The 218054-nt window shown below is 42.8% G+C and overlaps 8 protein-coding genes across 11 annotated transcripts; 6 read left to right on the forward strand and 2 right to left on the reverse strand.

Moving 5' to 3' along the window:
* Nucleotides 1–498: 498 nt before the first annotated feature.
* Nucleotides 499–14695, reverse strand: LOC118258047 (arylacetamide deacetylase). The gene is made up of 5 exons (XM_035566554.2): nt 14265–14695; nt 8178–8400; nt 7001–7070; nt 3290–3461; nt 499–2387 (listed from the first exon to the last, which is right to left on the reverse strand). The coding sequence occupies exons 1-5, from the start codon at nt 14400–14402 to the stop codon at nt 1779–1781; spliced, it is 1212 nt and encodes a 403-aa protein (XP_035422447.1). The 5' UTR covers nt 14403–14695; the 3' UTR covers nt 499–1778.
* Nucleotides 14696–57880: 43185 nt separating this feature from the next.
* IGSF10 (immunoglobulin superfamily member 10) lies at nt 57881–72765 on the forward strand. The gene is made up of 6 exons (XM_035566519.1): nt 57881–58219; nt 60164–60293; nt 61584–61974; nt 63118–67527; nt 68168–69068; nt 70857–72765. Exons 1-6 carry the CDS (start codon nt 57945–57947, stop codon nt 72763–72765), a joined length of 8016 nt encoding a protein of 2671 aa, XP_035422412.1. The 5' UTR covers nt 57881–57944.
* A 2715-nt stretch (nt 72766–75480) lies between these two features.
* Nucleotides 75481–216289, reverse strand: MED12L (mediator complex subunit 12L). The gene is made up of 44 exons (XM_050712497.1): nt 216115–216289; nt 208852–208956; nt 207677–207868; nt 206124–206283; nt 202622–202791; nt 201770–201880; nt 201116–201385; nt 198752–198901; nt 198127–198226; nt 196937–197073; nt 185587–185718; nt 184314–184440; nt 181954–182168; nt 180675–180779; nt 179472–179648; nt 119765–119912; nt 119054–119172; nt 117756–117899; nt 117040–117203; nt 116417–116548; nt 115079–115306; nt 112861–113002; nt 111893–112013; nt 111066–111167; nt 109012–109125; nt 105598–105797; nt 104840–105028; nt 103813–103887; nt 103500–103690; nt 103014–103175; nt 100374–100485; nt 99032–99121; nt 96711–96820; nt 96076–96211; nt 95296–95457; nt 93509–93871; nt 92300–92456; nt 90844–91070; nt 83807–83896; nt 82918–83138; nt 81815–81971; nt 80870–80947; nt 76515–76596; nt 75481–76076 (listed from the first exon to the last, which is right to left on the reverse strand). Exons 1-44 carry the CDS (start codon nt 216211–216213, stop codon nt 76024–76026), a joined length of 6519 nt encoding a protein of 2172 aa, XP_050568454.1. The 5' UTR covers nt 216214–216289; the 3' UTR covers nt 75481–76023.
* Nucleotides 122742–123898, forward strand: P2RY12 (purinergic receptor P2Y12). Its single transcript, XM_035566551.1, has one exon. The coding sequence runs from the start codon at nt 122742–122744 to the stop codon at nt 123765–123767; it is 1026 nt and encodes a 341-aa protein (XP_035422444.1). The 3' UTR covers nt 123768–123898.
* On the forward strand, nt 127341–128750 carry P2RY13 (purinergic receptor P2Y13). Its single transcript, XM_035566550.1, has one exon. The coding sequence runs from the start codon at nt 127341–127343 to the stop codon at nt 128370–128372; it is 1032 nt and encodes a 343-aa protein (XP_035422443.1). The 3' UTR covers nt 128373–128750.
* Nucleotides 147986–150421, forward strand: GPR87 (G protein-coupled receptor 87). Its single transcript, XM_035566549.1, has 2 exons — nt 147986–148134; nt 149385–150421. The coding sequence occupies exons 1-2, from the start codon at nt 148101–148103 to the stop codon at nt 150419–150421; spliced, it is 1071 nt and encodes a 356-aa protein (XP_035422442.1). The 5' UTR covers nt 147986–148100.
* P2RY14 (purinergic receptor P2Y14) lies at nt 160625–170013 on the forward strand. Of its 3 annotated transcripts, none has more exons than XM_035566553.2 (3): nt 160625–166371; nt 166481–166579; nt 168449–170013. In XM_035566553.2, exon 3 carries the CDS (start codon nt 168467–168469, stop codon nt 169478–169480), a length of 1014 nt encoding a protein of 337 aa, XP_035422446.1. In that variant the 5' UTR covers nt 160625–166371; nt 166481–166579; nt 168449–168466; the 3' UTR covers nt 169481–170013. The 3 variants fall into 3 exon arrangements, with proteins under 3 accessions (XP_035422446.1, XP_035422445.1, XP_050568455.1); XM_035566552.2 differs by having other exon boundaries at nt 160625–163357; XM_050712498.1 differs by having other exon boundaries at nt 160684–161231.
* GPR171 (G protein-coupled receptor 171) lies at nt 174329–178225 on the forward strand. Of its 2 annotated transcripts, none has more exons than XM_035566547.2 (2): nt 174329–175017; nt 176654–178225. In XM_035566547.2, exons 1-2 carry the CDS (start codon nt 174719–174721, stop codon nt 177681–177683), a joined length of 1329 nt encoding a protein of 442 aa, XP_035422440.1. In that variant the 5' UTR covers nt 174329–174718; the 3' UTR covers nt 177684–178225. The 2 variants fall into 2 exon arrangements, with proteins under 2 accessions (XP_035422440.1, XP_035422441.1); XM_035566548.1 differs by having other exon boundaries at nt 174907–175225.
* Nucleotides 216290–218054: the final 1765 nt, after the last annotated feature.

Below are 218054 nucleotides of genomic sequence, written 5' to 3' on the forward strand. Positions count from 1 at the left end.
GCAGCTCCTCCGGCAGCTCCCAACAGGCCGCCCTGCGCCAGAGCCGCACCACAAGGCTCGGGATGCGGGCAGCAGGCCTCGGGCACCCAGACCCTCGCTCGGAATCCCCCCATGCAGCACAGGGCTCCAGGGGCCCAGCACAGCGGTGCCCATGGAAAAGGAAAACACAGCCAAAATGCAGCAACAGCACCGTAAGGTGGGGACGGATGCCTGAATCCACACCCTGGGCTTGGGCACATCCCCCTCTGACTCAAAGGAAGTAACTTCCCTCTGTAAATGATCTCTTAAGCCAGTCTTTTTTTGCTGCTTATATGGAAGAAAGAATAAAACAGTAAGAATAAACAGCAAGACTCAGAGAAAGGATCACCTAACTGAATAAAAGCCAACTTGTTTAATCGTACTGACATTTGCAGTGCTGGAAATACTCTACCTTACTGTGTATACTAAAGGAAGTTTGTTATTCTTTTCCAATAAAAGGAATACATGAGTGACAAGAAGTACATTGCAATCAGAAAAGTTTAATTTTTATATTCAACATAATAAAGATGAAAAAAATACAGCAATCTGACAATTCCATCTAAACAGGCTGCATACGCAGTTGGAAACAAACAAACAAACAACAACACAGTATTCTTGCAGATTCAATATCTTTTACACAAAAGACGAAACGGGATGCTAGAAGTATTTTTTGGTATCTTGCAATCAACCTAAAATCAATAGCTAATCAATATGTGCACTCATCATTCGCAACTTTTTGTACTTATGTTTAATACAGAACACATTTCTGTTGAGGATATTTGTTCAAGACAGAACTAAATTGTATTTCTTCAAGCCTACATTACTGCTAAGTTAATTTCATTTTTGAAAATTCATATGCAAAAGTTACTAAACAGCTTTAAGTATTATGTGTTCTAATTATCCGTGTTTAGTAAGTAGAACATAATTACACAGCAGTGTTACTTTAAGGCTAGGATCTTTGCAGTCTTTCTTTATCTGATGGGCATCCAGTGCTGTTCTGTTACACTATTTCCTTCTAGTACAGAGCTTAATGAAGGTAATTACTGAGTAAGACTGATGCACATTTTTAACATTTGCACTCTATCACAGCTATCCCCTTCAGTTTTCTAGCGCTTAACTTGAGCTGTGCTGCAGAGACAACAGCACAAACACCAGACATGTGCAGTGGACAGGGTTTCACAAGCAGTTGCCTTTTATTTCATGAGATCTGGTCTCTGCACCTCTGCTTGCACCACCTGCCGACAGCAGCACAGGGTCCTCGCCAGCATGCCCCATGGATAAGGGGACAGGAAACAAGTGGCCTCTGATCGCCTTTTGTGTGCAAAGGTTTACACTGCACATTTGCACAAGCCTATTGCCACGACATTGCAATAGGAAGAAATGAGAAAACCAACCTCAAGTCCTACACTCCGCACCAGCCGAGCCTGCAGTGTAAGCAGTGGAGCTCAGCCAGGGGTTCCTCAAGCCCAGGCAGCTGTGCAGAGACAGGGTCAGGCACAACAACCCTTTTGGCCTTGGCCAGGAGAGAAATCCTAGGGCAGTCACTTCGTTCTAAGCTCAGAAGAAAACACTGAAAGAACACGTAGGATGAATCAAACTAATTTTCCTGCCGGAGATGATGAAAAATGCTGTAATGCAGACACTGCAGGGCAACAAAATGAATATGGCAATCACACCCCAAAACTCACATCGTCTTCATTTTCCTACACATCTCAATTTCACCCGTGATGAGCCAGGCATACTCAAACACCCTTCTCAAGTTACAGATTTTCATTTAACCACTCAGTGTATCTTTTTCTCAACCTGTTCCCTACAGGTAAACTAGTTGGACTTGATACAAACATCAGAGCCCCATGGAAAGCATCCTTGGCATGATCATGTGTGACTCGAACTCCTGCTGCCCTGAGGCGACTGACATACATAACTCCGTCGTCCCGTAAGACATCGTACTCGCATGTGAGGACGTAGGTAGGGGGCAGCCCATGTAACCTGGTGTCTTCGGCCAGCAGTGGGGCCGCTCTCGGATCCAGAAACCCGGGGTACTTTTTTGCAATCTTGGAGCTTCCAAAAACAGGACTGGTGTAAACGTAATCTTTTTTCATCTCTTCTGGTAGCAAATTACTCCAGTTTACAAACTGAAACAAATGGCCTGATTCAGCTGGGACATGCCTGTTAGAGGCCATTGCTTCCCTGAGAGATGAATCAGAAGTAAAATATTCACTCCAGAACCTGACCATAAGTGATTTGGGTAAAATCAGGCCGTTTTCATTTTGTTGGTAAGATGGCAAATTCAGGTCAAGGGTTTGAAGAGCAGGATAAAGCAAAACTTGTGCTCTAAGTCTAGTTGTGACTTCAGAGTCCTCTAGCAGCTGTAAAAAGAATATAATAATAATTACACAAAGTCAGTTAAAAAGAGTTGATTCTGTCACTGACATAAGACCTTCAAAGTAGAGAATTAAGGCACACATTTTACAAGGTAAGAAAAATAAGATTGCCAGTTAAAACATGATAAATTAAAGGAAATTCTAAATTCATAGGCAGCTCACCTAAAACAGAATGTTGTATTAAAAATTCTCAAACATTAAATATAATTTCATCTCATTTCTTATACTGAAGGACAGTGTTTAACATTATTTTTGAAGCATTGAGACTTTCTGAAGTATTGATATTTTCCTAAGTAGTAACACACTTTTTCTAAATTTTCTGTAAATATAGAAAATTCCTATTCCTATAGCTTAAAAGTTGCAGATTTCTAAAGCTCATTTAACCATTTCACACAGTTCATAAGCTCTCCAGGCAAGATTCATTACAATCTGAACAACTTCAAGAATAACAATATCATACTGACTTATATAAACTTGAATAAGAAGTGCAAAAGGCACTGAAACTGCTTGTGATCAAATGACACTAACATTGTCTTTTTTCACCCCTGCTATTATTTAGCTCTATGAGTCAAATTTCTCAAATTCCCTGTCCGAACAATAAACCTAAGCCAGTTAAAATTTACTTAAGGATGGTTTGATGCCATTAAATGAATAAAGTAACTTTGTCTAATTGGTAACTCAGAAACCTTATAGTTCTGCCTGTTGCATGGCAACCCATTTACACCAACCGTGAAAGATATCTGGGAGGTCCACTTGTTATAAGCAGAGTTGGTTGGTGTGTTGTTTTTTTTTTTTTGTTCGTTTGTTTTGTTTTGTTTTCTGCCTTTTCTAACTAGTCATGAAATTAAAAAAAAAAAAAGTTTTGAGCTAGAAAACAAGACATTTACCTTTTGTGCCACAGCTGCAGCTAAGTTGCCACCTGCACTGTCTCCTGCAACACAGACCCTGTTTGGGTCTACCCCATACTGGGAGAGCACACTGCTTTGGAGGAAGAACTTTGTCGCTGAATACACATCTTCAAATTGAACTGGAAAATGGTATTTAGGTGCCAACCTGTAACTGTTGAGACAAGCAGAAATGGGTTATTCAATAGCAGTCTTCCAATACCTTAGGGGAGACTACAAGAAAGATGGAGAGGGACTCCTTTATCAGGGAGTATTGTGTTAGGACAAGGGATAATGGTTTTAAACTAAAAGAGGGTAGATTTAGATTAGGTATTAGGAGGAAATTCTTTACTACAAGGGTGGTGAGGCACTGGAACATGTTGCCCAGAGAAGCTGTGGATGCCCCATTCATTGAGGGGCTCAAGGCCAGGCTGGATGGGGCTTGGAGAAGCGTGGTCTGGTGGGAGGTGTCCCTGCCCATGGCGGGGCTGGAATTAAATGATCTTTTAGGTCCCTTCCAACCCAAACCATTTTGCTTCTGTGAATACTGGAGATACTTGGGGAAAGCATTTTATGTTGTTATTGATTTCCATGAAATACCCACATGGATTTGTGGAGGGAGTTGTGTTTTCTCTCTAAAAATATCTAGGATATTTTTATCCTACAGTTTACTCCTAAAAATGCTGCATCTAATAAAAATAACAACAATCTGCCTTTTTCTCCTTACGCTTCGCTAAATATCTAAGCAGACCTCTAAGTCTAAAAACTCTTCTCCTTCTAACAAATATTCCCCAGGACCTCCCCACACAGCAAGAACATCCAATAACTTTCAGTATCATTCAATAACATCAACAATGTTGGATTTGGACCTGCTTCAGGGTCTTACATAAAGATGTCTGCATCAAGCAGATTCCTCCCATACAGCCATCTCCATTCTTTTCCAACCCAAACAGCAAAAATACTCTACAGATTCTAATCATTTTATAGTCTCACTGTTGCAATCTCCTTTTATTGCAGCCCTGCTGTGCACCATCAAAAACACTTCTGTGATGATCAGTTTCCCAGAACATCACTTTGAGTATGTTGTACCTTTCTATGCATCTTTTCATTTTTTTATATCACTGTGTTTTGTGTTGTAAAGTCAACTCATCTTCAGCTAGTTCATAGTATCAGCCTTCATGAGCCAAGTATGTTTTGTTTTTTGGTTTGCTTTGTTTTTCCAGTTCTGATGGGGATCTCCCCATAAACACGCACAAAATGGATATCTTCCTGAAAAACCCTTCTAAAAAAACTCCTTTGCTTTTCTAAGGAATTGGCAAAAGTTAGGCAACTGGTATGTAGAGCTTTTCCATTTCTTCTTGACAAGTACTCTCTTATTATTTCATTTTAGCATTCCAACTCTGACCATTTCTTACTGCTCAAACCCTACACTGCATGGGGTGGAGAGTGCTGCTTTGTTCTCTGCGTGTATGCAGCCTGACATCTTCCTAGAGGGCTGTGGCCCAGCACTGTAATAAAAAAATGTACATGTAAGTGGAATCATAGAGGTGTAACTTATTAAAACTCAGTAAATTCTGCTGGCCTGTGAAAAGTAAGCAACTCTAGTGTTTTCCTGCAGCTGTTTTTGCTCAGGAAAGCAATAAAGGGGAAAAAAATCAGTAAAATTTACTCTAGTCACTCTAATGCAAAATGATACAGTTGGCCAAGGCCAACTGTATGAAGTTCAACAAAGCACTTGGGGCACAACAACCCGATGCAGTGCCACAGGCTGGGGGAAGAGTGGCTGGAAAGTGCCTGAAGAGTTACTAGAAATCTGCCCAGCAGAAGGGAATCTGGGGGTATTGGTCAACAGCTGGCTAAACCTGAGCCAGCAGTGTCCTCAGGTGACCAAGAAGGCCAAGAGCATCCTGGCTTGTGTCAGAAATAGTGTGGTCAGTGGGACTAGGGAAGCAATTGTACCCCTGTACTCAGCTCTGGTGAGGCTGTACCTCGAGTGCTGTGTTCAGAGAAAGGCAATAAAGTTGGTGAAGGGTCTAGAGAACAAGTCTTACAAGGGAGGCTGAGGGAGCTGGGGTTGTTTATTTTGGAGAAAAGAAGGCTCAGGAGAGACCTTACCGTACTTTACAATTACCTGACAGGAGGTTGCAGAGAGTTGGGGATTGGGCTCTTCTCCCACGCACCAAGTGGTAAGATGAGAGGAAATGGCCTCAAGTTTAACCAGGGGAGGTTTAGGTTGGATATTAGGAGAAATTTCTTTACTGAAAGGATTGTGCAGCATTGGAATAGGCTGCCCAGGGAAGTGGTTGAGTCGCCATCCCTGGAAGTCTTCAAGAAACGTGTGTGTGGATGTAGAACTCAGTAGCACGGTTTAGTGGTGGACTTGTCTGTACTAGGTTAAAGGTTGGACTAGATGATCTTAGAGGTCTTTTCCAACCTGAATGATTCTATGGTTCTGTGATACATACCGGGAGCAAATCTGCTGAATGGGAAGGGACCATTTTCCTGCACCACTTCACACCAGAATTTGAATTTCTGAACAACTTTCAGAATCTGAACAACAAAAGGAAAGCAAGCAGCACCGGAGAGGCTGGGACAACCTGCCTTATGATGCCTCCAAATCTTCTACTCGGCAGGGAAGTGCTTCTGTAAAGGAGTGGGGAATACAGTTTTCCTCCTGTGGTGCCCACAGCTGCCCATGCTGGTGCAGAGCAGAGCAGGGTCCTTGGTTGGGGACAGGCTGCTTGCCGTGACCTGCTCTGGGCACCATCACGCTCCTGCTTCCTGCCTCGCTGCACCGAGGGGTGCCAGAAAGTAACTGCGGGCACCTTCCTCAGTCCACCAGACAGACTTCGCCTCAGTAAAGCAATGGCTGTTGTTCTCTCCACACCCCTTCTTTGAAACACGGTCCCACAGCCCTTCACTTTTTGTCCAAAAACGTTATCGATATATGCTGGGGTTTAGAGAAGGAATAATTCCTCAGCTGAATGATTTGTTTCCTATCAAAACTGGAGTAGGAGCATAGACCAGCTTTAAGAAGTTAATGGAGTGCTTGTTAACCCTTTTTCTTAAATAGACAATGTAATTATGACAGCAACAACAGGATCTAGCAGGACAAGCATATTTACTAGTGCAGCAGGAAATCTGCAGCAACAAAAGCAATTCAAGAAAGGTATCTTGAATTACCTGCACTATTATTCTCTTTGCACACAGCTGTAATCAATAGAGATGTTGCTCAGGTGGTTTGCCCAGCAACACAAAAGCTATCTGATATCATTTATTTGAGAATGACCTAAAATTAAAATCCTATTTTAAAAGTTACTAGTGAATACCAAGCAGATGATTTTAGTATTACTGTTTATACAAAAGAGCAAGGAGATCAAACACTGCAGATGTTACTTCCTGCTGTTAATAAAAACAGAAAGAACAGCTAGCATCTGTCCTAGCTAGTGAATGCTTGCTATTTGTCTGTGCCTACAGCAATGGGAATTATCCGTCTATCCTGGAGACAGGATTTATTACCCACCCAACATCAAAAAGCAATATCCAAAATAACCACCAATCACAATTCACCACTTCAACCTTGACAGCTTTTGTTTACAAATACTTAAAACTAGAAGGAAAGCACATGATCAAAATAAAATACATTGCAAAATTAAATTGAAATAGATTAACTTATTCCAAACCCCCATTTAATCTAGAGGGAGAATCTCTTACTCGACTGATACGACCACAGCATCTAACTGGTTTGAAGTCCACCTTGACAGAAGGTCATAGGATTTCATGCCTGAAATGAAATGAGTCACTTAAAATATCTCTCAGCAGTGCATTTAAGAACAAATACATATACAGCTGCATGTTCCTCTTGGCAGAAACTTCCAGGTGACTCTGCAGCAGCATAATGTGACTGTGACATGTGGGTTTATCTCAAAGCACGAGTTGGAGAAGAGATCCAGCCATCACTTGAATGCTATCCAATAGGATTAAGCATGGAAAAAATATACTATACATTATTTAAATCTCCAAGCACTACACAACACAAGAAACAAGCAGCCCAACAACTTAAGTGAGCTATGGCTTGGTTGTTGGAAACTTCAGCCATATCTACAATAGCTCTGATGCCAGTTTGGGTGATGGCCAATGATGATAACTTGTCCATTTATGTACAGCACTGAACTACGGCAAAGAGGCAAAGCAGAGGATATGCTCTAGGGGAGAACGTGACTGGGCTTGAGATGGATCATGAAACATTCCCACGAAATAATAATAGCTAAAGCATAGCACACAATTAAAACATTTTAGAAAACCCTGTTGGAATTAATGTGGAAGAACACCGAACATGAGATGAATATTGACAGCACAATTGTAACTGAAGCACAAGAAACGTGCTTGCCCTCCTAGAAGCACATTCATGAGAATGAAAGATAAAGTAATAGATGACTTCTGATATGTCAAAACTCCCTAAAATAGATTTCAGGGGACAATAAATACCCCATGCCCTTCCTTGAGCAAGAGGTATGGGGAAGCTCCTGGAAATCAAGCTACTGGGAACCAAAGACCTTTAGTCACTGCATCCCCATTTGATTTCCATTTCTTTTTTTATCCTTACATGGAGAGGAGGTTTGTTGTTGTTGTTTGTTTGTTTTTTCCCTGAAGATACTCAGTTTTGCTCTTTTCCCCAACTAATACGCCCTAACCATGCTAGTATCTGCATGTAAAATACCATGACAGAAGTAGACCACTGAACCAGTGGTTCATACTCCTCCTCATGACAATGACCATCCTCTCCTAAGCTGCTGCATTTAAGCTGGTGAAATACCAGCCTCCAATCCTCTCTGTTGCAATTGGGCCATCAAGACCTTCCATCCAGAGCCTGAGTAACAACAGAGCTTACCCGCCTGCCCTACACACCATCCTCCACCATGAAAGTAGATCACTGCCCTCCTCAGTCCACCAGCTGACTTCCTGGGCAGATACAGACGGACGGCCACGTTGCTGAACTCTGTGTCTGTCACGGTGATGTTCTCATCAGAGGTCGGTGCAACATATTCAGCAACTGTGATCAGCGACAGAACTTCCATGTAGTGCATCAGACCCAGCCGATCAGCAACCTCAGCCTAAAGCCCAAGAGAAGAGAAAACAGTATTTTAAACACAGTCTTAGTCATTCCAAGGTCACATTTCCGTAAAGCCACTTAATGTTGCACAAGTGTATAAAGTTGCTGCAGAAGTCCCTAAGCCAAACATTGCTGACTCAGAGGAGTTACTGTCTCAGACTGTCAATGCTGCCCAGTCCAAGCTGTTCAACTCCCTTCTCTCCTGCTATTTCCACGTGAAACTCAGTTCCAGGAGTGCCTGGAAGGCAGCTTGGGGGACATGGCTGCTTGTCATTGTTAAGGCACCAGGTATGAAATGGGATGAGCTGACTAGAAGCCTTGATGGACAAGGACATGACAGAGGATCTGGAAGAAAGCAGAATCAACTGAAGTCTCCCCAGACCCAATACAAGGGTCTGCTCAATGAGCAGCCTGTGTCAGTGCAGACCATGAATTCCCACAAAGTCTCTGACCAGAAGAGAAATTCCACCAGGCCAGCAGAGAAACCTGCACCAAGAGGGGAAATTAGGATGATGCTAACCAGTACTTGTTTGCCCAATAAATGCACTAGTCTTGAGAATATCCGTAAGATTAGTGCCTTTAGAAAGGTTCTTTTTCCCAGGATTCTTGACCCTAGCTTGGCTGTACGGCAGGGCTGGAACCTTTGGCACCTCCAAGGTGGGAAAAGCAGGGGGGTCAAAGTGCCTGTGTGCAGCGGCTATGGGAAGGGCGGGGAAAGCTTTCCAAACAGACTTCACAGAAACTTCCTAACAGAAGAAAAATGATGTGATCCAGGGAGTTGGGATCTGCCAACCCTTAATACTGTTACAGCAGCTTCCTTTGAAAGTCATGTTCCAAAACATTTCTTATGAAATTCTATGATTCTAGATTAGATAACAATTATTTTAAAATGCTAAATAAAATTAAAACAAAACAAAAAAAACCCAAACCCTAACAAGGAAATCTGCAGGCAATCTGCAAGCTCCAAAAGCATATTTATCACCTTTGGCTTCTCTAATATCATGACAGTTGACATGGATTAAAACATTTCAGAATCCTCTTATTCACAGACTATTTTATAGCCTGAACTTAAAACATTTCTCAAGAATTGTGTTGGTTTTAATTGTACTCAATCCTTTGTATATGAGAGTGAATCTAAGCAAAAACATTCCTAATGGCATTTGCTAACAACTGTGCCAGAAATGCAGATCAGCTACTCATTCCAAAACCAGTTGCACACCAAAGGAGGTGCCACGTTTCCTCACAGCTGCCTTGGGAGAATTGCTACAAATACAGATGTGGCCAGAGTTAGAAGATACATAAATCTCATTTTATAAAAAAATTGTTTTTTTTTTCATTAGATTAAATGGTGTTTTAAAGAAACTTACTTCTCACATTGCTTATAAGATATTTGAAATGTATCCTGGAAATACAAAAAAAGACAAAAGAATAATGTCACAATGAAAAAAAATAAAGGCTTCATTTTCTATACTGTGAAAGATGCTTAAATTTTTGTTTAAAGATCATATTAGGGAGAATTATATTATCTAATACATTAAGGAGGAGGTTTTTGTTGTTTTTTGTTGTTGTTGGGTTTTATTTAAGACAAACAAAGTGTATTAAAGAATACAATTTTAAATTTGCTTGAAAGCCATTTGCTATCTGAATATCTGAAAGTGAACTAAGAACTCAGATTTCTCATTTCAAGCAAAATTAGAATTTTCATACTAATTTACATTATTACCTTTTGGTTTAACATGCACTGCTCTTGTACATATTCTAGTTAAACATCTGAAAAGTGAAAGGCTGATGTTCTGTGACAATAGGAGAACTCACCTAAGTTTCAGGTCAAAAATTATTTGTTTGAACAGGCATAAACAATCCCATAATTGCACTGATAACTTTGACTAGCTTTCTGTGAGGAAACAACAGCATTTGCAGTTTTGTGCTATAAGTTTACAATATTCAGAATGTTTTGCTTTCCTCATAAGATGTTCCCTATTTCAAAAGCAAAGATTTAGTACTGTTTTCATACCATACAAGCCATAGTAATAAATTGGAATTGAATATGGTCTTATTTCCTGATTACGGTTGTTGTAAATGGTTATATACATACATAAAATCATAATTTTCTACATTTTATAAGCTCAATGAAGACAGATACATACACATGCCAAAACTGCACCTTTTTTATCGATAGAGATTACACAGTTTACATAAGTATGTCTTAGTTGTAGTATTTTCCCTTAGGATTAGCATCTTGTAAAATTAAATATACGGGTCAAAGTGAATTCTGTCGTAATTCCTCTGAGCTTGTGCAAGACTCCCACACGATGGTAGAAATTCCCTCAGAAATGAAAGACAAAAGGAAATCATGCTTTCATCTGAAAATTCTCATTGTCACAGATCCGAGGTTAATGCATGTTGCAGGGTAAGAGGGAAACCAACCACTTTAGTGTTTTTTTTCCTGTTCCTTATGCCTTAGAAAGCATTTTTCACAGTTGCTTTCTACCACAGGTAGCAAGTTCATTTTTGTTGTTCATGTTGAGGTCCTTACATGACAGCAAAGAAAAAGAACACACACGAAAAACTTATTTATAGACAGGTTGTGCTTTGGCAGGCAGAGAGCCTAACATTACTTTTAAAGTCTTACTCATCTGAACTGGTAATAATTCAGGTGGAGGCACCCCTCCAGGTGAAGCATTCTGACAGCTGAGTATGAAGCCAGGCAATTTTTGTGAGATGGGCTGTACGGAACTCAAATAAGGATTTCACTGCTTCTGAGCAGCAAGACAAATAATGGAGAAAGCTTTGGGGGATTTTGCAGTGCTGCAGCTAGGGAAACATTTAGCTATGACGAAAGATGTCTTGCAATTTCTACAGTGCATACATTTTATATTATGTGCATACGGTACTGCCTGAAAACGTGAAGAATTTTGTTACCACCACAGAAAACAGCCAGTTTATTCTCAAAGGCTATTCCCCACCTACATAGCAAGCAGGCTTGATTTGTTATAACATAAATATGCAAACTGAGACATTACCAGCCTCTCTTCTGTAATAGGATTTGTACAAGTGGAATGTCCTGCGTGACACAGGCTGGTTGTACCAGTGAAACCACACCTGCCTGAAATCCTCCACATGTCAACCAGCTGCAAAATCTAATCATGAGCCTCTGACTTGCCTTTGGGGAACTCCAGTACCCACTGCAATGCTGATTTTGAAATCACAGATTTCAAAAAGAGGCCTGGAACCAGCGCAGGCTTTATGCACATCAGCTGTTCATCCACAGAACGGTGCCGATGTAGAGAGCGAACACCTTCCAGAGAGTGAAGACCCCACATGATGGAACCCTCTGACAGCACTGGGAGTCTGGGTCAGGAAGCCCAAAATCAGAGAAGCTTGCACACTTTGGCTCAGAATCTAGACAGCTCTCAGGTACCTTTTAAAGCAAGGAGGAGGAGGACTGAGATCTGCTATTTGACAGCTTTTGTTGTATATCACCTTGGGAGTTTCAACAGGAGACCCTCCAGGGAAGGAGTTTTTGATGGTGGCAGCCCTTCCTCAAACCAAACTGAGGGATTTAGACTAAAATAGGTGGTCTCTTCAAATCCAGAGCTACAATTAAGTGATTATAAATTGTTGCCCTGTAATCGGATGACCATTCAGAATGTATTTAGGAGGCTTTACAGACATCTTAAAAACTCCAGGGAAGCTATCTTTGTCAAAGCCCCACAGGATTATGGTTCTGCTTGAGATCTGAGCACAGTTATAAAACATGCTTGCTCCACACCACTGCTACTGATAGCAGACTTAGGTTTAACAGGCAGCTAATGCAACAGCCACGAAAGACACCAATTCCATTTTAAAGTGAAAACACAAAACTCTCCAACACTGAGAGAGCCTGCATCTCCTTCCTGAGCACTTAGCCCTGCTGTGCTGAAGGCTACAGGTTTGACCAAATGACCAGGCACAAAGCTTTGCTACAGAAATGAACTATCTATAGACTTTTTTTTTTTTTTTTTTCACAGGCTACTTCCAAAAGAAGATTTAGAAGGGGAAGAAGCAAGCCAGCATATCAAAAGCTGGCAGAGGTAATGCTCAGTTCCATGAACGTGCTGTTGTACGAGCATGGGCTACTTGCCAGGAGGGCCTTTACATGCTTAGCAGCTGCCCCTCTTCCCTCAGCGAGGTGCACGGCTGTTCCGCACACGCCACTGTTCTCCCCACAGCCGAGCTTGGGGATGGGGGGAAGCCCACCCTGCTTGGCACACCCCAGCCACCACAGACACAGCGCTCAGCCCAGGTGCTCTGCAGGGGCCTGCGAACCATTTCCAGTGAGCACGCTGTTTCTGTGTGTGCACAGCCATGCATCAGCCTTTGAAGATGCATTAAGGATACCCACCACTGGCACATTTCATTAGTGACATAATTAACAGATGAATGCTGCTTCTGACAAAAATGAATAGGTGAATAGCAGATTGTCCCTATATCAAAAGTCTTACAGAAACCAACAGCTTTGTATTTGAAAATGATGTTATATGATTTTGTACTCTTTCACAACAGAAAACAGCTTTCAAGCATTTTCCCAACACCTGATTAATCCCACCCTTAGGAATCAATTAAGAATTCTTGTACTACCAGTGGGAAGCAGAGAAGAAATGCAGAAATGAAAGAGTTGGTGACAGAACATGACTGAAAACCACTGCCCAGCTTGACTCATCATCATGCACTTTTAAGCACAGCCCGAGAGTTTGGGTCCACAGCAAGCAAGCATTTCAGGAGCACCTGTCAAGCAAAACTAGAAACCTCTCCCATGGCTCCTTAAAGCCTCCTTTCAACAGATTTTTATGGTGGAGAAAAAAGCAGCCTCCAAATGTTTGCAGCCATCCAGAAAGATGTCTGCAACACTGCGCACCCCTGCTCCACCCTAACCTTCATCTTCGACCTTGTTTTTAGTGTGGTCACACTGCTGCAGCCATGGCTGCACGTTAGGTGCAGGCTGGATTCAAAACAGCTCTGAATGCAATGTACTTCAGAGGTGGGAACTACAGAACTTACTTGTGCTTCACGTAGAGGTTTGCAAATTATTTAAATACGTATGAAATAGCTGCACAACATGACTGAAATGAAGCAGGAGCCAAGGATGTAATATGTAAAAATAGCATGGAATAACATAAGGACCACACTGTCAGTAAATATTACCGTGTAACTGCAGACAGGGTATACTACCACTTCCTTTCCAGACTGCAGCATATGGTTCTGTGCTGCTTAGCCAGAAACCTTTTTTTTTTTTTTTTTAAAGCCAAATTATGGTTAGTTCACATCAGTTTAAAAAAAAAAAAGTGTAATTTCTTCATGCTCTAACTTTAACACCCCTCTAATAGCTTTGTTTATTTTTAGGCTCATGCTACCAGTAGATTTCTAAGAAACCACAAAGGTAACAGCATTCAAGAAGTACTCTAGCTTTCCGTCTGCTGACATCCAACAAAACACTTCTGAGGGAGCTCGATATACAGGTTCTGTGACACACAAAGTTCAAGGGGCAGTGCTTCAGCTGCAAAGGACCATACCACAAAATACACTTGTTTGCATTTATCTATCCATATTCATATTATATATCACACCTCTAGTTAATCTCATTGTCCTTTTTTTCCAAGACTGTGCCGTTAACCTTTTCTAAGTCTCTTTATAGTCAGCTACACAAAGTTCAATGCTCAATTTCAGATACTACTGTCCTATATACTAACTTATATATGTGTTACACATGTATTGCCATATATCTATTACCCACAGAGCCACTGATAACATCCTCTGCTCTGTACCTGTCTCTCCCCAAGCCAGCGTGCTCTCCTGATCCCGCACCAAAGAGAGGACTGAACTCACCGCATGCCTGACGGTCCGAAACATAGTGGTTACGAGCATCACCTTCCAGCCCTCCTCAATGTTCTCTGGAATGGGGGTATAGATGTAGTATGCAACAAGGGCAGAGGCGAGGCAGAAGCACAGCAGTTTAGCTCCCATGTTCTACGTGAACTTTTCTTCAGGACTGATCAGATTAAGTGCTCTCACTGACTCTTAACAGCTACAAGCCAGCACACACAGATAGGGCAAAGTTAATCCCATGTTATGTTTGGATCCCACCCAGGAGGTGATTTCTCATCTGATCACTCTGCACAGAGGTTATTCTGCCATGCTGGGAGAAAACACATTTCTTTAGCAAGGCATTCAAGCACTCAAAACACATAGAGTCAGCACTTTAACTCCAGATTAAACATCAAGGCTTATATACTGCAGTCACCCTCTTTTTGGCGTTTGGAACAGTAACCAGCAGGAAGGCTTCAGAGGAAAAAAGGCAGTTGGGGGAAAAAAAAAAAAAAAAAGGAACTGGGTGGGTCTTGTGAACCAAGGGCTGCTGCAAAGTGACACTCAAAGACAAAGAGATGTATTGAATATCCAGGAGCTATTAGCTTTATCATCATAATGTAGTTGTTCAAACACATCCCGGTTTACAGAGATACCAAACAGCATCAGACAAAAACCACATATATCCACATTCATTTCTCAAACAAACACACACTGCATTGGCAGGAGTGCACCCTTTATTGCGTACTCATACATCAATCAGTTGTGTAATAACAGGTGTGGCAAAAAAAAAAAAAACTAGATATGCTTCTAGCTAATATTTGAAAGACTAGATTTAATTGCTGCTATTCTCTGGATGAAGAGATTTCTATCCATCTCCCACAGGTAACCACCTCTGCACAGACTGAATTGAGAAATAGATAAAATAGGTAATAATTCCATTAAGGAAATGTTACAAGCTCTCACACACAAGGAGTGTGTAAGAGTCCTGCTTTAAAGATAAAAAATTTAGGCTCCTCCCACATTATCCTTCTGAGCTCCTCTGAGTGTGCAGAGCAGCTTTTTAGTTAAATAACCCAACAGACGTGAACAGAAAATGCCTTCCCTTTGCATTGAGCTGATTTTTCCTCCTCTCTCCCCCAAGCACAACTGAAGAGGAAAGAAATGGTATTAGCTTCTTCCTGGAGAGTTAGGACAAACCCTACTTTCCTCTTTTTACCAGCTCAGATCACCCATTTCTCAGGGACTCTCTTCTGAGGCTCAGAAGAAAAACGCAGATCGAGGAGCTGTATTTCAGGCAGCAGAGGAAGAAGGCACGCACTGACAGGGAAAAGGCAGGGAGGAAAAAGCCCTGTCCCACTCCAGGAGAGACACGAGCTTTCAGGACAGATTTCTTGGTGTGATCAGCTCTCACTGTTTCAGAACTGTCGAATAGCTTGGGGAAAGACGTGGCCAGACCTCAGACTACCACAGAGCTGTTCTTAGCATTTTGTCACACTTCCAGAATATTTCACCCCTTCTGCCATACAGCTTTCTACAGCTCAAATATGGGTGTAAACTTTGAGCACATAGGTTCTGTGTGCTGTCCTTACCCTGAATTCACCTTTGGCTTAGGCATGTACTCAGTGCTTAGCTTCTGGATACTGCAATCTCCTCATCCCACACAGCCAGCCTTCTTGTCCTCCAGTGAACTGTTGCAGCAATCTACCCTAATATACAGCAGTGAGGGTAATAATGAATGGAATTCACCATCTACCCAGGGCAATTCTGAAGCATCGACTTCAGCACTGAATTACCTACATCACGCCAACTTTATCAGAGCCCTCCTAGGAGAGGAGACCAGCTGAGACGGTACAAGACCCCTCTCAGGTGTGGGGTCAGGGTGCCAAACATGAACACATGAATGCTACTGGTGTTACCTCAGCAGGTGCAGGGCAGAGAGCTGAAAAGAGGCAGCAAGAGCAATCTTGGGAAGTACTTGGGGAGACACTTTGAATGTGAAACTCATTTCGAGTCTGACCAGATACAAATACAATACCATTTTTATACAGTGTCAGTTTTGGGGAGGTTACTTCTGGTGCATGTAGACGAGCATAAAGCACACAAAGATCCGAGCTACCCGTTATATCTATACCACAGAGTAATAAATGCATTTAAATACAGACCAATTCTGTGCAGCAACTGCCTTTTGTGTCAGACCCGAACGTCTAGCTTCCACAACTTCTCAGAACCCTTCACTGCTGCCCACCAACTGCCAGTTTTCTGTTGCATCAGTCTGAAGCAACTAGTTTTGCTGCCCTCCCTGAATATAACGTACCAACAAAGGAATAATTCAGTGTGCTCCCCTTCATATCTTCTGTATTTTCACAGATGCTAGCTACTACTGTTTCAGAAAATAAGAAAAGAAAGAAAAATAATAATAATGCAAACAGACTAGAAGACAAGGCTAAAACTGCAGTGGAAACAGAAGCAGACCACAGCCCTTCCTGGAGCTAGCATCCTCTGCAACAGAAGCCGTGCCCTCCAAGACTGTCTGATAGGACACATTGCACAGCCATGGAAAGATTTGCATGAGCTAGTTCACACACTGACCTGCTACCTCAACAAATCAGTCCTGCTAAAAATAGTATTGCTATATCAGACTGAATTTTCAAGCTGTGGTTTGGAAACAAGAAATTAATGAGCATGTGTAAGTTGTAAGCCCATATAAGTAATACCTCTTCACCGCTCTTGCACTCGTATTGCATTCTATGTATGTACTCTCACTGCATTACTGTGAAAAAATCATCCAGATCAATGAAGTTCTGTTCCAAAGCACAGCCTGGTATCTATTTGTTTTAGGAAAACACACCGCGAGACAGACCTCTCCAAAGCAGAAAAGTATTTGCAAGGCAGTCCAGCAAAGAAATATTGTGTAACCTAAATGAGAAATAACTGAGTATAACCTGGTTGCGACTTCAGCTTTAATGATTATATAGTCCAAAGTACAAGACCTAAACAAATTGATCGAAGACTGTAGTATAATCCTCTCATGCACATTTAAGGCCTGCTGTTGTCAGTACAATATATTTCTAAAGAAAAAGATCGAGTAAGTTTGAGAAAGTTATTAGCTTTTTATTGCTAAATAGTTCTTTTTCCTTGTTTGTTAATGTAGATTCAGCAGATGTTTTGGGGCACTCAGGCTCAGGGGTTAGGATACAAAAGTGCAGGAGTACAAAAGCTCCTTACATTCAAGGTCAACATTCTAGAAAGATAAAACATGACCTCATTTGTGGGTCTGTTTGTTTTGTTTTTCGTTAGCGAAATGCAAGGGTGGCATAAGCTTATCATCTTTATGTATCAATCATTACATTTATTCCATGCCTACAATTTTAATTCTCTGCTTCTTTTGAAATAACAAATATTCTTGAAGTTTTAAACTTTCAGCATCTTTCTTCTCACAACTCTACTGCAATTTGTAGGTCCCTAATACACACCAGTTTGGACCCATGCCACCTCGCTTCCCCATTGCTGCCTTCATTTTTTCCACCAGTTTGTTTGCAAGGTGGTATTTTGCATATCATTTGCATGAACTATACACAAATGTAGTAGACTGATTGAATTGCTGTCGTACCCAAAGTTGGGCTGAGACACATTCAGCAGATGACGACTCTTGGGTCGCGTGGGATGGTCACCTGCAGCTGCCCTGGCCCTGACCAGCCCCACCCGGGACCCCCACCACGGACACCCAGTGCTTGCCCAGGCTGTGCCACGGGGGTCCCTGTACAGGCTGGTTTGCTTTGAGCACGGATTTCCGTGGAGCAGCAAAGGGCTGCGGAGCACCCTTGAGAGGAAGCTGTGAAGGAATTTCATGGAAGCTTTGCCAGCCCCCATCTGAAAGCAGATCTTGAACAACAGGGGCAGGTCGATGAGCTGACAGCACGTGGACTAGCACCTGCGGGAGAGCAGGAGGGCAGTGAATGCCCTCAAGCTGACCCGGGACAGCCCCGGAGCAAGCCCAGGCTGCGGGACAGGCGCTATCGGGCTCGCTGGGCGCATTGCCCACCGGCGCTGGCTGCACCAGGGGTGCTCCTCATGGCCAGGGCTGCGGGGGCCCTGCTGTTAAAGATAGGCCGCTAGCTTGATCCCATGAGGACTGCGGTGTTCCCATACATCCGTGCTATGGGTCACGTCTTCTCTGGGGTGTGGGCTAACGGCTGACGAGAACAGCAGCAGGCGCCGCCAAAGCCACCGAGACACCTATGGCTGTCTGTCCCCCTTCCCTCCCTCCCGGGTCCCTCCCGGGGCCACCAGTGACCCCCTGCAGACCCCTGTCCCCACATGCCCCCCAGCAGCACTGGGGTGAGAGAAAAGGCAGCAGTGCCCTGGTTAGTTATGCCCCGGCCCCAAATTAATTTTCTGTTCTAATGCCAGATTTTAAGAAATAAACGAAAAAGCCACCGGGAGGCAGCATAACATTAAAAATTTTTTCTTTCCACTAAAACTAGCATGTTCAAGAGCACTCAAGCACTGGTAAGAAGTACTGGTTCTGTAAATGCTTCTCTCAGTGCAGTGAGGATCATCTGTGACCATCCTCCAGGGGCAGAGAATGAAGAGAAATGAGAAAAAGGCTCACTGGGGCCAATAAAGATTGCCCATGGTGCCCCTGGTGAGACAAGTTGCAAACTTGTAGTAAAAAGCACAAATTTCCTCTGCTGTCTTTTACTATCTGACTGACATCGACTGAGCGATTATAATTGTAATTAGAACAGTGCAAGGCTGGAGGTACCCATGGAAGGCGGCAGCCACACATCTGCTGTAACTAGGTCTTCATCCAGTACACAAACAGGCACCAACAGCTAGTCAGGAAACAGCTGAAAAATGCTGGATATTAAAGCAAACAACATAAAATCCACACCAAACCCAGATACACAGTTATTAACGTTAAGAATTCAAGCAGTGTATATTTTGTGATTTATCAAGCCATGCTCCCCTCAGTGCTGAGCTGCTGCATACTACTCGGCAATGACATGCACTGTTTCAGCTGCAAACTGTCCTGAAACTCTGGTGTTGCGTTTGTCAGGGTTCCAATGCTTGCATTTCGTACCAACACATTCAACAGCTTCACAGTACCATATTACTTCTCACTGCACAATCAAATCACCCTTTAATCTTGCCCCAGTAAATAAGGCAGCTGAGACCTGTGTCCTTCTCTTTAGGGGATTAAGAAGTATTAGAAACAAAGATGAAATAGGATTTCACTGCCCAAAGGTGAGAACAAATCCTTGGCATGCCAGAACACAGTGTGTGTTTGAGGAGAGAGGCAAGGCCTTGAGCAGGGGCACCAGCACCACTCAGGACCACACGTCCGAAGACCAGCAAAACCCACAGGGACACCAGTGGGGGAAGGCAGGAGGAGACCTGCTCCCAGCCAGGCAGGACACACACAGCATCACCCAGTGCAGCCGTTTTTCCTCGTCCGCCCCCCTGGCTCTCCTGTGAGCAGCTAGAGATGTGCCCCCCGCCAACCCCACCTTTTGGGACGCGATATAGCCAGCTTTCCCATGGCCAGGGCATGGGTAAATCAGGCAGCCAGGAGGTGGATCTGTGCCTTGAGCAGCTGCTGAATTTGCCTGTACCTGGGGCAGCTCAGAAGGGCACACCAGTGGGGAGCACGCAGGGCACAGGGGGAAAGCCCAGCGTGCCGGAGGGCCCTGGGGGGCAGCAGCCCCCCCACCGCTGGTGCCCCTCTTCTTCGGCTTCAGGCCCTTCAGGCCAGAACTGCCCCAGCCAGCAACGGCTGGATGGACTTCTTGTTGCGTTTTGGTTTGTGGCTTTTCCTTTTTTTTTTTTTTTTTTGGACAGAAATATATAAATAGTGAATCTGACAAAAAACTAATTGGCTCACTTATTCCTTATATCTTTTTTCTGCCCAAACAAGGCTCAAGTGTACCTCCACCCATTCTCTACAAAACAGGCTTGAAGATGCCAGCAGTGTTGAATATACATGGTGGGATTCACTCTGGATTAAACAGCTTTTGGCTTTTTTTTCAGAAGCTAGGACTGTATTTCACTGAATCATAAGACTGCAGCCTAGTTAAAGTGATTTCTACTTTTATCTTATCTCCTTTGTTATTATCTCTACTTTTTAATGATGCCTATAGAAATGGATTTTGGCCTATTTTCATAAAATGAGGACATGGCACTCGCAAGATGTTTTATAAAAGAGGATTTGGATATAGTTCTCCCATCTGTTGTTTATTACTGAATTTTAAGTTGTATAAATGGAAACAAATGTTTGTCTTGAATATACTCATACTCTGAACTCAAAAAAGCAATTCACCAAAATTTAAGTAAGCTCAAATTTAACACATGCAGTATTTCTGAATACATGACAAAGCAACAATTCCAGAAATATGCTAGGGTCATAACAGCATTAAGATATTCAATAGACTGTTTTCCAAATTGGTCTAAAAAGCATATCATCACCATAATTAGACAACAGAAGATTCCAAATCAGTATTTTGTTTTGAAGTTTTCAAAATGTGATATTTTGTTCAAGCGTATCACTTTTTACTTCTTGGAAGAAAGGTATCAACATTTTTTTGTCTTTCTACTGTTCTGAAAATATTATTTTCCAACTTTATTCTCATTTTCACCACTGACTTGAAAAAGCAATCATTTTTCCAGTTAGAGAAGGAGCATGCAGTTGACATGAACACTGGATGGAGAGGCATTAAATTTAAATTATCTACCTGAATTCCTTCTTTACTTCTTCCTTGATTACCTACATTCTGATGTTTTTTTTCCATGCACAAAAACTAAATCCATTTAAGATTATTATGTAGACATAAATCTTGAGATTATAAAGGTGAAATTGTTAGTCCATAACTGATGAAGACACAGTGAAAGGTTAGGAATTAATGCAGAATATATCTGCTTTTCATTAAGTACCAAAGAGAATGCCTCCCCTGAGAATCTCACAAGGAAGAGTCCCTCTGCCTTGTGGAGAAGGAAGACTGCAGTTGTGGCTTGGCTCGTTACCCCAGTGAAATATGCTGAGGAGAAGTCTGCAGCAAGTGAAATTCCCTTTTTACTCACCTAGTCACTCTCCCTAGTGAAGAAATGCACTCAAAGAAAAGCTGCAGAGCTGTCGCACAAATGCACTGTTTCACAGGAGCCATCACAAAGTAGTGACTGTTTCAGAGGTAGACCAAGGCAGTAAACTCCCTTACCTGATCCATACTAAACCAGAAATCCAGACATACTTGAAGCCACCTTCACTGGCTTCTGTTGTACCTCAAGTTTCAATGTTCAAAATAACTTAAGAATCCCAAACTTAAAAGTATTAACAGGTTCATTCTGCTTACATCTTTAATTTCTGGCTTCTCAGTGTTCACATAGTTTGTATAATTAGGTTTTCTAGTTCTTACAACAATAAATCACAATTCTTGAATTCATGACCCAGAAGCGGATTGTTGGAAATCTCACTTTGCCATCCCAGGGGAACAGTGACTATTAGAGAAGAAATAATGCCTGTGTAACAGTCAGCAGGAATCTTGTACAAAATTAAAGTAGTACTGATAACATTTAAGTAGAAAGTGATCTTTCCAAAAAGTGGAATGATTGCATGACAGACCATGATTAAATAAACCATTTGCTAAATATTTTCAGCAAAGGAATATTTAGGTTTGCTCAAATATACCTTTGAATTTATGTATGTATGGATATACATCTGTGGGCACACAAGCATTTAAGGCTGATTTCTGAAATTAGTAAGCCTTTTGGATTGCAGAGTCAATGGACATGCTGAGGATGATGAATGGAAGAGACATTATTCAAACCAGAGGTCTATTTTTCCAGTTGAGTTGCTGTGGAATTTGGGGGGGGGGGGAGGGGGAGGGGAATCATACCGCTGCTAAATCAGAGCCATTCTGAACTGTAATTTCAATAGCAGATGAGACAAAAGCATGATGAAAAACAGAATTTAGTTACTTCTGCTGTTTCTCTTTCAAAATGAACACTTGGAGAAGTTTTTAACCAAACAATGCTGAGTTCTATAGCCGCAATATAATGGGAAGTCTGACGCTCTGCCTAACAAACCAGCAGCTTTTCAAAGCACCTTCCCACCGAAGGTGCCTGGGAGAAGCTGACTCAGATGTGATGAATGGGCTCAAGGGAGATGCACGCAGAATACCAGCTGCTGCCTGAATGTTACACAAAGCCTGACTCAGTTCTGTAGAGGCCTGAAAATAAGAGTGGTTCAAACTCTGCATCCCCAAGAGTCAGATCTTCTTGCGCAGTGGGGCAAGAACCTGCAGAAACCTGTAACAAGTCATATCTGCCCATGGCTCTACACCTTTACAAGAGTATAAGGAGTTCCCACTGCTCTCTGGTGTGGCGGACAGATTATTTTCTGCTGCTCCAGATGCCCAACAAGACCATTGACTCAGGGCAGTCCTATGGACCCATGCTGTGCATGAGGTCAGATCAAAGAATTGCAAGTTCTTTCCTGACATTACAACCTTAAAATTCAAAGAGAGGGAAGCTCATGGTAATCCCGACTCCCACAGCCTCGAGGGGTCAGAACAGCCAGCAAGCCTAACAAAAGCAGTCACTGGAACAGGACTGCAGGATGCCATAGCGTGACCGCGTGTGGAGGCAGCCTGTCCTGCCGAGGCACCCACCCTCAGGAACACCCAGCTCCTCTCCCAAGCAGCCGTGGAGGGCAGCCTGTGCCACATGGCTCGTGGGCACGGTGCTCTCACTGCCCCTCCACCCATCTCCAAAGCTAGGAAAAAAGTTCCCATCCTTCATGAAGTAAAGATGGGGATTTAAATGTGCTGGAGGGACTCTTCTATATGCAGATAAAGCCACAATGAATACAGCTACCAGAAAGCAATCGTTTCTGTAGGATCTTATATTCATTAAAAACAAATATGCAGTACTAACAGTAATTTCATTGACAAGAAAATAAGCACCAGTATGAAACCATTTATACTTTGCCTGTATCTGCACAGCCCAGGCAATCCTTGGCCACCAAGGAGGTATGAACACAAACAGTTCCACTTGTTTCTCCAGCAGACTCTCTTCACGTTAGCACCTCCTAGAATGCGGCCAGCCCTTACAAGTAAGGCTGCTCAACAAAGAGAAACTAATGACCTTAAATAAAATAACTAAGACATGTTCACAAACACTAATGTGAATCATTTTTTGTGCTTTTGACTCTGCAAATTAAATGAGGAAGAATGTGTTTACACCAGAAGCGGTCACAGCTCCGCACAGCTCTCGCTTGCAGCTCCCCAAATCCGCTGTGAGTTTATGCAGCGTTCAAAAGAGCACTGCGTATGCAGGAGAGCCCATCGTCACAGGTGCTCTGCTTTGTGTCTCTTGCAGACGAGTGTGACAGATACGAACTAATTTCTGTGCCAACTTTCCTGTTAATGTAGTGCTGTCTAAAGTCAGCACTGCTGTTTATGATCTGCTCTGAAAAATAAATAAATAAATAAATAAAAAATCTATGCTCAAGCAGCTAAAACAGAAATCTTCTTTATTCTGCTGCTCCAAATTCCTGAAATCTCTGCTTTGGCTAACAGTGACCAAATGGAAAGCAGGGAAGGAATATGGTTTGATGTTATCTGAGCCTATCCATATGTATATACCATTGCACTTCATCATCGTAAAAACACCACACAGAACATCACTACCTGAGTAGATCATTACCCTTGTGATTTCAGCTACTTTCCCACTGCCTATGTAAAAACAGTTTAACTATCTGGTGCCAAGATATCTCTTGCACCACTGTTCAGTGTAAATGCTCAAATTTGACATTTAAGGTTACTCAAGGGAAGTGAATCACTCCTGGAGAAAAAAAAAAAAGGAACCAAACAAGTACTTCCCAAATCAAATAGCCTTGCTGTGATGGAGTTAAGACTGTCAACACAAATTAAACTACAGCATTACTACCTTTCCAGAGCTTGTCAAAATAAAGACAGCATATGGCCATGTTGCCAAAGGAATACAACCTTCAACTTCTAGGCATATCTCTTTGCCTTACAAGAAACATCTACAGAAAGAGATATTTTAAAATACAGTACAAACTGTTTAAGATAACAATTCAGCATTTCTATAATTTGCAGTTTGTTTTATTAAGTGTAAATTCAGACTGAACATGATCTTTTCAGCAGCCTATGCATCCTAAAACAGAACTGTATGAAGCTGTGATCTTTGGTTTCACTCAAAAATTTCATGACCATAAAGCTTCCGCTTGGGAGAGGCAGCAGACAACCTCAGTTTCTCTGATCTGTAGCACTTGAAAAAAGATTGTGTATATTAACCAGCCACTGTTTAACAGCTGAAGACGTATATATACGTACTTCCTCCAGATCCTCTGATCTCTTCACTCCTGAGGTTCAGACCTTACACAATTTTTAAGGGGTATAGCTGTATATACATCAAATACTACTTATTTCAAATTGTATTCCACTAATGTCTGCAATGATCTAGACAGTCCAACAACAGATAATCTCCCTTCAGAGACTCGGTAACATTCAGGAGCTAGCCTGCATTAATGCTGCCACAGCTTTTTAAACCATAGGTACAGACTAAAACAAGGGGCACGCTGGAAGACTTCAGAACGCTGATTAGAACAAAAAATAGTTCAATGACGATTCTCCATACTCGTACTTTGACTGAGGGACACAGCAGTTTAAGAAATGGAGGACAGAATAAAGGCACTGCCCTGAACAACTGAGCAGTCTGCCTGCCCACCTAGAGACCCAGGCAGGCAGCTCGACACACAGTCTGCCTCGGAGCTGAGGCGCAGGCGGAAACAGGCAAGCGTCCCTAAAGAGTGCTCATTGCAAAGCCCCAGCATTTCTTTCTTCAAATCTGTTTTGGATTGATTGACTTCAATCACCAACTTAAAACTATATAGCTGCAAAATTATGAGATAACTGGTCAAGACAAAGGGAACATTAAAGAATGCAGATAATTACTTGCTCGTCTACTAGTCTAAAATCATTTTGTCTTACACATGAGCTAAAAGAAGTCACAGTCTGTTGGAATTACAGCTTGATTCCTAAACAAACAATAAATCAAATGGAATATGAAACAAAACCTATTGAAAACACCAGTCCATGAGCCCTAGGTCTAGACTTTATTTTTCCCATATTAATACTCAATTTTGATTTTCCATTTTATTCTTACAGGAACATTTGTAGACAGCATACTTTGTCATACCACAAACCTGACCCCAGTATTTTTAAGTTCCATCAGCAATATCAGCATGTGGTCTATCCCAACTGTATCTAAGTGGATTTTGAGTAAGTATGAAAATTTCATGAACTTAAATTGAAAGTAAGAGGAAAGCAGTAGTTTAAGATATCTTTTAAAGATACTGCTTTGCTAGACAGTATTACTCAGCCTAAAATCCATTATATTACTAATGCTGAATGAATATGGAGCCTCAGGAAAAATGTTGACTTCTGGAGGAATGATTACACCTAGTTGTTTACACTAAGAAGCTTATTTGGCACACTTGCTCTGAGTTATCTCCTCTGAATCTTAGCTCCCTAATGCCTGATTATCTGCCATGTATTGACTGTTGAGCTATTTATTAGTCAGGATACTTCAGTTTTCTCAGCAGCTGACCAATGACACCACACGACAGACCATCTGCAAAGCTCTTGGCACTTAACATTAGTTTAATAATATAGAGATAACATCCAGGAACAAAGCAGGCAGAAGCCTGTGCTACAGCTTGCACTCCAAAAGCTGGAGGATGACAGAGCTGAGCCAACAAACACCTTCTGGAAAAATCTCATCAGTGCAAGGTCCAAAAGAGCGAAGGTTCAAGCAAGGTCCACTTCAAGTAGCTCCATCATTCACACAAAACCTCTATGAGAGCTAGAACACAATAATAAGGTGGAAAGTATTTGGTTGATATTAAAAATCAAACCTTTTAAAACCAAAGCAAAAAAATGTGATCTGTGTAATCAGAACATTTCTTGGGAAAAAAAAAAAAAAAGAGAAAGAAAAAAAAAGAAAGAAAAAATACTCTTCTGTAAACATAACCATATCAGTATACTATTGACATTGACCTTATTGCTTCATTTCTTATGCAAATTTAGGCCCAAGGAGGAAGTGTAAAATAATAACTATGACGAATAAAAAATGAATTACATAAAGATGGAGGCTAAGAGGGAGAGAAGACTAAATCAAGTGTGATAAAAACACATGTAGTTGGAGATCTGAGATGTCGCAGTCACGCATGGAGGAGCGAGCCTGCCAGCCCAGCACTGCCAGCACCAACCCAGCACCACCAGAACCAGCCCAGCCCGTGTGGCCCCACGGGGCTGCTGGCCACGGGCATGCGGAGCAGGAAATGCAGACCATGGGGAGGCTCCTGGAAGCCCACTTCTACCTACCAGGTAGGGGATGCCTCGTATGTGCCACCTGAACGTTTATTTTAGCATTAAAACTCCATATGCTAAACGCCAAAAAATGTCTGTTTATACTACAGCATATTTCATGGGTAAAATGCAGCTCAAGTCAACCCAGTGGTATCAAACTGCACTTATAACCACAATTTAAGGTTGCTTAATGCTACGCTAATTTCCAGTTTTGGACTCTGTCCTACTTTCCAACAGCCTAATCATAACCAGAGCGCTTCAGTGATCTGCAAGCTAAACCTCGCCTGAAATGCAGCCTGAAAACCCCAGCACCACCTGGATGAACAGTAAAATGGTGAGTCTTTGTGTAGTGCATGTTTTGTCATTGTTATTTGAACGGCTGTTTCTGACCTTCCCACAGACTAAAGATTAGGCTCTTAGAGCGCCTCTTTCACATTTTCTTTCTTTCAGAGCTGCCACTATTGAAACTGATCTCAGTGACAAGAGCTTTCACTACATAAACAATACACTTAATAGAAACATTCTTTTCATTAAATTGAAAAGCAGTTCTTAGCTATTCCTTCTGTAAATCCTTATAAATAGGATTTTTGTCCTTAGTTTATCTTTATTCTTATTTTACTGCTGACCAAGGATATGGAATTTTTTAAAAGCCACATCATGCATTAATTTGATGTACCTTTTGTAGCCAACCTGTCTTTTCCAAGGGTTAATCTCAATCAGTGCTGCTTTATCAGTCTAACTGCTGGTATAAAAAAGGCCAGAGCAACGTAACTATTTTCAATGGGAAATGTCATTTATTCTGAGTGAATTAGTGCTTAGAATGCCTATGCACTGGTTTTAGGCTCAGAATTATTCTAAGAAATGCTGCTATACCAGATACTTCTAGTAACCACTACAGGCATGGATTTGCAATAGCTGTTTATTAGTTGAAGGTTCATTAAACAGAAGTTTATTGTGTTTCAAAGCACCTACAGCATCCAGTTGGTTCCAGTTCTGCAGCAGAATTCCTGTGAGGCCTTTGGCAAAAGACTCGAGCTTCTCCAGCTCAAACTGAAGTCTCTTCAATATATCCACCACTACAGTAGTGCCACTGAGCCCGTGAGCTCCATCTTCCATGACTCAGTGTCCTCAGCTACAGCACAGCCAGCCCCCATACCTCTCATTGGATGTTATGAAGTGAAAATTAGCTACAACTGTAGCTCACTAAGACCTTTAAAAATCATTTCTGATTCCAACAATAATAGTGCAAGCTAAGCAAATAGCTCTCAAACCACCTCTCTAAATGCTAAATAGGTTCCAGGAGGCTGTGCTTTGCATATGGGAAAATGAAGAAAAGAATGAAGTGACTCGCCTCTCCGTGCAGACCAAATAACAGCAGAGACAAGTCTGGATGTCGGCACCTGCTGACCTGCAGGCAGGCTGCGTTCTTACAGCTCAGCCTGCACTGTGGCCCAGTCAGTGACAAAAGCATTTCAGGAGGCACACCCGGTAGTTTTTTCATGTGTAAAAACAAACTTCAAGAGAATCTGCAGCCATTGCCAGTGACTAAATCCAGTCAAATAATATGCTCTTAATATTAACAAGACTGAAAATACTGCTAGGATTTGACCAAGAATGGGTGAAAAGGATTGACCAAGAACTTCAAAGAAATAGTCTCAGAATGTGACCAGCACCAAAGACTAAAGATGCGTCTGAAGACTACATAAAAATATCGCTTCCTTTGTAAATAATCCCACCAATCTGCAACCAGCTTCTCTCGTCTCAGCCCATCACAGGCTAGTGTCCTTTGGCAAGCTCCAGGCACCCTTCCATCTGAGGGGTAATGTGCAGTTACCACCTCTCGGCATCCCCCACGTGCCGTGGGAAGCAGGAGCCGTACGCACAGGGGAGGCCACACAGGCAGCAAGGCACGGGAGTGGCAGTTGCCAGATCCTGGGAAAAAAGCACGTCTTGGCAGCCTCTGTTAACCATGCTAGCCTGGGGCTTCATCCAGCTTTTGTGGGAGTTAATGGAAAGAGATCCTGGGGTGAACCACATACCTGCAGCACAGTTCATGCACAGCAAGAGGTTTTTTCACCCTTTAAGCAATACAAAACTGCCAATTTTGAAGTACTGCGGGACTGAATCTAAATATAGAGTAACTGAGTGGCACATACAATACGTTTAATATAGAAAGAAAAGATCTGTCTGCAGCATTGCTAACTAATAAAAACCCGATTTTACAAGAGAAAGGGTATTCTTTAAATTGTAAAATGAGTTACAGTTAGTTTCTACAAAACAGAAATCAACTTCAGAAGGAGTCTTTCTTAAAACCACAAAGCAGCAAATACAAAATTATCACAGTCTGTGTAAGTGGAAACTCTGAGTTCCTGTGAAACTTCATCCCTTCTGTCTTACTGCCATAAGCAGAAACTTTTACTGTCATCCCTGCTGTAATCCTGCCACAACCAGAAACTTTTACTGTTTTTCCATAGAGTGAATTCTTTCTGGCCAGAAACATAAATTCTGGCTTCAGCTACCCAAGTGGGTTTATCCTAGAGGTGATCACAAAAACGATGTTAAAACGGAGAGCGCTGCGGAGTACTTTGCTGGCAGCTGCTTTCAGAAACACACTGGACATGAACTACACCAGCCTCATGGCACGCCATGGCTCTGGCCTCATCGCACCCAGGGAGCAGTGAAAGGCACCCGCCCGGGGGCTGGTGGCATGGCAGGGACAACGTCTCGCCCCTTCCCCCTCCTGATGGCTGCCTGGAAACAGCAGCCTCCCCCGAGAATGGCCAGGCACCGCAGCAGGAGGCCAAGAGCCGACTGTGGGAGCAGGAACGAGAAAACAATTCCAGCTTGTGCTGGTCAGTGGGCACAGGTCCCTGGTGTCCCACCCTTCTCCTACCACCGCCTTCGCACCGCTGCCAGTAGGCCCCACACAGCGCAGCCGGTGCTGGAGGGGTGTGGGCAGCAGCCACAGGCCTGGGCCTAACCTCCACGGGCCATGAAATGGAAATGGAGCCTCTGCACCCAGAGTTAACTGAGAGCTGTTAAAGGGCAGCAGGGGAGCACGCATGGCTTATTTGAACGTTCTGCAGGGCGAGGGTCCCTGCACCGTGGCCCACCTACTCACTCAAACAAGGTGGCTGTGCTGATGCCAAGATATCTGTTACAAGTTATTAGCACTTTTGAGCATAACATCACAAAGCTACTTGAGAAAAATCTGCTTGGATTTGCACAGGTGAGCAAAGAGCACCCATTTTCAAAGGGCAAAAGAGTTTGATAAGCTTCTGCAGCGGGGGCTGCAGCCAGCCTTGGTCCTTCCCATTCCCTGGGAAGCCCCATGGCGCAGACCTGAGAGCAGGGCACAAGCACACCTGTGGAGGTACGGCACAGCCCAGCTCCCGTGGTGAAGGGCACCAAAGGTGAAGGGCAGCTCAGGACAATGAACATGGAAGTTGCTGCTCTGCACTAATCCAGCTCCCAAACTGAGCAGTGCGCTCCTGCTCCTAGGGGTACAGCTTTCTGGCTTGTAGAGATTGCTCTGAGAGCTCCTGAAGTCCACATGGCTCATCAAAATGAAGATAAAGACCTTCTCAGAGCACAAGACCCATCAGTTTCACAAAAGCCAAATAAATAAAACAAAGCAGACCCAATGGACATCAGAAGACAGCAGCTAATGTGACAATTGTGCTTTTTTCTATACTTCGTGAAGTGAACATAGTAGGCAAATCAACACAGACCATGACGTGAGCATCACAGTACCTTGCCATCTTCCTTCTGAACAGCCGTGTCCCAGCTCAGTCCCTGGGAGCCAGGCACAGCGCTGCGGGCCGCAGCAGCTCACCGTGCCCTGCCAAGCCGGTGCAGCCCCGCTCCCCCCGGGCACGGCGTCCAGCCCCAGAACCGGTTCCTCGCTGCAGCTCCTTGGGGAGCACCGAACCAGACGTGCTGACAGTCGGTGTTTGGCTGTGCACAGCCAGCAACCTTTGGGGCAGTTTACTGTATCTATAGTGTTTCTGTGCTGGTTTCCTGTAAATTGGACATTTTCTGCATTTAGTTCCTTTACTACTTCTAGAAAAAGTGGGGAAGGCCTGAAAGTCATTAGAGTCAGTGGATTTACACCAGGATTGGATGTGACCCCATGTTTTTCCAGGCTTCGCTACCCTTCACCTGGCCTCCTGGCAATTCTTCCCGGACGCCTGCCTGCTGCGAAGCTCCTACATGACTGAACACTTCAGCAAGATCAGCACTTTCCTTTGTCAGGTTGTCAGAAGAAATCAGAATTGAGAATTAGGTCCCAGTTAATCATCAAAGCCAAGAAAACTACTATCTCTGGAAATGAGCTAACGTATTAGAAATGTCATTCAGCCTCCTTGGCTCGTCTTGGTCTTGAAACAAATGTTATTTGAAAAGCTATGTCTGGAAACGTAACGCAGCCTCTGACCACCTCTGCATCAGGCCAGGCGCCTACAAACAATTTAAACACAGCTCCATTGTGCGAGTGGAAAAGACTCTCCTTTTAGCACATTTCCACTAACTCAGGAGGAAAATTTTCATGGGATGTTCTGGGCTTACCTCCACAGCAGGGTATGCCTGCAGGAGGAAGAAGCAGCAACACAGGAAAGGACCTGCAAGAGACTCAGAGGTAAAGGATGCACCGAGCCGCTTACTGACACGCACGTGCTGTCCAGCCTCTGCTCATGGCTTACGCTCACTTTGGTGCATGAGTGACAAGCTACTGATGATTTCATAGTTACAGACAAGGGGCTTCTATCCCATTCAACTACTTTAGAGATCGAGGCTAGCAGTGTGAAGGGCAGAGGCACAACAGCAAGCAGAGTAGGGAGCTGCAAGGCAGGAACAGAGTGCATAGCACCAGTGGAGGTCCAACTCTGTTACTTTGAATTAAGAAAAAACAAAAAAATCTTCCTGGGCCTTTAGAAGTGATAAAATGGCCCAATATTCGGGTACTTGGTGTAAACTGACAACAAAACTTTTCAGTCCAGAAACCTTGTTACAAACGCTAAAGGTTTTTAATTTCAGCTCTGTTAAAATCCCACATTTCCATTGAGATCTAGGGCCTAATTTCTTTCAGTGCAAACCACTTACTACTGATATGAAATAACGACAAGTGACATGCTAAAATAAGGCCAAACTACAAGCAGTGCCAGGAGAAAAATAAATAAATAAATAAAACACATCTGTTTACAACATTTCTTCCTGTTTAACACAGCCACTTTTCCCACGTGGTTTGCTGTTGCTCTGCACTCGTGGGAAAGGCGAGAGCACGCAGCTGACAGCACGCCAGACCCACGGCAGCTGGAGCTCCCCGCATAGGGCTGGCAAGTGGTTCAGGTGTGAGGGTGGGCAATGCTAAATGGATGACAGGAAATGAGACAGACAGTATCTCTGGATAGACAGATTTATCTAGAAGACCCTACTGCTGGGAAGCAAAGGAAAACCATGGTGTCTAAGCAGGAGTCTAGACAAGCCCTAACAGACAGGGTATGCTATAGATTTAAACACATTCATGTTAAAGATAATACGCTGGAAAAGAGTGAAAAGCATGACTTACGCTCATTATCAGGAAGAGTACCATGGCTACCAAATTTCTGTACTGTTAAAGCTATCTTAACTGACATATAAATGGACTAACAAAATACAAAACTAAAAACCAAATCCGCAGGGTATCAGCTGCAACTATGCAGAACTCACCGGGTCAGCCCAGCTGCCCCCAAAACAGAGGCATACTTCAGGACATTCTGACCTGCTTATGGGCTTTTAATCCCTATTTTTAGCTGTTGGAAATCTGACATGTATTAAAAGAGAATTGCTTTTTTTTCCCCCACTTCAGATCAAATTGCTCCCTTGCTCGTCTGCCTACACTTTCTGTAGCCCTGGGATCTGACTGCTCAGCCATGCTCCCGACCATGGGGCTCATGACGGCTGGCTGCTGGCACAGACCTCCCCCCAGGGGCTCCCTGGCCTCCTGCCTGCAGCCTGGGCTGCAGCTGCGGCCCCTCTCCCAGGGCGTCCTCCCCTCCGGGGACAGTGACTGCCACAGGTGCCGGACGCTGTCTTTCAGCCCTTACAAACTTTTTGACCTTTGTGCGTTATTTCCAGTTCCTTCAAGGGGTCTACACTACGAACAGTAAGCTGGGGACCTGGCAAAATCCCAATACCTTTTTTTTTTACCTTAATTATTAACTTAAAAGAGAAAATGCCAGCCACATCTACAGCCAAAGCAAACATTTTTCTGCATTACTGCTACATTTAGCATCTGAAGAACTGATACTTGAAAGAACGTACAACACTGAAAAAACAGGAGGCCAGACAGATATTGCATAAAGCATGCTCTAACATAACTTCTTTAAAGTTTGACAGAGCTCCATGACACTTGAAGCTTAAAAGGATTATTTCTGCCCCTTTTTGCCTCCCCAGATTGAAAAAAGTAATAATCCAAGCCAAACAGAAGTACAGCCTAGAAGTAAGTGTTCACAAAGAGAATGGAAGGGCTCTCACAGGTCACCAAATTTTCTGCGGCTGCAGCAGTCAGCCTTAACATAAATTATTTTAAGAAAAGGTGCACTATGCTCTGAAGATCAAAAAAAAAAATCCTACCTGATAAAATTGAGCCAAAGTGTTAGGAACTTTGAACTCCCAATCAGAGCATCAATTGCCACGAAGGCTTGGGTTTCTCACTGTCTTCAGTTATTGGTCTCCTAACAATCATTCAGGGTAATTACCTCAGAAATGGTATATTCATAAAACAAATAAATCTGATTCTCTCTATGAATAGTGGCAGATGTTGTGAAAAATCTGAAATATCAGCTGAACTCTTGAATAAAGTCTCATGACAAACCAGCAAAAGCAGAGGGCTGTCCAATTTCAGCTTTCAGGCTGCCAATTTTCAGCAACACAAGATTATTCAAAAGGATCGTAAAAGGCTCCAGGTCTTGAGAAATTATTAAATCAGATCACTGATCTGTGATGCAAAAGGCATTTCGTAAGGTTACAAGATGCTCTGCTGTGCTTTAACCTGACATACACACAGGACGGGGTTTTCTCAGCCTGGTTTGAGGCACATGGTACAGGTTCAGACCAGCAGGTTAACAGCCCATGGCACCCTCACCGTCTCAGCTCCAGGCTCTGGGCATTTTCTACCCTTTATTTTTCATCAGTGAGAGATTTTCCATTTTTCACCTTTTAGCCAAACTGCTGATACTCAGAAACAAACAAGTTGATCCAAGAAGCCCGTTTGCAGTCTGCATCTGGTCAACTACACTCCTCTCGCCCTGCCCTGCACAGTTCCCATGCCTGCACCCCAACTCTGACTTGCAGTATTAATGGCTTGTTATAAGCCTTGTTAGTTCTGAATGCACTTTTAATGCACTTTTTCCTGCATTTATCTGGACAGCTGTTTTATACAAGACACTAAAAATCAACTAGCAATCATTTTGAAAGCACATGGAGGTGGATTGGTCCTAGCTCACACACACAATAAGCATTTGCCAATACACTGAAAATTTTTAAAGTATTAAAGAGTACTGTTCACACAAAATGAAATATCCCAAATGTCACAAAACAGATGACAAAACAGTGATCTGGTTCACAAATAAAACAATTTTGATTCTCAGATATAATTTTTATCCAATGTCTCAGACACCCTCTGAACTTTGATTAAAGCAGTTGAAGAGAGAGATGTTGATTAGCAGAAGCTGCAGTAATTCCGACATGTGCTGATCATTCTCAGTGCATTGTTTCTGCCTTCCAACCATTACCCTAAGACCACCTGAGCTACTTTCAGAAATAAATAAATTAAGGGGTTTTGAACTCACATGCGTATGTAAAGTAGCTACTTTGATCTGTTTGTAGTTAGAACAAATTTCAAAACGATATCATAAGCTGATGTGATTTATGCAATGGATTTTGCATATGCAATTTAAGTGCTGACTGCCATGCATGTGGCAGAGACCATAGCAACTACAGGGCTGGGGAGAAAACGAGCACAGAAGAGTGTTGGATGCCTGGGAACATACAGGGAGGAGGCCTAAGCGAGAGGAGTCAAACGTTCTAGTGCTGTGGCCTAAGAAGTTTAAAAGCGTGCAATGTTCAGCATTCCTGAATTCCCTGCTGACTATAGCTTCTGTGCAGTATTTCAGTTTCAACACAAAACTACAGCTCATAGTATTGGTGAATAGAAACGTAACAAAGAACAGCGTGTACATCCAGAAAGACAGTGGAAATTTCCACATTCACTTGTGAAGTCGGTTCAGAATGGAAATGAAGCTGAAACATTCACGCTGTGCAGGCATCCTACACGACTCTTCAGAGCTACTGAGCACATATTGTTTGAAGGAACAAACTCACAAAAAATGCAGTGCAAAAATCTTTGTACTTGTGTGCCTAACTTGGGCACACTGATAGTGCTTTTAGGGTAGGTGCACATAAAATCAGATATTTGCGCATTCAAACAGTTCCTTGCCAACTATCCTTGAACCCCTTAACTCTGCATATCACCCGTGCTTTCCTCTTGAACAGCATAAAGTGTAAGACAGTATGGTTTTGAAAGAAAGCCGAATCTGATTCTACCTATTAAACTAAGATATTCAATAAACCGTCACGTACAGCAGTTCTGATGAGCTGGTTAAATGTCACCCACCTTATGCACTGCATACAAAGCAAAGAAATCTAATGGGAGGAAGGCTGAGCTTAAATGGAAAAAAAGATATGCCATTATACATGACAAATGGACATGGCATGGATCTCTAAAAATCCTGGAAAAAAAAATTAGCACCATTCTCAAAGAAAACATGAGTCTCACTTGAAGCCCTGTCCTTTTTAAATGACAAATTTCTACACTATCACAATACTTATTTTTACTACTTTATTGCTAACAGTCATAATTTTAAATACTAGTGATCTTGAAAGTTATTTAAAAACCCCTGTTTATTTTAATGTTTCTTACTCAGACTCCTGCTCGAAAGGTGTGCACGACAGGCAATGTACGTTACACATGCAGTGACAGCCCCCAGGGACCCGGCCCACAGGGCTCTTCCCCCACAGCTCAGGTCACTTCAAAGTCCCCAGCCACAGCCCACGTGTGGGCTCAGCTGAGCCGATAAGTCACACAGCTTCAGCCTCACTATCGCCCAACTGTCTCTCGTCTGTGATGACTTATTATAAAATTGGAGGAGTCACCTCATATACTTTTTTGCACTAATGTCTTCTGCTCTTCATTAGTCTGAAGCATATGAGGCAAACACTTGAAGGAGTCACATCCTCCTACTCTGATTTTACTTTTTGCCTCCTAGGACCACTAAATTGATACCAGTTTTGTTATTTTGTCCCTTCAGAACTACCCTGTTGTGTCAGTTACAAAACCAAATGTAATCAAATCCTCTGGTGGAGAACGCGCCCAGGCCAAATATTTTGTCTCAGTGGAACACCCCTCAGTATGGGAACGCTGCCCATACACTCGTCTGTGGAAGCAGCTGAATAATTTTTGCAATGAGCATGCTGAGAATTAGCCATTTTTCCTCTTGTTCACGGTATCACAGCAACCATTTAAGCTATGTGATGTCTGCAGGTAGCGGAACATCACTAGTCTGCAGGTCAAACAAGTCCATTTGCCTGGAAGGTTTCAGCCTGGTGACAAGGATCACCCACTGCTGGCCATTTATGCACTACTCTTCCTTCTGGCCCTCTCACAGCCCTTCCTTCTGGAATGGTACTCCCATTATGGCTGTTGATACAGTGGACTTGAAGCATAATTCCGCAGTCTTTATAGGTGCTGGGGTCATCCCTTTCTGTCCACAAAGTAACTGCAGACACTTCTGGTAGTTCAAGACAAAACGTTTGCAAATGTTGTCACTGGAAAATGCAAAGCACACTCCTCCCTAGTATTTCTGGCTGTGTTATCTTCCAGGAAGTCTTGCAGTTATTTCTACAGTTGCAAGGCTTTAATTACAAAGTCATTTCTGCTACATGGCTGCAGCAGCCACACATGAAACAACTAACAGCAGCTATAACAGACAACTGAGATGGCAAATTAGGGGAAAATAGTGCAAGACAAAACAGATTTTACACTTCAGCTTTCTAATGAAGACCATAAGATGCACTGCAAGTAAGGTCAGATTTACACGGAGAGGTTGGTGCTTTCAGAAATGTCTTCTGTCAAGCTGCTGGGAGGGTGGCAGAGCAGGGACATGAAGAGGCAGGCAGGACCAGCTTGCAGCTGAAGAGCTGCCACACTTGCTACAGGACACACGTTCTCCTAACCCAAGAAGGAAGCCTAGAGCAGAAAGCTTATTTTATCCAGAACTGGTCTCCCCAGTGGCTTGTATGCGTCCCTGCCATTTCTGCAAATTCATAATGGTTGGACTTTTGTCTTATCTGGGCAACTGGCAAAGGGACAGGTAAGTTCTGCCTCTTCAGTTTGCCAAAAGCAGGTAAAGCTCATGGATCCAATGCTATGATTCTGCAAGCACAAAATTTACATCTAGCACTATGGACGACAGACGCTGGGACAAATTCCCAGGGGAAAAGTGTACAGAAACAGTGGAGGAAGCATATGGCATCCTTACTCTGTTTTAGAAAACTTGAACCAAAATTGAGGGGAAAGGGAAAAGCCAACACTAGCAAAAAACATCCGTAAAAGAATGTCCCACAGAGCAGAGGCTCAGCATAAGGGAAAATGTAATATGTTTGAATAATAAAGAAAACATAAGCTCGATTTTTTACACTACTTTCCAAAGCATCTGCATTTAAAAGATTTGATCCATCTGGCCTCTCTGCCAGATGTTTCTTATACTTTTTTTAGTAGAGATGGGTGAGAACAAGCAGAGCACATCTCTTTGCTCAGAGCAGCCTGCATGGGAATGATTGTATTCCCACTTGCCTGCCTTGGAGGCAACCTGAGCTTCACAGGGCTTGGCATGAAAGCAATCCAAATCACGGATTGTTGCAGTTCTGCACAATTTTCAATATGTGAGTAAAAAAGGTTTGGTTTGGATTGAGCAAATAATTATATTCAACTCCTACATTTGTTGTAAAGCAAATTTCTAACCATTTTTCATTGAAGAGTTCTGAAAAAGATTACATGAATTTTAGAAATATTTCCATCACAAAATCCAAGTAGTCCACAAAACAAAAGTTTTGAGAAAAACTGTGCTACACTGGGGAGTAGAGTCCTCCTGCCAAAACCATGCAAGAATCTCATCTGCTGTGAAATCAAATCTCTATTTGAAGGCATATCATAATGTAGGTACAAAAAAAGCACTCTCTTCCCTGCCAGCAGCTAAACTTATGCAGTGATGTGCATGAAGGACATCTTCCAATATTTACACACACAAACACACAACTCTTCCTCTTCTTCTTCTACCAGCAAGACTAGCTTGCTCAGAGGTGCCCAGACCAGAGAAATGTAGGGAGATCAGCTACAGGGAAAGACAGGTACATTTACAATGTGGTGTGTGCTCTCAGCCATGTGTTTTGTGAACACCTGCCTCGTGCTCCTGTCAGTTTCCTGCAGGGTTCTGAAAGAAGCTGTAAAGACCTGTGTTTATTAGAAGTGCTTGTTAACTTCAGGTTTACAAATCTGGAAGACAATTACTTAAATTCTGCTTGTGAACAAAATGTTGGTAGTTTCCCTCCCCAGTGAAGGAATGAAACCTTTTATAAGTCAATGCGATTTAATTACCACCAGGTCAAGTAACCTTGTGAGCTTCAAGAGTATCAAAATAAGGAAAGCTCAAAGCCACAACTCCAGAAAGCTTTCATGTGCACATACACATAATTGCAGAGACCGAAAGAGATGGTTCTCAGGCCTGTGGTGATCTCTGCCAAACCCTTTCTCCCTTGTGTTCACAACCATTTAACCTCCTCTTCTAACTAACATTTACATACATGCAACTTACTGTTCAAACTCTCTGAACACGTTCTTCCATTTTCCTTTAAAAACTACTGTCACCTTCCTGGGCTCTATCCTCCCCACACAAATAAAAGCTATAAATACGCCACTCCTCGCAGACGCAGACCGCAGAGCAAGGGATCCTCCTCCTGTCCTGCTGCCCCACAAGGCTGTGGCTGCAGGCTCAGCCCAGCAGCAGCTCCCCCCCGAACCCGCCTGGCCCTGCGGGGCAGGCAGTCCGATCCCTGCTGCTGGGGCTGCCCGTCGGGCTCTGCCTTCACCTGGGAGTGATTTCCCTGGTAAAACAGCGGTTGGATATCAAAACCAGCTGCCATGAGCGAGCGTGGCCGCACAAGAGCGGTTGGAGGCCTGGGCAGAAGGGAACGGCTGCAGCCTCGGGGCTGGCGCTCGGAGGTCAAAGCCCACCTGCGACAGTGGCAGCTTCCTTGGGACAGCACGAGACTGGGAGGAACTCCCTCGAGGGCTGGGGCCCCCAGAAGCTCCACCACCTCGTCTCCAACTGCCTCACTCGTTCAGAGGCAGCACACCATGCAGACAGCCCGTGCCCCTACTGCACTATCACCCCAAATTAAGCCCCTGATGCTGCAGCGCTGGGTGAAAGGGTCAGACATTTGATACTGCCCTGGGGCCAACATAGGAACCAAATTAGAATGTTCTTTCTTATTCTTAATGCTATTACAAGATGAACATAGCATGGAAGTCTTCAGTTTAGTCCAACATGCATGACTTTGCTCTGAACTGTTTAATACTGTTTTTGTGAAGTCACTCTGGACTTCACATTGTAAACAAAAACAGAACAAAGCCAAAAGTTATCTGCTAAACACACAGCAGATAAAGCATGCTAGAAGCCAAAAGCATGTGAATTTATAATTAAGTACTTCCAGACGGTGACACTCTGATCCTACCTAATCTCAATGTCAGAAAGTGTTTTTTGCAGCATGTCTTATTTTTGCAGGATTCAAAAATGTATTGCATCTTTAAAAAAAAAAAGAACCAAGTTGTTTACTTTTTTCTTTCAGTGAACAAAATTCCAGAAAAAAGTATTTTCAAGAAAAGGAAGGCAGCATGCCCCTGCAGCAAAGAAGGCCAATAGCATCCTTGGCTGCATTAACAGCCCTGCCATCAGGTTGAGGTGATCCTTCCCTTCTGCTGAGCACTGGTGAGGCCATATCTCAAGTGCTGGATCCAGCTCGGAGCAACCCCAGTATAAGACACAGCTGGACTAGAGCATGCCTGCTATGACAAAAGGCTGAGAGAGCTGGGACTGTTCAGCCAGGAGAAGAGAAGGCTTGGTGGGATCTTATCAATGTGTATAAATACCTCTAGAGAGGGTGAAGACAGGATGGAGCCAGGCTCTTCTCAGGGCAACAGACATAAACCAAAATACAGAAGGCTGCCTCAACACAAGGAAAAACTTTACTGCGATGGCCCTGAGCATGGGCTCAGGTTGTCCACAGGGTGCTGGGGTCTCCTCTTTGGGGACCTTCAGAAGCCACCTGGCCATGGCCCAGGGCCCTGCTCTGGGTGGCCCTGCTGAGGCAGGGTCTGGATCAGATGGACCCCAGAGGTCCCTGCCAACCTCAACCAGTCAGTGATTTTGTGAAAAGAAAAGAGCACTTGAGTTCAAATGTGGGAAACATATTCTGGCAGGGTGCAGCCACAGGTTATTCCACCTACTCTCTGCTTTCAGTGTTGAGTAAATGTTGCCTTCCTCTGCAGCTCTAGGGGACATGGCCTCTGCTTGAAGGAAGAAAAAAGGTAAGTGTTCATCCTTGAAGTAGTTCTGTCCTGTATCAAATACAAGTCAAAGCACAGAGAAAAGAAGAAGAGTGAATTTGCTTTAAAACAAACTTGGTGTTTCTCATGGGTAGCTAGTGCCTCTGTTACAAAACTAAAGAAAAATGTGCAAAACATTCTCAAATTAAGATGAAAGTCTTCTGTGACTAAATGCAATATTTACTAGAAGTAAATCTGGTATTTACAGACTTGTTTTTTTTCAAATGCTTTGAACAGAAACAAGACTTTATAAATACACTGGAAAGTGTTTAAACCTCAGCCAGGGTTAAATGTTCCACTTCATAAATTAACATTGGCTTTTGGTTGACGGGGGAGTAGTTCAGCATGACAAAGGAACGTCGTATGGACTTCTTGATGAAGAACAGTTTATGACAACCAGTTTCCAGTTTGTAACTTCTATACAAGCCCACATTATATCATGTTACAGAGAGCTAAGCTTGCTTTGGTAATAATTTGTCCAATTATACTATCCAAGTATCATCAGCACTAAGACAGCATGGGGAGGAAAGACATTTTCTCTTCATACCACGAAAAATGCTGGAAAGCATGAAAATTAGAGGCAAACATTGTTGTAGAAATAAGAGAAACATTGCTCAGAGATTTCCTTACAGAGCTGTCGAGCATGTGGTTTAAGAACTGCTGAAAGAATTAAGGGCACATTCCTTTCCACTTGAGTCAACAATTTTCTTCATATAAAAATTACAGTTTTAAGCTTACTGTTGTGGAAAGCAAACACATTTACTAGTTTTTAATAGAGAGTTAATAGCTTTTAATGTAAAGCTTTCAGCCAGGGTTCACTATCTAATGAAGTTTTACCCAAGAAATACATTAAAATCATTACTGGTCCAACTATCTACAGTCACTTGTTTCTGTCATTCAAGAACAGAGTATTGCCAACATCCTGACCTAAAAAAAAAAAAAAAAAAAAGGTTATTTTTATAACATTGATGTATTTTACCTATAGGTACCTCCTCACGGTCAGCCAAAATGAGCACGTCTGATAACCTTCCTTTGTTGGGGAAAACCACACAGAGGCCATGACGTGACAGAGCCGGTGTCAGAGCGCAGTGACTGGACGTGCTACCAGTGCCTGCTCCCCGCGAGCTTGGTGCTCAGCCCCAGGTCAGCCCCTGCCTTCCGGAGGTGCCCTGCCCAGGACCTGTCCCCAGCAAGGCCACAGCTCTGAGGCTCCGGCCGAGAGCCCAGGAGCACCATATGCCAGGTCCCTCAGCAGAGCTGGGGCAGTGCGAGTGGGGACCAGACACATGAGGTCAAACCATGGCTCGTACCCCACAGCCCGCTGGGGCTTTGGTCCCACGCAGGGCTGGGTACACTGCTCCGTGACCTGGTGGCCACCACTGAGCACAGGAGCCCCCGACAGCCATCATTCAATGCAGCACTGCTTCGACAGCAAGCAGAAAGCCTGAGACGTGCAGGAGAGTTCTTAGGGAAACAAGACACCCCCATACCTCCTATGGACATTCCCAATAAGTAACCTTGCTGGTCAAGTGAAATAAAATCTCTCACTGACTGGCATCAGCACTGATGTCCTACCTTGAGTGGGACATATGGCAAAGCATAGGAGAAATGCAATTGTTTCAGAAATGTAAGCTACAAACCAGATTTATGATAATACAAGTATATATATTTTTTTAATTGTTGGGTTCTGTAGTCAATGTAGAATCTGTAACCATCATACAATTTCTATTTTTTTAATTTCATTTTGCACTTCATCAGCATGGCAGAGGAAAAAGAAAAAAGGGTTTAGTCACCGAATGCTAAGAAACAAAAGGAACCTGTAATTAAGAACTGTGTTCATCTCTTACGGAAGGGTTATTAGGGAAGGGGGTGGGGGGTGGTAATAGAACGAAGTGTTATTCATTCAGAAGTAAAGCAGTAAGTCCATTCCTACTCCTAGTGATGTTACGGACTTTACTGTTGATTACTACTGCAATAGGATGAAGTGCAATGTTATTTGTTTTCTTATCCAAAGCTTAAAGCATGTTGTGCTAAAGGAGTGCAAAATAAAGGGTTACCAGGCATTTAATAAACAGACGCTGCCTGCTGATGTTAGGACAGCAGTTGTGCTGTTTTGGCCCAGCCTCTTTGCAAAGCTCACAGATGTGTGGGTGTCTCATTCCTTCAGCACACTGCGTGCCTCTGGAGAACCACGCTGAACTGTGCACGTTGGGAACCTTCCTGCAGCGCAAATGCTTCTGAAAACACACATAGGACTAGCTAGCATGTGGATGCAGGCACAAGTCTCAAAGCCTTTGTTTCTCAGTGCTGTGAAATCAAACCATTACACAAAGAGAAACAAGAGCTTTAGCTAGCTAATAGATTTTAAAATTTATGTTCTTGGAAACAGTATTTAAAGCCTTTATAAACCACAAGTGCTTATAACACAGATACATGCTTAGCAGCTGCCCGCATCACAAAAGCACGGCTGGGGAGTTCGCTGGTGGCAGTTCAGGCCTGGAATGAGTGCCACCTTCCTGCCACCCTCCTGCCACTGCCCGCTTATGGCTCCCCGCGCCGGGCGCACCCACGGCTGGGCGCAGCGCTCAGCCCCTCCGGCCACCCCTCACCGCGCCGCACCGCAGGAGGATGCGGTTTGGCTGCCGGCGCTGCTCCCCTGCAGAAGCAGCGGGCGGCCTTTGAACGCGCCTGGCCTCAGGACAGAGCAGCCTTGAGCACAGACAGGAGGGAGCCAAGCTCCGGAACATCCATCTCAACGTTTCTGGGAAAGTTAAAACAGCAGCTGAGCAAGTCTGGTATTCTGCTGCTTTTGCACATTTTGTTTGTTAATTGTTCTGCTTCCATCTCCTGTTCTTGGAGGCACAAATTTGCCTGCTCCTTTCACTCCCCATCATCACCGAGGCTTTTTAATCCAAAACTGAATCCATTCCTCCCTGTGCCAATAAAACTTCCACACCACTGAAAGATGCAGACAGGATGGAGGAACCCCCTTACTCTTTCCTGTGTGCTCCCATTCCCTCACCCCCTGTCTGTCTCTTCCCATAGCAGATGCCTTGCCTTTGTGGCAAGATCCTGCCCTTCCTCGCCATGCTGGCGAGCCAGGCTCCTGGCACTAAGGATTCCTTAGCTGTGGTTACTCTTTTAATACATAACAGACAACATGAAACAAAAAATCCAAAACAGTGAATACCTACCCAGCAAGCTTGTGGTTTATAGGCCGCATTGTGAATGAAGATGTCTTTAAAAAAAAAAAAAAAAGCTATATTACTTGTCTGGATTTGTTTCAGTTTTATAAATAAAGTTTAGCTACTTACCAACTGACAGACATGTTAATTTTTTCAGTAAAAAAGTGAAATCATATAGATGTCAGATTCACATGCAATACTAAATATAGTCAGCTTTTTTGAAAAAAATCATTTCTTCTTAGTGCAATAAAAAATGAAGGTTTGCTTTTGTTTTTGAACTGTATTCAATTAAAGACTTAGTAAGACAAAGCTTTAGACTCTTAATGCATCACCATTTAATTTTTGAATGCAAGCCAAGGAATAAACAGAAAAGAACATTTATTTTAGTGGCTGTCAAGTTACTTCCAAATGCTCTCTATTCCACATCCCTAACAGAAAGCTAATAAAACAAACCAGATTATGCTGGGCCGAATACAAGGGAACCCAAGACTCAGAGCCTGACTCCTCACCAGAGGATCACTGCTTCTCCCAGGTGTCCCAGGGGGTCCTGCCACACCTCCAGCTGCAGAAATGCCCCACAGGCACAGAGCAATCCTCCCGTTGCTGCTGCAGGAGGGCAGGCCCAGGAGCTGCCCTGAAGTTTCAGTACTGAGAAGCGGAGCCAGTAGTTACAGCAGGAGTGCATGCAAGGCAGACAGGGTCTGTCACTGCACCTTCTACAGCTTCCCGAAAGGACTGGATTTGGCATTAAGGCTTATGCCAGCAGCAACAAGGAGACAAGAAATGGGAGTAAGGTACAAGATAAACTTAGTTTTATTGCTCTTTGATCTGTATGAAAGCATCAGATTTCTTGAATGTTAGGACAGCAGTCTGATATTCTATAAGAAATTTTTAATGGAAGAAAACTGTTTTGGAATGCTTGCAACACTCATCCTTGGAGAGCATATTACATTCAGTAATGGAAAGGTCATTTGAATTGACTTATGGTTCTGACACAAACCAACAGAAACATACAGTTAAGGCTGAAACATACAGCATGTTTCCAAAACAAATGAAACATAATAGCAGTCACTTAGGAAACCAGTAAGAAAATGCTTTGCGCTCCACCAGTCTGTTCTTGCCCTACATACACACTAATACAAAAAACATTTGTTACATCTAGCACCCCAAAAAGTTCCCCATCTTATTCCTCTCTTCATTAAGCTACAGATCAGCAAGCGGCTCTAGAAGAGCTAGCAGAGAGATGGCATTTCCTCCTCTGTTTCCCCTAAACCCTGATAAACACCCACAGAAGTTAGCACTGGTGGAGCCAGTTTGCAAATGTCTAAAGGTAACAGTCCACCCTGATGGGGCAAAACCTGATTCCAAATGTGTTTTAAATGAAGTATTGTCTAAAAATAAAATAAAATAAAAGTATTCCACAGCTAAATAAATGCTATTACAAATTTAAGTGAGCTTTTTTGGCCGTACCCGATCAGACTCCAGATTCATGAAAATGGAATGAAATTTGCTCTGGTAAAAACAAGTTACGAACTTCTGGGCCCAAGAAACCTAAAGCTATGTACTTGCCTACAACTCCAGAGCTCAGGGCCATCCCACTGAAATAAAGCTTGAGATGTCTTGAGTCATACAATCATCTCAAAATCCCACCTTTCCTTTCAATCAATAAATTAATAGCATGATACAAGTAGCATAGATTTTTAAACATTGCCTTTATGAGTGTATTGGAAATTATACTGATGACTTCATTAGTATAAGTGTGAGTTCAGTAGCCTATATTTCTGTACGTCCCACCTCACACACTATCAAGGTCAACTCTCCTCAACATTTTAGGTACTTGAATTACAGCCTACTGCTGCACTGAACACATTTCTACACTTCATCAGATTTTAGACATCTGTACCAATCCAGTTAAAAAAAAAGTAATTGCAGAGTTGCATCTGATTTATATAATGGCTCGTATTTTTTTTTGTACTAGTACTAGATTGGACTTGTGGACAACAAGAAACTGCACAATATTATTCAACGCTACAACCTAAGTACACAGACTTCAGAAATCTCACACTCAGATGTTTGTATAGTAGTATTTGGAAGAGACCTTTTTTTTCCCCCTGAGGTGATTCATTTTAAAGCAGAAGAACATAAAACAAACATTTTAAATATAATAAACAACATAGCTTTTAACATTGTTTAAAAGCTGATCTGCAACATTCAAAGCAGAGTTCAAAGGAGGTCAGCCATTTCTCATTTAGCTTTGTCACAGAAGACAACTGTTAGAAGAACGTCAGGAAGACAACTGTTACACAACTGTCCTTGCATACCGCTAAAGCCACTGCAGGACAGTATTAAGACAAAAGTAGCACAAGAGACAAGCAGCGATCCTTATTTAGCTACAAATCTCATGACCTCATTATAAAAATTAAAATTGAAAAAATATTTTAGTTAGGTGTTTTATACTTGAAAATAATTGAGACAGACTCAATTGAACAATTTGAGACAAAGGAGAAAATGACAACCTTAAACACAATTTTTCACTCTTCTAATAAATGTCACTTTCATACTGATTTCCCTTCTCACAAAATTTTCAGATGTTCATTCAAGACAGAAATTATTCAACTACTTAATTTGAAGGTTTTTAAGAAGTCATACCAATGTATGCGCCTTTTTAATTAGCTTATTGATGCAAGTACTCTGTAAGACCAACACCGGTATGATTTCATTGAACATATTTGTCCCCAGAATCTGTATGTTCACTTTTTGCTAGTACAGCTACAGCAGAAAAGCTTTATATTATAAATTAAAAAGTATATTTTCCTGTGGAAGTTTATTTTATGCGAGCCTCCATAAACGTTCAGCAAGTGAAATAACATATATATATATATATATATAAGCTAAAACATTCTTACTTCCTATACTGTAAGAACAAGAATATTCCAGAGCAGTTGAATATTCCAGAACAGTTTTCTCAGGCTTTTTCCTGTAGAACTGGCATCTTCCCTTCCCCCCTCCCCATATTCCAATGCAGAAAACCACTAGTTTTCTAGCATTGACCTTGACTTAGCAAGATCTGCAAAAGAACACCTTTTGCAAGAGATCTTATGTCCTGCTGCTGCTGGTCTTCAGTTCTAAGCCTCAAACTACTTCATTGAATGGAACACAGAACAGCATTAGCGCTTGACCAAGCATAGGCTGAGCATACGCTTATCTTAAAGCAGCCCCAGTAGGTTTGTGTACATAACATCAGGCAGTCTAACTCACCCTTCTAACATCTGAAAATAATGTCGTTCTCTGGCTAAAATTTCTGGTTAAAAAATGCTGACAAATAGCAAAATTTACCAGCTCTGCAGAAGAAAGACTGCAGCTGAGAACTGAAAAAAGTCTACATGACCTTAAAGCATTCCACTTTTAAAATTTTAATTGTGAAATAAAACATAATACAATTTAGAAATACTTTCATCTGTTACTTTGAAATAAACAACCACACCTCATTTCTTTTACCTGAGAGGTATCTTCTTATTTGGGGAGGTAGGCGGGGTGTTTTATTTTTATTGTTTTAAACACTATTTAACAGACAAAATAAAGGACAGTGTGCAGGTCCATCTTCATAAGGAGATCACAAATTCTTACTTCATCACAAGCAAAAAGTATCCATGCCTTGCACCAACAATCAATGATTTTTGTTTACAGATAGGTTTTAAGATTCTCGTTAATTAACTGCCGGAACATCTTCCTTTAACTATTGCACTATACCTACAGGTTACACAGGTTTATATATTTTTAAGCAACAATATATTGCTCTTTGGACTCACTTATTTTTACTTAAGACACCAGCAAACTCCACTTAGCAATTGTCACATAGTTAAAGATGGCATCATCTATTAAACAACTTTGTTATTCCAATTCCCACTGATACATTATGTCAGTAATGAGAACCTATTTAGGGGTATGTTTGTGTGTGTAGTCATGACATTTTTGCATCACAGGAACTGTGATCACATTTTATAGGTTAATTTAGTGTTATCCTTAGAGCATAAGAAAGTACAGCCTTACCCAGACCATTATAATACATAAAAAGTGAGAATCATATATTTTTTGAACTGATTACTTTGCTATCTCCAGGAATTGGTATCTACTGCCCAGTAGGTGCTGAATGCCTCCTGGTGGTGAAGTACCCTCAATTCAGTGACCACATTTGCAGGTAACACTTTTTAAACTATCATACTGGGCAGTCTAAGGACTTTCAGTTCCAACCCAAAGTATATAACTACACCTTGAAGTACACAGAAGACAATGGAAATACCAGAGATTATTTTGGCAGGAATTTAGAGTAGGAATTTATTCAAGCAAAGAACTTGAGAAGGCTTATATCTGAAAACTCAGACTTGAATCTATGTCTTGCCTGGCTTGCTCAGTTCCCATCAAGCTACATGAAGTCCAGCACTTCTCAGACAGGTTTTGATGCGTTCTTTCTCCCAGTGAATTGGCTTCTGAGCCAAAAGAGGCAGGGGATCCCACATTGCCTTTTGTTTTAACAAATGAGCACAGAAACCAACCTGAGGAACTGAAACTGTTGTAAAACACATGGACCAAGTTTTCCTACCGTCCAGGATCCAACCCAGAAGCATTCAGCATCAGAAGCCTAACCAATTTCAATAAAGCATTGTCTCTGAAATGCACAGCAGGCAGAAGAAAATCCACACATTTATACAAACTCTTCATCCGTATCAGATTATAGAAATTAATAACTATAAATTTCCATAAAAGGAGGAAAATAATAACTATAAATTTCCATAAAAGGAGGAAAATACTGAACTAGCAAGAGTACATGATATTCAAGCTATAAAGTAGCACAAGGTGCTATGCTTATTACTGATTCTTAGTTTAATTTCAGAATAAAAGAATATCTTATTGTTCATGCAAATATTTTATTATGGCCATTCCTTACCTTGCCCTGACAATGACTTAAACTTGCAATGCTAAACCCAAAGCGGAGTGGGCAACAGCAGCCTAAGCCACAGTTTCTGTTCAAAGGCAAAGGCACTAAAATAATCTACTGCAACAGACTACCATGCTGGGACCTAAGACAAACTGCAAGAACTTTCTTTCTCTGTGAAGTGTCATCCAGAAATGGCCCCTGAAGTTTCATAGGATTTTATATCTGATCTTGTATTCGTCCCGGTAGGCTGTTTATGCTGAAATACTCCTTTCCAGAGCAAGTAGCTGAGACAGTACAAATGGTTCTTTGAATTCAAATTAAAGTAAACTAGCTCTATCGTCATAGTGTCTTTAATTAAAAAAAAAAAAAAAAAAAGGAAAGAAAATTTGCTGCCTTGTCTTATCCACGTAAATTCATAATATAAAGTGGACATCAATAAGCGATGGCATGCCTGATTAGGTATCTTTACAATTACCTACAGAAAGCAACATATAAAGGCTCTTCTAAATCTGATTTCTATATGGCTTTTGAAATTAAAATACAGATATTTTAACTAATGTTTGAGATTAACATTGGAAATATCCAGTCTACATCTGCAATATTACTTTAACAGCAATATCTGCATTTCAGTTCATCTGCTGCTTGAATATATTTGCAGGTTAACACCTTTGCTTGCAAGGTGGTCTGAAAGGAGATTGAAGATCTCATTATAGATCACGTTTAGTCACCCAGTTTGCGAATATGTTCCAATAATGAGGATAGCAGATTTTCCCAAGGCATACAGAGTTTTAAACAAGCTTTTTTTCATTTTAAAAAAAAAAAAAAAACAACAACTGATAGTTGAGCCCTCTTTACGCCCATCTCTAATAACCATCCAGGTGAAAGAGAAAGATATTACAACTTTTCACAAGGCAAGAAAACACACCTTTCTTAATTAAGTAGGTTACTATGTATGTGCCTGTATCGAATGCACTAAGCAGGAGCTTTTAATGTGTCTGTCAGTACTGTGGATGATTTATCAGGCCCCACGTTAACTGATATGGTTAAAGTTCAAAAGCCATAGTCAGCGGGTGTCCTTGGCTGCTCAGAGCCAGTGCAGACATCAATAATAACCTATCCCAATCAGAAAAGATTAATTACTTTCTGGCTTCACGTGTGAGATGCTCAAAGGTCAGAAGGGTACACAACAAGAACAAAAGGAAGCCTAAGCTTGTGACAAGAAGATTGCAGACAAAGCTGCTTCTCTGCTGTGACCCATCTGAACTAATATGACTTGAAAATGCAGGGTCAAGGTACAGAGCAGTGAGGCAGCTGAACTCCACATAGCATTCTCCACACCCCATAGAAGAGAACAGTTCTCCTTCTTAGGGGTTCATAGAATCCTACAAGGGACATAAGAGTTTAACTATTGGTGAAAGTTCATGTTTGTTTGCAATGTGTTAATATTGACCAAATTCATCTTTACATTTTACAATTAATTCAATATCTGAAACAAATACTCCAAGGACTTTAACATAACTCCTGATTTACACTTTGCTCCTGGTTCTCAAATCGTGCTCTGTCTATGCTTATAAGTTTGTATTTGTTTTGTTTATGGGGGGGGGGGGAATTACTTATCCAGCAGAAAAAGAAAAAAAAATCTACAAAATATTTACACTGTTCTCCATCCTGTAAGTTCCAAGAACAATGTTAATTTACTTGTCACATCCCCTCTAACAGTAACTCCTTTGAAAAAGCATAGAAAACTTGGAAATTAACATACCCGACCTCCAACTTCACCTTTCCCTAAGAAGAGGATCCTTGAAAATGCCTTATTACCTTAAATTTTAAGTCTTTGTTACTGATACAAAATGATGGTCACAAACTAGCAACTGATAGCAATGTTTAACCAAGCAGCAACATACCTTATAGTGTTTTTCAACTCTTGGCTAGAGTACAAAAAAATACATATATATTAAAAATCAGAACAGTTGCACTGTATATTGTGGTACCAGTCTTTAAGAGAAGGATCTCAGTCTCCACAGGGCCTTTGCTGCAACACCAAGAGAAACCTGGGCGCCACTGGAGGTTTTACAACAGTAGTGAAATCAACCTGCAGGAGAAGCATAAAACATGTGAATACAATATGTGGAGAATACAGAAAAGCAAGGAAAAGCAGAGGCAACAAATAATCAAAGTATATGTTGTTTACAGTGACAGTCACTTAGCTTTTTACACTAATTTTATGCTAATTGAATTTCAGAGCATTTCAAACAGCTGGGAAGAATCAACATAGGTGCCAGAAGGTGTTGAGTTCCTCATCAAAAAGAAAACATTATACCTTGACTGGTTCTAGTGATCGCCCTGACAAAATCTGCGTCCCTGTAATTTGTGTCCTCTGGTAAAATGCTAGCTATAAATACCTGTCACAATACAGATGATATTTAGAAGGACCAACTTTTTAACGTAGATGTTGACTGCAAAGCAGCTTGTTTTACTTTAGATGCCATTCTCTGTTGCTATACATACTCAACAGTATATAGAAAGAGACCTATTGTCTCCTGATAAGAATTTACATTGCTGTAGTTTCACTGAAATCATCTGTATTTCTTTAAGCAGTAACAGAGGAGTAGGAATGGACACAGGACCAGGAAATCTGAGGTGCATTGTGAAGTCAGACTGTCCCTTCTGAAAATTAACAAGGCCACTGATTTAAATCAAAGTAAAACTGAACTCCAACAGGATTATTGTCATGAGATTTTGGCAGTAGGAAATGAGAGTGGAATCCATTTGCCCATAGACTAGCTGCCTTGTTCTCTGCATCAATAGAAACATTTATTTAAGCTTTGTCAGCATTCAGTACTAAAACACCAAGGTTCAAACTGTATGCCTGAATGTGTTTTCTTATATGTATGAGAAAAACTCAATCTTCTACAGATCTACTCCTCTAACATATTGCTTGGTTTCTTGGAGAGTTGCATATAGCACTGCATTGCATAAAGCAGGTATGACTTAAAGTCCCCATATTAATATTTGTATAAATACACTAGCAATTTAAAAACACTAATTGTATTTTAAGAATCAATGGATGCTTTACTGGGAACTTGTCCAGTTAATTACAATAAAACTAAAGTGCCTAACCATGGCCTTGAGCCACAGAAGTGTACCTAACCGTGTTATTTTGAAAATTCCCAGTGAGGCACTCAGAGAGTTGTGCAATTCTTTTAAAGGCTGTCCAACAACCCACTGAGTCAGCCCTTAACAAAACCTTTTCGTACTTACGTTAGTTGCTCTGTTAGAAACCTGCATTTCACAGTCTGGAGAAAAAGACTCGCTTTAAAACTTACTTAGAGAAACTGATTTATATCACATGCTTTAATCAGGTGCCAGAGTTATGGTACTGCTCCTGGAGGTACTGTGGTCACATCTAAAAACTGCCATATTTGCTTTAGAAAACCAGATAGGATGACCTGAAGATTTGCAGAGAGTGTACCCTATAAGTAAAAGTAAATTTCCCCTTAATGTCTAAGAACTTGAATACGTTACTTATTAAATTAGAATTTTCTGCATGCTCTTTAAAGTACAGTTTACTTATGTTCTTAGGCGCTCAGCCTCTGAAGCTAAGATCTATAGCTCTGAAGAGTACATTGGAAATACCACAGTGAAATGTAAAATACCAGTCTGGTTCTGGCTCTGTCTGTCAGAATGGGTCAGAATGCCTAATTGTGCATAAAAGATTCTGATATTGAAGATTTAATTTGGAGCATTTAGGTTTAGCATTTAGGTTAAGACAAGCTGAGAAGATCTTACTGAAAGTTGCTGCTGAAAGTGCCAAGCAATTTTTTGCTTACAGCCTCATCCCAGGACTCCGACTCATTTTGTTAGGAATGGAGGAGCATGGACATACAGCATCTTCTCCCACAGAAACAGGTAGCAGCAGGGACTCCCTTCTAGATGCAGCAGTAGTTACTGCTGCAGATGTGAACCGGATGTTCTCTTACTGTACATTTGTTTCAGGCTTCAAAAACTTTGGCAGATGTAACTGCCTCGTCACATCTGCAGTTTTTTCCACATGTAAGTTATGGTAGAAGCTTTACTTTTTTCAAGGGAAAATAGTTTTGGATACAAATAGAGGGCTCTGGGAGCTGAGTGATTCCTCTAGCACTGGGCATGTATCGTTTGATCAGTTTTAACAGATTTCTACCCTCCTGCTTGATTATTAAAGAAAAATGAGATGGTAGGCAGCCTTGTGCCCTGTGAAGCAAGTACTTCACATGGGATTCAGTTCTTGGATAGATTTGGACCTTCTACATTTCTATATGTTTTATTTTTTCAACATGAATTTTAAAATAACATATTCCTAAAGCAGCTAACATTCTCCTGTATCACAAATGTTAATATTTTGTTTTGCTTGGTATCACTCTGCTATTTAAGAAAACAGTAAGACAATCCAGTTCTGAAAAATGAGACACTTGATCTGGTACCATACAGTGAATTGGCACGGAATGTATTAGGAAAATTTGGCCGGCAAGAAGCTGTGAAGAAAAAGACAGAACATGAAAACATTTTGCAAAGGGCCTCTAAGGAGAACTGGTGTGATGTGGAGAGAAAGGATATCTTTATGTTATGAGGAATGGAACGAGGCAGAGTGGGAATGTTGTATGGTGGGAGCTGAGACACCTGGAGTAGGAGTAGGGGTCGGCAAAATCAAAATCAGCCAGAGCAGTCTCACAAGGGAACAGTAAACGGGGGGGGGAGGGATTGGCCAGTATCTGCAACCGAGGAACAAATTAAAAAGTAAACAACAACCAAACAAAAAACAGGTACGTTATTCAGACTAGAATTTCACCAAAAAAGTTATGCTGTCGCTGATGCATAAAACACATCCTTAGGGCGTTCTTTAAAATCATGACCTGCCCTGTTAATGTAATGTCTTTCAACTACTATAAATAAAGGGATTGTTCACAATTTCCTCCCAGATCTCAGCCTTGTGATTCATCACAATTAGCTTGAAAGAAACCAGTAATATACCTAAAAGATATAGAAGCCTTGGGCAACAGCTCCTAATGCGCATAGACAGCATAAAGCTCCCCTCTGCTGGTTTCTGCTGCTGCCACACCAGGAATAGTAGTATTCTAGTATTCTGACTTATTAACAAGGTTGCCCACTGGAGATGCAGACTTGCTGCCTGAAGAGTAAGAGTATTCTCATTTTCAAAAAAAAAAAAAAAAAGGAATCATTCCTTTCATATATCATTTGCTTTCTGTGACATCATTCTCTAAAGTTTGAGTCGTATTTGCATTTATTCACCCTGAGGAAGAAGAAAAAGAAAATGCTCATAAGCAAAAAGTCGAAAACCAAAATAACAACACTTAATTATGAAGTCTAATACAAGATGGATTGAAAAGCCTGTGTATATTTGACTTCATAGGCCTGGCTTTCTTCAAGGATACAGAGTTGTAAGTAATGTTGAAATACGTACTGAACTAGGTAGTGTTTAGTTCCAGAGTCTAGACTTCTGCTTGGTTGGAATGGTATTTTTGCCTGAAAAAAAAAGATCTCAGAATTGAAATCTGGAACTGTGAATTTTACACTAATAACACTGAACTAACGTTCAGGAGAGCTGGCTTATTTCCTTGCTGTGCCACGGGTATTTCTGTAGTTCTGTACCAACCATCCTGCAAATGGGACCCCTCTCTGCCCGGAGCCCCTTTGGTGTCAGGTGTGCCTCGCTGCATGCTCAGACAGCTCTCCGGGTGCCCCTGACATGCCGGGCTGCCCCAGATACGCCAGCTGGCTGCTGCTGCCAGTCATGGCTAAAAGCACGATGGCAGCAATGGTGAAACAACACAAAGTTAATGAATGTAATCTGACCACGGTGAACTACCTGTGCTTCAAGAAGCACACAAACCACACAAACCAGAGCTGTAGTGACACACTGCCTTGCCTCCTTCGTTATGCATGTGTTATATCATATAAGTGTATATTAGGAAATGAACTGCAAAAAACAAACTGAAATTGGGTTCCATTTTTGGTATGTATAATGTGCTGCGAAAACCCATCTCCAAAGTACTTTCTTCACTCTACTTTCCTCTTAGAGCTACTCAGTTTACACTCAACCACACTTTCTTGCCAAAATATAGTTTCATTTAACAAAAAGCTCCCTTGATTTTTCCTAATAATGACTTCCATCTAAAGCAATGTCTTTTAATATCAGACACTCCAGAATTTGCCAGCAAAACAGAAGGATCAGCATGGATTTGTAGAACCATTGTATTCTTTCATAAGTCAGGCCCATTAAATCACAACCGCATTAAAATGGAAAATATTCTACATGTTCTTCAGCAACCTTATGGAGGGAGAACTTTGTAGTTTTTGTAATTTAATACTGTGTTTCTCAGAAACATAGTAAGAACTGGGTTTTAATTACAATACACATAGTGTATCCCTAGATGAATATGCTTTTCTTAAAGCTTTGACAAGGTACATTGTGCACTTTATATACGTGTGTGTGTGTGTATATATGTATTTAATTCTAATGCAGTTTTTCAAGCATGTGTTTTGGAAGAATGTTCTCAGAAGGAACTTCATTCCCTTTTCTATCACAGATTATGGAGACTAGTACAAATCATTTGAAAATGTCTTTTACATCATGTTTACCTCTCTCCAGCCCCCCCGCCCAAAAAAAAAAAATAAATAAAATCAGCATGCATCACTTCAGAAGTCTTGACTTCAGTAATCTAGAAGAACAAAATAACTCATGAAAGCAATTCAGCTTTGCCCTTCAGACTGAAGTTAAGATTTAGAAATATGCCTAATGATACTCCTCCAATCCTCTTTTTATCTCTCAGAGGAACAGAATTTGGAAGGACTAGGGACAGGGTGATCTCTCCCCTTTTTTCCTTTCTCTCAAGGTAGCACCTAAAAATGTCAGCAAATAATTTAATGCCAGGTGCTCAATTGAGGCTTTGTTGTTTTTCTGAGACTGAAAGTGCCAGGCAGTACAAGTAGGTTAGTGTTTCTTTACATAAGTTCCCATGCTGAATCGCACTAAGACCACCCATGTGTTTCACAAGGACAACCACTGCAATGATGATGAACCTCAGCCGTAGGTACCTAAAGTTTTATCAAAATAGCACAGTATGGAAATAAGAGGCAAGCCATCTGAATAACTGAAAATGTTATTTTAAATATGTAATTCCCAGAGAAGTATTGCTGATATGTGTGAAGGACTTAATTAATGTTCAAGATTCTGCAAGAACAGGGATCTTCATATATTATTACCAAAACATTCTAAAAGATTTTTTTGTCTTTTTTTTTTTTTTTTTTTCCAGAACCAAGCTGACAAGAAAAGAGAAACCCTTCTGTATGCACACCACAGCTTCTGTTTGGCACCATGGCACAAAGGCAGATGTAACTAGATTCATGCTGACTTCAGATGCTTTGGCTTTCCTCACAGAGAACTGGAACATTTAGCAACATTAATACGTCTCCAAGAAAATATAAATTCTGTGGAAAGTGAAAAACCTCAGTAAACATATCTGGGTTGAAAATTCTTATTCAGTTCAAGTCATAAATGACAATCTTGTTTGAAGGTTCATTTCGAAGCCAGGTGTCACCTTCCTTACAGACTTTCTTACACACAAAGAGTGCAGTCCAGCATCATTCATGTTACGTGAATTACATTGGTTTTGTCTTATCTCATGCTATGCCTTGAAAACAATCTTTGTCTTGTCTTTTAATCTGACAGCAGAATATATGTAAAACTGTAGCAAGACACTGTTAGAAATTGTTTAGTCAGATTTGTTTATGAACTGATGCAAAGGCCTGAATATTTATCTGTAAGAAAGCAACAACTGGCTGTTTGTCTGTCCAAACCTATCTAGAGAGTTGCACTGTAGTGACTTTACTGCGTACTAACATAGCTATTCCTTATATAAAAGTTTTTGGTGCAAGTTTAGCAACTACATCAAATAGCAGTAATTTCTCAGGCATAACTTTTCAGACAGATAAACAAGAGTATTTCTGCAAAAGAACATGGGGTTTATGTGACATTGCTAAGGGATTTGTTTTCTGCGACAAGATTGATATTTTGCTAATTTGGAAGAGAGAGAGAGTAACAAATTTATCCTGCAGACAGAACTGATGTAATCCTGAGCGATGGTTGGATAATCTGTGTGTCTCACCCAGGGTATCTAAACCCAGGTGCTGTTTGCTCTGCAAAGACAGAAATCATTTTGTGGCCAGACCATACAGAACAACAGCCGTATTGACATAACCAGCAACGCGCTGCACCTCCAACCAATTGATCTCAGGGGAACTATAAAACTGAAAAGAATCAGGGGCAAAGAGTGCCAAGTGGATTTGGGCCTTACTGGGATAAATTCAGGTACTGGGAAAAAATCAGTGGATTTTGCTGGCAGGCAGGGTGTTGGTGGTAGATAATAAAGTGGAGTAAGAGGCTGGGAGGACAGTAGGAAGCCACGTGCCTTCTTCCAGGACCACCTGAAAGCTGCGTAACCGCACAGTTCCTAAATGTTGCCTTAGTGCAAGAGGTGATGGATGAGAAACTGCCTTTGGATGAGGGGGTTGTGTTTAACTTCATAAGGCTGATTGCATAAAGATATAATCATCTGGCAATGATAATTTATTAAACTGCCATTGAAAAGTCTCGCAGCTCGAGAGCAGAGTGGAGAGCTAGGAAACCGCGAGAGAAGTACGTCTTCACCTTTTCTAAGGCGACAGAACCACGCCTTCAGCCAAGCGTGTCGCCGCTACACACCCCAGGTAGCAGAGCACGAGGAGACGAGGTACCGGGGACTCGCTCTACACCGGGAGCTCAGCCGCTCCCCGGGGCAGCTCCGCGGCTGGGCCGGGCCGGGCCGGGCCATGCACCCCGCAGCGCGGCGGAGCCCCCCGGCAGGCGGCGGCGGGGCCGGGCTGGGCTGGGCTGGGCTGGCCCGGCCCCGCCCGGCCCGGCACGGCCCGGCTCGGCACGGCCCCGGTATCGGCCCCGCCGGGCGGGCAGGGGCCGCGGGCGGTGCCGGGGCGCGGGGGGCCCGGCCCGGGGCGGAGCGGTGCCGGTCGTTCCCGCACCCCGGGGGCGCCGCGCGCGGGGCTTTGAAATTGGTTAATTTTGTTTGGAATAATTACTGGCAAGAAAGGAGCTGACGTGTTCCTTCCCGAGGATAAATTGCTAGCAGATTTATAAGCGCTCCGGATAGCCGGAGCCGTGGTGTAACGGCGGCCAAACGCCACGGTTCCCACCTTTTCTCCGTTCCGACGTTAGAACTTTACCTGTAAGCAGCAGCTCACGGGGCAGTCTCAGCAAACGAAGGAAGCGCGAGGCTGCTTCTTCGAAACGACAAATATTTCATTTCAGTTTGCAGATCTAAAACCAGGGGAAACCGAAAGCGGCGGCTCTGTTCCGCGGGCTGTTTTTTTCTTTTAAGTTGCAGACTTTGTGCTCCTAGCTTAGAACCGAGCAGCTCAGCACAGATAGCACCATAAATGCTTGCGTTTTGTTTCCTTGTAGGAATCCGTTTGCTCCCTTTCGCTGTGAAGGATGGTGTTGTAGTGTTCTCCTGCAGGATGACAGCAATGCCCAGACGCAGACCCTGGTGGCTGGAGATCCTCCTCGGTGCCTGCCTGGCTGCTCTCCCCAGCAGCACCGCCTGTCCCCGGCTCTGTGCCTGCTACGTCCCCACCGAGGTGCACTGCACTTTCCGCTACTTCACAGCTGTCCCACCACGCATCCCTCCAAACGTGGAGCGCATCAACCTGGGGTACGTTTAATGCCAAGATTTCAAATATTCTGACCAGTTGCCTTGCAACGCTTCGCAAATAATTATGACGTTTTCAAATTTAGGGCTAAAAATTAGCCAAGGCAAGGAATAAATCTTAGGTGGATGTTTTGCATTAATCAGAAATGGTTGCAATGAGAGCTAGCAAAGTCTAAGAGTTCCAACACTGGGTGGAAGTTTGGGGGATGCAAGAACATTAAAAAGCTTTGAACTTAAATGAATTCTTTTATATTACCTGAATATCTTGCATTTTTAGCATGGAACTCTGAAAGAGCTTGAAATTGAGCTAATTCTTACTGCAAAAAGATAGCTCAGAGCTCAGACGGGGCTAGAAATGCAGTGTGTGTGTTAAAATCTTCAGAGACTTCTGATGTGACTTCAGAATGTCATATAATCTCATTTTCTATGTTTTTATCCATCCAGTTTACGGAAATAATGCTTGTCTTTCAGCCTCCAAAATGGTTCTGTTTTTTAAGTGATCAAAAGAAACAGGGAATAGATTTTACCCAGGTACAATTGGCCCATTAATGTAGTTTCCTGCAAGTATCCTGTCATACAATTAAATAAGAAAACCAATCAGCAATATTTGACTGACCCTGGTATCACTTTTGACACACATAACCTTTGAATTGTCCATATGTGTATTCAAAAAGTACAAAAGGAACTTTACGTGGAAGTCTTCCACCCCCCTCTGCTGCTAGGCAATATAACGTGATCTCAGCTCCTGATTCCTGTCTGCCTTTTTCCTCCTTTGAATTTGTCAACATTTTCCCAAAGTGCTGTATATGAAGACTAAGTACCAATTCCTCTAGAGCACTATGGGTCACCTGAGGTGTGGGACATATATTTGAAATACGTTAGTTGCTGCTACAGACAGGCCTGCTATCTGACTGGTGTATTAACCTCACTCACTTGTTACCATTGGACATAGGAGGTGTGACTGCAGCATGAGAAGAATCCCCGAGTTCTCTAATCGGGTCACGTAAGCGTGACAGTAGCCATAATGTCAAAGGCATCACGAGCAGGTGCTCTGTATTTGGAAGGCTTGCACAACATCACTGCCAGGATACTGAAGTGTCAACACTCTCAGTACTCACACTGGCTAGATTTAGATGTGACCTATGGTCAAACCTCCTATAGCGGCAGAGCTCTCACTTAAAGAGCTCTCAGTGTTCCACTTTTGGTTTCCTGTTTAAATTCAGCCTAGATTATCCAGGCTGTACGTATGCTCCTTGAGATCATGGGAGGCAGAGGCTTTGTCTACATGAACAAGTAGCATGCACTGTTGAAGACCTGTGGAGTGGAAATGAAACTCAAGATGTACAACTGAGGAGAGCAGACAGCATGGTCCAGCCAATTCTCCTGACAGCAGGACAAAGGCAGGGCTGCGAGACACTCGGCAGACCCCACCTGCACCGTGGTCGGGGCTCAGCCGTCGTTACTCAGGTGCCGGCAGAGGAAGGGCATGGCCCAGGCCCCTTAGTTGTATGTAGTTCTCTGACCCCAGAGAAAGCTGTCTGTTGTCCATAGTCTTCTCTGTGGTACTGCGGTGTTGGGAAAGCCCTCAATTAAAAGAGGCATCAATGTATTGCAAAATTCTACCATTGCATGAAGCCCTTTTACACTGAAACCCAAAACCGTCATTTTTGTCTGCATATTTTTGCAGTTATTTACCCTATCCACTTTGAACACAATCTTAAGGAAGCTGCAATGGACAAGTTACCAAATTTTGTGCTAACATGAAGGTATGATTTAAAGTTTCATCTTCGCCATCAGAAGTGCTCCCTACCTTTATACCTACCCAAAGAGTTGTTCTTTTGTTTTTGTTTTATTTGTTTTAAAATTCGTCAAGTTTAGTTTAGTTTAATTTAACTTTAATTTAGCTGTCTGACTAAACCCAGGTCTGGGATGAAATGTTTATTACAGTTACAACAGCTTGCTTAAACTGACTGAAACAGATTTTGCTGGCCTGGAGAAACTGGAGTTACTGATGCTGCACAGCAATGAGATCAGTGCAATACCTGACAAGGCGTTCACTGATTTGCATTCATTACAGGTAAGAAATAAATGTTGGGGATGGCTTGATCTTAGTTTTCATTATGGCCTTTAAACAATCTGACAGTTATAACTAATTTGTGGAGGCAGACCAGTGGTCTCTTACCTCTTAGTTTCCTGTTTCTAATTGTACCCATGTGAAAGATAAGGGCCTGCAATAGCCAATATCCTAGTGGGAAATGTCTTTCACTCCCAGGTAGGCGTTCAGTTATGGTATAAAAAGTATAATGAAGATGCTGGTAGATATCTGTCAACAGTATCTTAACTGGCAACCACAACTGAGACTTTCACATGAGAAAGATTATAGAGCTCCAAGTACTGTATTATGGTAGTAAACTTGTTTTTAGTTAATTTGTCACAGTTATTGTCATAGTTAGTTGGTTTTTTTTGCATTTTGCTTTTTTTTTTGATGATAGTTTTCCATTCAGATATCCCTTTCCCTTCAGTACAATGTAGTCCTGTCACTTTCCATCTTTGATCAGAAAAAGGCTCCTACTGAATAGAAACTGAATATATTACATATAAACATTTTAATGTTTTAGAAAGAATTACAGTTCCTTGGTTTTATAATTATATATTCATGTAGATTTAAAAATGTATTATTTGATGCCTGTTTTATTCTTTAACTGAAATATAGTTTTAATAGCATTATATTTGGCAAATAAACTTGCACATTATTTATTTGGATTTTGTACCTTTTTTCTTCACTAATTTTCAAAATACAGAATTCCTTACTGTAACAGTGTAATTCTAACAGTAAAAGTAACGATGAAAAGGGTGTCTTAGGTACCTTATTTAATACTTGAGCGATATACCAGATTTGTTCATCTCATAGTTGCTGACAGGTTCAAATTCAGTAACAAAATGTCACCTCAGAGTTTAGGTTTGGCAAGTACACATCTCACATGACACAAATCCTGAAACTAAGAACAACTTGGTAGTTCTATTCTGCTTTAATTGAGATTTTTTGGGTGAGTAGTTAAACATTAATTTATCTTGTTTTTAATCACTACATTTTGTGAATGTGACTGCAGAAATGTCACCCTGATGGATGGTTGGAACAAGAAAGTATCCTTGTAGTCCTTCGCAACTAACATTGCATTTAAAAATAACTTCTCCCACTAAGTTTTTTTTCCAGTCTCTTGCATTACTGACCCATTGAAGTATTTTCACTTCACAGAGTAACTATCAATGAAAATTTGTTAGGAGTTTATAGCAAGTTATACAGGAGGAGTGTTACAGCAATATAACTTGGATTAATAACATACACTTGTTACTTTTTCATCAACAGGTCTTAAAAATGAGTTATAACAAGGTCAGTGTACTTCAGCAAGATGTTTTTTATGGTCTGAAGAGCTTGGTACGGTTGCATATGGACCACAATAAAATTGAAATTGTAAATCCCAACGTTTTCTACGGACTAACATCACTGAGGTTGGTCCATTTGGAAGGAAATTTACTTAAGCAGCTTCATCCAGATACTTTTGTCACCTTGAACTATGTACAAATATTTAAAATATCCTCCATAAAGCACATATATTTGTCTGAAAATGCGTTGACTTCACTACCGCAAGAAATGTTTTCCTACATGTCTGAGCTAGAGAGTATTTACCTCCATGGAAACCCATGGTCCTGTGATTGCAGTCTACAGTGGTTTGCAGAATGGTTGAAACAGAGACCAGGTGAGCTGAAGGCTTTGTTTATGCTTTTTAACCCCATTATGAATCTTCTTTCTAATACAATTGTATTTTATCTAAATATTCTTCCAGGGAAGACTGGAAATGCAACTACATCTGATTTATTTTTAATTGTTTTCATGTTAATTTCTGGCTTGTACATACCATGTACATATTGGTCTTTTAAAAGGGTGTTGGATGTGTTATCAGTTGTACCACATCACGTGAAAATCACTGCAAATTAAAAACTAAAGTAACAGATGTAAAGCATAAGAAGCTACATGAAACATGTCAGTCTTTTATAGCCTGCCACTAACTGATTATGTACAGTAGACCATTATAGCACAGTGCCACGAATCTGGTATTTTTCTTTTGTACTTCTGTAATTTTTTATTTTTTTCCCCTCTACTTAAAATGTTATTTTCTATCTTTTTTTTTTTTTTTTTTTTTTTTTAACTCTTAAGATAGTGCCATATGCCCTCAGGAAAAAAAAATATATATATATATTTATATATATATTCTTCTAAGCTCTTCTCTCTATTATTTTCAGGAGTGATGGTTAACAAGATTTTTGTAGGTGCATGTCATTAGGATAAACAGATTAATGCCCACCAGTTTCCTGGGTTAAATGAATCTAGTGGCCTTAATCTGTTCCCAGGTACAGCTTTCCATAACAAAATGTTTTCCTTGGCCACTCTGAAGCTTCTATGCACTAGGAAAATCCACAGGGAATAACGAAGCTAAATTTTACGTAACTCACAGGAGTGAAGGACATATTGTATGTGATTCTTCAGGAAAAAAAATGAGAAACAGGACTTGAGGACTTTTCCTGTTTCTGCCCTGAGAAGCTGCAGGTGGTAGCCTAGTGTTACCCCCGAACTGCTCGAGCCTCGGCACGAGGCGGTGGCCGCGTGCCCCAGCAGAGTGCTCCCTGCACGGTGCGACACCGCTGCCGCAGAACGGCACCTTACTCGGCGGCAGCAGGAACAGTCACCGGGCAGCTTCATTAGAGAAAACTCACGGGCTGGTGGCTACTGTAGGACAAACTTTGTTTGTATTTCACTCAAGAGAACAACTTGTTGGTAACTATGTATGTCTTAATGCTAAAAATTGCATCACAAAAGCTCACTGGGTTTTTCTTCCCTCCAGATGTCGTAAAGTGCAAAAAAGACAGAAGTTCTGGTGGTCAGCAATGCCCAGTTTGTGCTAGCCCCCAAAATTATAAAGGAAGAAACTTTGTCACTATTCCTTCTGCATCTTTAACCTGCACTAAGCCAGTCATACATCACTTTCTGAAATTTAAAAACCTCACAGTGCCAGACGATGGGGATTTCAGTTCTGTGTCTACCAAGGACTTCATAGCTCCTATAGGATCCATAGTTTTGAACATGACTGACCAAGCAGGAAGTCGCGGTAACTTGGTTTGTAACATCCAGAAACCTAAAGAAATGTCTCCACTCTCATTTGACAAAGATGGCAACAACACAATACTGAAAACATCATTCGCAGCATTTCTTGTGTGCGATATTGCTTATGAGCATATCCAGCAGCTATGGAGCATACTGGCCCTGTACAGTAATTTTCCCCTAAAACTAGAAAGGAATGCCCTAGCAACTAAAATGCCTTCTGTTGCTTACCAATACAAACAAATCTACTCTGAAAAAGATGACCTTTACACCAATATAGAGGCAGAGCTGAGAGCCGAACCGTCTTGGTTAATGCAAAGCAAAGTAGCACTACAGCTAGACAGGACAGCAACCACACTTAACACGTTGCACATCCAATACTTCACTGATGCCCAGATTATTTTGCCCAGTCCTGACCAAAAAAAAGTGAGAAATAACTGGACAATCATCTCCAGGGACAACAAAACACAAACACAGCACAGTGTTTTGGTTGGGGGGACCGTAGAACTAGATTGCCAAGCAATTGGAGATCCAGCTCCTGCAATAGAGTGGATATTAGCTGATGGGAGCAAAGTGAGAGCCCCTTATATCAGTGAGGATGGCAGAATTATAGTAGTTAAAACTGGAACATTTACGTTACGAACAGCTGACACCTTTGACACTGGGCTTTATCACTGCATAGGCACAAATTACAATGATGCAGATGTTCTCACATTTAGAATTACGGTGGTTGACCCTTACGTGGAACACAGTAGTGTAAATGGAGCCCACCTTTCTACATCTGTTGGCAGCACACTATACCTTCCCTGTACATCTGCCGCTGTTCCAGATGCTGCTGTTAGTTGGGTGTTACCCGAGCATGAGATTCTTCATCATTCTGTCAGAAACAAACACATTTTTGACAACGGTACCTTGAGAATACAAGGGGTAACAGAGCAAGACAGTGGCTATTATAGATGTGTTGCAGCCAATCAGTATGGTGTTGATCTTTTGGTTTTCCAAGTGCTAGTTAAAAAGGACAAAACCACTCCACAGAAAATGCATGTAGCTGTGGGAGAATGGGAAGAGAGTGATGGCTCTGGAAACACAATGCCGGCCTCTGCTAGAAGACACACAAATCCTTCAGCTACTCTGGCTCCCTTGATAGCTAATCAGGAATCTGCTGCCTCAGCATCTAGAAACCAGGTCACACAGAGTGCCTATAAAAGGAACAGTTATGGGAAACCATCCTACCGTCACTACAGGGACAAAATGGGCAGGAGGTTTAGGGGGCAGAGGAGACAGTTTGTTTCCTCAGCCAGGAGGGTTGATCCGCAGCGCTGGGCAGCCTTTTTGGAAAAAACAAAGAGGAACACGACTTTTGTAGAAAACCAAGAAGTTGAAATAAAACCAGCTATTCAAGTTCGTCAGTTCTCAAAAGCACCTGTGGGTGAGGAGGAAACATCTGGTGATCTCTCATCTCCAGAACAAGAATTCATGATACCAGTAACAGAGAGTGCCACTGTATCTCCTCTGGGGAAAGCAACACAAAGTGTGATAACTGCAGGGCCCAGCATGACCACAAGTAACAGTCCTGCTGGGACAGCCTCCCTCCTGGCTGCAGAGGCTGTAGCTTCGCTACCCTCTCCTTCTTCACAGTCTGTCTTGTCTGACAGCAGAAGGCCACAAACATACCTAAACCCTACAATTACAGATTCAAACTCATGGGAAAGACCTGCTTTAAGTCAAATATCAGCAAATGTTATAAAACAATCAACTGTAACAAATGGAACAAGTAGAACATCCACACGCTTCAGTGTTCAGCAAAGATTGGTGTCTCCTGGAGAAAGTCCTAGCCAGCAATTAACATTTGTGTCTTCAACACCCATGATAGATGTTACAGACACCAGTAAACCTGTAACATCTGAAAATACAGTGGCCAAGCTACATGTTTTTACAGAGTCTACTAATAAGATTTCTACCGAAACAGATCATCAGGTATCTGTATCAACAGTCAGTGAACCAAATCCTGGAACTGGTCACGTTTACCTTCATAGCACCCAGAAACCAGTAATTACTAAGCTGCCACTGGGCTTGAATACCATTACTCATCAGAAAATTCAAATTATTCAGGGTGTTACAACTCATGCACCTCAGCAGCAGTATGGAAGAAGGAGAAAAATTTCTGGTAGGAGAAAAATCGTCAGACCAGGACGTATTCCAAATATGAAAGAGCACAGGTACCGTTTTGGGAAGCAAGGCTCTGTCAGAGGAAATACAGCTCCAGGTGTCCTCTTGACTTCAAAATATACATCAAACTTACCTACCTTAAATAATTTAAGCAGCTCCATCAACCTAGTTAGCCCAGAAGCACCTCTGTCCTCCCCCTCCACCATGAATATGTCATTAGAGCACCCAGCAGGTGTTGTTCAAAACACAGCACTCCCCACGGCAGAGAACAGTGAACATGCTGCAAGGCAAAGAACTACTTCTACACCTTTCTTTACAAAAAGCACCCAGGATACCCCTCAACAGAAATCAGAGACCAGTGCACCATTTCAGACAAGTACTTACAGAGTCCAGCCTTTTAGCATCAGACCACCAACAATAGCAAGCTACACAGCTCATGTTGCTGCAGAAATTACACACACAGTAAGCACTAAGATATCTCCTACTCTTGAATCAGTCTCACCCAACATTAAGTCTAGAGCCTCATCAAAAAATTCCCAAGGAGGAAAAATTACTGGGGAACATCTCTTTGGAAACGGCACTCAGAAGGAAGTACTGAAAAAGTTACCAGAACACCAGACAGATGTGTTTCCATCAACGGAGGTATCAGTCTTACTTCCTAAAACTACAGCAACATTATCTATGTCCAAAATTTCTCCTTTGCCCTTTACGCCCATTTCAGTGGGTGGGGATCACAGTAGTGGTTTCCTGTCTTTAAACAAATCCGTTCATTATGACAATGGAAAGTCAGGAGAACATCTTCCCACTGCAGAGCTGCATTCTTACTCTAGTCCTGCAACTAGCACAACCGAAGAAGTGGATGTAGCAAGTTTGAAGCCAACAGTTATACCTATTGTTACTCCTCAAACTGACACCAAAATCACCAGAAGTAAAACATTCAGAGCGGGAAGAAAGAGAGGTCAGAGGAGGAAAAGGCCCCCTAAAACATTTACTTCACAAAGCTTGACCACGGGCCACAGCACTTCAGCAATTCCTCCCGGGAATACAGCCATACCTGCCGTGGCAACAGTTATATCAGCAGCTACACCTGCAAGTCTTACACCTGCAAAACCTCCCCCTGAGAGTGCAAGTGCAGTCGTAGTGACAGAAATGCCAGTGCTATGGAGCCTTACCACATCAGATACAGCTCAGCACGTGCCTACAGCAGCTAAGCAGACATCAGCGACCCCAAGCACACAGATGAACATCCAGTCTGTTAAGTTACCACCCAGTGGGCTTATTCCTCAGAACCCCACCACAACAACCCAAACCACACCACTGCTTTCAAAGCCATTCAGTGCCACAAGCACGCAACCCACTCCAGTTCGTGCTGGATCAGAACCCGCCCAGCAAATCAAAGCCACCACAACGGCAGGTGAACAGTCACACCTGAAAACGGAGGAGAAAGTTACCCGAGAAAACCACGTTTCACAGCCCACGTTCCCAGGAAGAATGGAGCCAAGTGCCGGAGCTCCTGCAGCCGCCGCAGGCATCGCTGCCCCCCGCGCTCAGCATCCCGCCCCGCTGCCAGCCCCAGCAGCAGCCAGGCCACCTGCACCTGCGGCAGAAGCCTCCTCACCTCCGAGCGGTGGGATCGGATTCTGGCAGAAGCCACCTATCGAAGCCACAGAGAGAGGCAAAATATTAGCTGTCAGCACCCTGACTCTTCTGAAGTCATCCCAGCCTGCTACTCCGTGTGCTCCTCCGTGGGGTAGGGACCAGGACAATTCTGCCAAAGTCTGGTCTGACAAGAGGCAAGATCAAGAAACTACCACCAGCAGTCCTATGTCCTTCCAGCCTTTAAGCAGAAATCATTTTGCAAAGCCCAGAATAACTGGAGGAAAATTAGCTGCTTTTACCGTGCTAGCTAATTCAGATGCTTTTATTCCTTGTGAAGCTATTGGTAACCCCCAGCCAACAATACGGTGGACCAAGATATCATCAGGTAAGCTTGACAGACCTCTCTGGAACTTACCTTCTGCTCTAATCTTGTAACTTGGCAGATGGTTTGTAGGACAGAGTTAAATATTGCTTCATCTAGGAGCGCTGTGAAGTATCAGTGATAACATGAACTTGGAAATAGTGAGAAAAATGATACATTGTCTTAATACCAATTATGAAAATAGTTGCTTATGTAAATTTTAAGCATACATATATAATCTATATTTAATGATAATTCTGCGCTTATTACCTGTTATTTCAGAACAATGAGACAAATGAAAAGAAAAAACTGTCTGCGGTAACAAACCATCAAATCACATTACCACTATGGCAAAATATTTTTGAACATGCAAAGCCAAGTTACAACCACGCTAAAATATTTTTGGACGTGCAAAGCCTTATCTACCTTATCCAAACCGTGTCTCTACTGAGGAACTAGGTTTTGCTTTTACTTTAAAGCTTTTTTACTGCAAAAAGCAATATTTTCTATTTTATATGCAAAATATTATTATTTCTCTCTTTCTTATCACTATCATCTTGGTTATCTGGGCAAAGCAGACCAGGATAAGGAAAATGTGCGGAGTGAAAAAGAAGCAGAACAGTGATGGCCTGATGTGCTGTGCTGTTTCCCCCCACTTCTGCAGGGCCCCCTGCTGCGGAGAGCCAGGACGGTGGCAGATGGACGGTGTTTGCCAACGGCACGCTCTCCATCACGCGGGCAGGCCTGCAGGACCGCGGGCAGTACCTGTGCACCGCAGGCAGCCCGCTCGGCACGGCGCGGCTCCTGGTCACGCTGTCGGTGGTGGCCTACCCGCCCCGCATCGCCGGCAGCAGGCCGCGGCTCCTCACCGCCCACTCCGGGAAGGCCGTGGCAATGAAGTGCCAAGCTGAGGGCAGGCCTCCTCCCACGGTCTCGTGGGTCCTAGCCAACAAAACGTACATCTCCAGCTCTTCTAAGGAAAATAAAAAAGTTCACATGCAACCAGATGGCACTCTAATTATCGAGGAAGTCACTGTTTTTGACAGGGGCCTTTACACATGCGTGGCCAAAAATTCAGCAGGCACTGACATGCTGATTGTAAAACTGCAGGTCATTGCGGCACCTCCTGTTATTTTGGAGGAAAAGAGACAACGAATTGCAGGAATGATGGGGGAAAGCCTGAAATTCCCTTGCACCGTGGAAGGGAATCCTCATCCCAGTGTCCACTGGGTTCTGTTTGACGGAACAGTGGTGAAACCTCTGCAGTTCATAAATGGCAAGCTGTTCCTGTTCCTCAATGGCACCCTCCACCTCAGCAACCTCGCCCCTTCCGACAGTGGGAACTACGAGTGCATAGCTACAAGCTCGACTGGCTCAGAGAGGAGGGTGGTAAGCCTGCTGGTGGAACAGAGAGATACACTTCCAAAAATAGCTGCTGCCTCTCAAGAGATGACGCGATTGAATTTCGGGGATAAATTGCTTCTGAACTGCACAGCGACCGGGGAGCCAAAGCCCAGGATAATCTGGAGGTTACCTTCCAAGGCAGTTGTAGACCAGTGGCACAGGTAGGAGTCTTTTTTGTTGCCTATCTCATTGAAAAATTCAAACACTGTTTTCTCCAATGCTCATATAAGGGGCTGTTACGTCACTGAAACAATACATTGTGAACTAAATTCACTCTCAAACTCTTAACAGTGGTGAAATATCTGTGGTGATGTATTGTTGTTAACTTGTAAGTGGGTGACGTCCTACCAAAATGCATACAAATCTTATTTGAATTAAGGCAGTTGATTTTAGTCTTATATTGGCCGAAATTTGGTCATTCTATTCTGTTGTAATTTTAGGATGAATTCTTAATTCTTAATAGAACAAAGTTTGCACTTTAATAAAAACTGACATTTATAAACAGGATTTATTAGAGCATTTTTAAACAGTGGTAAGATCTTTCCATACCACTACTTCTAACAAAATTTAATGTAATTCAGTTTATTTGATGACAGCCACAAGTAGAACATTTAGTGCACCTTTACCATAAATCTGGTGCACAATAAAAATTTGCTTGTTGAAACTAATTTAAATTTATAAAAATCAGATTGTGACTAGTGCTAGTGCTTTCACGTAACACCCAGATGGTTCAAAGTACTGGCATTGGCAACATGCACACATTTAAATACATACCAATCAAACATTTAGATCTATGGAAACGCATTTAGATTTATGGAAACGAAGGGCTTAATGCTAGGTAACAGCTGCCTGTCACGGCAGCGGAGGCTGTAGGTTAGGCACTACAAATAGCAAGGAAAGCACCAACACGCTCATTCACTCACAGAACGGTTTTCCACAGTGCGGCATCGTGCGGCTTTACGTACCCACGCAGAGTTCGGCGAGCACACGCACATCCACGCAGTAACAAAAGCAGCGACTACACCGGGTTATGACCCACGGGGTATGTGGGCGGCGTGGACACAGCACCTTTGGAGACAGCCTCTGTATCATACTGTGCTGTGGCATTACGCATCAGACTATCGCAATTTTTCAAATTTAAATCCCCAAAACGCTGAACAACAAAATAAGATAAAGGAAAACAGCTTTAAGTTAAAAGAGGGTAGAAGAAGCAAAAGAGGGTAGATCAGCCCAAACAGTGCTTCAGAGAGGCCCTGACCAATCAGAATGGGGGCTCCGTTAGGACAGCCTGTACGCTGCTGCAATATTGCTGACATCGGGGCCAATTAGAATATCCTGGCAGATGTTAGCAATGAACTGGCCATGGCTCCTGTGCAAACAACACTCTTCTGGCTGAAACTGCAGCAGGGCAAACAACAGCACGTCCTCCTGGTGCCTGATTGTGTTCTCAGCCTCTGCTGCCTCGCAGGCTTGCGCTGAGCAGTGTGCAATGACAGGAAGAAGTGAATTGCATGAAGCACAGGTGCATTAGCAAGGATGTAAAGAAATACTATGCATACCAGTTTAGTCTATCTGTATGCACTTGGTGAGACTTGAAAGACCCTAACACTTTTGCCTGGATTGTTCTTCACTGCCAGCACCCAAATTTGATTTTACCAACATTTATATTTCAACGCTGAAGTATTTTCAGTAAAGGAAGGAAGTCAAGGAAAACAGAAAGATGGAAATATAAAAATAGTGCCTTTAAAAATTGCTTATAATAGTCTCTTTTTTTTTATACAGTGTATATATCATGGTGATTTATTAATTTATGAAATTAAATTAGGAAAAAAGAAAAGGAAAAAACTCCACGCTGTATTCAATGAGTTAATATTTTAAGTCACTTCCAATGCTCAGTATTTACCTTCAGTATTTTGTTCTGTAATTCTTTTCCTCTTTCCCCACAACAGAATGGGAAGTCGAATCCATGTGTATCCCAATGGATCCTTGGTTATTGAGGCAGTTACTGAAAAGGATGCAGGTGACTATTTGTGTGTTGCAAGAAACAAAATGGGAGATGATCTGATACTGATGAAAGTCAGCATCACAATGAAACCAGCCAAGATTGACCAGAAACAGTATTTCAAGAAACTGGTACCATATGGAAAAGATTTCAAAGTGGACTGCAAGGCCTCTGGGTCACCTGCACCAGAAATATCCTGGAGTTTGCCAGATGGGACAGTGATCAATAACGTGATGCTGGCCGATGACAGCGGACACAGGTCTCGCAGATACGTCCTCTTTGACAATGGAACTCTGTATCTCAACGAAGTTGGCATAACAGAAGAGGGAGATTATACCTGCTATGCCCAAAACACGCTGGGAAGAGATGAAATGAAAATACACATCACTGTCATAATGGCAGCTGCTCAGATAAAGCACAGTTACAAGACATACATAAAAGTGAAAGCTGGAGATATGGCATTATTGGACTGTGAAGTTGTTGGAGAACCCAAGCCAAAAATATTCTGGTTGCTACCTTCCAGTGACATGATCTCCTCCTCGACAGACAGATACTTCCTGCATGCTAATGGTTCCCTGTCAGTAAGCCAAGTCAAACTGCTGGATGCTGGGGAGTATACGTGTGTTGCCCGTAATGCTGGAGGGGATGATACAAAATTGTATAAACTGGATGTTGAGGCTAAACCACCTATCATAAATGGTTTATACACGAACAAAACAATTATTAAAGTGACAGCAGTGAGGCATTCGAAGAAACAAATCGACTGCAGGGCAGAAGGGACACCTCCTCCTCAGATTATGTGGATCATGCCCGATAACATTTTCCTAACAGCTCCATATTATGGGAGTAGGATTGTAGTACACAAAAATGGAACACTTGAAATTCGGAACCTAAGGCCTTCTGACACAGCAGATTTCATCTGTGTGGCACGTAATGACTGGGGAGAGAGTATGTTGGTGGTGCGGCTGGAGGTATTGGAAATGCTAAGGCGACCAATGTTTAAAAATCCATTCAATGAAAAAATAATAGCAAAACCTGGAAAAGCTACCATACTGAATTGTTCTGTGGATGGAAACCCTCCACCTGAAATAAGCTGGATGTTGCCTAACGGCACATGGTTTTCCAAGGGGATCAAGACTTCCCAGTTTCTTACAGGAAGCAACGGCACTCTTACCATCTACAATCCCAACAGAGACAAAGCAGGAAAGTATCGCTGTGCAGCTAAGAATAAAGTTGGCTACATTGAAAGGCTGATCATCTTGGAAATCGGCCAGAAGCCCAGTATTCTGGTGCACCCCAAGGGGCCAGTGAAGGGCATTAGTGGGGAATCATTATCGCTCCACTGTCTGTCTGACGGGAGTCCCAAACCAAACACAGCATGGACCCTGCCAGGTGGCTACGTGCTGGATCGACCTCAGATCAATAGGAAATACATACTGCTGGAAAATGGCACTCTAGTTATACGCGAAGCTACCATTCACGACAGAGGGAATTACGTGTGTAAGGCCCATAATAACGCTGGAGAGTCATCTATAACTGTTCCAGTCATTATTGTAGCCTATCCCCCAAGGATTACAAATAGACCACCACAGACCGTACATACGATGCCTGGTGCAGCAGTTCAACTCACCTGCATGGCACTGGGAATACCAAAACCAGAAATTATGTGGGAATTACCTGACCACTCAATACTCTCTACAGGTAACCAAGGCCAAGCATCCAGGAACAAACTGCTTCATCCCCCGGGGACACTGGTCATCCAGGATCCCCGGCCATCAGATTCTGGCATGTACAAGTGCATGGCGAAGAACCATCTTGGCAGTGACTTCACAATAACGTACATTCACGTCATTTGAGATAAGAAAAACAGAATGAATAGCAAAGTCTACAGATGGACTGAGTTTATTCTTGGAATAAGTTTAGTCAAAGGCAGCCAAAGGCATGTAAGTGCCTAAATACATTTACAGTATTCACTCTGCAATGACCATGCAAAAAAGAGAGAAACGGCTTGGGGAAAATTAGATCTAGCGTTACCATCTAGCGTTGATTCTTTCATGATTAAATGGACTTAAAAATAATAAGGCACTTTTGCTCTGCCAACAAACTTGGAATATTCAATAAAATTATTTTCTAGAAATGTACCTAGAGATGTTCAGAAAAGGATAGACTTTTTAATAGTTTAATATTGCCCACCTTGTATGACTATCATGAGCATGGATCACATAAAACAAGAGTATCTGAGAACCAAAGAGCAGATTTTATTGTGATACAAACTACCTTCTTCATATGTTTGATTATTCAGTATGTTTTGTTTTGTTTGGTTTTTTTAATAAATATTCAATGGTGAAACATGTAGTGAATTATTTTTAATAATACACCTTTGTTTCATAGTCTTTTTGTAGAATTTTGGAAAGATATCTACAGAACAATTTTGTTCTAATTTTTAAAAAGAGATTAAGCTCTGCTTAACACTGGTTTAAAAAAAATAATACAGACTGCATATAGTAACAGTCCAGGTTGTCATAATTTTCCAGTTGCCACAAAACTACTTTTAAAGATTTCTCACTAGAAAACGATTACATCAGTCTGCATGTTAATTTAGAATCTTGCTTTCTCATTTCAGTAGGTAGGTATAAAGCTCTGAGTTTCTTACTCATTTTCTTCCTAAGAGATTAATGCCAGGACAGAAGGGTCAGATTTGCAAATTCAGGACATACACGTATCGTGGAAGAAATTGTGGAAGAGTCTGTGTTGCCACTTGCAGTCCCAGCTACTCTAGCAGCCTGCTGCACCCTGCACTGCATCCTCAGCGCGGAGAAGCAGAGACTGAACAGCTGAAGCCATGGCTGTTTGGCTATAGCACTGTCCTTATCCATCGCAGGAAGTCTGCTGGATATACAAAGGGTTCAGTGCAACCACCCCCGCCTCATGAGCTCTGTCTCTTTACATCTTTAAAATAATATTTAAAAAAAAAAATGAAGAATTGTAACGTCTTTTCCAGCCTATAATATCTACCACTTCTAAGAAGAGGCTGCAGTAGAACTCCTCAATGATAACGCAGTAACAGCAGCTGAACCTCCTGCATTAACATCTCAGCAGCAGCTGATTAACCCATAAGATACTCAGGGGTGAGAAAGTATTCTAGTGCCAAGAGCTAAATGCAGATTCTATCTCATTTAATCACATTATAATCAGCTTGGGGATTTATTTTTAAGACTATAACCTCAGCTGGGATTACTTTTGTGCTGGCTTGATCATTTCCTGACATGAATTGCATACACGCAGTTCACTGTATGCTTGTTCCTTCCTTCCATAGTGTTGATAGAGTACCCACAAATTGTCTGGATTACATGAATCTCACTATGTAATACCTGTAATAGCTTCATCTGCCATGAAGAACAGTGAACTCTGACACAAAGGATAAGTAAATCTCTGTTAAAAAAATAAAATGAAGTTTATGCAAGTAAAACTTACCTGATTATTCTAAAAGACAATCAAAATATACGGAATTTAAGTATTTATTAAATCTTCCTGGATGGGATCATATAAGGCAAGTATAACAGTGTACAGGTTGAATTACTACTATTGTCGCAAAGAATATAGAAATAATCTTGTAATATGGGATATCTGTGACACAAATTCCTGAGATTTCTGTGCTGGGGGTGTTCCCTCGCTCACCATTGCCCGGCCTTCTGCAGCTCTCTGCGGTGTGTGCAATGCATCTGTCCCCCACCTGCAGGACACCCGATTACACCACCGCCTGTAAACTCCATGTATGGCAAATTAAGCAAACTGAGTTAATACAGAACAGCAAAAAAAGATTCCTATGTATATTTTTAATGCCCTGCATGTTCCATATTCAAAATGAAAGCATTTAAAAAATCAAGTAGACTGACTCCTAAATTACATAAAATAGTAACAAATTTATTCTTTTTTTTTTTTTTTAAACTCAAAATTAGGACATATTTGAACAGGTTTAAATAATGGTTTGTAGTAATTTTGATTTGTAATTTACTTGTATTTTTGCACTCAGCTGATGATAAATAATGCATTACACCACTGCAACTCACCTAGCAATCAAGCATCAAACCCAGAATTTTAAATAGTTAACATACAAAGTAAGTAGTAGTAGACATATATAACAGGAATAACTCATATAGGGCGACTTCAGTATACACACGTGTCAGCTACGGAAACACTGAAACAGCAAGAAAGACTCTGGTGGCTTTTCCACCCTCTCTTTGTGAACCCTCGTATGAGATATTCTTACCGAACCCATCGAGATAGAGAGTCATCTCCCGTCAGGCTTTACCAGGATTCGGAGACTGTCCTACGTGAGCAGAGTAAAACCTATTTTGACTGGTCAGTCCTTGTTACTATGTTTTGTAGTCCTTCAACTGATCACCAACGAACTTTATATCGAAAGGACCAAATATGAAGATACACTGCTACTTCTAGTAGGTTTATTAACATTACATTGTGGCTTTTAATATAAATTTTAAGAGGTTCTAATACAAGCAATAAACCCACTTCAGCACCTTCTTACCACAATGAGAGCAAGAGAGAATTGGTACTTTAAACAAAGAACTTTATAAAGTGCATATGAAAATTACAGTCAAATGAATACAATTTAAATTAACATTTGTTCTACCATCAAACAAAGAGGTGAACATTTTAATGAACAAATAAACTTTTATGCCAAAATTGGAAGTGCCTTTCAATTCAGTAGTTTGGTCCAGTGCAGTTCTTAAAAAAAAAAAAAAAAAAAAAAAAAGGATAACAAGAAAGTGTTTCCCACAAATAAATAAATCCAGCATTCTTTGTCCTCTTTAAAAGTAACAGGACCTAAAAAGCACCAAATTCATAAAATCTGCAATAACATTCTTCAAGTAGGCCTACACATCCCTACATTTAAATCTAATTAAATGCGAAAGAAATCAAAACCCCAAAAAACCTTGTTACATATTCACATCAACTGCAGCACAAAAAAATAATTATTGAAATAAGAGAAGAAAACTAAAGTTTGCTTTCTAGCAATAACTAGTGCATTGAAATTTGAATGTTCTGTTCTTCAGTGCAAACGTAACTCTACGTCTCCTTTCCATCTTTTTCATTTAGAAGTGTGAAGGATGCCCATATTGATTCACTCCTTGTTGTGGCTGGTTACCTGGTTGACAAAGTAAAGGGAAGTGTTTGTGCCTCACGACTGTACTCTACAAAAATACAGAAAAACACCTATATTTCACATAGCAATAGCAAGTAATAGTCAACACATTCCCTTATATACCTGTCTAATGCACGCACGATTTGCTAATTCCCTCAGGGACTTTGCCTGCAGTATGGCTATGGAAGTGAGGGGAGAAAACGGGCAGCAGATCGTGAATGGGCCACCCGTCCCGCAGGTGTCTCCAGAGACCAACAGAAGTACAGGGGATGTGCAAACACCAGGATTTTGCTGCTACATTGCAGCTGGGGCCTGTAACCTGCTGTTAAATTACTTACACGCATGCATGGCAGGACTTAAATAGGCAGAATGTCTCCAGAAAAGTAATTCCATATCCCAGTACAGACACGTACACGTGTATGCACACAAACGCCTACTTACTAGAGAGCTGCTTCTGGAGTTGCCTGACCAGTGCCGCTGTCTGTTGCTGCTGCTGTGTCTGTTGTAAGCCTTGCCGTGGAAACTGCTGAAGTAATGAGAAAGATGGAAGAAAGGAGCATAGCATAAGTGCATGTCAAGTAACAGCAAAAAGTGTTCAACTTGTGCCTTAACACGTGCTACAGAAGTGCAACCATGAACAGTCACGGTGCTGGCGGACACTCAGCTCTGTGCGTCCCCAGCACAAGGATGTCTGGGGGTCAGCCCCCCACCTTCTCCAGCAGGGCTGTGATAGGCATCAAACACAGCACTGAGTGAGCAGAAAACCCTCCTTGGCAGCTGTCCCAGTGCCCTCCTGAGAGCTGCGCTGCCGAGCTCCTGGCACGGCTGGCACAGGAGCACCACTGCTGAGGCCACCGCTGAGCAGCCCAGGTCGCAGCGCCGAGCAGCGGGGCGCTGCAGGCCGCTGGGACACCATGACCCATCTCATCCACCTCCAGGCTGACAGCTCCCACCAGGAGAAGATCCCAGCATTTCTTCCAGGCTACCTTCTTCTCCAGGTCTTTTAAAAAATTTCCTGCCTAGCTCCTCTGCCAGCACTCACAGAACTGCGTGGCGATGAGGCTGAGAAGTGCTGGGAGGTGGCAGCAAACAGGAGGCAGCCCCAAAGCTGCTGCTGCCTGGGAAGAGCAATGGCTTCACAGGAGGGAGTAACACAGGTGCTCATGTCCTGATCTTACCAGCAGCTGCTCTAGCCTGGCCTTGTAGTGGGGAGCTATTTCAGTCACTTAACCCAGGAGAAAACACGAGTACGCGAGCTGCTGACAGCGCAGGTAAAGGACAACAGAAAAAAGGCAGACCTGCCGTAAATTTTAACGGCACAGTAAGGACAAGTGGAAAACACTTAAAACTTACAAAATGTTTGTTTCCTTCATTCCCTGAAATGTTACAGTTTTCCAGTGGTGTTGTAGGTATCACGTGTGTCCAGTCTCTGTTACAAAAAGCTCATATTTTCCACCTCTGGAGAGGCCGATATTCATCCTGCGAGTCACTTTAAGTAGCTTTACTGTCTGCTTTGTGCAAAGCTAAGGCAAATCAAAACTGCTAATCAAAATTAACAGCCTTTTGGGCATTTTTAAACACTTGCACGTATTTGAAATGTAATACTCAAAAGAAACTTAAGCTTCCAAAAAAACGTTTCTCCCAAGGCAATGGCACTTCAGATAACAGGAGGGATAAGCACAAAGCACAGGTTGTTTGGTCTGCTGCAGGGCTGTAGCTGCGTGCTTGATTCTTGGCTCCAGAGGAATGGGGACTGCTCAGTGCCCGCCCAGCTGGGCACGCTCATCCGCTGAGCAAACCAGTCATCGCTCTGACCCTGACCTGAAACCTGCAGGGATCAAGGCAAAGCCCTCCCAGTGCGTGGCACTAAGCACGATGGAATTAGACACAAAAAGCATCCAAAGAAATCTGCTGTTAATGAACTAAATCATGACTTCGATCACTTCAAAAGCACCCTTGGTGTAAATGCACTGACTTTCACCAATTTGCACACTATCTGTATCTGCATCAAAGCAGAATTTAATCTCTAACTGGTCTATCTGACAGCCTGCATTATTCCCTAGCTAGATGACACATGAAGTCTATTTTTCACATAAGACTAGGTAGGAAAACAAGCACCACTTTGTTTTTAACACCTCTACCTGTCATTCAGGAGAAAATCATTCTGTATTACTAACTTTTACTGATCAGACAGACATGTCACAGTACTGGATATATTTCAATTTCAAATCAAGCTACTGAGTTATGATGGACAGATCTGGCACAGACCATCTGAAGCAAAGGTACTGTTAGGATGGATACATCTGGTGCCAAAGCTTTGCATACACAAGAGGCGTTTCTTCCCTCTGAAAACCCAGGTGTCACCTGTAGGGAAGAAATATCTGTGTAACAGTTACCTTCAGGCTCTGCAAGGACAGAAAGCCAAAGGCACGGCCCTCACACTTCCCTACTCCAGGGAGGAAAATCGTGGTGAATGAGACACTGCTATGCTAGTGCTGAAAACAAAACCTTCATCATTTATTGTATTACTTATCTTCAGGGCCTCTAAGCTCTTCTCTTGGTCCGTTCCTACGTCCTGTAACTTTCCTTCTCATTGGACGTGGTGAAAGGACAGTGCTTCTAATTAAGTGGTGGGTTTTGTTTGTTTGTTTTTAAATACAGCATCCACAGATTCTGCATAATAACATACCCAACCAAGTTGAAAACCTGATGTACTGAATAAAAATATTTGATACTATTGTCCATCACGTGCCCTACAGAATACACCCGTGCTTTGTTTCAGTGAAACTTTCTGGTTACTGAAGGGAGTTTCAGTGTTTTAGTAAGACCTCAGCTTCTTTTCCCTTTCTGAAACCAAATCCTTTACTTAAAATACATTGTGTAATCTTCTGGCGAACAGTCCTTAGTAAATGCTGAGGTCAGTCAAAAGCATTAACTATACAAGGGCTTCTTAGGGACGTGAAACCAGCAAAAAGCATCCTGCTGTGCTAAGTGTTGGAAAAGCCAGCCAGCAGCCAGGCAGGTGCTCGGTCTCCATGACAGACAGCCTTTCACATGCAGTTTGTTCAAGATAAAAATACTATTAGGAAAAACTTAAAAACGGATGTAAATAATCCTTCAATAGCTATCAGATAAACATCCTTCGCTCCTGCACTTACATGCTGCCTTCCAGTTTCTCCATAAGATTGCATTGATTAATGCTTGTAAACTCAGCAGTTAGCAATTCCAATTTTTCCATTTTTCTAGAACAACCTTTTTCTAATTATCCTCAACTACCTTAAATGTGTCTGAAAAACACGAAAAAGTACAGGAAACATGGACAACAGCACTGCAAATTCAGTGTAAGCATCCATAAAAATTATTTGGTAGTGAGAGTGATTTAGTAAAATCATACAAAAAACTGTGAAAGGCTGCATAAAGGAATGTCTTACAAATAATTTTGTTTGTATAGTTGCCTTCATTCAGTTCTCTTATATGACTAATCATTTAATTTAAAAGGACCTTCAGACAACAGAAACTTTTTTTTTTTTTTCCCAAAAAATGTTAGCATTACAACCTAAAAATCAGAGGCCTGATGTCACCAACAGTCATTGTGAACTGAATTAAGGCAGGGACAGGAGCCTGGCGGCAGGGGAGCAGCCACAATCCGCAGCCAACACCAGAGGGAGTGCGGATGCTCACACAAACACAGCACAAGCCTGGCAACACAGGAAAGTGCTGACAATCAGCACCATATGTTTCAAAGTGAATGTTTTTCTTTGCGTTACAGCAAAAACTTCTTCCACAAATAGCCTCACATGTATACGTTATCCTGTGTTCACCTTAAAAGCCTACAATACAAAGACATAAAAATCCACCCATTTATAGGCATCAGCAGCAACTATATATTTCTCATCAAGTTATTAGCTAGCAAGGGCTGTTCATTATTATTTTTTTTTTTAACTAGGATAACGCTTGTAAAAACACATAGCACAGCAATTATAAACAGAAAAAAAAATCCTGCAGAAGTAAGATGTTAATTTACCTTACCTTGCTGCTGTGGGAAAACTAAGTCTTTACACTTCCAGAAGAAAAGATCCCTGACTTTTCAGTGAGTACTTGGTTCTGTACCAGATTTTAAAAATAATCATTTATTTATGCCTTAATAGTAGCAAGGGTGAGGATGATTTCACAACCTCTCATTTTTTTCCCTCTTTAAACTCGCACACAGACATAATGCAGCTAGTCTCATCAGTCTTGTTTTACTGGTGATGGAAAAGAGATGTACCGAATTAGAAAAGCACCAGTACTCATTTCGTAACTGCATCCCCAAGCACTTCTCTTCTCAAAAGAACTGCTACGGGTAGTTATTTTATTGTTTGGGATCTTAACCATTAGTTCTCGTTCAATATTGTTAAGTATAACTTCAGAAAGATATGTTGAAGTGAAGCATTTGAACCGCTCCCCCTTCCCAGCACACACAAATCCTTTTTTCAGCAAAGCACCTTGTCATAGTTGGCCCAGCTGTGGTAACGGTTCTGACTACACCACTGAATGAAGCACAGAAGTGCAGGAGGCAGCTGTGCACCGCGGCCCTGGAAGGAGCACCTTTGAAAAGCAAACACACAGCGAAGCTGCAGGGGCTGAGCGGGGCAGTGCATGAGCCCCCTGCCCAGGGCCTGTGCTGAAAGCTGCTCGCGCCCCCTGTCCCGGCCGACAGGCGAGGTGCAGGTCCCACCTGCTTGTCCCACTGCCCGTCTCAGAAGCGACAAAGCCCACCCTGTGCTACGCCCGCCCCCAGCCTCACGTTTGCTTACCAAGGGCTGCTGTGGCTGCACGGGCTGGAGACCGAGCGTCTGTGGCTGCTGCTGGCCCTGCTGCTGCCCCTGCTGCAACTGGAAGAAGGTGGGTGTTGAAACGAGGGTGCTGCTGCTTGCACGCTGCCTCAGGGAACGACCACGAGCCCAGCAAGATGGCTTTTCATGACTGCTTTACAGACTGGAATCTGGCCTTGCTTACAGCACTGGTCACTGAAGGCCCCATGTGGGAGACGAGCCTCACAGCGCTCCAGTTCTGTTCATCATCAGCCACACCAAGGCTCACGAGGACATTTTTAATAATACAAAAGCTAGTATATTTTGTTTATTATGTCAAAAAAAAATCTAAACAAAATGCATTATCATTTGACAGGAACTGGCACAGATAGCTATTGCATTAAAACAAAAATGTGAAAATAATTCCAACCATCAAAGGGCCATGGGAAGGATTTCTAATATAATTTACTTCCCCTGGGACAAACCTTATATACTTAGCTGACAAACCGATGCTTACCTCCAGACTAAAAATATATTATCAAATCAGAATAAAGATAATAGAACAAACAGGTCTATTTAATTTAATTATCAATTTAATTCCAGTATATAAGGCCTGAGAGGGTAGACAGAGCATAACCACTGCTTTTGTCTCAGTTCATTCAGCTAGGCTATTCTCGAATTTACCTTTTCCAAAAGCGTTCTACTATCCTGAAAAATTGAAGTATTGATTTTCACACGTATGCCTAGAGCTCTCTTTTGGAAGTCCCAGACATAAGCAGTAAATTATTGCACTCAAGTGAAACCTGTCAGGATTAACAGCAGCCAGCTCCTCTGCTTTAGACTTGAACGCACACACAAGTGAGCGAGTAACTCCATCCCCTGCTACAGTGATGTTTGCATTCCCTGCAATGAAGTATCCCTTGCCTTTGGTGCAGTTGGGTCCCTCACCTGGAAGAGTCTCTGCTGTCGAATCTGCTGCTGCCTCTGTCTCATTTGCTCCTGAGGCAGCTGTGCCGAGTTCAGGTTTGGATGAGGACCTGTGGTTGATGCACTGTCCAGTCCCCCTCCTATCAATGAATTCGGCTGCAAAGGCTGATGGGTCAATCTGCTTGAAAAATAAGAAAATAAAAAAAGGAATTGTACTCCATTTGTAAACAGAGCAAAAAGTTAGTCTAGGAGTACTCAACTACGAGCTACGACATTAGACTTCTACAGATTTAGAAGATGTTAAGTTTTACAGGAAGACTATTTTTCCAAATATGAATGCTTTGAAAAATATCCCATAAGAGAAGCTGTACCATCGTATTGCCTGGCAACTGATATTAGGTTTCTTAATTTCATTATTTCATATTATTTCAATAATTTCATTATTAGGTTTCTTAATTTCTAGAATACTGAAAAAAAAACCACCAAGCAAGAAATGCTATCTTAGAACATTATAGTAAAAAAAAAAAAAATCTGCAATTCAAGACTTATATTGGAAACTCTAGTTTTCCACTCTGGATACTCTTTAACAATCCTGTTTACGGATGTCTTTCCTGCTTCATCTGCTTTCTGTTTCATTACATTTCTTTACCACTGTATTTTTCCTGTTTCTTATAGGCTACAACTCAGACTTATTTTGAAATTCAAGTCAATTTAGTGTATTCAGGCTGAACTGAAATTCATTTGTCTATTGCTAGTTAAACTACCAAATTGGTCTTGTGCTTTCTTGACTACAGAACCTGAAATATTTATTAATGTTTAATACTGCACACTTATTTGCATGATATGGATACAGCTTACAGAATAGGGAGAGGGGAGCAGGAAATAGGACCCAACAGTCACCTTTAAATGAAATTTTATGCTCTACAAATACACAGGATATAACTGGGCTACAACCTGTGCCAAGACCAACTAGGGGGTAACTTGAGAGAAAGGCAAATTTATTGCTAGTTAGATCCAGCATTAGCTTCATTTTGATTAACTTTAAGCAAAACTTCAGACCTCTAAATCAAAGTTGCCATAAGAATCTTGCAATGTCACCAGCTACGAGAACAGCAGAACCTCACCGCTGAGTGCCTGTCAAAGGCTGGATGTATGCAGCAGCCTGCTGTTGGATGTACCCACTCGGCTGCTGCTGCATCTGCCTCAGCCTCTCCATCAGCGCGGGGCCGGAGTGAGCTGCTGTGTATGCCCGGGGGTTGTAGCTGGGGGAGAGCACCACACCACCGGGCTGCTGCTGCTGCAAAGGCATCTGTGTGCTGTACATTGTGTATCCATGAGGCATGCTCTGCATGGGAAGCAGACAAAAGAGAGACTTCACTGTGTAACTTAACCCTATTTAAATTAGCTTCATTATAAAAGAAAGAGATGGCCTTTATCAAAGAACTAAAACCCAGCAACTGGAAGCAATCAGTACGAGGCAGGGTCCCCCATGCTGGTAGTGCCAGTACCATGCTGGTAGTGCTTCTGCTTGCAGCTTCAGGCAGCTAAAACGTGGCCGCATGCAGCAGGACCCAGCCTGGTCTTTGCCGTCCCTCCCCAAGAGGTACCGAGCAAGAGCGGGGCTGTGCTCATAGCTGCACCCCTCTCCTCTCCCTGCCCCAAAACCCCCCAAGTTCCAGAATGAATACAGCATAACAGAGGTTCATTTCAAAGCATTACTGGTGTCAATATCTCACCAAAAATAGGTCAAATTTCAGACTTTGCTCAGAAGTATGCTTGTCTTTACCAGCGACATCATTAGGGGAGAAACTGCAAAGTGGCTACCTTACATTTACTAGCTGCAGCGTGCAGGGAGCAGTGAACGCCCCAGAACAGGGCAACACCATTGCCCTAGGCCACATGCACGAGACAAGTCCCAAGCAAACCTTCAGCACGGACAAGCAGACTGGAAGGTGAAGGAACTCTGCTTAAAAAACATTTTTATGCACTCACTCCACCTGAGCAGCACAGTACCTGTGCTTGCTGCAACCCTGGGTACTGAGGAAGCTGAGCCGGGGGTCGAACTTGCGGAGTGAACATAGCAGCTTGGTCCATCGGCTGACCCTGAAAGACACACACGGATCGGGAACAGCCCCTGTGCCCCGAGCAGCAGCCGCCCCCAAACCCCACCACCGTGTGTAATAACGAGCCAGGGAGAGGCTTCACCACATCCTTCAAAAAAACGGCTCTTTGCAACACCAAACTGTCTGCTGAACTGCACTCACTCACAGGGAGGTGGGAGAACTGACTTTCTGACTTCTGACACTGCTGTAACACTGCTGCGGTGAAGAAACAGACATTTACTGAACAGGGGTTTTCGCAGACACCCTTTAAAAATGGAGATTTGCAAAGCATTTCTTGAGCTTTAGAAAAAAATAAATAAATCTAGCTGGTCTTCCAGACAGAACACAAAATTGCACTGGAAACTTAGAGAGAGTGATAATCTCTAGATTAAAAACACAGTTGATAACTTCCTCAAGCTACCTGACTGCTAGTTTTTCCACAGATGAAGCAGTCCAAATACTCATTAGCAGATTTCTTGATGACATGCAAAATATTTGTATGATAAATGGCTATGCAAACATTTCCAGCTCCCAGCAGCTTGGAAATACGCTTTGTATTTGTGATCGGCAGAGAGCCTAGCTTGTTTGCTTCAAATTGCCTCCAAATTTATGCCAAACTAACAGCAACTCATTTAAAGATTGCATTAGTATGTTTTGAAGCACAAGAAAAGAGGAAAAAAAATTAGACATACTTCAAGACCAAAACTGTAAAAAATTGGTGAATGAGAATTTGCCAGAAATGCAATCAAGCCTGCACAGTTTTTTGTGTTATTGTGATGTTGCAATTGATCATTTTGAAAATTGTTCTACTCAAGGAATCTTAGTAGCAGAAAGCAATGGTGCTCCTCCACTTAGCTGTCCAGTTCATCACAAAAAAAAAAAAAGGCAATTGACATTGTAATCTGGACATCCATACAGAGAAATATTGTAATTTAAGGCTAGAAGTCAGTTTGATAACACACTGCAAGCAGCAATACCACAATCGGGGCTACCAGCTGGAAAAGAAATCAAATACAAATAACAATGGATAAAACCACTGAACCACCAAAGGAACTTTCCTTCTTTATCTGCTCCCAGCCCTTCAGTAGTAAATACACCAAATGATAACAAGCCTGAAAGTGCCACCAGCAGTCTTGCAGATCGGCTATTAATTTGGACTGCATTTAAAAATAAGGTCATCTGCGCCAACAGACCCGGGAAATGAGCGGAGCTGCCTGGCCTGTGAGCCCACGGTGAGCACAGCGTGCGAGTGCTGCAGCTCCAGCAGAGCCAGCCCCGCGCGGCGCCACCTGGGGCTGGGGTCCCCAGCTGGGGCTCTGGGGAGGGAACGGGCAGAAGAGGTCACGAACCAGGTGGCGCAGCCAGGGGATGCCATGGGGTTGGCACGGCACTTGTTTTTAATGCCTTCCTTCCTTTTAAAGCCACGACTGACGTAGCTGGGGCTCTTGTGCAGGACTCTGGGACCACTGCTAAAGGAGCCACAAGGGCCAGACAAGATGGAAGGGAGCTCTGTTACGACAAGCTACACTAAGCAGGCAGAAGCTATGCTAAGGATTTGTTTTAGAAAACAGCCAATATCTCTGGGAAAATTCTGAAAAACAAATCAGGGAGTACCAGAAGTGTGAACAGAAAAAACATCTATATCCCTAACTACTGCCAGGACTGAAAGCAAATTTAGCTGGAAAAATATCTGCAAAATCAGATGGGGAGCTCTCAAAACAACAACTTGGGAGGTGAGGAACCAAAAAGCTGAGCAGCCTGTATACCTTGCACACAGGATGCCCATAAAACACCGAGCAGCTGAAGACGCATCTAGTACAGTGGTATCGGGGGCAGGGGAAAGTGCTCAAAAACTTAAGGTTTTTTTTTTTTTGAGAGATAGAAGAAGAAGAAAAACAACAAACAGACTAACAAAATAACCAATCATTTCTCTGAGCAAACTGCTTCCAAAACTCCTTCGTAAGGTGCAAACCATGAGAGAGATAAAGATGTAACTTGAATTCACCCAAAGGTAAACAGTGAAGTCTGATAAAACCATGACCAATTTTTCAAAACAACAAAACACAACAACCACAAAACAGGGCCTTGAAATATGCCTAGCAGTAACACAAACGACCCTGTGGGTTCAGTGGAAGTCGGTTTCCACAGACAGACTTGGAGACATGCTCCGTGTTTTGTTTTCTTTTTGTTTCTCCCAGTGACAGCTCACCTTGCGTGCCCCAAACCAGAATTTCTCCACTCATGCCCATGGGTGTAAACTGTGCCCCTCTAGTGTCAATGGAAAGTTATATTGATGGAAATTGGATTAGGCTGTAATTGTGTGTGAAAATACTAAACGAGCAGATGCATGATCCCAGCAATATGTGGTGAAATCCACAAATGGCTTTTGTCCACAGACCTTCTTCCCACCGTTTAAACACAGACAAAGCAGCAGAGCTGCCGTGGGGCTGCGAATCCCAGAGCAGAACACCCTTGTCAAAGACCACCACCTGAGGCACCACCACCCAGGCCAGACAGGCGCTACAGACAAATCTAAGAGTGAAATTTAAGCAAAAAGCTGTTCATCAGGCAGGAGATGGATCAATTTATTTCACTGCAGCACATGGCAACAGAGTAAATTCCCGTGTTGTGAGTGAGAGCTCTGCATTCCTGAGCAGCAACAGCAGGGTTAGTAAATTCAAAGGGACTTCTCCCTTCAGACATAATTTAGTAAGAGTTAACTGAACATGCAAGCCAATTGCTGCAAGCCAGAATTGTGCATGCACATTAAAAAAAAAAAAAGGACGAAGGAAAAGAAGGGAGAAAAACCCCACCACTTTTATTCAATGCTGATGCAATGTTACAGCAATAACCATTGTTCTCTTTGTTCTACTTACACCTTAAATTGAAACAAACACAACTTACTGCTTTTTCAAACTAAGTATGTGACCATATTGTATTTAGAATGCATTTGCTCTTCTGTGTGGTGTGTGAACTGGTAATCATACCAGCTATGGTATTGTACCCTGATTATGAATCAAATCTGATCAAATCTGACTTCAAAAGTAGGTAGTGAAACACTAGCACTTATTTAGGTAAGAATAACATCCTATGATGATAAATCTGACAGACTTCACTGCACACTTGCTGCATATCTAGGTGTGCCTGATCAGCTGTAAATACAGCGATCTATACCCCGTTCTGCCATGCTGCCAGTAGTAACTGTAAATACTGCACATCTATAAAATACTGGCAAACAGGGTAAGCAGAAAAGCCTTTTTAAAAATAAATTTTGTTTTTCCAATTAGTGTTTTTGACAGCATTGCAGTTTCCCTAGGATAGGAAGAAAGTCCTGCAAACTAATTCTGAAGCAGCTTTTCTAATTGACCATATCTGGCAAACTTTCAAACATGGATATTAGGGATGAAACTTCAGGCCACAAAGACAGATGTCATCTCTTCTCTCCACAAATGACTGAATTCTATGAAAATTTAGTATCTAGCTATTAACTGCTTCTTATTTTGGAAGAAACAAAACACAATTATTCTAACTGCATGTCCTGCAGCTCAGGAACGCACCACCAGGCACTATACTGCTGTGCCTACGAGACGAAGTATTTTGGAAACTGCAGTTCACGTGGCTCTACGTGCAGGCTGGGACGTGCTGGCTGTAAAACCTGCGTGGTCCATCCTTTGCCTCTTAGCCAGCCCATAGGGCGGCGCTGCCTCAGCAGCCACCGCTACTGCACTGCACAGCGTGGCAAATGCCACCACGGTGGAAGGTGGCAGAGTGGAGCAGACCCAGGCACCAGCAAGGAGACGGGGGCAAAATGGGAAGGCGCAGGTCATGCTTGGATGGACATGGCATCAGGCTATCTTGCAGCTACTCTAATCTTTTACAGTGAGAAACACAACATTTTCTGAAGAGAAAAAAAAAATAAATCAATGATGCAGTTATTGGGAATATTTGTAAGAACAAAATATTCTGTGTGCAAGTATATTCACAGCCTTCCCGCATGCAGCCACTGCACTACCTAGCCACGAGGAGTACCCGAAGCATATCATTCTCATCAAAAGCAAAGTGTGCAGCCTATGTGCTAAAAGAAATGCATGTTTGTGCAAAAGAGAAAATAAAAAGAAGAAAAGTTCACGATCTCAGATTGGTTACCATTACGTTGTCAAAGCCATCCTGAAGGGATACAGCAGAGCTACAGACATCCTAAAGGAAAAGGACAGGCGAGAAAATAGCAAACAATACAGAGAATATATATGATTAGGCTCAGCTTGTTAGTACAGTAGTACAGCACCTTTACAGTGCTCACCTGAATGTATTGAAAGAATGCTGGTGTTCTGAAACACTGACAGAACCCTTTCAAGTGTTTCATGACGCTAATGAATCTCCATACTTTTATAAAATTTATGAACAGAAACTCAAAACATGGAAAGGAAACTGCCACCCACCGGAGCCTAGTTATTCTATATGTAGTATTCAACGTTTTGGACAAACCACAGTTATTGATTTTCAAGAGCACAGCATGAATGATACAGCACTGAAGGCCAGATCTTTGTGGACTGGTTTCACAGAACTGTTCTCTCTGGAGGTTTCATGAAACACCAGTCCTAATAATTTCAAGCTGCACAGGTAACTTCATTCTCCAGCTGCTGAGATATAAAAACCAAAGAGGAAATCTTCCCTGTTTAAGCTCAGCCTAACAACCTACACCGCATAGTAATAATACTTACAAGTCATCTTCTTCCTGTATTTCCAAATACTACCTTCAGGCTTCTACTTGTACAGCATTTCCTGCTCTAAATCCAGGACTAGAGAAAGAACTACCGCAAATTCCCAAAGGCCACTTGGCTGAACTAAGGCACCAGACATGCGTGCAGGCGGGTGTCCTGCTGGGGCAGCCTGCAGTCTCAGAGAGCATTCCCAGTGCCACTAGTACCTTGGAGGGGTTTCTCTGGTATCAATATTGCCAGCATACACTCAAACAAGGAAAGCAAACTGAACAGCCTGGTGAATTGCTCGTTCATTTTATCACAGTGAACATTTTCAAATAACGTCCTGAATGAATCTCCCCAAACAACCAATAAGGCAAAACGTTAGAAGTACACAGGAAAACGTGCCCATCTGTGGTACTCCCCAGGATGCTACAAAGGACGCCACTGTGCAGAGGTAGTTTGGAGACAAAAGATTGGTTTAACTTGGTTTACCTCAGCTTAATTTGCACTGACTTACTGCTGACACAAAAATAGAGCTGATACAGACCTGCTGAGTGGATTGAAGAACACCCAACATGACATACGTTAGCTGAGATATGCATTTGAACCTACCCAGCTGAACTTTAGTGCAACTGTTAGACTGGGCATGCCCTCATAACAGTATGAACCATATTTTATGAAAAAGTTCATGACAGACACCTTATTAAACTTATTTAGGCCTGGAGTCACATCTTCCTGATAGGCTGTTTCTCATTACTGACAAACTGTCTAGGCAGTACTTCAGAGAAAAATCTAACCACTGTTCTTAACATTTCAGATGCTGGTATTGTTTGAAACCAAAAGGCAAATCCAACATCCTTTGTCCTCTAAATATGACAATATTAAACAACAGATTTCTTAAATGCGAGAATAATATGTTGTTCTAGATCTTCAATCATTACTTTTTAATCCAGCTAGCCATAAGTAGTGAACATCATTTGTTTACTAAAGGCTCTTATTGAAACCTGCATTCTATCATAATAATTGAAAACCAGTTTGACCTAACACTCAAATATTGAGGTACTGTCTAACGTAAGAGGTAATTCAAGGTTCCTATTGAACAGGAAGCAATGGCTCACTGTAGAGGCCAGTACCCTAACATTTAGGGCACCTAGTCCTTAGTACCTGGTAGTGCCTATTGGACACCAATGAGGGATCAAATATCCACTGTACCACTGACCTTACAAAACTTGTAGTAAGAACTTCTGGAGGCTTATTTTTTTTTTTAATTTTGATTTTTCTTTTAAAGAAAGGTACTATATGACACACATACAGGAAAACCCTGGTTTCATCATTATGAACAGCCCATATAAAACTATTCTAGCCCGTCAGCAATTTAAGCACTGCAGAGGGCTTTATGTGCATCATAACAGGGAGATTGAAGGAGGGATGATAAGGACAATGAGAGAGCTCTAAAGAAACAGACACAGCGTGTGAGAAATTATGAGAATACTTGCTGAAAATTTTGATTATTTTAAGCAACCAGGGCACATCATAAAGTTTGAAGGCAAGAACTCAGCATAAGGACAATACAATACAGATGACTGCAGTGAGGGTAGGAATGGGTAGAGTAGGTCTTTAAAAGTAAAAGTGAGCAGTTACTGGTTGTACCGCCAAATACTGTACTGTTGTTTATCTGGGATCCAAAAGAAAAAAATTATTTTCCTTGGTTCTTATGCCATCAATTCAAAATCAGCCTGGCCGTAACCATACTCTGAAAATTATCTTAGGCTCAGAAGGGAGTTGCATAACAGGCATGTGTGGTTTGGCACACAGCAGCAGTACTCTGTAAAAATGTTAGGAGAATACCAGCTGCTTCTACAGAACATGCACATCCATGTGCACATGTGTGTGGAAATGGCTTCTGCTGGACTTCCTGGAATTTTTAGGAGGTTTGTTTGGAGGTACATAGCACCATGTTAATTCCATCATGAAAGTCACTGGTGGAACAATAGGGAACTAGAGTAACATCAAGTAGCAGAAGCAAAACCTGATTTTATGAAACACACTAAAAATAGAAAGGGCTAAAAGACCAAAGGGCAAATGAAGTTTAAAAGCAGATGGTCCTGCTTAAGCAATATTTAGGGTGTTACTGTGAGTGTAAACGTCAGCTGGCTCTCCACTCCATGTGTCTGTGCAGGGCAAGCAGCCCCAACACAAGGCAAAAACACTGTGTTGCTCTTCAGCCTTCGGAGTTTGGACAAACCTGTTGGAGAGATCGTGCCTGTGCTTGCTGCCTGAGGAGCCGCTGCTGCTGCTGCTGCTGCTGCTCTTGCTGCAGGAGTTTCATCTGGAGCAACTGCTGCTGAGGTGTAATTGCATGGATAGAAGGGGGCTGCATCATGGTGCCAGAGCGTCGCTGCAGCATGTTCGACAGGGCTTGTTTCGTATTAGTTGGAACAAATGAGCTTGTTGGATCCAGTCTGGAACCACCTAAAACCCACCAAAAACACAAATGTTTTCTCTGCCATCTGCAGGAAAGTTGTTAGTACAGATCACCGCAAATTCATCACCTCCTGTTTGATTAGAACTCCAATAATGATGATAAACTCATCTCTGTAAAGGCAGACAGGGAACTGGATTAAACCAGATTACTGACCTGAAAAATTGAAAGGGCAAAATATCTTTAAAGACTACCACTTGTAAACGAGAATGAAAAGTAAAAAGGCTATAGGCTCTTACATGTTCTACATCACCTAAGATGTTTGACTACTACTGAAAAACAAAATTTGCATGTCACATCAAAAGCATGATACGAACAGCTCATTATGTCAAATCATTTTATCATGAGATGGCAATAACTTATGCATCGGCACTACTTGAGAAATAACACATACATATAGGTCAACAGACTTAGGAAGGTACATCTTATACACGTTTTTTAAAAATCGTAATTTTCTTAATTTTGTTGACACTTTCTGGTATTTTCTGAAGATTTTTGTGCATCTTAAATGCAGATCTAGTTATATTTGGAGCTTCAGAAAAAATATTTAACATTTATAATTGGAAACAAACTTCCAAGCTTCTGTGCATAATACCTGAGAAGGACAGAACATCTATTTCAAAATCACCTGCTGCCCATAAGAACATCTAAAATATGTATCTTAAATTGTATACACATTAACAGTAAGAAACAAAACAAGCATACAAAAAATTGAACACATATCTCAAATGCTGAAAAAAGCTAGCCCACAGATTTATTTATTCCATCTAGCAGATATTAAATTACCCACCATGGTTCTTGATGTGAATCAAAGAAGAAATAACTCCAGAAGAAATAACCCCAAGGTCATTTGTTCCTGTTAATCATCCCTCTCATTTAGCTCCTCATTGAACTTCTACCAGCTTTCTTATAAGAAAAATCTATCAGCATCACAAAAAATCCACCACAAAATCCCAAAAAATAAAAAATTAAAAAAAAATCCATCAGCAGGTCATTTTTGATTATCTACCACGAGAGTTTAACAGCTTGAGAGACAGACCTACAACTGCTAATGGAAGGCTCTTCTAAAAATGTCTAACTAAAGGAATAAAACCAATGGCATCAGCCATCACAACCTGCTTCAGAGAAAGTTTGGAACAAAATCTGGTTGTAGTAAGTCAAATTCTATCATAGATCAAATTAAAAAGGCCGAGTGAGTGAACTCAAAGCTTACACATACCTGGTGGGAGGGGCTGGTTCTGCACAAAGAAACCAGGCTGCTGTGGCTGTCCCATGATGTTGTAACCCCACAAGGCAGACTGAGGATGGTGCATCATTTGAGAGGAAATAGGTGAATAATTGGGAGGCACTCTGTATAAGTTGTTCTGTGGATATTCCTTAAAAAGCACAGTAAAAGTGAATGTTACTGACATTCATACCTTACTAACTCATAAATAATGCCAATTTTCCTACTAAATTATTAAAGGATAGAGACGGTTCCCATTGTCGTTTGCAATGATGTAAAAAACAGATTAAGTCTCAGGCTGCCCACAGGTAATTAACACTAACAACTTCATAGAGACACCATCCACTTTTACCTTATTATAGCAAGTATTTTCTGCAGGCTATAATTAGGCAAAGCACCAGCACAGCTTACTGTATCAGTTTATCAATAACGGGATGAACTTAACAGAAATATCAAAAAGGCCAGAAAGCTATGTTAACATTATACCTGTTTCATACACAATACAATGACAAACCAGCTGGATGCTGTCAGAATACTATCATATCTACAAGACATACAACTACATCGGCGGCACTGTGGAAAGGCTACATTCGTGCAAAATGCTGCTATTGTAAATGTACATTATTATTCAGGTGGTGCCAGGTATGTTTTTCAAACCCCTGGCTCTATGGGATTCTTCAGCTGAGGAACTCACACCTCAAAACGACATTAAAGCCAACAGGGCAAGCAGCTCAAAAGCCAGAACAAACTGCACAGTAAAACAGTTTATCTGTGTGGAAGAGCTTTTTTCAAATTGGTTTCTATTTGAATGGGACCTGAGTTCGAACCAACATGCTTGCTCTGGACATAATTTGAGCAGGAGGTATTTTAGAAATTGACAGAGAATCTAAGTGCTGTAATTTTACACCAAACAAGAGAAAGCACATATGGAACCTGAATAATATTAGTGAGTTAAGTTCCAGTCTAGCATATTTTATATTGCATGTAAAGTCCTAAGCACTGTACACTTCTCTACGCTGATTCTCCTGGAAGCTCTCTTTGATAGAAATCCACCCTCCTGCTGACCATCGCTATTCATTCTCTTTATTACGACCTAGGTCTCCAGGTGGGGGACAATTTCTGAAGGTAGCTAAGAGAGCACTATGCAACGTCAGATGCTCCAGCAAGGTATTTCAAGTTTTGCACAGGGCATCAACCACTTACATCAGTCCTTGAGCTTGACTTTGACTTTCTCTTCCTGCCTTTTGTCTTCTTCTCATCATCCATGGCATGTTTTCCCTGATCTGAGAGCTCTCCTGACTTTCTTTCTGGTTCCTGAGAGACAGGTGTGGTAGGCTCTTCCTCCTCCTCCTCTGGAGGAAGGGGCAAGGGCTCGAGGTAGTAGCTCCGTGGCTTGGGTTTGGGGTGTGTGTGATACAGGAGGAGATGCTGCTGCTCTTCATATTTGATCACTTTCCTATCGACACGAACTGTACCAAACCATGCCCAGGAGAGAGGGGCAGGATTTTTATGACCTTCAAATAAGTCCCAAGGGGACACTTTTTGTTTTGTTGAAACCTGAAGACCCTGTTTCAAAATAAAAGTGAAGTTAGCATTTTAGGAAAGTTGAACGCTAGAGCAAACTACTTGCTTTTGTATGATTTGAGTCAGAAAATCCAGTAACAGTTTTTCTCCTCCACAAAATATATCAAGTGCATAATGGTGGGATTTTAACCTCCATCAAGGCTACCACTAGATAAAAGCAGTTACATTTCTATAGTACTATTTGCTTGTAGACATGCTAAATATTTCAAGTTCCATCTATCGCATTTCAGAGGAAAAGTCAAATAATCTACAAAGAATTGTTAATCTGAAGACACCCTTGCTAGAAGTTTACATATTTAAGTAAGGGGGGATAAGAATAAAAAGCTCCATCCTTCTCTCTCAAATAAATTCACCTTAAAAAAATACATATCCTTTTATATTGCCAAAAATTCCAAACCAGCTAACACACTTTTTATTTTCCCCTTCTTTCCTGTCTTTTGAAAGCAGGATCACCCCCCGCTTCCTCTCAGCACGTAACAGGTCAAAAGGTTTCCAGGTCAAATGAGCTCTCAAATGTAGGATTCTGCCTGAAAAACAAATACTTTTGTAAGAGCTGCTGCTGTTCAGCTCCAAGTCAAACATAATCTTCCTTTTGGCTGATATCAGTCAAGACCCCAGATTGCAAAATCAAGCAAGCTTATGCCAACACTCATTACATTAGCAGCTACAAATTGGCCACGTACCCTGTGGAATTAATGAGGAAGGACACGCAGCAAACATCATTCACTTCTAGTTTGTATAGATGTTGATGGACAAACTTTAAACAAATCAGAAAGTGAAAGGTTATCCAAACTTTGGGTTATCCAAACTTTTATGGGTGGCATAAAATTGTTTCCATTGAAAAAGCATATACATCAAAAGCTCTGAGGCTATTTGCAAGCACTGGTGAATATTCAGGAAGAGAAGGACAGATCCATTGTCAGTACAAATGCAGGGCTGGTGGTGCTGCTGTATCATACAAGTCACACCAGGTTGCTCGGACTCGTACAGCTCCCTGAGTGCCCCTCTATAAATCCAGTCCTGGTTTCACACACTGTCCAAGAACTTTCACATGGATCATGCAAGAAAAACTGTGCATGTGTATTTCAAACAGAATTATATTTGGTAACAAAAAAGCAGTCAGTCATTTGCAACTGTTTCTAACAGTGCTGCTCTTACAAGCCCAGCATCGCTCAATTTTCGCATCATTGCTCATAGAAAGCCTACTTGTTTAACACAGATTGCATTGCTGGGGCTGAAGCTTTTGTAATGACTGCATTAGAAAGCTGCACTACAGCAGAAATACGATACTGGTTTTGATACTGTGTATAAATTCATGCACTCTACAAGCTGTACCTGTTTGCTTGAATTTCCCATGCATCAAAAAATCATGAAAAAAATAGATGAAAGTAAACATTTACTCTTGCCTGTTTCTTATCAATGGAGTCAAATCCTGCAATTTTGTTGCCCTTGGTGTCAATCAAGGATCCCATTGGCTCACAAGTAATAATATCACATGTCTGCTTTGGCAAAGGGAGCAGCTGGCGAACCTTGTCAATGCTTTCTGACCGCTTGTCTCCCAGCTCTTTCTAAAGAATAAATAAAACAATCAATCAAACAGAAAGGGGGGAAAAAAAGGAAGAGAAACATTGCACTGCTTTCACTATTAGAAAATGTCCAGTTTCTGAATGAATCATTTCCCTGTACTTTTACTAAATTTAAACAAATGGTTTTGCAGAGCTATTTTTTTTGTGTTTTTTTTTTTGTTTTTTTTTTTTTTGTTTGTTTGTTTGTTTGTTTTTTTTTGGGGGGGGGAGTTTGGTTTTGTTGTTAGTTTCTGGCCTTGTTGTCTTTTGTTTTGTTTTTTAAGAATGTAAGTTATTATCTCATCTCTTGTTTGAGTAGAACATAGAAACTATATAATACAATTTAAATACAAATTCAGTGTCCCAAACATGAATAAAAGTAATTAAGTCCCTTTCACGGTCCCTAAATGTAATGTAATGAGAAGAAAATCTTAGTAGACTGTCTCCCCACCCTCACATTCCTATTTTATTTAATTTCCTCCTTTTGTTCCTTATTACCACTAGCGCTGCTTCATTCTCTCCTCTTTTTCCGAGGCCTTCCCAGACACTAGAAATGACAGGATGAAAAGTTGAGAATGTGATTCAAAAGAAATGCTGAAAATGATGAGATGTAACACTTACTTTTAACTTTTTCACTAAATTCATATAAGCCCTTTTGTTTTCCTCAGGCCCTCCTTGAGAAGCATTTGACAAGTCGGAGGCAAGTGTCCCGTTGATGAGAACGCCCAGCATGTCAAGCACAGTTGTGAACAATTCACTGAGAGTAAAATTACAAGTGTTACCCAAGGAATTACTGATTGCTAGGAGATCCAGGGACAGATATTCACAGCAAAAGGCACAAACACAGCTCTTTAGACAAGCTGAATTTTTCAGTGCTTTCTGCATGCACACACAACTCAGCTCGCATGCACGGGCCCCAGTGTATACATGCAGGTGAACTGTCAAGATACAGACACAAATCTTACACACCACAGCTCAGAGCTACAGACAGCACAAACTGCTAATAGTCATTAGGAACTACAGCTCCAATTTGGGAAACTGCTAGGAAAACATGCTTGTTAACGAGCAGTGTAAATAGTGTTTCCAGTGCTTTCCAAAATAGAGATGTTCCCCAACTGATACCAGCACCGAGCATGTAAGTTGCACTCAAGCAGTAACGTGGTAATAATAAGAAAAATATAACAGTGACATCCATGCAATCTAGACTTAAAAGCACGAAGGACATTGATTAGCTTGTTTAAACAGCACAGACATACTTGTTGGTCTGCATATCAACAGTTCCTGAAGTGATTATCTGAAGGAGCAGAAGTGCCCAGTCTGTGGTCCACTGGGTACTCCTCTGCACAGTATCAAACATGCCACCTACCTGCAAAATAACACAGCAGATAGCAAAGCTCTGCATGTATCTCACAGATGCATGCTTCCTCATCACGTGTTACTTATGAATAAAACTGCCATTCAGTCCCATGTGTTCTTGTGTGCTGACTGCCACTCCGATGTACTGAGCTTAAATAACTTTTTCTCCCCACCCCATGCTTTCAGAAAAAAAGCTTCTCCTATGAAGGAACTACAGAAAAGCAAAATAGTATTGCACTGCTCCTTCAGTTTCCTATCTTCACTTTCATGTTTGACGCAACAAATTTTGAAGTGTATGAAAAGATTCTCAGAACTGAAAAGGTACTGAAGGAAAACCTTTTAGTTATTGCCTTCCCCCCACATACAAAAATTAGACAATGAAATCCACTGCATAGAGAAAAGGACCTAAAGAACAAGATAGCATTGACTGAAAATAAAAACTGCCACATGATGTATTTGACCCCACGAACAATTGTTCACAATTCCTACCAGTATTTTATGATACTGTAAAATATGCCTTTTCTTTGAGAAGGAGCTGTTTTATCAGAACTGTTCCTGCAAAGGATTAACCTGCATCAACACAAGATACCTGCTCAGGTTATGAGCCTGATTTCCAAACCAGTCAGAATAGAGCCCAAACCCCACATTTCAAAGATAGAACACTTCTAGCTAATGCCAGCACAGCTCAAGCCTTCAGACAGGAGAAAATATCTCCCTATTACACAACAGGATGCCTAAGGGAGCTAACAGCAAACCAACGGTGCTCTTTCCTCGCTGGTGCACTGCAGCCCAGGGTCCTCCTGCTCTACCACGATGCTACTGTCAGCTTTGCTGGTTTGTCTATTATCCCTGCACGCAGTATCTGCTTTGAATCATCTTGCCTGTTTCCCATTTTAAAACTTTCCAAAAATATTTTTTTCATGTTTATAATCACACTAAATCCTTCACTTTTTAGGCCTGTAGTTGTTTCACTTCACAATTCTTCCCGATGTTTAAAGCTTATTTCTACATTGTACTTTGCTCAAGAAACACAGAGACTGTTTCAACTCCCAGTACCTGCTTTTAGCTCCTACACCTTGCTGAGTTTATGTCTAAGATTATTCCTTGGACTCCATATGTAGTTTATTGTTTACAAAGGGATAAAATCTTACTGCTTTAGTAATAAACCACTTATTACCCATATCAAGTGTTGGCTCAAGTCCCCCTACCCTGAACCAGTGGCAGCATATGGTTTCCCCCTCTGGTTGCACCTGAGCAGCTTCCAAAGAGGTGGGAGAAGAACAATGCTGCAGTATTACTCCTACCTTGGAGCTCCCTCACTTGGCCTTACACGTAGTCTCTATACACCTACGTTGTCTCTATACACCTACGTCACTGTGCTAAACGAGCTGCAGCGACCCTGACATCTAGTACAGAAGTTTCAGGAAATGTGAGACATTGAAGGACTCGATGGAAACTTTCTAGATTGATTAATATCCAAGTAGTGGCAACTGAAATTGCACATGTAAATTAAACAGCCAAATATTACATTTCCCGAGACCTCCAAAAATCTCAGCTATGTTGCGTAATTCTATAAAACCCTTGCTCGTCACAAGAGGATAAACCAGCCCATCAGTAGACAATGACCTTCGATGTCTACAAAAAGGTGATACAATTTCTGATATTCCAGTGCCACTGAATGGATGAAAGCAGCACAGAAACAAGGCGTGAATCAGGCATAGGCTGTCCTTCCTACTCATTTTATATGAACAATGCCCAAACACTATGGCCAGGAAGCATCAGCTGAAACAAAAGAGATGGGAAAAGCGGAGAACCCCCTGTGATGCCACGCTGAGGCACGGGGAGTACTAATGGCCTTTGCTGCCCCTGGCCAGCCCCACCTGGGGCAACCCCCATGCTCCATGCCTGTCCCTAGCCCAGGAGCTTGTCAGGAGCCTCAGCTCGTCCCCATAGCCCTGCCTAGAAATCCCAGCTCAGGGTTGTGTCTGACCATGCCTCTCCTCACCGGGCCTGATCCTGACACCCCCACCAACCAGCTGACACCCCGGTATGGCCTCGGCTTGTCCCCATCCTGGTGGAGGTGCCAGGTGCCCAGGGCTGGGATTTTCTCTGGGAGCCCTGGCCCCCGCACTGCCCAGACAGTAGTTCTTGCACCTTACCATGTACTTCAAGTAGCTGCTACATCTCTTTATACCAACAGAAGCACGTAAGTTTTTCTTACCAAATTAAGACGAAGTTGTAAGGCTTCATGCATCATTTGTCTAGCTTTAACATCATCCTGGTACCGTTCTTCCCTCCAGTTACTAAGGATCTAAAAGAAACCATTTGAGTAAGGTTGTTTTCTCCCTGTAGAGGAATTTTCTCCCCTTCAAGTTTAAGTATTTGTGACCATTACCTCTAAGGAGCCATAAAAGATTATTAACCTTTTTATTGTCATGCCTGTTCAAAGCTCAGAGCAGATTAAATAAAATAAAGGAGGGTAAAAATTGATTTTATAAAGGGTTGATACTCTGCTATCAATTATGTGACTAGATCTTCCTGTTGTAGCAAAAAGAAAATAAGGATCTTCATTATGCATTTATGAAAAATACAGTTTCAAACATCCTATTTAACTGCTCACCATATGTATATAAATGGATCTCTTGTACTGGATGCAGCTTCCCAACAGAATCGTGTTGGGTGCTCTGGATGAGAAATGACCAAAACCTTAGGGAACCTGGACCAGCTGCATTTCAGAGGAGAAACCAAACCTCTAAAGAAGAATCCAAGTGACAGTAATACCAGGGAAAAAAAGATCAAAGGAATGAATTTAACTAGGATGTGGACCAAAGTCTGAGCCCGGACCTGCAGTGAGAGGCAGTATGAACAAATAACAGCCCTACAAGTATCAATTTTCACTGCCACAGTAAGTTAGAGAAACTAGAGACAGAAAAAGGAAACATATTCCCACTACACCGGGCACTGCATATGTTCATTTAGAGGACAGTCTCTAGGAGCTAGTAATATTCATGTAGGCTACAGCATCAATCAGATGGGAACAAGGAGGCTACAGCAGAATCAGAGGTTGTGAATGAGCATAAGTGAAGGAAAAGTTGTAGGGATGGTTTCTCTGGGCAATAGGCCAGTTTGGGACTAGCAATATTAAAACAAACAAACAAGAGCAAAACAAATAAACAAACAAAAAACCTCACAACTTAACTGTACTAACTGGAGAAGATGAAAGGTTTTCCCAAAGATGTAAAGTTTCAAACTTATAAAAACATTTTTATGACCAAGCTAGAGACTGAGAAGACTCTTCCTCTCAGGACAAGCATCTGTTACTGTGTTTCCTGGAAAGAACTGAAACCAGATTCAAGTTCAATATATTTTTCTGTAACAATTTAAAAAAAAAATAAAAAATTACTCTCATAAATTGATAAAACACTTCCCATTCTTCTTCCTTGGACTGTTCCTTTTGCTAGGCCATGCACTATAATTTTCCTGGTCTGAAACTGTCCTATAAACATAAAACTGATGACACAAACATCCAGTGAAGGGTGCTTATGGTTATGTGCTTGTTTTACCTGATTAACTTGATTCTGCAGTGATGTTAGAAGCCCTTCCCGTTGCTCATCCTGCCCCTTAAGGCAAGTAAGTACCAAAGAAAGGAAAGGTTGCTGACTCAAAAGAGACATGCTTTAAGAGAAGCAAACACAGAAGTCAGTTAGTAACATTATTTTAATACCCCCCCCAATCTTCACCACCTTCCTTGTTTTGTCTGTTTTTTCCCTCTGGAAGTGGCATTGCCTGCATCTATGTCTGTTTCTGTTTTAGTAAATTAAAGCCTCACATGACAAATTAAAAGAACATGCACATAAATAGGAAGAGCACCAGCCAGTATAAATGCACACATTATGCATGTCATTACTGAGAACCCACCTAGCTCAAGGCATCGAATGACCAAGAATTACATGGACACTTGAAGGCCTGACTCAGGAACAGAACATGTTATTTGAAGACTACTTTCATTAAACAGAGATATAATTGTAGTGGAGACTACAGCTAAGGAGCAGCTAAAGTTTCTAATCCATGTTAGTGGTCTGAAGTGAGTCCCAAGGTTCCCCTACAAGCACTGATTAGAATGTAAGCCACCTAAAATTCCACTTAAATTTTAACATGGGTTTAGTGTATGTAAATTGAGGTGCAGCTTTAGATGTTTTTAGGCAACTTTGTAAGGGCTTTCAGAATACATACATACATACATATAGTAATGGGTATCCATTATGAACATAAAATTCAGACATACTGAAAGAAACAGAGACAAATCTGGAACTACGACATGTAAAGTAGAAGAGAAGTCAAAAATGTCAGCAAAGGTATTTGAGTAACAGTTCATGCAATGATTTTTACAGTTTTAGGCATGTAAGCTCCTAGAAAATTACATGCATCCTTGAACACAATAGAGACGTATCCATGCATACACACATACATTTATTGTAAGTTTTCATTTCAGCAGTTATTTTCATTTGGCATTTAACTTGACTTCAGCGATTTATGTGACAACCAGTATAAAGGAATGGCAAAATCTCTAGGTTCCATAAAACAAGCAAATTAGAAAGTCTGCATTTATGGAAGTCAAGTTAAACAGGTTTTTTTGTTTGTTTGTTTGTTTGTTTTGTTTTCATATTTTAGGAACACCATGGTAGGAACACGTGTTCATTTACTCATTCATTTCCATAAGAAAAATTTACAACTTGCAAGACAACTATTATCACAATTGTTATCCTTGCTACACAAAGTGGAGTTTGAAAAAAGATACTACAGATACGCTGTATAAGATTTTGTCACTAACAGAGTAGTAAAGTTTGTTTTTGATTGAGATTGAAAGGTTTCAAAAAGCCCCTGGTGAAGTCATTTATTGTTGGAACTATAACAACGTTGTAAATGCTTTCACTTCTGTGCATGGGACCTGTCATGGAGGAAGGGCTCAACAGTTTCTACAACATTTTATTCATATTTTGAAAGGATTCCTGTTTTAGGTTTTCTAGACATGATCTCTCCCATACAAAAAGAAGGCAGAGAGAGGTTCCATACTCCCTTTTACTGATGCAAAGAAAACAGGCAAATTGCAAGAGAGCCAGTGAATAACAGAAGAGTGCTGAAATACCCGGAAATACCTAGCAAAGAGATCAGTAAAGCAAGATGTCATTTTTGTCTATCAGAAGCTTCTTAAAGAAAGGGCACAAATGAACTAGGAGGGTCCAACATGACACAGAGTAACAGGCATATGGCAATTATCAGGGAAAGAAAAAAAAATAATAAATCTTTTAACCCTACGGGTAAAATAAGCTAGTTGGAAGAGGCTGAAAAATAGCAGATTTAAAAGGTTCCACAGAATTTAATGACAACCATAAGTCAAAAATCAATACACGCAACACAGATTTACATGAGTACTATAAAGTGGTAATGCCCAATTATTGGTCCCTTGTTCAGGGAAAATATACAGCATGAAAAACATCGAGGATGAATAACAATGCTCACTAATAACACAAGAACAATAAACTTGTAGTGGTATCATATGTAACAGTCAAAAACCATGAGCCTTTAGGAACTGATTTGCTTTCTCTAACCAGTGTACTTTGGGAGAGCTTTCCAAGAAGAAAGATGGTCAGCATTTGAAGCTAAGAGGCTTTGTTGTGTAGAGTGTTTAACATAATTTACATCATAACTAGAACAAAGTAAAAACAAATAATAAACACTGTACAAGAATATTTTACTAAAGGAAAAATCAATAACTATTAAATCATTAAAATTCTCATTGGTTTGGAAAGTTAGAGATGAACTTCAAGCTCTACTACTCCCCACAGGAATTAAGTGGCATCTTAGGACAGTTATGATATCTTACTGGCAAGGAGGTGGCCTACCGCCATAGAAGGGAAGACACAACAAGCCCTCTGATTGTCCTTTTTAATTTCCAACATTACGCAACAGCAAGCTGCAGAATAGCCACTGGAAGACATGTTACAAAGCTTTCACATTTTGTCTTCTGAAACCAATGGCATTTTTCAGACTAAATGAAACCTGAAACCTGTCTCAGTTTGATAACTTATTGCTCCAAAGAAGTGAGCCAGTGAGGTCTTGTGAAGCAAAAACCCAGTGCCCAATATACCCCTCCTTCAAAAATACCTTCCAGCTCTGTTTACAGAGATCTCCCAAGGTCATACCTCTTTTGCTTCTGTCTATCTCTTTCCTTCTTAGAAGATGACCCCAAATGTTGTCCTTTCTCCAGCTCCTCTCCCGCAGCTTTCAAGACCCTACCTTGAACTGAGGTAGGCAGTTTTGCAATCAAGGGAGCCACCAGCCACACTCCTCGCCGCTCAGAAGAACTAGAAACAGAGCAAACGTATTTCAGCCAAAATATCCATGTAGTTTTGCAACCAGTACTAGCTGTTAAAAAACTGAACTGCTTTAATAAAGCAGTTGGCACAACACGTCTGGAGTAACTAGTGTGGACTCAACAATCATAATTTCTGGTTTCCAAAAATTCAAGAATACTGACTATATTTATTGTTAAACAAAAGTAAATAGAAGTAACCTTCAGGTAACTCATTTCTGCACATTCCTGCTTCAAGTGCAAAAAGTCTAGGCAATCTATGCACAATTAAGCATCACGTTGGCTAAAATAATTAAAAAGGTGCTACAGAAAATACCTTAGGAATGTCTTTTTACCATTCTGTCTTGTATTACTTGTGTCAGCATTTCCAACAGAGTTTGGATTGAAGAGGCCTATACCAGAGTTAGAAGAGTTATTGTTTAGATCAGCGGATTGCTGAAACACCTCTATTGTCGCCTTTGCAATATTATCCAACAAGCTGTTCATTTCAGCCACAGACCCAGAACCCTACAGTAAAACATAAGCAAACTAGCACATTCATGGTATGTTTGCTCATGGACTACGTTAAAATTTAACATTCTTATCTAAATATTTAATGCAAAAAAGTAAGTTTGAAAACAAATACTCACAGACTCCTTCATGCACTGCTTGATCATTAGTTGCAGCTCCAGCCAAGACTGACGGAGAGTCCATTGGTCTAAATTCTGTGAAAGAATTAACATTACAAATACAGGTGTCAACACTTCAAAGGTCTGAGGGGAAAAAATATCTCATAATTGAATGTATTATATGCAAAAGCCTTCTTATAAGCAGATCATCACAATCACTACTCTTTTTAATAATCTAATGACATTCCAGAACATCAGACCTGTTCAAGAAACTACGTTAATGGTCCAACATTACTCAGTAACTGTGCAACTTTTCTGAATAAAAATCCTGCTCTCTGCAAAACATGAGTTTAGTCAAATACAAATACAGAAAATGTACTTAGTTTTTTCTTTAACAATTATATTTAACCATGGCATTGCCATCCAAATAGACACGTTTGTATTTAGTACAAGGCCACCTAGACATGATCAAAGTAAACCCAGCAGCTAAAGTGATTGTTTTGCAGAACACCAACCAATTTTTGTCCTGGTCTGGCTATTGCTGACTTGACACAGTTGAGATTTCACAGAAAATCCATTTTGTAAGTTTGAGGAATGAAATAGTCCTATAGTTGAATTTGAAGAAATGATCAATTTAGGACCATGTGGATTGCATTTGAGCCTTTTCCACAGAGCAGGAGTGTCTTTCAAGCCACTGCTGTCACAGAGTCCTACTGAGACAGTATGCATCTCCACCTAAACATCCCCAAAAGCAGCTCCCTTTTCAGCAGCTCCCTAATGGCTGACAATGATAAACAGTAACAATGAGCATGCAGCACACTTGTTTCCTCCAGAACAGTGAAATCAGAGGTAGAGGCACCAGAATTCTGCAAGATGTTTACAGCAAAGACTAGAGATCCTGAGCACTTATAATGTTTCAAGAAGAATCTAATGCTTGATTGCACCAGAAATTGCAAATCAACATCACTTTGTGCTGCTGCTGAATGACAAGTTACGAGTTAGTACCTCACAGGTGGTTTTTGCACCTTCTTTTTCTCCACTGCATTACCTGAAGTATGCGTTTGATGTACTGCCTCTGAGGGTTGTCCCCCTCAGTGCATTCTTTAATACCATGAGGATAGCAGATAAGTTGAAGAAGTTTCTGTGCTTGTTTGTTTGAAAGAACAGGATCCAAAATAAGATCTTTGTCTGTGCATAGCCTCTCAGGTTCTTTTAAACAGTGTTCTCCAACCCATTCCTGTAAGTAACCAGACAACAGATTCAGAAGATAGTTTCAATGTTCAAATATTAACTTTTGTTAAGCTAAGCAGAAAAGTGATTTTCTACATGCAAAACTTAAAGGAAAATATGGTTTATCTGAGATTAGAAATGTCATCTGTCATTCAGTACCACCTGAAAGTATGACTGTTAACTGTTTTCAAAAATGAATTTCTTCCAAGCTTTGAAGAACTTCTATATTTTGAAAGCAACTTTGTAATAAAACAAAGACTACTGTAAAAGCACTTTGAACAGACAGCTGATGGAGTGGTCCTACTGTCTTCTCAAAGTGCTTGAGAGTCAGGTAGGAAAAATACCTCAGATCTGATAGAGCATAGGGAGATGCTAACAACTAACTTAAGCCATTTTTTCCCCCACTAACATACTACTCAGTCTATTAAATGTCTCTGCTCCAAAACAGGAAACCCAAAGAGAACTCAAATATTTAAATATTTCAGCATTCATTTTATACCAAAATACGTTATCCTTTTCAAATAAAATACCATTGATTCTCTAAATGAAGACAGAAGAGTAGTTTTTACAAATTACCTGCTGGCAAATAGTTCTTAGCACATATCTAGCATACTCGCTTAAACTAGCAGTTTCTATGGAAACAGCTTTTCCGCATGATTTCAGTGTGTGAGAGGAACCCCACATTTCATCCTCATTGAGGTCTTCTAATAAGCCTCTCATAGTGAAGTCCTCGCTCTTCAAGGGGTTGACACTGTTGCTGCCAATCTCGGCATCACCTGCACAGCAGAAGCACAGAAGTACAGAGTGACTCTAGACAGGGACATCTGCACAGGCACAGGCTAGCAGAGGAATAAAACAGGAGTGAAGCATTTGCTTTCAAAAAGAAAAAAAAGGTAGCAATAAGTTTTAGTGATCTGAAAATCACTATGGCCAAAGTATTGTCCGTTTGCTTCATTTTGCATAGTATCTTTTCGATGGATATTTCAGAAGCAGAAAAAGATTTATACAGATCAAACACAACTAAAACCACCATGCTCCACAGGAAAGTGGAGCACCTGTGAGTGCACGGACTTGCTTTGGCAGATAAGGAAGTGTTGGGTTACTCATTGTTCTCAGATGTCTGATTTTTCCAAGTCTTCTCTCTTACTTTGATTTATTAACACTCCATAGATCAAGAGACAAGTCTCGACTGATGGTACCCTCAGTCATCTTACTATGAACTTCTCCACCAGAGGGATGGACCTTCATGGGAATGGAAAAGGGCAGCACATGGTGAGGGAGCCCGGGCAAACATGGGAGAGCTGATCCTCCCCACAAGGCATCAGCTCAGCTCTATGCCATCATCTGCCTGAAACAAGCAGGGGTGACCAATGGAGCAAGGAAAAGCAGTTAGGACATGACACAAAAAATCAGACCTGTAACAGTTTATGTTAAAACTGATGTTTAAGGCTTTGCAACCGTGGACAAGAAAGTAGATGCAACTACAGCATGTAGAAGTGGAGAAAATAGCCCAAACTACTGCACATAATAACACCCTAGAGCCTGCGAGGCCTTCCAGGAGCGTGCAGGTGAAGCAGGCTAATATAGCCAAATGTGTTCAGTCAGCACAAACTCCTGTGGATCATACCTGTTTGACCATATATGATAGTTACCCCCCAGAAAACCTCTCAGTTTACTATCAACTAACATGACATGACAAGGCGAAATGGTTTGTTTCAGTGCCACATTAAATATTTACTCTTTTAAACACACACTTCCACACCATGGCCTCTGGTTATACATTATGCTAGGATATATTCCTAAAATCGACAACTACCAGCAAAATATTAAAATAAGGAGACTGACAGCGTAAATATGCCTTTCAGGAGCTGTGGCCACATGCCTGATTGCCACACACTTACACAGAGTGCCCAAAACACCATGGTGCACCAGGTCCTCCTGTGCACTCGGTTTTCCCATCAATGTGTTCCCTGGTACTGCATTATCCCAGACAAAAAATGAGTTTTTAATAGAGGTACTGCTAATAAAAACAGTCAACACCTGCAAACCCACCCTAGTTTCTTAACTAGAGAATGACTCTTAGGTAAATGGCATACAATCCTTTTGTAACAAGACTGATCTCATATCTAACACCTTATCAAAACCAGAGTCCCAATGTGCTGTGACAAACCAGCCTGCAGGACGGGCTGTGACATTTCATCCCCATCCCTAGGTCAGCTCTGCACAACTGGACCCACCAGGCTCACCCAGCTCTCACCGCAGCAAGCATGCTGCTGCCCTGACCTCCCCTGACCGGCCCACTGCAGCACCAGGGATCAACTCCTTACAGAGGGGTGAGACAGATTAAGGAGTGCTGTCACTCCTGAGACAGAATATAAATCATTTTCTAATAGGCCAATAGCAAAAGAAAAAAATAGAACATATCGTGCGAAGTGAAAGCAGGTATTATCCTCCTATTCCCCCAAATCCAGGCAAATCCAAAAACCCGTGTACCACTGAACCAATGGCAGGTAGAGCAGACACATAAGCCCTGCAGAACCCAAAGAGCAGGACAGGCTCATTATGAGGGATATGGGAATTGGGCCGAAGGACAACATGTGTGAACAGACAGCAGCAGCAAAATGGCCACCCACAGCCACCCTGCACTCAAGCACCTCATTATCTTGTGTACCATATCAGGCAATCATATAAGGCCCAAAATCTGCACCTGTGATGGACACGTGGGAGGAAGCTGGCAGGCAAACAATACAACGAAGAGATCGATACCGAGGCACACATGAAGCTAACACCACCCCTGAACGCTTTGATAAAACTTGAAGACATTTATTACACCCTAGAGCAGTTACCTGCACAGCATCATCCTTCACTGTGGGTAGGGACTGTTGCAATTCTACGCTGATGAAGCTTCTTAGTTAGAAATCCGTGTTAGAAAAAACAGTTATCACTTATCTGTTGCTTTTTCTCAGCCTATCAAGTATAATTTTTAAACAATTAATGCAGGGTGCCAAAAAGGGACATCTTCCAAATATAATATTTTGAGTATAGGAGATGAGTTGCAGTGAAGACAAAAATAAGCTGTGTGTCCAGATCTTCCTTCTTATCACCCTGCACCAAGACCCTACTCAAACCATGTCCCTGTGTAGGGACAGCAAGGGAAACAGCAAGTGTTCACACTGCACAGTATTAGTGAAGAAAAATAGCAGATCTCAGCACTCTGAAAAGCAAGAGAACATAGATAATGGCCATAAACGTATTCCAAGCTCACTTTCAATCTATCAGTCCATCTCTGCTAGCTACTTCCTTAACTTCTTTCCCAATATAGTCACGTCGTTAAGGACTATGAGGTTTTTGAGAGTTCTGAGACACTGGCCAACAGAGAACATAACATTAGTACTCTAGCTGGAGGTATACCTCTGTTGGTATATGCACGTCTGGGAGATCTTGTTTGTTTAATTGGACATTTACTTAGCTCCAAAAATACACATCACCATAGCTCCCCACAGCTTTACCTGAACTTAAGCCAAATCAAAACTCTGAGACAGTTATTTGTTTGAATAAATAATATACTCCTTGTTCATGGAGAGTTGCTTAGTAGTGATTCTTTTTTAAGTTTCTCAATGACTGACAGACACAATTTGTGGAAAGCACAGAAAAAGGTGGGAAAAGTGATCTGAGACCTTATTTCCTCTATATACTTGAGCGTGACTTGCCTGAATTTGAAATGTACTGGGACTTGGTGGCAGGGGAGGTCAAAATGTGAAAAAGCCACATCTGCTTAAAGGTTCATCAGCTGGGGCTGACTCACCAGAGAAAAATGCTGTCTCTTGACCTGTGGGGGAAACACTACTCACATGCTACAGAAGCACACACAGCATCTACATTTTTCTTCTGTCACCGGCGCTTCTCTTTCCCAGTATACGTGAAGTAGCACTGTACAACTTTAACCCAAGCCCTAGAGCAAAAACATTACGCATGACTGCATAATCTTACCAAGCATCAAAATTGCTTTTAAGACTGCAAATACAGCTCCCACTTCTATACTGTTGTGAGCAGCAGCCAAGAGGTGACGATCACAAGAAGAACGAATTCCAGGAAATAATTTCCCTATGGAAAGAAGAGCAAATCTTGTGGAAAATGTTTATGCTTTACCATCTAAAATTTCCTTCGTACAAAATCCTTTTCATCCAAAACAGCTATAGAAGCACAATAACTGAATGAAGAATTGAATGTCATAACTGAAGCTGAAGACCAATGGGTAAGTCATTAAAATCAAGTGGGATACATGGTATTCCGGTTTTGGCTGAGATAGTTAGTTTTCTTCGTAGTAGCTTGCATGGTGCTATGTTTTGGATTTGAAATGAAAACAGTGGTGATAACAGTGATGTTTTTGTTGCTGCTGAGCAGTCCTTACAAAGTCAAGGCCTTTCTGTTTCTCACACTGCCCCACCAGCAAGGAGGCTGAGGATGCACAAGAAGTTGGTGGGGGGTGGACAGCCAGGGCACTGAGGGCATGTCAGAGTGATGGCATTTGTCTTCCGAAAAAAACATTATGCATGTTGAGCCTTGCTTTCTTGGAAATGGCTGAACATCTGCCTACCAATGGGAAGTAGTGAATGAATTCCTTGTTTTTACTTTGCTTGCATGTGCAGCTTTGGTTTTATGTATTAAACTGTCTTAATCTCAACCCACGAGTTTTCTCACTTCTGCATTTCCAATTCTCTACTCCCCTAGGGTGTAGAGAGTGAGCAGTTGAGTGGGGTTCAGCTGCCCACCAGGGTTAACCCATGCCACATTGTTGTGATGTATTAATATCAAATATTAAAATAAGCTATAATTACTTAAATAGAAAAAGGAGACTGTCATTTCACTATTTCTATATAAACAGCAAATTTAGCCACAATGAGACACTGAAGTGTATTTTGGTTTTGACTTCACAGATGTAGGAAATGACTTCCTTTACCTAGTTTTCATAACAAATGAGGCAAAATTAATTAATATAAATGCCTGTTGCACAGTTAAGCCTAATCCTACAGGTCAGAAGCATATTGCAAACGCCATCAGTGAATGCTTTTTCTGACTTCAAGGAGAAGATACACAGACTGAAAGATAGGGAGGGAGAAAGGAAAGACAAATCTACCACCTTTCTGACATGGTCAGCTGAGCCATACGCAATAGAAGTCTGCAACATAGTCACATCTTGTTTGATTTGTACTACCTGCTAGAGTTCCAACATGACTCTCCCTTTCCATTTAAATTAATTTCTATTTCTAGGGAAGCCTGGAGCCACGTAATGTATTTCGGTTGTTCAGACAGTATTCACAGCCTTTACTTATTTTGTTCAAACTTGTTAAGTGAGGTTCATTCATTTCTGTTGAATGAAGAATGTTGAAAAAGAAGCTACTATTGCTTTTAGATGGAAAAACTTGATGTCACATAAGAGTTTAAAATAATCGATTTCAGTTTATTTTTGCCATAGAAATAGTCTTGTCATCAAGTTTGCTGAAATGCTTAAAAGTCAACCATTGAAATAACACATGTTTTATTTCATTTTAACTGTCAGGTGCTTGTTCCTTGCCCTGTTCCTTCCTCTTTTGGTCTGTGGCAAAACCACCTAAGTCAGATCACAGAATATTCACATTTTAAAAAATTAAAAAAAAAAATACAAAAATTCCAAAAGGAAAGATACGTTAATGGATTTTGAGAACTGTTTTCCTCATGTTTCTTCTATTGGACTAGATGTTTTACTGTGCCTTACTTAAAATCACATATAATTTCAGTTTACACACAAGGCTACCAAACTGCATTATGTGTATCCCTATCAGTTTTTGTATCACTGCAGGATGACCCACATGCAGCATGGGCACAAAGGACATTTTTCAAACAGATAAGAATAGTATACATCACCTTTTAACTAGTGAAAAATCTGTGATTTTAAGCAGGCTGTAATTTCTAATTGCACCATGGATATTTTCACACATGAAATCTGAAGCCACTAAAAAACATCCAGATTCTGAAATGAAAGGACCATGCAGCAGGCAGCTTACCTGTTTCCTGTGGAAAGAGGCAGACCTGGGGTGTCCTGAAGAGGTGCAGGAGGAGCCGACAGGTCATCCTGGCCCCAGGCTCTGCATCTGGATCCCCGCAGGCTATGGAATATGGGACATGGACATTGGGCATCTACCCAGGACCTCACAAGTCACGCTGGCAGGCCTGGAAAGGTTCTAATTCACAGCCCCATTTTAAATGCAAATACAATAATTTCATCGACAGGAATCAGCATTTATGGCCTTCAGTCATTAAAAAAAAACACACAGAAAAGAATAGTATGATTTTTGTTAAGCAAGACACCTAATTAATGGCAGAAAAGAATACATGGCTAAACTGGCTTTTGATAGCCAGTGAAGTAAGAAAAACAAATCCAGGCAGAAAATGAAAAGAAATGTAATGTGGCCAACAAAGGGGACCATAGCCACTGTACTCCAGGGTAGGTGCAAAGATGGTGCCAGAGAGAAAATGTCAACATCAGGCATTGATGCCAGAAGGAAATGAGAGAGAAATGCCCACTGTGGGCTACAGAAGATACATAGAATGGGTGAGCTTCCAAAATGTTTCATAGCACAACCCAAGTAGATCTGGCAGACATTTGGTGATACTGCATAACAGAAGAGGACAGAGCATTGTCAACAACTCTGACAGCACTTGTCAACTGTGGGTTCTCTGATCTAACCTGGCATCACTCCTTTCGCAAACTGCGGGGACATACATGCTGTAATGTACAACAGGTGGTGTTTCACTACTTATTCAATAATTGGAAGCTCACTAAAAAGTCTGAAGTTTTTTGTTCTAAGTTTTTCTCTTGATACATTCTTACCAGCTGCAAGAAGAGAAGGCAGTGCAACGTGCTGAACTACATCCTCCAGAGAAAAGCACTGCCGGGCAATCAATATAGCAATGAAAGTGGCCAGGGAATCATGGAAAGACAGGTCACTCACCTGGAAAGAAAAACATTGCGATGCTTCACATGACAGTGCACACCTCGCTGCCATGATTATTAAAGAATTTATTAATTAGAATAAACAGTAAAATGTATACACATAAGCATGTCTCCACATTTTAGTGCATGACCAAAATTTTAATGACAAATAATGATAGCTTTGAACTTAATTTTAACACAGACCTATTTCAAATAGCACAAATTAATTCCAAAATAAAACCCACTCGTCTTATAAAAACCTGGGAAAATTTTATCACTCTATAAAAATTGATAACACCAACACTCATTCCTTAGCTTAAGGACAAAAATATGTCTCCAATGTACACAGCTGCAATCTGTTCCTAAACTACAGATCAATATATTGGATCAGATATTGAATAACGTTAGTCACCATAATCCTGCTGACTTAACAAGGCTATGGTAACTTGTATCAGGTGAGTAAAGAACAGCAAAATGTACCACAAACTCTACAATTTAAGAGTCAACACCAGACACAGGGTCTTTAAAATAAAGAGTTATTTACACATCCATCAGCACTTTAGAAAAAGTATGCTGACATCTACTCCTTTCCAAGAGCACCTCCAATATTCCATAACATTCCATAATAAAGTAAGAAAAAAATGCTGGTAAAGAGAAATCTCTAAGCATTGCCCAGATTTTACATTCATGCTGAAGATGTAGGAAAGAATAAAAATCAGTCAGGAATCTCATGAAATGCCTTGAAAACTAATGGACATAGGACTAACTCTGTGCCCAGCATTATGCACTGGAGACCTTACTATACCTCTAAGTGCACCCGAGGCAAATAAGTTTAACAGATACTTTAGAAGACAGTGTGGACTTACATCAACGCTGCAGAGCAGATCATTGAAACCCCACACATGATTTGAAGAGCAGCAAAGAGCTTTGACAACCCCTAGCCACTCTGAGCTCAGCACCGTGCAGCATGCCGTCAGCTCCGCACAAAGGTTTGCTATGTCATTAATCCTACGAGAGAAGAGAAAAACAAATACAGAAGCAAGATCTTTTGAATACAATTAATATTTAGGTCAAAGGAAATCGGTGTTTGACAGCAGAACCGGTGTTTCCGTACTTAAGGGGAGGGTAATGTCCAAAGGTGATTATGCTACTGGTACATGTAACCTAGTGCAATTCGGCTGCGGACAACTGCCGCACCTACAAACAACATGCAACTTGTAGCCCACAGCTTGCATTCACACACAGCAGCATGGGGCCTTTATTTTCTGTAAGCCCAACTCTGTACACCTTGCCCTGGTACTCGCTCCCCTGCCTGTGCTAAGCTGCCCAGGAGGAGGGACGGAGAGCCAAAGCCCCCGCCGCCCGCAGCCCCCCATGCAGATGGATGCCCGCCCTCCCTCCCTGTAAGGGCGCGCGGGGCTCCCCTCAGCACTGCCCTGCAGACAGCAGCTCTGTCCTCGCTCACGCTAAGGTGCCACCGGGCAGCGGTTGCGTGCGGTGCATGGCCCCAGCCCCCAGGGCAGCACACTGCGCCAGGCCAGTGCTGCTGCCTAGGGGGAAGGAGAGAGACAGGAAATCAAACGGCATGAATGGATTTCATTTGACCGACTGCATACTGTGCAGTGTGTGATTCACTGTGTGACTCAGAGTTGGGTAACATTTCAGAAAACAGAGCAGAGCTGACTCATCCCAGTGCAAGTTATTTTTTCCCTGTTCCACAGCGAAACTCGCTCAGCCACATTTGGATGTTGCTGGTCTACAGAATCGCTGCTTCTTGGCTGCTCTGCTCTCCAAAGATGCCCCTCACTTCCTGGATGGCTTCAGGCTGGGGAAGAGGAGAAGGGTACAGCAACAGCACACGCTTTGGGCAGAAGCCAATCAGGAAAAGAAAAAAAATCCCCATTTCCTCCGGTTTTGTGATCTGTCAGTAACCTTAACAAAGATGGTCAGCTACTGCTGCACCTAGGCCTAACTATCAAGACTAAGAATTCCTTACTAAAAATTGGAACATAATTAGAACAGAACAGCAAATACTGGTGATTTTCATGGTTTAAGAGGAATAAAAGTGCTGGAGGCAGGGATAAATGCTAGATCCAAATCGGTGCCCACTTCCACCTGCATCAGGGACTGCAGAACAAGAAACTAGGGCAAAAAGTTTCAACACTGTAATGCCGCATTTGCACAAGAAGATGGTCTATATACAGAGGAAGGAGGAAGCAATTGAGAAAAGAATGTATGAATTATGAAAGAAAACATACTGTCAGTGTAAACCTCAACACTGACGTTAGTAATTTTACTTCATGAGTTCTTCACTGTACTTCTTGTCAGTACTTTGAGATCGTCTAGAAAGATCTAACAGCCGTAAGATCCAAGAAGTGACACACAGGATCAGACAGAAGCTGCACTGTATGGTGACAAAAGTCAGCACCTGCTGGTGTCAGAACACAGCCACAGCAAGACAAAGCAGGAAAACCTGCTAAGTGCTGATCTCGTCCTAAACTTTAGTTGTTGGAGAACTGATGGAACCATGCACCATGAGGTCTAAACTACTCTTAAAATGTAACTGACAGTTGTTATAACCCCAGTAGCTTCTATTTAATAAAAGTTAATACTTTTTACAAAAGATTTTTTGACACATTACATATTACCCACAAAGATGAATTTCACTATGAAAAATTAAATTACAACATTTAACGATTTAAACATCAATTGCATCAGAAGAAGGAAGCAACCTACTGCAGAACCTTCCTTCATTTACAGGCATCTAATGGGTAAGCATTGTGCTGGGCCATCCTACCTGAAGCAGCACACCTACTGATACAAAAAGCTTACTGCTTGTCCTACAGTGAGTACTTCCTACTCGTTAATCCCTTTTGTTAAACTATGCAGATTGATTTAATGAATGAAAGTCAAGGGAAACTGACAAAATAAACTTTCAGCAATAACAAAGAGTAATGAATGAAAACAATTGCAACACAGACACAAAGAATTGCAACAAAGACACAAAGCAAACAGGCAAAAGGAAACCTCAGCTGTACCATGTAAAAATCCATACAGTTCCAATTCCAGAAGGGTTTGCCTTACCTTCCTGCATCTTGATGCCCCATACACACATTCATTAGTGCATTGCAGACAAAGCTGTAGCGGTTGGCTGCGTTATCACTCAGGATCTTGCCCAGCATTGAGTAGTTAATGCTATGAGCTGAAGGATTCTCGATAAAATCTAACATGAACTCTGGGTCCCACAGCAGATTGGAATTTGAAGGCTGAACATTGCTGTATATTGTTTGCTTCACCTTAGAACAGGCACTACTGAGGACCAAAAAAGAGAGAGTTGCCCAAAAAAAAGTATTTTGCACAAATATTATTGAACATACCATGTGGGATCAGAAAGTTCTAGTTTGATTACCATTCTGTACACAATCTCGTTTTTATAAGAAGCTTCTATGACATCTACTGCCATGGTGAGTGGCTGGATAAAGGAACACACATGCACTCCTTTTGTGCAGTAACTTCCCAGAACACCACAGGCCTTTCCAGTGAGCTATAATGGTGCTTCGTAACACTGCTCTCCCTCCTCATTTGTTATGACACAACGAACTGCAGTAGTGGTAAGCAGAATTAGTTACAGAAAAATGTAAAAACTTATCTAAATTACCCCCCCATATCTAGTAATAATGTGACGCAATTGACAACTTTTTGAAGGATGAGGTCAGTAAATAGAGAAAAGATACATAAAGGTCATGTTTTGGCGTTAAAAATTATGACAAAAGACCAAGAAATAATAAAGGCTAGCAATACCTATATGTTAATTTGCTTTCTTTGGTGGTGGTGGTGGTGGAAACATAGAAAAATACTATTAGAGAAGAACATAAATTTCACACACAAAATAGTCTACGGAGTGTTTGTCTCAAGTGTTAGATCTTATACCATGGCTGGGAACAGCATCCACACAGACAAAGTTCATTGGTTTTGTTATTTTCCATCCAATGTTGGAAGAATTTTGGTCAATCTGTTGCAGCATTATGGAAAACAAATCAGCCACATTAAAATCTGTGAAAGCGAAGGCAAGGGGAGGGTCCAAAGCTGTGTCACGGTTGCCTCAGCAGCTGACCCAATGCTGATGGTCCCCACTGCCCTTGCACCACACGTGCTCGCTGCACTGCTAACCACAGCACAGCGAGGAGGGCCCAGGCCATTGCTCCTCCACGGCAGGTACTGGCACAAACGCAAGGACTTCACAGGCTCAAGTCCATGTGCTGTGCTGCCGCACTTGGCACACGCAATAGGATTTCATCCATAAAGGTAAAGCAGCAAAGGCAACGGTGCATTTTCCATGGAAAGCAAACTGAACTGAAAACAGAGGAGTCTGCATCAGCCTACAGGTTAGGCAGTAATCAGAAAAATCACGTTTCCACCCACCTGAAGAGGTCTCCAAACTTGCTTCTCAGGTGACTACAGGATACATACAGGTCATAGAGGTAAGCTAAAATACACCTTTCTGGGGAGGAACATTCTGAGGGATTAACAACATGTTTGACCACCCCACACAACCTGCAAAGACAGAAACCATTCTGAGTTCATTCCAACACACCTTAGAAATGCATCTCATACTGTTACATATTGTATAAACCCCACCAGCTAGGTAACACGATTACAAATGTTGCATCTACAAACTGATGGGGTCATTTGAAGTTCGGTGTCACCTGTGAGTTTACATGGGCTCCAGAGGGGACAGAACTCCCTCCAGACAGGGGAGCCCAGGGAAGAATCAGGTGAATGGGTAGCAAACAGATATACAACTACGACCTGCTCCTAGGCTACCAAGGGTGCAGGTCCTACCAGCAGGAGCAGGCTGCAGAGTTGAGCCATCTGCTCGACACTAGAGCAAGCACAGACCTGAGCTTGCTTGCAGCCTTCCAGCGCTGCTGCAGCAGCTTCCAGTGCCATGCACTGCTTGGTCTCACTACCTGAACCTACACACATTTTTTGTTTAAAAGAGAACAGCAGAAATACTTTTTTGGAAAAGTGTAGCTGCCACATACCCTTCAAATACTTGTGCAGTTTGCTCTGAGTTGAGAATGAGGCAGGCGTGATAACGCCGCAGGACAGCAACAATGCAAACACACAGTCCTGTTGTGTAGCTTCCTGCCAGGCTGGATGACTTCAGCAGCAGCTCTGCCTCCACAACACTCAGCTCGTTCAGCAGCTAAAAACACATACACAAAAACAACCAGCTGAAAATAACTTCCAACTTAAACATGTAAAATAGGTGTCAAAAAAAAAATTAAGGAAATACTACATGGCAAGCCAAAACAAAATCTGTTTTGCTAAAGAACAAGGGGAAGAGGCAGCAAAATCAACTGTTAAAGTACAGAACACGTCCCTCAGAACTATTTTTCAGAAGAATACAACATTTCTGGCACCTACGTGCTTTACTGTGTAATAAGATGCTTGCGCCTGAAACAGTGAAGCCCATACTAAAATACTTTGTGCTAAAATAATCCAGTTCTTTATTAATTATATATATTTTTAAAATAAAGTAGATCTGTTCACTGCCCGTAATGGTCAGAGAGTAGGACAGAAGGGGAAGTATCTGGGTAGTTTTTTCAGAGGTTAGGAAACTGAAACAGAGAAAGTCCTATGACAGCAGATCAGGAGAATATAATTGGTTTGTGTTTTTTTTTTTTTTCTGGTTTTACTTAAAAATGTATCACAGCTTTGTCCTGATGTACCTATTAATAAAATTAACTCTTCTTACCTGTATTGCAAAGTCTATCAGTCCATTGATGTTCAGTGCTGGTTCCATGAGATCAAAGATAAGTTGTATATGGTGAGCCAAGGGAAGATGATATGATGTTCCTGAGGCAAAACTAGTTATTTGTTCGAGAACATTACTGGAGATCTGTGAAAATAAATGTTGAAAAGTTGTATGATAGCTGAGGACTTCTCAGATACACTACTGCTCCAAAAATCCTAAATTTGTTAATTGGTAATAGCAAATTACAGCATTTTGCAGATAAAAGCACTAACAAATCATGCCTAAGTATAGAGTATATCTTTACCATCATGCAAGTCAGTTGTAACACTTTTATTTGCTACATAGACAAAGCAGAAAAATGCTGGTCTACTGCTTTACAGCTAAATGTCAAATTGCTATTATTACCTACAATAATTAATTTTACTCTGTGGGATCTTTTTAAAATTCAATTTTTGTTTAAAGGAGAGGCAAAATCTATTTTCATCCTACTGTATTGTGCTTTTTTATTGAAATAATTACTCAAACGATGTCCTGCAAACAAAACATGTAATGAATTCATTCAAAACACCAGATCTAGTGATGCGTTATAAATTAAGTATCAAACATGAACCTCTTTTACTTTCTTTCTTAGGCTAGCCTGAGGTTATTGAAAAATACTTTAAAACAGTAACTAGAAGTAATGAAAACCTATGCAGATACATTTGCACACAAGTCCTGATATAAACCAGGAAAAACGGGCTTGTCATTTAAAATAAGTTATGTTCTCAAGTCAGCCACTAATATAGTTTTTTAATGGCAAATGTTAACTATAAATTTAAATACCAAGAAAAGAACAAACTGTATTATCCATCTGTTTCTCAGACAGTCAGTTTGTTGCACAAACACAGAAAAGAGCTCACCATCCTTCATGCACACAGATGCAGTAACATACCTTTTACATACACGAGAGATTGACTGATAGGTACCTAATTTACCAGTGATCCCTAAACAATGATGTTAACTGAAATGTAAAACTGATTTCAAATTTTTCAGTTAAAAAATCATGACACCTGTAACAGCCCTCAAAGCTTCTTAAAATTAATTTAAAAAGTCCTAACAAACCAAAACAAACCACCAAATACCTACTGAAGCAGATATTTTAAAATACCAGTGCAGCATTTTTTTCTCTTGCCTTCAAAGAAGCAGTGCACTCAAAATTCTTGGTACATACAAAACATTTCTAAAAACCTAGATTCGCTTCCTATTTGATCTCTCTATGGCAGAATATAAAAGGCTACAATTTTATACATGGGAAGTACCTGAGATGTCACCTGATGTTGATCAAAATATGACAGTTGCTGTAGTTTTGTGAATACCGTCTCAAGGGTTGGAAATGCTTCTTGTTTGTTCTTCCTGGCTTTTTGCCCTTCATCCCCAACTTAACAGATAAAAATATTATTTGGTCATTTTATATTTAATGGAGCCCTAGTAGCTCTGCAATATTACTGCTTTATAACACAATTAAAAAAATTTAAAGCTTCACTCATGACTACATAAAACCCTTCTTCTCTCAATTTTCCGTTATACTTGGGGAAAATACAGAGCATAGCAGGTAACAATGTAAAAGCTACTTTAAGGTTATTCCAGTGCAAGAAGGCGCCATTCAATAACTGAAAAATAGTCACGTTGTTTTACTAGGAAGGTAAGGAATATGTATGTAAGGGCTGGCCAGTATCTCATATTTGAGGCTTTAACCTAACGGCAATGTTGACAGCCAAATTGCTATAATGTCAAATAGGGATTTCTAACCACAGCATAGGGACTTCTAACCACAGCGGCCTTCTCCTGTCCCGGTGCCGCGGCACAGCAGGTGCACCCCGTGCTGTGGGAATGCGGTACCTCGCCCAGTGATGGTGAAGGGGATGAAAGCCAAGTTACATGATCAACATGCACGGCTTCAAACTTGCTGAGCACCTCAGCTCCCACGATCTTCTCTACAGGCTACCGTACAGCACTGTTAAAGCATTTACCACCCGTTTCAGTAGTACTCTTCTTATTCAGAATTTTCAGGATGTCTTTGGTAATCTTCTTCAATTGATGTCTCGCTTCGTCACGCTCCTTACCAACACCATAAAGAAGAATCATGCGCTGGTTACACTCATGACTTGAAGATTCATCCTGAAAAGACCAGAAGGAGTGAAGCCACTTTCCTTTATCTTTTCCTGTTATCACTTGCAGAAACCCAATAGCCCAGACTGCAATAAACAATAACAAACTCTTCATCACAAAAAGCACCTCGTGTGATTATTCACATGGAGGAAATCACTGACAAGGGTTAAAATACAGAGGGAAAAAATGTAACTTGGTATTATGAATTCTATAAGTATCTATGAAGACAGAGTCAGAAGATGCATAAGGATAATCACCCTTAGCTGCCCCATGGATCGATATTCAGTAGTAAGTCAGTAAATAAAAGACAAGATGTCTAGAAACTGTATCACTTCTCTCGCTACGTACAAATCCATTAAAAAGAAGATGCAGCCCAACAAAACTGTGTTCTGTACATCCAAAAGAAATAGACATATTTAAGTTTACTTAAATTCTAAATGGTTATATTTAGGCTTCTACTAAAATATATTCTAAAATGTTGATGCACAATAACTTAAAAACTTGGAGAACTGATTTGCAAGTCATATAAGGTGTAAATATTTCGTGCAGTAATATAATTACCTTCTCCAATGACTGTTTCTCTTTACAGAATGAGACTACTTAAAGTTTTCAGACAGATAAGGCTGTGTACAAAAGTCATACTAAACAGCACACACCACACAAATCACAAGGCAAAAAGATAGTAGGCGGAAGTGCACTGTACACTCAGAAAGTTGCAGTCTTACAAAATACATGACCTCTTTTAAAAATAGTGTCTCTGTCAAAAGCAGGAAGTAAACCTCAAATTATCTATAAAATTCTATTTCGCTCTCTGTTCTAGAGGAAACAAAAAGAGAAGCACTGACAGCATCACCTGGAATTTGCAGCTGTCTCTCTGGCTGAGAAACCAGTTCAAGCCAGAGGAAGGTCTAAGTGGCAGAACTGGGATGTGAAGCTGTTCCTCCAGCTTCCCCGGGCTCCCAGGGACTTGCACATGAACACCCCTGCCTGCTGCCACAGTGCGGAGCGAGAGGAACCGCAGGCGACCCTCTGCCAGCAACGCAAGCTTCCCATCACAGGAAATACATAAGATTTCATCACTTCTCAACAGCACACTACGGTAATCTCCTCTGTTTTCTGGTTTGTTTGTTGTTGTGTTTTTTTCCTGATATTGCATGTTTAGTGAATACTTATTTTGTTAGAATGACACGCAGCAGCAAAATCTGCCATGTGCTTCACAGCAAAGCAGATTTAGAAATTCCTCTCTAAGTCTTACAGACAGAAATAAAACTTTGCAGATCTGTGCGAAAAATGCTGGGGATGCTCAGGCACTGGCTGACAAAGCTTCAGCTCCTCCAGGCATCTTATTTTACAAAGACAGAGATCGCTCTGAAAGATAGCAATTTTTACAATTGCATCAGTACACACCCGAAAGCCGCTCCTTTCATAATACCAAACTGACCGATTCAACACCCCTGTCTGGCTTCTTCTGGCAACCAGATTGGATCAAACCTGATCAGACCGAGGCTTTCAGATTAGGAGCAAGTTTTCCACTGAGTCCCTGCTACGAGTTACGCAGATGCACACAGGCGGGTGTTTGCGGTAACAGGCCGGGCGATGCACTCTGCGGGATGGTGCCAGCGGCTGGGCGCCAGCAGCGCTGCCGGAGGCCTGTAAGACACCAGCACTCCCACACTGCTTTGGCACTGTGGTTCAAGTCAACGAAGTTTGAGATCTATTTGCAATATGACATTTGATAAAGCATCTGATTTAGAAAAATGACAGGATAAACTAGTAGTGAAGTTATACATTAATACTTATATTAATATAAGTATATAAATATAAATACCTTTTTATTTAAATATAAATACCTTTTACAGACCGTGCTGGCAAATGTGTAACCACTGAAGTAAGATGCTGCTAGCTATCTAATTGCTGGCATGCACAACCAAAGAGCAGCCACTCATGTCTCACCTCTCTCCCCCTGGAAGCAGCACTCAGGGACTCGGGGGGGCCACGTACACCCCCTGGACCCAGCCCAGTGTTGGAAGCAGGTCTGAGGGCAACAGGCGGCAGCCTGCAAGTGGCCGTTCCCACTGTCTGGCAAGGGGCATGGGGGGAAAGGGAGAGAGCAGCCTCAAGGGTAACCAACAGCCAGGCTGGAGTAGTGCCTCTGGGAAACAAAGACAGCCAGCCAAGCAGAAAGAAAATAAAAAAGGGACATTTGATTACTCTTTACTTCAGCCTGGCACTGTTAAATCTGCAGTCAAAAGGAGTTTAACTGCCATCTCTTTTCCACACTAAGAAGAGGATGTGGAAAAGGATGTTTCTCCTTCTTCCTTGTAAGAAAAGGAGGTAGTTTGTACAGACGCATATCAGACAGTGAAATGGCAGCCCTGCCGGCCCACATGACGGCCTCACTGCTGCTGCACTGAGCTGCTGCAGGCCACCCTCCCAGCTCACGGCCCTCACCGCCCAGTCCAGCCAGGTGGAGCTCGGCCTGGGGGGTCCCACCCGGGGGTACCACCCGCCCAGCCCCTGCCTGCAGCCCTCTGGCCGGGCAGGAACGCTGGCAGAGCAGGATGGCAGGTCACCTTGGCTCCTGGGTCACAGAAGAGCAGACCAGGCCAGGCCACCTCACAGGGACAGCTGTGCCCAGTGCCAGCTCTCCCCCTGCACAAACCCAACATCCTTGGTTAGATAAAAACCCACCTGGCAGCAGTCAAAGCCCCACTGGAAATGTTCCCACCACAAAAATTAAAAATAGACTAAAAAGGCTGAAGTCTCACAATAGATATAAGCCCCACTTTGTTTATTTTTTCTTTTGTTTGTTTTCACAAGGAGGGTGGAAAAGACAAAATGCAAATGAAAGCCACAAACAACTTCAGCTACTCTGGCAACGGCAGCAACTGCAGCAGCGATAACAAAATCAGTCAGGTCATCTTTCCTTTGCTTTACACACTTCTCTTCCTGGTGGGTCTCACTATGAATGGCCTGGCAACGTGGATCTTCTTTAAAATATCCAGTAAATCCAATTTCATCATCTTCCTCAAGAACACTGTCATTTCTGACATCCTCATGATCTTGACTTTTCCATTTAAAATCCTTAGTGATGCAAAGTTGGTACCGTGGGTGCTGAGAGGATTTGTGTGCCAGGTCACCCAGGTCATATTTTACTTCACCATGTACATTAGCATTATGTTTCTTGGGCTAATAACTATCGATCGCTATCAGAAAGCCACTTCACCATTCAGAACATCAACCACAAAAAGCCTTTTCGGTGCCAAGATCCTGTCCACGGCAATCTGGATATCAATGTTTACTCTTTCATTACCCAACATCATTCTAACAAACAAGGAAAAAACACCTAAGAATGTAAAAAAGTGTGCTCTCTTGAAATCTGAGTTTGGCTTAGTCTGGCATGAAATCGTGAACTATATTTGCCAACTTATCTTCTGGGTTAATTTAGCAGTCATAGCTGTATGCTACATACTCATAAGTAAGGAACTGTACAAATCCTACAAAAGGACAAGATGCACAGGAAAAGCATCTAAAAAAAATGTAAATCTAAAGGTTTTTATCATAATTGCAGTGTTTTTTATTTGTTTTGTGCCATTCCACTTCACTAGAATTCCCTACACTTTGAGCCAAACAAGAGACGTTTTTGAATGCTCTGCTCAGAACACCTTGTTTTACTTAAAAGAGAGCACGCTGTGGCTGACATCACTAAATGCTTGCCTAGATCCATTCATTTACTTTTTCCTTTGCAAATCATTTAGAAAATCCTTGCTAGACACACTATGCAAGCACACAGAATCGCCAGAACTCCGAACACAGATGGCAGTGCAGAATGAAGGAGATGACACAGACGAGACACCACTCTAGCACGAAGAACTAACCATGTCCCTACTTGGCCACGTACGCTTATTTGGAAGGCAAGGAGAAAGCAGTAAAATCCTGCTGAAAGTTACCTAGAATTTTGACAACACCTTTACAAATTGCCCTACAGATGAAGCACAAACACACTGGAACCAACACCACTGGTTGCAGAAATGGCAAAATTAGAAAGCTTGAATAAAACAAGAGCACCATCTGATCACAGACTCCATGCTTGTCAGAATTTCTAGGAAAAAGTTAGAATTTATAGTTGGAGCTGCAAGAAAAAATTAAACCAGAGTCACAAAATGCTACAGAACAGAAGATGACCTGCAGAGATTTTGCAGAAATAGCTTAATTTGGGCCAGTGTAAAGTCCATGACAACACAAGAGCCAAGAGATGCAAACAAAATCCACAATAAACATAGTTTTTAAATACACGAAGTTGTTACCTTGCATGCAACCAAAAGATAAACAGAAATATAGGACATATGTAGGTAAACTATTTATCTGTGCAGATTTTTGGTAACAGAGTAACATTTTGTTTACCTCATTACATGCTTGCAGTTCTTAATCCATTGACCAATAATTGTTTTATGTCAGAGGAAATTATTTCATAATCAGGCTTACCTTGATGTGTGTTCAATCTTCAAATGCTTCACCTTATTATATGAAAAATAAAAAATGTACACTTTTACAGAGAACAAAATACTATATTGGAAAATGTGCAAAGATTCAATCTACAGAATACTTAGATCTTAGTGAACGAAAAACTAATTGTAAAATCTTTACTAATTATTAAGGGCAGCCTGTTTGCACTATACAAGAATTGTAACCATTTATGCCTTTTCATTTGGAAAAGTGGGAAAAAGGAGGAAGGTATTCTCAGGAACAATTATCATTATAATTACACACGAAAAATACGCAAGGCTAATGTAATAAACTATGCTTCATTTAGCATAGCTGCAAAACAGCTCCCAGTCAGAAAAAACGTTCCATCAGCAAACAAGAGCTCAGACCTGCCCCAAGCCGATGTCCTGCCTACACCTCTCCAGCAGCCATCTGGTCCCTGGCAGGGCACAGGGAGCTTTCAAGATTGATATCCAACTTCCTAAAACATCAGAACAGTTCACTTACTTCAGCACTCAGCCTTGGAGCTGATGCATCTCTTATAACCTGCCTGTCTAAATCAAGGATTTCACAAACTTTTCGTGTACAGCTTACGCTGGTGTACAGTCCAGCAGTGATTACAATCAGTGTTGGGTTACGCTGCAGAAAATAGGGCACCATTATTTCCCTGAAACCAGCAGCATTGCCAGTCACTTCTGAGTGCATTTTTGGCAACCACCTGGGCCCAGGAGACTGACCAGCTCCCAGCTGATGCCTGAAAGGGACTTGTGGGATGCCCCTTTTCCACCCAACACCCATTCTCCACATTCTTTGCACATACACACAGATTTATTATTTAATTATCTGCCAGCTGCTTCTCCTGATCAGATGGTGTGTTCAAACAACAGATACTGCTGCTCTCTGCATACCACACAGATGTCACTGATGCCACACGCAGGCACTTAGTACCTGCCTCTGAAGTTGGGAGCATTGTCAAGGTGTAAGAGAAGAAAACGTGGAAGAAGCTGACTTGGAAGTTGGTAATAGGATATTGCAACAGTCCATCTCAGCTTTTATAGTCTTTGAGGCATGTCCAGAAGTCAGGTCAGGCAGCCAGAGACATGTCATGCTGATGATGTTGGCAAGGGTGACCTTCACTTGGTCATCCTCAGGGCACTGCGCACTCTGCCAGACTTTTAACATCAACATGTGCATGTATGTTAAACAAAATGTATATGCCAATACATGGACGTTATCAGTACAGCTACAGACTGAGAACCTCAAAAAGCAATCTGCATCTGCCCACAGAAGGACGGCTTCAAGATGAGCCCGTTCCCACACCACACCAAGCAGGAAGCCAGAAACAGCTGACACAAAACCAGAAGATAAATCACATTACTCAAACAAAACATTCTGTTTACAGAGAAATGCATTAGATTCCAACATAATGCATAATAAATACATAATAAACACATAACAAATACAAAGCACACCATGAAGCAGAAGCAGCTTTTGCCAGAAAGAGAAAGTCTCTACATTCGGCATGCCATCTCACCTGGCCACACTGGCATCGAAATGAACCAGAAATGCCATTCTGAAGATCAGAAGCAAAGCTCGGGTTCCTGTGTGGGATTAACAGTCCCACAAAGAAAATACACCTCACATTTTAAGACTGCTTTTTTCTTCCTTCTTCTCTTCTCTGAATCTTCACCAGGAATTCAAATATTAATTATTGTCCAACAGATTTCAAACCTTAACTGCTCATTTCAGTGTAAACCATAAAATACAAAGACGGAATGCATTTTTTCTTGCCTTCAGTGGTCTATATAGCCAATTTCTCCAGCTACAGAGGGAGGGCACCATTTCTGAAAATGTCAGTGTACATGATTTTGTAGCCAAGTAACCCCATGGTGCTTCATCCCATTGTAAGGGTAGCTTTGAGCAGACTTTCTGATGATGGATTTAATGCCAAATAGTACTGTCCAGATCATGGGAATTCACACGCACAAGCTACATTTGAAGATTATCCTGGAAAACCGTCAGGAAACGTTCTTTGTTCATTCTTCTCACATCTCTGAAGGACCCAAATAGTCATGGCACAGTGTAGTTGATCCACGTAAACAAAAATCCAGACAACGTACCCACCTTCACAGATATGGTCATTTTTTTCTTTGTCAGTAGAGAAGAAGGTAGTATACTTTTTGACAGAGACCGAAAGGAAGAGAGAGGGGCAACAGCAAACGTGATTAACTAACTCGGATGATAAGTGGAAATGAGGAAGGAAACAACACATCACCACCAGCAGAAAAAGTTTCTTCATTCTACACATTTCCCCATTCTTAATACTTTGCTTGAGGCTTCTGTCAGCAGAGGAACAGCAGATGAAGTGGAGATAGCCAAAGACCCCTCTTCAAAACAGCTGCTGCCAAGTTTGCTCAGGTACTTGCACTATTGAGCGCTCATCTGGTATGACGGGGCACTTGGGCATCTGGCTTTCAGATATAAGAGGCTGATAACCAGCGGTGTGCATCTTATTCTCAAAAACATTATTTAAATATGCACTGAGAAAGGAAAAATGGTACATGCTTGGTACGAAATACCAGAATTCACCTTCCCAGAGGCACCTTGGTTATCAGCCACAACTATAAAATTTGTATTCAATGTTAAAATACGTGCCCACATAAAGACAAATGGTTCTCTAGGCATTGTGCTGTTATACCTTGCTATTATGTTATCTTAGGCGTCTATAATGATTATATACCATTTCAACTTTTCATTACACATTAGTCTGTAAACCACTTAAACTTTGACAAGGTTTAGATTTAATATCAGCCAGTCTGTTTAATGCATGTTCCAGAGTTTTTGTGTAAATTGTATAAACCTGCTAATCACTGCCAAAAACATGTCATCTTGAATACAAACTGTTATGCTGTATGTTTTCTCTCTCCTTTTCACTCAAGTCTATTCTGGAAAATGGAAGACTTTGCGAATGAGAGTACCATCAGTAACTCCAGCGGAGCACCCTTCTCCACCCCATGCCACCGAGACACCAGAGTTACCCACCTGGTCTTCCCAGTACTCTATACACTCATCTTCCTCCTGGGACTTGTACTGAACAGCCTGGCTCTTTGGGCTTTCTTCTATATTCCAAGCACATCAACTTTCATTGTCTACCTGAAAAACACCTTAGTATCTGATTTTATAATGACACTGATGCTTCCTCTGAAAATCCTGACTGACTCTGGCCTGGGACCATGGCAACTCAAAGCCTTTGTCTGTCGCTTTTCAGCCGTAATATTTTATGACACCATGTATATTAGCATAGTGCTCCTTGGTCTCATTGCTTTTGACAGGTTTCTCAAGATCGTGAGACCCTTTGGGAAGTTCTGGGTGCAACATGTGACCTCAGCAAAGATCCTCGCAGGTCTGGTCTGGCTCTTCTTCCTTGTTCTCTCTCTACCAAACATGATCTTATCAAACAAGAAAGCAACACCGCAGTCCGTAAAGAAGTGTGCCTCGCTGAAGAGCTACTTTGGACTCAAATGGCATGAAGCCGTCAATTACATCTGTCAGTTCGTCTTCTGGACTGTTCTCATTCTTATGTTTCTATTTTACGTAATTATTGCCAAAAAGGTATATGAGTCTTACATGAAAACACAGAAGAAAGAAAACAAAAGGGAAAAAAAGGTCAAGGGGAAAGTATTCATCATTTTTACTGTGTTCTTCTTATGCTTTGCCCCCTTTCATTTCAGCAGGGTTCCCTATACCCTGAGTCAAACGACAACCCGAATGGAATGCCGTCTGCAGAACCAGCTCTTTGTCGCTAAAGAAAGCACTCTTTGGCTGGCTGCCACAAACATCTGCATGGACCCTTTGATATACATGTTCTTGTGCAAACCATTTGTAGAGAAGATATTATGCAGGAGAGTAGACACACTTCAGAAAACCATTCATACAAACCCCAAATCCGAACTGGACACACGAACATCGGCAACTGAACCTTGATTCTGTAGCTCATATTCATATGTGGATATTTGTAGAGAAGTTAAAAAATAATGTTTTACTTCTGCTGTAGAAAATTAAAGGGCAGTGGTACTGTAATACTACTACTAAATAAAAGTGGCACACTGGATTTCCATATTTATGCTCACTGCTTAGCTTTGATAGGCGAAAAGCTGTCATTCACATTGCCACCTGAGATCTAACACTGATCTTCCCCAAGCTCTGCCCTCTCATTGGGATCACCGTCACTAATCAAAGCTGGGGAAGCCCAACTGCATCTTGGTTGTGCCCGCCCAGCCACAGTTCTGCACTCGCACCACAGAGATCTGTACCACCTCAGTCAGACACTAATGCGACTTCACAGCTGTAACCACACGAGTCTGAATAAAAAAAACTGCATTGGTGATGCATAAAACTAACAGTGATCAGCTTGTAGTCTTGCATTGCTGTGCTGGCTCTGCGAAGTTAACAAGAACTAAAATGCCTTCGCTTAAGAACGAGATACCGAATAATTCTATCTGCTTTAAACAAGCAAACAAAAACCCTTTCTTATTAACACTTGAACATCTTACTGACTATAGATGCTTCTAATGATAATTTAGATTTATTTGGGAATAAATCGCAGAGCTCTTGATTTTGTATGTCTGTAATTTTCCCCCTGGGTGCCAGCTCAGCTGGCAGGCTGTAGGGCAGGGAGGAGGAGCCGTACCTGACAGAGGGACATGCTCCATTCCCATCCCTCCCCGCCTCTCATACACATAATTACTTTCCTGCCACCTAACCCTGTTTCCTCATCCTTCCTCTCCACCTCTGAGGAGATGTTTGGGGAGGACACGGTTCTGCAATACCTCAGCCCCCGAGCACATGCCATGGCTGGTCGGCAGAGGACCCAAAACTGCTCCCTGCAAAAACCCTGAGCCGTGCAGCACGCACCCTACCTCACTGCTAACCAGCAGGGAGTGCCGAGGAGCGTCCCCTCAGTTGCATGTTCACCCTTCCCAGCGCTGATGAGTGGTGAAGAAAAGGCAGCAAGCAGCGCTGTCACCCCACTCAAAAATCCAGCTCCAGCTGGCTCATGGTGCTACTCACCTCTCCATCAGCCATCCCGCCAGGGAAGTCCAAATCTACCATGCCTAAAGAGAAACTGCTTGTAACCCAAAACCCTGACTTTTATTCCACTGCTACTTGTCCCTGACATACCCACCACCCCAGGGACCACCTCTTCATCGTGCGCTGCTCAGGCGATGCGGCATTGCAGAAGGGGCCTCAGGGAAAGCACCACAACTTGCTCTCTTCCATCATCCCTACAGCTTATTGTAACTGCCTTCACCCCCGCCTGCCCCACTGCACTGTGCCTGGACACTCACCTCCTGTGGCCCTTCTGCTTGGTGACACTGTGGGACAGAGATGGGAGAGTCCCCAGCACCTGGCTGAGAAACAGTCTCGGACCTTACCAACAAACTTCACTTCTTAAGCGCTCTTGCTAGCTTTGTGTCGTTCTCACGTGTGCCAGATGCTTTGACTACTACTTGTTTGCTATTTCTATAATTTTAAATATTTACAAAAGCCTAATGCAATCACGTAGGTTGCTCCATACAGCCTGATTTTTTCAAATCTGTGTTTAGACTACTGTGTGTTAATTACATCTGCCTTTAGCTTTCCCTAGCCTCTACCACACAGGTAGATGTGTTATTTAGCAATTTCAGCTCTGTATCTTCTCTACTAGGCACATTACATACTTTCCGTAAGTATAACACCCTTTCACAACTGAACTAAGCCCCAGTCAGCTTCCAACTGGTTCTGAACTTCTCTATAAGTCAGCGTTCTCTCAAACAGTGTCGTCCTCTCAGGATTAAATACTACTCAGGAATTAAATCTTCTCTCCCACACACATTCAGTGTTTAAGAGGATTAATTTGGCTACTTTAGCTAAAGCAAATATATTAAATTTTAGTTGTTAAAATACTCACTACTGTAGCAACTGCATAAAGAAAAGTACAGAGGAGTCTGAAAATGTTCCACTAAGCCTGTTGACACACACGGCAATTAATGTTGTGGCTGAAGCTCAGCAATGGGGGAAGACAGCTTTTAAATCAGCTGCAATACTCAAGCAAGCAACCTCCCGAGGAAATCTGCGTTCCTGAGCTTTGGGTACACTAGGGCAGAACTTAGCACAAAACTTGTCGTTTCTACTGCTTGGAACACAACATACCTATTTCACGCTGTGCACAAACCCATCCTGGCAGCACACGCAGTTAAGCACCAAGAGCCTGTATGTAAGGGTGGGTGTAACCACAAAATGGGATGAGGTGCTCCTTAAATACGGGGTGTGCCAAAGGTTTCAGAGGAGTCTTAATCATCTGTTTCTCAGCGGCGGCTTCTTAGGTAAAGGGGAGACAGATTTACCAAAACCTGCCACAGAGAAATGCCAGCTGACTGCAAGGATATCGCTTTCAGGAAAAGTCCCCTAAATTCTAACATTTGGGATCTTGCACTTCTTTTCCGTCAGTTTTTAGACCCCTGCCTCCAGACAGAAGTAAGAATTGTAACAGTTAAAATATCTCAAAGTTTAGGTCTCTCCTTTTTTCAGGCTCAAAAAAGGCTAAAGCAATATTTTAAATCTTACACAAACTGAGAGGCATTTCAGGAAGAGGCTTGTCTCGGAGATGAGGAAGCCAGCAAGCTGGACCACCGCAGCGAGTACCAGCAGCACGGCCCAGGAAGCTGCTTGGCTGGGCTCTCCAGAGTTCCTCAGTGCCACTGAGGAATTTGTGTGATTCCATTTAGTCTACCAGCAAATTCAGTGGTAGTCACCGTTTTTCAAAATCTGATTTTTCTCCGAACATAATTTGGAAAGACTGGTACTGACACTCATACCCCTGGAGCCACTGAGAAACCTGTGCTTCTAGGTTCAGCAATTGTACAAGACAGAGTAAACATATGTGACATTTTAACCTTAAACATGCTTACTGCAGTCCATCATCATCACGATGCAGCAGTGAGGCTTTTCCTTTCCACTTCCAAGTTTTCATTTACTTGGCTTGTTTGTGCTCCAGACTACAAACAACACACAACCTAGAAACTAGAAAGCTGGCAGCAGGCCTAAAACTTGTTCAGACAAATGAACTTTATTCCAGGCTCCCATGCTCCTGGCTTCGTGTGAAAACTATTGATGCTTATTCTAAATTTTTCTACAGGTTGTTGAGTTACCAAAAGGGGAACTACAGGGCACCAGGCAGTCAGGTTTTGCAGGAAATCAATCTTATTCAGGTCCACAAAGGCCAACTGTACTTATTATTTTACTTGCTTTTAAGAAAAATAAAATATATTATACCTTTGCCTAATATATCCACCATTTTAGCCTTTTAGGTTTTGCATCAGACTGCCTCTTCTCAGAGGGACAATAAACACCTGAACACCTAAAGACAAATTTTGCACTTCATATGTGTCCTGGCTCTCTGGCACCACAATACAACCCTCTCCAACAACGCTCCTATGACTCTGAGCATCGAGAAAACTCTCACAGCAAACACCACTACCTCAGTTAATTAGAAATGCAAAAAAACAATTTGCATCATAAGAACTGGGAAGCCAAGCCAAGCAACCAAGATATTACCCATACAACTACACACAATCACACAGGGCCAGCAGAGTGCCCGTGAAGACTAAAGGCTCTAGAACTGCCTTACACCTACAGAAAGGATCTGCCAGCCACGGCGTGCACCTTCAGGTAATCTATCAACACAATGTGAGGAGCTCGAGGATGAAGGAAGAAGAAATGAGCTTTATAAAAGTGAATCCTTTAGTTAGTTCCCTTCTTCTATTTTTATTTATTAAATAAAAAAGCTAGTTTAATGCATTATCCAGGTGGCTAATCTGCTTTAAAAATAAACCCATAGCTTGTACCGCCAAATGTGATAGTAAAGGAGTTTTAGAATAAAGCGACACAGTAATTGCTGTAATAAAGTTGTTCTGGCTCTTATGTAATCTGAGAGTTGCTCTGTAATCACCAGAATACAAAAAGGGACATCCAGCCTTTGAATAATGTGAACAATAGCAAAGTTACAGGTTAGCTCTCAGCATTTCTTCACACCACAGCTTCACATTTCTGTTGTGCTGCTTTTACGACAAGCTCTGTAGCATTTCCTTTTTATGTGCTGGCTAGTCCAGACCTGCTCCTGTCCGAGGGCTGCCAAAAAACACATCTGAGTTAAAAGCCTGCTACGGGATGCTATGACAGTGCTTTCTAATCCATTAAGTTCCGCTGATATATCAAAATACAGAGATCTTAAAGGAAAGTTAATGTTCCACTGCATCATATTGAAAAAGAAAAATACAGGGCACCACCTATTAAACTATTGGATCTCTATGAGAAATTGTTTTAAACTTTTTTATTTTCCCTTCTACTCTCTTCCCTTTTTCCCCATGACATACCCCTCAGAGCTGTTTGAGATCGCAGAGACAACCCCACTGTTAGAGACACCTGAAGAAGAGCACAAATCACGCAAACGGGAGCATATCGTTCCCCACAGCTGCAGTGCATGCTGCCAGGCAGGCTGCACAAACACTGCAAGCAAGACCAACACAGCAACACCAACACATTTTGTTCAGTGCCCAAACTAAGAGGTCCTCAGAGGAGCAGAGACTTCAGATCCTGGAATTTTGGGTTGTCCAAACATCCCAAGTAGGACCATCTATTGCAAGAAATCCCAATAGAAGCAAGAGGCAGATTTCTCCTGCAACATCTACCACGTTTCTCACAAATGTCACACTGACAGCATTTCTCTTCAAGAAAATTGAAGGACCACGTGGCCTGCAACAGGTAGGTGTCCACATCAGCATCTGGGTGAGTGGTCAGACATAGCTTGAGAGCCAGGTTTCTGAAAGATGGGAATTTTGAAGAGGCTAATCCTAGCCAATTTTCCAGGTGTGGAAATGAGGATACAGTATTGTGCCTGAGACCAGCTAACAGCTGAGCAAGCTGGTGAAGTCCTAGACTGTGAGAAGCCAGCACGAGGACTCAGCTTCACCCAGCTCTCCCTTGTGGAGAATTGTCCGGAGACCGGACACAGCTTGGCAGACCAGGACTGTGAGTATGAACCTCACTCATGTGCCTCGTCTCCAGGACCCATGCACCTGCCAACAGCAACCCGCTTACATGCTAGCCTGCTCTCCAAGCAGCTTTTTGAAAGGATGCACTACCCACAGTGCCAAGTGGACAACATCACATAGGAAATTGACCTGAGACATCCTGAAGATAATCTGCGCACAGAACAGCAGTCACAGACCATGACATTACTCAGCTGCAATCCTTTGCACAACCAGGCCCCATAAGGTACAGACTAAAAATCACCACTGGTAATACCTGAGGGAAAAGACTGAGAAATCACCTTGTTAGAGCTTAAACTCAGAGGCACTAACAGGTCTAAGCTGCAACAAGGCTACTTTATAGATCCTTTGGACACTGACAAAGGGAGAGGAAACCACAGCGGTGAAAAAGTGGTGCCAGGGTAAGATGCAAATCTGAGTCTAATCAGAGCTGACTCCAGCATCATCAGTTAGTACTGAGGAAGAGATCTGAGAAATCCCCAAGAGAGCTAAGAAACAAAGAAACTTATTCAAATTAAATCCCCCAAATTCTCAAAAGGAAGGAGACAAGGCCAACCCCAAAATCGGCACAAAACTTGCACATTACCCTGTCCTCAAGTAAACCAGAATGTGCTGGAAGCCAACCAGAGAGCTTGATGTACAACACTCATCCAGAGCATGGTAAACCAAGGCAGGTGCTCTCAGAGCTCTGGAGCCTCCCACTTACCATTCAGCCACAGGAAAAAGGGTAAGAAACACAAACTGCCTTGTATGCTCCCCAGCAGAGCAGGGTCTCCACTTAGCAGAGCGTGAAGACAGTGGTTTACAGAGACAGGAGAGGGAACCTCAGAGGAGATCTAATACTGAAAAATGAAGCTGTTTGCGTGGACATGCAGCAAGCTGTACTGTACCTGAGTTGCACTGACAATAGCACTTACGAGCATGTCCTGGGGTGGCTGCCGCAGCCTTCTCTGCTGGAGAACAACTCAGCTGGAGGGAGCAGCATACCAGACCATCAGTCAGGAACATGCTCCTGTTTTACACTAGCTCCACTGAGGAGAAAGACCTGGATCTGAACACCTAACGTTAAGAGTGGAAAATGACTGAAAGCCAGTGAAGAGGTGAACCACATACGGAAGGAAAACAGGAGGCACCATTGGTCTAGAAACCCAAAAGCAGTTGAGAGAGGAAAAAAAACCACACATGGAGCTGCTAAGCTGTGGAACACAAGGCAGAGTTGAAAGAAGGTGAAATGGTGGCAGGCACACTGTTCTACTTAGCCATATGCTAGGTCTGAGAGAGGCAGAAATGTAGGCAAGTCTTCTCTACCCAACTACAGAAAAAGCCTTCATCCTCCACTGACGTGATACAGGCACTCCACCATATGCATGTAATAGCGACTATCGCTTAACGTTAGAACATCCATCTCCTGAGATCAGTTTTGCAACTTCTAGTAATAAATCTAAACACATATGATAAACATAACACGTGTTCCTGCTGGCTTCATTTGCATCATCTGTTTTGCCTTGCAAAAGCTGGTCTTCAAAGATGAGCCATGTCAGAAGTCTCCTAAGATCAGGGACTGTATCTGATTGAAGGGAGAGGTCCTGAGGCAAGAGGGAATTTTACAGTTTGCCTGCTAGTGAGCAGAGAGCAGAAACGTGAAAGTTATCACAGGATTCCCCCTGGACACGCAGTCTGGAAGTGGTTCACCAGCACAGGGACACCAGCTGGTAAGTCTGGCTCCTGCTCCGTCTCCAGCTCCTCCCAGGCCTCCAAGCAGCTGTCAAAGGGACCTATGCGGAAGACCTTCTCCAGTGTTAGAAGAGCAGTGCTGGGGATTCAATTACTCAGAGCTTCGAGGAAAAAAAAAAGAAAAGAAAAAGAGTATGGACAAATGTAGGCAGAACAGACAGAAGTCCAATAAATGTGACTTGGCAGCCACTGTTTTAATAGTGGGAAGATTATTTTTATTCCTGTCGATTTAATGGAGAGAGGGTATTGTTTATAACTGTTTTCTATTCAAGAAGGTTGCAGAAATGGGAAATTAACAACTTCATCCTCTACTGACACACAGCAAAATTTTGTCCTGATGTAACTACTTCTGGGGTTACTTCAATGTTCTTAAGGCACTGAGATATCTTCCTCTAAATGTGTGTACACCCAGGACCAGTGGAAGTAGGACTGCAGGAGGCAGCGGGCCCACAGACAGAGTCTCAAAGAACACTGTGACAGCAAAAAGTATGAAGTAAACAGACAGTCTAGTCATTTTAGCTGGAATATTTAGTTACAGACCTAACATTTCACTTTCATCCTACATGCTATTTAGAAGAGAGAATCTGTTCAAAGTACAACATTAAAGATGTCTAAATATAGTCAAATTAATAATTGACATGATAATCTTCATTAGCAGATATTTGCATCTACCCAGCACAAGAGTTTTTAGTTTACACACATCACATCACACTCATCGCATTAAATTCACATTCACCCTGCAGACAAAACAGCACTAACTGAAAGGCACAGGCACGGCTGCACAGGTTGCAGTACAACACGATTTCAGACTGCTCGCAACGTCTCCCTGCAGGACGGCTGCTGCCTTGAGCAGGCACTAACCCACCTCTCAGGTGAATCACTGTCTGCGTCCTGGGTGCTCGAGCTGCTCTGGAGCCAGGAAGTGAGCGGGGAGCGCGCGCTCGCCTACCCTGGCATGTGAGTCATTCCCGGGAATGAGAGAGCCAGTTGCTCCAGTTGCTCCTGGCCAGGGGAATTTTGCCTCTCTGATCAGGTACCACAAAAAAAAGCAATTGGAAGCAAAGAAGCTTACTTCCAGATATGGTTTATTTAAGTACCTTATCGCGAGAAATACTCTCATGACTATTTTAGTTTCAAGATGCACTCTGGAGGAGTCTAAGGCACTTTCGAGATGCAGCTAAGAGGCAAATGGAAGGCGACAATGGTGACAGGTAAGTGATTTTTGATGGTCTGGAAAGCATTTGATAAGTTGTTCTCTAAATCTTCTTGCTCTTAATCACCCTTAACTGAAAAGAAAGTGGGAATTAAGATGCGGTTGCTGAAAACTGGACATGGAACCATAAACGGAATATCAGATCCATTAAAAATGTGAAAAGGTCTCAAATAGTGAGACTTAACTAATCTTTTATTCATTCAATGGCAAACGTCACTTGTTATCTTTTTCCCAATGGCAAAAATTTATATATATTTCTCTTAGTTATTCCTTCTAACATACTATTCAAAGTGCAGTAAGGTTCACGGTTTTAATAATTTATGTCTTGACAGAGCTTAAAGTCATATCAAGTAAGATTCAGTAAATATAACATCTGAATTTGATGTGAAATGTTTGTATTCTATCTTTTTTGCCTCTTTCAGTAAAGGAAAGCATAGGTGAATTCTCTTAATTACATTATACAGAATGAAGGTTTCTCTTCCTTCATACTTCACTCCGATCATGTTAAAACTTGTCAGGTTCACTGGAAAAACCACATAGCTCTGAACTAGCAACTCAAACTACGTGTCTGATTAGTCTCAAAGTTAGGGAAATATATGGGGTACTTTCAAAAAACCTATGTCATTTAACAAGTATTTTAGATTGAAGTGATTATTCTTAGCTACGAACAACTGAAAACAGCAGTGCAATTGAAGGTTTAAAAAAGTTTATATTTTATATTTAAAAAAATGGCTTGGCGTTTGTGCTCTATGGGGACTGCAGACATCCGTTTGTCTTCTCATTGCATAGGCTTGGTCTTGTTCTGATAGGGCTTCACACTTTTTTTCCATCTTTTTAAAGAAGATTTTGCAATCTCCCTGTTAAAAGGGAAACCAGGAAACATTCAGCCAAGGTCACTACCTCACTTCCAGAAGTGCAGGCCCTGTTTGCATGGAAGCTGCCGGCCGTTCTCTGGCTGGGAGCCGTCCGGCATTTCCCCGTGCGCCCGCTCTCACTCCCCTTCACCAGCCAGGCCTCCCCCTGCAGGGCCACCATGCTGCCAGCCGCAGCCTGCGCGGGAAGACCTCCAGCCCGGGGACAACCCCATGGTGGGGAACGACAAGGATCAGCTCTCGCACGAGAGAGAAGCTGAAGGGCGTGAATGGATTTTAGAGACAGAAAGCATCTGTTTGCATTAGGGGCGTGTGAGAAAAAAGCAGCCCATTTTCAGCAGCACCGAGCCGCCGTTCCTGCCTGCCCGCCTGCAGAGGGTTTATTTCCCAGCACGGCCCTGCTGTCTCACCCTCCGCGCCCTCCCTGGCTGCCGGGGCCTCCCCAGGGCAGGGTGGGGAGGAGCGGGGAGACCAGCTCGCCCGGCACCCGCGCCCGCAGCCCGGCCTGCGCCGGCACGCACCCGCGCCAGCTGCTCTGGGCAGGCGCCCGGGGCCCACACCGAGCACCGGGCGGCGGCTGTGTGGCGGCGGCTGGCGTTTGCCAAGGCAGCCCTTCGCTGGCCCAGTGCACGTCTCAGACAGGAAACCTGCCGCCACACTTGCTGCACGTAGCCTGGGATGAGAGATACCCAGACAACAGCGGCAGTAACAGATGGGAGAGTCCTCCTCCTTTTACGAGGAGTCGCAGCGCAGTTTTGCACAGTGGAGTTCAGAAGGGCCTCCTCTCCTCCTCTTCAGCCACATGAGTGCCAGGGAAAACCAGTCCAGGCACCTGCGGTAAGACTGCAGCAGGAAACTCAAGGCATGAAATAGTTATTAAAATTCTGGAACCAAGTGAAAACGTGCCTGATGTACACCAGTGGCTACTGATCACCACACTGCCATCACACGCCAGTGCTCCACCAAGCTGCCAGAGACACTAACCCAGGTGCTGCCAAGAAAGTACTAGAGGAAGTGAGCAAAGTCCCACATTTCAGCTGTCTTAACCCTTCCCAACATTAAATACCCCAGTACCTTCTTTAAAAACAAACAAACAAACAAACCAGGCCCTGCATTACCAAAAGCAGGTTTCCACATCTGACCAACACCAAACCTCAAGAGATACAAGTTATCACAGTATGCTACAAGTTCTTGGTTTTACTGGGGAAAATGTTGCTGACACAAGGAAGTGACAACTGATAAGGAGCATTATAAATTGGCCTTGTATCACCTTCTGTGCAGCAGCGGCTTCTGCCACTACAAGGAATGGCCGGGAGCTGGCAAAGCAGCTGGGCCAGATGACGAAGAAAAGCCCTCTGGGTCCCACATGCTGAAACCATGCCCAGGATTTGCAGTCTGTCGATTTCTGAGAATGGCAGACAGGCTGAGAACACTTCATGAAAAATCAGGGTTGCAACAGGCTGAACTTCTCCCAGTCATATCCAAAAATCCCCACGTCCTTTTCCTTCCTTTTTGAAATACTGGTTTTGCTGCAAGTAGCTAGCATGGTTAGTCCCATGTCACAGCAATATATACTAAAGCACAGAAAAACCCAGCTGACTACAGTAAATGAGAATTTTTTGCCCTTTTGCAATGTGAATTAGAATTGCATATTAAAAAATACTAGAAATTGTTTCAATGCAAAGTAAAATACCTAAAAGTGAGGCCAGAATTACATAAAAATAATTGACATTACCTACACACGTGTACCAGTACTTTTATTTTTAACTACAAGATTTTTCACAGCATCCCCTGTACACCTGAGAGACAAGACAGGTGTACAATAGCCAGAGCTACAACAGATGAAGGTACAATGCAATCAATCACACATCTTCTTTCTTGTTTCCAGACCTAGACATCATCTTGACTGTTTTTAAAGTTTCGAGTTTCTCAGCTTACTGTTTTTCATTGCACAAAGCCAATAACCACACTTACAGCCTAGCATGCAAGAAGCTCCAGCACAGTAGCCCGAAGTCGGGGTCTCCACCTGGAAGACGCAGAGGCCGCCTGCCCAGCCCGGCAGCAGCTCCCCACGCCGGCTGCCTGCTCCTCGGGAGGCAGCTCAAGGCCACCCAAACACCAACTGCTGAAACTTCATCACCAGACTGCTTACCGCCTCAACTGCTGTGTTTATAAAACTTTTTAACTTTTAAAAGACTGACTTCAGGATAATAAAGTATATAGGACAAGTAAGGAACAGCCCATGGAATTAAAGGAAATTAACTGACAAAAATTTCCAGGCTGCCTATTGTGCCAAGAACAGAGCCCACAAAAACACAAGCAGAACAGGAATAGAAAGGCTGGGGGAGAGACTTGTGAAGAGATTAAAAGAGAGAAAAGTTTAAGTTATTCTGGGCAAGTACATGTAAACGTGAAGCTGCTTCTGGCCTCCCCCTTGGAAGGGAAGACTAGAAATGTGACCTGGCAAGGGACTAAAAACTGCATCCTCCAAGCAGCAAAAGAACGTCAATCCAGTTGGATGGAAAGGGGACAAAGTTTGCAGGTGACCAGACTGGGAGGACCGGCTGATACACCAGAGGACTGTGCTGCCATGCAGAATGACCAGGACAGGCTGGAGCATTGGGCTGACAAGAACCTCTTGCAGTTCAAAGGGAAATGCAAAGTCCTGCCCCCGAGGAACAGCCCCAAGCACTGGGACATGCTGGGGCACCCAGCTGGGCAGAGAATGTCCTGGTGGACAAGCTGAACCTGAGCCAGCAAAGTGCCCTTGCAGCAAAACAGGCCAAGAGCCTCCCGGGCTGTGTTAGGTGAAGCACTGCCGGCAGGTGGAGGTGACCCCCCCTCTGCTCAGAGCTGCTGGGGCCACGCCTGGAGGATGGGGCTGAGCTCTGGGCTCCCCAGTACAGGAGAGGCATGGAGCTGCTGAAGAGAGACCAGCAAAGGGCCACAAAGGTAACTAAGAAACTGAAACAAGCCGCTGACAGGAAGGGAAAGGATGAAACTGTCTCCAGCTTCATACTCATCACTGGCATCCAGATGCTGACATGATGTGAGAGATCAGCTAAGACGTGTGGTGTGGTGAGGGGAAGGATCCAAGACACCCGGCACAAGGACAAAGACACTAAGAGAGCCAAAACAAATGGGTTGGTGTTTTAAGGAGCTGAAAAGCAATTGCCAGACAAACAAAGGAAACTGTGACAGGGACCAGGAGAAGAGATGGAGAGGCAGAGGGTGACCCAGTGGTGGTGCTGGGGGAGAGGCTGGGACTGCGCTGCTTAGCTTCAGAACTGCCTCCACACCAAGCCTTGCTCAGAGCGCAGCCAGTGGAAGCTGCATCTTGCATGGCAGATTCTTAACAGGGGTTCAGAGAAAGCAACTTAATAGGGCTACAATACAGCTTCTGCTATTGGCAGGTTTTGCGCAACCAGAAACAACCATCAGCAGCATCTTCTCGACAGAAACAAAGGAAACATTCCAGAGTTAATCCTTTCCTCCTTCCTAATTAGAGGCTGCCATACTGGAAAAAAACATTAATTATCCCAACTCTGCCAACCACTGCATTGTCCTCTCTTCATTTTCACATAAAAATAACAATAATAGTAGTAATTGCAGCACTTAACTCCTCTGCCACCAACAGCCATTTGCCTGCTGCCCAGTGGGGTACCTTTGTTGGCAGTTCTCTCCTAAACCTTCACGTAAAGCAACTTCAGCCTGAGAAACAAATTTTAGCACTACGCTTCATATTATGCTGCTTTAGAAATGGCAAAGTGCTGGCCACCAAAGAACCGATGCCTAGAATCTTGTCACTCTCCCCCCCACTTTTTGAGTGTAGCAGATTAAAAATCTCAAGAGAAGTGTAATTGACCTGAGTGCCCCCAGCCCTCTATGCGCCCAGCAGCCCTGCAGAGCAGAGGACATCTGCTTCACAAAGTTACACTGACCAAAACCAAAGAAAATGTATCTCTCAGTATTTGAGATTTGCACCTGCAAGGCTTAGAATCAAAACTTTGTTTCTGTTTGGCACAAGATTGTCCTCTGCTACACAAACTGGCTGGACATAGGTATGGTACGTTTACCTTCATGTACAAAGGCTTAAGAAGGACTAAAACCCAAACTTGAGTAAGTGATTGCACGTGGGAAGCTCTGCAGTTTACAAGAATAGCTGACAGAGAATTTTTCTCACGGCCAGCTCTTGAGCTAAACGACCGTGGAGAAGGAAGTCCCCGTTAGCCGTGTGAGGGGACGGCTTCCTCCAGAGCAGGTGTCAGCACAGCGCTGGGCACAGCCTTCCACGGGACAGCTCTGCTCCTGAACCATTACTGTCGCTTGTCTTTTATTGAAGACCGATGGATAGGGCAGGACAGGGGGTCAGCCAGACACAGCTCTGCCACGAGCTGAAGGCAGATGGGCAGCAAGTTTCACCACAGCTGGTCTGGGGACGGGATGTGCTGCTGTTCAGAGACGCGTGAGAGAGAAGTCTGGGATGGAGGGGGAAGTGCAAGGAGGAACCTGAAAACCAAGAAGGGGGTTTTGTATTAGATACTGAGGCAGACAAGAAGCTTTCTGAGCCAAGGCACTGGTTCCTGTTTGTGGGTATGACTAAGCAGATGGCACAGCTGAAGACGGTTGTACCTTCATATTGCCTCTTTGCAATCCAGCTGGTTAGGTGCTGCAGCGTTTCTGCTTTACGGAGAACCAGCAGACACGGCTGGCACACCTCTCTGCCAGCAGGCCCCCAGGGAGGCGGGCAGGGGGAGCAGAGGGCACGAAACCCCGAGGAGGGCTCCCCGAGGAGGGCTGCTTTCAACCTTCTCCCAGCCAGCCCACACTGAAGCAGTCCCCAGGCTGCAGTGGCCGGCATGTGACAGCCAGCCCAGCCGGACAGGCAGGCAGCTGGCAGGCAGCACCCCTTGGCTCGCTCAGCCCTTGGCCGGCAGGCAGCAGCGAGCAACCCAGCCCTCTATCGCCAAATTAGAAACCAGCTGAGGTGGGCCCCCAGGGACCACGGGGCTGGCCCTGCTCAGGCAGGGGCAGCTGCACCCACTGCTGGGCATCTTCCTCCACCTCTTCTCCGTGCAACCTGTGCCGGTGTCTGACCGCCCTCGCTGCAGAACAGCGACTCCTTATGCTCAGGTGCGGCCTCGTGCTTCAGCTTGCGCCCGGTGCCTCCTGCCCATGCAGCGGGCACCGCCGAGCAGCACCCGGCTCCCTGCAGCAGTGCCATGGGCAGCAGCAGGCTGCCCAGCGCGTGCCCTGGCACCACGCGAGCTCCATCAGCGCTCACGCTGATGCCAGTAGCACGGCAGAAGAGAATACCAGAGAAACACCAGAGAAGAGAAGAGATAACATTAAGGCTTGCCCAAGCGATGCAGGAAAGGAGTGGCAGGAAATACCAAAGAGAGCGTGTACACAGGCTCTGTACCTGCCACTTGTCAGCTTGCAGAAGCAGTGTGCACAAGTACACTGCAGCCTGCACCAGCGTATTTTTTCCAAAAATCTTTACAATTAACTGTCAGTGATTTGGTTCTGATGGGCAACAGAAGAGAGCATTATTGCAGCCAGCCAAGTACAAATTGAATAAACTGCCCCACATTTCTAATGCTTGCTTTAATTCTGCCATTTACCAGACTTTATGCTGACAAATGCAGACTGACTGGCAAGGAGTGACACCAAGAAGTTAGGTGCTTAAATAAACAAACATCACTTAAAACTCCACAGGGCTATGAGCTAGAATATTTGTTCAAGTTCACAAAGAGAATTTTCTAATTTTTGAGAAGTTGCAAATAAGAGATGAAAGAAGAATAATTAGATTGGAGGGTACAGAATTTCTTTAAATAGTGAGGCAACTCAAAGCCTTAGTCATCAGCAAAACCATGCAGTCATTCTGTACCCGTATGACACTGAAATATGCCATTCAGCCTATTACTTCATTTCTCATCTGAGGCTCTATCAGTCATGCATATAAACCAGTCTATCAACATTAGCAGTACAGGATTACCTCATCTGTAAAACAGCATGTAATTAACCTGCATTTGAGGCAACTGACAGCCTTTAGGGGAATGATAGAAAAAACAACCAACCAAATATATAAACGACAAGAAATATTAAAAAGCTACCTGAATAAAGGAGCGGCTTCTAAGAATCCAAGCAGAACACATTTGTATAGAAGCGTGAGGCAGGACGTTGGAGAAACATGGTTAGGATGAAACTGGTCAGAAGAAGTGTGTGAAGAACTGGAAAAAGAGTTAAAACCCAACCTCATCCAGCACAGAAATACCACATTCAAACAAGTGAAAAAGTCTCTGTTGGAGTGCATAATCAGTGAACGATTACAAAATACCTTAAAATGTTCTTTGAAGAGAAGACGGTCTTCATTCACCGTTCCAAGAGAACATTTTATTCTGGAGAAGAGGAGGCTCAGGGGAGACCTTCTTGCTCTCTACAGTTACCTGAAAGGAAGCTGTGGGGAGCTGGGGGTCGGCCTCTTCTCACAGGTAACTAGTGATAGGGCTAGAGGGAATGGCCTCAAGTTGCACCAGGGAAGGTTCAGGTTGGAAATGAGAAGAAATTTCTTCTCAGAAAGAGCAGTCAGGCACTGGGACGGGTTGTCCAGGGAGGTGGTGGAGTCACCATCCCTGGGGATGTTCAAGGAAAGGTTGGGCGTGGTGCTTGGGGACATGGTTTAGTGGGTGACATTGGTGGTAGGGGGACTGTTGGACCAGATGATCTTGGAGATCTTTTCCAACTTTTATGGTTCTACGTGAAAAACTGTGAATTCTCCATAGGTGATAACCTTCATCTAGTTCCTCAAGTCTACAATACAGTGGTCTTTATCAGAAAAACTGGATCTCTCAGAGCCTAGGGATACACCAGGTTTGACTCAGTTGAGCCTTGATCTCTCACCCTACCAGCATAAATAACAAAGCCATGCTACTTAATGTGCTCTATCACAGTACTCCTTAGCTTGATAGACTCTGATGGGAAACCGAACACCTTTGGACTTCTGAGCCTAAAGCAGGATTGTTTTTGTGCATCCAGAAATTTGGTCACACAACCAATTCTGTGCAGCAAGGACCATCATGCCTGCGCCTCTCTGCTGCCCTGCACAAACCTGTTTGAGATATTAAAGCTTCAGAGCTACAATAGCGTAAGGGAAAGTCTGTAACACATAATTAGGGCAGCCAATAGTAGGTGTCTTCTCTAACCTCCACCCCATGCACGCACGGAGGCCTCTCTGCTGAGCTCAGCTGTGCTGGCAAGGCAGGATACACAGTGCTGCTAACATGGGTTAGCTGTCACAGTTTGTATTTGTGAACAGTTCACTTGCTTTTTCCAGCCCATGCTTTACTGGGAATTTTAACATTAAAACCATCAGGAATAAGATGATGCAGAGACATCCATTCGGGGGCTAATTGGTCTGCAGGAAGAAGAAGCAAGCTCCTACTATGGTTTCAAGGTGACCTGTACTTCTCTGGGCAATCTAACTGTTCTCACACCTTCAGCAGCCAGGAAGATGCACGTGGCAGGGACTTCTCATGGCCAGCACTCTGGTCAGGAATCAGCAAGCCCGTATGGGATCTGCTAAAAGAAGTGCTGACTTGAAAAGCTTAAGAGAAGGGCTGCTGCTGCTTCTGCTGTCCTTGCTGCACCTGGAAGGGGAACAGAGCACGGGGACCGAGTGGCTGGGCTGCTTCAGCAAGCAGAGGTTTTGCATGGACTGGGGAGATAAGCAAACTGCACCCGAGCAGACCTGTTACAGGGCAAGCACGGGAGCCACGCTGATACCATCAAACCTGACAGGCACAGCTGGGCCCATCAGGAACTGGGGACTGTATTTCATGCCCCAGAGTGGTAAGATACATGCCTGTCTGGGGAGAGCCTTCTGTGGCAGTGATTTACACATCGCTGGTCCAAGTGATTGCAGTCAGTCCCGTGCAGCAACGTTCAGCTATAAAATTACGGACTAAATCCCAGCACTCAGACTAGTGGCTTCAAAACACAGTACATACGAAACAGAATGCTGTCCGCAGTGAGGAAGGAAACCAGGAAGGTCCACCGAGAGCAGGGCGTGAAAGTCTTAAGCTGCTGTGGATGCCCTGTCTCTCCTGACAGTAAACCCCAGGATACAGATGGGAAAGTGAATGGTGCAAGCTAAAAGGAGAGCCCAGACGAAAGCAAGGCTGAGATCACATACAGCAAGAGAGCTTTCTCATCAGTGTCAGAAAACACCTTTGGGGATTATTTCTTTTTTGGATGCAAGTCAGGAGACAGAACCTTTGGAGAGTGTTGGGGCTGTTTCTGTACAAAAATGTGTTGACCTGTTGTCAGACTTGTGCAGTCTCTTAGTGACAACATCCACCTAAAAGGACTGAGGCAGAGGCGCAAACGGGCACAAGCCTCTTTTAACAGAATTTAGAGCAATTTCCTTTGGGACCTGGAGTAACTGACAGCCCACAAGAAGCTTGTTTAGCACAGATCTGATCCTCAGCTCCATCGAATCCTACAGCGTTTCCCAGGGTTACTGTATGGGAACACCAGAGCCATCAGTCACCCTGCTCTCAGGCAACACAACTGGCGTTTCACCAACTCCTCCGTGCCGAGGATCTGGGAACGCACTTGCCTGAAGAGCCTAGAGCAGGGAGCTTTCCAGGGACCGGGACCAGGAATTACACAGACTTAAAAGGAACTCTGAAATGCAGGGAAATAGGCTTCTATTTGCATAAGATAGAGAGATATGCATCTTTTCATAAAATCACTTGTCCTTTTGATCTCAGTGCCTCCTGGGTAAAAAGGGATAGCTGTGAATTACAAACAACAGCACGAGTGATCGAGATTTTTCTTATTCCCTAGGAAGAAGGCTACTGCTTCTCAGCACATCCCTCAATAGAAGACAAAATACCTAAAATACCCAACAGTCCCATTAGGGACCCCAATTTTTATCAGAGCAAATAATGCCATACCAAAAGAAGTCAGACTGAGAAAAAGCCTAAAATACCAGAATCACAATTTTTACTGAGGCTTTAAGATGTAACGATTTGCTTTACTGCCATCTAGTGACTGTTTAAAACTTTTTCACTCCCTGTCCCTAATACAGTGATGATCATGTAAAACAATTTAGGTCTGCAAAAAGGCATCAGTAATTTTACCCTCTGTTCACAACCATAGGAGAAGCAGTCCGGTCCTGCTGAGGTGTGAACTATCTAGCTCTAGTTTTCTTACCAAAACTAGTAATCAGAAAGTGAAACAAGGAAAAATTGTTGCACTCAAATAATACAAGAATAAACAAATCATCTGGGATGTTGCCTTACAAATTGATACTGTCAAATTTACTTTATGAAGCTTTTTAACTTCAAGAAATAAGAAGTTCAAAAATAAAGTCTATAAAAAGAAAATAAGCTACTGTCAGGAATCCGGCACTGAAATGTCCAAGATAAAACAAACAAACGGGACATCCAGACATGAATTGTCAGGAATAAGGCCAAGCCTTTATCACAGAGTAAGGAACCAGCTGTAGTGGCAGACCAAAGGCACGAAGTCCTCCAGCCAGCACATTCCGGTACTTGGGAGACAAGGTTTGCCTGCTGCAGGAACCGGGGTTGCATGTTTGCATCTGCTTGTACACTACGCTATTTTTAAAGCCTAAAAGTGTGGTGTAGAGATACACACCTACACAGTACCAAAGCCAGGACCAATTCATGGCCAGGTCATTAGAGGCTCATTAGTCAGACTACATTTTTCTGCACAACTTTTTGAGAAAAAAAAAAAAAGAAAAAGAAAACAGGCTTTAAGAAGTTGAATACAACATACTTTCAAAGAAGTTAACAAACTTTAAATGAAGTTTTCTTGGACAAACTCCACAAGATCATGAGGCTGAGGACAATACAAGTTTGCTACCCAGTGGCACCAACTGCTGGGAAGCAGAGGGGACAAAGCGTGGCAGAGCTGACCCCAGTGTGGCCGCTAGCCACTTGCCTGGTACAGACATAAGGAGGGAGTGAGGAAGTGAAACCCCAGAAAATATTACCTGAGGTGTTTCAGCAGTGATAAGGAACCAAACCACCATGAAACAAGCTTTTATTAAACATCATTTGCAAAACAGTGAACAATATCTGTCAATGGGGTTCAAGGAAAATCATCTTAACTGAAGCAGATGCAGAGGACTGGTACCTTCAAGTCTTAAAAAAAAAAAAAAAAAGAGAAGAGTTGGGATTGCTTAAACACAGTAAATGAAGTCTCAGTAAATACAGAAATGTCCCTCTATAAACAGAGGGACAAGTATCAGAGGTGGGGAAGGTTTCATTAAATGAAAGGCATTGGTGCAGGAACAGAGATAGAAAGTGGCCACAGAGATCCCCAGGTTAGAAGCTAGAGTAATGTTTCTAAGTATTACAGCAATAAAGCTCCAGCACAGCTGTGTTAGTGAGGCAGAAAAAGTGAAATAGCTTTACAGTGAATGCATGGGCTTACAAAAACTAAGCTGACAGGACTGCCTGCAGCGATGCAGCAGATGCCCAGCTCCAAGTGAGCAGCGGTAGGGAAGACCCTAACAGCAGAGCAGCTGCGCAGCCCGCCAAGGCCAGCCGTCAGCTCCGCCTCAGTCCCTTCCTAGGGAATTCTGGCCAATACTTGCTTCCCAGAGCTCTCCACGCTGCAGAGAGAAAGACGGGAACTTCTGGTTTGCTTTAACTTCAGTCTTTTTCCCCAGAATGCAGAGCTGACACAGCCCCTGCTGACTCCAGGACCTGCGGCCGCCAGTGGGACTCCTGAGAGGTGTTCCAGCTGACGACCTACAGCACCGCAAATAATGGGGTACAATTTGTCCTATGGAAAACTGCCAGGTAAAATAATGTTGGAAACTGAAGTGCTGAATACTGAAGTATTACTACCAGTTCCTACCAACGTTTTAAAGAAATAAGTCATTTCAGAAAAGGTTGTCTGAATGCTCCCATGTGCTGCCCCTGTGGGTTGCAGTCCCGGTTCACCACGCAAGTTCAAAGCACAAATAATTTCTTGATGGGGAAAAAAAAAACAAAACAAAACAGAAAATTTATAACAATCTGAAGTTTGCTCACAAATATTTATATGTGAAACCTTAAAATCCCCAGAGGCTGTGATTTTTAAATACATTTAAGTAAATTAAATTTTAAATTATCATTTTAATAGGCCCAAAGAGACTCTCCACAGTCCTGGTTCTTGACAAACATCAACCGAGCTCAAACATTGTCTTCTGCCAAGACAACCAAGAGTGCACACCCCGCTCTTGCACTAATTCTCCTTGCACTGCTACACAACATTCACACCCAGGTGTCAGTAACATCCTACGGCTTACTCAGGGATATCGTACAGCAGGGATAACCCCGCTGCCAGCACCCTCCCTGTGCCGGCACCTCGGCGCGGAGAGGCAGCAGCACAGGCCTACAAAATGAACACACATGCCCTGCTTCGTTCCCTGATTAGGTGACTTAGGGCACGATTTTATAAAGTCACTGCAAATGCCCATTATCCTCACATTTATCAAGCTCATTTATCAAATTTCTTGTATGAAAACACCCCTCCTGAAAACTTTGGTAATGTACAGAAGAAAGAATTATTCCTGAACTGTTAGGAAAACAAAACAGGAGCAGGCATGGTAAGAAGGGATGAAAGCATTAAGCATTTACAACTTTAACTTACGACTATCTTCATACAAAATAGCATGGTACAAAGCACGAAAGCAGCATATTAAGTTCACCGAATCCTATTAAAGGGCAGGAGGGGTGCTTATGAGTATCACAAGAACTGCTCAAATGGACAGTCATTTACTCACTGCATTTTTCTCCTGTTGTAGTATTGGCAGAGGCACTTTGTACTCCAGCAGGAAGCAGCAGCCATTGTGCTCAGAGGCTAAAAAGCCACAGATGCATTTACTTTAACACATGCAATACTCAGGACTGCTGTTTCAAGCTCAGGTTTTCTGAGCTGGTTGACCTGAGCAGCCTCTGGGATTGCCCAGAGAGGTGACATTTTCTAGAGGACAGTTCTAAAACTGCTCCATTTATAAAACACTAAAAACATACTTCAAAATTGTTCTTTTCTGTAGCTCCTATAGATGACCATCTGAGCCAAGACGACAATACCTCATCGAATCACACAACAGGCTTCCTTGGGAACTCCACGCAGAACGAATTCACGACCATTGTTCTGCCTGTGCTTTACCTCGTCATTTTCTTGGCAAGCATCCTGCTGAACGGCCTAGCAGTATGGATTTTCTTCCACATCAGAAATAAAACAAGTTTTATATTTTACCTCAAAAACATCGTGGTTGCAGACCTCCTTATGACACTGACATTCCCATTTAAGATAATTCAGGACTCCCAGCTGGGACCATGGCACTTCAACTCGTTCCTATGCCGATACACCACGGTTTTATTTTACGCCAACATGTACACCACAATTGTGTTCCTCGGACTCATCAGTATTGACAGGTATCTGAAAGTAGTGAAGCCCTTTGGAGACTCCAGGATGTACAGCATCACCTTCACTAAGATCTTATCTGCCTGTGTGTGGGTAGTTATGGCTTTCCTAGCTTTGCCAAATCTGATTCTTACAAATGGCTACCCGACCAAGAAAAACATAGATGACTGCATAAAACTTAAATCACCCCTGGGAGTCAAATGGCATACAGCTGTCATTTACATCAATACCTGCATGTTTGTAGTGGTCCTGATAGTACTAATAGGATGTTATATTGCAATCTCCAGGTACATTTATAAATCAAGCAAGCAATTCATTAGCTCATCAAGCAGAAAGCGAAAGCATAATCAAAGTATAAGGGTTGTAGTGGCTGTATTTTTCACTTGTTTTCTGCCGTACCATTTGTGCAGAATACCCTTTACTTTTAGTCATCTAGACAAGCTGCTAGATGACTCTGCACATAAAATCTTGTATTATTGTAAGGAAATGACGCTGTTCCTCTCTGCATGCAATGTTTGTCTGGATCCAATAATTTACTTTTTCATGTGTAGATCATTCTCCCGAAGGCTGTTCAGAAAATCAAATATGAGAACAAGGAGCGAGAGCATTAGGTCACTTCAGAGCGTCAGACGGTCAGAAGTGCGCATATACCATGAATACACCGATGTCTGAAGTCACCCACACAGAGACTTTTGCTAATTTCTGAGAGTATTTGTATAGCATGTAAATAAAATGTATCTTTGAGTATCTGACCATGGATGTTCATTAAGAAATGCGCAGACATGTACAGCTTTTTCATTTCAGCCTACTAACATCTATCTTAAATGTCCAAAGCCTGGATTCACACAGAGATCAGGTTCACTTCAGAAGGATTTGTGTTTTTTTATTTTTTTTTTAAATTTGTTTTGTTTTCTTAAGGTCAACAGAAACTAAAGAAATCCAATGTCAATATCTTGTAATTTAAAGAATGTTCTCATTAACCAAGAGAAGCTCTTTTCCCTTATGGCTCAAATTCCAATAATTACTTCAGTCTAGTAATGCTCCTTTATTTTCATTTCATTTTTAATACATTTTTCACTCTTATTGATATTATATCAGTTCTTCCTTTCTACTTTCTAGCAGAAATACTTTAGACAGTAAAATTGATATTTTCACCTAAAATAGTTACTGAGAATGTGAGAACGGCAAAAAATTTACTTAACAAATAAAAAATGCATGGGTTGTACTGGCGACGCCAGACACTGAAGCCAGACAAAAGGCATCATGTGCTGCAGTTACGGAGGAGGAGGAAGAGGGTGACCACTGAAGGTGCAGGCCATGCCAACCCGTGCACACATCTGTTCCAGAGATGGGGACAGGGAAGTACTCATACCCAAGGGTGGTTTCACCACTGGCAAGCCCAAACCACAGCACTGCTCTTGACATGGACCATGGTTGGTGAAACGGTGTACAGGGTTTGTTTTTAAACACAGACAACGTCAAATGTCAGAGAAAACGTTATCAGGATGAAGCTACTTTTGCTTGCCTAGTGGCACTAATGTCCCAACATGAGAGGTTCTGGAGCCCCACGCCTCACATGCCTTCTCCCCAAGCCCGACGGCCCCGACAAGACACAAGGACGTGATGGACAGCGATGCGGAGCTGCAGGCAGGTCCAGCAGAGCTGGGCGTGCTCTCGCCTTGGAGCAGGGTCTCAGGGGGCTGCTGCCAGGGGACAGGAGAGCTGCAGGGCTGCTCCTGTGCAGATGGCGCTCAGCTACCTGCCAACAGCTCCTCGGCTTCTCCGCTCCGCTGCCTGCGGCGTCAGCAGCAGCCTCCTTTCCACAGGTCAAGCCTGCTGCAGCGCTTCTCATCCCTTTTCAAAATATCAACATGAGAAATTCAAATACTATCCTAGTTTAGGTCTTTTCTCAAAAAAACAAAACAAAAAACATTACTTCTTTAGATTCTCACTTCCCTCATGCTAACGGAGGGCACAACAGAAAATATTCGTTAACTGACTCGCGTGTGACAGAACCGAGCAATAGACACAAAGCTGAAAACTCAGTTTCACAGCACTTTCTGTGCCTGCTTAATAAAGCATGAATAAAACCTAAGGTACTAGGAAATTTTGTTCAAAATTATTTATGTTGGCTGCTTGCAAATCTAAAAAAATAAAAAAAAAATCAAAAAAACTAACAGGGTGTCTGATAAGCAGGTGAAATCCTCTTTCGGACAGTTCAGGCAGCACCTCTGGGCTGTTATTTCACGCTGTGGGACACACAACCAGACTGGAGGAAATATTTAAGGAGAGCTTCCAAAGCCAAGGCAAGAAGAAAGGAGTAATACAGGACCAACGCAGAATCTGCTGCGTGAGAAAGAGTTGACTAATGACTAAACTACTCAGGAGAAGAAAAAAGTCCTGAAGAGTCCCCACCAGAGCTCACGCTGACTGGGACACCGCAAGCGATTTCCCCTGGGCCCGGGGGCCTCCACCATGCAAGCAGCCAACAGTGTTCCGGAGGAGCAGTCGGCGGTCAGGAGCTCGCAGCGGGCTGTGCCAACATCCCCGTGCTCATCACCATCAGCTCGTCCCGCCGGGGGCACCAGGTCGGGCAGGCTGCAGGGCACGCCCTGGAAGCCAGGTGGACCAGGGCTGAGCGAGGTCCACAAGGCTGCAACAGCAGCTCCTCCGCCCCGGGAAGCGCGTGGACCTTGCCGCATGGTGCAGACGTGCAAGCACGAGTTCCTGCTCCTCTGAGAGCTGCGTTTTATGAAGACGGGCAGCTCTCACTGAACAGGGCCGGCGCACACCCCACGTGCCTCCTTGCCCCAGGAAGCCCCGAGAGGAGCTGGAGCTGACTCCAGCCAGCACAGAGTGCTGCGGGTTCAGAGCACGCCAAGGCCGAGCTGGGTGGCTGTGGGTGCACACCCGCGAGCGCCACCCGCAGCTCGGCAGCGCCCAGCAGCCCGCAGGCAGGACCCCACCGCGAGGCTTCTGCTCGTGCTGCGCAGCCCCGACAGCCAGCACGGGGAGACCTGGAGGGAGAACGCATTTGGCCTTTCAAGGCCACAAGGGTGTGTTTGAATTTAGGGCGGTCAACTGAGCAATGCTTACGTCCTGTTGTTTCACTGGGGATTAAATCGGATTTGTTCAGAGTAAAAGCTCCTCGTAAACTAAACAAACAGCCAGCTTAAAAAATGTAGATTGCAAGGAGCTGACGGGTGTTTTGAGCATGTATTTTTGATATGCATCTTATGCAACGTAGTGAAATTGCACAAACAGAGGATGGCAATAGTCCATCATCAAGTGCCTTATTCATATAAGGACTTGCCCTTTAGGATAGAAAAAAAATGAAAATGCAGCTTTCAAATAAGAAAGTAAGATATTCCACGAAAATACCTCTGATGAAGTATTATACAGAAATGTTTCTTTCTTTTTTTAAACAACAATTAGTTTAGTTTTATATTCTATTTTATGCACAGTGAAAAAGCTGAAGTGTAACTACTATAGATAATATTTGGATTACATAGCTGAATTAAAACAAGTATTATAAAACTACTTATATTGTTGAGGGGTGATCACTTCTTGAAAGGAGGGATGCTTTGGATATTTATCCTACTTAAAGTACAAATACTGTAAATAGCCAAAATACCACAGAATAAACCCTATTTTCCAATCAGCTCTGTAGAAAACTAAGTTTGCACACAGAATATCAAAGGCTAGTTCTGGGACTGAATTTGCTATTTTGTACTCTTATGGGTTTATGCATATACAAAACTATATTAAGAAAACCTTTTTGGGGACTGGGTTGCATAGTTCAAATTCTCTTAAGCTCCATATTAAGCGGAACTGCATACTACTGGCTTGGTTTTGTGAAATAGTAATATTTAGGACTGCAAGGTCAGTATGTACACAAAGACACTAATAATCAAAGACCTTTTTATTAGGTCTTACATGGTTGAAGAAAGTGATGACCGAGTACTTCTGGTCTCCCTTTTACGACACAGGTAATAGGGAATCACAGAAGGGTTTATGGCTTGTTAAACTGCACCAGACAATTACTCTGAGAAATGCACACACACCCCTCCCCGGGCTCCGCTTTGCACCTTTTGTCACTGCTGCACCATCTGCATAGCTACAGGAAGCAGCAGGTACAGACAGCTTGTCTTCTGCTTTAACGGAGATTGCTAGACAAAACCTTCCAGTAACAAGATCACTTACTATGAGGCTGCAACATCTTCATGTCCCTCCTCGTGCCACGCTCACCACATGCTGCTTACCACCCAAGGCTAAGGCAGGCAGCTCACGCTATGGCAGGTTCCCAGATCTTCCCATGGCCTAGCATGCAAAACAAGTGGCTATCATCACACTTGTACTTTCTTGTAGCCTTCTCCAGCATTAATCTTTTGAGTTGAACTGTTCTGCCTACCATAAAGGCTATCCCGATTTACCCCAAACCACTGTCTGCCTTGCAACATAGAGATACCTATACATACAGAGCAAGAAAGCTTGAGCCCCTGTCTGTATTCTACATGGAATTTTGGTGCTTAAAAGCACTTTTCTCCTGATCATAGCAACGGTTTATTAATGTCCACTGCTGAAACAAACTTTTTCTCAGCTATTGGTAGAATCCTGGGTAACCATCACCATTCAATGAGCACGGCCTGAGGACTTCACTTTCAGACACATCCTCTGCTTTGTTCACTTCTCTGTTCTGAACTTTCATTCCTCTCTATGTCTATTACTTGCTTAGGTTACTTAAAATTGCTAGATTTTTAATTAAAGCTCCATTTAGAACCAAAAAAAAAATTAAAAACAGTACTAAGGTTACAAGAGTCAAGTGATAATGCACTGAAAACTCATGTTGCTGCTTTCCCCCCAGATCAGTCCGCTCTTGACACGCAGCCTTACCTCAGCACGCACACTACTTCTTGCTCCCGTGATACAAGTTTTAATGGCCTAACACTATTTCCCCTCACAGCCCCCCCAGGGCCTTGCATGACTCACTGCCCACTCCTTCAGTTGTACTTCTGGGGTTCCTTATTTTCTGTACTCTGCCCAAGTTGAAATAAAAAGGTGCAAGGCAGTTCACAGGAAGTCTCAGATCTTGATCTATAGCTGCTATTTCAGAGAAACAGGTCAGGACAGAAGCATGCCCAAGTTTTGATCATGAAGCTTAGATTCCTTTTTTTTTTTTTTAAACAGGACACTACATGTGCAAGGTGTTTTTTCAGGTGGAGACATGACAGCAAATCAGACCCAAGAAAGCAAGGAGCGCACAATTCATGAACAATGGTGAAAGTTTTCACTTCAGAAACTTTGCATTACACTGTAATTGAGTAGCCCTGCCAGAAGTCTCCACGCCATGGGGCTACCATGGAAGAAATGTTACTTGAACATCTACTTAGAGACTGCTCTAGACCAAGACCCACACAAGACTTTTGTCACTACATATAATACGCCCTTTGGTTTCGAGGTTTTTCTAGCAGTTACCTTTACCAGGGCTTTCCACCAGTGCAGCTTCCTAAACAGCTTAAAAAAGGAAAGTAAACCCCCCCCCAAAGGCTCTAAAAGTGTCTTCGTATGGACACACACCAGAATCTCATGAGCTCTGCAGCTGTCGCTGTGTAACGAGTGCACCCAGACGGGGCTCACTCCGACGTGCGTCAGCTCCCACCTCGGACAGCCTCAGCTCTGCCTGCTGGGCCACCCCGTACACCCCGTGTGGGCATGGTGAGCCACAGCGGTGCCACACGGGTATGGCCAGAGATCTGCCAGCTCAATCTGAGACAGATCATTGTCAGGTCTCCGAAGCCTACCCAACAATGATGTAGAGGCATCTCCCAGTCAGCAAAACAAAACTAGGCAGCAAATGTTTGCTGGCAAGCTTTGATAGGCTAAAAACTAAACCCATAAGTCCTGCAGTGCTTTTGTAATTAGCGTGCCTTGGAGCGGGATTATTCTACACAAATATTTATCTTGTTCATCCTGCTTTAATTAATTCACGGCGCTTGGCCACAGATATAATACAATCTGCGTGGTTTCACATTTAGTAGGGCTGGAAGCACTGACTACTTCATTAGAAGGTTTTGATAATGAGGCACAAACCTCTGATAAGACTGGTAGACAGAGACATTGTTTATATATGGCAATAGTTTGGTGGGGTAAGACATATTTAGAACAAAAAAATCTGAACCTGTCAGCCCCATTCCTGTTCGCAAAGGTGTGAAAGCTACCACCCCAGCTTTCGCTGCTGTCAGCAGCCTCATCAGACATGAACTACATCACCACCACCACCACCAGAGCCCTTTCAGTGAGCAATGTGCCCTGATACGCTGTCACGTTCTCCCGTCTCTGTCTGTGAACATGTATTCTCTGGTTCTGATGTAGAAGTCAATCAGCAGGACTATAAAATGGTTTCCTTTCATAGGCACTGAGCTCAAACAAAAACTTCAAATGATTTTTTTTAATAAAGAAAAAAACTAGACTAGGAGATGTGTGATTTGGGGAAAGAAAAAGGCTTATATGGCTAAGGGTAAAATACATTATCAGTTGTTCTTAAGACACCAAAAGCATACGATATACAGCAGAAGTCTTTCTGGCAGTCAAGCTCACTGCTTTCTTTCCAACCCCTTGGAAACAGCAGCTATATCTGTAGATCCTTATATACTAAAATTGGCTGGTATTTTGGAAAAACATCCATGTTTGCATAACAAAGTGACCCTTCAGTTTGCCCTGATGTCTAGAATCATTCCAGCAGGGTGAAACTGCACACAGAGCCGGGACTTCCTACCCACCCTCAGAGCTCTTAATCCTCTGCCCCTGGACAACTGGTTACTTCTCTGAAGCATGCAAAAAGCTCTCTGTGCCATAACATTTAATCCGTCACAGAATTGCAGCTTGCACCCAAAAGCACTGCATTTCTTGTTCGTTTGGTACCTCACACAGGCATGTGGAGCTGCAGACTTCAGACTTGCACTGAAGGCAGCATTTTGACTGATGTACTTCAGTAGCTTTAGTTTAACAACTCTGGCAAGCTTTAACCAAGAATGACACTGCAAACCAAAAAGTACAGTCATACCTTTAAGCAATCCTACAATGACATAATTTCATAATATAACATACAACACAAAGAAGTCATCCCCACAGTTGCTCACCCCTGGATTCTGCTACCTTTCAGCATATTACCACATTTTAAAATAATTTCATACTATGAAGTTTGAGCTGCATCATGAGACCTGCACAACTTCAGGGAAACTACCAAGCACCCACACATTCTAGCACTTCAGCTGGTGTCTGAGTTGACTTTGCCTACTTAGAATTGCCTTCCCTTTCCAGTATGTGCTGGCTCCCTGCGATCTTCAGAGAGGAAGACCACTAACATTTCACTTCTGGTTTCCTGGCAAATCATGTTCTGCTTCTACTGTTCTCCTTCTAACAATAAACAAGACGGAAAAAATGATACACCAGATGAAGTAAGAGGGAGAAAAGAGATATTCCTAACAGTCCGAAAACAAGATGGCTATTTAAAGCCACAGGAACAGCTTTGAACATTTAGCATGAAAAAGCCCCTTTTTAGGGGTTGTTTATAAGCTTTTCCTCCTTTACCTCAATACTTTAAACACATAGGCAAAATCATGTTCCTCACTCATTATTAAAGGCAAACACCATCGTCTTTATTTCCTTCTGGGCAATAAAGTTCGTGACTGACAGTATTAGACTGCAAGCCTGAGCAGCAAGGTCACGCTGCCCATCCAAAATTTCCACTCAGTTTATTTTAAAATACTTTGGGTGCAACTCCCAGAAATATTTGGCAAAGTACAGAAAACAACCCTTGACTTTGCAAGAAATAAGTGGCAACATTCAATCTTAAAAAAAAAAAAAATCCCTCTATAAAAATGAGATTAAGCTTCCACTCCAAGGCAGATTGCATTTAACAACCTTTGCATACCTCATTCTGGGAATTTAGCTCAATTGCATTACATTAGTAGAGCCAAACAAAAATGGTTATGAAAATATCTTGTTAAGTTTCAGCAGACATTGTTCTGAGAAGTCATGGAAGTAGGAACAGTCATCAAGGATTAACACGAAGCCTGCCGGTGTGGAGAACAAGCATGCTGCATTCCTTGGAGTATTGTGCTGTGGTCTTCGCTATGTCACAAAGAAGCAAACAAGCTGTTCTAAAGAAAGCCTGAACCCCCAGTAATGCAAATGGTGGAAATCAACTGTAGCATCAGTTTCCTTACACTGTTACTCTGAGGTATTCAGTCTAAATCAGCAGTTTTACGTAAATATGGTGCTAGTGTTGTTTTCCTCAGAGAAATAGTCTCTCTCTGCAGAACTACAGTTCGTTAAACATTCACTCAATCAACATCAAAGCTGAAAGTGCTCACTTCCAGAATCCTATTATGCAAAGTTAAAAAAAAAAAAAAAAAAAGTCCTGCCAGCACTAATTTGCAATGCACGTCTTGTTCAATGTATCCTTACACTCAGCTGAAAAGCAACAGCCATCTCCACCATATGCACATTACACAAGACAGCTTTCCTTTAATGTTATCAGCGTTGACAAGAACAAGATGCTTCACTTTCTGTTTCAAAGCATTCTTTTCCTTTTTTCTTTCGGGGGGCAGCAGTGAGGAAAAGGATGGGAAAAGATATCCAAATGACAACGAACCAAACTAAGGAATAGAAGTACTTCACAACATCAAAGTTCCATTTCTAGGCTGCATAAGGGCAACTCAAGATTTGATAGGAGACACAAGGAAAGGAACCAAATTCTAGAAAGCACAGAGAACCCCTTTTATGCAGGCAGGAATTTTTCAAGGCGGACTCTCGATTCAAATCAAGCCTTTCAAATAGAGAGTAACCTGTAATCAAAACCCAAATATGCAAAAACCATGCACCCAAAAGTGCCCTAGAATTTGTCTTGTATTGGAAATCAACAACTTCAGATCGGCATCTACTTTACAGATGCCTGCCCTGGCACCTTTGTGTATTATAAGCACATTCAATCCACGTGCTTTCATTAAAAGCCAGAGGTGCCTAAACCACAAATTCTATCCCACTGACAAATGCACATCTGACAGATTTACACCATTCCTATCTAGAGATGGCACCTGTGTCTTCTCTGTGTACTTTCTGCTTTAGTTCCTGCAGGATTGGCATATCTTTTAAGCAGCTTTGCAGTCCTGGAGCCTGGTCTTGATACCACTGCAATGATTTCTTGCTTACCTACACACCTACCTGCCGCAATGCCAAGAACTAAGAGTACCATGGATAAAAATCAGCAGGTTCCTCCATGAAGCAACTCCTTTCTTGGAAGAGTAAGACACACAGACACATACACCCCATGGTGGCTTTTCAGTTCTGTGCAGACTTAGAGGCTTAGAGGATCAGCTAATCAGCATGGCAGACGGCAGGGAACATGACACTGCACTGCTGAGATGATTGCCAGATGCGATGCTTCCAGGAAACCTCTGGTATGTAAGGAGAATTAAACTTTAAAACCTAGCAGGCCAATCCCCCAGTGCCCCAAGACATTTAATGGGCAACAACTTTGAGTGCAAACAAATAACTTCATGGGCTTTCTGATTAAGACATTGTAGAGCACAGAATCTGGGTATTTGGATTTTACGACTCTAAAAAAGGAAGTTTTCAGGCCGACCATGGAAATTAACTGTTCTTAACTTATAATAAAAGAACAGATTCACATGACTTAAAGTTTTCATAGCTGTCTTCACTGAAAAAGGAAAGTCAGTATGCAACTATGTACAAGACTCAAATGTGACCATTTCCTAATGTTTATTTGGTTATTAGCTTGAGGAGTACTTATTGACCAACGGCATCCCAGAGAAAGCTAAGATCTTCTCTCTTACATGCATCAGATTAAGAAGTAAGTGTGACGCATTTCTCTCTGTTACCACAGCGCAAGACTGCTCAGACAAGCAGTCCCAGGACAGGACGAAGCTGAGGAAAAGGGCAGTTCCTGCCCTGCAGGACCACCATGCTCAGCTGCTGCAGGATAGGACAGCTGGGTCCCAGCCCTGGCTTTTTCCAGCCAAGGCAGGAGTACTGCACGGTCAGCACACACGCAGTCCAGACCACTCACCTGTGTTCACATCCACCTCAGTTAGCTAGGAAAGGTCTACTTTATAGATTGAAAAATAACAAATTACTGAGCCACTCAGGGACGGAGGCTTGTGATCGCACTGCAGTTCAGCTAACTAGCTCAAGAAGAAACATTATGCTTCAGAAAAACATAAAAGAAAATGCTATACACTGTACGGAAAAGCTAGCTCTAGCTCAAGCTTCCCGCATCCAGGAGCAGATGAGGAATTTATGGGCAGTTTTGCTTTGCGAAGAAGCTCCTCTTACCCTTATTTTATGTTTCCCTTTCAAACTTATTTGTTTTTGCAGACTACACTTTTCTTCCTCCTCTGCGAGGATTTCTTCCGGACACAAATGGACGATTGCTTACTGCAATTTTCGGTTTAGATGAGGAAGCTATTGGAAAAAGTTTGTTGTGAGTCACAATGTGAAAGTTGATCCTGGTCCCAAAAGGGATATTGAGGTTTCTGCTGCTGCTGCTTCTGGGAAAGAAAAAAAAAGGGGGGGGAAGGACACAACCAAACAACAGCAAAAAAATAAAACAAAAAACAAAGAAAGGTTTTTACAGAAGGAATTACAAAGCCTGCCTGCCTCAGAGAACTGCAGGCTTGTAAAGCTCTTCTGATCAGCCAAAGCCTTATCTGACCCTCTCCTCTTTTCCTTGCTCCAAAAATAACATGACAATAGGGTAGATGGAAAGAGATGAAAAGTTTGATCGTGTGCCTTCTGGGGACGGTCTGAAAAGCCTTTTGCATCATCCTGCCTGATCCTTGCCCTGGTGCAGAAGACCGCCGGCCAGAGGAGGAGCAAGCAGGGCAGGACCTGCCCTGGGGCCCTGGGGCGAGCTGCCTCGGACGGGCAGCGCCGCTCAGAGCACCCGGCTGCAGCGGGGCTGCCCGGGCTGCGCGGCTGCAGGCCCGCAGACCTGTAGGACAGGCAGCCTCGGCGCCTCGCAGGAGTCTCCCGAGGAGACGGCAGCACCCCGGCACCCTTGCCCATCGGGAGCCAGGGCTGGGCACGTGCCAAGTGCAGGCAAGGAGCCGGAGCGCTTCCCAGCGGCACACCTCTGCTTGCCTTTGCAGAGCTGATGGCCTGGTCTACTGCCAGGCCCGGACAAAACTCGGGACCACATCACGGACCACAGACCCGGCTGTAAGAAGGAACAGTGTGTGCTGCCAGTAAGTGCTGTCCTGCTCACCGTAGGAAACGCGGCTGCCGACTCACAGACCTGTGTGATGCCTCTCAAGCTCTATTTCTGCTTTCTGAACAATCAAAGAGAATCCATACCTTCCTGAAGTGTGCTTCAGCTAAAAACAAAGTGCTATCCCACGACCACCAGGCTTCTCCGAGGACCCCAGCCCTGCCTGAGACGCTCACCGACGCTGGAGCCCTGGTAAGGGGACGCCCCCCAGAGACACCGCGTCAGCACCACCCGCCACCCCCTGCAAACTCCCCCCGGGTCTGGCAAAGTACCCGGGACAACACCGCTCCCCCCGGCTGCTCGCAGCCCATGTCTGCAGCGCGTGACACCCGCATAGAGCAGGGAAGCAGGAAAATGGGCCCCTTCAAACCCCAGCAGAGAGGGGAGAGGGCCTGAACGGGACACAGGACTGCGAGGACGCTGGACAAGCAGGGAAGCAGCTGGCACAGGGAACAAAATGGGCCAGGCCGTGCAGGGCAGGTGTGCGGAACGGTCACGCGTGACATGGCACGGGGCAGCAGGACAGAGTAAAAGGACACAGCAGCCACTCCTCTAAGCACCACGGGCCACTGGGTTCACTGCAGCAGCCATGCAGGCAGACGGGGTCTGCTCCCTGCTGCAGGGCTGCCCGAGTCAGAGCAGGGTTAAAACCTGCAACCTCTGGCACTCACCGCTTCTTCCTGAGCTACCAGCTTAACCCTCTTTTCTCCCAAGACATCTGAAGAGCAATGACTCTTTAGGTCAGATGGATTTCCTTCAACTTGCCTGGAAAATGGAAGCCTGATGACTTGAGACAGGACACACAGAGTCCGCAGGACAGGAATGCTAAAGCTGCCGCCCACCAGCACACAGGATATTTCACACGACAGAACCTGTGAGAACGGTACCAGTGAAGCATGCTGTTACCGGCAAATCCCCGCAGGAGCCACAGGTGAAAGAGCCAGAGGTGTGGTAGTGCAGCAGGGACTGCGAGGAGAGGAGGGCGCCCAGCTGCAGGCTGCTGAAGGAGGTCAACTGTGCCCTGCCTCTGACACCCAGATCCTCCGCAGTCCCCAGGCGGCCAAACCTCCACATCTCGGCAGCTGCCTAGCAGGCCTGCACTCAGACTCTCAGAGAAGCTGAATGCTCAAAGCTCAGCCGAGACAAAATATAAGGCACTATAAGAACGCTAAATGAAATGAACCTCCAAATTCATCACCTGAAAGCAATGATTAATTGACCGTTATGGCTTCAACCAGGGAGTCTCAGAAATAAAAGAGGGATAAGAACACTCACAATAATGAAAGGCAATTTTGTTAAGGTCTCTGAAGATATCACCTTATTTCACTGAGAGAGATTCAATGCAATTAAGGAGACTATTAATTCAAGATAACAAGCCTTGGCTCTGAGTACAGGACGCGTACACTGCAGCAAAGCATTAGCAGGCCACACTTGGGCCCCTTCTAGTAAGGTGATACACGCTCACAGAAGGAAAGTCCATGAGGAAATTGTGTGTCCAAAGGCAGGCTTGGGTCGTGCACTGTGAAGCAAAGATTAAGTCATGTACTGCATGTTTATTAACACTACTGTATACCATTTACAAATTTTACTTTAATATAAACATCAATGCTTTCCCAGATTAATAAGAGATTATATTTGATTATCCTTTACCATATATTTCAGCTAGTTTTGTGCTTGGCTTTGAAGCCTCCCAGTAAACATATGGGAAGAACAGGAAGGGAGGAAGACAGACAGACATGTGGCTAAGTTAAAAAAAAAATATATAATAATAATAATTTGAAAAAAGAAAGAAAATAGCCATACACCAGGGATTTATCACTTGTCCCAAGAATAAACCTCTCGGCATTTGAGCACGCCCCGAGCAAACACGACGTAACCCCATGAACTCCTGTTCAGGACACTCCCATTAACTAAAACAGAAGCTATCGGGGTAGCAAGCTTTATAGAAAAGGTCACAGCAAGGCCTGGGAACAGCTTGGGGAAAGAAAACAGCAACCCTTAAGCCTACTGCTTGGCTAACTGCACAAATGTGTCTTTTTTGAAACCAATTCAAAGCCGATCTTTGTGGAAGTACGTATAAGTACACTAAAATAGCACCGACCATCTGTAGCACTTGACATTTCGACCACATTTGGTGAAGCGGCTCACCAACTTTCTGCTTGTGGAGATCAAGCTCGATTCTGAAACTTCATCACTATCAACATAGATAATGAAGATAATATTTCAAAGCATTCACTGAAAGAACTGACAGACTACCCAGCTGCAAAGGAATAACCCAATGGGTAAAGCAGAAAAAACAGGAGACTTCACTCTAACCAGTAAGTAACGACCTGCTGCAGCTTATAGCGTTCCTATAGCGATTCTTATTGTAAGGCAATTGTAAAGGGTGTATTTTGTAAATTTATTTGATAGCTGAAAAGTCTTTCCAGGTGAAAGATCATGCCTCTTCATTACACATTTCTCTATGTTATTAACATTCTTGAACATTTTTTTGAAACTTTTAAATAACTACTGTTGTAATTTAAAAAAAGAATAATAGACAAACAAGGGTCAACAGGGAATCATTCAGGTGCTATACAAGCCACAAACAAATTATTTAAAACACAATTGAACTGTAAATAAATACAACAGACAAGGCAAATGCCTATTAGTCTGAGACATGGAGCAGACTAAAGCTGCTGCACCTAAGGCTGCCGATCTGTACAGACAAGGATTGTTCTGGATTTGTGTAAACAGTTGAGGTGTAATCAGTAAAAGATATTCTTCTTAAGCAACTATTTCTGTTTTAATTTTTGATCAAGGAAACATAACTAATTTAAAACATCAGAAATGGCACTAAAAACAAACGTTCTATTAATAAAGAATATTAAAGGGAACAATCTTTTGAGACATTTGTCTCCTTTCAAATACCCAGTTTTAGGACAATAAAACTATCAGTCATTAAAATATTTCACTGACACAGTTGTACAGGAATAATTCCAAATTTGATAGATCCATTGCTACTAAAAGCTGGTTTCTTTAGTCCTCTAATCACATCACCAACAGACTGTTCCTGGTACCATAGTCCTAACTTTTAGAATCATTGCTGCTTAATTCAAATATTTAACTGATGGGAGACAGGAAGGATTTGGAGATTTTTTTGTAAGGCTTAATTAAAAAGCCTGGAATATTTGGGTTAGATCTGAAAATGATTCCATATACAAAGCAGCTCAAAGCATTGCCCAGGTTTCAGTGTGAATATCAGGGATCAGACACCGATGTAGGCTCTAATCTTTCAAAGATAAAAGACTGCGTTCTTAGAATAGTTTAGAGCCTTGTCTAAAAATCAGAAATGAAAACAGAATGAAAATTTCAACTTCTCATCAGGAAAATGAGGCTGTTAAATTTCATACATAAAAAGTAGCACAGGGACCCCTGGACAGTAAGAAGAAATGAAACAATTACTGGCGGTTTTTGCAAGACTGAAATTCTCCCCTCGAGTGTCCTCACCCTGCAACCAAACGAGCTCACGTTGCCCTTCAAAAGCTTGCTATTTTAACAAGAAAATAAACGATCTTATCTACAACAGCTCTTTATACCAGTTGGCTCTCCTCACTGGCTTTGTCCTTCAGAACACCAGAAATTAATCATAAATGCTGAGAAAACATAACATATGATCTAATTGTCTGAAAAAATTTTGGTCAGGAAAACCTGTTATAAAATGATGTCAATGCCAAATGCTGTCTGCATTAAAGGAACCATTTTATGTGGTGCACCATCTCCTGACACGTTAACAACAGCAAGTTCTTTGCTGAAGTCGTTTCCGAGCTCCCCAGAAGCCACCCGTGGAAGGCAGCGCACGGAGCACGGCTCAGGCAGCTGGAACGCCGTGGTCTTCAGGAGCGCTGAGCCCCAGAGCCAAGCCCAGCTGCAGGGCAGGGTGCTCAGCGTGCTCAGCACCTCCGCAAGTCCCCCGGTCACGTAACTCATCCCCACTGCCCTCTTTCCAGGCTGGTGCAGCAGACTAAGTTGCTTTGATCTAACCTGGAAATAACAAGTTACTTTCTTTTCCTCATCACTAGGTCACCTGAAAATGTCAGCCCACTTTTTTTTTTTTTCTTTTTCTAAATGGTGAGAAGATGGGGAGGAAAAGAAGGAAGGGAGGAATAAACTGAACAAATGCTCAGTACACAGTTCTGTGTCAGGTTTAGAAACAGCTGTTTTACATCCATCTTGAAATGAGAATTCACTTACAACTGTAACAAAAAAAAAAGTCAAGACTTTCTACCGCAACACTGCATACTGTGAAGGATGCTAATAGGACTCCTCTCTGCCCAGTCACTGGCAGCAAATGTTGGGAATGCACTGAACGTACAAACTTGGGGATTGTTTTTGCAGACACAAGGAATGAGAAACACAGACACAGAATCATAAATTCATAAGGTTTTATGTACGTCGTGTTACACGAATAAGTTAAATTCTATTTATTCTTTCTTCCCCTCAAGAATTATATAGCCAACCAAAAGAATACACACCGCCAGGAGCAATATAATCCCAAAAAAGAGATGTCACAAAAGATGTCGTGGCTTTATTCCATGTGTGTTTTTTTTTTGTTGAAATAACATTTGACTGGCCACAAGATACCGCCAGTTTCTCTCAATCTGAGCATCTTGGCTGCTCTCTTCAGGTAGAAATGAGGAGGAAAAAAAGTCCAGGCTAGGACTGCTGCTGTCCTGTGCAAGGCAAAGGGCTGCAGACAGAGCTGGTGGTTAAGGGTCAGGGTGAGATCCTGTCCACCAGGTCAGTCAAGGGACTACGGTGCTTGGCGATGCTAAGCAGGGACACTGACAGAAGGAGTGACTGTGTAGGGCTTGGGGATGAGATGCATACAGGAGGAAAAAGCAGACAGCACTTGGGACGGACAGTATAGAAACCCCGGCAGTAACATCGGGACTGGCATGTCATGTGTCTTAAGAAAACCCCAAAGGACTTTCTGATTTGGAGGAACGCACCAGTTCAGTGACCTCCTGCGGCAGGAGATGGCATCCCATGGACCCACCGTGTGCCCAGCAGCTCCGGTCCTCTGGGGAGCGCAGCCAGGTGCCTTCAGAGAGCAAGTAGGGACAAGGCCTTTCACAAAGAGCTACGTCTGACCAGGTGACAACAAGGGCAGATACGTTTTATCATGAATACAAATGACATGATGCACGTGAGAGGGACAAGAGGCCCCGATCTTACCCACACAGCGGTGGGCTCCAGGTTGAACACGGCTGCTACCTCTGTGGCTCTGTCCCTAACAAATGGTGAAGTCCTGCTGAAAGACCCAGGACTCCCCCGCAGTACTTATCCCTAGGTAGGCTAAACAGGAGTGGCACTGGGGAAGCCCCCAGCACCCCAGGGTTACGCTGTCCTACCTGGCAGCACACACAGCTCTAACCACCGTCTTGTCCTGTTTCACACAGCTCACCCAGCAAGAGGAGAGGCTCTGTGCCTGCGAATGGAAGGCTCTCTAGACCCTTAATACCTTAACAAAAACCACCACAGCAGTGAAATCAAGAAAGGTAAGGATATATCATTGATACTGAAAGATTTACAAAGTCTGCCTTGGCCTTTTTTTTTTTCAACCATGGACAGTTGACAAATGTGCTGGCACCAAAATTGAAATTTGTCTAGGGTTTCCTCCATGCTGCTAGAGACAGTGCACTTACACAGTTGTAATTACCACATCTTTAATCACACGCTCCTGAAATTATCCTTTGTAGTATGATGCCTCAGTGCAAGGAATAATTCATGGACTTCCCAAGTCATTTAACGTCCGCTACTACCAGGTCCAAGCGTAAAACAACCCACCTCCATATACTTTGTTTAGGAAGCCCTACAGATCAGGAAGAACTTCTGAGCACACCACATGCAGAGAAGGTCCTGCCTGGGCAGCCTTACAGGACAAAGAGTACACACACACCGCACACAGCAGTGGGAAGAGAACAGCTTTCAACTACAGTATGTTAACACCTTAAATAAAAATGCCATTTGTTATTGGCGCTTTCCAGCTGACTGAGGACACAGAGGGAGAAGCAGAGATCCTCCTACTTCCAGCAGTACCACCCCAAACCTTACCCATTATCATCTCATAATCCTACACACCTGTTCACCTGGCAGTTTTATTCCACCACCCACTGACCACACCATCTTTTCCCGTTAAAAACCCAATCAAACAGAAGCGAATCCCTCAACAACTAGAGCTTAAACTGAAAGACAGGATTGCAGGTCTCCTTACGGGAGAACAACCAGGTAGAGATTAACTGAAGGCTCTGGGTGTGAATAATGTTAATTCATGCTCCATTATTCCACTTGGAAAGCAAGTTCCAAACCAGCAACTAAGCTTGTCAGCCTTTATAGCACCTTCAAACGAGATACACAAAACAATATACCAAATGAAACAATTTTACCTATGTGAAACAGAGTTCCCATTTCCAGTTACTGCAAAGTTGAATGCAGGTTCCGAACTGCTACACAGAGGCAACAGCCACTGACTGTGAATTGTGGCAACATGGAAAACACTTATTTTCTAACAGGCAGGCTGGGCTTTTTCCCCCCTTTTTTTTTCCATCCAGCTCTGCGGCATGTAGTTTCCAGTTGCCATAGTTTTCATTTGCCAATGAAGCAGCAATATATCTGTATTTGTTCAGCCTTTCCTACAGAGGGTAATCCATCCCCCGAAGCCTTCTGTCGAAGAAAAGCAGACAGCAGATTTGATTTCTCAGAGCCTTCATGGGGATCATCCAAAATTTAAGTCTGAATGACTTGGGAGCACAGTTCTAGCTTTTATTTCATGCTGATACGCAAACTCCTGTACGTTGTGCTACTAAAAGTAAAAGTTTAAAGCAAACTGTGCTAGCTGCACATAAGGCTTTCCTTCAAGTGAGCATTAGAAAACATTGGCATATACTACTTATTCCCAGTCTCGGCTAACAGAAGCATGTTTACCATGACTGTGTACAAAACAGAACACTTGTACAAGGAATATTTATATCCCTCACATGTTTCCTGGTTAAACCAGTGCTAAAAATACATGCTGGTCCTTAAGGGTTAATGTGATGCACTTAGAGTCACTAAACCATTGTGGCTCAGTCCCGTTTCTAGTTCCTCACACACACAAAAAAGGAGGGTACAGGACTCGAAGACAACGGACTCAAGTCCAATCTAAAAACAAACGGATTTTCAGAACAGCAGCATGCCCTTGAATATCATCCAAAAGTGAGACTGAATCACTTGGAAAATACTTACTATGCATCCCCCTTGGAAATGAAAATGTGATTTCTCAGAAGTATGCCAAGTTTACTTTGAAACAAGAGTAGAAATCTCATACTAATTAATGGAAAGCACATCACGGTTTTATCTTACTAAGATAATCTTTCCTCTGCTTCTAGGAACAAAGATATTGTAAGATGTTCAACTCCAGCACAAACTCCTCGGGAAACAACTGCAGTTACGACACTGTAATAACTAAGACAGTCATTCCCCTGGTCTACTGTTTAATTTTCATAGTAGGATTCCTGCTGAACAGTGTGGCAGCATGGATCTTCCTATACGTTTCTAGCGAGAAGAGCTTTATTGTCTATCTCAAAAACATTGTTGTTGCTGATCTCCTAATGAGCTTGACGTTTCCTTTCAAAATTCTTGCTGATTCAGAAATTGCACATCCACAGCTCAACATGTTTGTGTGCAGATACTCTGCAGTTGTTTTTTATACAAACATGTATATTGGAATAACATTTTTTGGCCTCATAGGTTTTGACAGATACTATAAAATTGTAAAGCCTTTATTCACCTCCTTTGTTCACACGGTTAACTACAGTAAGGTTATCTCTATAATCATATGGTTATTGTTTATGTTTATATCCCTTCCAAATATGATTTTAACTACTGAAGTCTCTAAAGCAAATTATTCCAGAAAATGTATTGGTCTTAAAAGCGAGCTTGGCAGACAGTGGCACAAGGTGTCAAGTTACATTTGCACAGGGATTTTCTGGATTGTTTTTCTTCTACTAATCATTTTTTACACTTCAATATCAAAAAAAATATATAGCTCCTATAAAAAATTCAGAAGGAACTCAGACATTACCAAGAGAAAAACCAGTCGTAATATATTCAGTATCATGTTTGTATTTGTCATTTGCTTTGTGCCATATCACTTCTGCAGAATACCATACACTTTAAGTCAAACTAGCTCACAGTTCAACTGCCAGTCACAAACAACTCTGTTCTATGCAAAGGAGTTTACTCTTGTGTTGTCTGCTGCAAACGTGTGCCTTGATCCCATTATTTATTTTTTCCTCTGCCTACCTTTTAGAGAAAAGCTGTATCAAAAACTGCACCTGAAGCTGAAAACTTCACGTGAGGTTGACATTTCTAAATCTAGAAGATCAAATACACTTCAGGAAAGTGTGAATATTCTGTAAGTTTAGGTCTGTAAAATAACGCACGCTTGAGAGTTACTCAAGAACGCAATGTCTCAGAAAGAAACTGAACAGATGAGAAACAGCAATAAAACAGAAAAAAATGTTTCTGAGTAAAATACCAAGTGGCATTTCTCCCTATAAAAAGATTTTTGCATGCTATCAGTATATTTACTATGTGCTATTTCAGCTGATGCTATGATTGCATTATGGTGTGATATGACCTATCTTGATCTCAAAAAAAGAGAGGAATAACTGGACCAAAACATTCTGGGGCTCCAGTCCACAGTTCTCTGAAAGGATTATCCAACATCCTAATCATCAAATTGATCTTCTGTTTCTCGTGAAGCCAGGCACGACACACATGCATAGCAGGAAAACAGCCTGAAGGGCCTGGGAACGACTGATTGTCCCACATCGACTGGAGCAGACTGCTCCAAAGCAACACGAAAAGCTGAGCATAACCCCTCTCTGACTTGGCCTCTACCAGCCAGCTGAAGAGTACTGAGATCCTGAGGGGAAGTTCTGTGGGTATTCACCAGCTCACAGAGCAAAGCTATGGTACCTTCCAACAACTGCCAAGGAAAAAAAAAAAAAAACAACTTTGTTGTTGTTTTAAATACAGTGATCAAATCCTCAACAATCTGCACAGAGCCTGAAAAACAACTTAAAATTTATAAAACTATGTTGGCTTTCTTAGGGGAAGCATTCTATAAATCTAGTGAATTAAACAACATGACTAGTTGTCACTCCTAGACATCAAGAAGTCAGAGAACTTCTCTAAAAGGCAATGTTCAGTACAAGGTGGTGTTTAAGAAGTATTCCTTCTATAAACTAGCAAGCACAGCTACACTGTACCATATTCTTTAGGGCTTTTTTGAAATAACATGGTGTACACCAAAAGTGTTCATGCCCAATTGACTGAGATTTTAGTAATTGACTGAGATTTTAGTAACTCCCGCCTGTGCTGCTGCAGGAGGTAAGAGCAGTTAAGGAGCAGTTTGAAAACACACACGTACAGCCACCTAGGAACTGTAAGGCAGCACATTTAGATCCAGAAAGAATGGTGGCTGTTTTTCCTAAGCTTCTGGCACTATGGTAAAACACTACTCTCTGTACAAAGGTAAGAGCTGAAAGCCCCCAACCTTCTATGTATAACTGTAATCTCATTTTTAGCAGTATTTTTCAGCCCAGCCACTTGTGTTGATTGATTTTATCATCATACAGGAAAAACACAGCAATGCTGGAAATATCCACAAAAGGCAATGACTCCAGAAGCTGGATGCTCTCATTTTGCTTAACAAAGAAGTTATAGGAACAAAAATAACAAGTGCTACACCTTTCTGCATCTATGTTTCATTTTAGTCCTAACAGGTAATGTCTCAGGGTGATGCAGGAGCACGTCCCACTGCAGGGGCCTGCAGCAACCCACAGCCTGAACTGGTGCTTAGGGACTACAGAAGAGGGCTGTGTCTGTTTTTTTTTGTTTGTTTGTTTGTTGTTTTCTTTAAAGAAAATACATAAAAGATTACCTATATGGTTCCTTTAGAGCTCCCTGATACACATCAAACTAAAACTTTGCAGGCTCTTCCCTCCAAGCAAGGAAAATAGCCTGCAAGGGAAGGGAATCATTTGATTTGTGGGTGATTTTTTGTTATTTATTGAAAAAATATTTGGCTTTATGTGCCTACATATGTGCCTACATATATACATATGTCCCTACATACAGTACTGTGGCATACAGAGATGAAAACCATGCCCACAATACATATTTGTATAAACATTTTTATTACTTTCGAAACTTTGAAAAAAATAATTTATATTGGGGAATTTTCTCCTCAGCCCACCAGTTTACTGATATCAGAATGACAAAAATTTGCATACAGGAATCCAGGTGAAAGTATGCTGACCAATACATCTTTTCAAAAGCGATACTAAATTTCAAGCTTTTGATTCATTTGAAAAACAAAACAAAAACCCCTCCCTCCAATAACTGCACTAGTCAGAAAACACTTGTGAACACTGATCCTACTGTAACCCAACACCTTGTGAGTAACAACTCAAAGTGACTCTTTAACAGACACTGAACTTCCAAAACTGTAACTGTTGTTAAAAAGATAAGATCATCTTTTATGGGGTTGGCCTCTTCTCACAGGTAACTAGTGATAGGACTAGGGGGAATGGCCTCAAGTTGTACCAGGGGAGGTTCAGGTTGGAAATGAGGAGATATTTCTCCTCAGAAAGAGCGGTCAGACATTGGGACGGGTTGCCCAGGGAGGTGGTGGAGTCATCCCTGCGGGTGTTCAAGGAAAGGTTGGACATGGAGCATGGGGACATGGTTTAGTGGGTGACATTGGTGGCAGGGTGATGGTTGGACCAGATGACCTTGAAGGTCTTTTCCAACCTTGATGACTCTATGATATTCTTGATTCTATGATTCTCTTCATTAGCACATCTAATAATCATCACTTCAGGGCACTGCATGTTTGTAAAGCTCTGTTCAAACAGAACTAAATCACGCTAATTGACAGAAGGCTAAATGGAGGCTATGGAGCTACTTGACATTTCATAGCACCTGTGTCTTCGTGGCTGCTGCTGAAGTTCATCCCCAGGACATTTGGAGGTACTGCTTGTGGTTGCCTACCCCTAATACCTGGAGGTCACACAACGCCACGTGCCAAACAATGCTCTGATCCCCATAGGGATCCGTGACACACTACACGGAACAGATCTTTGTGCATTTAAATAAAAATACATTTTTTTTTCTTAATCAGAAGTAGGTATTTCTGCTCAGAATTTAAGATCGGTTATATTTTCATACACAACACAGACACTGTAATGGAATAAAAATTTCTAATCTGCCAATGAAAGCCACGAAAAACTGTAAGAGAATATGCTGGACTTGCCCGTTTGTACAACCACTTCTCTTGGTTTTAAAGCCTCAGATGTCTGAGCGATTCACAAACGCTAATGTGAAGCACCGCGGAGAAGCGCAGCGGCAGGTGAGTCTCACCAGGCTCTTCTCCAAGGAGCGTGCTGTAACCACCCCCGGCTGCCCACCGCACGGGGAGGAGAAAGCGCGGGGCAGCATCTCCTGGTGGACCATCAGGGGAACCAACCCGAGCCAGCCCTCGGGAAAGGGATGTCACACGAGGTGCTGCGGTCTGGCTGGGCGCAGTGTTTGTCAGTGCCTCACCGCACAGCCCCAGCACAGTGCTAGCGACACGGTATTACGCAGTCAAAAAAAACAAGCCTGGTGAAGGCAGAAGGGCTCAGGGGTACATTCAAACTCATTCCCCATCCGCCCCAGCTACTCTCGTATCCTTCCCTTTCTCCCAGCCTCTCCCCACCCCGTGCATCGGCCAGCAGGCCCACTCCTTGAGGAGCTAGCCCGAGCTCTTCAGAGGCACCTCCACCGGTCTCTCTCCATCGCTCCTGTAACCATGCTTCCTAGACCACACCTAGGTCTTTAGACGCCTTTCTCCAGCACTGCCCCGCTGACCAGGAGCGGGCTCTTCCCTCGCGCCTGTCCCTGCTGCACAGCCTCAGAAGACAGCGAGACGCTGCCACCCACGGCGGGGACCAGCAGAGGGACCCACGCTGCCCGGCTCCCTGCAGAGGCAGGCACACGGCCCGGCCGCACGTGCAATGGTGTGCTCAGGAGAGAAAACAGCAGTTATTGCAGCTGAGCCCCAGAAAGCCTCCAAAAAAGTCTTCTGTAGCTGAGTACACAGAAGGTGGAGACGTGTCAGAAGTAATCCCGATGCCAGGATCACTCACGTAAGTGCATCCAGTTCAAAACACAAGGCACCTAATGTTTTTATAGGTCACCAGATTTTTTTGATTTTTTTCCATGTTTAGTTATTTTTCCTTTTTCCTCAGAATTGATTAACCATTTTGGCAGAGATCCCGCTCATGCCAGCACCCCATCCTTTCTTTGCACCACCCTTCCAATCCCTAGGGGTCAGCCTAAGCATTCATCATGGAAGATTTCAAACCCAAAGTCAAAAATTCAGCAAAGCTTAAGCCCGTTTTTTCTGACTTATCATAAGTGCTCAGCAACCTTAATTACAGCAAAATCTACCACCTGCATCCGTAATTTACAAACTACAATGGTCTTCTACATTAGATATATAGACAGGGGGATAGGATGAAACAATTAGCAGTATAAATAATCACAACTCGGTAGTCTCATGTTCTCATGTTTCCTCTCCTCTGGAAATGCTTGCGTTGGAAGTGTAGACCATTTTTGAGTGATGTTTGACCTGATTTAAAAAAAAAAGATTGAATCCTGCATTTCAAGTTAAAAATAAATAAAACTATGCAAAGATTGGCTTTGCATGGTGAGCATAACACCATAAAATTAGTTCACATTTGCTCAAAACTGAACATAGGATCATTCCAGATTATGAAGCTTTGCAAACATCTCAACAAATATGGTCTGAACTTTCATCTTATGACTAAATCTAAAACCAGACATTCTTAACTTGTTTTTTCACAAGGCTGTGGTACATGACTTGTAAATTCCTGTGGATTCTCAACTACAACAGACTGCTAATGTTGCTTTTTCAGTATTGTTGTCAGTACCTCAGCCCTCCTAGCTTGGTTTAAAGAAAAGAAAAAAAGGGAAGGAAGGGGGTAAATTACAAGCATTTTCCCTATATATCCCCACTGTGCTATTTTTATTTTATTTATTTTAATTGTGTCTGGCAAATGTCCAAAGGTTCAGAATTTTAATTTTTAACAGAAATAATCCTTACACGCTGTTAAATCTGTAAATTAGGTTACAACTCTAGAAAAAACACGCATGAGATTTCCAAAGCTTGGATTTTCATTCAAGAAAATAATGAATGAGGACCAATGACACGGCAAAAACCATATGCTTCTATCCCTGATTGCCCATAGATTTTAAGTCTAAGACTTATATATTAGAAGGAAAGAGAGGTTTTTGTTGTTTTTTTAAAGAAAAGATGGAGTCCATAGGGTGTCACACATCTGAAGTCCCAGTTCAAGAACCTGGGACCAATCTGTACCCTGAGGCAGTTTTAAGGACTACAGGAAAGAGTCCACATGCTGAGGCAGACCCAACCATAAATGTCTCGTCACCCGTACATAAAGCGAACACACAGACATTTAAAGTTTCAGACTTGAAGTTAGCAGAAGACTGAAAATTTCACTGCCTTCAGGTCTGCAGACATCAACAAGTTTAAGGGACTATTCACCATCCGTATCAGCTCTCTGATGCAGACAGAGAAAGCAACTGTGACCGTCTTCCTTACACTCCAAAAGCCGCAAAAGCACACTCCGAACTGCGGCTCTCCGCACCCCCGGTCACACCGCTGCGCCTGCCCGGCTCCTCCCGCAGCACCCTTCTGCCACCGCTCTCGGCACAGCACCCGGTCACGGCCCCGGGCCGGGGAGCTGCCGCCTGCTGCCGGCGTGAGCCCAGCCTCCGACGCCTGCGCTAGAGAAAGGAAGCAACAAAGGCACCCTTGGGTTGTTCCACGAACACTTACGTCTTTCTGGCACCTCTCTTCTAGGTAACTTCCACGTGGTTTAGCTATTTGAATGCTGGTTTTAATTGCGTCAATCAGCACATTTAAAAACCACAGACGCATCCAAAAAACACCAGTAGAGGCAGCGAGGGGAAAAGATTAACATGCTATTGGACTATGAGCAAACAGTCGCAGAGAGACACCGAGCATTAATAGCCTGATGCTCCGGAGACCCCAGAGAGCAGTAAGACAGGTATGTGCTTTCAGTCTTTGTTCCAGTCTCCCTAGGTCTATGTAAATATACAGCTTGATATCAACTGTGCCAAACGCATCGAAAGTCAGGTTGGAGCACTGAGCTCTCCAGCCTGTGCTCCACCTGCAGGCAGCGTTACTTGGCAGCGGCCATGCTGTACGCCTGCAGGCTCAAATCCCAGCCCCGTTTCGGGGTTCAGCCCGCTGGGCTGCCCGTCGGCAGGCACGATGCCACCCCCGAGCCTGGCGGAGGCCGCACCACGAGCACAGGAGACCCCAGCATGGGAGCACAGCAGCAAGCCCAGCGGGCCAGAGAGCGCTGCCTGCCCCTCACCTACGCTGCGCACACCAAAACTTCACACGATTCTGTTACGGGTTTTAGGACAGTAGAGGCCACCTGCAGAAAGCTAATTACAAGACACAAACTACTTTTTTCCTCCATTTTAAACCACTGGAGTATTTGTAATCATTTGCATTTATGTGAACTGTAACAGAAATTACCATACATCTGGATACGTATTTTACAGCAGAAAATAAATATGCAGATGCAGTAGTTCACTTGTATATTAATATCTGAAACAATACAGTGAAATAAAAAGTGTTGCAGTTTTAGGCTATGTAAGACATAAATGCGTTGTTCTTCGTTCCAGGAAATTCTAACAAACATACCTCCATCCCAGCTGACATTCTGTGCAGCACTCAGACAGCAGAGCAAGTCAAAACAAAACTTGGCTGGGAAGTAGTAGATTTAGTTTAAAAAAATACCACCATAATTTTCTACTTTTCTTCCCAATAATTTCTACTGAGCCTAAAAATGAGGTTGATAAAATTATTTAGTAGCTGCTTCTTTCTAATAAGCTTTACTAAAGGTCTCATTAAAATATGCAATTAATTTATCCTCTGTTCAAGTAGGAAGAGGGACAGTAATTGGCAAAAACTTAGAACTGATGAGAACAGTTTGGTCATCTGGCTGACACCTCTGCATATCGCTTTGACAGTACATTAACTTCAAAACTCCTGATACACTTTTTTTTTAGCGAGAGTGAGACTGCTACAAACATTACTAGTTTTAGATGTAGTTTAAACTGTTCCAGAGTTACAAAGGTTACAGCAATGATTATTAATTAGATGCATAAACAGATTAGAAGCTTTCTTTTTGTATTTTTTTGAACTAAGCATACAACCTGAAAGACTGCTCTTGTGAAAACGTTTCTCAAAAGTCTATACGCTGTCATGAACAAATCCTCATACATTTCTAGACATTTCCAATGAGAACAAAGCTCTCTTAAATGTCTGTGAAGTAGCATGAATAGTGAGAAAAATATTTCTTCCTGATTGCATTTTTTTTCATGAAATTATTCAAGCAAAATCCTCAGATAACTACTACTGTTGGTTAGGAAAAGTTGACGTCTTCTTGGTTTTTTTGTAGGTTCTTGATATCTCCTGACAGCAAAACCAACGCGCACAAGAAGTTTACCATGTCAAACGTTTCACAATGCTATATCAAGACAGAAATGGAACCTTTTACCTATTTTTACTACTTAATTTTTCTAATGGGTTTTCTGGGGAGTTGTTTTGCACTATGGGCATTCACACAAAAAGGTCAAAAACAGAAGTGTATGAGCATCTACTTAACTAACCTCTTAACGGCAGACTTTCTGTTGACTTTGGCATTGCCAGTGAAGATAATTGTTGACCTAGGAGTTGCATCCTGGAAACTGAGAATATTCCACTGTCAAGTTACAGCCTGTTTCATCTACCTGAACATGTATTTATCAATTATATTCTTGGGATTTGTAAGCATGGACCGTTGCCTTCAGCTAATGCACAGTTGTAAGATCTACCGCATTCAAGAGCCTGGATTTGCCAAGATGTTGTCTGCAGTTGTATGGACAATGGTTCTCCTTATAACAGTGCCTAACATGGCTATTCCAATAAAAACCATTGAAGAAAGGCCTAATGCAGGGTGCATTGATTTCAAAACAAAATTTGGAAGAGACTGGCACGTGTTTACAAATTTTGTATGTACAGCAATATTCCTGAACTTTTCAGCTGTGATACTGATTTCCAATTTCCTTGTTGTTAGACAACTCTACAGAAACAAATACAGTGAGAGTTACGCGAATGTGAAGAAGGCCCTGATCAACATATTGCTTGTAACAGCAGGCTACATACTGTGTTTTGTTCCATACCACATCGTTCGCATTCCCTACACTTTGAGCCAGAATGATGCCATAACCAACTGCTCTCTGAAGCAAAGACTCTTTCAAGCAAAAGAATCTACCTTGCTGTTTGCAGTATCAAACCTCTGTTTTGACCCTATTCTGTATTATCACCTTTCCAATTCATTCAAATTGAAAGTTACTGAGACTTTCATAGCACCCAAAGAGACAAAGGCTTTCACAGATGAAGAGCCAGAACACAGAAACAAACAGCAGGTGCAGACATACGGATTCTGAACTACATGGAAACTGTGTGCAAATACAGGATATAAACAGCGATTGTGCAATTAGAAGCATGGCTACTAGGGTCAACAACATTATTGTTGAATCATAAGCCCAAGCAGAAGGAAAAAACTTGAATGACAGTACTAGTTGCTTTGTTATACATTCACATGGTAGGTCTGAACTAGCAGAACATTTGACACTGCTTTTCAGAAATATTTCAATGTACCAGTGACAACCTATGAAGAATCAGCAACATTTCAGAATATTTTTTTCATACTCAAATATACATTCTAATTATTTACAGTAAACACCTGAACTCACCCTACGTAAAATATTGCATGCTATATTAAATGACTTGGTGCAATGAAGTAAAGATTTTTTTTAAAAAGGAGTTCATTACCTGCACAGCTCTTCATAGATAAAATTAACCTAAAAGCATTTTAAAGAGTATTACTTATTCTAGAAAGCAATTTTAAGCTGAACTGTTTAGAAAATACTGTATTCGCTTAAGTTTCACCTGCAGTTTTCATAAATAAAGTTCTTGTTCTTATCAACTTCCACTGCCTTCCGTTGCTCCTACTCCAATGAATATGAAAAAAAAGCTAACAACGCGTTATTACAGAAAATTCAAGGAAATTTTAAAATGAAGGTTAAAAAGTAAGTATAAATATACAGTGATCTCTTAGCTTGTTGTATTTATGAAAATGTATAAGGCAGCAACTAAGTGTATTAATAATGTATTTTACAAACACTTTCAAAAAACTCATATATAAAATAGTCAATAATTAAAGTCAAAAATCAGTTTACATAGGCAAAGCATAACTACCTGGATTAGCTTCATCTGTAAACCAAAAATATTTCAGAAACAAAAACAATCAATTTACATTTTTCAAATCCTTAAAATGTGCAAAATATAAATTAAACTTTAAGCAAGCACTCAAAACCGGCCTTAACAGAAACATCTCATTCAATATTCTCCTAACAACAATTTATCTGCAATAACTCAGAACCCAAACTCTGTAGAGGAGGAAAATTAGAGCAAAGAAAACTGTGGTTATCATATCATACGCTCAGCTGACACTTCCTTTACTTGTAGGATTTAATACTGTTAAGAAGTTATCATTGTTGTTTCAAAATAATCATCATCATCACCACCAAGTAGATACACTCTAGATCCAGGCTTCTTCAGTATTTGGGCCCTTTTTCCAGTGGAGTAGAAAACATGACAAAAATCAAAAAATGAATAAATAAAAAACAACCAAATAAGGGTTTGGTATCTGGAATGTTAATCACGGGGCTTCCTTCAGTTCCCAACAGCTCACAAACAGAATAACAGCAGCAGACAAAAATCCATACTGCAAACAACAGGGAGTGGGTGGGAGGAAATAACACCATTCCACCCCTCACATTCCAGAACTACTCCTTTCAGATAAGCTGCTATTCATCCATTTGTCCAACTACCAAATTTTCTTTTTAGCAAAGTTTCATTAAACCCTGGAACATGGTGTTTGCAATGTGGTACCTGTCTCCTTACTCTAGTAATTCAGCATATATTATTATGCCTCTTACGCATTTTTCCAGTTAACATCCTCTGGATAAAATAAAGATGCCTGTATGCTGTACTAAAGCCATCCTGCAGTATACAACTTGTGCACGCAGGCAGAAATAGCCTCCTGTGAGCCAGCTGGGCGCCTTCAGACAAAGGTCACTCAGCTGTCTACGCAGTGAGTTGTTCTTTCTTTAAACACTTTGCCATCACATCAGGCAGTACCGTTACATGCACAAAGAGAATACACTCACCAGTGGTATAGGGAAATGCGTTGCGTATTGCAAATGGCGAAGGAGGTCATAATTAGATGGAAAAATCAGTTCTCTGAGTCTTTCCCTCTTCACTGACTTCTCACTGGTAACTGAAATTCTTCTGTCTAAAGAAGAGTTCATATTCTCACAAGACTCCCCAGGCATCGGAGAAAAAATCTAAGTCATGTAAAACAAACATTTAAGATGAGTGTAACCTCTAACTTTCGAAATTCATCAATTCCAGAGATACAATTTTGTTCTCATTTACTTTACAAATATCTGACTGTTTTTTCAAAGACAGACAAAGAAAGGGAAACAGTATTCTAGCCTGAAATGTAATCAGATACGTATATGTCATATCTCTATGCATATCTCATTGTTGCTAGACAAGTTTTAAACTAGCAGTATTCAGTCAGGAAAAGACAGCATTACAATTCAGAGCAATTTCCACACTTATGCTGTTGTGACATGGAAAACGCGATGAGACAGTCCAGTGATCGAGGGAACGTAATGAGAAGGGTGAAGTGGGAGGTGACAGAAGACAAGACACATTGTAGGCAGGCATGGATATGCTTGAAGCCATCAATATGACAGATGTCAGGCAGAAACAGGGGTCCCAATATCCTGCAAGTGGATCTGCACCAATAGGTCTGGGCACAGGAGTCCATGCGATGCAGAACGAGGACCAGTCCAAAGGAAGAAACTAGGAGATTCAAGAGTAATCCACAATCAGGCTAACAGTTAGGAAAAGAAGAGGGGGAAACAGACTTGGAAGACAGAGCAAAGACAGAATAGTCACTTGAAAAGCAAAAGGTATCAATTGGGGCCCCTCAGTGTCAAAGAAGAGGGTATATCTGCATATTTGTTCATGCTTAACTGTACCACATAGCACTCTGAATATGCTGGGGGGCAGAGGAAAGCGAAGAAGAGAGGAGACTGTGCGCATGTGTGTGTTTAAGTGCACACATGCGTGCACATGGACAGCTAGGGGATGCACAGCAAAGCAACGCAGTTGTCACACAGCAGAGATGTACAGAAAGGTCATGCACCGACAGAATGTATCAGGCACTGGCTCCAAATGACACTGGCTGTTGATGGAAGAAGCGAGGTGGTGCTAGGGGCACAGAGAGGCATTCTTAGTGACAACAGCAAGCAGCAGACACAGGCATCGAAGGCATGCAGAAAGTTGAAAGTTAAACCTACTGGAAATTCCGAACCAAAATCTGCCTTAAAGTCACTCTTGTCTACATCATCAAAAATACTAGTGGTTCCTGAGTCAATGCCCATATGTTCCATAATACTATGATCCTAATAATTGTCGGAGAGAAAAACAAGCATCAGTTACATTTTATTGAAGACCTATTCAACTGATCACAGGTAAACGCAAGCATTCCACCTATTTAAGAATCAAGGAAAAAGTACTGATGGTAGGAAGATTTCAGGGAACTACTTGTAAATATTTATGAAAACCTTAATTCACAAAAGTGAATTTCAATCTCAAGCCTAAATCCACAAAGGGATAGAAAAGACCAGGAGCTGAAGGGGGGAACAAAACTTCACAGTATACCCCCACGTGCAGTTCTGCTCCCAGGGATACCTATAGAACAGGAGGTGGACTCTTGTACCTGCCCCAAATTTATTTGCTATTTTGTTGTAATATGAAAAGCAACTTGGAGAAACCCCCTACATCTTAGCACAAATTTGGCCATGAGACCTACATAAGAGATGTACACATGAAATGAAAAATAAATGAGAGAACACTTTAGCTGGCCACAAGCTCCACAAGGACTGTGCAGCAGAACAACAGGCTGCATCTTATCATACAAGTACAAATGTGGTCCGTGGACTGGATTTTAAAGTCACCTTCCCCTTCGACTCATTTTAGAAAAGATTAAGAACTGCTCATCTGATGGAAGACTCAGGATTACACATGGACTGTGCATGTTGGAGTCATGAGGTTTCACTTTATGATCGTCAGTTCATGGCTGTTCAGCACACAGTACGCTCCTGATATCTGCAAGTAGACTACCGGGCTGTGAACTGTTCATAGCTGCACTGTGCCATCACATCCCGTGCGACACAGGGCAGTGGGGCGTACCCCAGGCTTACTGCTGACTCCACCTGCTTAAAGCTGTCTCTACTCTTCATTAAAGCATACCTCCAAATAAGTTTTTCCACTGGTAAGTTCAGAAGCCCACATTACACTTTTTTGTTTGTCCTGAGTTATTCAGATCACCAGAGAACTGGCTGCTCAGCACATTAGCGCCAAAACTGCAATGCTTAAGTTACATACAAAAGTGAAGCCGACAAATCACTTTCAGTCTTCTCACAGTGAGAAAGAGATAAAGAGATAGATTAAAAAAAAAAGTAAAGAAAGAAAAAAACACCAAAAACTCACATCTGAAATACTAATGCTTTAGTGAAAAACCTACATTTTATGAAACTGAGTACCAAACATGCGGGAAATAACATGAAGCGTTACCTCCATTTTCATGTCATGATCCTTAGAATAGTGTTCATCCACAGTTTCCCCATTAGGTGAACGTGATCTAGCAGTTGCAGTGACTGACAAGTCTCCACGGGATATTAAAGTGCACATGTACGCATCATGGGAGAAAACATCATGTCGAGTGAATTCAGAAAACAGCAGCACCAAATTCACAAACTCTGTCTTCTCATGATCACTATTTGGGTCAGCTATTCCAAAACCAAAAAAAAATGGACTGTAATTTCAACATATAAATATCTGTTTCTCAGCTACCCAACTCACAAACCCCAGCAAATTCATTTTAAAGTTCTAGAGGCCTGATAAAAATGTCTCAGGGATCCTGGACAAATTTATCTTTGCCTCTGCAGAATGAATCACTTCCCATCTAGTGACATACAACCTGCACGTTTGCTCAAGACACACAACGGACCTCAGACAGCAGTGGATGCCAGAACATCCTACGCTATCCACATCCTGCAGCTAGGCATGTCCGCAGTTAAGCACAACGTTCTGCTATTTATTTGATTTGCCTTTGAAGTAAGTGAAAAGAAAAAGGGGGGGAAAGAGGGCAAGAATGTTCCTTGTGCGCAGAAAAATTAAGTTTACTGTGAAGCTTTGGATTATAACAGACAACCCAGTGACTGTACTTCTTCTCCAAAATGTTATTACTAGGGTAAATATTACTGTCTTGTCTACAGTGCTTTTGTATTCCTAATACAAAAGTTTTTAAAGTATTTTCAAAGAATTTATTCTGGTTACTTTATTTTAACTAATAAGTGTGTTCACACACATCAGGAAAAGGCTTGTTAAAAGAATTGCATGTTATTTTGCCAATGACAAAGCAAAGTCTAGAGAAATACAATTTTTAAATTAAGTTTTCATTTGTCACAGCTATATTTAATTTTACTAGTTCCATAACAAAGGAAGGTTTGCAATATCGCAGTTAACACAAAATAGCTCTATACCACAACAACTCTATTTAGCAATAAAAACCTCCAGCTACAAACTACCAAATCTAAATCATCAACATATACTTACAGCAAATTATGCAATACAAGCTCAAATTAATTCAATATATAACAATTTCTATTTAGAATTGTCATTTGTTGTCAAACTAACAGGCAATTTACAGATAAACAATAAGACCTACATTAGTCTTTCTCCCACGTACAGTAAACGGAGACATTCTTTTGATTTTCACCCTAACACACTTTCTTCTCATGTTTGTTGAAACTCTCGTTACACTGCAGTATAGAAGTTGCAACAGTAAGCCCAAGAATACACCAGTTCTAAGTCAGAACTCTTCTCTGCAAACCTTACCCATCCTGAACTGCCCACCAAGACACACGTGCTGGATGCCACATGGAAAGGCACAACAAAGAGCATCATACAAACACACCCGCACACTAAGTGATTTGCCCTCAGTCAAAATAAAGCAGCCACGTGCTTTTCATTTTTGGAGACAAAGAATCTCAACCACCATAAAAACGATATCACACAACAAAACTATTCCAGTCCTCTAAAATAACAAGGAATATTTCAAGCAAGGAAAACATTCCCCAGCTATTCTCCCTACACTGTCTCGCAGAGCTACCCATGTGAAGAAAGATGATACCATATTTGAAACAAGGAAATCAGAAACACAAGTCTAAATAACACAAATAGTTTGGATGGTTTAGTAAAACTTGGGTCACCAATGACACGAAAATAGAGCAACACCAATACTCCAGAGTCTGCAGCAGATTTCTAAGAATTTTCTCCTTTTTCGGATGTTGAGAGTTTTCAATATCATGTTTCAAACCACTTAAAATTCCCCTCAATTTACGGGCACCAAAAAAAAAAAAAAAAGCACTAACTTCCAGTACTTAAGATACCAGAAACATGAGGTACAATATCAGATGGTTTTATTAGACCAATACATTTCTTAGAGCAACCTACAATGGACAAAGATTCCTTTTTTTTTTTTTCAGCTCACCTATTTGCCACCTAACAGCTTTTGATTTCAACACTTGTGCACAATATTCAAGTCAGTCACTTTGAATGTAGATTTGTCAAAAAGAGGCAAGTGTTTGGTCTTAGCTATGCATGTAGTGCAAGTAATTTCCCTAAATCTTTTACAGCTTAAACAGAAATAAACATTGTTTCTTCCAATTTTCCTTTTGTGGAAGAAAAAAAAAATCACAGAAAAATCCTATAACAAGGCAGGAAATTTCAAAAATAAATACATAAGAAAATCAAGCAGGTCATCACGGAAACTGCGAAACACCTGCTACAACAAAACAATAACTTCAGCAGCCAGAGAGCAGACCAGTCATTTCTGACCTACTTTGGAATACAAGTTAGTTAATACTCACATAATGAGGGAGCCTGTGTGTCTAAAAACCTCAGCAGGACATTCTGAAAAACAGGAAGACTGGAACCTGCCAAGGAGGCTGAAGACAGAGATTCCTTTTCATCTAGGACTTCAGATTCACCACATCTCTGCACAGTTAAATACATAAAACAGTATGTATCCACACCAAACACATCCAGTATTCCCACAATTTGCAAGTGAGGCACCTATATGTGGGATTCTTTCCTACCTCTCCATAAAATGCAGACTTGCTCTAGAATGACAGTTTTCTCCCATTACCCCAGTTAGGTTATTACTGAAGTGTTTTATTCACTTTGGATTACTTATTGAAAAGGAATACCTCTCACAGGTACCATCATCTGCAATGGCACAATTTCATATAAAAACAACAACAAAATTAAAGATCCAGAACTTCCACGACCGAAGTGAAGACGAAAGGTAACTCCTCTTGTTCGTGTAAGTGACAAGAAGCGTAGCAACAGCCAGGGCGAACACCTCGGCCGTGAGTGGGTGCCGGGGAGGGAGGCAGCAGCACGCCAGCTCCCTTCCCCCCGGCAGTGGTTTGTGGCGAGGCGAGGACGACGCGAAAGCCTCACACAGCCCGGCTGCAGAGGCTGCACCGCGCAGGGCTGTGGGGTGCTGCAAGCCCAGGGACCTGCAGCAAGGCTGCGGCTAACGCACCGCCCCGTGCACGCTGAAGCGCAGGGCTGGAACGTCAGGGAAGCATCGTCAGCTTCTGCAGGCTGCAACAGGATCACTACAGACAGGTAATTGCTTACATTAAAGACACCACTGTCGTGTTTCGCCTCTCCAGCAAAACATTATCATTTCCCCTGAAAATGGATGCAGTTCTACAGAACGCAAGATGAAAATTACACTCGAGTTTTGCCTCAAAATGGTCTTTGTTTTGGAGCCGTCCCCAAGTCCTCCAAGCAGGAGCACACCCGCCTGTGTGCAGGGGAGATGTATGCCCCACTTTTCAAGGAACTCCAGGTACTGTGGCATCCATTTATTTGGACAAGTAGCTCAAAGAAGTAAAACAGTTCAAACAAAAAGGCATAAAAACACTCTCAGGCTGTAATTTCTTACCTAAGTAGACGGCTTTTTCATTTTATCTAGAATATAAAAACTGTAAATGATAACAAAATCTCCAGTGCTCCAAATGCAATCAAACTTAGTGTTGCAAAGAGTAGAGATTAAAGTGATTTTTCTTTAGAAATATCTTTCTTTTTAAGCATACTGCTTATGCTATTCTAGAAGTAGAAAGAACTTACTTCTGCTTCAATTTCTGCTTGTCTCTTCTCCAGGAGTTTGGCTACAGCCATGGCCCTGTGCTTACCAGACCTTTTACAGCTTACAGCCCATTCACAGAGTAGAGTTACCACAGCTTCGTCGTTTGGGGCTACCTGTTCAGTGCAAGAACAAAAAGAAAACCATTTCACCTACACGTCCAGCAGGCTTCTTTATGAGCAAGCAGCTTTCAGCAAGGGGTGTTCTGAGGGAAGGAAAGAGAAGCTGGGTTTTTTTCTTTACTACTAATGGATGCACAAGGTTGTTTCATTCATATTTTCTAATTAAACATAACCTAGAAGCAAAAGAGGGAAGTTCAAATTTTCACACTGCTGATACTCAAATCAAAACTGTCTTTTATCATAATGTTGCTTCACAAAACAGTAAAGGGCAAAATAGGAAAAGCATATCCCACAAAGCCTCTCAACCAAAATAACCACACAGAATTTGTCTTCTTTATAACAATTCTTCCAAACCTCCTCCACGTTTCCAGACCATGAATAGCACACCACCAACTCATACCAAAAAAAAAAAAAAAAAAAAACAAAACCAAACCCACCAACTCTGGAGGCATGAGGATCAAATAACCAAGGTCAAAAAACTCCCAACCAAAAAGCTCAACTTACTTCTGACCTGTACATGCCTAACAGGCCTTTTAAGAACAGTCTTTAGAAAATCCATCCTTACCAAGTAAGAGCTATGCTATACATTATGTTTGTATCTATTGAGTGTTTATCAAATCCCTGTTTCCACTAACTACCTACATTTTGGAAGTATTTTTCTAGTGTGCTACTGAACTGGATCTGCTGAACTTCCTCACTCCTGCCCAAGCTCGCTACTACATCTGAACATCGAACATAAGAAAGACCTGCAAAATAAATAGATGCGATTTCTCCTCTCCTCCATGATTAGTGGAAACTACATTTACAGATAAACATTAGAAAGGCTAGAGCTAAACATAGCTTCCCCAGAAAGTAGAAACTTTTTCTATAGTGATTAAGAATTACAGGCTCCTAAGAATGAAAGTTACTGCAGTAATATGCCAAATAACAACTAGGGTATACATGTATATATGTACACATATCATACACACACATTTCCTGAAACGCATTTCAATGGGCCAACAGGAGACACTAAATGACAAGGGCGGGGGAAATGGAGGGAACAAGGGGAATGCTTCTCTCCAACCCAAGCGAAGCCACACAGCAATGCCACCTCCGCTGTGGTTAGATGCAGTCGGCTGACAACCGAAGTATGGATACTGTGCATTTTCAAAAGGTCTGATCTCCACACTGACTTCTTTCCCTTTCTGCCAACAACAGAAGCACTTCTGTGCCTCAGGCAGACACCGCCTGGGAGGGCTGCCCGTTCCCTGAGGCTGCGCCTCCGCTGTAACGCACCCTGAGGCACCCCAAGGAGCAAAGGGCCTGCCTCCTTCCTCACAGGGGACTGCACTTGGAAATGGCAGAGAAGCTTATCTTCTTGAGAGAGGAGCAGGTGATGCTCCTGGGACCAAATCTGTTCAGAAAAGTAGGCCAGGAAAGCCTTCGAGAGCTGAGGCAATGGGGTAGGGGCACAAATGCTGCAGGTCAGAGCTCACTGGGCTGGAGCAACACAGAAGGGGACAAGAGACTCCAAAGGGAGGCTTACACGGGGTTCTGTTGAAGGTAAAATGGCTGTAGCAGTGATCCTACACGTTTTTGTTCTGGCCTAAAAAAATGACTTGAGTTGTTTGGTGAAACGTCAAATCCTAGCAGAGGAAAGCCATCAGCTATTTTCCATTTGAGAGAAACAAGGGTGCTGTTCCTCCAAGGAATACACACGCAGCACAAACACTGCCAACACACAACCACTAAAGCACACGTACCTGTGCACACACCAGTATTTCCTTCAGACGCTGTGTCCGTGGGTCATGAGTGCCAGTCTGTTGCCCAGCTAACCTCACTGCTGCACTCAGCTGCATTTAGTGCTGCAAGACGAAGCCATCAGGGCTGGCGCTCGGTGAGCTAACTGCCCCCGCTGCTGCCGGCTCCCGCTGCACGAGGGAGCGGCTCACTTACAGCTAAGCCCAACAACAAGCCTAAGAACAACCCAAGCGAAACCCCAGGCACCGTATGCAAGAACACACACAAACACCATTCAAAACAAACGGCCCCAGCAAGCACCACACGACATGGGGCCATGCCACCTGCCTGCCACCACCGCGGCACAGGGCTCAGCAGGGCCAGGAGGCCTCCGCCACCACGCGGGCCATCGCCGACGGCCGTCCCTTTGTGCAGTGCACCACGAGCACCAGCCCCGAGCGGGTGAGCCCACACAGCGGGCGACTCGGAGCAGCATGTCCCCAGAGAGACCTCACAGCGAGCACCGCGCCCACCGCGCTCAGTTGTCCATTTAGTCTTAGGTATTAAGCCAGCAATAGTTGCATTCTTATTTATTTTTTTTTAATTAAAAAAAGGCTAAACATTGTATAATTGACTTATCTGACAGCCCAAACACAAGAAACCACGGGACAAGCTGACCCTTTCGTGGTAAAGCTGGAAGTTACTTCAATTTTTTCAAGAAATGCTATGAACTCTTACTTTTGCATAATACTGCAATGTGTCTGTATTATTAATTCCTTTTAATATAATTTTAAAGGATGGATGTTTGTGCACTTCACAAGAAAATAGCGTGAAATTACTCTGGTCACGACAGCACTGAGGTCTACATAAATTAAGTACAGATTAATTCCTCGTCTGTTCTATCTGAACATCAGATTTTGCTGAATGACTGACCTGTTTCAAATGACAAACTGATTTCTTTCCCAAACAATAAGAGACAGACAGCCCTACAGTTCAGAAAATACAGTCAATTTGTTCTAAGTGAGTCATCTGCTAACACTGATATTTATTAGCACAAGAATATAAAAATGAATCCCTAATTCTATGCCTGTAAAAAGCAGAACTCCATTTTCAGAGATGCAGAGTCCAACGCTGCTACAAGTCAGACAGCTAGAAGTGAGTATTCACATTAAAAAAATCACGGTGCGGATTCTCAAGCTTCATGTATACAGAGAACACATGGAGGTGTTTATCCATCTAAGAATTTCAACCACACAACTTTTAAGTACCTAAAAACAGTAGGTTTGGTTCTCAGGAACTGACATGAGCAGCAATAAAAAAAGGCTATCTGAGTACAAGTAACTATTTCAACCCAGTCAGACTTGGTATACTGCCCAAACAATCACCAGAACTATTCACACACACCAAGCTCTCGGAACATGGGACAAGTGCAGCAGCTGAGAAAAGTAAAGTTGAAGTGTCTAACCATCAAACACTTCATTCTGCTCTTCAATGAAAATAACAAATATTTTACAGCTATATCAAGTCCCTGCAATGTAAAGAATTATCCAAGAAACCTCACAGTAAGCAAGCCTCTCACACACAGGCAGTGGTGAAGACTTTTCTAAGCAGCCCTCAGCTCAGCTGCATCAAAAAGGAAAATGTTAGAATGTCCAGTGTTGGAAACTCTGCGTTGGGTGCTCGCTGCTTTGCTGAGCACAGATCGTGGTTTGCTGCTCCTAGAAGCCAGGGACGCAGCAGCCTGTGACGCTGCTGAGCACGCATGGGGAGCTCTCGCTTCCTGCCCCACTGTGTGGCAGCTTCACTGCTCAGCTTCCTTCCTCCTGATGCTGCCTCACGATAGCTTACCTCATGATTTCCTCCCCTCTGATGCTGTAAATGTTTATTTACACACGCCAAGAATGCAAGTGAGTAACACCTCTTAATAACAACCAGGTTCTGGATTCATCTTATTTGGAATTTTGTATCTGCAGATGTTCCAGCCTGGAAAAGCGCAGACCACATTTCAGAAGGGCTCAAACTATTGCCTTGAAGAGCAGCAATGAGATCACACTTGTACCCTTAAAGTTTCAGGGGCAGGAAAGCCGTAAGATCAGTTCACATGTTGCTTGATGACTATGTTTTTTGTAGGGAGGACACAAGATGATGTGACAGCACAGAACAGACGTGGGCAGGTGAGACCTGGAACTCTGAGCTGCAGGAGGGAACTCCCCCACAGACAAGGCCCTTTCTTCAAAATTCCCAAACCTCTCACCATTCCTAGTGAGACAAAAACACTGTAAGGTGGCATCAGACGGCAGAGATTAACTACGTCTGGCAGCACGCACCTTCCAAGCACGATTTCAACAAGTTTAGACACCTCACTCACAACCTGGGCAACCTGCCCAACAGAAGTCCGCATGAGAGGATTTAAAGCATTGCCTGTACTCCCGTAGCCTTTCTATTGCTGCAAATGTCAGTTCCTGAGAACCATACCCACTGTTTTAGGCACATAGAAGTTGTGTGGTTGAAAACATCTCACTCACAAATTTGTTATTTAGCTATTCCGGGTCTTATAGTTACGACTTAAAATAGCTGTAACTTTCTGAAAGTCGTTAGTCAAGCCCTTTCAAAGAAAACCAAAGGTCTCACCTCCACCAGTTTATAAGTAGAGCAGAAGGTGGGCGAGGATGAGCAAAGTCACTTGTTTCATTAAAAAAAAGAGAAAAGAAGAAGCACAACTACTAATAAAGGGAAGCACTGAAAGTATTAAACATGGTTGTTTCTGATACACGTGGAGATAGAGAGCCAAAAGTATTATTAAAACTGCTTTTTATAACTCAGAGCTCTTTTCCCACTAGCCCCTGCTTTTACTATTAACTCAAAAGTTGCTACTAAAGGCAAAGTTTGACTTTTACTCAAGCTAAGACCACCGCTGAGGTACTCAGACTGCAGAATTTCTTTTGTGACGGAGGCAGAAAGTATGACGTAGCGTTCGCTAACTAGCTCAAATCACTAAGCAGGAGGAAACCCCCATCCCCTCTCACTTCTTTTAAACCCCTCAAGAAGGGGAGCAGGTGCCTGACTCACTGCCGCTGGGAAATGCCAGCGTCATTTGTCGTAACCGCTCCTCCGCGATGTCACGCCCGCAGCGCTGCGCCACCGCGCTGGGAGCCCCTTACGGGAAGCGCCCGCCGCGCCACGGGACGGCACTGCCCTGCAGGGCACAGCACCCTGCGCCGGGCACAGCGCCCTGCCTCGTGCTGGAAGGAAGCAACAGCTTGTAGCAGACCTGCTCTCCTGCGCCTCAGAGGTGCCTGAGGAGGATATGGGTGAGATACACCGTATACACCTAAGTGTATATATACAATATACATATTTATAAGGATATTTCTATTATTTTCAAAACGTTTTGAAAATGTCTTCAAACAAATCTTTCCACGGATCTAAGCATATGCTTTTTGCACGTCACGTCCGTGTCCGATGAAGCCAGAGTGCCCTTAAATCATGAAGAAGGTTAACAAAACAACAACGAACGTGAGTGCCTCCTTGGACAATACAGTTCAGTTTCAAAATGAGCTTTTTTGTTTCAAATGTAGCAGAATTATCATTTAAGAATACTAACCAGGCTTTTTTTTTATGCAAGTCTACATAATAAATTTGGAATCACAATTCCAGTTAGCATTTTCAAATGAACTCCTCCATGAAAAAGACCAGTATTTTTAAACTCCAAATTTGTTTTCTAAGACGACAATAAATGGTTTCCAGAAGCCTTTTTTTTGAAGGCTGTTTTTAGATCAAAAGAGAAAACAAAGAAGGGGAACGATACGGCAACATTTATTACTACAGCCTGCCTTTCTAACCTGCAAATCCCAGACCACCACCTTACTGAAGGAGCCGAGCTCCCTGCGGGGCAGCCAGCTGCCCACAGCGCCCCTTCTCCCCTCGCAGGCAGGCAGCTCCTCACGCTCATTCCGCCCGGTCTCTTCCTCACCCAGCTGCATATCCTTAACAAGGGAGCTCTCAAGGTGTAGTCACTGTGGAAAAAGTGCCCTTTAAAGGTCTGGGGTTTTTAAACCAACTAAATGCACTAACCTCAGCAGTACGGGCTATATAGCACATAAAGAAACGCCTCCGACCGCAGCCCAAGAGGGACAAAGCCCTGACAGTGTTGTAGGCAAGCTTTATTTTACACCACAGCACTATCAACAGCTCAAAGACAAACCTTTCTACTGAAGTACAATTTATGTGACCAGGTTCAACAAAATATTAACCACTTCTCTGTAGTTGTCTTATGTAAAAAGAAAAAAAATTCTGTGTTCTTATTAAGGACTCTGCCAGTTATTTATGTCACAGAATATTTTTGTCCCTCTCAGACAAGTTTTGTACTAACTCCCTTCATACCTAGGTGAGCAGAAATATTATGTTGAATTTTCTGAAATAACGAAGGGTGAAAACACCTGCACAGACAAGTTTCAGATAACCAAGCAATTCAAGCAACTGAACTAATGCTAACTGCATTATTAAAAACACTGCAAGAATGTTCAGAACATGCTCTATTTTCTCAGTGTTTGTGGAAACAGATTCTGATTCTACAGATATTTAAATTCATTTTATTTTGTTCATCCTGTTTCTCTTACCCGTCATGCATCCCAACATACTCAGATTCAGGTCCCCCAGACAGCATCAAACTAACTGTTAAATTCTAGCTTAAGGAACTAAAACAGCATCATTATACCTCCTTTCCCACAGACACAGGGGGTGGTGTGTTGGTTTTTTTTGGTTGTTTGTTTCATTTCCAGCAAAGTGATCTCAGAAAGGCAAATATTAACTCTGCATTTGTAGCAAGCCCATTCGTGAGAACCAAGATTAAAAGCATGAGTTTTTCACTCTAAAACGAAAAAAACTTTTGGCATCATAAGAATTCAGTTGGACTTTATGCAGTCAGACTGTTGTAGACAACACGAGACACAAGACCTAAATATGATTTCAGAGACCTGAACTTTAAAATCAATCCAAGTGCACAAATATCCATGAAACTTCAGGCTTTTACATAATGATACCTGCACAATAACATCCTCAGTGCTAATCCCCAATGCACAAGAGATATTCCGTGTTGAGGGGATGTCAGATGGAAAATACCCACAGCTATAATTAAGACCAATAGTATTTTCTACAATACCGTCAAATGAAAGTGAATTTACTGCCTTATGCCATGTCACAGATTTCTAGATTTCAAATCCACCTACCCAGCTTAATCTACTGAGAAACTCTATGCAAGTCAGTAAAGCTGAATTGGAAATGAAAGGTCTTTTGTATATACTACTTTTGTTTTGTAGTCTTTTGAGTACTTTTGTACTCACTATGTTCACAATGTAATAACATTCTTACCATATTAATTGTGAAATTTTACTTTTATTGGCTGCCAAACATTCACAGCAAAAGAAGAAGTTGTTATCAGTTGGACTTCATGAATAAAAAGCTGAGCATCTCACAGATGCCTGCACCACTTTCTGGTCTGCACACAGAGCCTGGTGATCACCCTGCACCGGTAAGAAATCCTCCTATAAGAGCAAACCCAGGCTGGGATCTACGGTTAAGGTTCAAACCAAGCTACTCATGTGTGATTATGCAGGAACAATCACTCTTAGATCACAGGGACAGTCTGCAAGAAACTGCAACATTATTCTTATCTCCTATTTGAAGTCCACTTAATAATGCAGCATCAAGTCACTGGAGAAGCACTAGATTCTTCTATCACTTCTATGGCCTCTCTCAAGCAGGTCAAGAACGGAAGGTTTGTCCCAGGTCTGGTCAAAATGTGGATTTAACATCACATCTCACATAGCTTCAGTGTGCCACCTTCGTCATCTGCTACACAATGCTCGAAGCCTGAGCTTTGTTCCATGTATTCTGTCCTGTTTGTCCCACTTAAACTCAATGTACAGCCACAGCTCAGCCCCTCACACCACATTCTTCCTCCATTTTGGTCTCTCTGCCCCGTCACCAGTGTTACCAGGTCCTATCCTTCACCATCATTCCTCCACATCTCCCCATGGGATGAAAAGCAATCCTGACTCCTCCAGGGCCTAGGACACATGGCCTTGCAGCTAATCTACGCCCACCTACCCTCCTTCGCTCCAGCCACTTCCCCCAAGTCTTCTTTTGCTCCAACACTTAAGTAATCAGCTGTATATTAAAATGATTCTGAAGAAATCAGCAGCATGTATAAAAGCAGCATCTGAAGTGCATTTGTGTGTGTTTAGACCCACTCAGAACCCAAGCACTTTGTAGCAGGAGTCACTTTCCTTCTATTCCAGTGCTTCAGAGCACCACTGATACGTGCAAGCACTGGCATCATTTGCAGTCTTCACAACAAAATTTAGCAATCCAGCAGGAAAAAACAGACAGGAAAAAAGTTCCAAACACATTCCAGTGGATTCCAATCACAACAGGGGATAGGAGATAGCTGTCCTTCAAACTATGCTGTGCTTTAGATAATTACATCAGTAGGCAGACATCCCTGAGATAGCTATCTTATTCACAGAACAGAAGTCCTTTCAGGCTTACACGAGTTGCCATCTGAAATCAGAACATGCAAGACCTCTTAACTTATGACCTTTTCTGCCTAGGAAAAACAGCCTAAGTTTATTAAGTGGGAAGGAAATAGAGAGACAAAAAAAGACAAACAGCTTTTCATGTGGGAACATCCTTATGTGCTTCAACTTGCAGAGGGTGAGCCAGGTCCCAGGCCCACGGGACATCAAACTGCCATCTAGCGGCTTCGCAGCCTGTTGGAGAAAGCAGGCAAGCCTCAGAAACGTCGGATAGGACTTCGCTGGCCACGGGCACTCAGTCTGCCCATGAGGCAAGCAGCTAACAACAAAACTAATAAACGTGAATGTAACGGTAAAAGTTCAAATGTGAAAAACACACAGCAAGTACTACAAATCAGATATTCAGCAACATGAGGCAACCTCATTTGGCTGCCAAAAGTTAAGCCTGAGGCAAGCAACAACAGTCTTGAAAACTCCAGAGGACTTTAGAAGCTATAGTTTATCTAAATGTTTAATTTCATACCAGCTCCAAACTCAGTAAGGTACAACTGAAATTTTCAAGGTCAAGTTTTCTTCTCTCAGAAGGACATTAAAAACCTTTTCGTCTGCTTTCCCTACAATATCCCACGACAACTGTGCAAACACAGGTACATCATCACTTTTGTATGACAATGCTTCCTTACTACTCATCATTCTTCATCTCAGAGTAAAATCATTATGCCATTAAAAGACAGGTAGCCCTGTAAATTAGCCAGACAGACCTTGATAAAGATGTTTGGTACCAGAGGCGGGGAACACATCTTTAAGAGAGCTGTTCAGGAGCCAAAACAGATGTATTTTCAAGGCAACCCAACCTCAGGTCATAAAGTACCACTTAACAAACATAATAATAGCAGACAACCAGCAACAAGAACAGAACAATTACCTTGCTTTCAGAACACTCACTACCAACACTGCCTCTTGAAACACAAAAAAATGGTTTGTAAATACAATTGGAACTGGAAGTTAGAAAAACCTTTTGAAATGTAGGAAGAAGGGAAAAATATATATATATAAAAACAAATGTAGAAGGGCAACAGCACAGAACTACATCAGCTGACCCCAAAAACAGATGCAAACAAAAAGCTAGCACTTAAAACATATTAAACCCTACCCATTAAAAAAAAACAAACACTTGTGTGTTAAAAATCCTCACTGCATCCAAGAGTCAATGTTATGAACTTTCAGCAACTTCATCTGTCTGATATAGCAGCTCTCCTTTATCTATTTCTTCACCACCCTTAAATTTTACCTTTGCAGATGCTTGCTGCATTTGTCTTAGGCCCCTGAAAGGCTACAATCCATCTAATCACCTGCCTCTCAAAAGGTATAAAGCATTTCAAAATGCACAGAGTGGTAATCTTCATCCTGCTGTTCTGAATGCCAGCTGTCCAACACAACAGACCTCTGTATGAAGACAAGAACTGGAATTCAACAGTTGGAAGGAATGCCAGAACACGGTCTATTGAACACCAATTTTCATTTCAAGACCACAGGACAAATCTTACCAGGGTATGAACTGGCAAAGGGATAAAAAATTCAATATAGAAACCATGCAAGTTATCCTTTCTTCCACATGAAAGCAGAAAAAAAGCTTGAATGAACCCAGATTTAATCTGAGCTATACAAAAATTTTAGCAATTATTATTTCAATACAGTTAATATATTCAAATTGAAGCCAAATTTTTAACATGAGTTATGATGAAATGTATCTTACATAACAAAGAAGCTAACATTATAATATATATATATGTACATAGCAATTTCACAGCTATATGAGATGCATAACACTGCAAATACCACATAACTCTAAAGATTTCTAATGCTTTGAGCTGAACTGCATAAGACTAAACTTCAGAAAATGTAGAAACTCTGCAATCAAGAAAGGCTTGTCCCAGATGATTCAAAACACAACCACTGTTGCTGGCATGAGACAGCTGTATTTTTTCCTCTCATGATCACAGTAATGTGCCTGAAATACAAAGCCAACTCTGGCAAGTCTTTCATTCCTGCCTACCAGTTCTGAGCTTCACATGCAGAGTTGGTTGGCAGGTATATCTGTATGGAAATATTTCCAAAGAGATCTTATCTCCCCACCAACATATTCTGTTCATATATTGCAAAAGTCATTATAACACTGAATGACTATTACTATGCAGTGTTTCTGTGCAATATAGGGCCTTGCATTATGAATATCAACCACTAAGAACATGAAGTTATAAAGAAAAAAAAGGTATATTAGAAAAACAAACCACTTTGCAAAAAACGTTTTTAAAACATTAACATCAGCAGCTATGACAGGTTCACCAGATTCACTGCTATTTTCCACTTGAAATTTTACTTCATAAGTGTATTGTTAAAGCTGGTTATTCTTTTCCCCAAACACCTTCCAAGGAAGCTCAAGAGTCTGACATTACACATAGGCCCAATGATGCTGTCATCTGCATTGTGCAAAAAAAAAAATAAAAAAAGAGTAAAATGTTGAAGACTTCCAATAATGATTTTTATGATCTCTAAAAATGGTTTTAGTAGCACAGGTAAAAATATCAAAAAAAACAACGTACATGATTTTAGAATGTTTTAATATATTTAATAAGCCATTAATGTAAAACTTTCTACAATAGATGTAAAAGTGTAAAAAAAAAAAAAAAAAAAAAAGACAATACCTAATTCACGACCCAAAAGATGATCCAAAAAAACATGTATTCTCCTAAATGAGTTTTACAGTATATTGCACTGAAGTTATAACAGCAAAGAGCTGTTTACTCCTAATAAACCAAATGTTGAATAATAATTTAAAAAAAAAAAAGCTTTTGTATCAAGTCTGTACTTACACACATACACACAAACAATTCTCAAAAGTAAAAATAAAATCCACGGTCTACAGATTACACAGTGAGAAAAGTGGTCATTACCTCTTGGTTATCTTTATTCTGGTTCGCCCAAAAAATCTTATGATAAAGCGTCTCCATTGAATTGCTGGAATCTGATCTGTCAAAACAATGTCGATCCAACACTTCTAAGGTGTGCAAAACTCGGCTGATGGTCACCCCTAGATATGGGAGTTAGAGGAGGAAAAAAAAGTTTAAACAGGAAGATGCTGTGGGATTTAAGGCATTATCAGTCACAGCCATTATAAGCAGCAGGACAGCACAGGATCCTGTATGAGTCAGCAGAAGCAGGAACCATCCACTTGCCACCAACACGGAATCCACTTCTCAGTGACTGCAGTGGAGGGCCACGTCACTACTGCTGGCAGGTTTACCTGTAAGCATTTATGTTGCTGCCATCCTCTAGTAGAGGAAAAAGCTGACACGCTGGACTCCTAATGGTTTAAATCACAACAAGCAACTCGGCTGCAAAAGGCAAATCTGAGCCACAGTACCACACTGAAGTTCAGAGGCGCTCAAAACATCTGTGAGAATGACCACCGATAAGTTTAGGCTGAGAGACTTCCCTAACACACATATGGATGGTAACATCTGTTGATCAACAAATGAGCAAGTTAAACAAACAAAACCCCTACACTAAGAATAGCGCTAGTACACTAAAGTTCTCCAAGCACAGAATGACCAGAAACAGACAGCAGCCTAAAAGCCCATACAAATCTTTATTTGATGTTTACCTCATTGTTAGGTGGCTGCTCGTACTCTCCATAGCCTGATTTCCACAGATATTTATTTTTTTTGTCATGGAAAAGAAAGATCAAGTACAAGCTTCAAAGAGTAAATGTATATCTTCTAATTTTGTATGTTTTACATACATATTTCAAGCAAGAATCTCTGTCCTACTTAACCCTACCTAAGCTGCAAACAAGCTCTTTCAGACACGTTTCTCACCTAGGTACCCAGCTCATCCAGGAGCTGCAAGTACCCAAGCCCAAACCTGATGTTTTAGCTTTTACCCAACACTTCCATATTAATGTTAAATTACAAGTACAAAACCTGAGGACTTTGTGGAGAAATGCTGGCTGGCTGTTACATTACATCCATCTGTCAACTCTAATACTAGAATTAAGCATGGTGCACCAGGTTTATACTCAGAGAAGGAGAACAGATGCAAACCCTAAGACTCCCAACATTTTCTTCATTTTGACTTGTCTTACCTGCAGTTGATTCTTGGCACTTGTCAAAAGACCACCGCACCTCCACAGCACGACCTCTTTGTTTTATCTGCTGTTCTACTTCATAAATCTTTGCCCGAACCTGTTAAAAAAAAAAAAGTAGTTGCTAATTAGCAAGTCGTAGGAAGTCTCAATTTTCACTTCAAGTTTGTGACAGGTTTCTCACCAGGAGCAAGGTACCCTATGGCATTCCCCAGCACTTCCTACATTTGGGAACAACAAACTAAAGTATGTTCTGTTCAAATGCTTTCATTACTTAAGAATCATTTTGTACAATAAAATATCTTTTCACGTAAGCTCCTTAGATTCAACCCAATGGAAGTTAACTTTCAATGTGTCTGAAAAGTCACATCTCAGAAATGGTATGACAAGCTTCCTCTTATTTGCCATTTTACGTCTTAAAGTAACTGAAAAACATCCGAAAGTAAATAAAATCCCAGATATTTTCACAAAATCGGCACCTGACTGAAGAAACTAAGGTCATCAAACACTAGTACATCAGCAGAACTACTGAAATATATAAACTTAGGTATAGTCCTCATGAATGCAAATCACTTTTGGGGATATAAAATACATCTTAGTAAACTGAAAATTAAAAAAAGCTCACCTGTTGATTAAATGATGAATTTCCGCCTGGCATAGGTAAACTAGATGGAGCAACTTGAAGTAAATCCAGAGGCGAGCCTGGATTAATGTTCTTATTTTCATTTGTGGAATAATTCCACACCAAGGCACTTGGGCAACAAAGAGTTACAGTCTGCAAGCAATAGGATAAAACAGTAAAGTAGTACATAATAGACAAGACCAACAATACCAATAATAAGAGTCCATGAGACTAGAATCATTTTTGGCCTGTTACAGTGAAAGAAACAAAAGACAATCCTATTCACAATCACTTTAAAACATCCATTTGAAGAAATTAAATTACTATGTTATTTTCCTTCTTCATTATTAAAAATTGTATTTAAATACAGGCATGTTTAATTCCCATTTGTGTTGCTTTTATAATGCCACCGAAAAACATCACCAAAGGTTAATTTCAGTCAGATCCCCTCTGTGACACATGAATGGGCTTCAGAAAAAAAGTCATTTTGGTGTTTAGCTTTCAGAAAGAAGCTACGTATGAAAAATTAAAATTTAAGAAATTAATTAAAATGAATTCTTCTCTCAAGATTCTAAAACCCACAAGTTACTGAAGTGCACCAGTAACTTAACATTTACCTCAAAAGAAAGATTTTGCATTGACAGGCTTCAAAACAATCATTTTACAACGGCTTGAAGGCAGATACCTATTACTCTTTAGCATCTAGTAACGTACAGAGCAAAAGCAGAAAGCTTTGGTGTTTTGTGGTCAGACATTAAATATCATCTAAAGTGATGGCAGTTGGTTCATCTTACGGATTATTATTTTTGAAACTGCTGGATTACTTGTTGGGATGTTCTCCCAGTCCAAATTGCAAAGTAGTAATTTAGCAAAAAGGTTGCCTAGAGAAATGCTTCTTTGAAGAACCAGAGATCTTATCTGAAACAGAGCTGTCCTCTGGACCCACTTGGTAGCACAAGAAAAAGGGGTGAAAAAAACCACAAAGAGCACACACACAAAAGAAAAAATAAAACGAATAGTACAGGAAGAGCAGAATGATCACCCACTGTGTTGTTAGTAGAGAAAAGCTGTAAAGCTGCCAAAAGAATATACAATACAGCCCATGATGGAGACAAATGCTGATGCTCCTGTGACAGATCTATGTTCAAGAGGAAAAGAAGTTACAGCATGCTTAGAGTCAGGCAGGATCTAACTTCCTGCGCTCATACACCTGTGGTGGGGGGCAGAGAAGCTGTGCTCCCCACCTGCATGTTTCAGATAGCACTGGCTGAGCCTTTCCTGCGTGCAGCTCAGCCTCCAGGCTCTAACCTCCGGGTGGTGCTACGGCTATGAGAAAGCAGCAGCCCTGCGAGGAGGAGCTGCCTATCACAAGAAAACACTTTTTTTTTTTTTTAAACTGTGGCAGCAGTTAAACACTGGAAGAGGATGCTCAGAGAAGTGGTGGAGGTATTCAGAACCTGACTGGACATGGTCCTGGACAGGCTGCTCTCTCTCACTGTGCCTAAGCAAAGGGATGGGCTACGTGATCTCCAGGGGTCCCTGCCATCCTCACCCATGCTGTGACCTTCTGATCCCACAATCATCAGCACACTCCTGGTACCACAAGCAGAAGAGCTCTGTACAACCCCCAGAGGCAGACACTGAGCAGGCAACAGCAGGAGGGTTTGAGGAAGTCTCCCCAGGTCAGCACTGAGGAAGGCTAACAGCAGCAGCAGACCATCACACAAACCCTTTTTAGGAAAAAACTACTCCTGACAATCCTAGCATCACTGACCAATAAGCACAAATGAAGTTTCTTCTGCCCCACTGTCCTAAAAACTGCAAAAGTTGGTAAGGCAACAAACCGTTTGTAACCCTAACAAAGTCTGAACAGTCTGCATAGGCACCAAGCACCCACAACAAGCCGGAGGAAGCAAGGAAATCCTCAAAGGTTAGGGCTTGCAGGAGTCAGTATGGTGGTGTCTTCTGTCCAGCTGCGCTCAGCAAAGACAACCTGGGTCTGGCATAAATGAGCAGGTTCACTGGTGATGAAAAGAAGCTGCACAGAGCCTTACTGCAACCAGAAACTCCATCGCAGAGTGGAGGCTTGCCCGCTCCTGCCAGCAGAGCTGCTCCCTCTCGTGGCAGAGGTGCAGACAGACACACAGACAGCCCGAGTCTCCAGGCGGTTCTGCCACCACTCCTCACACAGCGTTAAGAATCCACCCTCCAGCTCCCTCCAGATCCGCTCAGTCCTCTCATGTTACCTGATGCAGCTGCATTTCAGACCACGATTACCACACCTTGTCAAACCCAGAAGCACGCTGTTTTCCAATAAACTGAATGGTTACAGCCTTACAAACAAGGAGCAACAAAGCACTGGCTTACCTGCAGCATACAACTAAGTCCATACACCAGTGGACGATGTTGTGGGCAGGAGAGGAAATCTGAGCAGGCTAGCTGTACCGGGCTCACCGCAGGACCAGGTGCGGTCGGACTTGGGGCTGCCAAAGGAGGGTTACTTGGTCCAATTATCATATGAGGGGAATGTGCAGCTACAAGGTTAGGACCATCGCTTAACAATAACGACAGGCGTCTGGCACAAAAGTAAGCAAGGCGACGGGATAGGTAAGCTGATTGAACAAACTCTTCTGAATACTGAAATTAAAAAAAAAAAATAGTTTACTACTCCACATACTCATTTTTCATTAACAATCTAACACATAACATGCGTAAACTAAAAGGGACTACAAAGGAGTATCCTAAATGCAAATCTGTAGTTCAGTCTCTTTAAAAATTTCATCTGTCCTGCAGGACCAGCTACAGAAAAAGAAACCTCCTATCAATTCAAGTTGAGAAGGATTATAAAGTTTAAAGGTGTTTATATATTCCATACACGCACCACGCAATGTATTTCCCCAAATGTCTTATGTAAAAATCCCTACACAGATTTTAACACCGCAAATATTACAATCATTTAACATGTATGAGTCATGCTTACATTGATTCTATAAATCACATGGCTTTAAACCATGCACATACCTGCAGCATTAGCGGCAACAACAGCTTAAGAAGATCATCATCAGTAGGTCTGATTTTTTCCAAAACATCCAGTATCCATGTCAAATACTCATGTCTCTCGAGCATTCCTTCCTTAAAGGATTTTAAATAAATGCATCACTCGTTAACTGGGAGCACTAAACAAGAAGGTGTGTAATTACAAGTTTAATTTCATTTCTGGTTTAACTCTCATTACCCATGGCAGCTACCAGGACGCTCATACATCACTTTACATGCAAGAACCAACCACCATCACAGCATCCGCATGGATACGGGGCCGTGACCGGGATTCAGAGTTATTTCTATTCCAGGAACAAAGCAGCATTTTTCCTTGGAGGCTTCTACCACCGTCACTGCTCGAGCTCAGATGACCTTGGGTCAGTGTCTAGCAGGACTTCTGCTTACACTAAGCCACAACATGTCTTCAGCTGAAGGCTGTGTGACTGGGGACCGCAGGTGTCCCAGCTCCCTGGCCCATGCAGACTGCAAAGGTGGGCATGGGCTAGAATAACATGGAACTGAACTGCCAGGTCGCCACTCGAACACCCAAGGCTTCGTGCTCCACAGCAACCGCAGCCTGACTCACAATCATTAAACACACCCTTAAAAGATGGGATAATATAGGAAGAGAGAGAATAATTGAGTACATTGCTGCAATCACAATCAAGGACAATACGCAAATCAAAGTTTCTTCAGCTAGCAGATCTCTAAAATGAATTAGCATTTAAAATTTATGCGAGTCTTATGACACAAACTACCAGTAATATCTAAAATTCAACTTTCCAAGAACAGTGACCTCAAAAAAAAAAATCCATTCACTTCTTAAAGTATTACCTGAAACATGTAAAATGACAATTTTTCATTATATTCCCACTGCTTCAAGGCCTGTTCCATCTCTTGAGGCATCACCACAGAGCCGTTGCCTTGGCTGGATGTCACATGGTAGAACTCTGCAACCTTTGCCAGCTGCTCCCGAAGGTATCTGGTTGTAATTTGAGTCCATTCTACAGAATAAGTTCACAATTAGAACACTTCAGATGACAAAAGGTTTCTTTCACAGTGAGAATTGAAACAAATTCATGTTGAAAAATATTTCTCCAAAGCATTAACACATGGTTGCATAATGCAGCACCCAGTGTGAATTAATGGGCTTTTTATGTGCCTCTCCTTTGTACTGTTCCCAAAGCACATATATATACTGTCAGGCATGCAAGCAGCCTGCTAGCTTAGCGTGACGTAAAAAGCGCAGATACGAGCTATGCCTTCAGGGAATCACCTGTCTCTTTCATCAGAGTTCAGCATTCAACCACTAAACAGCTTTGAAACAGATCAAATAAATATACTTCATTACTTCCTTCCATATGGAGGTTTATTCCCCTCTTCCCTCCCCCTCCAAATACAGCCACCAGAACACTAAACAGGGCTTTGCACGAGCAATGGGATATAAGATTGTTCTTTCTGCAATCACTGAAACAGACAACTCCTCCGGATTTTTCCTCTGATGAGAATGCAGAAGTTCAGAGGCAGCTCCTCAGGTCAAACTGACCTGCACAGTGCGGAGGTTTGCAATTAGGACTGATTCGCTTTTCTTTGTGATACATAAGATAGTAGGTACTGTTCACCAAACACACAAACCTACCCAAAACTATCAGCTTTTCTCTACGCTCCAGCAGTGATTCTATACTTAGTATAACTGTGAGAAATTAGTAAACAAAAGTAAATTGCTTGATCATACACAGAAAACTTTGGGAAAATAGAAATTGTAAAGAAGGCATACTCTGAACAGTGTAACTGGGACAACCAAGGATAGTTGTTACTATCTCACAAACATCTGACAGGAGTTGCATGTAATCAACATGCAGCGTATTTTGGAAGAGCACACTCTTTCATGAATACGTAATGCAATTGCTTTGACAACCTAAGCCTGTTTATTGCCAGAGTTACAGGAACTAGGGCTCAAACACAACTATTCTTACTGTTTACTACCCACCTCAGATTTCAGCTAGTGCTTTCCTTCTGTTTTTTTTTCCCCTTTGAATTTGTAACTGACAGTTCTGTTAACTGAATATTCTGTCATAGAATATTCGTTGAATGCTTTTCTAACCAAATCTGAAATTTCTGTATGAAGCTAGTGGGTTTCAGTGTTTTCATATAGGTATTTAACTAGATTTACCTCAAACATTCACTCACTTTTGGAAAAACAATTCCAAATCCACTATATCACGCTTGTTTTCATGTCACGGTATGAAAGAATAATTTTCCCAAAGCAATTACCAAAATATCTGTGCTACTGAGTTAGAACAACACAACCACCTTTCTGTTACCTAGGGGACAGATCTAGAACATTTTGGGGAATGTCAAAGACTACATAATAATACACATCAAGTTACTTCCCCCAAAAATTCCAAATAACCTAACAATTTGGACAGACAACATAATATTCAGCATCACTTTCAGCACAGTTACAGTGGAAATCTGCCTCAGAACACTCACTGACAAAAATCACCGGCCCCTCAGCCCACCAGTACTCACTGGCTTCACCCGTTCTCCTTGTGAAGCAGATGCCACCATCAGGCCAGCCAAAAGCAGAGCCGGAGCAGGAGTACCTGTGCCCCCCTCCACCACACACCACCACCTTTCACCGTCCCAGGAAGCGAAGAGCTACAGCTCAGAGCAGAGCAAACCAGATGACCTAGCACCTACCGCAACGGAGTGGACAAACCTAGCTTGCCTTACCTTCTTGCTTTGCTTTCTCCCCCACTCCAAGACAACCAGGAAAGAGAGTGTTTGTTTTAACTACACCATTAATGAGCACGCAACCAAAGCAAAGCAACATCACCAGTCTTCCTACCCAGCAGCACCATTTCTGTCCCCCAGAACAGTCAGAGGCGCTCTCTCACCCTTAGCAGTGCTACTCACGACAGATTAGGAAAGCAACCAACCTGCTCTCACCACCTCTTAAGTTTTCTACTAGGGCCTACCCCAAAAAATGCTCATGTGAATCAACAGAAAAGGAAGACAACCTAGGAGGTTAAAGGGAACAGAAGGGAAAAAAACAAAGGCAAGAGGACAGAGTTTAGGGCATGCCTAATGCCATTTGCTGAACTGCAAGCCGATACACCCAAGCCAGCCAGGACTATCCCTAAAGGACAGCAGCTCACAGGCCACACCAGAAGCATGGTACAGGCTTGCACAAAGATCCTCCAGACCAAGTCCTTGAGAGAGAGAGAAACAGAACCAGCAGGTATCAGCCTCCCTGTCCACCGCGCCACACAGGACTGCCCAGCTACAGGCACGCACCAGACTGAATTCACGAGGCTCTCTGACTCCCTCCTGTCCCAAAGCAGGGCAAGGTCAGAAGCAAACATCACACAAGGGAAGCCAAAAGACGCTCATAGGGAAGCCTGTCAGTACTGCAGCCACCCCCATATAACTGAGCAAGGGATAAATACATCATATTCAGCAAGTACTTCAGAAGACCATGCCACAAGGACCCCACATCTGTAACTATAAGGAAAAAATAGGTGTAAGATGTTCGCTGGGAAATGCTTTTTGGGCTTTAATTAGAAATTCAAAGTGAAAATGAATGCTTCAAGCCTAAAAATAAAAACAAACATACAACAAGAAGAAGCAAAGTGAAAGAAACAACAAAACGAGTTGGTAGAAACATGTAAAAATTTCTCACAGCAGTATGGAGATGCTGCTAAAGAGCATCTGATCACAGATGCTTTAAGGACAACGAAGGAAAAAGTTCATACCACATAGTGGAAGAGTTGCAGCTATTGCATACAGAGTAGAACTACAACTTCGCTAATAGTTACCATACCTTGGATCTCTAAAAGGTGCTCACTGTTTGGTCTACTGGCTTGGTGCCAGACTGTCATTTAACATTAATACTTAAAATAAATACATTACCACCTATGTTTTAACACATACACTTGCAAATTCATTTTGTTTCAGGCTTTCTAAATCAGCAGCTCAGTTTGCTCCTTGGTAACGTTTATCTTAGCACAGCCTTTGCCACTCCTGGCAACCCCACAGAGACTGGCATCAGTGGTTAAGACACAGCGCAGTCGGCTCCTCAGATACCGTGCATGGAGATTTAAGGAGAAACCAGCTGGGAGGAAAACAAGCCAACAGGGCTGTATTTATGCCGCATGGCTTTTTGTACTCTTTGACATACAATTCTAAGCAAAACCAATTAAAAAGACTTTTTATTTCCCTTCCCACTACACAGATTCATCTCCGGACATTCAGTAACACAAAAGCCACAACCAGGAATAGCAGGTCCTTTCAGCTATTACTATTCATTTGGACATTAAAGTTATTTATTTACCTATATTTGGATCAGTGGCCTGGCGTTTCTTGATTTTAGCTTCAGAAATAGCAGCATAGTAGGCACATGTCATTTTGATCAGCCATGCCGCTCGTAGCAGTGGCACAGAATATTTTGCTAAATAAGCAAAAACGTCTTCTTTTTTACTGAGAATTGGAACCTGAAATAAAACAGGAAGCAAGTTATAGCACACACTCCAAACAGCAGCTAGCACCTGCGGGTTAAGCCCAGGCCTCCTCTCCTCAACCCCTAACTAGCGGGACAGTGGCAGACCTCTTCAACGACCTGGGAAACCACTAAGCTGACAAAGCCTCTTGTTTAGGCACATACAAAGAGGCACAACAAAAGAAAGGTACTGCCCCACACTTTCCCCAGGTTACACCAGGAGCATCCTTCCCCATCTTTGAGGTGCCTACAGGGCCACTAACAAACCTGCCAATACAGCCAAAGACATACAAAGCGCAGAAAGGGTCCTGCAAGGTGATCCACAGAACTTCTGGAAAATAAGCACGTACTGAGATTTTGGTTATGGGTTCAGTTACGCAGATGCTGTCACTATCCTGGGTGCCCCTGGCTCAGAGCCCAAAATAATGGAGTGCACCAGGGAAACAAGGTGGCCGGCTGCGACACGTGTCTGTGCCAAGCACAGAACAGGGCTGCTCCCACAAAACTTCCCGTGAAGAGCCACTCTGTTCTGTCACAGCAACCCTTAAGCCTTCTGCATAAAGGTAGCATAACTTTTTAATGTATTTTTAAAGCAACATATATGAGTAAAAGACATTTCGCACCCAGTGGAGATAGAAGGGAGTGGAGGCACAAATATTACGCTTGCTGTCCCCCTACGAAAAATACTAATTACTCCTTCAAGAGTATTCAACCTTTCTAAGAGAGTGCCTGGAGAACAGAAGCACATCAATGCAGAAAAGCACAGCAAACCAAACACAGATGATTTTCGGTAACACTCTTTTGTAGTCATTCTAAGGTCTAGTCTACCCAATTAGTTTCAAAGGGCTCTTAACACGCTTATGTATGTCCATAAGCCCCTTTTTATTATTTTTTTTAAATCATAAATAACAAAAGAGATCTCTCTGGTGCTTTTATTCAGAAAGTTAACCTCTAATAAAGTTATAGGGAAACTTAGAGTTGGTGGTATGCTTGCCTCTCCTCTTTGTTGAGAAATTGCAGAATGCAAAAGCAGGAAATAGAATTTAAGATCTTACTGCTATTCCTTTTGCAGTCAGCAGCAAAATCTCATTATTTCATAGGAACTCTTATAAATCACCCATTACCCTAATCTCAGTAAAAAAGGTACATCCCCAATAGCCACATTTCTTTTATAGAGTTGCCAATTTGTATCCATGTGCCTTTCATCCCACTTCTGATTTTCAAGAAGCTACTTCTAGTGTTAAATAAAACACAAAATAATAAAACATTTTTTTAAAACAGATATAGCTTAAGCTCTAACCTTTTAATTTATGAATACTGCCTTATCCTTACAGACCAATTCAGTACAACCCAGTATCCAAGAAATAGGGGAAGGAGTATTTTTATACCTTTTTTGCTAAAATAGTCAGTGGTTTACTTCCTGCTAAATCTGTGAACCAGTTGTGAATTGCACTCTGAGACCGAGCAGTAACCAGCCAGTAGTTATCTTTGGCATTTACTTGTGGTTTCTTCTTTCCTGTGTCCTGGAACGTGTTAAGTTTTAGCTTTTCTGCTAATATGCTGCTAAAGTAAGCGCCAATCTGGTGGGGAAAAAAGGGAGGAAAAAAAAGAAGAAAATAACATATATGACAACCCAGTTAGCAAGCATCTATTGTACATTAACGCACATGAATTCTTTATCTGAATAGATGCAGTCATCACTCTAGTCCAGGCTATCAGCCTAATAAGATTACACTTTAAAGCCCTGCAGCTAGCAGATAGAGATTCCTGATATTAAAGCAACTGTGCAACGCTTTTGCAATATGGTTATAAAAGCTGCAGGCCAGCAAAACCAAGCCAAACCAAAGAAGACCAGGCCTCAAAGGCAACAGAAATGCAGCCACCCACTTACAGTGACTTCACTGTAAAACACCAGAGACACATCACTCCAGGAGTTGAGTATCTCAGATTTAGGACCTGACACAGCATATTCTACAAGTGTCAGCATTTTATCATGCCATAAAGTATATATACCTGTTGTTCACTTCTAATAAGAACAAACTACACTGCCACAAGAGTTATAACTTTCAGTTTGGAAGATAATAGCTAATATTTTAGTGATTTTCATTGCTCTTTTGTATCTCAGATATCTTCAACTCTCAAAAAAACATAGGAGAGCTAGGTTAAGTTTCACTAAACACTCCGAGAATATAACAGAAAACAGCCTGATGAAACACATACAAGACCAAAGCAAGGTAATGGTTTGTAAACACTAGGGACTTCCAGGGAAAGAGTCACTAACGGCTTTGTAAGTGAAGCAAATAAAAGAACAGGAGCAAAAATTAACATGTCTTCTACAACGAAGTGCAATAGCTATGTGTTGTTCTCAGGATGCGTGTCTTCCTCTGAAGACTGGTAACACCAGGTAGCAGGACCACAGCTCAATGTTCCTGTATTAGTTCTGTAATTAACTTTACCATGAAGACTTCCAACTAGAAAGCAAAGAAGTCGAGAACCAAGTATAACCATTGTCAGCTTGGTAGCAAGCTAAATAAATATACTCAGGTAAAAAGCCAGGCCTTACCTTTGAGGCATTAATGACGATATTTCTAGCAGACCCATGCTCATCTCCAGAGAAGGCAGGTTGATTACTGAAGCCTTGCTTTACATTCACTGCAGTAAGTTCATCCTGCAAAGAGTGTTTTAAGGATGAAAAAATGAAATGACAATTCCAGAAGTCGCATCATTCTGAGAAGCATGTTTTTACAAAGAAGTGTTATCTGTACGCTAGTCCATCACACTTGACTAACCCTTGAAATGTTTTGTACGTGCAGGATTCTGGCGAAGGGAAATGCACTGCCTCTCCTATTCTCCGGTTCCCATTAAGTGTTCTCCTAACTACAGACTTCAAGGCCATAACTTGATAAGGATGGCAACCGTTTTGCTGAAGGAGGGTTGCTGCCCACAGAAAGGGTAGCAGAAAACAAGGCTCATCCTCCTTGGAAGTGAATCATCTCTGGCTTATCCGGAGGCACCGTCGCGGCTGCACACGTGGCCAGCACGAGGCCCTTGGTGCCGGGGCAGCCAGCAGCACCGGGCCAAGCACAGCACCCGCACGCATCCTGCCCCACGGGGCCTCGGGGGAGCCCTCAGCGAGCACGGGTCAGAGCTGCACAGGCCGGAGAGCTTGCTTTGGTTCTTCCTTGGTCTCTCCCCGAAGAGAAGGCAGAAAACTCCCTCGGCAAATCAGCCACCTGCCACCGAGGGTACTTTCATCAAGCCCGGCCTGCAGTCCGCAGACCACCTCTAGCAGACGAGATGTAAAAACCGTCCCCGAGATGACTATGAAATGACAGACACAGACACAGACACAGACACAGATTTCTAGGTTGGAAGAGACCTCAAGATCATCGAGTCCAACCTCCGACCTAACACTAAGTACTCCACTAAACCATATCACTAAGCTGTACATCTAAACGTCTTTTAAAGACCTCCAGGGATGGCGACTCCACCACCTCCCTGGGCAGCCCGTTCCAATGCTTAATAACCCTTTCGGTAAAGAAGTACTTCCTAACATCCAACCTAAAACTCCCCTGTCGCAACTTTCGCCCATTCCCCCTCGTCCTGTCACCAGGCACGTGGGAGAACAGACCAACCCCCACCTCACTACAGCTTCCTTTAAGGTAACTGTAGAGAGCGATAAGGTCGCCCCTGAGCCTCCTTTTTTCCAGGCTGAACAAGCCCAGCTCCCTCAGCCGCTCCTCGTAAGACTTGTTCTCCAGACCCCTCACCAGCTTGGTCGCCCTTCTCTGGACTCGCTCGAGCACGTCCATGTCCTTCCTGTAGCGAGGGGCCCAAAACTGAACACAGTACTCGAGGTGTGGCCTCACCAGAGCCGAGTACAGGGGGACAATCACCTCCCTAGACCTGCTGGCCACACTGCTTCTTATACAGGCCAGGATGCTGTTGGCCTTCTTGGCCACCTGAGCACACTGCTGGCTCATATTCAGCCGACTATCAACCAATACTCCCAGGTCCTTCTCGGCCAGGCAGCTTTCCAGCCACTCATCTCCCAGCCTGTAGTTCTGCTTGGGGTTGTTGCGCCCCAGGTGCAGGACCCGGCACTTGGCCTTATTGAACTTCATACAGTTGACCTCAGCCCATCGCTCCAGCCTATCCAGATCCTCCTGCAGAGCCTTCCTGCCCTCGAGCAGATCGACACACGCACTTAGCTTGGTGTCATCTGCAAACTTACTGAGGGTGCACTGGACGCCCTCATCCAGATCATCGATAAAGATATTAAAGAGGACCGGCCCCAGTACCGAGCCCTGGGGGACACCACTTGTGACCAGCCTCCAACCAGATTTGACTCCATTCACCACAACTCTCTGGGCCCGGCTATCCAGCCAGTTTCTAACCCAGCGAAGCGTACGCCAGTCCAAGCCCCGAGCAGCCAGTTTCTTGAGGAGAATGTTGTGGGGAACGGTGTCAAAAGCCTTACTGAGGTCAAGGTAAACCACATCCACAGCCCTTCCCTCATCCACCAAGCGCGTCACTTTGTCATAGAAGGAGATCAGGTTCGTCAAGCAGGACCTGCCTTTCATAAACCCATGCTGACTGGGCCTGATCGCCTGCTCGCCCTGCAAGTGCCGCGTGATGACCCTCAAGATAATCTGCTCCATGAGCTTTCATGACCCATGAAAACAAAGAGCAACTAAAATGCAACCAAGCAAACAAACAAAATAAAAGGGGAGGAAAAAGAAGAAGAATGTAGTAACTTTATTAGAAGATTTGATTACTGGTTTTGGGCACCTTGTCCCCAAAAATAATGACCCAGAAACTTCCATTGAGTTTATTCTCTTGTGCTTTGCAATGCGTTTCACTTTTCAGTATTTTCTCAAAGTTTGTGAGTAACACAGAAGACAGCACTGTATTTAGAAGAAATCTGAGCTCTCTAGGGTTTATGAAGTTAGCAAGCCTCATCTAAATTTTAAATGAAATCAACAAGAAGTGCTGGAGCACTCCTCCACCCACACTATCCCCAAGACAGCCTTGAAAACACAGATGAAGGCAGAGATGAAAGTGATCAAAGGGATCATAAGTAAATAAATAAAAGGTAAATGGCAAACAGATGGAGATATATGTTACTATTAGAGCCATTTCCACAGATGACCCCAGCTCTGTTATCTTTAAATTCTTCCTCTTCTAAAAAAAATCTGTCTAGATATAGCTATACTGAAAATAACTGGGAACCATATGTGGTACTGCTGTAGCTACCGTTACTGTACAAGCAAGCTGGGGATGGACTGACAACACAAACACAGCAGTATTTTGGTTTTGTCTGGCTCAGATTTTTCCCTGCCTCCAGCCGTAGTTCAGAAATTTTAAACATGGAACACAGGACAGTTGCATAACCAAACACCAACTACAAATTAAATTAATAGACATGCCACCCATGAACACAACACGCAGAGATACAAACAAATCAACAATAAAAGTTCAGCTGAATGTTCGCAGGAGTTCTCATTACGTCTCATGCCAGCCCCACTAATGGCTCAGGGCTGTTTTCCACGAGCACAGCTGTTCTAGCAGGGGAATATTTCCTAGACGAAGCAGCAGGGACACCAGCACAGCTAAGCTGTACAGCGCTGAACGCAGGAGAGTTAGGCATGCTTTCACTCGGCTCGATCCGCAAGCCCCTTCCTAACAACAAGCAGAGGAGCACGGCACGCTGCTGTCACTGAGCGATCTGCGCTGGATCCGCCGCGCTCCTGCAGGGTTGTCAAGCTTTCTTTCCAAATGTCAAGCAGGGCCCCAGGCGAGCCCAATCAAGACTTTAAATGGTTTTGAAGTTTAAATAGCCAAATGAACACCCAGGCCCAAATTGTATTAATTTCCTTTGGAAAGTATTTTAATTGTTTCCCGTGGAATGCTTAAAAGCTACCTATATATTTGCAGCACTTCCTTTGCTGAGCATTTATGAACCCAACACGCACAACCCTTACAGAAACAAAGCCTAACAAGTTCAGACCAATGTTCACAGGCACAGAGCACCGTCAACTCCACAGGAAGTCAGAGCCCAAACTAAATCCGCACACGTTACTTCCCCGCATCACAGCGACGAGCCCTGCAAAGCCTGTTCGAGGAGGAGGCCCGCAGCACGCAGCAGCCCGGCGCGGTTAGGGCACTCACACCTACACCAGCGAAGCCACCACAACGATCAAGCACCGAGGCATTATCGCTGGGTGTTCTGGACTGGGTAATTCTGATTAATCTGCTTTTAACAAATGAGCTCCTGCAACTTAAACATTTTCCTACCTCCTTATTACTTGTTTATTACTTATAACACTTGTTTATTGCAGCCAGTAGGTGAAAAATGGAAAGCTATTTTTGAAAAACTAGGAACTGGCCAGTTTACTCTGACATCTAAACCGAGCAGACAATGTACAGAGCTACACTAGCACAATTTTACAGTCAAAACGAGGAATATTTGAAATACATTCTTTTTCTCCCTAACCTCAAAACTTTCCTTCAGAAGAGAAGCTTAAAAGAAGTTCATGAACTCATGAGAGGAACAAAACTGATCTTAACTCAGTCATTCCTTTCAGATCCTCTCACAAGCTCCAGCTTTTGCTTTGTGCCTCTTTATTACAAGAGGGCATCCACTTTCAGCGGCTTGGAGCTACACCAGCGTTGGTTTGGAGGCCTAAACCCTGTGCAGGAAGGTCCAGCGTTCTACCCTGTGCTGTAACCGCTGTGCCAAAAACCCTGCACTCAGGCTAGGCTTACACCACGGAACGGCGCGAGCCTTCTGAACCGTGAGATCAAAAAGTAACTCCCTAAAAGAGACCGGTGTACAATAAATACTGTGCCAGTTACAGATTAGCAAGCACCCTGGGATTCGCTACAATGAGGAAGAACATTGCCGCGCTCAGAGGAGCGCTGTCCCCTCGGCACCCGCAGCTCAGAAACCACAAACAAGGACGAGCCGTACCGAGCAGCCGAGCACGCAGGCAAGTTTCTGCACTGCCTAGGAAGATGACACACTGGCCACGCTATGAACGGATAGCGAGAGCTTAAAGGAACACCATTCTCTTATAATACTGAAGGGCCTAAAAAGACAGATACATTCCCAACCAGCGTAAGGAATACTGGAGAGGTCTCTCTGACAGAAATTTCAACCGTTTTACCACGGCCCAGGTGAGAAGGCGGTCCGTGATGGTAGGCGTTGGTGAGCTGAGCTGTGGGAGGCTCCAACACTGTACACCACGCGTGGAGAAGGCCATGAAATTCCTTACCTGAAGGCTATTTCTCAACATAAAGTGATGTGGTTTGTGCTTTCTCATGTTTTGAATCTAAATTAAATTGAAGTTAAAAGGATTACTCATGAGTAAAATTATCAGGATCTGGCCCTGATGATATGGTATATTCAGTATTTATATCTTTGTCTTTAAATAAACACAATTTCCATTATATTTTATCTGGTTCGGGAGACAATAACCATTTAGAGTATAGGAAGCGCTAGAAAAAAAAATAATAAATTCTAATAGTTGCCTACAAATGCTCCTGCCACGATTTCCAAACCTACTCCCAAATCAAGAGCAGGCATCACTGATTAAACAGAGAAACTACGTGCAAAGCACTGTCCAACGTTCAATCAAAACACATTACAGAAAGAGAGGGAAAGCTAGTTCCTGCTAATCTGTCTCTTTTAGAGCAGTGTCAGGTGTTCGGAACAACCCCAGCAGGTACCCTGTATCCAAGAACAAGTAACGTGCTATACAATTCAAAGATTTCTCTTCAGCTACCCCCTTGTTTTTGCAGAGAACATTTCAAACACGTGGCACATGCCAGTACTCAGCGGCAACGTGTTACCTCCAAGCTTTTCATGAGGGGACCTAGCAAAGGACCCAGATTTCCACCTGCAGCTCACCTGGACGGGCTCTGGAGCTGGCCTACTCTTGCAGAAGGAGCTCACCAGGTCACTGGAGGTGCTGGCTCCTAGCAGAGCAGGGATCTGGAGAGGCACAGGGCAGCAGTCTGCCACACCAGCATCACCAGACAGCCCGTTCCTACCTCTGCTAGGACTGGCAGCTATGGGTTTGTCTCCTTTTTCATATGATAGACAGACTTTGCCAAAAAAAAAAAAAAAGCCAGAAACAACATATATTCTGTAAATGCTTGATGCAATATATACTAATTCCACACGTACATGTGAAATAAAGACTCTTTCCCAAAACCATCTTTCAATCAATTATGTTACAGGAAAAAAACAGTAAGCCTGCTGCAGTTATTTTATCCTCACTGACGCACCCATGCAACCTATTTTAAATATTAACCACCTAGGCACTTGCCACTTCCATTCTTATTGTAGGTGACCATGATTATAAATGTGTCTACAAGAACCGATCTGCCACCTGACTAAAAACACAAAACAGTCCAGAGCTGAAAACCAATCTCCATGCACTGCCATAGCTCAGTTCAGAAGCAGTTCTGCAAGCCTGGTCAAGATCAGGCATGAAAAATACACGCTACACAAGTATTTCTAAGTGCTGTAACTGTCAACTTTATTATAGTACAACAAGAACAGCAGTATAAGGGTGAAAAGGCAGAAAGATGCTCGAGGTAAAAAAAAAAAAAAAAAAATCAGAGATGGCTCGAAAGATTAGCAATAGACTAAAAGACACACATCTCATTGCACGTTACTCCAAGCCCCTCTCTACCGGCACTGACCAAGTCACCCTCTGATGAGCACCGGCCAGCCAACGCAAACTAGACGATAATTCTCATAAACAGCTAACAAATTAGCCTCAATCGGCCTACTTTCTGGAAGTCCCAACAAGCAGACAGCGAAGCACAAAGCACACTGCACTGCGCCCTGCTGCCCTTTCGCCATGGAGCTGGAGGTGACCCCCTAGCCCAGCCTGCTGGTGCCTTCCGTGCGCACCGAACCCGGCGGGACGGAAGGCGTCCAGGACAGGGACAGCAGGAGCGCAGGCCGCCCAAGCCCCCCGGGAGGCCGTGTGCGAGGCACGAGGCACTGCAGCCCCGTGTGCGAGGCACGAGGGCACACCCCAGAGACCCCCACGGGCTTTCTGGAGCCTTCCTCCCGGCGCCTGCGGAGCGCGGAGCGGGCGGCCTGGCTGCGGTCACTCCACGGCCTCGCCGCCGCCCCGCTCCCGGCCCTGGTCCCCGCCTGGAGCCGTGGCGGGGCGCTGCTCTCGCGCCGGGCCGTGGCTGCCCAAGCCTCGGCCCTCGGATTGCGGGGACGTTCCCGACCTCCGAAGCCCTGCGGCCCGGCCCTCCCCTACCCTCCGCCGCAGGGAGGGCGGCTCGGCAGCCGGCGGCGCCCCCCGGGAGAGCTCTCCTCAGGGCGGCCGAACCCCTCGCCCCGGGCCGGGCGGTGCCCCCGGCGGGACGGCCCCCGGCGGGACGGCCCCCGGCGCGGCCCGGCCCCTCGCGACCGCCCGCGCCCGCACCGCCCGGCCGGCCTCAGGGGGCGAGCCGGGACCCGGCCGGGCCGCGCCGCCGCCCCGCAGGGCGGGTACGGGTCAGCGGGTGCGGGTCAGCGGGTGCCGCCAGCACCGCCCCGCCGCGGCCGGCCCGGCCCGGCCCGGCCCTGCCCGTGCCCAGCCCTGCCCGCCCGCGGGCCGCCGCCGCCGGCATCCCGGCCCCGGCCCGCCCCCGCCTCGCCGCAGAAAATGCAAGTCAGCGGGCGGCTCCGCGGCCGCCCGGCGCCGCTCAAAAGTTTCGGGGGAGGCGCCGGGCCGGGAGGCGAGGGCGGCGGCCCGCCGGGGGCTGGGGGGCCGGGCACGGCACGGCACGGGCACGGCACGGCCGGTCTCACCTCCTTCTGGCGCGGGTCCTGCGGGTAGACGTCGGGCGGCCCCAGGCGCGGCCGCTTGAGCGGTCTCTGCTCATAGCTGAGGAGCCCGAAGGCGGCCATGATCGCTCATGTTCGCCGCCGCGGCGGGCGGGCGCTGGAGCGGGCTCCGAGCGCCAGGGAGCAGCACTCGGCGGCTCGCCCCCCGCCTCAGCCCCCGCCGCGCCGGGGGCGGGCTGCGCGCCGCCGCCACGGCCGGGCACGGGCACGGGGCGGACGCGGCTCGGCCCGGCCCGCCTCGCCCGCTGCCTCCCGCGGCAGCCGGTAGCGGCGCAGGGCGGCGCGGTGCCGCCCCCGGCCCCCCGGCGCTGCCCGCCGCAGCGGGGTGCCAGCGGCCGCGCCACGGCCAAGCGCCGGCCCCGCCTCGCAGCGCCGGGAGCCCCGACCCCAGCCCCACGCTCGTGCACAGAGCCGGCTTCCCCTTTGTAGCATCGTTAATTGTAGCGAACGGGTAATCGGCCAAGGACGACAAGTCGTCGCCCCAGACGAGGCAGATGTGGCCGCCTCCCGGCTCCGAGCAGGGCTCCACGCAGACGGCGGGCCCCGGCCACCCCTGCCGCCCCGGGGCAGCCCTCAAAAGCCAGGCCGGGCGCTGCGCAGCTCCTCCGCAGCATCCATCCAGTGACTCCAAAGGGGCGAGGGGTCTCCGGCCTCTGCAGGAGGAACTGGAGGGCCCCCGGACACCAGCTGGCGCCTGAGGAGGGTGCAGAGCCCCCAGCTGCCGCCCCCTCTCCTGCCGCTCCTGGCCCGTGCCCGACGGAGCGAGGCCCAGGGCCACAGGCCCCGCTCCCTCCGGCTCCTCTGCCTGGTGCCTCCTGGGATCCCGGTCCCACGCCCGGAGGTACCAGGTGGCAGTGGGGGCACCGTGCCCTCCGCCCACAGTCACCCTGTCCGTGCTCGGACTGTAGCACGGGATGGCCCTCGGGTCATGGATCAGCACTGCAGTCTCCTTCCAGCTGCCACCAGCAGCAGAGGCACACGGCGCTAAGTCCCGAAGGCTCCTGCCGTCCTTTCCAACACTGAAAACAGTGAGAAAACGGTAACAGAATTGGTGTCATCTCACACAAATTGGATGCAAGCCAGGCAGGACTTGAACGAGACAAGTAAGCTTAAGAAGGCAGCCCTTTTCCAGTGCAAGGGAGGGGACCATCAGGGGGGGACCTGAGGCCACAGCACAGCCTGCAAAACAGTTCATGATGCTGCGAGATGCGTCACCTCAGAGAGGAGCATCCAGGCAGTCAGGCCAGCTGCTAGTTATCATCCCTTGCCCCTGTGCCAACCAGCCACAGCAGCGCTTTTACAATATTCCTTGGTTACTTCTGTTTGTTTTTAACCTTGGCCTCAAACAGTGACTCCCTTAATTCTCGTTCCAGTGTGACATTAACAGAAAGCCTGGAATCTAGTGCCTAGTGCCTCTGAGGAAAAAGCAACAAAAAACAAAACCAAATATTTTTGTTTCCCCTTTTTGTCTTTCACTTGTTGCGTCTTCTTTGGTTTTGTCATATATTCAATGTAGTATTCACTGTGGTGGAGCATGCAGCATTTGCAATAAAATATTTTCTGTGATCATCAGATACCTCAGCTTCACTTTTTTCAGTTAATTACCTGAGGGATAAAATAACCAATTATTTCCTTTGTGTGTTCTAGAAGAGGGAAGATGTTACAAAAACCTGTCAAAACATTTATTGAAAGAGACCTTCCTTTTCTGCCAGTCTAACATGAAAGCATGTGAATTTCTTTTCCTGTATCTTCTTTTCCTGTATTTGTTTGATAAACAAAGCATCCAGGTACCAGGGAATATCATTTTAGCCACAGAGAAAGCAACATTGTTTTACTGTGCAAATATGAAGAAACAGACCCTGTAAATATCTCCTTAGTGTTCAATCTGGAATTCAGCAGCTAGA

Source organism: Cygnus atratus, chromosome 9 (genome assembly GCF_013377495.2).
Source record: "Cygnus atratus isolate AKBS03 ecotype Queensland, Australia chromosome 9, CAtr_DNAZoo_HiC_assembly, whole genome shotgun sequence".
Taxonomy (NCBI): Eukaryota; Metazoa; Chordata; class Aves; order Anseriformes; family Anatidae; genus Cygnus; species Cygnus atratus.

Coding starts and splice junctions, on each gene's coding strand:
- LOC118258047 (XM_035566554.2), bottom strand. CDS start 14,402: ATGGGAGCTAAACTGCTGTGCTTCTGCCTCGCCTCTGCCCTTGTTGCA. Junction 8,401..14,264: donor TTCGGACCGTCAGGCATGCG/GTGAGTTCAGTC, acceptor CTTGGGCTTTAG/GCTGAGGTTGCTGATCGGCT. Junction 3,462..7,000: donor GCTGTGGTCGTATCAGTCGA/GTAAGAGATTCT, acceptor TTGTCTCAACAG/TTACAGGTTGGCACCTAAAT.
- IGSF10 (XM_035566519.1), top strand. CDS start 57,945: ATGCTTGCGTTTTGTTTCCTTGTAGGAATCCGTTTGCTCCCTTTCGCT. Junction 60,294..61,583: donor CTGATTTGCATTCATTACAG/GTAAGAAATAAA, acceptor TTTCATCAACAG/GTCTTAAAAATGAGTTATAA. Junction 69,069..70,856: donor GTTGTAGACCAGTGGCACAG/GTAGGAGTCTTT, acceptor TCCCCACAACAG/AATGGGAAGTCGAATCCATG.
- P2RY12 (XM_035566551.1), top strand. CDS start 122,742: ATGCAAATGAAAGCCACAAACAACTTCAGCTACTCTGGCAACGGCAGC.
- P2RY13 (XM_035566550.1), top strand. CDS start 127,341: ATGGAAGACTTTGCGAATGAGAGTACCATCAGTAACTCCAGCGGAGCA.
- GPR87 (XM_035566549.1), top strand. CDS start 148,101: ATGGGGTACAATTTGTCCTATGGAAAACTGCCAG. Junction 148,135..149,384: donor GTCCTATGGAAAACTGCCAG/GTAAAATAATGT, acceptor TAGCTCCTATAG/ATGACCATCTGAGCCAAGAC.
- P2RY14 (XM_035566553.2), top strand. CDS start 168,467: ATGTTCAACTCCAGCACAAACTCCTCGGGAAACAACTGCAGTTACGAC.
- GPR171 (XM_035566547.2), top strand. CDS start 174,719: ATGCAGACAGAGAAAGCAACTGTGACCGTCTTCCTTACACTCCAAAAG. Junction 175,018..176,653: donor TTCTGGCACCTCTCTTCTAG/GTAACTTCCACG, acceptor GTTTTTTTGTAG/GTTCTTGATATCTCCTGACA.
- MED12L (XM_050712497.1), bottom strand. CDS start 216,213: ATGGCCGCCTTCGGGCTCCTCAGCTATGAGCAGAGACCGCTCAAGCGG. Junction 198,227..198,751: donor ATTCATCATTTAATCAACAG/GTGAGCTTTTTT, acceptor TTTTTTTAACAG/GTTCGGGCAAAGATTTATGA. Junction 81,972..82,917: donor CCTTTGACAGGCACTCAGCG/GTGAGGTTCTGC, acceptor TTTTTCAAGCAG/ATTGACCCATCAGCCTTTGC.